The sequence below is a fragment of the Mauremys reevesii genome, linkage group 1, assembly GCF_016161935.1.
Source record: "Mauremys reevesii isolate NIE-2019 linkage group 1, ASM1616193v1, whole genome shotgun sequence".
Classification (NCBI taxonomy): domain Eukaryota; kingdom Metazoa; phylum Chordata; order Testudines; family Geoemydidae; genus Mauremys; species Mauremys reevesii.
The window spans coordinates 85,177,990-85,466,347 of record NC_052623.1 but is presented as its reverse complement, the minus strand read 5'-3'; the positions used below and the strand labels follow the sequence as shown (position 1 = coordinate 85,466,347).

At 43.3% G+C, this 288,358-nt stretch overlaps 2 protein-coding genes across 8 annotated transcripts; both read right to left on the bottom strand.

The window, feature by feature from the left end:
- Positions 1-48,956: 48,956 nt before the first annotated feature.
- SLAIN1 (SLAIN motif family member 1) lies at positions 48,957-132,961 on the bottom strand. Of its 4 annotated transcripts, none has more exons than XM_039519645.1 (8): positions 132,497-132,961; positions 128,492-128,631; positions 75,481-75,630; positions 73,497-73,646; positions 71,678-72,019; positions 60,124-60,279; positions 57,851-58,133; positions 48,957-50,676 (listed from the first exon to the last, which is right to left on the bottom strand). In XM_039519645.1, exons 1-8 carry the CDS (start codon positions 132,709-132,711, stop codon positions 50,637-50,639), a joined length of 1,476 nt encoding a protein of 491 aa, XP_039375579.1. In that variant the 5' UTR covers positions 132,712-132,961; the 3' UTR covers positions 48,957-50,636. The 4 variants fall into 4 exon arrangements, with proteins under 4 accessions (XP_039375579.1, XP_039375571.1, XP_039375585.1 ...); XM_039519637.1 differs by having other exon boundaries at positions 48,960-50,712; XM_039519651.1 differs by lacking the exons at positions 75,481-75,630; positions 132,497-132,961 and adding an exon at positions 131,708-131,835 and having other exon boundaries at positions 48,960-50,712.
- Positions 132,962-161,173: 28,212 nt separating this feature from the next.
- On the bottom strand, positions 161,174-286,637 carry SCEL (sciellin). Of its 4 annotated transcripts, XM_039519741.1 has the most exons (21): positions 286,539-286,637; positions 282,082-282,168; positions 210,468-210,540; positions 205,098-205,194; positions 204,327-204,389; positions 203,881-203,949; positions 200,501-200,569; positions 198,463-198,537; positions 197,008-197,073; positions 195,634-195,687; positions 193,369-193,404; positions 191,483-191,554; positions 180,266-180,334; positions 176,279-176,335; positions 174,048-174,101; positions 171,280-171,360; positions 169,338-169,409; positions 166,518-166,592; positions 164,653-164,761; positions 163,433-163,535; positions 161,174-161,772 (listed from the first exon to the last, which is right to left on the bottom strand). In XM_039519741.1, the coding sequence occupies exons 2-21, from the start codon at positions 282,106-282,108 to the stop codon at positions 161,756-161,758; spliced, it is 1,338 nt and encodes a 445-aa protein (XP_039375675.1). In that variant the 5' UTR covers positions 282,109-282,168; positions 286,539-286,637; the 3' UTR covers positions 161,174-161,755. The 4 variants fall into 4 exon arrangements, with proteins under 4 accessions (XP_039375675.1, XP_039375665.1, XP_039375657.1 ...); XM_039519731.1 differs by lacking the exon at positions 171,280-171,360 and having other exon boundaries at positions 286,539-286,553; XM_039519723.1 differs by lacking the exons at positions 282,082-282,168; positions 286,539-286,637 and adding an exon at positions 228,754-229,151.
- Positions 286,638-288,358: the final 1,721 nt, after the last annotated feature.

Here is a 288,358-nt window from a genome sequence, read left to right as displayed (position 1 = left end):
AGCACAGTCCTCAGCAGCTCGGGCTCCATTTGCCACAGAAATCGCGATTCACACAGAGAGTAAAACAGAAAGACACTCACAATGGCGCCAAACGCTGCCGGAAAGAAAGAGTGAATGCTGGGATGTGAAGCGATGCACCACGGGGCGCTGGCAAACAGGAAGCGGAATGACCCGCACACTTCCTTCCCCTTCCCACAATACTCAGCGCCAAAATGGGACGAGGTGCTCTGTGGGATAGCTGCCCACAATGCACCTCTCAATACAGCGCTGAAAAGTGCTGCAAGTGTGGCCACACTGCAGCGCTGGTAGCTGTCAGTGTGGCCACACTCCAGCGCTGGCCCTACACAGCTGCATGACCAGCGCTGTAACTCCCAGCGCTGCAAATTGTAAGTGTAGCCAAGCCCTTAATTTGGAGTCATATTGTATCATCTTTTTTTAAGTCATAGTTTCATCAGGTGCAATTATTATTTTTTGTTGCTTAACAAAAATATTACTTCTGCCTTAAAAAAAATAAAATCAATGGCATGGTATGCTCCCTTGTTGTTTTAAAAAAAGTCTCAATCTCTGCATTCCCAACATTCTCTCACCCCACCACTTTCACCACTAGAATAAAACAAATACAAAAAAACCCTGCTTTATGTACAAAGACATGTAAAGGCACACCATTCCAGTTCAATGTAGAGATTTAAATCATTCAAACATCAAGTTTCATGCCTGTTTAACTGGATACTATCATCTCCTGCGTCAAATGCAAACAGTGAGCTCAGGAGAAATATGTCTCTGTGGGAAGCATTTCTACTGTACAGGCACTTCTAAATGATTAGAATCCCTTTATTACCTTTCTGCAGTCTGTAGATCAGGTCTGGACTTTATAAAGTGCTAGCAGGAGTATTTAATGGTTGATAGGTATTCAGGGGTCATGCACCAAAGATAACATGGGGAGCCACTATTTCATATAGGAAAGTAAATTAATAATTTCCTAATACAGACTGTGGTTAACCATCGCTTGGCTCTAACTTTAAAATATGATGCATTTGTATTTCTTTAACTTTTTCCATTTTTTCCCCCCTTGGAGAAAACGCAGATGAAAAAATGTTATTCAGGGAAAGTGACAGGCTCAGTACTGTGTCATCCTTTATAAGATCAAAATTTCTGATAATTATCTCATATGTTCTCTGTGTATTCCTTTCAAATACACTACAGCAGTATACAAAAGTATGGCTGCAATAATTAGGGCAATATTCTTCCATTGAGAAAGTATATTTATAATTAATTCATATGTATAGTGCAGTAACATAGAGGTCCCAATCTGGGCCCCAGTGTGCTATGCACTGTAAAAACATGCAGGAGGATATAGTCTCTGCCCCAAAGATTTTATAATCTAAAAGCCTGACCCTGAAAATACTTATGCATGTGAGTAGTCCCATTGAGTTCAGTGGGACTACCTACATCTTGAAAGGTGCTAACATGTGTAAGTGTTTGCAGATTATGACCTAAAAAGATAAATGACAAGTGAGGGGAGAGGGATATATATAGTTTTATTTGCATATATAATTTGTTTTTATTGCTGTTATTACAAATACTTAAAGCAAGTGTCACTCAATAGGTGCACACAAAACCTTTCTTCTTCAAACTGACTTTGGTCCAGAGTTTTATCCATTCCATCACTTCTAATTTCTTTACAGTCTACTTCATCATTAACATACTATGCTACTCTACTATCTTTAACCTTTATTTTGGTCTTTCCTGAACAGCACATACTCTTCAATATCTTAGTTCACTCATGACTATTATTCCACCATGTTTCCGTCATCCCTATAATATCTAGTTTCACTTATTGCACCAGTAGTTCTAGTTCCTCCATTTTGTTACCAGCTCCTTGCATTGATATACAGCCATCTTAGTTGTTTCTGCTTGGCTTCACCCAGATTCCTTGCCTGATTAGTTACAGTCATTTTACTGCCTGTATTGCCTACCTGATTGTTACTATCAGTGGCATTAGCACTATTTTTCCTCTTGTTTTCCATTCTCCTACTTTCTGTTGAACCTTTCTCCATTGTTGTAACCTTTTTACTTGATTTTCCTCCTGCTCAGTATTAGAAAAAAGCATGAAGATTACATGAGCATCTCCCAACCGTCTCCTCTAAATTCCTAGTTTAAAGCTCTTTTAAATAATTGCATCAACTTGGGGGAGGGATAGCTCAGTGGTTTGAGCATTAGCCTATTAAACCCAGGCTTGTGAGTTCAATCCTTGAGGGGGCCATTTGGGGATTGGTTCTGCTTTGAGCAGGGGGTTGGACTAGATGAGGTCCCTTCTAACCCTAATAATGTATGATTCTACATTCCAGAAGTCTATTTCCCTTCCTACTCAGGTGGAGTCTACCCCATGAGAACATCCCAAAAAGCCTAAAGCACCATTGGAGATCACCTGAGCCTCCATTTATTGAAGCATCTTCCCTAGACTAGTGTAATATTCTTTGATGCATCCCAGCAAGAATCTACCAGTATCATTTGTTCCCACATGAAGAGCAAACAGTGAATTCTTTTATGATCCTCTTCAGTCTCAGGTCCACAACCCATATCTCATCTCCCAGCAGATAGCACAGCCTTCTGTTTTTCAGATTAGCTCTGGTTAAAGGCCTGTCTGTTCTTCTTAATAGGAAGTCCCCAGACATGTAGACCTGCCCTTTCCTGGTATTGGTGCGATTCTCTGGCCTTCCCCCTTCTGTTCTTTCTGATGGCAAGTCTTCATGTCTTCTGTTCTTACTTGCAATTTTCTGCAATTCATCCTCTATCCTTAGGGCTCCAAACTCTGGGTATTTCCATTGTCTTTTCCCCTCTTCTTGCAGGACTAGCTACTCTTCTCTTCTTCCTTCATCTCCCATTGTCCATTACAGCCTGCCTCTCCCCTTCAGTTTTGAACTCAGTGAAGCTGTTCCTCAGCTCTATTTCTTCTTCACTAGCTCATCTTTTCCTCTGCCTTGTTCACATAGTCACATATTTCCACTGGCCACTTTCCTCATCCAAGCGGTTTACCCTCACAGTTCTCTGGTCCAGCATGCATCTACAAGTCTAGAGGTTTCTCTTCAGCCTTCTCTCTCCTTCCCGCCATCATTCACTCAAATCCCCTTCAAACATCAACAGTAGTTTCTAGCTGCATCTCCAAATCTCCTCTTCCATCAGATCTTACAGGCAGCACCGCATACACATGAAACACCTTTCAGGTACCCTCTTTGGAATCATGTAAATCCCATAGCTTCTACCTCCAATCATCTTCATTCTCTCCCCCATTCTTTGGGTCACTGTCACTGTAGCTGTCATAACCATCCCTCCCAAGGTCTTGTCAGGAATGAAAAGAAAAAAACTAAACACACACACACCAAACTCTTCTTACAACCCTCCACTCAAATGCCCATGTTTTCAATTATATTTGCTGCCTCCTGTGCTGTTGGATGGCAGGTGGCTGCCTTATAGGCCTGCTGATTAGGGAAGTCCCACCCCCTAATCAAGGTTCAGCTGTGATCAAAGGCTCTGCCTCTCTCACAGCACACTGCCTCCTGTCAGACTTTGCAAACTGAGAACAAACTAGTAAGCAACACACACACACACACACACACACACGAACTCATTGTCTGGAAGGAACAGAGCCTTGCTTCCTTCTCCAGCTGATTGCCACTCAAACACCCCCCGTTTTTCAGCTCCATTTGCTGTTTCCTGTACCACTATATTCATTCAATGGGAGTGTTGCCTGAGTAAGGACTGCCGAATGTGACCTGTTAACAACAGCTAAACATATTTGCATTGCATTTATTATAGAGATGTCCATGTAACTAAACCACAAGTAAATTATAACCAGCAATGCTTTGAAAAACAGTTAAGTTTCTCTCTCAGTTCTCAATATACATGCTTCCTTTTTTACGTCATAGCCTGGTTAAAAATGTTAATGGCCCCTCCATTGTTTGTTTCCGCATAATGACTTTAACATTATTTCTCTTCCCTGTTACTGGAAACCACCTTTTATTGTACCCTCTCTTCAAACATCCTCATGTGCAGACCAGCAGGATACAGAAAGAGACACACCTATTTGCTTAATCTAAACATACCACAGTTATCATCCCATCTTGAAAGTGCTCCTCTTCCTTCCACTCTGCCTCTCCCACCCCTCCTGTCACAAAGAGACTTCTGTTCCATTCCCTTTGATGTCAGTGCATCTGGATTACTGGCTTTACTATCAGCCATGATCTAGTACAGGGGTCGGCAGCCTCTGGCATGTGGCTCACCAGGGTAAGCACCCTGGCAGGCCTGGCCAGTTTGTTTCCCTGCCACGTCAGCAGGTTCAGCCGATTGCAGCTCCCACTGGCCACGGTTCGCTGTCCCAGGCCAATGGGGGCGGCGGGAAGCGGCGTGGGCAAGGAATGTGCTGAGTGCGGCTTCCTGCCACCCCTATTGGCCTGGGATGGCAAACCGCGGCCAGTGGGAGCTGCGATCGGCCGAAACTGCCGACATGGAAGGTAAACAAACTGGCCTGGCCCACCAAGGTGCTTACCCTGGCGAGCCATGTGCCAGAGGCTGCCTACCCCTGATCTAGCATATTTAAAAGAAAAATCAAAAGAGGAGCTACTCAAACTGGGCCCTTTTTTTCTCTCCAAACATTTAAGCACATGCACAGCTTTAAACACATGAAACATGCTCTCTTTTAAATCATTGGGATTATTAATGTGAGAAAAGTTATGCAGGAGCAGGGACTAAAAACCTCAGTCCTGCAAACATTTAAGGATGGGCATAATTTTACCTACCTGATTCAGAACTGGTCATGTGAGTCAGGGTTGCCAGGGCAACAGTAGGGCAGTTTCATTATCAAGCTTGAACCAGTCACATCCTTCAGAACTCCAGAGAGCATGTTACATGCTTACTAAAAATCATCTCATAGGCCAAGGGTCGGCAACCTCTGGCACGCGGCTCACCAGGGTAAGCACCCTGGCGGGACGGGTCAGTTTGTTTACTTGCCACATCCGCAGGTTCGGCCGATCACGGCTCCCACTGGCCGTCACCATCCCAGGCCAATTGGGGCTGCGGGAAATGGCGGCCAGCACATCCCTTGCCCGCGCCACTTCGCACAGCCCCCATTGGCCTGGGATGGCGAACCGCAGCCAGTGAGAGCCGCAATCAGCCAAACCTGCTGACACAGCAGGTAAACAAACTGGCCCAGCCCACTAGGGTGCTTACCCTGTCGAGCCGCGTGCCAGAGGTTGCCGACCCCTGTCATAGGCCAGTCCTATTTCTACACTATACTATGGGAATCTTTTCCTGAACATTTTAAAATCAATTTTTAATATTTTACAAGCTTCTTTATATTTTAGAATATATGTGTGAGCTAAGAAAAATAATTCATAACAAGAGTAAATAGCACAAAAACCAAAGCTTTGTATTAATTAACAGGCATTAATTATCACTTAATATTTGCTATAATAATACTACAATCAGAAAAACTTTTAGGACAGTGGAAGCAATCAGCTGAAAGGGAAGAAATTCTATTTGCACAGCTGACTAATGGGGTTCCTATAGCTCATAGCCTGTAGGTCCTTTTAGCTCGCAGCGACTATCGGACTCATAGGTCACATAGGGAGGTTATTTTTCTGCATTTGGCAAAATGTTTTTTTCTTTTTGATAAAAACTTCGCCATTGTTAACTATACATGTGTCACCTCAAGGTTAGATTTATAGCACTGTGTTCATCCTGTCATTTGGTGAATGTTTAAACTCCTTGCTCTTTCATCAGCTAGTGGAAGTCATATCCCCATTAGCCTCATCATCTTTTATTTAATATTTATTGTCAGGAGACAATAATCAGGATGGGGATTCCATTGTGATCGGTGGTGTTCAAACACATATGAGTGTAAAGTTCTTGTCTCAAAGAGTTTACAATCTAAACTGACGTGAAACAGGATTATCTGATGCAAACATGATTGCCAGCAATAGAACTTCTAATTGGACTAAAGTAATACATTACATATCAGATTAAATCCATCAAACCATGGGTTTAAATAACACCATTAGTACTGATGTGAAATGGAATTGTTCATTCCAACTCCTGTTGATAGGCAGAAGCTCCAAAATAAGGAGCAAAATGACACAGAAATAGGCCATAGTGGTGAAGCCTTCCATGACTCCATACTAGTCCCCAAGGGGAAAACAGTCATCAGTTTCCATTTAAGTTGATATGACTTGCACCTTGGCCTGAGCCAGATTATACTACAGATTATACTTTATTCACAACTTCTTAGAACTCCTGTTTTTAGAGCTGGTCTGAAAACAAATTTTCTGTTTTACAAAAAATTTCAAGATTTTGAAAAAAAATTGGCTTGAATGGAGATGAAAAGCCAAAATTTTAATTTTTTTCACAAAACAAAATACCAAAACAACTTTATTTTGGGTCAATCAAAACATTCTTATGCCCTATTGTGCTTTGACTTGTAGGCTCTAAAGTTTTACATTGTTTTGGTTTTGAGTGCGATTATGTAAAAAAAATACTAATTCTATATTTGTTAGTTGCACTTTGAGGATAAAGAGATTGCATTACCGTATTGTCTGACGTGAATTGAAAAATACTATTTCTTTTATCTTTTTTACAGGGCGAATATTTCTAATAAATATAATACAACAAAGTGAGCACTTTACACTTTGTATTCTGTTTTATAATTGAAATCAATATATTTGAAAAGGTAGCAAAACATCTATAAATATTTATAATCAATTTAAACTGGTATTCTATTTTTGTTTAAACCGTGTGATTAAAACTGCGATTAATCACTTTTTTTACTCTCACAATTAATTGCAATTATATTTTTAATTGTTTGACAGGCCTAATCAAAACCATTTGTTTCAAAAATGTCAAAATGAGACACTGAATGTTTTTGAAACTTGTTTTCCAATTTTTTTCTACCCAAATTTCACCAAAATCTACGTGACTTTGTGAAAAAAGTTGGTTTTGTCAAAAAGTTTCCCCCTGGTTCTATCTGTTTTTTCTTTTTTTGCTAAAGGAAACATGCCATCCTGAACAACCATCAAATTGAGGGAAAGTAGATAATGCAAATATCATCATAACAAATACAGTTTTAAATATCAGCTTTAGCATAAATGAAAACCAGTGCTGCACACACATTATTTATGCATCACTGCACACCATCGTGATGTAAATAGTGGATGAAAAATATTTTGGTTTAATATTTTGGACTTTGTCAATCGGAAACTCTGTTGCAGGAGAGAACTGTTAAATGTGATATAACCGATTTTGGTAACTCTGGACCCAGTTCCTGTTCCCAGTGTTATCAGTGGCATAACTCCAGTGGGGGCTGGATCAGGCCCCATTTCATATAATATTAAGAAGTATTTTTTATACCTCTGGGGTAGTAATTGGGAAGAAGACACAGTATATGTGAACATGACCTCCAGTCCATCAAATCATCTTCCCTCACAAATCATTATGTGCCATTGGTCTTGACATTAGAGCCAAGATCTAGCATTTGATTGCTCTCACGATTTCCCTTTTCTTATTAACTTGAACACTCTAAGTCCTGAATAAAAATAAAAAAAGGCAATAATTTGGAATACTTCAGTGCAAAGAATACAAAAAGTAATGAAAAAAAATCAGTTTAGCTTTCAATGCCAAAATAGTACCCACTGAAAGATTCATTTAAAAGTAATATAGTAAGGGTATCATTAATCCGTTAAAAACATTTAGCTCTGAAATCAATTAATCTACTGCTATTGATATTCCTATCTATACATTTATTAGCGCAAACTTCATTAAGTAGCAAAGTGTAAGGCATGATAGAAATGAGTTCTAAATACACATTCTTAATGTTGTGTAGAGAGCAAAAGACTCGTGTTCATATCTGGCATCAATATACGGAGAAACAGAATTGCTAATGCATTTACTCTCTTTTTTAATAGATTATTATAAATGGGACTGAATTCACCAAAAGCTAGAATATGCTGTGAGAGGCTGCTTTGAAGTTCTGAATTGTCTGGTTTTAACTACAGCAAAACTAATCTATAGTGGAATAGATTAATTGCCTAGCTAGTCTGGAGTCCTGAATCCAATAGCAGCCAGTATCAGATGTTTTAGAGAAAGTGACCTGAATATAACCTGGAGGCAAATTTCATAGGCAACCTAGGCAAAAGCAGGTTATTGTGAGGTATGTTGTTACATGACAATATTACAATTCTGTTTTCCGTGTATTGCACTTTTAAAAGAAAGATGTTCCCTTGACTGACTGGCTGCCTGCTGGGACAAGTCTGTGACAGAACTCTAGAGGCCTGGTTCTCTACTCTGTTACACTAGTTTTATGCTGGATTTCAATGGAGTTACACTGGTATAACTGGTGTAATTGTCAATCAGGCAATGGGTCAATTTCCCAATTCATATGAAGCCAAAGCCTGTTGCTTGATACTGTTAGCATTTCTGAGATACCACATCAACCAGGATTAAAGTCTTTCCCTCTGTGTAGCTTTGGAAAACAAAGCTGTTCTTTCTGCTCACGCTGGCTTGACGATTTTCAATAGCTCCATCGTTATGAAGCTAGTGACAGAGTACTTGATTTCTACTGTTGTACAGGTTTGAAGCACAAACCTACTTTTGTCTAAGTATACAGATGTAGCTTTCACAGAGCCAGGATTCTCTCACTGGAAAAGAGCTCAAAACAATTTGGAGAGGTAGTACACTTCTTTGTATCATTATGAGGCAGCTGACATCTTTTTAAAAGACCCAAAGAATGTTGATGACGCTAAATTTTCAGTAATCTCAAATAAAGATGTAAACAAGAAGATCCTATGATAAGTATTAGGTTGTATATGTTATCTTGCCAGATACAGACTTTCACTGAAGCAGATGAAAGTACACCCTCATTTAACAGTCAGGATGATTAACAACTGGAGCAATTTACCAAAGAATGCGATAAATTCTCCATCACCTGAAGATATGCTCTGGTTGAACCAAAAGGTATATTGTGTGTCATGGGAAAGCAGACTAGATTAAAAAGAAGTGACCAGAATGATAATCTCTATGAATTATGAACAGCAGCTTTGTCTTTAAACTAAAATAACCTCTATTTTCAGAAATGCCAGTATGGTCTATATGTGGCAAAGCGGTAGAGTAAAGGCCTGCAAATTTTCACTTCTAAAAATTTTCACTTTCTTTTCTTGAAGGATACAAACTGTTATGATCTAACAGAAATTACAGAAATGTATCTTGTCCAGTGGTCTATAATGTAAATTAAATTGACTGTCCCTATTGAGTTCTTAGCACAGTGGTATCTACATCACAAAGCCACTATTATAATTTGCACTCCAGTCAATAGAGAAACCAAGAATTAAAGGCATGACTCAAATTCCACTAAAATCAGTGGAAAGACTCCCAAGCACCAAGCTGCCACCCCCTCAAGCACTGGGCCAGCCCAAGTCACCAGTCCCACCAGCACTGGGACCCATCTCCTTTCCCCCTCCACCCCCCCAAGCTGGCCCAAGCACTGTCCCTGGCCACCACAGGGCCTGACCTCCTGGTCACCAGCTGGAGCTTCAGGGTAGAGGGGCAGGGATGGTGGGGCCTCCCAAGGGAACATGGGCAGGGCCACAGCCAGGGGAGTCTTTTTTTTTTTTTTAAATAATTGGAGATATACCAATCTCCTAGAACTGGAAAGGACCTTGACAGGTCATTGAGTCCAGCCCCCTGCCTTCACTAGCAGGACCAAGTACTGATTTCTGCCCCAGATCCCTAAGTGGCCCCCTCAAGGACTGTACTCACAACCCTGGGTTTAGCAGGCCAATGCTCAAACCACTGAGCTACCCCTCCCCATTGTAAAAAACACACTGAGAAAGTATTACAGTGTTGTTCTTGAACCTGGTCCATATTTGAGGAGAACAAAATGTTAAAATAGCATAGATACAAGTCTGCCTTTTCATTAGATGGTGAAAATGAATGCTACCCAATGTTGTCTTTTGAAAAGTATAATGAAACGTGTCTTGGATTAAATTTCTCTTTAGGTGACCATGCATGGTTGCACCTCTCAGATACTGTAAAGGCCAAACATAATCCTTAGATTCACATCTATGTATGGCTAAGTATGATGATGATTAAAGTCATTATGTTTTTCAGGTGGTAAGTTGATGGTAGTATGTATTGATTCAGATGAGAAAAGATTTAGCAGGATAGAGAACGCTGAGGACTTTGAAAAGCTTAGACAATTTTACTGGAAAAAAAATACTTAGACCGATCCAAGACGTTGTCTTAGTAACACTCAAGTTATCCCAAAAAAGAAAAACTCACGTAGTAAGAGGGAAGTGACTCTGAATCATGAGTCAAATTTTTAATTTGTTTATGAAGTCATTGGAGTGCTTACGGCTCATCACAGTTATGCTCCTGGCAGATGTGACCACAGTGTTGTGTCTTGTCATTACAAAGCTTCTGTTTGTTTGATGGCTGCAAACGTTTGACAGTCATTAGAAAGTCACTAGATCCTTGTAGTAGACTAACAACACTGGGCTTTCTCAGTAATTCAGCCTCCATTAGCAAAAGAATGGTTCCTTACAAGATGCATCTGCCCTTAAGGATGCTTTAAAATGAGCACAGTAGCTCTTTGTTTTTACCCTTTCACACATTAACAAAGGTTTAATAGAGATAGGAGTGGCCGTTACATGCCTATTGCAATTTGTCTTTTGTCAGTTAATTCAGATCTTTATCATGTCCAACCAGAAGATGGATTAATCAAGATGCAAATATTGCTTCCCTATGAAACAGATAACACAATCAGAACCAATACATCTCCACTACAGTAAACTTAGGGCTTGGCTACACTTACAAATTTGCAGCGCTGCAGCAGGGTGTGAAATATGGATGTGGATATTCATTGAACAACATTTTGATAAACCAAAGTGCTATTAAATGACTAAGAACAAACCCCAGAGATACTCCTCATTATACATTTTTATCCTGATAGTTTGATTCTGTTATTATTTTAGCCAATTGATGAAGAGGTTTCATGTAATCACTGTTTTTCCCCCCACTGGAAGTCTGAGTAGTGATATTCTTCTTACTGTATTTCTTCTTCTCTATCCTTGGCCCCATCTACTCAGCCACTTACAATTAGGTTTAACAGTGCTTTGCAATTGTTGATTTTAATTTTAATTAATTCATTTTAGTGAATCTAGCCATTAGGCCAGACCCTCAGCTGGCATAAATTGTCATAGGTCTACTGATATCAGTGAGGCTGATTTACACTAGCTGAGGATCTGTCTCACCAACACTATTTCTGGTTTAACAGTGTGGTACCTGTGTCCTGTGTATGTATATATATATATATATATGAATTCTGGGTAGCTATTGAGCAAAACAAAACAAAAACAAACAAACAAAAACTGTCAGGGACAGTACTTGGTCCTGCTAGTGAAGGCAGGGGACTGGACTCGATGACCATTCAAGGTCCCTTCCAGTTCTATGAGATATGTATATCTCCATATTTATAATGTCTCTGTTGTTCGTATTTGGGGCAGGGGATTGTGGATGTTTTGTGTGTGTCACTTAGCATTAATTTTTCCAGAATGTTCATCTCAAAATCTGTCAAGTGAGAAGCATGGAAGGGAATTTCAACACGGAGGCCAATGTAGCAATTCATGCTAGTGTGCAAAACTTCCCAGAGACTTCTTGAACATATTGTTTAATAGATTGTTAACTTACAAAGCATAGGGATAACCATGACCAGCTAACATGTTTGCAAAAGTGATAAATCCTTTCTTATAGTAGGTGCTAACACATTTTTAAACACTACTTAATTAAAATATGGTAGCTAACTCATATTTTTCCTCATTTAGACAGGACCAAAAAGTGGAGAGTGCACAGCTTTTTAATACAAAGGATAGGCTGGATCAGCAGTGCCAATAGTAGCATCCAGTTCATTATAAAATGAAGAGATGGTTCATTAATTACCATGGTTTTGGTCATTGCCCTATGCCGAATAATAGCAACTCATGAGTGAATTTCTCTCCTTGAAGATAAAATGTTTCTACAAGGACTGTATCAGCCTGGATGATCTTTTCACCCCAGACAGCAATGAGAGGCCTCACACCAGCATGGAGTGAATCATAGGCATGTTCACAAAATGTATCATGAGTGAGAACAACTATTATTAACACAACAGTTCAGCCAGAAGTGGATGCTGGCAGTGAAGCACATAATGAGTATGTCTACACTGCATTCTAACCCCAGGTGGGACCCAGGCTTGTGGACTCAGTGTTTCCAAGCCCATGCTTGAGTGTCCACATTGCCTTGTAAACCTGGGCTTACAATTGCTGGACCTGGGTTTCTCAGCTACATTAATGCATCCATACTGCACTGCACAGATGTTCTGACTCGGGTCTGCAGCTTGAGCTGCATCTACGTTGTAAAGCACCAGGGCTTGGACCCAAGACACATCAGTACTCGAGCATTGACCACCCCCTTAGTGGGGTCCTACAACCCAGGTCCTGAGTGCTTGCTGACCCAAGTCAGACTGATGTGTGTGTGGAGAGAAGGGATGCTTGGGCTCAAACCTGAGTCAGAGCCAGGGCTTAGCATGCAGTATATGCATACCCATAGCAGATAGCTCTAGCTGCAACAAGGAATAGAAAATACAAATTGGCAAAGTCCTATTTGTTTATACAGGCAGAATTCCTTGTGGCATGGCTGACACAGGGGATGGAGTGCTGGGAGAGGGCTTGTTTATCAAGCACTCTTCATAAGAAGCATTTCACAGTGCTATGGGAAGACCTCTCCCAGAGAGAGAAGGCAATTAGAAAGACCGTCTAGCCATTTTACACAGAAATGGTGTTGCATTCCCATGTACATAGAAGTAACAGAATACAATAGTAGCACACAAACTATTGTACAGATCAGAGTTAAAATATTATTTTAATGCATGGACTGTAACCATAGCAGAACCATGATGTCACAGATGCAAATTATGTTTGCTCTAACTTGGCTATACCATGGCTAAAAGCTGCTGTGTGAGGCCTGTGATTCCCTTTCTCACATATGCCCAGTCCAATAACTTTTCCACAGCACAATGCCAGAATCTCAGCAGTACAACAAGTCTGGAAAACTCACAAATGTGTTTTCTTGAATAGCTGACCAAAATGCAAGTCTCATAAGAAACAGATTGTTTGTGTTCAGAAAGTTGTTCTGTATTAACAATACTTTCTATGCTGGAAAGTACACACAGGTCAAATTACATACTTATATTGAATAAAATAAAATGTAATTTTCAATAATCTTGGAAAATGTTGTAGAGTCGTCTAATATCAACAATACTGTATTGTTACTAATGGTTATAATTAACATGCAATCAACATTCATGTGGCTCCTAAGGCGGCTTGGGCTAGCTGCCTGTGGTCTGGCACAGAGTGTCGGGTGAGCTTGAGAGTCCAAGCTGCTGCCTCAACTGTAACGTCCACACTGTTATTGCTAGTCTGCTAGCTAAAGCCCCGTTAACATGAGTCTGGCTACCCGGGCTGGGAGACTCACTCTCAGCTGCACCGTAGACATTTTAATTGAACGCAGCACTCTCTTACCAACATAGCTACCACCACTCATTTGGGGTGATTTAATTATGCTGGCAGGAGAGTGGCTACACAGGAGACCTTACAGTGGCACAGGTGCAGCGGTACAACTTTGCCGCTGTGAGGTCCATAGTGTAGACATAGCCTGTGTGGCAGGATGTTCCCTGCTGTTTTTTCTCACCTGTTTGTGCTTTCTTTGTTTCCCTTCCTGCTTGAGGACTCTGTTTACTGCTTAAATGCAAATTAAGCAGCACACACATTCCTTTGTTTAGGACAGACCTGTTTGCCAGCTTCTGTTTGGAAGGTGTTAATATCACCATACAGCGGAATCTAATTTCACACACAATGTTGCCACACATATTTTATAATGACCAGCAAATCATACCACACAACACATACTTTGTATAAAAGATTATTACAATAGTGTGCGGGGTGCGAATACAGAAGTACACTCCGTCACACACAGTAATACCAGGATACAAAAATATATACGAATGACATAGTAGGTCATGCTGGGTGGGGTTTGGGGTGGGGAGTGGCACTATATCTGAAAGAAAGCACAGACTCATATATAGTAAAGATCTTAAATGAATCAAACCGTACCATTGAATCTCTATGGATAGAAATTCCATGCTTGAATAATAAGAGTATAGCAATAAGAACAAACTACCAACCACCTGAGCGGGATGGTGACAGTGATTATGAAATGCTCAGTGAGATTAGAGAAGCTGTAAAAACAGAAACCCTATAATAATGGGGGATTTCAACTATCCTAATATTGACTAGGTACGTGCCACCTCAGGACAGAATGCAGAGATAACATTTCTAGATACCAGTAATGACTGCTTCTTGGAGCAGCTAGTCCTGGAACTCACAGGGGGAGAGGCAATTCTTGATTTAGTCCTAAGTGGAGCACAGAATCTAGTCCTAGAAGTGAATATAGCTGAGCCACTTGACAATCGTGACCATAATGTAATTAAATTTAACATCTTTCTAGGGGGCAAAATACCAAAGAAATCCACCACAGTAGCATTTAAGTTCAAAAAGGAGAGTTTTTAAATGGGAGTTAAAAGGAACAGTCACAGGAGTAAAGTGCTTGAAACCTGCATAGCAAGTTGTTGATGTGAGCCATATCAGAGCTAGCCAAAAAAAATGACAGCACTCAGGAGTCTGAAATCCCAAAGCAGAATTTAAAGGTTTATTCTTTGATCTTCTAAACCGGATTTAGTGCTTATGAAAAGTGCTAAAAAAGTATTGAAAAAATGGAATCTTCTGTCCATAGAAGAGCTACAGCTACAGCATGCTCAGTGGCAGTGCAATGTCCCCAATGCCACTAATGGGTCCCATTTCTGATGTGGAAGGACTTTTGGGTGCTGGGTTGGTGGTTAGCTTATTCCTGGGTCCATTCAACGTATAGCCAATCTACACAGATTCTATTTTGGAAGGATGCATTTTAATGCCATTTTTCATGAAGCACCAACCACCATCTCATGTCACGTAGGTCACTGAAATTCTACCAGATGTCTACCAAAATGCTTTTTGATTTCTTACCAGGCTGGGCCAAGCTTAACCAGTGACCTAAAGGTGAAAGCCACCATGTGCCATTACTATTTCCCTAAATCCAATTCCTTCTGCAAATAATGATTTCATTTTATATTATGTATTTACTCAGTAAAATAAAAGTCAATTGTCTGTAGTGTTGCATTAGACAAATGTTGGAGTGAGAGCGAGAGAGAGTGTCAGGTCATCCACATGGTGGAATGCAGTACATCACTATGGTAAAATAGGGCCAGATCCTCGGTTAACGGAAATCAACATAGCTTCATTGAAGTTAATAGAGCTATGCCAGTTTACAACGGCTGAGAATCTGGCCCATACTGTTAAGAGTTAGCACATTTCAAGGATGGTTGTGGTTAAGGCATAGAGCTGGGAAGTGGAAAATGTTCTGTATGTTCTATTCCTGGCTCTACCACAGACTTCCTGTATAACAATAGACAAATTGTTTAACGTCTCTATGCCTCAGTTTCTCCATGTTTAAAGTGAGGATAGCAATCTCCTACATGGCAGAGATGTTGTGAGCTCAATTCATTAATATTGTGATGCACTTTGAGATCCTGTGAGGGTAGGTGCTACATATATGCAAAATATTACTATTAATGATAATAGACAACCCTTTGTGGTTTCTCAAAAAGGTGACTCATATAGTGTTGAACTGGCTCATGGGTCCAGAAGTTTCCAGATAGACCTATTCTAACTCTCATTATAGTGTTTTATTATTACTCTTTTATATTTCATCATTGTGTTTCCCAGCATCTACTTCCCAAGTGAGCTTTTTGCACCGCAATCCAGTCTTTGATGAATACCACCTCTATGAATTTTTTTCCCTGAGTTTATCACTGCTGGTTATTTGGCACATATCAGATAATATATATAGAGAGATATAATCTTGCTTGAACAAATTTAATGGATGCTCCTTACTTTAAGTTTCCATTACTATAAATTTCCATCCAGGAAATGTGGTGAAATGTTAACAGTTTGTGCTTTTAGAAAACAACCTAAAAGAGCAAGGATGGTAGAAAGTAAGTCATATATTGGCAAAGATGTATGTTATCAGAAAAGGATTATATCTAAACCTGGTTGCTAAGAAGATACATAGGTAACCCAGCTGTCTGTAATAGGACAGCTCCGTGACAGGTAAACAGATTTAAACAGATTGACATAAAAGCAGTTTACCTCCTCATCACCATCCAGGAGCAGCCCAAGAGTGCAGTTCACATGCGTTAGCAGGACACATATCAAATCTCTGCTTTTTTTCTAGATTGCAACAACTGTGTGAGAAGGGAGAATATGAACCATATGATGCTACAGAAACATATGGTTTATTTAGCAAAGTCATTTCAGGAGACTTCCAGATGTCTGTCATTTCTAATCTCATATTAAAGGCAAGGAAAACTGTGGGATAACTCAGACAGTAGCATTTCAGAAAGAAAGCAAGAACCACACACAAACCCTGCCCCATATTCAGGAAAAAAAAGTCTCTCTCCCTTAAGTGTGGTGTTTACTACAAGAGGGGCACATGTAAACACAAGATGCTATTGTTCACAATGTCCCTCACAGCCAGTTCTCTGTCTGGAAGAGTTCTTTCACAAGATGCTATTCTATCACAGCATGAAGAAAAGAATCAAGGAAAAACTAATCTATATTACTACATGGTAATCTAGATACTACAGCAATGGATACTTTAAAGGCTTAAAGATAGCAGGATTCCATCTTTTCATTGTAGTTTACATTTCTCACATAGGGAAGTGAGCTCATTTTATTTTCATGTCCGTTAATTTGACAAAGTTACTTTGGGGAACAATACAAAAATGACTGTCTTCTTTGCATCATTCCTGCATCCTGAAATGAAATGGCTAATTAAGCCTCAAGTTACATTGTTCACAATCTAGTGGGGGAAATGGTTGCAATATTTCATTTCTCTCAGCATTTGGATATATTAAACACTCCATATATTAACATAAAAGATGTATTTGTTGACCTTCAACTATTTATTTGCCTGACTACATACAAAGATACAGAGAAATGCAGTTCAAAATCTTGGCAAAATTAATGTGTAATTGGTTTATATGTTTAAATGATGAATGATCTGAGGGAATGTTGTTAATATTATTGGGAGTAATTCCAAAAGACAGCAGTTGAAAGACTTGAATGTAAAATGAAAAATTAATTGATTTAAGTAGATAAATTAACCCGTTGTTATTCAGTTAGGCTCTGACAGTAAACTCCCAGCCTCTGTTAGAGCTGATTGATGTGGGAACTCTAGCAACATGGACCAATGGTCATTCAAGGTTGAAATGAATCTCTTGAAATCAGGAATCAATGTTTTTCAGATAAGTAACATGCAGCTACTAAGACCATATTCCTGGCCTGTCACTCTGAGTTTGTCCCAAGCACCCGCTGATTAATCCATTCGGTTCTATTTTTCACAGTATCAAGCACAAGCTTCTCCCCACCTTCAAGGCCTTCCACAACTCTGCTTCATCTATTGCCCTTCTCTTGTCTCTTATCGTTAATGCTATTTATTTATTTATTTAGCTGCTCTCCACACTGGCTTCCCATAGAATTTCAAATTAAGTTCAAGGACTCAGTCTTTATCTTCAAAACACACCATGGCCTGGGCCCAGGAACCTAAAAGACCATCTAAAACTACAGGATGAAGACTGATCCACAACTCCCCTCCTCTGGCACAATGGAACTTCCAACAATAAGAGTTAAACTCTGTGCAGGGGACAGAACTTTCTTTGGGAGAGGCTGTCATTAACTGTAGAATGAACTCCCCTGCAAGAACTAAGGCCCATCACTAATCTCACCACTTTCTACTCCAAGAGCAAAGTGCATTTCTTTGACCTTTCTTCTCTAACAAACACATAGCAACAGGTATATTTAAACAAACAAAACCCTACCAAAACAAGACACTGCACTGCACACACTTCTCCCCCCGGGGAGAAGATGAGAGAACAAACAATCCATGAGAGGTATGTAGTCACGTTGCTTAATGAGTACCAGAAGGCACTCAGATACTCTGATGATGAGCAAAGTGTAAGGATCTATATAGAACAGAACAGTGTCCACTATTTGCTAGGCACATTCTAAACACTTCAGAAGGATGATGTGTGTCCAGAGACACTCACAGCATTATTGTGTTGCCCCCTTTGCCACCAATGATGTCAGCCTTGAATGCCCACTTGTCTACTTCTCTGCACTTGTCTACTTGTCAAATATCTCTGCACTTGCTTCCCTGCTGTCTAAAGGGTCACCAGAGAAGCACTTCCAACAAAAAATCAGAACCCCATGCTCCTTTCCTTTCTCTCTCTTCACTCATGCTTTGTCCAGGCATGGCTACCCAGCTGTGCCCAACCACCGTCTCAGGATGACACCTCATGTTGGGCATATTTGGTGCAGTTGTCTTGTCCTTTCATTTCCCAACAGGGACCACAGCATTTTATTGCACCCAAACTCACAACTTAACTGTAATTTAACCAAAATATCCCAAAATGTCACATAACTGAAATGCGAATGAAGCCTGGCCCATTCAGTCATTTCCCATTGCTCACCAGCCCCTTCCACTATAGAACCCCTGCCCAAGTGAATTCTCAAGCAACTCTGGGTCACACATCTCCCATTTCACCAACAGGTGTCAGTAGAGAGCAGAAATCACTATTCGCTAGGAGGACTTCGTCACAAGATTTACCAAAATCAATGGAAATTTTTCCGTTGATTTCAGTGAGCTTTAAATCATGCCACAGGCATAGAAATATAAAAAGCACTCTTGACTATCACTGCTTTGCAGTCCTCCAAAAGCAGCTGAGATCCAGTAAAACTCTCACACTACAAACCCAAGTAAAACAAAAGGGTATCAAATTTCCAAGGCAAAGGATATAACCTTTAATGTTTCATCAGGTTGTTTTCCCCAGCCAGCAAGCATAACCTCAGACTTATCTCGACTGATTTTCAGCCATTTTACCCTAATCCAAGCCCCAAACTCAGAGTTTGAAAAGGATTTGTCTGAAAAGATATTCCCCTCCTTTAAGAAAATGTGATTGATTTCAATAAGTGAATATGAAAACACGCAGCTCACATTGGGCCAAATTTAACCCTGCTGCATGCCCATTAAAGACAATAGAATGACACCAGCTTTGAATTTATGTCCTTTATGTCTAGAAAAGAACTTTTATTTGACATTATGAGTTTCACTAAAACAAAGGGGGGAGGGAATTTATAGTTTAAGCATACAGTTTGAAATATGCTGGCTTTTTGGAACTATAGGTTAAGATCCTGGTAGTGCTAACTTGGCCTCTCATCTTTCTGAGATAGATACATTGAGTTCTATGTAGTTTATAGTACGTTTGAGAGTGTGCGAGGTGTCTTGTACACAAGACATTAAAAACAAGGTCCTGTCTATTCCAAGTGGACATTAAAGATCCTGTGACACAAAAGTAGAGCTTTGTTCTTTTATCCCTGGCTTGGCCAAAACTCTCCCCTTACTGCTCTGAGGCATTGTATACATTAGCTTTGGGATCCTTCAGGATGAAAGTCACTATATAAATGTAAAAAGCATAATGAGGATGAAGAGATTTGGAAGTCCTGCATAACTTCTCTGGTGGTACAAAAAATGACAACCATAGCTAATGTGTAAGCCTGGGAAGCAACTCTGTTTAGAGCAAATCTAAGAAGCAATACCCAGCTGTTTATATTTTAAGACAACAACAAACCTTGGCAGCACAAATAGGCCCAACAGTAGAAAATGAAGCACTGCAATATCAATGGGTCATATTTTAGTGTGACAGCTCCTGTTTATCTTAACTTTCGGCAGCTTTAAAAATGAAATCTAAAAGGGAGGAAGCAGAAAGACAATTTAGTCTTCAAGAGTAACTGGTGTGAAAGGAAGGGAGGTTCCTCTTGCCCTGTGAAAAGATAACTTGCAGTCTTGTTCTCTCTGAAAATGCACTTTAAACCATTGGTGATAACTTACTAAATACCCTGACTCTGACATTTTTCAAAAATATATTTATATCAATAAAAAAGTTGTGTATGATTTAAGTATATAATAGTACTCCTGGGGGAAATCTGGGCAACCGTGCAATGCAGAATTTGTGCAGAATTAAATGTTCAGTGCCAAATTTCTTTCCCTTTCCCCTCCCCCCCAAATATGGGCTGCAGAGCCCATTGGACCAGGCAGAGCCCAGTCACATATACTGTAGAAGACACTGCTATGGGGAAGGGAGCTGGAGAATTCCTGGCAGCTGCAGTTCTGGTACATTCTGAAGGAAGGAGGTGGCAGTGCATAGGAAACTCTACACAAGCCTGGGACCCAGCATCAGGTTCTTTCTCCCTCTAGATCCCTGGGCTCTGTGAGCGAGGAGTGTGAGTGTCTCAGATGGGAGGGGACCCCACAGCTGGGCTCTGGGGAGGAGGGGTGCAGCTGTCTGGGCTGGAGTGCCCCCAGGGCCACCGAGAGCAGGTTTGGGCCCCGGTGAAAATTTTTTTTCGAGCCTCAGGAAGGGCAGATCAGCTAAACAGGGCCAATGAAGCCAGGCGCCATGCTGTGGACCCCAGGCCCCCTTCCAGACCACCGGGCCCCAGTAATTTGTACTGGCTTCCCCCCCTTCTCGTCAGCCCTGGGTGCCCCTGCGGCTAGTCTCTGGGGGGAGAGGGTGTGGGTGTCTGACCGTCCCCCCCGCCAGGCTAGGTTCTGGGGGGGGGGGGGAAGACAGAGAAACAGGAATTGGGTTGTTGTTGTTATTAACGCTCTATTCCTGGGGGAATTTGTGTGTGTGTCTGTATTGCAGGGGTCGACAACCTCTGGCACGCGGCTCGCCAGGATAAGCATGCTGGCTGGCGGGGCCAGTTTGTTTATCTGCTGCATCGGCAGGTTCAGCCGATCGCAGATCCCACTGGCCATGGTTCGCCGTCCCAGGCCAATGGGGGTGGCGGGAAGGCGCGGCCAGCACCTCCCTCACCCACACCGCTTTTCTCAGAGGAGAAGAAACTATTTAGCTACATCAACACCATATTTGTGCCGGAGACACGTTAACATTTCCTGAGAACCTGGCTTTGATTCATGAACAGGAAGATATTGTGATCAAATGCAGGCATAACATATGGTGTGAATACAGCTTTTGCAGGATGCAGTGCTCAGCACAGAGCTGGGAGTCATGAGACCAGCATTCTGTTCCTCCCTGTCACTGATTCACAGAATGATGCTGGACAAACCACCTCTGCACCTCTGTCTCCTATTGTAAAATGGTAATAATACCCATCTCTGACAAATGACTGTTGTACACTTTAATTCATTAATGCTTGTAAAGCATTGTGAGGTCCTCCAATGGCATTGGTAGGTGTGCGCTCTTTGTGATAGAAAAACCTCATCAATCAAGTATCATAGAAATGTAGAACTAGAAGGGACCTTGATAGGTCACCTAGTCCATTCCCCTGTACTGAAGCAGGACTAAGTATTATCTAGGCCAGGGGTAGTCAATTATTTTTTGTCAAGGTCCAAATTTCTTGGTCAAGGTAGTATTACGGTCCAGACTCCAGAGAAAATAATTTTAAAAAAAATAAATGATAATAATGGTCTAAAACAATTAGCATCAGCACAATGTTCAACTTTCACCCAACAAAACTAGAGTAATATCATCTGTGCCATAAGTAGGCCTAAAATCAGATTGAAAGGTGTCAAGAAAATTTGAGGACTCCACTTATTGCCAGAGTTGCTTTGCCACAACCGTCTCAATAATAATAGCGCTAGTTGTGCTGTTATTTTTTGTAATTTGGACAACTACCCACAGGGAATTAGACTGAGCCCATTACATCAGTTCACAGAGTCCACAGAACAGCCATCGGACTCAGTGGCTCTCAGGATTGTTACCAATGTGGGTAAATGCTCCGTAAATTCTCAGTTGAATTCACCAAAATCAAGAATGAAGAGCCATAAACAATACTGGGCTGGAGGGGTGCAGCTGTCTGGGCTGCAGGAGGGGTGCATTGGTGACCTTCCAGAAAACACCATCCTGGCCACCATGGATGTAGAGGCTCTCTACACAAACATCCCACACGCTGATGGAATACAAGCTGTCAGAAACAGTATCCCTGATGATGCCACAGCACAACTGGTTGCTGAGCTCTGTGCCTTTATCCTCACACACAACTATTTCAAATTTGATGACAATATATATCTCCAGATCAGTGGCACCGCTATGGGCACCCACATGGCCCTACAATATGCCAATATTTTTATGGCTGACCTGGAACAACGCTTCTTCAGCTCCCATCCACTCACGCCCCTTCTCTACCTACGCTACATTGATGACATCTTCATCATCTGGACCCATGGGAAGGAGACTCTGGAAAAATTCCACCATGATTTCAACAGCTTCCACCCCACCATCAACCTCAGCCTGGACCAATCTACACGGGAGGTCCACTTCCTAGACACTACGGTGCAAATAATTGATGGTCACATTAACACCACACTATACCGAAAACCTACCGACCGCTATGCCTACCTTCATGCCTCCAGCTTCCATCCCGGGCACACCACAAGATCCATTGTCTACAGCCAAGCACTGAGGTACAACCGCATCTGCTCTAACCCCACAGACAGAGACCAACACCTACAAAATCTCCACCAAGCATTCTCAAAACTACAGTACCCGCACGAGGAAATAAGGAAACAGATCAACAGAGCCAGACGTGTACCCAGAAGCCTCCTACTGCAAGACAAACCCAAGAAAAAAACCAACAGGACTCCACTGGCCATCACATACAGTCCCCAGCTAAAACCCCCTCCAGCGCATCATCAGGGATCTACAACCCATCCTGGACAATGATCCCACACTTTCACAGGCCTTGGGTGGCAGGCCAGTCCTCGCCCACAGACAACCTGCCAACCTGAAGCATATTCTCACCAGTAACTGCACACCACACCATAGTAACTCTAACTCAGGAACCAATCCATGCAACAAACCTCAATGCCAACTCTGCCCGCATATCTACACCAGTGACACCATCACAGGACCTAACCAGATCAGCCACACCATCACCGGTTCATTCACCTGCACGTCCACCAATGTTATATATGCCATCATATGCCAGCAATGCCCCTCTGCTATGTACATCGGCCAAACTGGACAGTCTCTAAGGAAAAGGATAAATGGACACAAATCAGATATTAGGAATGGCAATATACAAAAACCTGTAGGAGAACACTTCAACCTCCCTGGCCACACAATAGCAGATCTTAAGGCGGCCATCCTGCAGCAAAAAAACTTCAGGACCAGACTTCAAAGAGAAACTGCTGAGCTCCAGTTCATCTGCAAATTTGACACCATCAGCTCAGGATTAAACAAAGACTGTGAATGGCTTGCCAACTACAGAACCAGTTTCTCCTCTCTTGGTTTTCACTCAACTGCTAGAACAGGGCCTCATCCTCCCTGATTGAACTAACCTCGTTATCTCTAGCTTGCTTCTTGCTTGCATATATAAACCTGTCCCTGGAAATTTCCACTACTTGCATCCGAAGAAGTGGGTATTCACCCACGAAAGCTCATGCTGCAAAACGTCTGTTAGTCTATAAGGTGCCACAGGATTCTTTGCTGCTTCTACAGAACCAGACTAACACGGCTACCCCTCTGATAATAAACAATACTGTATTTTAAATCTCAAAAATTCATTCCCATGGAGCAGTAGAAACATATTTTGTTGATGCAGAGATATGTTCTTTAGCACTGTTTCCATTTGGATCATCCCATCTCTAGAGTCATGAGGGTTGTGCAGCAGTGATAATGGTACCATCCAGAATTGATGGATAACTTTGTGGAGTTCAGTTAAGGTTCAGGAAGTTGAAACATCAAAATCTAGGCAGAGCCAGAGATGTAACAAAGAAAATGAGACTTTGGGTTAGGCTAGGTGAGTTCTGAATGCTCAGAGATGACTCATATCTGCCAATATTGGTAGGACAGAGTGAATGCAGCAAGTTTCAGCAGTTTTATGGCTTCAGTCCATGTGAGCATGCTCAGTACAAGCCAAGCAGCAAATCGGTGGAGGGGGGAGGGAAAGACACATGACCCCGCATGCCTTCCCACGTGTTGCCTCTGGCTCAGAGACAGGACAATTACATTAGGAACTCATTATATTACAGTAGCCACCATTAATTCTTGCTGTGAGCTGAAAATCAGAATTTAGCATGTAAATTGACAGTTGCCTATTTGATTTAGCCAAATATTAACTGACAATTTACTCAACTAAATTGCAGTTCAGTACCGTAATAGCCACTGTGAGTTTTCAACTGAGAACATTTGTCCCCACCATAATTGGTGCTGAAGTCAGGCAGTAGTCAGGACTCCTTTGTGCTATTTTTTAAGGCCCATTGAGCAGTGGTAGTGATATGTAGATGGAGCACGCTGTTGAGAATAGAAGGCATTAGTGTCTTAGAAGGAAGAGAGAAGTAGAAGAAAAAGCCCTAAAAGGAGAAAATAAGAATAGCTGGTGGCAGAGACTTCAAAAAGAGGGGAGGAGGTTAGTAAAATATGACAATGTGACAAGTGAGATTGGATCATGAAAGCTAAAGAGAAACCTAAACAAAAGATGCTGACTATTTAGAATAGACAAAGTTCCATTGAGAAAGAAAAGGTGGGTGAGGTGATATCTTTTACTGGACCAACTTCTGTTGGGGGAAGAGACAAGCTTTTGAGCTCCACAGAACTGAGGAATTGCTCAAAAGCGCCTCTCTTTCAGAAATTGGTCCAGTAAAAGATATTACCTCACCCACCTTGTCCCTCTAATATCCTTGACCAACACCACTACAACAACACTGCAAATAACAATTAATGTTCCACTGTCATTCAATTACTAGAGATAGTGGATCTCCACAGCTGGGATTCCTCCGGCATGAGGGAGTCCCCAGCTGGCTTCATAGAACTGGCTACTAGATCATCCCCATGTTTTCAGGAGCTTGTAAAGGGGACTCCAAGAGAAGGGTTGCAGCTGGAGTACTGCTATGTTCTAGCAAACCTTGGCTGACTGACAGGACCTAGGGCACCTAGGCTACCAGGCCAGAGTTTAACCAGGTGTTTAATCGCCCCTTCACTCACCCCAGAATCAGGAAGCTGAAGATGGCTTCTTTGCAGCTCCTAACCTGAGCTGTGCTCTGTGAATACTGGATGCAGCTCATGATTGAGCACAAGTCTTTTTAAGGTACTTTTGTGAAAAGGCAAGGTTTGCAGATGATTATATTTGCATTTTTCTATAGCATTTCAATTGTTTATTATGCAGTAGAAAGCAATACAGCCATTTGACATTTAAATATAGCAAAATCAGACCATTAATGCTTTTGTTTAAGGGTACGTCTACACTACGGGACTATTCCGAATTTGCATAAACCGGTTTTGTAAAACAGATTTTATAAAATCGAGTGCACGCGGCCACACTAAACACATTCAATCGGTGGTGTGCGTCCATGGTCCGAGGCTAGCGTCGATTTCTGGAGCGTTGCACTGTGGGTAGCTATCCCGTAGCTATCCCATAGTTCCCGCAGCCTCCCCCGCCCCTTGGCATTTCCGGGTTGAGATCCCAGTGCCTGATGGGGCAAAAATCATTGTCGCGGGTGGTTCTGGGTACAGCCTCACCCCTCCCTCCCTGAGCAGCAGACAACCGTTTCGCGCCTTTTTTTGCTTGGTGAACTGTGCAGACGCCATAGCACAGCAAGCACAGCAAGCATGGACCCTGCTCAGCTCCATACCGCAATCGTGAATGTTTTAAACACCTCGCGCACTCTCGTGCAGTCTATGGTGAACCAGGACCTTGAATCCGAGGCGAGGAGGCGGCGGATACGGCAGCGCGGCGATGACAGTGATGAGGACGTAGACACAGAATTCTCTCAAACCGCAGGCCCCTGCGCTTTGGAGATCCTGATGGTAATGGGGCAGATTCTAGCCATTGAACGCCGATTTTGGGCCCGGGAAACAAGCACTGACTGGTGGGACTGTATTGTGTTGCAAGTGTGGGACGATTCCCAGTGGCTGCGAAACTTTCGCATGCGTAAGGGCACTTTCATGGAACTTTGTGACTTGCTTGCCCCTGCCCTGAAACGCCATAATACCAAGATGAGAGCAGCCCTCACAGTAGAGAAGCGAGTGGCGATAGCCCTGTGGAAGCTTGCAACGCCAGACAGCTACCGGTCAGTCGGGAATCAATTTGGAGTTGGAAAATCTACTGTGGGGGCTGCTGTGATGCAAGTAGCCAAAGCAATCACTAAGCTGCTGCTACGAAAGGTTGTGACTCTGGGAAACGTGCAGGCCATAGTGGATGGCTTTGCTGCACTGGGATTCCCTAACTGTGGGGGGGCGATAGATGGAACCCATATCCCTATCTTGGCACCGCAGCGCCAGGGCACCCAGTACGTAAACCGGAAGGGGTACTTTTCAATGGTGCTGCAAGCACTGGTAGATCACAAGGGACGTTTCACAAACATCCACGTGGGATGGCCAGGGAGGGTTCATGACGCTCGCGTCTTCAGAAGCACTACTCTGTTTAAACGGCTGCAGCAAGGGAATTACTTCCCAGACCAGAAAATAACAGTTGGGGATGTTGAAATGCCTGTCGTTATCCTGGGGGACCCAGCCTACCCCTTGATGCCATGGCTCATGAAGCCATACACAGGCAGCCTGGACAGTGGTCAGGATCTGTTCAATTACAGGCTGAGCAAGTGCAGAATGGTGGTGGAATGTGCATTTGGCCGTTTAAAGGCACGCTGGCGCACATTACTGACTCGCTCAGACCTCAGCCAAACCAATGTCCCCTATGTTATTACTGCTTGCTGTATTCTCCACAATCTCTGAGAGAGTAAGGGGGAGACCTTTATGGCGGTGTGGGTGGCTGAGGCAAATCACCTGGCTGCTGATTACGCGCAGCCAGACACCAGGGAGATTAGAAGAGCACACCAGGAAGCGGTGCGCATCAGAGAAGCTTTGAAAACGAGCTTCATCAATGGCCAGGGTACAGTGTGACTGCTGTGTTTGTTGATGAACACCCAACCCCCTTGATTGACTCAGTCCCTGTAAGCAACTCCCCCTCCCGCTTCGAGTACAGCTTACTTATGCAAATAAAGTCACTCTCATTTAAAAAGCATGAATTCTTTATTGATTCATTATAAAAAGAGGGAGAGAAGTAAGGGTGTGGTTTGGGAGGAGGATAGGAGGGATGGAGAAGGCCATTAAAAAAAATTCACAGTAACGACATCCTTCTGGTTGGGCTGTCCACGGGGGTGGAGTGGGCGGGTGCACGGAGCCTCCCCCCACGCGTTCTTACACGTCTGGGTGAGGAGGATGTGGAACATGGTGAGGGTTGAGGGTGGTTATACAGGGGCTGCAGCGGCACTCTGTGATCCTGCTGCCGTTCCTGAAGCTCCACAAGACGCATGTTAGTTTGATCACGCAGCAGCCCCAGAGTTGCATCCCGCCACCGCTGATCTTCCTGCCGCCACCGCTGATTTTCCTGCCGGTCTTCCTGCCGCCACCTCTCATCTCGGTTGTCCCTCCTGTCCTCACGTTCATCCCTCCTGTCCTCACGTTCACTGGCCTCTTTCCTGTAATTTGAAACCACGTCCTTCCACTCATTCAGATGAGCGCTTTCATTGCGTGTAACTTTCATAATATCCGAGAACATCTCATCTCGCGTCTTCTTTTTCCTCCGCCTTATCTGTGCTAGCCTTTGGGATGGAGGAGGGATGGTTGAAAAATTTGCAGCTGCATGAGGGAGATAAATATTTAGAAAGATACATTTTACAGAACAATGGTTATACTCTTTCACAGTGAACAGCACTATTCACCTAGCACATGTGATTTCCCTACAAGGTCGCATTTTTCATCTTAATAGTGAGTGCTTGCAGCTCTGGAGTTACAGATCTCACAGACACAGGTCCAGGCATCAGAATTCAGCTTGCATGCGGCCATGGTAAGCCACTGTCTTTCGGCTTCTGTAGTGATTTACCCCTCCCCCCCAACGCATGGCTAATACCACGCTAGCTCCCTGCTAATCAACAACCTTCCCCCCCCCCCCCCACCCACTGCGTGTCTGGTAGCTTGGGGAAGATCGCCGGTGACCAAACACAGAAAAGATCATCGGCATTTCACTCCTCCCCTCCCCCCGCTTCGCTACGTGCAGGAAAGTGTTTTTTTTAAGCTGCTGCATTCCACGAACCCAGTAGAAAAATGGCCACCCCCCTTACTTAAATTCCTGATTTTTAACCAGGTTATCCTGAACGATATCACTTTGCTGAGGATAACAGAACAAGATAAAGAGCGGATGCTTCTTGAATGCCAGCAGTCACCGGGACCATACGCTGCTATGCTTTGCCACGCAATGATACCTGATTACTTGCTACATGCATGGCATGGTAAAGTGTCCTACCATGGTGGGCGGAACAAGGCTGCCTTGCCCAGAAACCTTCTGCAAAGGCTTCTGGAGTACCTACAGGAGCGCTTCATCGAGATGTCCCTGGAGGATTTCCTCTCAATCCCCGGACATGTTAACAAACTTTTCTAAGTAACTATACTGTCTGCGAATGCATCCCAAGTCCTCAGGGCAAATCAATCATTAAAAAAGGCTTGCTTAAAAAACAATGTTTGCTATTTGCAAAGGTACACTCACCAGAGCTCCCTTCCATGGCGTCATTGTCTGGGATAGTGGCTTGTGAAGGCTGGGAGGACGGTAATTCCGTCAGGGTGATAAAAATCTCCTGGCTGCTGGGGCTCACGGAGTGCTGTGTGCTCTCTGCTATGTCTTCCTCCTCTTCTTCATCTTCATCTTCCCCGTCTGCATAATCCTCAGACATGGCAGAGATTACAACCCCCACCTCGGAATCCACCATCAGGGGTGGGGTACTTGTGGCGCAGCCCCCTAAAATTGCATGCAGCTCAGCATAGAAGCGGCATGTTTTTCAACCTGCCCTGGACCTTCCGTTTGCTTCTTTGGTTTTCTGGTAGGCTTGTCTGAGCTCAACTTTCACTCTGCACTGCACTGAGTCCCTGCTGTGGCCTTTATCCGTCATAGCCTTAGAAATTCTTTCAAATAAATACTTTTTCATTTCGTCTTTTGGAACGCAGTTCTGTTAGCACTGAATCCTCTCCCCAGATAGCGATCAGATCCAGTACCTCCCGTGCAGTCCATGCTGGGGCTCTTTTACGATTCTCAGGAGACTGCATTGTTACCTGTGCTGATGAGCTGTGCGTGGTCACCTGTGCTGATGAGCTCTCCACGCTGGGGAAGCAGGAAATGAATTTCAAAAGTTCGCGGGGCTTTTCCTGTCTACCTGGCCAGTGCATCCGAGTTCAGAATGCTGTCCAGAGCGGTCACTGGTGCACTGTGGTACCGATTCCCGGAGGCCAATACCGTCGATCCGGCCACACTAACCCTAATCCGATATGGTTATAAGAAGGAAGGTTACTCCTCTCGTTAGGGAGGAGTACAGAAACCGGTTTAAAGAGCTATTAAAATCGATATAAGGTGCCTCCTAGTGTGGACAGTTGTGGCCTTAAATCGGTTTTACGCTCCTAAAACTGATTTAAACGCCTAGTGTAGACCAGGCTTAAGACTGTTAATTTTCCCTTTTAAGCCCTATTCCTCCTCCCCTCAATCACATGTTGGAAGAATAATTACCACTCCTGTAAAAGGATAAGCCATGTTCAGGACAAGAGACTGGATGGAAGCCACAGAGTCTATCTCCTGGTGCTAGTTATTAACATCTCTGTAACCCTTCTGTCAGGTAGGTGGAGCTGGCAGCAACAAGGGCTGGGGTCAATGTCTAGGGGCTCCTCCTAACAATACAAAACCAAACCAGCTCACGCCCCCACCTAGAAATCTAGGAAAAAATTAAACATCTCCCCTGGGATCCTCTAGGAGGCAATACTTCCACTCTTGCAAGCACTGAGTCTGTGTATAACAAAAGGAAAAAACACTTATTAAAAGCATTAATTTGGGAAAACATCACAACCATGATTCAAAAGCATGTAGCCTAAACAAACACCCACCGCACAGTACATTGGGCAGTGTCCTTTGGCTTAGTTTCCCACCTTCCTGCATGATAGTCCACTGAAGGAATATCCCTTTAACATACCACTTCCCTTTCCCTCTGCTGCACCTCACTCACAGTTGGTTGTCCCTAATCAGTAAAGACCCAGGGTTCAGAGGTGCATTTACATGGGTCCACCTCCTCCCCCAGAAAGCTGGGGGGCATTGAGCAATGCCTCCGCTGCTGCCAGCCACCACCTCTGCAACTGGCTCAGTGCTGCTGCCATTGTTATTTCTGCTGCTGTTCACTTTTTACTGCCACTGTTACATTTGCTGCTCGCTGCCACCATTAGCTCTGCTACTGCTTGCCACTCACTGCCCCTTCTGCGATGCTGCATTCTGAGGTTCCTCCTCTTAGCCCAGCACTTAGTGATTTCAGCTTTTAGTAATTTCGCTGGGTAGAAGGGCACCTCCGGGCTGCTGCCCCTCTGCTGAGATTGGAGGGATGACACCCCGGCAGTCAGGAATTGCCTCCTGTTTTGCAACTTTGGCAAGCTGTGTGCAGCAGTGAGGAGCCAGAGCTGCTGCTATCACCATGAGAGGAGGTGGAATGGAGAGTACGCTCAGCCAGGCAGTAATGGCACTTCCAACCCACTGTGCTGGCTGCCTGCAGCACTGCTACTCTGCCACCAGGAATTGTGGGATTCGCTTGGAGGAGTCCCAGGACCAGAGTCAACCTGGGGCCACGTGTACACAGGAAGCCAACCGGACTTGGACCCTAGGTATCGACTTAACATGGGTTTGCATCCTCCAGGCCTGAAGGGTCCTGGGACTCTGGGTCCAAGCCCTAGATTAGCACAATTGCAGTGTGGATGAAAGGGGGTGATGCCCTGAGCCCAGGCTCAAACCTAGGCTTAAATTGCTGTGTAGACATACCCAAGGACTCTCAGCACTATTAAACAGATGTAGTGTTTCATTACAAAGCCTGTAGTATGGTGGCTGATGAAATGATGTCTTCTACCTTGATCCTGCCCTGTTTGAGTACCCAAAACTTCCAGTGAGGCCTGTGTTTTACAAAGTGCTGATGGTGATAGTTGCTACATACATTGTTTTTATTGATTATTGTACTTACAAGGTCATGGTGTTTCAGACCAAAATTTACCTCATGGGACTCAGCATGGAGTAGGAGCCCACAACTGAGGATGTGGAGGATCGGGACAGACAAAGTAGGCAGCAAAAATGAGCAGCCATGCTGTAAGCTTGTGGTCTCTCTCACAATCCCCGGCAAGAACCACTGCTACACCCGAGTCCACTGCTGCCCCTTGCCTCAGGCACAATTTATTCAAAACACACAAAAATCATGACATGACACAAAACAAAGCAATTCCCTTGACCAACGCAGGCTGCATTCCCCAGTGACTTTCCACCTTGCCTCTCAGCCCTGGAAAGAGGACAGTCTCCTGTCTTCAATCCCCTGCTGTGTCATGTTGCAGGCAGGCAGCTCCTAATCCTTTCCTGGCTGTTTCACCCTGTCACACATTCCCTAATCTCATTTACGCAGGTGTAAATCTGAAATAAATCAGCTGAAGTCAGTGGAATTATGCCAGATTTACACCTGCGTAACTAAAATCAGCATATGCATCAGTGTATTTTCAAGATCCCCAGAGAGTATTACAATTGCTAGAGTGTAAACAACTGCTAAATAATTACTACACAGTCTCTCTAGATGATCCCCAGTTATGATTTTGGCAGATTATCCTAGAGCTGCTTCATGTGTGGAGACTACATTGATTTCAATAAGAATTCTGTGCACAGGCTAGCTCCTAGGTGCATAGTTTTAGTGCATTTGCACAATGAAGAGAATCAAATTTAATGATGGCCCATCATGAGCCTTGAGAAGATAAAGGCCCAATTTTCAGAGGTGCTGAGCACTTGGCGCTTTCAGCTCAGCACCTCTAAAAATTGGAGCTTAACTACATTTTCTTTCCATGTTACCAGAAGTGTATAGTAAAATCTCAATATGTATTTCACAGCATAATGTTCTGTCAGGGCTTTGAGTGAAATCATTAGGAACAGCATTCACCATATGGATAAGGATATTCTTTCCTGAACCAGACTTTCCTCTGGAATTCAAAATATAGTGGAGTAAATAGTCCAGTGCAGCTATTCTTTCACATTTGGTTATATTTTCAGTGACATCTTTTCCATGAATGTAAAGATGAATTCTTGACTCTTTGACAAGCCATTTCAAGACAGCTAGTATGACAGGTTCCCCCAACACCCAACAGATCAGAACAGAATTGAGTGCCAGTGCAAATACTCATAAAAGTCCCTGTTAACTATATAAACACAATACAGCTAATATTACACCCCAGAGACATGAACACGGGTGATAAACAAGGACTCAGTCACACTATGTCTAAGCAATGTTCCTTAGAGTAAGCTTACAGACTCTTTATAGACTAAACCAACATTTTGCACAAGAATTTTGCTCAAGGCAGGATTCAAAATCTAAATAATAGTTTGTCAGGTTTATATAAGCACCAGTACAATTCCAAAAAACAGATTAAAATGTGGAAAACCAGAGTAGTTTCAACAGTGTATAAAAACAAATAAGATGTTATGCTAAAAAAGGTTACATTTCCTTCTGCTTCAGTATATAGCATCAGTTGATATCCTGTCTACTGTATATCCTCACTGCGAGCAATGCATAGCAAGTTAAAAGGCAATTTACATAAAAACAGACCAACTCCTTCAAGGAGACATGCATAGCACATCTCATCTATATCCCCTTTAATCCTTTCTGATGCAATAAACGGTGCAAATTTCAGCCTGAATTTTGAAACTTCTCATCATTTCCACAATGAAGAGACAAGGTGGATGAGGTAATACATTTTATTGGACCAATTTATTTTGGTGAGAGAGACAAGCTTTCGGGCTACACAGAGCTCTTCTCCAGGTCTGGGAAAAGTACTGCCATGTCACAGCAAAATGGAACAGATTAGCATAAGTTTAGCATAAGTAGTTAGTAAAGATTGTAAGGGGCCATTTAAGGTGAAGTGTCCCATTAACTCCTCTGTAGTCATGGGACAAAAAGAGGGGATTAGTGGATTAAAGATTGTTGTAATAAATGAGAAATCCAGCAACTCTGTTCAATCCATGGCTTTTCACGTCTAGCAGAGTTGTTCCAATAAAAGATATTACCTCACCCACCTAGTCTCTCTAATATCCCGGGACTAACATGGCTACAGCTACACTGCATTCCACAAAGAACGTCTGTTTGCTGAGAAGTAACAATTTTTCATTAACTGTGAGAGAAAAAGAGGCCCTAGAAACAGCGTCATGGTGCGTTCCAGCATCAAACAGAAAGTAATAAAAGTGAATGCCTTGTACACAACCCCACTAGCACAGTGAACACCCATCCTATATACACCCACTTGTACAATATTAATTAATGCTTATATTACAGCCAAGCTGAATCCTATAGTGCTAAATGCTATACAAGCACAACAGTCCCTGTCCCCAGAGAGTTTACAATATAGGAGAGTACATTACCTAATGTAAGTACAACAACTTTGGCCAAATGAGCGTACCTTGTCATGCCAATAGCTGTTCCAACTGACAATGAACTCCAAAGAGATCCTACCTCCTGGGTGAGTAGAGTCCACTAGAGTCAGCGCATTAGACTGGGACTCAGAAGCCCTGGGTTCTATTCTTCGCTCAACCACTGACCTGCTCACTTCACTTTTCTTTTTCATCTATTTTGTTCATTTAAATAGTCCTTGCTCTGAAGAGCTTACCATGTGTTTGTACAGCCCCTACCAGCATGGGGCTATGATCATGGTACTACTGTCATACAAATACTCTTTTTTTATGCTTGCAGATAGGTGTAATCATTGACGTGTCATTAAGTAATTAAATATAATTCTAAATAACTGTTATGTATGACAGAGGGGCAGGGATAGCTCAGTGGTTTGAGCATTGGCCTGCTAAACCCAGGGTTGTGAGCTCAATCCTTGAGGGGGCCATTTGGGGATTGGTCCTGCTTTGAGCAAGGGGTTGGACTAGATGATCTCTTGAGGTCTCTTCCCACCCTAATAATCTATGGGAGGGAGGATGGGCTCCTATAATGATAGTGTCCTCAAAACAAAACCTCTTAGGTTGCACGTTCTATGACTATGCAGAGGAGGAATCTTTTTTGCAAGGTGAGATAGCCACAAGGAAATACATAGAACTTCACAAGTTTTATTCTTTTTCTAGTAGACTAGTACACTGGGTAAACTAATATCTGTGTCATGAAATAAAATAAGCCAAACAGAAGAGGAAGGTGGGGGCAGCAGGAATGGAAGAGTATGAGAAACATTAATGAATGGTACTCATTAGAAACTGAACTGAAGTTTGCACAGCAGGTACTGATCTGTCATTTCTTCCAACAATTTTGGTTCTCCCTGCTGGTTTAAAATCCTCTCACAGGAAACTGTTTGAAGCCACACTCTCCCTGGACCACCACCCATGCCTTTATTTCTGTGGATTAAGAGCCTAAAAACTATGCCATGCGTGTCACTGAGGAGAACTGGGAGAGATGGTTTTCTGAAGGCCACAGCAACTTTGTTCCTAGCTGGAAAGTTTTGAACAGCTCCATATGTGACAAAGAGGAAAAGTCACCATTTGCCCTATCTAGGTCCCCTGAGCAGTCTAGAAGCCTATGGGGGAGGCATAAACCTGTTAATTACATACCCCAGAAGCAGGGGCTTGGGAAGAGGAAGCAATAATTTGTTTCATTTTACTTGTAATTTCAAAATTTAATAGAACAATAAAACCAAGACAATGCGACAGATCCTCAGCCCTGCTCCCACCCCTTTAGACTGCCAGGAAGCTAGCTTAAACACGGGTAGCCCTGAGTGATTTAAAGACTCTATACAACCCACTCCTGCCTTGTCCCCATCCTTCAATTTATTAGATATTAAAGGATGCACTAGGGCAACTAAGGGGGGGGGGTGGCCAAAGCATGCTGTGCTCTGGCAATCCTGGACTGGCAGAAAAGCCCCATGGGAACCGCTCCAGATGAAACAAGTTAGAGCTGCTCTAGGGCAGCTCTAATTCATGTCAGGCACCAAGCTGCCTTCTAGGACTGAGGGAGGGAAATGGAAAGGTGGAGGAAAGCCAGCTATACCCCACACCAAGGTCTCCCAAGCATTGCTCATTCAGGTGTACCCCAGCCTCCAAGCCATTATAGCCTTAAATGTATTCATAACACACATTTTTTTATTTTCTTCTTAATGTAAGCACAGTTGCCCTCCTTCTCTGCATCTACATTATTACAGCGCTGCTCCTGTCAGCTAGCGGCTATGCACATGGCACAATTTGATAGATAAGATGGGCGAAACCAAGGACAAATTCCTGACCCAAAGAGTTTTTAATCTAAAAGGCCCATGATGGTCGGAACAATGAACAGATTAGGTGGATTTTATATCTATGCTTGAAGAAAGTAAGTCTCAAGAGATCATCTAGTCCAGCCCCCCCTATGCTGAGGCAGGACCAACTACACCTAGACCATCACTAACACGTATTTGTCCAGCCTGTTCTGAAAGACTTCTAGTGACAGAGATTCCATACTCTCCTCTAGAAGCCTACTCTATTAACAACCTTATAGTTGCAGCAAAGAATCCTGTGGCACCTTATAGACTAACAGAAGTTTTGCAGCATGAGCTTTCGTGGGTGAATACTTGCATCCGAAGAAGTGGGTATTCACCCACGAAAGCTCATGCTGCAAAACGTCTGTTAGTCTATAAGGTGCCACAGGATTCTTTGCTGCTTCTACAGAACCAGACTAACACGGCTACCCCTCTGAACCTTATAGTTAATATCTAAACTAAACCTCCCTTGCTGCAGATAAAATTAATTACTTCTTATCCTACCTGAGTGAACATGGAGAATAATTGATCATCAGTCTCTTTATAACAGCTCTTAATGTAGTTGAGGACTTATCAGATTCCTCCTCAAACTTCTTTTCTCAAGACTAAACATACTACTTTAACCTTTCCTCATATGTTTTGTAAACTTTTTATTATTGCTGTTGCTCTCCTCTGGACTCTTTCCAATTTGTCCATATCTTTCTTAAAATGTGGCACCCAAAACTGGACACAATACTCCAGCTGAGGCCTCACCATTGCTGAACAGAGCTGGACAATTACCTCCTGTACCCTATATATGGCTAGGGTGACCATATTTCCCAAAAGGGAAAATGAGACACTAAGTGGGGCCAGCCTAAACCTTATCCCCTCCCCTACCCCCACCCACGCACAGGGCTGGCCCGAGCCGCTCATCCAAGACACCCTCCCCACATGGGACTGGCATCACTGCAACCTGTCAGCAGCATGGACACATGTCCTCTGGAATGGTGGTTGAAGCATGAAGGGACATATGAATCTTTAGTGCATCTGGCATGTATATATCTTGCGACAATGGCTACAACAGTGCCATTCAAATGCCTGTTCTCACTTTCAGGTGACGTTGTGAACAAGAAGCAGGCAGCATTATCTCCTGCAAATGTAAACAAACTTGTTTGTCAGCAAGCGGTTAAACAAGAAATAGGACTGAGTGGACTTGTAGGCTCTAAAGTTTTACATTATATTATTTTTGAATGCAGGGGTTTTTTTTGTATATAATTCTACATTTGTAAGTTCAACTTTCATGAAAAAGAGATGGCACTACAATACTTGAAAAATACTATTTCTTTTGTTTTTTACAGCACAAATATTTGTGATCAGAAATAAATATAAAGTGACCACTATACACTTTGTATTCTGTGTTGTAATTGAAATCAATTTGAAAATATAGCAAACATCTAAAAATATATAAATAAATGGTATTCTATTAACAGTGCAATTAATTGCGATTAATTTTTTAAATCGCTTGACAGACACACACATATATACACACACATACACACACACACATATATATCCTCCCAAATAATATGAATACATATAATGTATTATTTGTAATATTGATTTGGATAATGCAGTATAAATGACTGCAGAGAGTATTATGTATTTATTAAAAATACATACTGTCCTTTTTGCTTGGAAAAATGCCTGTCTCCCAATCCAAATTTTCATACTGATATAATACAACTGTCTTACAATTCTAATTATTTTACATTTCAAAGAAACTTGAGTTTCCCTTAACATAACATTAGCAGCCTTATATTAAGGGAAATTCTTTGTTTTAATATGTTTGGGATTGGAGTACCTCAATCTTAAAATCAAAGCCTTATATAGAGATTAGTATTCACAAATGATTTCCTAAAACAGAATTCCAATAATTTTTGTTAGCTCAGAAATATGAAAGTTTAAGTAGGAATAAGTACATCTCAGGAATAAATTGCCAAATGTATTTGAAAACAAAGTCATTGTAACATCCTCTAAGCAGGGCTAGACAAAACAGCGGTGAAAACACCACTGCACTGTCTATACTACAACCTAAACTATTGCAGAAAAACGCATCCAAACATGTGGTAGACACACCACAGCACGGATCCAGGTTCAGATCTGCCTTTGCCACTTGAATCTCTTCTCTACATCACGGGCTGAATAATGCTAATGCTTTGCTATTTTGGGAAGTTCACTGTGTGTCCAGATCTCACACCTGCAACTGACTGACATTTGGAGGTGGATCCAGAGTTCCACTCTGGGATTTTGATTCAGGTCCATCTCTAAAATAAATCCAACAGGGCAGGTTATGAAGTGAAACAATATCACTATTTACATATGCCAACAAGAAAATCTAATGATGAAGTGGGTGGGGAAAGTAAAAAACAGGAACATTATTAAATATTTTTTAAAATCAAGACCATATGAACAGGAGAAAAAAACCTTTTAAATATGTAAACATGGAGAGAGATCACTACGAAGTGGAACCAACATGTGATTGACATTACAGGATGTTATCCTTTGGCTATGACCATGGAAGAAAAACAATATGCTTGAGTTATCTGTATTTAGGAACTTGCTCTCTCTGGCCCAGTAATTAACCCTTTCCTAATTTTCACTTGAGTTTTTACATTATTGGGTCTGCTCCTGCAATTGGATCCACTAGAGCAGGGGTCGGCAACCTCTGGCACACAGCTCGCCAAGGTAAGCACCCTGGTGGGCCGGGCCAGTTTGTTTACCTTCCATGTCGGCAGGTTTGGCGGACCGCGGCTCCCACTGGCCGCAGTTCGCCGTCCCAGGCTAATGGGGGCAGCGGGAAGCGGCGCAGGTGAGGGATGTGCTGGCCGCGGATTCCCTGGCGAGCCACATGCCAGAGGTTGCCGACCCCTCCACTAGAGAGACACTGCACAAATGTGGAGCTTAACTGATTTCAGTGGAGCTCTCCACAGAACAGGGTCTGAGCTAGTGTATCCAAGTAACTGCTGGATCAGGACCATTATCATCACTTACATGGTGCTAAGACCCAAAACACACCAAGTACTCACCAAAGACAGAGGAAGACACAGTATTGACCCTGAAGAACTTACAATTTAAAAAGACAAAAACACAGAGTGTGTGGGAAAGGAATATAGCATAAAAGCAAAGGAAATGTAAGGGTACATCTACACATTAAAATAAACCAACCCTGCAACAGCAAGTCTCAGTGCCTGAGGCTACTTACCGGGGCTTGCACTGCGGGGCTAAAATTAGCAGTGTAGATATTTGGACTCAGGCTGGAGCCCGGGTACCCAGAGCTGGGTTTCAGAGCCTGGGCTCCAGCCCAAGCCTGAACATCTACACTGCTAGTTTTTGTCCCACCGCGTGAGCCCTGCAAGCCCAGTGCCATGACCTGGGTCTGATACGCACTGCTGCAGGGGTCATTTTTTCCTTTGTAGATATATCCAAAGTGAGAATGTGTACACATATTAGTTCCATGGATTTTTTTTTAAAATTAAGATGTTGGGAGTATTTGCTTCAAGTTGGCTTCGTACAGACACAAGCTCCTTTCAATCCTTAAACTGCTGGACGGGTTATCATCAGCAGGGATGGACCTCTCATATCCTCCGTATCTTAAGGACATTTTACATTAAGACACCATTTTCCTCCATTCACTGCCCAACCAGCTTGCAATGGTCTATGCAGCCCAGTCTACTCCTGACAAAAAGTGCCATTTTTACAGATCTGCATCTGCTCCTACTCCCACTTGGGGAGTATATTAAAATAGAACTACTCTCTAAGGGTGTGTCTACACTTGGAGCTCGAGGTGTGATTCCAGCTTGAGGACACATACTCCTGCTAGCTCTCAGTGTAGCCATGGCAGAGTGAGTGGCAGGACAGGCTAGCCACTCTGAGCTCATGCCCAGAGTCTCAGATCTCTGCAACTGCAGTATTTTGAGCACTCTAGGTCAATGAGAGCTAGTCCAAGTACATCGACTCGAGCTGGGAATCGTACCCTCCCCTCCCCCAGTTTGAAGTGAAGACATAGCCTAAGATGCCAACTCCTCCAAACTGGCCTTAACTCTCCTTTTATACTCTAATCTAGGTAGTGTGTAAACTAAGAAAGTTACTTATACGTAAAACCAAATAAACTGAAAACTAGTTGGTACTTTTATTTACCCGTCAAGCTCTGAGTTCACATTTTATGTTACTTGTATTTACAAATCTTAGAAAAATAAACCAATAGCAGATTTTGTTCCTTTCACCTATCTAATCGGACAGGATTCACACTCACTACCCTCCCTAGCCCAGCTCCTTCTTCCAAGCCTGGGAGAACAATGAGGCCTGGCAGCCTGCCACAAAGGCCAGCTGACTCAGGCTTTTTCAGACCAAAGGAAAGTGAACATATCCAGCTACTGGCTTCTTTCCTTCTTTGGGCTGCTCTGTCAAAGGCTGCTGTAGCACACAAGGAAAGACCAATCTCTCAGGTAGCCAAGAGCCACATTTAGGGTTTGATAGGTCAAACCCAATACCTTGAATTGTGCCCAGAAAGCAATTGCCAGTCTGGTTATATCACGGAACACAAGTGTGTTCCAGATGAGGTTATCATGAACAAACAGCTTAGTATGTAAAAATATTTTCAAGTTCACTTTTAACTTTAGTGCTGCACTAATTAATTCAGTACAGCTCTAACTGCTTAATTTTTGAGGAATCTGCAGTAAGTCCCATTGATTGTGGCACTGAGAGGCTTCTCCTTTCTTACCAAGAATTTCCCACTAATACGGATCTATTTCCTGCCCTGTGATTAAATATAACAAAGATATTAAAAAAAAAAAGTGTGCACTACCCTAAATTACCTAATAGTACATAGAGGCAAGTGGGGGAGGTGAGATCTGTTATTGGACCTGTCATGAATAGTTAGTAAAGGGTTAAAGTATAATACCTGGTGGGCACCTGACCTGAGGACCAATCAGGGAAGAGAATTTGAAACTCCTAGGAGGGAACTTTTCCCTCTGTTTGGGGGGGTCTTTGTCTTTAGCCGTCTGGAGTTACAAGAGTCCAGATGTTTTAATCAAGTCTACAAGTTTCCACCTTTCTGAACTAAGTTCTTCTAGTCAAGATAGTGAGTATTAGAAAGATACGTTGTGTCCTCACCTAATAATCCTATGCTTGCAATTCTGTGTGTTTGTTATTGATTATTCTTATTCTGCTGTGTTGTTGTACTGAGAAAGAGAGAGGATTCTCTCCAGAACTTAGCAAGGTTATACCCTATGAGTGTCCAGCTTGGGCTCATAGAGATTCTGTATTTTCTTGTTTTTCTTTTAATAAATTCTTTCTATAAAGACTTGATTAAATCCCTTCCACTGTGGATAGGGGGAGGGGCGAAGACACTCTCTCGGTGGTGAGACAGGCTTATCTCCGGGCAGAGAAGGGAGGGGGGAGAGGGTTCCTCCTGGGTTTGATTCAAACAGTTGAATCAGGTATCTCTTTCCAGTGGCTAGGAGAGAGAGGGGGAGGTTTCTCCGATGAGTGGATCTGTATTTCCCCAGGGAACGTCTCTGGAAAGGGGAGTGGGAGGGGGAATATAGGGGTGTCTCGGCCCACGTAATCGACCGAGTGGTGGCAGCCTGAAGGAGACCTACCCTAAGGATTTTGGGGTGGGGGAAGACATGCTGGTCCTCACTTTGAAACCCCCCAGCTTCAAGTGAGGGTAGACCCATGACATGGTGGCAGCGGAGTTCGAACCCATTGTTCGAAGGAGTTTTTTCAGCTGGGCTACGCTGAAGGGAGCTCTTTTCTTTCTTGTTGCTTGGACAGGCAGCTTGAGGAAAAGGTGGTTTTGAAGCAGGTTCAGGGTTAGAAGATTTTCAGTTTCTTCCAGGGCTTTCTGTTACAAAGCCCCTGTGGAGTGCTGTTTTCGTCCATTGTGAGAGGAGATATCACTCAGGATTCCTGAGGTGGGGGGAAGTGCTCAACAAAGTACATTCCCATCCAACAGGAAAAACAGGTTTGGGGGGGGGGAGAGATAAACCCTCCAGCCAGGTTTTTTTTTTCTCCCTGTGTTGAGAACACAGATCTCTGAGGAAATAGACCAGATTTTTCTCAGGGGTATTGTTAGCAGCAGCCTTTCAGCTGGGCTGCTGAGTACAGCTACTCAGAGCAGAGTGGGACAGAGAATTTTTTTTTTACTCTTTCCCTCTTTCTCAGTACAAACCAGTAACATTACACAAACCACAATTTGCTATACAAAGGATTGATTTCTCTTTCTTTACTCAAGTTATCATAGGCAGGGGTAGGGACTGTCAAGCAACACAAACAGTTCACTGACTGCAGAGGGGTGTGGCCAGCACCTGAAGGCACAGACATGACTGACTCAAAGACCGAACTGGAAATTGCTCAAGTAAATTTAAAAATCCTACAGGCACAAAAAGAGAAGGAGGAAGCTGCCCATCAGAGAGAGATGGAAAAACTAGAAGCTAACCAGAAAGCCAAAGAGGCAGAACACAGGCGGGCAATGGCAGCCAAAGAGGCTGACCGGGCAACCAAAGAGTTAGAGCTACGAATCCAGACACAGGCTTTGGAATTAGAAAAAGCTAAACAGCAAACTCCACCCAATCCAATCCCTCTTCAACCTACTGATCAACCTTCTCGGAGAAAATTTCCCGCCTACAGGGCAGGGGATGATGTTGAGGCCTTTTTAGAAAACTTTGAGAGGGCCTGTATTGGATACCATCTTCCTAAAGATCAATACATGCTGGAGCTGAGGTCACAGCTCAGCGGACAATTATCCCTGGTGGCAGCTGAAATGCCTCTGGGCCAAATGAACGACTTTCAACTATTCCTAACCAAGGCCAGACTCAGAATGGGCATCACCCTGATCACGCCCGTCAGCGTTTCAGAAACCAGAAATGGACACCGGAGGAGTCATTTCCAAAACACGCCTCCTACATTGAAAAGCATTTTTCTTCCTGGTTAGCAGGAGCCAATGTTCAAACCATGGACGAGCTAACCCTCCTGATGATGATGGAGCAGTTCTTGGATGGTGTTCGGAGAACATTAGACGCTACATACAAGATGGTAAACCAAAATCTCTCACTGAGGCAGGGGAGATTGGAGCCAGATGGATGGCATCGGTAGACAACACGAAAGCTACGGCCAAAGGGAGCGAATCACACAAGGTAGCCACCGAGACTAAACCTTACCATCGAGGGCCAATCAAGCCCACACCTACAACCCAAGCACAGTCACACCCTACTTCTTCTTCTACCTCACCAGTTTCCAGTAAACCAACACAACCCCGTGACCCATCAAGTGGGCGATGTTTTGGATGCAATGAACTGGGGCATATCAAAGCCAAATGCCGAAGAACCTGAACCGGGTCCAACTCCTTGCACCTGCACACCAAGGAAACCCGGAATTAGATATATCTCAAATACCCGTATGCTTTAGGGAAACTTTGAGAGTGGACGGAAAGGAAGTTATCGCATGGAGAGACACTGCAGCACATATGTCAGCTATCCACCGAACCTTCGTGGACCCCAAATTCATCAACCCGAAAAGCACAGTGACTGTTCGACCCTTCATGTCAAAACCTGTGACATTACCTTCCGCGCAGTTACCTGTCCAGTACAAGGGCTGGTCAGGGACGTGGACTTTTGCTGTCTATGACAATTATTCTGTCCCCATGATTCTGGGCAACCACTTAGCCCATCACGTTGAGCCGCCAGAAACAGAGGGAGTGGTTACACGCAGCCAAGCCAGACGAGCTGCTGCAGCCATCCCTGTCCCTGAGCCATCCACCAAGACCCCGTCTGTGTTAACAGGGACCCAGACAGAGGTGGTGGAACCGGATCCCATGACAACACCTACAGCAGCCATACTACATCCAGTCCCAGAACCGGAACTGGAAGAGCAACCAGCGGCAGTACCAGCGCCAGCACCGACGCCAGCGCTTACAACTCCACCGCCGGAGGGCGACAACGGGCCAAAACTGGCAGAAGCAGCAGACAACCCTACCCAAGAGGCTCAGCCGGAGCCTGAAATGACACTTTGTGCACCAGCGGGGCGCGGTTCACAGTCAACGGAAACAACCTCATCACCTACATCGCTTCCACAGGAACTGGTGTCTCCCGCCTCAAGGGAACAGTTCCAAGCAGAGCAGGAAGCCGATGACAGCCTCAAGAAAGCATGGGCGGCGGCACGCAGCAACCCACCGCCTCTCAGCTCCACTAACCGATCCCGGTTTGTGGTGGACCAAGGACTTTTATACAAGGAAAGTCTTTATGGTGGACACCAGGAGGGCTGGCATCCTCAAAAACGGTTGCTAGTTCCGACGAAGTACCGGGAAAAGCTCTTAAGCTTAGCCCATGATCATCCCAGTGGCCATGCTGGGGTGAACCGAAGCAAAGACAGGTTGGGAAGGTCCTTCGACTGGGAGGGGATGGGCAAGGACATTGCCAAGTATGTCCGGTCTTGTGAGGTATGCCAAAAGGTAGGGAAACCTCAAGACCAGGTCAAGGCCCCTCTCCAGCCACTTCCCATAATTGAGGTCCCATTTCAGCGAGTAGCTGTGGATATTATGGGTCCTTTCCCAAAAAAGACCCCCAGAGGAAAGCAGTACATACTGACTTTTGTGGACTTTGCTACCAGATGGCCGGAAGCAGTAGCTCTAGGCAACACCAGGGCTAACACTGTGTGCCAGGCCTTAACTGACATTTTTACCAGGGTGGGTTGGCCCTCTGAAATTCTTACAGATTCGGGAACAAATTTCCTATCAGGGACCATGAAAGACCTGTGGGAAACTCATGGGGTGCATCACTTGGTTGCCACCCCGTACCATCACCAAACTAATGGCCTAGTGGAAAGGTTCAATGGAACTTTGGGGGCCATGATCCGCAAATTCGTCAATGAACACTCCAATAATTGGGATCTAGTGTTACAACAGTTGCTGTTTGCCTACAGGGCTGTTCCACATCCCAGTTTAGGATTCTCACCATTCGAGCTGGTGTATGGCCATGAGGTTAAGGGGCCATTACAGCTGGTAAAGCAGCAATGGGAGGGGTTTACACCTTCCCCAGGGACTAACATTCTGGACTTTGTAAACAACCTTCAAAACACCCTCCGAGACTCTTGGGCCCTTGCTCGAGAGAGCTTAAAGGATGCTCAAGCGAGCAAAAGGTCTGGTATGATAGACACACCAGAGAGCGTTCCTTCAAGGTAGGAGACCAGGTCATGGTCTTGAAGGCGCAACAGGCCCATAAGATGGAAGCATCCTGGGAAGGACCATACGTGGTCCAGGAGCGCCTGGGAGCTGTTAACTACCTCATAACATTCCCTGATTCCTCTTTAAAGCCTAAAGTGTTTCATGTTAACTCTCTAAAGCCCTTTTATCCCAGAGAATTACAGGTCTGTCACTTTACAGTTCAGGAAGGAGATGACACCGAGTGGCCTGAAGGTGTCTACTACGAAGGTAAAAGAAATGGTGGTGTGGAAGAGGTGACCCTCTCCTCAACCCTGCAACGTCTGCAGCGGCAACAGATCAAGGAGCTGTGCACTCTCTTGCGCCTTGTTCTCAACCAACCCAGGACGGACTGAGCAAACCTGCCACTCCATTGACACAGGTAATGCTCACCCGATTAGGACTCCACCCTACCGGGTGTCACCTCATGCCAAAGTTGCTATTAAACAGGAGATTGACAACATGTTGGAGATGGGTATCATCCGCCCTTCTACCAGTGCATGGGCATCTCCAGTGGTTCTGGTTCCCAAACCAGATGGGGAAATACGCTTTTGCGTGGACTACCGTAAGCTAAATGCTGTAACTCGTCCAGACAACTATCCAATGCCACGCACTGATGAGCTATTGGAAAAGTTGGGACGTGCCCAGTTCATCTCTACCATTGATTTAACCAAGGGATACTGGCAGGTACCACTAGATGAACCCGCCAGGGAAAAATCTGCCTTCATCACCCATGCAGGGGTGTATGAGTTTACTGTGCTTCCATTCGGACTGCGGAATGCACCTGCCACCTTCCAAAGGCTGGTGGATGGTCTACTAGCAGGATTGGAAGACTGTGCAGTTGCATACCTCGATGATGTGGCCATTTTCTCTGATTCATGGCCTGAACACCTAGAACATTTGCAAATGGTTTTTGAGCGCATCAGGCAGGCAGGACTAACTGTTAAGGCCAAAAAGTGTCAAATAGGCCAAAACAGAGTGACTTACCTAGGACACCAGGTGGGTCAAGGAACCATCAACCCCCTACAGGCCAAGGTGGAGGCTATCCAACAGTGGCCTGTCCCAAGGTCAAAGAAGCAGGTCCAATCCTTCTTAGGTTTGGCCGGATATTACAGGCGATTTGTACCACACTACAGCCAAATCGCTGCCCCACTAACTGATCTGACCAGGAAAACCCAGCCAAATGCAGTTAAGTGGACTGATGAGTGTCAGAAAGCCTTTACCCAGCTTAAGGCGATACTCATGTCGGACCCTGTCTTAAGGGCCCCAGACTTTGACAAACCCTTCCTAGTTACCACCGATGCATCTGAACGTGGGGTAGGAGCGGTACTCATGCAGGAAGGACCGGATCACAACTTCCATCCTGTCGTATTTCTCAGCAAGAAACTGTCTGAGAGGGAAAGCCACTGGTCCATCAGTGAAAAAGAATGTTACGCCATTGTATATGCCCTGGAAAAGCTACGCCCATACGTTTGGGGCCGGCAGTTCCAGCTACAAACTGACCATGCTGCGCTAAAGTGGCTTCACACCAACAAGGGAAACAACAAGAAACTTCTCCGCTGGAGCTTAGCTCTCCAAGACTTTGACTTTGACATTCAACACATTTCAGGAGCTTCCAACAAAGTTGCTGATGCACTCTCTCGTGAAAGTTTCCCAGAATCAAGTGGCTAAAAACTTTTCTTAAAATGTTTTCATGCTTAGTAGTCGATGTAATAGTGCATGTGTTTTATTACTCTGGTTGTTTTACAGTTCTAGGAGGAAATCGCCGCCAGTGGATCCCACTGTGACGATTTGGGGGGCGTGTCATGAATAGTTAGTAAAGGGTTAAAGTATAATACCTGGTGGGCACCTGACCTGAGGACCAATCAGGGAAGAGAATTTGAAACTCCTAGGAGGGAACTTTTCCCTCTGTTTGGGGGGGTCTTTGTCTTTAGCCGTCTGGAGTTACAAGAGTCCAGATGTTTTAATCAAGTCTACAAGTTTCCACCTTTCTGAACTAAGTTCTTCTAGTCAAGATAGTGAGTATTAGAAAGATACGTTGTGTCCTCACCTAATAATCCTATGCTTGCAATTCTGTGTGTTTGTTATTGATTATTCTTATTCTGCTGTGTTGTTGTACTGAGAAAGAGAGAGGATTCTCTCCAGAACTTAGCAAGGTTATACCCTATGAGTGTCCAGCTTGGGCTCATAGAGATTCTGTATTTTCTTGTTTTTCTTTTAATAAATTCTTTCTATAAAGACTTGATTAAATCCCTTCCACTGTGGATAGGGGGAGGGGCGAAGACACTCTCTCGGTGGTGAGACAGGCTTATCTCCGGGCAGAGAAGGGAGGGGGGAGAGGGTTCCTCCTGGGTTTGATTCAAACAGTTGAATCAGGTATCTCTTTCCAGTGGCTAGGAGAGAGAGAGGGGGGGAGGTTTCCCTCCGATGAGTGGATCTGTATTTCCCCAGGGAACGTCTCTGGAAAGGGGAGTGGGAGGGGGAATATAGGGGTGTCTCGGCCCACGTAATCGACCGAGTGGTGGCAGCCTGAAGGAGACCTACCCTAAGGATTTTGGGGTGGGGGAAGACATGCTGGTCCTCACTTTGAAACCCCCCAGCTTCAAGTGAGGGTAGACCCATGACAGGACCAATGTCCATCAGTGAGAGACAAGCTTTAGAGCTTCACAAAGCTCTTCTTCAGGTCTGGGAAAGGTAACCAGACTGTGACAGCTATATAGAAGGTGGGACAGATTGTTAAGCAGCAGGGGTTAACACATGTTGCAAGAAACCACTTGAAATGAAATGGGCAACTAACACATATACCACATAATTGTACATACATTTTTAATATGAATAGATGTGTAACATTCATTAACATTTACCATACAAAGATGCCAAACTATTTTCCCTTACCTGGAATAGGCAATAACTGGTAAATGTTGACTTTTTAAGATAGCAAGCACTGTACAGTCAAGCTGTTAGCATTCAGCATTGCCTGGAGGAGATTCTGACTCGTGCAAAATTAAGAGTGACAGAGGTGGTTTTCTGCTGCAGATCTCATGCATTTAGCTTCCAGATGGTTGCTATGGTGAAGTATCTGTCACACTTGTGCACTCTTCAATACCTGGTTAGTCATAACTAGTTTCACAGGAGATGCCAGCTTCTGTGGACTGGAACAGGGTGCAGATTAGAACAGATCCAACTCTTTGTAACCTGGATTTCTTGGTGAGTATTATTTGGCAGTGACTAGGAGGCAATAGTTTTATAAGGTTAGAGAACCCTTACATGAGCAAGGGATGCATTGCTAAACTGCGCTTGTTAAATAAACCTTGAGCAGTTCAAGAAAGAATTGAAAAACAGAACAGGAGTACTTGTGGCACCTTAGAGACTAACAAATTTATTTGAGCATAAGCTTTCATAGGCTACAGCCCACTTCTTCAGATGGAACATATATTGAGGAGATATATATACACATACAGAGAGCATGAAAAGGTGGGAGTTGTCTTACCAACTCTGAGAGGCCAATTATGTAAGAGAAAAAAACTTTTGAAGTGATAATCAAGATAGCCCAGTACAGACAGTTTGATAAGAAGTGTGAGAGTACTTACAAGGGGAGATAGATTCAATGTTTGTAATGGCTCAGCCATTCCCAGTCCCTATTTAAGCCTAAGTTGATTTTTATCTAGTTTGCATATAAATTCCAGCTCAGCCGTTTCCCTCGTTGGAGTCTGTTTTTGAAGCTTTTCTGTTGCAAAATTGCCACCCGCAGGTCTGTCAATGAAAAAAGTGCCCTATTCCATTTTCTCTAAGAGTTAATAAGTTTCATAATAGTGGTGATGCTTGTTTCTCCAGTTCTCTACACATACGTTAATGTGATTTTTTAAAATCCAAATAATAATCAGCTGGGTAATTTGATAACATCATATATGAACAGCACTGGCAAAAAGGCATAAAGTTTAAACCAAGAGTCTGGGGAACACACAAGGTTTACCTAATAAAAGTAAAGTATTTTCAGAGTGCATACTGTCCTCTTGTGTACAACAGAAGTATTACCATTTTTAAGGCAATTTCTACTACACATTTTTTAAAAAACCAACAGATATTTTATTTGTCATCCAATACTTTGAAATAAACTCACCAATGTCTTACAAAATGATTTGCACATATTCAGTTTTCCAAAACATGTACAGTACTTCTGAAGCCCAAATTTTCCATTCTCAATCTTATCTTCTGTAGGACGACTTTAAAAAAAATTGAGTGAAACTCAATGAGTGAGTAAAAATTGAGTAAAAATTCTACGCTCATCCATTTGGGATTTGTAATAGTTAAAATTTATTTTGCACCTCTGAGCTACTGTATTTGGCTGTATGAAGACATGATGCCATCAGTTTTATACATTCACTTCACATTTGGTATATTTTACTCATAAGTATAAATTTCTACCTTTTAAAAGCAAATTAAGGAAGCCAGATATTCTGATGCACATTTATATGAGAAATTCCATAGTAGCAGAATCACAGTACATAGGGCTCTGACTCTTATTAGGACAACTAAAATAGTGTACTTGCAGACTTTGCTTTGGTTCAAGAGATTTTCCAAAAGCAATTTTAAGGCAATAAGAAATTTGTATGTCTTCTAAGCAACATTTGGCTAAAAGAGATTCAATTTTTATTGTCCTTGGAGATTTGCATATTCTTGCAAAAAATTCAATGAGTTCTAAAGGCTGAATAATAAAATCTTCAGTAGCTAAGTGTTGTAATAAAAAGTTATGCCATGGATGGGGGAAAACACAGATACAAACACAATGTTTATATTGCACACTAAAGCACAGCATGATATTGCTGAAATAGATTATTTATTTCTGAAACATTCCAAAACAGCAGTATACACAGTTGTAATCAAATATTCAATCATATGCCATTATAAGAAAGCATTGATTAGTGCAATTGGATTTTGTAAAAGGTCTATCAAAAAGATTTATTTGCATTAAAACTCATTCATTTCCCATAAGTAACCATTATTAAAACATTACAATTTTATTTTTTGTAATAAAGTATTGAAAAACTAATTGTAGTTTAGTGACCATTGCACCTTTTAAGTGAAATGTGGTTTATGCTGCCATTATAAATACAAAACACAGGATAATAAATTAACATGTGAACAAATGGATGAAAGAAAAAATTATGTTGACCCAGCTGTATGGAGTTTCCAGTGAACGTTACTCTTTTGTGCTTTGGAACATAAAAATTACTGCTTTCATATTGCCCATGGTTTGTTTTTGAAGGATATGTTCCTAGTGCTAAAAAATAGTACATTACCACAAAAATATTATGTATGGCACACACAAAAATTAAATCCTCTCTCTGTGGTTCAAGCAAATGTGAACGGAATTAAGTCAAAAAATAAAATTCTTGGAAACACACAAAAAAATTCCAAGCGTATAACATAGACCCCAAAGTTGCAACAAAATGCATAATATCTTTACAGAGTACACTGAATAAATTATCCCACTATATGGCAAAGCTGTTTGAAATAGTGGCATTTCTTAGCTCTCTCAAAGGAAGTAAGTCTGATATCTTGCACATATAGAAAAAATTCTTAAGTTCTAAATGACAGTACCGCAACTGTTAGTTTGATAACACTGCAGTTTTCCAGGCAAATGACTAAGTGCAATATTTAGTCTTTAATAATGTTCATTTTTTAAAAAATGACAGGGTATAACGGATATTCTTACATATTAAAACTCAATGAAAATAGTGTTGTGGGACCTTCCCTTCCTGTAACACAGTTACCCAGCCAGCTGGGTAGTAGAAACCACATTATTTCTTTTCCGTTGTTCAGGGGCATCCGACATCAATAGCAGCCGTCTCTCCAATTTCCATCTCGTAGAGTACTAAGAGAAGAAAGAGGCTTTGGAGGCTGAAGAAAACTGTTTTAAAAAATAAGCCACATTTCAGGTAAGAGAACAGTAAGACATGCATCAGTCACATATGTAATGAAGCTGGTCTTGTAGGTGTTCCCATATACACATGCATGCACGCTCTTCCATGTCATATTTCCAGCTCTATGCTAATATATTATAAATGGCATAACTAAGGACCTGGGGTGAAATCCTGATCATACTGAAGTCAATGGGAGTTTTGCTATTGACTTCAATTGGACTAGGATTTCAATCCTAAACTGTAGAATGTGGTTCTGATCTGATGCAGGAACAATGTGGCCTGGCACAAAATGTCAAACTGCCAATCCTTCTTTTCCTCCCTACCCCCACCAACTCCTCTCTTCACTCCAATGTTTTGCCCTGCTCATCCCATTCTTCCCCACACAAGAAAAAAAGCTCATTTCTTGCTTTTCCCCTCTCCCCACTGTTCTCCCCCCAGCCCACAAAAACTACTTCCTTCTCACGTAACACCAGTAATAAAAGTCCTGCAAAGTAGGCCCTCTGTGATACCTGTGAAATCTCACCTCTTTCAATAGGTTCACACAGGTGGGACAGGCAAGGGATTTAGTAACAATTCTGTTGATGCAAAAGATCAAACAGAACCTCCCTCCCTCTCCCTTAACTGTTTTGGCTCTGCAGGATTAATGGGATTAAAAAGCAGTGCAAATACATTTCTGTCACTAAAAACAGTAGCTATGTCCCAATATAAACAGGCTACAGAAAATAATTTCCGTTTAAGGGGGGGGGGCATTTCCCCACATGAACTGTTGCACCCAACATGCATTTGAAAAAAACAAATCAGTGCATTCTAAAAATAGCATTTTTTTTCCTGCCAATGGCAGCATAAGTATTGCCCGGGGAGAGAGAGCCTTCCTGAAATTGACCTATTCCAAGTTTTAAAAACATCATCAGAAAACAAAAGCTGGGAAACATTAGCACCATAATATAACAGCCAACTTAATTTTTATTATAAATTCCTTAGCAATTAACTATCCCCCAAAACTCTAAACACTACTGAGGATAGCTGTTTCAAATGATATTTAAAGAAAACCTGCCTGAGACAATTAGTTTGACACAGTATCCGACTCTGCTCCATCTGCTTCTTTAAGAATTTCAGGAGGGCTACACGCATTTTACAGAAATCATATTTTGATTACATCACTTTGCTGAAATTAATGGGGGGGGGAGGGGTGTTAGGCTGGAAATGCTAGTGGATATGGTGATATGATATCTGCCAAGAGAGCCACCAGCAGCTATCAACATGCACTGAGGGGAGCCATAGCCAGATCCAGTTCCCTGCTACTGCTTCTTGTAAAGCCAGTTTTCATCCTCTCAGGTCCAGGCTCTCTCCCTTCCCTGCTCCCCCTCTAGCCCAGGGGAGGCTCTGTGTTTTTTGCCGCCCCAAGAACGGCAGTCAAGAGGCCTTCGGCAGCGTTTCTGCGGGCGGTACACTGGTCATGCGGATTCGGCAGTGTTTCTGCGGGTGATCTGACGGTCCCGCGCCTTCGTACCCGCCGCCGAATTGCCGCCGAAGCTGCGGGAACGGTGAAGCTCCCGCAGGCATGCCTGACTGCCACCATAACTGCAACTGGTATGCCGCCCCTCACGGTTTGCCACCCCAGGCACGCGCTTGCTGCGCTGGTGCCTGGAGCCACAACTACTGCTGATTCTATTGGCTCCTCTCCCGTCAGGAATCCTGGGCTGGAGGAGGAGGGCAGCCTGCTGCAAGGAAGATGGAACCTGTAAGTAAACGGCAGCCACCAGTGCTGATTCTTGCATTTCTCTGCAGACAGTGGCTCTAGTGGTTCAAAGTAGATTGAAACAGCAGCAGGAGCTCTCCCTATACTGTTACTAGGAGGTGGAACTGGACTTCCATCAGTTTCCTTTTCTTTCATAACCCATTTGGCTCCCCTCACACACTCTTCTCCCTCTCAGTGTCCAACCCCCTAGGATTCCATGCTCCCTCCTCATTCCCATGCTAGAGCCTTAGGGCACCAGGCAGAAGATATGTCCCTTACACACAAGCAATGTCACCTCTGACTCTTCCTGGCAGCTTAAGCATTTCCAGCACCGTAATTCCCAGTCCATGTTGCAACAAGGCAGCAAAGAGGGGATGGAATTTAGAGTGAATTATATGAACTATTCTTTTTAATTAAGCACTGGGGTTAGGGAGAAGAGAGAGAAATAATTTATTTGGTGGGACTTAACCTTTAACTACCGACATATACAGTTTAGCAACACCACATTACTTAACCTATCAGCACTGTTAGAAAGGATGCAGAACTATTAAATGGCACTTTGTGTAATGAAACTAATCACTTAATCAGAATTCTCTCAAAGGAAAAATTACTGCCGTAACTAACAGCCTGCTAGCAGCTCTCAAAGCATTTGCATTTGTTGTAAGCAGAAAAAAGCTGCTTTCAATTTCTCAAAAATGATGATTGTTTACATAAAACATACTCGCTGTGAGGGGAAAAGCAAGCTAGCCAGCGTCTTCTCCCGGAGAGGCTGAAAGGGAGAGCAGTTCAGCCAATTGCTCACTCCCCGAAAAGAGACGCCAGCAAGAAGGAGATAGAAGACTACCGGGCCAGCCCTTTGGGGCCCAATAAAGGGAAGGCTCAAGGTAGATGGGGTGGGCTATCTGCTTAGCAGGGAGGGGTAGGGAAGCTTGCTGGGTTTGGCGAGTTTCATCTGGTTCACTTTTATGTTTCAGATGAACCAGGGGAATGCAGGCAATTGAACCCACCATCCACAAAGATCTGGTGAAATTTGGGCAAACCTAACCCAATTGGTTTCACACAATTCTACCCCAGTGGAGTATTTCTAAAGGTTACTATTAAAATCAATAAAATGTGGTGTGATGCTGGCAGACCAGGTGCCAGTTTATGCCAAGGCCCCTGGGCCTCACTGACAAATGCATAGCTGGAAACCAGTCTGGCTCATCAGTGTTAGCATTGTTAAAATAGATGTTCAGTTTATAAGAATGTGTTTAGACTTGATGAAATGCTTGTAGGATGCTGCATGTATTGATCTCGCTTATAACATCTGTACCCCAGGGCATAAAAGTGATATGGAGTGTTTGCACTGTAAATCCCTGTAACTGTGTAATTCACCAAATAGGAAAGAAGCATTAATTAATGTAAAGTGCAGGTCCTGCACACAACAAGGCCCACTGAAACCAAATGAGCCATTGTGAAACATCAAAGGACAAAAACTTTGTTGATTCCCCCCCACCGCCGCCCATTAAGACCACAGGGGCACAAATACTTCTCCATTCAGTTTAAATTCGGGGCGGAAGGGCATACAAATTTGTAACTGGAAGGAACTGTATCACTATGCTGTTTGGAATTTGGAGAGGGCAATATTTCTTAGCATAAGCAAGGATCATAAGAACATAAGAAAGGCCGTACCGGGTCAGACCAAAGGTCCATCTAGCCCAGTATCTGTCTACCGACAGTGGCCAATGCCAGGTGCCCCAGAGGGAGTGAACCTAACAGGCAACGATCAAGTGATCTCTCTCCTGCCATCCATCTCCATCCTCTGACGAACAGAGGCTAGGGACACCATTCTTACCCATCCTGGCTAATAGGCATTTATGGACTTAGCCACCATGAATTTATCCAGTTCCCTTTTAAACGTTGTTATAGTCCTAAAAAACTGCTTGGATTGGGTTAGCTCTAGAGGACATAGAAAGCTTGCATATTGCAGCAGTTTCTATTACTTTTGGAACCTAAGGTTAATTCATTTATGTGAGTATGTTTACATGCTTTAACCTTGTACATAACTCATTTCCTTTTCCTTCGTTAATAAATCTTTAGTTAGGTTATTATCGGATTGGCTACAAGTGTTGTCTTTGGTGTGACGTCTAAGGTGCAACTGGTCCCTTGGGACTGAGAGTAACCCGAATTTTGTTGTGATTTTTTGGTGTAAGGGACCATCTATCACAAAGGCAAGTTTGTCTGGGTGGCAAGATAGACCGGAGCACCCAAGGGGACTGTCTGTGACTCCATGGTTAGGCTGCTGTAGTGCTTGAAGTATTCACACTTGTTACTTGGTTGGTGAAATCTAAAATATAGAACTCACAAATAATTTGGGGTTTATGCCCTCCTTTGGACAGTCTGGCCTGAGATGGGCACTCACACTTGCGAGCTATTCCAGACAGTTTCACATATGGCTTGTCTTACTTTTCCCTATAATAAGTTGTTTGACTATTTCTCAAGAGACATGGAAGGAAAGTTCTAGAAAGGAGACAGAGACCTTATGACTGGTTGTACTTGCCCCACACTGGGGCAAAAAGGGTTAACACAGCACCTCTTGGTGGCAGAAGCCACACCCAGGGGTGGCAAGTTTGTAGAAATTTTGGTGGTGCCCAGAACCTGCCCCCCCCAACTCCGCCCCCCCAAAACTCTGCCCCCACCTGCCTAAGGCTCTGGGCGGGGTTTCGGGGGGGAGGTATGGGGTGCAGGTCCTGGGCTGGGGATTAGGGTGCAGGAGGGGTGCAGGCTTTGGGATGAAGTTTGGGTGCAGGCTCTGGGGTGGGGGTGTAGGAAGGGGTGAGGGGTGCAGGCTCTGGGAGGGAGTTTGGGTGCTGGGTGCAGGCTCCGGGCTGCGGCACGGATGGGTGTGCAGGAGGGGATGAGGGGTGCAGGCTTTGAGACAGAGTTTGGGTGCAGGCTCTGGGCTGGGAGTGAGGGTGTAGGAAGGGGGAGGTGGTACACACTCTGGGAGGGAGTTTGGGGATAGGAGGGAGTGCAGGGTGAGGGCTGTGGGGCTGAGGATGAGGGGTTCATGATGCGGGGGGCCTCAGGGCTGGGGCTGAGGATTAGGATGCAGGGGGATGAGGGCTCTGGCTGGGGATGAGGGTTTGGGGCATTGGGGAGGCTCAGGGTGAGGGCGGAAGCACAGGGTAAGGGCAGCCTGCCTTGTCATTAGTGAATGGCGGGCGCTAAGATCCTGGGGCAGCAGACAGCAGTTCTGCCGGGAGCCGATCTCTGGCAGCAGAAGCAGGCAGGGGACAGGCGCGCGCTGCTTTCTGTCAGGCAGGGACGCCGCGTGGGGGGACACGTGGGGGGTGGTGGTGTCAGGCGGGGGCTGGGACCACGTCCAGGCAGGGATGCGGCGGGGTGGGGGGAAGGCCCGCGGGGGCCGGGGGCCGATCCAGGCAGGGCCGGGGGAGAGGCCCAGCTCCAAATATTGCTGGAGCAGGGCACCCGGCCCTGAATATTCCTGGAGCCCAGGCACTGCAAACATATATAACTTGCCGCCCATGACCACACCCCCTCATCCCTGATGGGCATGCTCCAACTCCTGCTGCAGTATAAAAGGGAGCAGCCTAGCTCAGTCTGTGCTGACCACTGAGGAGGAAGGATGCACTTCACCGGCTCCAGCCATGGCCTGGACAAGCGCTCAGGTATCTACAACGCCCCCAGGAGATTGCAGTCACTATCTGACGAGCCTGGAGATTCCGAAGACACCCTGACTTCAACTGTAGAAGTCACAGTAAGAATTAGCCCAGGGAGGGACCAGCCAGTGTCCCTGCAGCAGTCGGTGTGTTATGTGCAGATTCCCCTTCGACTTAGTGGCAAACTCATTTGTCATTTCCAGGGCCCTGGGCTGGGACCCAGTGGACCTGGGTCCCCCTACCCCAGCTGCCCCCTTTGGGGGGCAGCCCACCAGACCACTTCCTATTGACTCTGGCCATGAGGCTCACTTCCCTGCAGCCAAGGGGAGTCCTGTTGACTCTGGCCATTAGACCGCACTGCCCTGCAGCCAAGGGAAATCCTATTGACTCCAGCCATTGAGCCACACAACCCTGAGGCTGAGGGCAACCATACTGACTTAACCGTGGGGTTACCACACCTTTGCCCCACCCCCAGGGTGATGGGGTATACTTGCCCTATGACAGACTTTTACTATAAACAGTTCCTATTCCAGAAGAGAGAGTGAGTTCCATCAGGGAACAACAGCAAAAAAAAAGTTACATTGGAAATGTAAGAGGAAACTGACAGTTGTTTTTCAAAGTCTCCTTTGTACCAACACACTGGGCCAAACTGTTTTAATTTACATAGGTGTAAAACCAGATTAACTCCACTGCAGCAAAAGTGTTTTTCTGGATCTAGCCAATATCTAGTTGAGATTCGGGCCTGGACCAGTTAGGTGGCCAAAGCTCAACCCAGACAAGACCAAGGTGATGTACAGTGGGTTGGAGGAAGCAGCTGGAAGAGATGGCAAAAGTATTTTTGAGGGAATCCATCCCCCTTCAGTCATAAGAGTTCATAACTGAAGGTTTATTTTAGACCCCCAGCTGCTGTTATAGATCATCCCATCACATCACAGACTTTATCACCTCAAGCTTGCTCTACCTGAGCTATAACTTCTAAACCATTTGGAAACGAAAGTTGGTGCAGAATGTAGCAGCTCACTTGCTAAACAGAACATTTCTCTAGGAACAGATGACATTATGGCTCTGGATCGACACTAGTTGCTTATTGGTCTCCAGATGGAATTTAAAAGGTATTGGTCGTCACCTACACAATCCCACATGGTGTGGGAGCTGCCTACCTGACACACTGCCTCTCTCATTGGGCCATTCTGCCACAGCTGCAGTCAGAGGTGCAACCCTCTTGTTTTAAAAAGGAGGGGACTCTCAGCAAGTCATTCTCTGTGGGGACTCTGGGACATTTGAATTTGCTCACATCATTTATTCAAAATAACTGGAACTGGATTACCTTTGGGGCACATTGCACAAACTATTATTTGACAGGGTTTGGAGGGAAGGTTGAGATCGTTCTTGGAGAGGGGAGGTAAAATGGGAGTTGTTTAAATTTACTGTTGGCTCACTGAATTACATTGTTACCTCTTCGTGATTATTTAACATTGGTGGGTGGTTATCACGAATTGTTAAGGTTCACAGGGGTTTATGAACGGGCAGTTTTTATTGCTTAGAGAGAAGAGGACAAAATTCAGCCCAGCATCAGTAGCCTGTAAAAAAACTGTTTCTGTTTAAAAGCCTTAATTCAGACTTTTTTCTTTCTCTTTCTTTTTTAAAAAAGTTCTCAAAGCCAAGGCTATCTATGTGTAAAGGAGGTGCATTTAACTCTTTTCATTAATAAGAACATTCTCTTACCTTCGTACTGGCTGTGCAATTTTACTCCTGGGTATACTACTCCCACTTAGGGCCAATGATGGTCTTGGAAGAGCACTACGTCCTACAGTCCCAGGATTTGCAGTCTTGTTTGGCATGGGGATTCCACTGTTAGAATATAATTGTAAGGTGCTGGATAAGGGAATACTACTGCTGCCTTGTACAGTTGGGCTTACATACGCTGTAGCTTTGAGAGGCTGTCTGACAGACACAGGAAAATGTCCCACACTATGAACTCTGTGCTGAAGTTGTCCTGGAGATGGAACTGTAAAAGGATGGTAACAAAAGTAGTATACAATGTCAGTACACACCACATAGTACCAGGTATTAGCAATTATTTCTAAATAAGTCTGTACAGTGCTGAATGCACTTGTCATTAGAGGTGACCTTTTGTTTCAGTCAAACCAGCTGTAAAACAGGCTAAATATTTAGATCCAATACAAATACATACTGCATCTGTTAGTCCAATTTAAGTAAAAATTTTAAAACATCACTACCAAACAAAAATAAGATCACCAGACAAAAATCCCACCCTTACTTCTCACTCCTCTTTTGCTCTGCAATGATTCAATACTTATTCTAGGTAACTAGAAGCCAAATCCCTCTAATGTAATTACAGCAGGGGTCGGCAACCTCTGGCATGCGGCTCGCAGCACCCTGGCGGGCCGGGCCAGTTTGTTTACCTGCCATGTCGGCAGGTTCGGACGACCACGGCTCCCACTGGCCGCAGTTCCCCGTCCCAGGCCAACGTGGGCTGCGTGAAGCAGTGTGGGCCAAGGGATGTGCTGGCCGTGGCTTCCCGCCATCCCCATTGGCCTGGGATGGCCAACCACGGCCAATGGGAGCCGCGATCGGCCAAACCTGCCAACGCGGCAGATAAACTGGCCCGGCCCACCAGGGTGCTTACCCTGGTGAGCCGCGTGCCAGAGGTTGCCGACCTCTGAATTATAGCTTTAACGTGACAGACTTGCCGAAATTATAATTTATTCTTTTTCCGAGATCACTAAAAAGTCAGTAGTTATAAACCACATGCTACTTTTTCCGTAATAAGAGAATTATTTTGGCATTACAAAAAGGGTTGTACAGGTATATGCTTTATGTATAAAAACAGCCAAAAGTTATAAAAAGCCTCCTCAATATAACAGCCCATTCCACATACCATGTTACACAAACTATCATTTCAAATCAGTGCTGGAACATCCAAAAGCTTTAGAGAGATTCTCTACACAACTCTGCCCTCTGGTGTGCAACAGCATACATTTTGTGCTCCACAAGATAGAAACTAAACACCCAAAGGGCCTCATGTATTTAAAACATCTAAGGCCGTGGTTTTCAACTGGGGGTATGCAGAGGTCTTCTAGGGAGTACATCAACTCATCTAGATATTTGCCTAGTTTTGCAACAGACCATTAAAAGCACTAGCGAAGTCAGTACAAACTATAATTACATACAATGACTTATTTATGCTGCTCTATATACTAAACACTGAAATGTAAGTACAATATTTATATTCCAGTTGATTTATTTTATAATTATATGGTAAAAAAAGAAATAGCTAGTTGTCAGTAACGGAGTACTGAGACACTTTTTTTGGTATTTTTATGTCTGATTTTGTAAGCAAGAAGTTTTTAAGTGGGGTGAAACATGGGATATGCAAGACAAATCAGATTCCTGAAAGGAGTACAGTAGTCTGGAAAGCCTGAGAGCCACTGATCTAAGGTATGTATACTTCATCTGGGTACAAGCCTCCCAGCCTGGGTCCACAAACACATGCTAACATGCTAGGGCACTAAAAATTATTTTCTAAACGACAACCTACCCTAAATTCTCAGTTACTGAGGGACAATCTTCACTCATTGGTATATCCGCTTTCCACAACCAACTCTCTGTATAATTTTTCATGAGCAATGTACTTGGATGCTTATATCTAAACTGTATTGTTAAATTTATTCACCTAAATTTGAGTTATGGCTGATTATGTATTATATGCATCTTATTACCTTTAAAACAAACTTTGTATTTTTGGATAATCTAAGCACTATAGCCAGATGTACATACACTCTCTTCTTAACCTGTGTACTATTTAATCTTTTTAGGATTAGCTTTAATAAAATTTTTATACCTGCAGCTCATTGTCTGAAGCCTGAGAATGTAACATCAAAGCACCACCTACACAGCTGTGGGTAAAATATTCCACAATTGCACAAAGCAGTGAGTTTCAGCACAACAACGAGCAGTAAAAGATGTATACTTACTACAAGATTGTATTCTTGAAATCCCATTACCGGCACCATGTAAACTGGAATCAAAGCTTTGACTGTTCCTCACACAGACTGGCGAGCTAGCATTGTTATTAATGGTAGGAGTACTTGGCATCCGAGCGAGGTTAGGCATGCTTCTTCTGAGTTTATCTGAAGCAAAAGCAAACCATTTCCACAATCATGTCAAGATTTCCATCACAAACATCTGACTGACTTCTGAAGACAATTAAAATTAGCAAAATTATTTCAACAATAAATGTGTTGTCTCCATGGGAGAAGATAAATTTAAATATTGTTTGTTTACTGCTTGAACCCTTCTGACTAATATATTAACATAGCAAACCGTTCGCATACCATTCCAAATCAGCTTAAAGAGATTCATGGATAAAGAATTTCAGGATTTACAGTCAAGCCCATAGCAGTCACAGTGAATTGAGTTAGTTTCTCATAGTTCAGTCCCCACTGATCACTTCACTTAAATACAGATCCAGTTTAGCTCAAGCATGAGCACTACTAATCATTGAAGCTGCTAACTGGAGACAAACAGTGACAATGGAGCTCTGTCTAACCACTTTATTAATAGTCACTAACAGTAACTGTAATATTATAACTACAGTGCACAGAACTATAACAGGTGCTATACTATTAACTATTAATTTACCAATTATAACAACTTCAAAAACAGGGTCTGGGTGGAATCACATCAAACACTGTGCTTTCAAAGGCCCAATTTTTTTACTGTGTCTCTTGGCCCCACTGCTATCTACTGGCTCCTGGCTGTCCTTTTCCACCTTGAAAAGATAAGATGAGGACACCACTGAAAAAACATTTCCCCACCAAAATAGGCTACTCAGGTTATCAAAGTTGTTCTGAGGTCTCCACACATCTTACTTCACATAGAAAAGCAATGTTTGTCTAGGCAATAGCTTAGCATTAACTATCACTATGAAGTCTGTAATCTTACTGAAGTATAACTTTATAATTTATAAATCAAAACTTAAATAAGAGGCTAGATAGGAAAGAATTTAATGCAATTGAAGGTGCTGTTTGGGAGCCCTGAAAACTGAAGATCACTATTTAGCCATATTAAAAGCACGGTAAAGTTTTTCCACAATCCCTTGCCAGTGGATCTCAATACTGACCTAGAAGAACTACCTCAAAGTGTGTGTTTTAATTGCATAGTTAAAATAGCTGATCACCTGTCTGGAAGCTGGCTACCCCAGTTTGCTATAGGTCAGTGGCTAACCAGACTGGCATTGGCAAGATAACTGTCAGTGCTATGGTGATGGATGTTTTCAAGGCAATTATTGCTCTGATTCATCCACGGGTGAAGATGGTTAACGGTCCCAAAATAATAGCAGGGCTTGAGCATATGGGCTTCCCAAACCATTCTAGGGCCATCGATGGCACACATGTGCCCATAGTCCATCCCCTACGCCCAAATGGTGCACATGAATATGTAAACTTGAAATGATACTACTTGCTCATTATGCGGGCCTTGGTCAACAACAGAGGGAGGTCCATGGACACCAACATGGAATGCATTGGCAGGATGCATGATGCCACAATACGCCAGAGATCTGGCATTTTCAAACAGGACCTTTATTCCCACCCATTAAAATGGATATCACCATGGATCATTCTGTGCCCAATAATATGGATATCAATATAGATCAGTCTATGCCCACTGTTATTCTGGGAGACCCAGCCTATCCTCTGCTGTACAGGCTTATTAAGTCCTACCCAGATGTGAGAGCACTTGGCAGAGGAAGGTTTAACTTACAGACAGAGGTTGCAGGATGGTGGTGGAATGTGCATTTAGCTGACTGAAAGCAAGATGGTGCTGCCTACAAAACCATTTGGATGCCAGTGGGTATTATGCTATTCATGTTACTGGGGCGTGCTATGCACTGCACAATATATGTGAGGGTACAATGCGGCATGGTTTGATACCCGACTGGTTCACAGGCACTGTACAGGCAGCCAGAAAGTGCACCTCTGGTAAGTGGGGCTGGGTCCACAACAATGGAAATAAGATATGCCTTGTGTGCCCAGAGCTTGGGTTTGGAGGGGGAAAATGAGGAAAGGGGAAACGTGAGGACAAAATCAGTGTGCTTTATCAATTTACTCGTGAAGCATCAATTTTATGTTCTACTGATCTGAGATATCTTTATTGTTTCCCAAGTACTCACATACTGAGGGACTGAACAGCAAAACAGTTTATTAAAAGTCAACAACACAGGCAGTTCAGCTGCCACAAACCAAAGAAAGTGAAAGAAGAAAGTGCAAACAAACACAAAGTGCAATAAATACAAAACAAATAAAAATAAAGCCAAGAAGTGCAACATTCCATGCAACTGAATTGCATATCGTCAGTGAACTTGTTTTGTCCTCTGTGGATACGCAAGGATGAAGTGCTCTGGGTACATCTGCCCATGTGTACTTCCATTCAAGGACTGCATTAACTGGCTCATTCCCCAGAATTGTCCAGTGGTTGTACCATATGATAGTGAGGAGGGAGGCCATTACAGCAGGCTGGACTGGGACCAGGGCAAGGTCTGAGCTGGTATGTTCTGCTGCCTGCAAGCCATCACATCCAGCACCCAGTCAAACAGTTTCCTCTGCTGCTGGTGGTCCTACTCACTTAACACGTAGTCATGTTCAATTAAATCCACTGCCATCTTTTGCTCCATCTCCAACATGGCCTGTGCTGCAGCCTGGTTCTGCTGGCCTCATTCCAGCATTTCCCTTTACACTTGCAAGAGCTGGTCCATCCTGCTGGAAAAATCCTGCTGCATCACCTTCAGCTGGTCATCCCTGGTCCATTTTCTTATCCCCCAGAGGTTCTGACCATCAGTGATCTCCTAGGCACATTCTTGGTGAGTTGCCAGACTGTGGGTTCTGACCTCCAGTCTTCCAGTACCCGCTCTTGAAGGATTTGCTTTTCTCCCTGCACTGAGGTCCTGTCTGATGAATTCTCTGCTTTTCCAGTTTCCTGGAGATGGCCTCATGGAAGTGTACGTTTCAGGTACAGCTCACCAAATTATGGCTTTTAATGACCTCATAGCACAAGTCCACCACAACCTTGTTGTCAGCCTCTGGCCAGATGGCAGTACAGCGAGGGGCTGATTTCCTGAATGCCATCCCTTGTTCAAGTGCTGTGAGAGTGCAGTAAAAAAAATCTGCCAGCACAGAGGTGGTATAAAATGTGAGTTTCAATGTCAAATGGGGTATACAAGCTAGTATCTGACTTCCAGTGCAGAAGAAGGGAGTAGATACATTGTACAATACCACCATCCTGGGATAACTGTTGGAAGGCACTGGAGAACTAGCAACACCCAAGTTGATTACCCTGAATCCACACTGCAAAGGCAGCAGTTGACCAGCCTGAGTGTAAGCAGCACTCAGACTATAGCCCCAAACAGGCCAGCTAGCCACTGACAGAGCGCTACCAAACTCAGATCAGAGGTATTTTGTGTGGATGGGAACCGTGTTAGGAACAACGCCCAAGTACGAGCCTGGGTTAACTCTGCAGGGAAGACATAACCTAAGTTTTTACACTCACTCAATCCATCAGTAATTATCTCAAATAGATTTACTAATATGGTGCAAAGATGAGTTGAAAATTAGTTCCTCTTATTTATCTGCCAAGCCCAGTGTTCAAATTTCCTCACTGCACTAGGTACAGTTATGACATTCTTAATATCTCAGTGTATGGTTTATGCGTCTGTGATGTCATCAACCAATACAAGAGAGAGACAGAAAGTACAAGGTTCTCAATTCAGATCCTAGTAGGTAGAAAGAATTCTTTCAATTCACCTTTAAGCAGCATTTGTTTGTCTTTTTTTATATCTACACTTGCATTCTGTTAATTTTTTTAAATACCTCATTTTATTTAGAAGTATCATTGAATTACAGGCTGAAAACTGTTAGTTAAAACAGAATAGTTGCACACACAAAAGAATCTTCCATTACCCCTTGTGATGGTTTTCAGGGTGCCTGTGACTGTGAGTCACACCGTTACACCCCTGCCTCCAGTGTGATAGAAATTTGCTTGTGCTTAACTGGGTATCAGCTTCCTGACATCTCCAGCCTGTCAGCCACCCAAACAATCTCCTCTGGGCTATGCCAGCCCTTACTTTGCCTTGCAGGTTAACAGCACGTGTACTCCAGGCCATGGGTGGCAAGTTTGTAGAAATTTTGGTGGTGCCCGGAACCCGCCCCCCAACTCCGCCCCCACCCAAACTCCGTCCCTACCTGCCTAAGGCTCTGGGAGGGGGCTTATGGGGGGAGGTCTGGGGTGCAGGTCTTGGGCTGGGGATTAGGGTGCAGGAGGGGTGCAGGCTTTGGGACGGACTTTGGGTGCAGGCTCTGGGCTGGGGGTGGGGGTGTAGGAAGGGGTGAGGGGTGCAGGCTCTGGGAGGGAGTTTGGGGCTGGGTGCAGGCTCCGGGCTGGGGCAGGGGGTGGGTGTGCAGGCGGGGGTGAGGGGTGCAGGCTCTGGGAGGAAGTTTGGGGGTGGGAAGGGGTGTGTGGGAAGGGGAAGGAGGTGCAGGTTCTGGGAGGGAGTTTGGGGATAGGAGGGAGTGCAGGGGTGAGGGCTGTGGGACTGAGGATGAGGGATTCATGCTGTGGGGGGGGGTCAGGGCTGGGGCAGAGGATTAGGGTGCAGGGGGATGAGGGCTCTGGCTGGGGATGAGGGGTTCATGATGCAGGGGGGCTCAGAGCTGGGGCAGAGGATTAGGGTGTGAGGGGGATGAGGTCTCTGGCTGGGGATGAGGGGTTTGGGGCGTTGGAGAGGCTCAGGGCAAGGGCAGCCTGCCCTGCCAGTAGGGGATGGAAGGCACTAGGACCCTGGGGCAGCAGACAGCAGTTCTGTGTTCTACTCCGGCAGCACGAGCAGGCAGGGGAGAGGCGCCGCGCTGCTCTCTGTCAGGCAGAGACACGGCGGCCGGGGAGGGGGGGCACACATGCAGGAGGAGGGGTGGCAGGTGGGGGCTGGGACCTGCTCCAGGCAGGGATGCGGCGGGGCAGGGGGGGAGGCCCGCGGGGGCCGGGACCCGATCCAGGCAGGGCCGGGGGAGAGACCCAGCTCCAAATATTGCTGGAGCAGGGCACCCGGCCCTGAATATTCCTGGTGCCCAAGCACCGCAAATGTATACAACCTGCCACCTATGCTACAGGCCCCAAGTTCCTTCAAAAGTATTCCCCTGTAGTGTCCAGACCCTTCTCCACTCACAGAAATAACAGCTTTGCTGTCCCCAAGGGAACAGTGCACACACCAGCTTGTATGATTCAGCTCAGGATCAGCTCCTTGTCAACCCCACAGCACCAAGTTTGATAATAAAGATCACGGTTTGAGAGATGAAAAGTAAGGATAACGGAAACAGCAAGTTACTAGAGCGTTCTAGAGACTAAACTTAACAGGTTAACCTGCAATCTGTATAAATACAGCTCACCCCAAATGCCCTTTGCAGTGTTTTCAAGAATGTAGCCACAGGGCCCGATTACTTCCTAGGTGCAGGATAACCGGGTGCTTTCCTTATTCCCTTATAGTCCAGTAAGCCTTTGAAGTGCACCTCCAGACAAGGCTCTTTTCCCCCAGTTGTTCTTCTCTTCCTGTTAAATCTCATAATCCTTCATCTGCATTTGGCTCAGACTGGAGATTGTGAAGGAGACAATACACAATTTGCATTTCAACAGACAGATGGATGAACACCTCTGGTCTGGCAAGAAACCTGCTGGTGACTAACACCTTGATTCAAACTATAAGAACAGTGTGTGTGTGTGTATGTGTGTGTACACATACACACACACACTTTTTACACAGTATCTGTACATGCGTTTCACAAAAATCCTTGCTTTCATTTAAGATCTTACATGGTACTCTGACGGATCAGAACGTACATAGTAGGATCAAAATATTCTTGTAACCGTCTCTACCAGTTGGCAGGTTCTTATGGACACATCCTTCCATGCCCTCTCCCCACGAACCACCATTCTTAAGAGCATTTTAGAGGCAACGGGGATACAGTTCCTTTTCTTCTCTTTCATGGAGTCTAGAACAATTTATAAAAAGTCTACTCTCTTTATACTGAACTGATGTCTGAAGGGAAACCACAAGTATGCAATATGCTGTTGAGTGTATGCAGCCAAAAGGAAAATATAGTTTTTAAAGGAACCTGGAATATGTGTGACATGCTTATGAAGGTGGCAACTAAGCAAGGGTTTAGAAGCATCTAAAAAAAAAAAAAAGCGAGGGGAAATACGTATTAAAAAATAACCAAAATACACTAGCTCAGGGATGGGCAAACTACGGCCTGCGGACCAGATCTGGCCCCTCAGGGCTTTGGATCCAGTCCGCGGGATTGCCCCCCGTGGAGCCGCGCCGCTCTCAGAAGCGGCCCTCGGGCAGGGGTGGGGCAGAGGGCTCCACATGCGTTGCCCTTGCCGTACCTGCAGGTACCTCCCCCGAAGCTCCCATTGGCCAGGGTTCCCCATTCCCAGCCAAGGGGAGCTGCAGGGTGGGCGGTGCCTGGAGGCGCAGCAAGGGCAGCGCATGCAGCACCCTCCGCCCCCTCTCCCCCAGGGTATGCGCTTCCGGGAGCGGGAGCGGGGAGCAGGGGGCGGCTTTAGGTAAGCGGCACCGGGCTAGAGCTTGAACCCCTCCTGCACCCCGGTCCCCAACTCGCTGACCTAAGCCCCCTGCCTGCGCCTCGCACCCCTCCTGCACCCCTACTTGTTGCCCTGAGCCTGCACCCCTCCTGCACCCCAACCCCCTGCCCTGAGCTCCCTGCTGCACTCTGCAACCCTGTGTACCCAACCCACTGCCCTGAGCCTCCTCCTGCACCCCGCACCCCTCCTACACTCCAACCTCCTTCCCTGAACCCAATCATACACCCCGCACCCTTCGTCTGCCCCAATCTCTTTCCCTTAGCCTCTTCCTGCACACCGCACCCCCTCCCGCACCCCACACTCCCTCCTGCACCCCAACCCCCTGCCCCAACCCTGCATACAATTTCCCCACCCAGCCATGGACCTCAGCCCAAAAAGTTTGCCCACCCCTGTGCTATCTGCTATTGGATGAAGGATGCACTTTATCACTATTTTCTCTTATCTTTCTAAAAAGCAACAATGAGTCCTGTGGCACCTTAAAGACTAACAGATGTATTGGAGCATAAGCTTTCGTGGGTGAATACCCACTTCGTCAGACACATGTAATGCAAATTTCCAGAGGCAGGTATAAATATGCAGGCAAGAACCAGTCTGGAGATCACGAGGTTAGTTCAATCAGAGAGGGTGAGGCAGTTGTGGTGTCAACACCAAGGGAGGAGAAACTGCTTTTGTAGTTGGCTAGCCATTCACAGTCTTTGTTTAATCCTGATCTGATGGTGTCAAATTTGCAAATGAACTGAAGCTCAGCAGTTTCTCTTTGAAGTCTGGTCCTGATATTTTTTTTTGCTGTAAGATGGCTACCTTTACATCTGCTATTGTGTGGCCAGGAAGGTTGAAGTGTTCTCCTACAGGTTTTGTATATTGCCATTCCTAATATCTGACTTGTGTCCATTTATCCTTTTACGTAGGGACTGTCCTGTCTGACGAAGTGGGTATTCACCAACGAAAGCTTATGCTCCAATACATCTGTTAGTCTTTAAGGTGCCACAGGACTCATTGCTGCTTCTTACAGATCCAGACAAACACGGCTCTGATACTCTTATCTTTTTATAACAAATTATTTCCTGGGTTGGAATATTTTTCAAAGGGAAAATTATTATATTCATAGAATCATAGGGTTGGAATGGACCTCAGGAGGTCATCTAGTCCAACCCCTGCTCAAACCAGGACCAATCCCCAGATTTTTACTCCAGTTCCCCAAAATGGCCTCCTCAAGGATTGAACTCACAACCCTAGGTTTAGCAGGCCAATGCTCAAACCACTGAGCTATCCCTCCCCCCAGAAGGGATAATAAAATAAAATAAAATAAAATAAAATAAAATAAAATAAAATCAAATCATCATCATCCAGGTATTATGGTGATGATCTTAAAAATTCTTCTAAAATAAATGAATGCATTTCAAATGTTTGATTGTAAGTTTATATAAACTTAGGTCTTGAAACTGGGCCAGAATCTCAGATCAATCTCCTGCACTTCCTGGGTTCTGCCTGCCTGGCGACACCATGGAAATAATTCTTTTTCGCAGTACTGAAATGCTGTCATTTCCAGAAGAAAACAAGATGTAATGAAGGGCATGAAAATTAAAACACTCCAAAAAGAATACACCAGCCCAACAACACACATGCACACACACCACAAACTAAAGAGAGAATGAGACCACCTTTGTGTCACAACAAAGTGATTTCTGCGTACTGGACAATGTGAAATGGACACCAGTTTATTCCTTTAAAAGCATGATGATTCAAGTGCTTATTACAGTACATAAGATCAACCAATTTAAATACATTCTTGTCATTAATGAGTAAGTTAGCAACTCTTGAAGTTGTTAATCATAAACTTATTCACAAACAGTTTTCATTGCTCGGTTTAAAAAGGCTTCATGAAATGCAGATTTAGAGCAGGTACACAGATTAAATGGCTGTTCACTTGCAAATCAAGAGGATTACACACAAATTCTGTTTACCACCTGCCTTACATGTGAAAAGCTTTGTTACATATAAGTCACACAGTAAGTATCTGCTTAGCAGCTGCTCCAACGGACTCGCTTTCTCCCCCTCCTAATACCCTGGAGGCCAACAACAGCGCTGGTGTGTGGCCACACTTGACGAGCAGCGCTGCATCATCAGCGCTGCACTCGTTATACCCCAAGCAGACCAGGTGTTCAGCCAGCGCTGCAGCCAGGGAGTTGCAGCGCTGGATGTGCCTTGCAGGTGTGGACAGTTACTAAGTTGCAGCGCTGTAAAGCCTCCACCAGCGCTGCAACTCTCCAGTGTAGCCAAGCCCTAAATGCCATCAGTCACCCCACAGTTCTCTTGCTGAATGCCAAATTTAATATAATGCTGTTGGTTGATTTACTGCCCTCCTTATGTAGCGGGCTAGGACTTCTAAGCCACAACAGCATGTACACGCCCAAACTGAAAGTGCCAAATTGCAGGTAATTCTCGAGAAATGCAGTCTTACAGCAGTTCCACGTTCTGCGGGCAGCACTGCAGTGTCTTTCTATTCAGCTCAGCTGCTAGTCATGTAAACCAGTAGCCAATCTACTGACTTCATGTGCAAGAGCACCAACTGATCTGCTTTGGGCAAGGGAAGGCAACTTCGCTGACCTGCCGCAACATGGCACACTGCTTATTTGGTTTTGGTAAATTATGTGCGGCACTGGATCTGCCACATTCCCAAGTGACACGTAGCTGGTTTACCAGCTCCAGCCTCACTTACATCACGCTCCCCCAATGTTCCTGGCATCCAGTAGCAGCACCAACATGCCACATACTGTGTTTGATACTGGTTTGACCCTGACAAAAACTTATTTGGCCCACTACTTGAATTTTTAAGACTTGGAGTTCTGGTAAGAGAATGAAATCATGGCCAGGATTTTGAGAAATGCTGACAGAAATCTGTGGCCATAATACTACTACTTAACTCTTATATATTGCTTTTCAGCTATGTATTTCAAATCAATTTACAAAGGGAGGCAAGTAACATTATCCCTTACCTCTTAACAGAAAACAACCAAAAAGGTAAGAGCCTCTCAGTCAGGGCCAGCTCCAGGGTTTTTGCCGCCTCAAGCGGCGGCAAAAAAAAAAAATCGTGATCAGCGGCAGCTCCACAGCGCCACTTTCTTCTTCGGCAGCAATTCAGCAGCAGGTCCTTCCCTCTGAAAGGGACCAAGGGACCCGCCGCCGAATTGCTGCCAAAGAGCCCGACTTGCCAACTCTTCCCCTTGGCCGCCCCAAGCACCTGCTTGCTGAGCTGCTGCCTGGAGCCCTGCTCTCAGTACAGATAGTTACTCAATTTATCTGGACTATAATTGCCTAAGAGTCATATTATGAAGGATATACCAGCTGAAACAGGAGTTAGAATTCCACACTACACAGGCTGCAACAGATCTGCAGCTCTATGAGACAGTAAAGCCTTCTACAGCTGATTGAAGCTGTATCTTATCTACAGAGTGACACCTGGTAGATCATGCAGCACATCAACACTCTTGGACAGGAAGGCCACCCAGGTGGTAGTGCTGGCATCTGCCAAGTGACTTGTCACTTATTAGCTGGAAGGCATAGAGGAGACTTTGCCATAGTGTCTCAAGAGTAAGTGGTTTATGAGACGTCCTTAACCTTGGCATGGAACATGAAACAGACATTGCCAAGGGATCTGGGGTGCATACATATTCAATATGCTTAGCACTACATCCCATGCACATTCATCATTGATTCCATACACTCTTCCTCTCCATTTCTGTCACCCTATTCTGTTAGCCTTTCAATGCTGACTCCAACTCCTGCAAGTCCTTAACTGTCAAAAATAATAAAATTGAAATTAACATGATGTGTTATTTTGCACAAACAAGCAAACACACCATTTAATAGTGTTGTAACCTCATCCTTCCCTTACACTCTACACACTTACCTGTTCTCCTTCCTGTGCCATGTCCAACTTAAGCATAAAGTGCTTTTGGCAGAGACCTGTCATGTACTATTTGTCAGTAAAGTAATGTGTGTACCTGTGGCACTCTAAATAACTAACTGTTTTGGACACAAGGTCTGTTTTCTTACACAAGGGAGGGAAATAATCTGGGATGTTACAAATAAGACCCTGACTGGAAACTGGACACTGATTATCTTGAAGCAGGGTGGAAGAGATGCAACAGCACCATGATAATGATGGAAAGAAAGGGGAGAAAGAACAACAAGGAGTTTCAAAACTTAATACTGCAGCAGCACCAGAAAAGTCTCTTTCAGAGATTCTGGAGGATATCAGCCTTAGGCATGGTACAAAAACAGTAATGGCTGCTGGCAGTCTGGGAGTAATGAGCACCACTTACCTACTTGTTTTATCAATGCTCCCCAGCATGCCTGAAACTCAGAGTGAAGGGCAGAGGGCTGAACAGAGGGGTCTTATGATAACACTATGCAATTCTGAATGACAGCAATAATAGTGTTCCTCATTTTAGACAGAGTCAGGCGGTAAGGAAAGTGAGTAATAGAACTAGAGGAAGAAATCAAATCAAGGGGGAACATAAAAATCTCTCCCAGCCTCTTCCCTTCTGCCTATACTTGCAGCATTTTAAAACTGTTTTAGACAACAACCATTTTTACAACCTGTTCAGGAACCAGACTCTACTTAAAGTTATTTAACAATAATCTACCTGAAATGATTCAAAGACACAATGCTTTTAAAAGATTTAAATTTCTGTCCACAAAGATCAAATATCATATCACAATAATTCACTGAGAGATTTCACTGCTGCAATTCGGACACATTTCACTGGTTTATTTAATCTGACCTTTAAAATAGTATTGACAATTTTGTAAAGTACAAAGGGACCAAAAAAAAAAACAACAACCCACTAATCAGAAAGGCATATAACCTACCTCCATTAATCCTATTTGGCTGCTGCTCTGGCGTTTGGGCTTGAGGAGAATAATACTGCTGCTGCTGATAATTATTTGGAGGGAAATACTGTGAAGTGGGGCTTCTCCTGCACTCCCGAATACTGGAAAAAGTTTGAGAGTGTGGAATTCCTCTTTGGAATGGTGAACAGCGAGTAAGTCGGGGCTGTGGAGGTGGCAGGTGATCAAACTCTTCTTCATCCTCAAGGCTATAGCGATCATATTCCTGATCGCTGCCCGTTCCTTTCTTTCCTGAATGTAGAGAGATACTTGAGCTGTGTCTTGATACAGATGCTGAAGTAGAAGCATAATCTTGTCTAAGACCTGTAAATTTTAAGAAAATGGTATTTGTTTTTTAACTAGACGATCAATACTTGTAACTGAACTATACTTAGGGCCAGAGCCCCAGCTAGTGTAAACTGGCACCACTTCATTCATGGCATGTGCACACCATCTCCTGTTTCCAAAGGATTAAACAAATAGCCATCAATATAAAAGTCATATTTGTCTGAAAATTTGTACCTACTGTTGTTACAACTAACACTTAAGATAATTATAATTGAATTAGAGGAAAAACATATTCTTCCTTGTTCCAGTATATTTACCTGTGGCCTGATTTTGGAGGTGTGATTGTGTTCTCCTATTTTCACCACTCTGATTGCTCCAGCCAGATTTAATTGAGTGTTATCGTCTGCGTTACATGTGTATTCTCAGTTAGCCATTCTTCACTATTACTCCCATCTGGCTTTCAACACCTCTTCCCTATATTATGGTCTCCTTTCTTCTCTCATCTCCCTTTCTCTCATCTACCCAGCTTGACTGATACAAAAAATGGGGTGGTGCAATGCTATGTTCATTATCTCTTAATGGATTTCCATGTAAAATTTATCATTATTCGTGACTAAAAAGATACATATTTTCCAAATTGCTAATAATTCAACCCGTAGCCTAAAACTACTATGCTGTTCTCTGCAGGGCCAGCTCAAGGCACCAGCGAAGGAAGCAGGTAGGTGCCTGGGGCTGCCAATAGGAAGAGGCGGCAGTCTGTCCGTTGTTGGGGCAGCACGTCCGGGTCTGCAGCAGCAATTCTGCAGCGGCAACCCAATCGCTCCGCTTCAGTCTTCGGCGGCAATTCGGCGGCAGGTCCTTCACTCCCTCTCTTCGTCTTCGGCAGCAGCTCAATCAGGTCTCTCTCTTTTTTTTTCCTTCACCGCTTGGGGCGGCAAAAGAGCTGGAGCCGGCCCTGGTTCTCTGGGGCTTGTGCATAAATCACCACAGTGCACGCAACCCAAAACTTCAGCTCTTGAATACCTCAAACATTAGGGTCAAGGGAGAATCTATTTCAGAAACTCACAAGGTAACCAAAAATCCATGAAGTGTATTTTCCCCCTTTCAACAGATTTTGTGCATGAGGGGGATGATTTAGTCCTCCCTCAATTCCCCCCCCCCATCATAATGCAGCGTAGTGCTGGGGTTTTTAACAGAAAGAGACTGTAAAACACCTACACTAAAGTTTCTTCCAATGAGACAGAGGTGACAGCCTCCACTCAACACATACAGATCAAGTTTGAAGTTCTAAAAGATTCATTTTCAGTTATCCAAGCACAACAACGAATTCAAACCATTTCCTCACAGGTGAAAAGCATTTCTCTTCCTGCCATTCATTCAGATAAGACATTTTTATTAAATTTACACTTGGCGGAGACCAAGCATGAAAAGTTTCAACTCAAATGGTAAGTTTGCTTGAGAAAGTTGTGTAACTGAAATTAAAAAAAAATAATTTAAGAAAAAAGCCACATACTTTCTTCCTGCAGTCGAGCCATGATCTGAACATCAGTGAGGTCCTGTAGTTTATATCCCATGGAGATGGAATCATCCTCCAGTTCGGAGGTGCTCAGTTCACTGTCTATTGATGACTGGGGGCTGAGAGGAGAACTTCTAGAAATGTAACCTATACAATAAAATAGATTATTTAGTCAGTAAATATGTACATTATCTATGTCACAAAGGGTCTGCATTCCAAATATTTTTGTACAGATTGAAACCTTATGGAAATTTACTATAAACAGCTTTCTACTAACATTTTGCTAGTTGATTTAGTGCTCTTGAAAGGTGAAGATACAATCCTGGAGTGCAAATCCCTGTTTGTTCCCAAATTAGGTATAGCAAAGACAACAAACAATTAATCCACCACAGTTTCATTGACTGGGCTAGCTTTCATCCCCAAACATTTCAAACATTTGAGCCCTTCTTATTTAAAGTGTAGTTCTACTCTGAAAAGTAACCGTGTAAATATATCACCAGCTTCAACAGATCAGCTTCTTGTAGGGATTCCAAGTCATATTCATGTACTTAAATTTTATTGTTTTTTAAAATTATTTATAATTACAGTAGCACCAAAAGACAACAACAACTGGGGACGCATAGTGCACTGTACAAATACATAGGACAACACTCCCTTCCACAAACACCACACAACGGGAAAGGAAGCTGGATTCTATTTCTTCTGGATTCTATGGTGTGGCTGGGGTATACTCAATGCTTCTACATGCAGTCTGGCTGGAATTTGTGAGGGGGGTCTCTTCATCTCTTTGTAGTCACAGCTTATAAGTCATAATGAATTTTGTGGGGGAAAGATAGTTTATTTGCCACTGTGTAACAACAATAGTCAACCATCACCACTATGTTCTCAGCCTCAAACTAGCTTCTCTTGTTCCAGATTCCCAAAATTAGAATTTTTAAACTTACACATTTCTTGACTAGTTTCCTCTGAGGAAACTATTACATGGACTATGAAGGTCAGAGGAGAAAAAAAAACCAACCCCTAAAGAGCTTATAGTAGCAGATCTAGACGGTAGTAGGGCCAGAGGGGAGCCTGCTGCAGCTGAAGCAGCAAAGGAGGTGCCTAAATCAATTCTCTCTGCTTGAACGGGTGCCTTAGCCACCCACGGGACATCTGTCTACAACTGCACAGCAACAGGATGGGCTACTGTCTGTCTTTGTGTAACCACAGGTTTCAGTTATCTTTCTCAGGCCCATTCATGGTTCTCCAGTGCCCAGTCATGAAGAGCAAGAGTAGGAGGTCAGTCTCTGAATGGAAACATGATGCATTCCAGTGTAAAGAACTACTGCTCCCCAGTCTCCTTGTGACGATGATCAACCCCCACGGCTTGGCGCTCTACACTAGCTGGACTCTGATTTGGGGGATCTTAGGGAAAAGGAGCCAGTGCAGATCAACATGCCCTTCTGGTGCTAATCCCCTTGGTCTACTGCTGTCACCGCCTACCAGTAGCATGTGAAACTTCTCATTCCAAAGGGATTATCTCCTCCACCCCCACTGCAATTTAGCAGAGGAAGAACTCCTGATCCCTGCACTGAAAAAAGAACAACACTATCCTTTTGCTACTTGCTCCTTTGGCCACTTGGAAATGCAATTATGTCCTTCCAAAGCTCCTCTTCCCCAGCCACCCACAATTATCCATGCCCCTTTCAAGGGGGCAACAAGCGGGGACAAATTTTTTGGTCAGGTAAATCTTGGCTAGTTATAGTGAAACTCTGCTTATGATGAGGAAAGCCACCTCATTGTGTAAAATAAAGGAACTTCACTACATGATCATTTTATAATTAAATTAAATGATAGGCCTAAAATTCTTTAAATCTCACCAGTAAGCTAATAGTTTATACATCCTAGGCAGGTACAAGGTATTGCAGTTAGAGTACAGTGAGATAAGATTGAGTAAAGCAATTTTGTAAGGTTCATAAATCACTAAAAAGTTAAGGATTACCTGGTCTTTCAGGTGTTAGTATTGCTTTATTGGAGGTTTTAGAGAAGCTGGGAGTATTAAAGCCATTGCTATATGGGGTGAGTCTTGCAACAGGACTATAGGGAAAGGCCAAGGAAACAGGTGTAGAGAAGAGGCTCCGCCATCGGCTAGCTGTTACAGATGTAGAAAAGAACAATTTTAGGTTATAAATAGAATATTGTTTTAGGGAGAGAAAATCGTCAAACCATAATCTGTTCACTCTATTTTGTTGGCTTAAGGCACAAGGAAAAAATTGTTTGAAGTTCAGTAGCAAAACAGAGAATTAGCAAAAAGCCTTCAACATCTAATAATGTAGGGTTTCTCAAACAGGAAAGCCTGTGTAGGGAAAGCCCTTGGTGGGCCAGGCTGTTTACCTGCCGCGTCCGCAGGTCTGGCTGATCGTGGCTCCCACTGGCCGCGGATCGCTGCTCCGGGCCAATGGGAGCTGCCAAGTACGTCCCTCGGCCCGTGGCGCTTTCTGCCACCCCCATTGGCCTGGGACGGCAAACCGCGGCCAGTGGGATCTGCAATTGGCCGAACCTGCCAACACAGCCGATAAACAAACTGGCCTGGCCTGCCAAGGTGCTTTCCCTGGCAGGCCAAGTGCCAGAGGTTGCCGACCCCTGAACTAAGCTATGGCTATGAGAGTTCAGATACAGAATAGTAAATCACAGTTACCTATCAAGTGTTAAAAACAACTGTAATCCCTTTCCAAGCTTTTAAGCTACTTGTCATACATTTTTCTTCTGTTTACTGTATTAAATTCCTGGTTACATAAGCATGACTTTTTTTTTTTTTAGGATCAAACAAATTACAAAACAGGCCACCTATTTTTCTATAGATTTCTTAACAAAGATTGCAAGGTACTGTATCTGGTCTGCTCAGCAACATCAGAGGGAGCCCACAATAGGCAAAGGCAACAAAGCTTATTCAGTACAGTTAAAAAAAAAAAGAAAGAAAAAGAAAAAAACGTATTCAGGAAAATTGAATTAAATTGGCTTGGGGCAGGGTTGTTTTTTGTTTGGTTGGGTTTTGTGAGTTTTTTGTGGTTGTTTTGTTTTAAAGGTATGTCCTTTAACAGTAAAATACAAACTATCTATATGACCTTAAGTAAGTAAATCCTGCAAGCACTTATGTTACATTACAGAAACAAAATATTTTTAAAAGGAAAGTTATGTAAATTGCAACGAAGAATCAAACATTCAGAAGTGAGAAAAGCAGAAGGGTGGCACAAGGTGAAAAAATGAAAAATACTGACTTTTTTGTACTCTTGACTTAAAAAAAAAATACTAGAGTTTGCTTTGTTTTGAGAAACATTATAGCGTTTGACAAAAACAAATCAGGGAGCTAGGTCCTGCTCCAGCAAAGTACTTAACCATGTGGCTAACTCTGAGGTCATCAAGACTGCTTCATGTTTAAAACTAAGTGCTTTGCTAGGTTGAGACTTCATGCACTAGTCTTCACCTTTGGAGACCAGCTTCCAACACTGCCTTAAGTTGCAAGTAAAAAGTGTATGTTCTAAAGCTTTGCAAGCATCATATAACATAACTATCATAGATGTTAGTTGACATCACAAATATGCTGTAGAGTAGTGGTTCCCAAACTTGTTCCACAGCTTGTGCAGGGAAAGCCCAGTTCGTTTACCTGCTGTATCCACAGGTTCGGCTGATCACAGCTGCCAGTGGCCGCGGTTCGCTGCTCCCAATGGCCGCGGGCCGCTGCTCTAGGCCAATGGGAGCTGCTGGAAGTGGCGGCCAGTACGTCCCTGGGCCCATGCCGCTTCCAGCAGCTCCCATTGGCCTGGAGCAGTGAACCGCGGCCACTGGGAGCCGTGATCGGCCAAACCTGTGGACGCGGCAGGTAAACAAACTGGCCCAGCCCGCCAGGGGCTTTCCCTGCACAAGCAGCAGAACAAGTTTGGGAACCACTGCTGTAGAGTTTGGGATGATCGCCGTAACCGAATTGGACCTGCAGGTCCAGGATTTTAAATTAACTAATTTATTAACTCACGTTTATTACACTAGTGCCTAAGGGCCAACTAAGAATGGGGCCCTACTGTGCTAGGCACTGTACAGACAAAGACTAGCAGAGATGGTCCCTGCCCTAAAGAGCTATCAATCTATTCTAAATAAACAGGAGAGGCACAGAATGAGGGAAGTGGTCTAACACGCAAACAGATTAAATAAAATGATGGCAGCAAACAGCATATTAGTGCTACAATTTTTTGTTTGTTTGTTTACTTAGGAGGGGAGAGGCTAGTTGGAAATTGAAGGGAGGGCTCAGTGGAACTGAGAAGAGTCTCAGAATGGCCAGAGGTCCCTGCCTTGGCCATTTCTGCTCCTGCCAGCTGGTGTCTCTGGCTGGCTCCTCTCTGCAGTTTTCTCCTATGGCTGCATGGCAGGGATAGGGGAGGCACTACCATGATCATATGCCTTAAGTTTTCACAGGCCTCTGCCTATTGTGACTCTACCAGACCCACTGAGAAAAGGGGCCTTTTGACACTCAGAAGGTCTGAGATATAGCTATGCTCTACACTGTGTAATGTCTTTTACACACTATTCAGCCCATCCACTCGTTATCCTTGATAGTTCCATGAAGCAGGAAACTGTTTTGCAGGGCAGACAAGCAGTATGATGAAACACCACATCCCCCTTCTCAGCATAACCATTGTGGGTGGCTCATGGGGTGGGAAGAAAGTGCACCAAGTTGAGGGAATTTCAGTCCCCCTGCTCAATTCTACAGGTGCAAGTGGCTTGGCAGCTGTCCAAAATTATTCCCCTCCCTCTTCCTCCCCACCCCCAGTTTCCCATCTCCCATCAAAGGGTATTCTTGGGCAGTATAGGGAATTTTGGGCCTTTTGCACCACCCACTGGGGCCATTACTGAACCGCTCCCTCCAGGGTTGCTATTGCACAGAACAGAGACAGCATTGCTAGAGAGAAAAAAGAAACAGCTCATTATTACCAGGAAGAGGAACAAAGCAGTCTGGCATGGAGGTGAAGGATTTGCAATGCCCAAGGGTCTCCTTCAGTGAACGAAAGCTAGACTGGAGAATGATCAGGGCATAATAGTACAAAGTAAAATCCTGCCGCCCCCGCCCCCTTCCCTTCCTTAGGAATTATTGCTACTCTCTCCATTTTGCAAGATTATACACTTCCGCCCCTCAAAAAGAAAAAAAAAATAAAGCTCTGAAATCATAGGTGCACTGGCAGTGTCACACACAGACCACTGAAAAATGCCTAGCAACATCATTCCTAGCTCTAGATGGGCCAGTGCTATCAGTCCTTAGCATTAGTTACTGAAACCCACCAATTTCACTCAAAAGGAGTTAAAATATGCAGTACATCTTTAAAAAAAGGCACAAGGCAGCTGTACCTGTAATTTTTTAACTCTAACATTTAGTACCTCTAGTTAAAAGTCATCATTCAATAGCAAAGGGCTATATTAACAGTTCTTGTGATTCTATTCTCTTGCCTAACAAAAGATACTGTTTGGTAAGAGTTTGATCATTTGCCAGGCCAATTTGCTGCCTGCATGTTCTCATTCACAGATGCGGTCAACAATACAGCACAAATAAATAGCATTCATTACTTTGTACAATAACTACTGTGAACAGGCCCACCAAGGACAAAGCTACAGTTATTGCAGCTCTGAGGGTAGAACTCACAATTAAGAACACAATTAGTATTTATGGCAAACAAGATGATTCCACATTATTCTTTCAGTATGTGATCTCAGGAAAAGCTGGGAGGGGGAACAAATATATTTTAGATGGAAAAGGGTCAAAAACTAATGTTGCTTGTTTTGGAAGGTTTAATCACCATATGCTAAAAATCATTTTATAGCCTTTAAACTTCACTAGGGTTATGATTATTTAGTAAGCACCACTGTTTAGAATCAAATTTTCAAAAAGTTTCCATTACAGTTGAATTGTAAAACAAAATAAATATTTCCACAGTACTCACAAAGACAACAGACCAAGGTTCAGAGAACTCACATACCAAGCTGAAGTCATAAACAGATGAGTTGGAGGAAGGGGGTATGTATGTGTGAGAAAATGTGAAATGAATGTAAAAATTTATAAACTCACCAAAAACCTGGAATAGGTAATGATTTTACCCTAGACTGATTCTGAGGCTGCACTGATTAACATAATAAAAAGCTACTACAGCATGCAAGGATTTGCACTTCATTAACTGTTTCCAATAAGCAGTCTTCCACCCCAGAATGAGATAAAATGTTATATAAGTAGTGAAGAATGCTTAGGCCTGATCCTGCATTGATGCAATGTTGCCAACTCATTATTTTATCATGAGTCTCACACTATATTTGGTATTTTTCTTAAAGCCCCAGCTCTCAGAGTAAATTATGTGAGAAGTGCAGCTTCCATTTTAAAAAATGAAAGCAAGTTTCCAGCCCTCATGGCTATGGAGAAAAACTTGAAAAAATGACCTGAGTATACTCTAAAGGTTGAGAAGATGTGCTGACAGATTAAGCTGTTCGCAAGGCACACAGAAATTAAAGGAGTTAAAGTACTGTAACTAGATAACAACCTCAGATGGCCTCAAACAACAAAGTTCAAATCAAATTGGAATTTACAAATTCTTTGGATTTGAGGTTTTGGTCTTGGGCTATATTTAGTAAATGGACAGCTCATAGTATTCTATGCCTATACCAGGCATCGACAACCTTTGGCACACGGCACATCAGGGAAATCCACTGGCGAGTCAGGGTGGTTTGTTTACCTGCAGCATCGGCCGATCGCAGCTCCCACTGGCTACGGTTCGCCATTCCAGGCCAATGGGGGCTGTAGGAAGGGGCGGATAGCACATCCCCTCGGCCCGCGCCACTTCCCACAGCCCCCATTGGCCTGGAACAGTGAACTGCTGCCCACGTCTTGTTTACAATGTCATTTGAGCCAACAATTGAAGGTACATTTACAGTATTGGCAGCCCCAAGAATTCAAACGTCATGAGTCAAGCCCCGCAAAATCATAAGTTTACCTTAAATCATGAGATTAAATATATATAAACAAATATTTGCCTTCTATGACAGCTATGTCTGTGTCTCCAATTTGATTCTGTGAAAACCATGTTGTATTTCAGGCTCCATTTTGGATATAGCCTTGATTCTGTCCTTCACTGTACACTGTGTAACCATCCTCTTGGATTGCATCATGTCTCTTCTGTTGGGGGGTGGAGGAGGCTGGTGCCTAGCTGTCACTGACCCTGAATGAGAGAGTTATCCAAGAGCTATCACCAATTCACTAGCCTTGCTCTGGTGGGACAATGGGGGCAGAGCCATTGACTATTAACAACCCTCTATGCCAGCAGCCCACAGTGGAGGGGGCTGGGAATGGAAAAAACCCAGCAGAAGGACCGAAAGAGAAAAGGTGTCTCAGACTAGTTTTAAAAAGAGACAGGCTCTCTAGCAAGAGAAGCAGAACAGACAGGAGTGTCATCAGAAAATTCCAATTAATCAAACCCAAAAAGTTTTGTGGAAATATACCAAGTTCTATGACCTTATGACAAACCACATGCAGGATTCCATCAGAACCGTCTGGTTTCGGTCAGAGTGTCTGGTGGGCTGCTAGGGACTCCAGGCTTCCAAGGTCTGTGGCTCTGAGCAGCCCAGCCATCTTAACTGCCCCAGGGCCAGAGTCCTCAGCGCTTCCAGACTCCCGGGCCAGGTACTTTCCTGGCCTGCTTGACTCCCACAGCCTGGTGAGCGAGCTGCCACGAGAGTCACGCAGCCCAGGAAATTCTGAATTTCAGTCAGCTCTAGGCAAGAGGGACTGGTCCCTGCTGAAAGACACTAACCAAATCCCCCAAGACTTCAAGGAGTGGTTAGAAGTCCAGAGGAAGGGTGCTGTATTCAGCTGATTGTTTTTTCATAGATCTATAAATATGTTGTGCTGTCTGACTAAAGTGTATAAATGTTTAAGAAGTTCCTCTGCAAAGCATGTGTGTTCCTTACGGTATCTCTGCCACTTTATCTCCAAAGAGCTAAACTACACACCAGCGGTCACTGAGGGTGGAACCCTGGGAAAACATGCATAAACTATTGGGGTGGGGGTGGGGAAAGGAGCTTGGGAGGGCTGAGCACTAGTTCCAAGCTCAAGGCAACTGGGCTTTGTTGTTTTGGAACCAAAAGGGGTATCAAGACATGGGGTCTGCACCTGGGAAGCACACCTGAGAGATGTAGGGCTAGGAACAGTAATCATTATTTGTATTGCCAGAGTGCCTAGGAGTAAGACCCAAGGAGTGTGAAATCACATGGAATCCAAAGGTTGGGTCCAATACAGCAATCCAGTCACTGTCCACAAGGGGGACAGCCAGGACTGTAACACCTAAGTTTTTTGTTTATTTATTTGTTGTTTTCTTCTTTTTTATTTTTTGCTGTACACTCAAGCCATGTTTTCAAGCTTTTCTCTGCAACCATGAGTGCTAGAAACTTTTTTTAAATGGAAGTTTAGATTCTCACTAATTAAATGCCTCCATGAGCTGGGGCTTTAAAGAAAAAAAAAACAAAAAAAACTCAATTTCATGATAAAAAATTACCAGAGTTGCTGGTTGCAGACACCAAATTGTATCTGCAAAATTGGAAGTTGGGCAGAGGCACTTACATATACTAAATATGTACTCAGGCTCAATATGTTTACATAGTCGGTATCTTGACATTCTAGATAGTGCAGTGGTGTTTCCAGATTAATAATCTCAACTATCATCAGATGTGGTAGCCTCTATGCTTTGTTTTAGAAGTTTATTCAGTACTTTCGTAACCATAGCAACAATTTCTTCAGCCATCTAGTTAGCGGTAGGAACTTTGCCATCAGCAGCAAGCCACATTTCAACTGCTTCATGCACATTTGCAGTCACTTTGAATCTATCATTGTCTCCAACTCTCTCTCCACCCCACACAACCCTCTTGCGGCTTCCTCGCTGTTCCTGTCTTTTCATGTTTTTATTCAGAAGATGCAAAGTGCCTTTTTTTTCCCCCTGAGTGCAAGGCTAACACACCTAAAATAACCCCAGCATAAATCTCAGCTGCTCTATCTGATAGTCTGATGTGGGTCTTCCTCCATCTCTCTTGGTGAAGATGTTCTGCTCTGTATTAAATAGCTGAATATTAATTGGGCCAGCAGAGACTGAGTGGTTAGGGCACTCACTTAAAGTGGGAACTGCCTGTTCAAATCCCTTCTCCTCATCAAGCAGCGGAGGAGTGAACTGGGGTCTTCCACATCCCAGGTGAGTGTCCTAACCAACTGGGCTAAAGGTTATAAAGGAGGTGGCCTCCTTCACCCATTTTGTGTGGAGTTAGATGGCCTCTGAGCACACCTACTGAATCAGGCTCTGCCAGTAAGCTAGGCAGAGAAATGTGTATCTTTATCCAATTTAAGGATCACACAAGGCCTTACATGTGAGACAGGCATCCGGGTGCCTGCCTGAGGCAGCAGTGCCTTCCCCGTGGCAGAAATTTAGGTGCCTCAGGAACTTTTAAAGCAAAAATTGAGGTGCCAAGTGAGTTTAGGCAACAGCCAAGCAGTGAGTTTTGTGGATCTCGGTGCCACCTAAATATGTGGCCATGTCTATATTACAAGCTTCAGTCAATGCAAGTTACATCAGCATAAAGCCACCACAGTCAGTATATCGCCCGTGCAGGTACATACTTGCCTCTTTGCACCAGCATTGCACCTGCTTGCAGGAGTACTGGTATCAATGCCAGTGCGGTGCACCATGGGTAGATATCCCAGTGTGCAACTCGCCATAATCCAGCACATGGTCTTGGGAAATACAGGCAATGCATAGTGGGGTTGAAACAAATGTGCAGGGGTGACTGGGAGGGAGAAGTCAAATTTGCATCATGCAACCATCTCATAATGCCATCCCTATCCCATAATTTTCACTCTTTGTAAAATCCCACAAATCCACACAGCACTTGTCGCTGTCCACCATACTGGACAGAAGCATGGATCCCACAAAGCTCTGCATCTTTTCATGAGTGTTGCAAACAAAGGACACAAGATCCTTCAGCATTTGCAGAGCCACAAGAACCACCACAGCAGAGAGGAATAGGAGAGATCACTGTGGGATATAGCAAAAAACACTTCTAGGTTGTTGGTGGTATTAATGGAGCAGCTGCAGACAGTGGCGTGTCACTTCTGGGCCTGAAAAATGAGCACTGACTGGTGGGATTACATAGTAAAGAAGGTTTGAGATGACAAGCAGCAGCTGCAGAACTTTTGGATGGGAAAGGCCACATTCCTGGATCTATGGGCCAAGTTTACCCCAGACCTCCAGCGCAGGGACACCAGAATGAGAGCCGTATTGACCACTGAGAAGCGAGTGACAATCACACTCTGGAAGCTTGCAACACCAAATTGCTACTAGTTAGAGGTGAGGGCCATTGTCATGCAAATGTCCAGAATGTCCTGCTATGCAGGACATTGGCTCTCAGCCAAGTGCAGGATATAGTCGATGGATTAGCAGCAATGGGGTTCCAGAAATGCAATGAGGCCATTAAGAACAGTCATACGGGGTAAGACCAAAGGTCCATCTAGCCCAGTATTCAGTCTTCTGACACTGACCAATGCCAGGTGCCCCGGAGGGAATGAACAGAACTGGTAATCATCAAGTGATCCATTCTCTGTCACCCACTCCCAGCTCCTAGCAAGCAGAGGCTAGTGACACCATCCCTGCCCATCCTGGCTAACAGCCATTGATGGACCTATCCTCCATGAATTTTTCTAGTTCTTTTTTGAACCTGCTATAGGCCTTCACAACATCCTCTGGCAAGGAGTTCCACAGGTTGACTATACATTGGGTCAAAAAATACTTCCTTTTGTTTGTTTTGAACCTGCTGCCTGTTAATTTCATTTGGTGACCTCTCGTTCTTGTATTATGAGAAGTAAATAACACTTCCTTACTTTCTCCACACCAGTCATGATTTTATAGACCTCTATCATATCCCCCCTTAGTCGTCTCTTTTCCAAGCTGAAAAGTCCCAGTCTTATTAATCTCTCCTCATATGGCAGCTGTTCCACACCCCTAATCATTTTTGTTGCCCTTTTCTGAACCTTTTCCAATTCCAATATATCTTTTTTAAGAAGGGGCAACCATATCTGCATGCAGTATTCAAGATGTGGCTGTACCATGGATTTATATAGAGGCAATAGGATATTTTCTGTCTTATCTATCCCTTTCTTAATGATTCACAACTCTCTTTTTGCTTTTTTGACTGCCGTTGCACATTGAGTGGATGTTTTCAGAGAACTATCCACAGTGACTCCAAGATCTCTTTCTTGAGTGGTAGCAGCTAACTTAGATCCCATCATTTTATATGTATAGTTGGGATTATATGTTTTCTAATATGCATTACTTTGCATTTATCAACATTGAATTTCATCTGCCATTTTGTTGCCCAGTCACCCAGTTTTGAGAGATCCTTTTGTAGCTCTTCACAGTCTGCCTGGGACTTAACAGCAGATTACCATCCTTAGGGCTTGGCTACACTTGCGAGTTACAGCACAATTAAGGAGCTCCAGGCACACTAGCTCACTCCCCGTCCACACTGGCAAGGCACATAGAGCACTCTGACTCCGCAGCTACAGTGCTGCTGGTACTCCACCTCAGTGAGAGGAATAACATTTGCTGTGCCTTGGCTACAACGCATGGGCATCAGTATGAACAAGGTGTTGGGTTACTGCGCTCTGATCGGCCTCCAGAAACATCCCATAATCTCCTTAAGTTAAGTGGCCACTCTTGTCATTGTTTTGAACTCCTGTAGGAATGCGGAAATGCCCTTTCAAAGCTCCATTTCTGACAGCTGGCATGCAAGCTCTTAGTGTGGAATACTGTGAGTGAGAGACGTGGGGGGGGGGGAGAAAGGAGGGGGTCTGCTGCTGTCTGAATTTACAAGATAGCATGCTCACATGCTCTCAGCTCCCCAAAACCCCACTCTCTCTCCCCCCACATAAAAACAAATAACTCCCCACCCCCATTCGAAAAGCACATTGCAGTCACTTGCATGCTGGGATAGTTGCCCAAAATGCACTGGTCCCAATGCTGCAGCAAGTGCAGCAAATGTGGCCACGCCAGTGCGCAGTGTGGACAGACTGCAGCGCTTTCTCTACTGCACTCTCCAAAGGTGGGTTTAACTCACAGCGCTCTACATCTGCAAGTGTAGCCATGCCCTTAGTCTGATACCAACCCACCTGACTACTTTTCTGTGGTTATGCAAACATCAATTGATTACCCGGGATGCTTCACTGACAAAAAGTTTTAGCTGCTCAGGAAAGGTGCATGATGCTCATATCCTTAAGAGCACAGGACTGTTCAGAAAGCTGCAACCAGGGACATTCTTTCCCAAGCAGTGGATTTCTTTCAGAGATGTTACAATGCCAATAATGATCCTAGTAGATCTAGCCTACTCCTTGCTACCCTGGCTCATGAAGCTGTACACTAGTCACATCAACAGCACCAAGGAAAGATTCAGCTACCAGCTCAGCAGGTGCAGAACAACAGCTGAACATGTATTTGGTAGATTGGACACTGGCGGTGTTTACTCACGAGATTGAATCTCTCAGAAAAATATCCCAAGTGGTTATAGCTGCTTGTTGTGTCCTACATAATAGCTGTGAGGCAAAGGGGTAAAAGTTGCCATTGGGGTAGAGGACAGAGGTGGAGCGGCTGTTGTCCGAGTTTGAAAAACCAGACACTAAAGGCTGTTAGAAGAGCTCAATGTGGACCTATGGGAAGTCTTGAAAGAGCACTTTAACAGTCAGCCACAGTAATACAGTGTGGTAGACTCTGCTCCACCTGTCCCTTAAGGAATTGTGTGGTACCTTTACAATTATAACACTGTTTGTTACTCTACCTATTAATTTTGCAGTATTTCCTGTACCTTTAGAATTATTAGTCTGTGTTTGTCACTAATCCCATGAGTTCTGTTGCCCTGTACAATAACAAGTAGTGGGTTATTTCAGTCACTCTAGGCATTCTGTATCATATGTTGTGAAATAAAGATAAATTATATTCCCAAAACTAGATTTTTTTATTGTGTACCAAAACCAGTGCATAGAAACTATATCTGATTAAAAAAACAAATACAATTAAAACTTCAGAAATAAATTAAAGGAACAGAACTAAACAAGGCAAAAGAATATTCATGTCCACTTCAATCCATTTTGGCTACACATACCTATCTTCACTCTCAGTGGCCAGGTTATGTGAAACTGATTGTCCTTTCTGTCCACTGCTGTGAGTAGTAGAGGTAGAGATGTGGTCCCTGATGCCACATCAAAAGATTGGGGATGGGGTGGCATGTAAGGAGGTGCTAAAATGGAGTTCTCCATTGAGTGCAAAGGGAATTGAGCCTGTGCTTGTTGAACCCAGAGATGCACAAGAGTCTACAGCATCTGTTTGCTGCTGAAGAAGCCACATTACATCCTGGAGCATCTCCAGGGCTGGTGTAACCACTAGGCAAACTAGGCGACCACCTAGGGCGCCAAGATTTGGGGGCGCCAAAAAGCAGTGCCCAAAGAGCAGCAACCAGCTGAGCGCAGGATTCTGCGGACGATATCATCTCTCCAACTGGGGAGGACGGGAAGTGCAGCCCTGTATTCCCTGCTAGAGGTCGCGGTGGTTCGGTCCACTCCAGGCAGGGGCCACATGACATGTCGGAGTCGGTCACATGGAGGCTCACATCCCCCAGCGCCCAGCAGCAACCGCCTTTGGGCCAGGGCCGCATGGGGGTCCCCACCTCGGGGTGCCAGCGTGCAGCTGGCCAGAGAGGGGCCGCTGCGGATCAGCCCAGGGCCTGGCCAGGCGCTGCCTTCCACATGGTGTCAAGTCGCGGGGACAGGGGCAGGTCCTGGTCCCGGTGCACTGGGGAGCCCGACAGGCTGAGAGTGGTGAGGGAAGGGGGAGGCTGATGTGTGGGGAAGAGGTTAGGACATCCGCAGCTTTGCCGAGTGACCAAGACACGGATCCAAAACTTCCATTGGCCTTTGGGTCAGGCCTGAAGGACATACCGCACCTGTCTCCAGATTAATTCGGTTATAAATGATTTGGGGCAGAGGAGGAGCCAGGGCCTGCTCATCAAATAACCTGGCAACAGCCCCATTGCTGCAGTGGAGAAACCAAGGGAAAAGTAGCAGATCATCTCCCTCTTCCCAACACTGTACCCAGGAGGGAAGCAGGCAGCAGGATTCAGTGGAAAGGGTACAGACCTGGGAATGAGTAGAACCTGGGTTCTGTGCCCAGCTCTGCCACTGACTTACTGTGTCATCTCGGGCAAGTCAGGGTGGCTCTGTGCCTCAGTTTCCCCACCTGTAACATGAGTATAATGAAACTTTCCTGCTTTTGTAAAGCATTTGAGATCTATGGATATAGCCTGCTACATACATGCTCCGGGGGGGGAAGGGGGGCGGGGGGGAGGAGCGGCCAAGGTGGAAGTTTCGCCTAGGGCGCAAAATATCCTTGAATCAGCCCTGGCATCTCCCTTTCTTTTTCCTGTGTCTGTAATATTCACCCTCCAGGCCTTCTGTTCAGCACTGCATTGCAGTGGATGTCATTGAACAAGTCATCCTGGGTCCGCTTCTTTCTCCTCCTAATCTAGCACAGGCATTCCACGAGGGGGGGGAGGGGGAAAACCACTCAAGGCCACACCACCACTAGCTATAGACAAAACAAACAGGTATTATTTTAAGTATAGTCACAACAGAAGGAGAAAAAAAGTCAAGACTGCAAAATTCTGTTCCCTTGATCCCCTAAGTTTTAAACAAGAATGCTAGACATTGTGGTGCCCTACGCCCTATGCTGGCCCCAGGCCTCTACACGGGGGGTGTCCCCAAAGGGGGGGGCAGGAGTAGGCTTGGGGGGAAGGGGGTAACCACATCAGCACACGGGAAGGAGTCGAGTGGGTGGGGGATGAGAGCAGCTTTCCTGGCTGGCTCAGCCAGCCAGGGGATCGGGCTGGCCACTGGAGCAGCAGTAGGGCACCAGGAAATTTGGTGCCCCAAATTTCCTGGTGCCCTACGCAGCTGTGTAGTTTGCGTATGGGTAAGGATGGCCCTGTGCTTATTGACAGTTCAGCTATGGAGCGCTTGCATACCACGTAACTCACAGTACCAGCCATAAGTATGGTCGGCCAGAAGGAAGGGGGTGGAGGAGAAAGGAGGAGGGAATTCTTCAGTTGCATGAAACAATACAAGTATAGGGCAATGGTTCTGAATACTGGCACTGTTTTCCACAGGCAGTGATGATTTTAGCAGATCTCTCACTCCAGAGGGAGACAAAGGCACAAAGTGCACAGCTGCTGCTGGTGTCCTGAAGCCACTTGGGACGATATGCCACTAGCCTATTTGCTGCAATGGTGCCTGCCGAAGTTATCATGTTGTTTTGTGGGAAAGTGTCCTATCATGGAGGAAGAAATAAGACTTCTATCCCTAGAAACCTTCAGGAAAGAATTGCAGAGTACCTCCATGAAAGTTGCATCAAGTTCCCTCAGGATGATTTCAATGGACATTCCTGTATACTGAGATAAACTCAGGACAGACAGGGGGAGGGGGTGTAGAAAACAGTCCCAGAAGGTTAAAAGTCCCTCCTCCCTATCAACTGAGGAGAGGTAACTACAGGTCAATCAGGTTCAGCTGAGAAGGGGTTATCAGAGAATCAATTAGGATCAACTGAGAGGGAGTTACCTGAGGTTGATTAGGATCAGCTGATTCCAACTAAGGGCTGCCTGAGACCTTTTTAAACTCTCCCCTGTTGGGAGAAGGGGGAGTGGAGGGAGGAAGGAGTCATCAAGCTGCCAGTAGGCTAGGTGCAGCAAGACCGCAAGCCTCTCCAGGAGGAGAGGCTGCATTCCTTCCCAAGAGGGAAGAAATACAAGCCCATGAGACTGGCTGAGAGAAAGAATGGACTGCCCCTGTGCATCCTAGAAGGACTGTTTTACCCAAGTCCCTCTCAGCAAGGCTAAAAACAGCTAAGGCTGGTGAGACTGAGAAGGTACCTTGTAACAATACATAGACAACCTTCTCTGTATCCCCCTCCCCGCCTAACTCTAGAGGGGAATGAAAAGCAGATAACAGCTCTACCTTTCTTTGTTGTACCACTACGACTTCTAGTACAAGTAAATTAATAAAAAAAATCAATAACTATGTCCTGCTATGTGCCTCATCAGTACATTTAAACATTGTAACAGGAGATGCATAGACAAACTTACCTGAGGTTCCTTCCCCTGCATCAGGCTTGCCTGTGTTAAACTGTCAGGACTGACTGGATTGAGGTCCCCAACAGGTCCTGGCTTGCAGCATAGCTAGACCCCCTCACGGGCATGTACTCCATCCTCCTCTACCTTTCTATTCACAGCAGTGGGTTTGTGGCTCGGGTTCCTCTGAAGTACCCACAGTGCTCTGAGGGGTGCTGGCGGAGTCTCCACAAAGTAAAGCATGCAGCTCATTGTAAAAGCAGTAGGTCTGCATCTTGTCACTGGATTCGGGTATGCCTGCCACGGTTCCTTCGCTTTCACACAGCACTGCTGCTGATTCCTGTTGTATGTCTTTGCCTGCAACTCCTGGGCAATCTGTTCATAGAGGTCCATGTTTCTACCACTGCTTCGTAACAGCGCCTGCACAGCATCTTCCCTCCACAAGCCCAGGAAATCCAATACCTCTTGTCTACTCCAGGCATGATCACATCCGGACTGTGTAGCTGGCATGGTCGATTGGGCAGCTGCACACAACAAGGGAGAGCTTCTAGGTGTGCTTGCCAAATTAGGCAATCAGGAAAAGGCATTTCAAAAATGCACGGGGTTGTTAAAGGAGGTGGAGGGCATCTTCCGGTCTCCGTGACCCAGGGGCTGTGGAGTTCATGATGGAGGACCAGCCAGGCCAAACCTGAGTGGTACCGCGACCCTTCACACCAGGTCACAACCCCCAGAATGTGGAGGCTGATCCAGCCCCCTACGAAAGAAGCCAAGCTGCCACTGCCAGGTCAGCGTGGGTTGAGCTCACTCTCCAACCCATCCATTCCCCTCCCTTCCCTTCAATAGTGGGGGGGAGGCTCCGTTTCATATTTTGTCCCAGGCCCCCAAAAAATGTCTATATGGCCCTGGCTAGTATTCTAACTACTAGAACAGCCTTCCTCTTCTATGCCTTTAAAAAAAATTTTTTTTTAAAGAGTGAACCACCTAACAATTGTATACCACCTATAACAATCCAGCATGACCATAAACATTGTCAAAGAAACAGCCTGTAAAAACACAGTGAGAAAATATTTGACACATCTGCATTTTTATTTTAAACAGTGTAAATTCCCATCAGATTTACTGCCTCAACTTTAGTCAGTGCAACTTACACTGAAGAGTACTTTCTATATTAAAAGGCCTGGTCTAAAACAGTTGCCCAGTCAAAAGTTGTTTTGTTTCCCACAACAGGTTAAGTACGCTTACATTTAAAGCCTGCTTTTGTTGTGTTTTTTTCCAGAACTGTACTGCAGTTGAAAACACAAATACATAGTGTGACAAAGTTCCTCCTCTACCTTGGTAGGTCCTGAGCTTATTGGCAGAGTTTTCTCACCTCAGTGATCTTCCCCACAGTCTGGGTCAACTTCTCCTGTGTCTGATCAGGAGTTGGGAGGTTTGGGGGGAACCCAGGCCTGCCCTCTACTCCGGGTTCCAGCCCAGGGCCCTGTGGATTGCAGCTGTCTATAGTGCCTCCTGTAACAGCTGCATGACAGCTACAACTCCCTGGGCTACTTCCCCATGGCCTCCTCCAAACATCTTTATCCTCACCACAGGACCTTCCTCTTGGTGTCTGATAACTGTGAAAGTAGAATAAATTATATTGTAAAAATAAGAATGGATTAAAGAAATGTTGTATGTACCTTTAAGCAGAAATAAGAAATGTTGAAATACAGGTGCCAGGAAAAGAAACATTAGGCATAAACAATGGTGCTAATGGCAAAACATTAACAGAAGATGGGTAGTAGTTAGTAAGGGAATAAAATATGCATGCCTAACCCAGGTAAACTTATCTGATTCTGCTCCCTTTGTTATCTTGTTAAGTTCTCATCCTTTTATCTGTATAAATAAGATAGTTTGTGTCTTGCATGGGGCTCACATTATCTGGGTGTTATTAGCAGAAGCGCTGTGCTAATAAAACAGAGTGGTCTGACAAACTGTGAGTCCTGAGTCTAACTTTGACAATTTGGAGGTTCCACCGAGATGGCAACCGTCTTCACTGGGGCTGTGTGATTCCTGACTGTTTTTGTAGGACGACCGTGGAAGCCGGCACCTGGGCATTTGGCCCGAGCGGTCCTCCACCAGAACGGAAAGGTGCACGACCACAGTGAAGTCTACGCCATTGAACCTGTTGGTTCCCACTCTGTTCTGGTAGGGATCCCGGGATCTGACATCAGGAATCTGGTCAGGTAATTATTTCTGTGTTTTGTCCGGACTGAGGACTGTCCTGTCTCTGTGTCTATCCGTCTTCCTGTGGAGTGTTTGAGTCTGGGTGCCATCTCCGTCCGGGGATCGGCCGACCAAGGGGTTCCTGTCCCCGCGGTCTGAGTGAGTGGAATCTGCACAATCGCAGCCGCACCGCACCTTGGGTAAAAGCCTTGGTGTGAAAGCAAGGGCGATTGAGGCAGTAGCCTGTGGGCTCCTAACCCGAATTTCCTTCTTGTGCGATTGGTGTGTGAAGTCCTCCTGTATGGGTAACCAGACGTCTAAGTCAGGACAGTTCCCTAAACGAACGCTGGCTCATTTTATATATTTAGGATGGGTCCAGACTCCTGTAAGAAGGGTCTGGACTCCTGTAAATTTCTGGAAAAATGGTCTAGGCTAACTCAGGGGGATCCCAAAACTCAGTGGCCACTGTTAAAATCTTGGAACAAAGACCGAGTGGACATCTTAAAGGACAAACTCGGCCAACCTAAAACTAAATTGGCTAAAGAAGAGGTTAATTGTTTCATTCAGTGGTGGGAAGAGGCAAATCGTAGCTGGACAAAATCAAAAACTCGCCTCTCTCAAATATTCAAATAATAAGTTAAAAGCTTTATTAAAAGCCTCCTCTCCCACCACCAGACCGAGTGCTCCCCTTTACCCCGTTCTCAAAAAACCCACCCCGGATCGATCCAACCCCCTTAATACTCCCATCTCATTGTAAAAAGGACAAAAAGCAGGATCGGGCCCAGAAAAGCAGGCAAGCAACAGATAAAAAAAAAACTGAAAAACAGGTTGGAAGCCCTAAGGGCATAGTGTAAGGAGTAAGAAAAGCAGTAAGTGCAGGCATGAACCCCTGGAACAATACTTAAAATGGTGAAATCTGAGGTGATAAAGGTGTTATTTTGGAAGATAAACAAGTGATTTAAGGAAAGAGAGTGAAAAGTTAACTCTACAAAGGCTGGAGAGAATTAAGCAGTTAAACTTTGTGAAAATGTTAAAAAGGACCATGTTAAAGAGAGAGAATTCTTGGTTTCTTTGCAGCCATTCTGAAGGGAAAATGGGCCCCTTTTCCCAAAGAATGCCTGTAAATAATCCAAATATATATAGAGCTATGTAAAAACAAAGCAGTGCAAAGGAATGTTAAGGAAAAGAAAATGTGTATGTATCTAGTTGTCTGTGAAAATATGTAAAGTTCTAAGAATCTAAACCAGCACATCTGGTTTGTAAAACTCCTGTTTTGTAGGTGTAAGATAAATTAGTTTTGTTTTTGTTTTTAATGCCACTAAAAATTCATTTGGCTCTTAATTCAAAGTTGCAAAACTGACAGACCTTTTTGCAAGACACAGGTAATTAGTGTTGTTTGGCTTTGGGATTTAGCATTTAACCCTTAAGGGGTAACTTGATTCTTTATAAAATTTAAATAAAACCAAGTCATGGCTGCAATAGGGCAGTCAAAATCAAGAGAATAGGGAGAGATTCTGGAGTCTTTTTGTTTGGTTGGTTGTTGTTTTTTTTTGGTAACAATAGCAGATAAGAGCTGTAGTGAAAGAATTAAAAAAAAATATTTTAACAGTGCCCCTCTGAAGCAACAGCAGAGGTGAGGTGCACAAAACAAAAAGAAGCAATGTTAAAAACACTGAGCCTTAAAATGGCTCTGTGTAATCAGACTGTCACTTTTGATAAGGGTACATGAAAACTCTGTAAGAAAAAAGAAACAGTTACATCGTATGTAAAAATTGATATGGCTAATGTTTAAAAAAAAAGTTGTAATATAGAAGGAATGTGCTTTTTCCCTAGGACATGTGCAGTGTATATTGTAAAAAGGGGTAAAAGAAATACAAATGAAATATGCTACTAAATTAAAATCCTATTAGGGCTCCAAAAAGAGCCGCAATAGACTGTTTTCTTTTTCAGATCTCTGTGTGTTTTGTAAGCAGGAGTTGAAAGTGGAAAGAAATTAAAACTCTGGTGGAAGTTAATTGTGTCCCTTTTAAGACAAAGTCTCTGAGCTCTGCTAATGGCTTTGAATCCACAAGCCAAGCCTGTGTTAATGCAAATTACCTAACTGATAAAGGAAGGTAAAAACTGCCAGCACAAAAGAAATTGCCTAAATAAAAGACATGGTATAACAAGATCCCTTTAAGAGATTTGATGCTAAATGTTATTGTTAATATTAAACATTGAAATAAATTTAATGTTAGTAAGTACCCCTGTAACAACGTATAGTGTGTATGATTTTTGAAAAAAACCTTGAAGGTAATATGGTAATAATGCTTCTCAGCTATTACCTGTGAATAAACTTAAAGCTTAAGACAGCAGGAAAAACATTACAAACTTGGTCTGCTATTGTCATAAGTAGTTAGTTAAGGGTTAAGGTCTACCTGTAAAGGGTTAACACAGACCTGGTGAAACACCTGACCAAAGGACCAATCAGGGAAGAGAATTTGAAAATCCCAGAGAGCGGGAACTTGGGTCTCTGTGTTCTTTGTTCTGAGTTCTTAGCCGTCTGGACCTACACCAGACCAGACGCTTAACCAAGTCTGCTCATCTTTCTGAACTAATTTCTCCTATTCAAGCTAGTGAGTATTAGAAGAACTGGGTAATTGCATATAAGAATCCTGTGTCTGCAATTCTGTGTGTTTGCATTGATTATTCGTAATTTTGTCTGTATTGTTTGTACTGAGGAAAAGGGAGAAATTTCTCCAGGGATTAATAAGATTAGACCCTATGAATGTCTATCTTGGATTCATAGAGATTGTGTATTTTTCTCTTCTTTCTTTTATTCTTTTAATAAACTCTTTTAAGTTCAGGACTTGGCTAAGTTCCTTACCTGTGGATTCAGGGGAAGGAAGCTAGGCGCCACTCTGTGGAGACAAGGATTGTCTCCAAGCAGAGAGAGCAGGAGAGGGAGGGGAAGTGGGCTGCTTCCCTGTGTGTAGAGATTCAAGGGATTTGAATCTGGGTTCCCCAGGGGAAGCTTGGGGGACAGGCCGTGCGTCAGACACGTTAACCTGACTGGTGGCAGCGAGAAGGAATCCTACCCTAAGGGTTAGGGTGGGGGGAGAATAGGTCCCCTCTTTGAACCCACAAGCTCAAAGTGGGGGTGAGATCCCATGACATGGTGGCAGCGGAGTTTCGAACCCATTGTTAGAAGAAATCTTCAGCCAGGTTGGCTGGAGGGAATTGAGTTTCCAGCAGGCTTTGTTGGAAGCAGTTTTTCTTTTGGGTTGCTTGGACAGGCAGCTTGAGGAAAAAGCAGTTTTCTTTCTGGTGGCATAGAAAAGCACCTTGGAGGAAAAGAAAGTGTGTGCATTCCTTAGGTGGGGAAGTGCCCTCACAGGTTTGCTGGGAGATAAGGAATCTCAAGACAGAGGTTTTAGCTCTGGTTGCAAGGAGGTGTCCCTCCTTTGTGTGATCAGGATTCCTTGGGTGGGAGTGCTCCTCCGAGCTCATCCCGTCCAACAGGAAAACAGGTTTGGCGAGGAGAAAGCTCCTGAAGCCAGTTTTTTTCCTGTGACTTTTGAAATGCAGAAGCCAGGAAGCCACTGAGATTTTCACTAGTCTTTTCTCGCAGAGAGACAGAGAGTTTTTTAGATTTTCCCTGTTGCTCAGTACAGAACAATAGAGAGTTGCAACACACAATTTGCTATACACAGGATTAATTACCCTTTCTTTACTCAAGTTATCATAAACAGGGAGGGGTGTCCAGCACCCCAAGGCACAGATATGACAGAAACAAGTGACCAACTAGAGCTTGCTCGATTGCAAATAAAAATCCTGGAAGCCAAAGAGAGAGAACACAAGATGGCCATGGCAGCCATGGAGGCAGACCAGAAAGCCAGAGAGGCAGACCACATCAGACAAATGGAATTAAGAGAGAAAGATCTGGAAATCCAGAGGCAGGCTCTGGAAGTAGAACAGGCTAAGCAGCATAATCCACCACCCCATCCACCTACTGATCAAACTTTTCGGAGAAAATTTCCCGCCTACAGGGCAGGTGAAGATGTTGAGGCCTTTTTAGAAAACTTTGAGAGGGCCTGTATTGGATACCGTCTTCCTAAAGACCAATACATGATGGAGCTGAGGTCACAGCTCAGCGGACAATTATCCCTTGTGGCAGCTGAAATGCCTAGAGACCAGATGGACGACTTTCCACTGTTCCTAACCAAGGCCAGACTCAGAATGGGCATCACCCCTGATCACGCCCGTCAGCGTTTCAGAGCCCAGACATGGAAACCAGAGATGTCATTTCCAGAGCACGCTGCTTACCTGGAAAAACACTATTTCTCATGGATATCAGGATCCAAGGTTAAGGAGCTAGACGACCTACACCTCCTGATGATGATGGAGCAGTTCCTAGATGGTGTTCCTGAGAACATTAGACGCTACATCCAAGATGGTAAACCAAAAACTCTCACTGAGGCAGGAGAGATTGGAGCCAGATGGATGGCATCGGTAGACAACAGCTACTGTCAAAGGGAGCGAATCACACAAGGTACCCACCGAGACTAAACCTTACCATCGAGGGCCAATCAAGCCCACACCTACAACCCAAGCACAGTCACACCCTACCTCTTCTTCTACCTCACCAGTTTCCAGTAAACCAACACAACCCCGTGACCCATCAAGTGGGCGATGTTTTGGATGCAATGAACTGGGGCATATCAGAGCCAAATGCCCAAAGAACCTGAACCGGGTCCAACTCCTTGCACCTGCACACCAAGGAAACCCGGAATTAGATATCTCTCAAATACCCGTATGCTTTAGGAAACTTTGAGAGTGGACGGAAAGGAAGTTATCGCATGGAGAGACACTGCAGCACATGTGTCAGCTATCCACGAACCTTCGTGGACCCCAAATTCATCAACCCGAAAACCAAAGTGACAGTTCGCCTTCATGTCAAAACCTGTAACATTACCTACAGTGCGTTTACCTGTCCAGTACAAGGGCTGGTCAGGGATGTGGACTTTTGCTGTCTATGACAATTATTCTGTCCCCATGATACTGGGCAACCACTTGGCCCATCACGTTGAGCCGCCAGAAACAGAGGGAGTGGTTACACGCAGCCAAGCCAGACAAGCTGCTGCACCCATCCCTGTTCCTGAGCCATCCACCAAGACCCCGTCTGTGTTACCAGAGACCCAGACAGACGTGGTGGAACCGGATCCCAGGCCAACACCGACAGCAGCCATAGTTCATCCAGTCCCAGAACCGGAACTGGAAGGGCACCCAGCGCCAGCACCGGCGCCAGCTATTACAACTCCACCGCCAGAGGGCGCCTGAACTGGAAAAACCAGCAGACAACCCTACCCTAGAGGCTCAGCCGGAGCTTGAAATAACACCTCGTGGACCAGCGGAGAGCGGTTCACAGTCAACAGAAACAATCTCATCACCTACATCACTTCCAGAGGAACTGGTGTCTCCCGCCTCAAGGGAACAGTTCCAGACAGAGCAGGAAGCCGATGACAGCCTCAAGAAAGCATCTCAGCTCCACTAACCGATCCCGGTTCGTTGTGGACCAAGGACTTTTATACAAGGAAAGTCTTTATGGTGGACACCAGAGGGCTGGCATCCTCAAAAACGGTTGCTAGTTCCAAAAGCTCTTAAGCTTAGCCCATGATCATCCCAGTGGACATGCTGGGGTGAACCAAAGCAAAGACAGGTTGGGAAGGTCCTTCGACTGGGAGGAAATGGGCAAGGACGTTGCCAAGTATGTCCGGTCTTGTGAGGTATGCCAAAAGGTAGGAAAACCTCAAGACCAGGTCAAGGCCCCTCTCCAGCTACTTCCCATAATTGAGGTCCCATTTCAGCGAGTAGCTGTGGATATTATGGGTCCTTTCCCAAAAAGACCCCAGAGGAAAGCAGTACATACTGACTTTTGTGGACTTTGCTACCAGATGGCCGGAAGCAGTAGCTCTAGGCAACACCAGGGCTCAAACTGTGTGCCAGGCCTTAACTGACATTTTTACCAGGGTGGGTTGGCCCTCTGAAATTCTTACAGATTCGGGAACAAATTTCCTATCAGGGACCATGAAAGACCTGTGGGAAACTCATGGGGTGCATCATTTGGTTGCCAACCACCACCAAACTAATGGCCTAGTGGAAAGGTTTAATGGAACATTGGGGCCATGATCCTCAATGAACACTCCAATAATTGGGATCTAGTGTTACAACAGTTGCTGTTTGCCTACAGGGCTGTTCCACATCCCAGTTTAGGATTCTCACCATTCGAGCTGGTATATGGCCATGAGGTTAAGGGGCCATTACAGCTGGTAAAGCAGCAATGGGAGGGGTTTACACCTCCTCCAGGGACTAACATTCTGGACTTTGTAAGCAACCTTCAAAACACCCTCCGAGACTCTTGGGCCCTTGCTCGAGAGAACTTAAGAGATGCTCAAGCGGCTCAAGCGGCAAAAGGTCTGGTATGATAGACACACCAGAGAGCGTTCCTTCAAGGTAGGAGACCAGGTCATGGTCTTGAAGGCGCAACAGGCCCATAAGATGGAAGCGTCCTGGGAAGGACCATACGTGGTCCAGGAGCGCCTGGGAGCTGTTAACTACCTCATAACATTCCCTGATTCCTCTTTAAAGCCTAAAGTGTTTCATGTTAACTCTCTAAAGCCCTTTTATCCCAGAGAATTACAGGTCTGTCACTTTACAGTTCAGGAAGGAGATGACACCGAGTGGCCTGAAGGTGTCTACTACGAAGGTAAAAGAAATGGTGGTGTGGAAGAGGTGACCCTCTCCACAACCCTGCAACGTCTGCAGCGGCAACAGATCAAGGAGCTGTGCACTCACGCCCTTGTTCTCAGCCAACCCAGGACGGACTGAGCAAACCTGCCACTCCATTGACACAGGTAATGCTCACCCGATTAGGACCCCACCCTACAGGGTGTCACCTCATGCCAAAGTTGCTATTAAACAGGAGATTGACAACATGTTGGAGATGGGTATCATCCGCCCTTCTACCAGTGCATGGGCATCTCCAGTGGTTCTGGTTCCCAAACCAGATGGGGAAATACGCTTTTGTGTGGACTACCGTAAGCTCAATGCTGTAACTCGTCCAGACAACTATCCAATGCCACGCACTGATGAGCTATTGGAAAAGTTGGGACGTGCCCAGTTCATCTCTACCATTGATTTAACCAAGGGATACTGGCAGGTACCACTAGATGAACCCGCCAGGGAAAAATCTGCCTTCATCACCCATGCAGGGGTGTATGAGTTTACTGTGCTTCCATTCGGACTGCGGAATGCACCTGCCACCTTCCAAAGGCTGGTGGATGGTCTACTAGCAGGATTGGAAGACTGTGCAGTTGCATACCTCGATGATGTGGCCATTTTCTCTGATTCATGGCCTGAACACCTAGAACATTTGAAAATGGTTTTGAGCGCATCAGGCAGGCAGGACTAACTGTTAAGGCCAAAAAGTGTCAAATAGGCCAAAACAGAGTGACTTACCTAGGACACCAGGTGGGTCAAGGAACCATCAACCCCCTACAGGCCAAGGTGGAGGCTATCCAACAGTGGCCTGTCCCAAGGTCAAAGAAACAGGTCCAATCCTTCTTAGGTTTGGCCGGATATTACAGGCGATTTGTACCACACTACAGCCAAATCGCTGCTCCACTAACTGATCTGACCAGGAAAACCCAGCCAAATGCAGTTAAGTGGACTGATGAGTGTCAGGAAGCCTTTATCCAGCTTAAGGCGATGCTCATGTCTGACCCTGTATTAAGGGCCCCGGACTTTGACAAACCCTTCCTAGTTACCACCGATGCATCTGAGGTAGGAGCGGTACTAATGCAGGAAGGACCGGATCACAACTTCCATCCTGTCGTGTTTCTCAGCAAGAAGCTGTCTGAGAGGAAAGCCACTGGTCCGTCAGTGAAAAGAGTGTTACGCCATTGTGTATGCCTTGGAAAAGCTACGCCCATACCTTTGGGGACGGCAGTTCCAACTACAAACTGACCATGCTGCGCTAAAGTGGCTGCACACCAACAAGAAACAACAAGAAACTTCTCGCTGGAGCTTAGCTCTCAAGACTTTGACTTTGACATTCAACACATTTCAGGAGCTTCCAACAAAGTTGCTGATGCACTCTCGTGAAAGTTTCCCAGAATCTAGTGGCTAAAGTGTTCTTTACATGTTATATGCTTAGTAGTATATGTAATAGTGCATGTGTTTATTACTCTGTTGGTTTTGCAGTTTAGGAGGAAATCACCGCCAGTGCTCCCACTGTTGGTGATTTGGGGGGCGTGTCATAAGTAGTTAGTTAAGGGTTAAGGTCTACCTGTAAAGGGTTAACACAGACCTGGTGAAACACCTGACCAAAGGACCAATCAGGGAAGAGAATTTGAAAATCCCAGAGAGCGGGAACTTGGGTCTCTGTGTTCTTTGTTCTGAGTTCTTAGCCGTCTGGACCTACCCCAGACCAGAACCAAGTCTGCTCATCTTTCTGAACTAATTTCTCCTATTCAAGCTAGTGAGTATTAGAAGAACTGGGTAATTGCATATAAGAATCCTGTGTCTGCAATTCTGTGTGTTTGCATTGATTATTCGTAATTTTGTCTGTATTGTTTGTACTGAGGAAAAGGGAGAAATTTCTCCAGGGATTAATAAGATTAGACCCTATGAATGTCTATCTTGGATTCATAGAGATTGTGTATTTTTCTCTTCTTTCTTTTATTCTTTTAATAAACTCTTTTAAGTTCAGGACTTGGCTAAGTTCCTTACCTGTGGATTCAGGGGAAGGAAGCTAGGCGCCACTCTGTGGAGACAAGGATTGTCTCCAAGCAGAGAGAGAGCAGGAGAGGGAGGGGGGAAGTGGGCTGCTTCCCTGTGTGTAGAGATTCAAGGGCTGTGAATCTGGGGAAGCTTGGGGGACAGGCCGTGCGTCAGACACGTTAACCTGACTGGTGGCAGCGAGAAGGAATCCTACCCTAAGGGTTAGGGTGGGGGGGGAGAATACCTGCGGGTCCCCTCTTTGAACCCACAAGCTCAAAGTGGGGGTGAGATCCCATGACAGCTATATAAGAAGAAAAACTTTAGTTATTAAATTCATGAGGTGGTATACCTCAACAGTGGAATAATTTCCCCATAACTCTTAAAAAGTAGAACCCATTAAAACCTGGCCTGCCTATAGAACAAAAAAACACAGGAAAATATGGGGGTAATTCCTCTGTTTTGCCGGCAATCAGCAAGGGTATTTGTAAAAGAACGGGATCTTTAAGCAATAATCAATGCCACCCCAAAAGGGGTAGAAAAATGTTATTTTTGTCTTTCAGAAAATCATAAAAAGCTAATACCAGCTACAGAACAAAGAAAAAAAAAACACATCCTGTGATAGCTATGGAATGTACTGAAATGCAGATATTTAGAACATAAGATGTTTTGGGTAATATCAGAAAATATTAAGATTTTGATGCATCTGTTAAATCAAAGGAAAAGATTATTGTTTAATACCTATCAATATAACTGGATGCAGTATGTCTCCAGTACGGTAAGACAAAATTTGTTAAGTGAAGAAATTGTTGTTAAAATTGCACACCAACAGGCTCTGGAAGCAAAGATATGGAAAGTTAGCCCACTCCACAGATTGCACCTGGGATCCTTCTGGCTACCTCAGACCTCAAGCCAGTGGGCTGGGAGGAAGGGAAACTATTGGACACTAGAGGTTGTACCAAGTGGACTCCTCAAAAGTGGGTATGCTTATCCATGCCTGTTGCTCCAAAGCCCTGTAGTAAAGACACCTCACTAGGATCCTGTATGTGGGATAAAATTAATAATTAGGCCAAAGTATTGTATAACGGGCAATGTGTGTGTTAATTCTTGGAAAGAAGTGTTTTAAAAGAATAAAAGTGTTAGCAACCCACCAGTAGACAAATGTACATGTAATGTTAAGTACTGTGTTTACCAATAATCACATTTACTATTTGCCACAACCAAAAAGTCTCAGCTTACTGTAAGCACTGATTTAGCTGAGTTCTCTATCAGTCTTGGCATTAAATGGCAAACAGTTACCCATTATCTGTTTAAAAAGGTAACATAGTTCCTAAAAACAAACAAACAAAACAATGTGGGAAACAGAACCATTCATATTATCTGGATGGTCTCCCACAACTACTGGCATACTAATGTTACTACCCCTAATTGTTTTTGGTTTTAAATTGTATGTGTTTAATTAAAATGTTTAAAATATGCTGGTAAATAAAACAAATGTATGCAAAGCTAAAGCCACAGGCCCAAATCACCTCCCAGTATTTTACTACATAAGAAGTGACACTGGCGATTGATAATCTTAGTGTCAAAAGGGGGATATGTAGGAGCTGGACTTTATAATGTATAATTTGATTTCATCCTACCAGCCACCCTTTTTGAATAGCAAAAATAAATGACCCTCTGGGACTATAAGATTCTGTTTTCCCATATGCATTACAAATTGGGCCCTCTCTAACTCTTTGTTTTAAGATTTAGGTAGTAAGAGACAGGATTCTCTATTGTGTCTATGTTAAGTAAATTAGAGAAACATTGAAGGCCTGGGTCTCAATGTAAATTGTCTTGGTTAATTGTAAAACTTAGCAAGGTTTAATTTGCAATGCCTTTTTGCTCAATATAAAATACTACTGTTTGTATTCTCAATCTGTTTGTGTGAATGAGGAATGAATGCATCAGGAAAAGATAAGGTGTGAAGGCCATTGTTATAGCCAGAGTCAAGAAAAGAAGCAAAAAGACTTAGAGTATCAAAGAATCATCAGGCACTGCTTACTACCCAAACTGCTGTTAAACTGTCTGGCATCCGCAGCATGAATACATGCTTTGCCGTGTAAGAATGCACCACCCCAGCGAACCAATCATCACCTCAGGACCACGCAGAGTCAATTTTGACTCCAGAAGATGACGTAGAGGAACAGCCTGCAATGCCTTACAATCTACGTTCTCGTAAGGGTTGCCAGAAGCAGACGACTACCTAAAGCAAGGCCCAAGAAAAAGCAGTAGTGAGCCTAGCGCCTGCTGCCTGGTGGACATAAAACTGTGACTACAGTTCCCTCAGTTGAGGTTGTCAGAACCAGAAGGGCCCTGCCTCCAACATGTGGTGCCTGTTCCTCGGCTGTTGGTGTCTGAAGGTCTGGGGAGGCCACAATGACAATTCTTTTATCCAGCAGCAAGTGTGGATAGCTCAGACCCTTAATATTTCTAAATGCTGGGTCTGCAGCCACATCCCAGCCCACTGTCAAACTGATGTTCCTGTCCTGGCTATCCCACTCAATTCCCCAGACCTCACTGGAGGACCTCGTCCGTTTAATACAATATGGAACAGTAATGACACCTGGGAAGAGACTATTGGCAGTTCCTTTAACCCACTTGGGGGAGTAATACACCGGGCAAAAAGGCTCCTGAGGTTAAAAGAAGTAGTTAAAATAATGGCAAATAAAACTGGAGAAAGTTTTAAGAGCCCTGGCCAAAGAAACAGGGGCGGTCCGACAGGTGGCCCTCCAAAAACGTCAGGCATTGTACATAGTGCTGGCGGCCAAAGGAGGGACCTGTGCTCTCATTAAAAAAAAAAAACAATGTTGTGTGTTTATACCTGACGATACCAATAAGGTAATAGATCACGCTAGCCACTTAGAACAAATCGCATATATTCCCCATAAAAAGCCAAGTTCTTTATGGAAGTGGCTAAGTATTCTGTGGTATAGGAAACTGGTTGTTTCAGGAAGCCCTGACTATCCTGTTTGAAATCCTAATAATTTTTGTATGTTTTCAGTTAGTCTCCTGTTGTACCCAAAATTGTGTAAGGCATGCTACTCAGCTAACTGCCCCAGAACAGAGTGCTAATACAATAATTTTAAATATTGCTAATGAACAAAGAGATAAAAAAACGGTTAATATGTAAAACCCAGTAAAATTTTGGTCATGGCGTAAGCTTGACCAAAAGGAGGGATTGTGAAAGTAGAATAAATTATATTGTAAAAATAAGAATGGATTAAAGAAATGTTGTATGTACCTTTAAGCAGAAATAAGAAATGTTGAAATACAGGTGCCAGGAAAAGAAACATTAGGCATAAACAATGGTGCTAATGGCAAAACATTAACAGAAGATGGGTAGTAGTTAGTAAGGGAATAAAATATGCATGCCTAACCCAGGTAAACTTATCTGATTCTGCTCCCTTTGTTATCTTGTTAAGTTCTCATCCTTTTATCTGTATAAATAAGATAGTTTGTGTCTTGCATGGGGCTCACATTATCTGGGTGTTATTAGCAGAAGCGCTGTGCTAATAAAACAGAGTGGTCTGACAAACTGTGAGTCCTGAGTCTAACTTTGACATAACGCTTGTACTCCTTAGTCCTCCAGCAGCACACCCTCTCACTCTCAGCTCCTTGCGCCTCTTGCTCCCAGCTCCTCACACGCACTTCCTCTCCTCTGTCTCCCCCTCACCTGACTGGAGTGAGCTCCTTTTTAAACCCAGGTGCCCTGATTAGCCTGCCTTGATTGGCTGCAGGTGTTCTAATCAGCCTGTCTGCCTTAACTGGTTCTAGCAGGTTCCTGATTACTCTAGTGCAGCCCCTGCTCTGGTCACTCAGGGAACAGAAAACTACTTATCCAGTGACCAGTATATTTGCCCTCTACCAGACTCCTGTACCCCACTGGTTTGGGTCTGTCACAATAGTCATCAATGGTCATAAATGACATGGCAAGCAAAGCGTTACTGAACATTTTTCCAAACATAAAATTAAATTCTTTGCAGTAATTATCAAAATAATTGTATCCCAAAGCACTTTTTGTATACTCAGATGAAAATTATATTATTGTAGCCTAAACCCCAAACTGAAAGCAGTTAAAAATGAAACTATTAAGAATAAACTCTCTCCAACTTTTATATTGCATGTATCCCTGTGGTATCCAAGTACTGTGACTTCCCAGGCTCTCAGACTGCCTGATTACTGAGGAACCATACAATAATCCCTGTATTTGTTTCTCTCATTTGCAACAGCATAATTTACCTCCAAAATTCTAAGTACCCAGGGTAGTTTCTATCCAAGTAAAGTTAGAGGTTGCTGGGGGTGGGGGTGTTAAATCCTGTTCCCACATTAGTTTAATATAATCAAGAACAGTCAAATACAACTTCAAATACAGTAGAACATGTTTGATAAAATGACTTTTCAACTTTAGTTAAGCTAAAGAATATTTGTTAGGAGATATCTGAGAAAAAGTTTTTAAAAGAATGATTCAGTTCTAACTCTACAAAAGTTTGAAAAAAAAACAAAACAAAAAACAAAACTGTCTGGCCTAGAGCAAATAAGAGATGGGAGTACCTGGGGAAGTTTGTTATTTCATATGTTATTACACATAAGTCAATTGTGTAAAACAAAAAATTGTTGTATAAGGCCTCAGAATTAACTCTGAGTCTCAGCTGGTGTACCTCCAGTTAAGTCCATAGACATACCAGCTGAGGATCTGACCCAATATGCATAATATAGCATTCCTGGAAAGGCATAATCAGAATGTCTGTCTAAATTGTTATATTTGTGCGCCTTTATTTGGCACTGCATAGCAATATGTTCAGTGGTGTTTCTGGAACCTTTCAGTTATTACAAAATCCAAACCTAATGAGATCCAGGAATGTGACTCTTCTCAGAAGTATTTCTATTAACTGTTTTTGCCCTCCCCACCCTTTTTGGTCCCACTAGTTGGCATGCAGGGCAGCAGCAGCAGCACGTTTTTAACTTCCTGATGCACTCTAAGCCAAAAGTAATCTAAAATCCAGGCCAGGGTTTTCTTGTGTCTGAGATGACCCACAGAGGGGACAGTGTGTGCCAGTCATGTGACTTTGCACCAGTGCATCAGGGGGACGAAATGATGCAACCGAACTTCCCCGGTCAGCAGGGCTTTCTCCAGCTGGTACAGTCACTTCCTCTGGAGCTCAAACTTGGGTTACTGAGCCACTTGTTGGGGGTCTATCACTTCCCAATTAGCTACCATCAGTTGGTTACATGCCCAGCTTAAGGTTTTGTCCTCCCTCTGATCCTTTACGACATCCGTCTCTCTGGTCAGAATGTCCCCCTCCTGTAGGAAGGTCCATAGGACCTCGTAATTAAGACGTCCTTCTGGCGGAGTTTCCTTGTGGCTGGATCCCCTTTCTTCAGGGTCCAGCTCTCACCTACACTGGCCAGTGTCATCAGCTGTGGGCTCCCATCTCCACAGATCTCCTCGGCTACTTCCTCTGGGGTCTCGGGAGATGGTCAATCCTTAAGAGGAATACTGCCAATCCCAACCAAAGATAATGGCGTAGGCTAGTGTTGAGGCCAGCCTCACTACAAGGGATTTCGTGTTCTTCCCAATAATCAACTGCACTCGTGCACTGGCATAGGATTTAACATCCTCATGAATAAATTGCAGGAAGATGGTTCCAAACCCTGAAGGCCCCGGGGAGACTAAGTCGTCACAGACTAGGGCATGCCCACATCTAGAATCCACAAGTCCCATAACCTCAGATCCATTTATCTGCACAGGGACTGTTACTTTCGCTGGGGTGTGCTTATGGGCATGGCTTTCTGCCATCCACACCTGTTCACAGTCACACTCCCTATAGACGCATTTGTGATATCGGTGACCCAGGCACCCATGAGAAAAGCATACCCCTGCACTTGATCAAGGAGCCACTGGCCAGGGGCCCGATATCTGGGGGCACCCTTCTCTGGCTGCCTTGTCTAGCTCTCCCTCCTGGCCTTCAGGCAGAGGAGTCCACAGTGGTCACAGGGTCCTTTGTCCAGGCTTGGGTCAGAGTGGCTGGGGTTTCCTATGGGCGGCAGGCTTGGTGGATAGCTGGCCTCCTTAGAGGCTGGTCCTTCAGGCACCACCCTGTCTGCTCACCAGTTCCCCAGGTTGGACTCTCCCTTGAATCAAGGGAATCCCATGGCCTCCGGCAGCTGCTCGGGCAAGGCAGTTAGGGCTGTCTCTGCTGCTAAGTAATTATCCATTAGTCTACCATGTCAGCTAGGGACTCTGGCTGATGTTTAAGCACCCAGCTCCTATCTGCAGACAGGTGAACTGCTTCACCAGAATGAGCTTGGCCATCTTGAGTCCAGTCTGCATCTCTGGCTTCAACCACCACCAGCACAGGTCCCTCAGTTTCTAGGCAACCATGCAGGGCCGGGCTCCCCTGGGGTATTTCTCCCTCAGAACTCCTGTCAGGTGGTCTCCTCCAGGATGTTGAAGTAGTTCAATATAGCTGCTTTCACCCAGGTACAGTCTTGGACAGATGCTGCAAGTGGGCTGGTCCCATTAGGTATGGTGCCAACAAGTGGCCCACTGGCTAGGTGTCCATTGGGCTGCCATTGCCACCCATTCAAATGTTACTAAGAAGGCCTCTGGGTCTTCCTCAGGGCCCTCCTCAGGGCCCATCTTTGTGAGTTTCATGGATATGGGAGGGGTCCCCTGTTTCGGGCTTATAGCCCCTGGAGGGGAAGCCCTGGCAGGACCTTAGGGCTGCATTAAGGCCACGACCTGTTGTGCCTTACTGCTGCTACTCCTGCTGTTGTGCCCCTAAATCTTGGATCAGCTATTGCTTCTGGGAAGCTATTTACTGCAGGAGTTGCTGCTGGGCTACCTGTTCCTGCTGCTGGTTCTCAGTTATCCACTTAAGTAGACACTCTAGGTCATTTCGACTGACCTCCCAAACCCAGGTCTTCTGATCTGGGATTGTCTGACCATCTGGATCCATCAGTTCACCCTCTCTCCAGGGGTGGGAAAGTTGCCCGCATTCTCCACCAAGTCGCAATAGTCTTTGCTCATGGGCCCTTTGACCTGCAGAGGTGGTTGTGGTAGGGGAGCCAGGATCCTTCCACTCCACTGGGCTCCAGCCCAGCGTCCAGTAAGGGCAGCAAAAGGGTCTGACACCCTTTTTGAATTTTAGCTATTTGAGGCCCAGTCTGTAAAGTGCAGGATACCCTCCAACTTCTGTTCAACTGGAGGGCACTAAGCTGCTCACATGACCTCTGGGTCAACCAAGCAAGCATGAAGGGATTGTTCTCTGCATTCCTATTTATGTGCTTTTGTCTTCAAGCCAGGAGAGGTCTTCATCTTGTCATCAGTTTGCTTTCTATATCTAAGAATCAAGTGTCCCACATTTCATTAGCCATAGTTTGTGAAGTATGTGGCCTCTTTTCCTTATCAATACTAGGGGTTTTGTTCATTTGCTTTTTCCGTACAGAAGCCTCTTTAACCTCTTGTGTATGTTTATTGGAAGGGTTTAATTTAGTCAGCCAAAGAAACAGTTTTTAGACCTACAATGATGGCACTTTGTCTGTAATGGCCTTTTCCATAGTTTTGGCAACATTTATAACCCCCTGAGAAACAGCTGCTTTATGATCCCCAAAGTCTTCATATTTTTTTCCAGAATGCTAGTTATCAGTGCCACCGGTACTTATTTTCCCATTCATTTTCTATATAATACACATTACTGCTTTTGCATTACAATGCAATCACAAGTAGTCACAACACCATTGATTTGGGGAAGTCCTTTTTGTAGCAGCTTTAATCATGGGTGTTGAATGGAGAAGTCAGGAGTGGCATAACTAGCAGTCTCAACATGTCTGTTACTGGGAGTACTAGTAGGGTTACCAACCTTCTAGTTTTTCAAAACCAGACACTACATGTCCCCGCCCCCCCGTCACTCACTTCCACCCACCTCCGTTGCTCACTCCCCTCAAAGTCGTTCGCTCTCCTAGGTCTCATGTGCTGCCTACAAAGCTGGGCTGGGAGGAGCTGACGGGGAGCCTGCCTGTCTGTCCAATCAGGGCACAACAGGACAGAGCAGGGGTCAGTCTCTGGAGTGAGGGGCCGAAGAGAGCCGGGGTCCTAGTAAGCTGAGAAGGAGGGACAAGCTGTCATGGACAATGAACCTGGCCATCAGCCCTGTTCCTCAAATGCCATGTGCTCTCAGGATCCCTCCTCCTTCAGCAGCAGCAGCTCTTCCCACCCTCCCAATGGCAGAGGCCAACTGTATTAATTGTACTTTTGCTGTCCGATCAGTAGTGCTGACTGGACACTGCACAGGTCCCCTTTTGACAGGACTTTCTGGTCAAAAACCGGACACCTGGCAACCTTAAGTACTGGAAATCCCCCAGGTACTTAAGTTCTAACCACCATTTAAGCCATGGGAAAAAATCAGTCCCATACAGGCTATAGGTTATCTTTTCTCCCCAAAACCTTTGTCAGAAAGAAAATTTGTAAGGAGACTTGTTCAGATTCAAAGTTATGACTGTCTGTTGTATAACAAGAGTACATAGACTGGAGCACAGTGTTGGGTATACTACAGAAAGCATTAGTGTACTGTAGCCTCTTTTCCAGGCAAACAATTTTCACATATTCCATAGGACAGAAACAGCCCCCACTTTACATTGTAAATGAAATGTGTATCATAGCCCTTTTCTAATACCTTTACCGAGGAATTTTGGCAACTGTTTTCTCCCCGAGAAAATTATGCTTCTCTTTTTTAATCTCTTTGATTTTGTAATTGGCAAAAGCCTGGGGATTTAATTTTCAGTACACACCGTCCCTTCCTGCCCCCCACCCCCCCACCTAGATTTTGTTTTGTTTAAAACCACATGAATTAATTCTATGTCTCTCTCTCCTCCCCTCCCCCCTTCTTTTTTGGCAAGTTAGGTTATCGTATTGATTTTAGGATTATTAACGTGTGTCCAGCCAATGCTCTGGGGACACGCACATCAAAAATCACAAATCTCACTGTGATGAATGTGGGAGTGCTTGATAATTAACACTGATCTGTACCTCAGTATGGTTCATTATCTAACTTCTGAGATAGTGTGTTGGTCTTTGAGAGGGGAACAGATAATTTCAACACACTCACCAACAGGTACATACTGTTACAAGACCACTGATCACAAGCCATTAAGGCTGAATGAGTCTAACTGTCTCACAGGGGCAAGCTCCCAGATGGCCTGCCTGGCTGATTAGGAAAAAACAGTCTGATACAAAAGGAAGACATCACACCTGGGCCTTGTAACAAAATCCATTGAGTGATTGTAGTGAGGCGGTCTGGCTCCCGGCCGCACCTGAGAGAGAGGAGCCAGAACAGCCGCCACAGTGGGCGGAGCCATTGCCGCCTGTCCCCGCCCCCCAGAAGTCAAGGGGCGGGACAGGAAGTATAAAAGCCCCGGCCCAGCGCTCAGTTGCAGCCCGGCGGCCGGAGAGGACAGACGCTCCTGACCGAGCTCCTGCTGGACCGAGCCTGCCCCAAGCCAGGTACCCTGAAGAAGGCTGGCCGAGCCTTCCCCGAGCCTGGTATCCTGAAGTGGACTGGCCGAGCCTTCCCTGGGTCCGGTACCCCGAGGAGCTACCTGAGCGTAACCCGGACCCGCGTCCTGAGGAGCAGCCCGAGCTAGCCGACACTCAGCACGACGAGGAGCCCATGGTGTGGGACCCAGCGCCGGACACCGGTACTGAGCAGGTACCCATGGAGGGGGAAATGGAAAGTAGCCCGGGGGTAGCTGACCCCAGTCTGGCTACAGCAGACGTTGAGCCGATGTCGGTGTGTTGCGGTCAGGACCCCACCGACCCAGCAGCAGACTAACTGCTGCTGTTAGGGCCCCGGGCTGGGACACAGTGGAGTGGGTGGGCCTGTGTCCCCCCTGCCACCCCACTCACGGGTGGCAGTCTCCCCCTCACCCCAGCGCTCAGACAGAGAAGTCTGGACCTACCAGCTGGTTGCTCAGCTCCTGCCAAGGACCGGAGCCCTGAACTATTGCTGTGTGCTCAGCTCCTGCCAAGGACCTGAGCCCTGAACTATTGCTGTGTGCTCAGCCCCTGCCTGAGGGTCTGAGCTAGAACTGCTGTTTGCTGCCCCGCCCTGACTGAGGGCCTGGGGCTTAAATTACTGACTCTGTTTGTTTTTGCTCAGCTCCTGCCTGAGGGTCTGAGCCCGTGGACCTTCGGAGACTGACTTGCGGATTTAGGCCGTGGAGTGACGCGGCCTGGCTCCCGGCCGCACCTGAGACGGCCGAGCCCCCACACCGGACCCTTGCAGTGATACATGGTAATTGAGCCCAGACATTCCTTTGAGTCCCCACCCCAGTGTAACAGATTGGGAATAGAATATCTGGGAGTTAAACTGAGACCAGGCTGGCTCTGAAGAGCTCCTTGGCTTCCTAAAAGGATGTAAGATACAAGGTAGGGGAGGTAATATTTTTTATTGGACAATCTTGGCTCTGCAAAGCTTGAAGGCTTGTATCTTCCACCAGTAGAAGTTGATCCAATAAAAGATATTAAATTACCCACCTTTTGTCTCTCATATCCTGGGACCAACACAGTTACAACACTGCAAATAAAAGTTGGTTGTTCTGCACTTCTTGTAACTTACGAGGGCAGCCCATCTAGCTTAGTTTGTAGTGAAGCATAAGTTTAGATGAAACTAAATATGTCTGTTTGTTGTTTTAAAATCCTTAGTTCTTTAATGCTTTGTTCAACTGCTAAATAAAAAACTATTTGTTTTAAGAAGGCTGTTCACTATATCACTAGTCACAGGCTACTGAAGGGAAGAAACACAGGTGCCTGAAACCCAGTTGGACCTGCAAGGGGATAAGAAGGCTGGTGTCCACCAGGTCCTATACCCAAGTCCCAATCTAAGACCAAAAGAATTGCATGATTCCACCTTGAGACAGGAGAGAGAAGAGGCCCAAGACCTGAACTGGGAGAAGTCTTTCAGGTAGGCAGGTCCTATACATTTTAGGGATTAGGCTATTACCAACTCAGATCAAAGTTAAAAGAGGTATCATTGTCCTCTTGGTAAAACACCACTAATTAAGCCTCCTGCTGTGGTGGTGCTGTTGTAATATCCTTTTGTTTTATACTTTCAGGGCTTGTCTTCACTACTGGGGTAAGGTGACCTAAGTGACACTACTCCAGCTACGTTATTCACGTAGCAGGAGTCGACGTAGCTTAGGTCGACTTACCCCAATGTCTTTACTGTGTTGCGTTGACGGGAGATGCTCTCCGGTCGACTTACCTTACTCTGGTCACGGAGCTGGAATACAGGAGTTGACCGGAGAGCGCTCTGCCCTTGATTTAGTGCAGGGGTTCTCAAGCTGGGGTTGGGACCCCTCAGAGGTTGTGAGGTTATTACATGGGGGGTGTCACAAGCTGTCAGCCTCCACCCCAAATCCTGCTTTGCATCCAGCATTTATAATGGGGTTAAATATATAAAAGAGTGTTTAAATTCATAAGAGCAGTCGCACTCAGAGGCTTGCTATGTGAAAGAGGTCACCACTACAAAAGTTTGAGAACTACTGATTTAGCAGGTCTTCACTAGACCTGCTAAATCAACATCAGCTGCATCGATTGCAGCAGCATCGATCTCCCCATAGTGAAGACAAGCCCTCAGCCTCACCCCTTCCCCTGCAGTTGAAGCCTCCTTGCACATCCAGAGAGAACTGTGCCAGAGGAAGGGTGACAGTGAAGGTATGTACGTGATCGTGTGCATATCTCAGCCAAGAGGTGGCTCTCCTCATCTCTACTAGCATTACAATCACATTAACACTACTAGCTTTAGCAGTGCTAATAGCATTACTTCCTCTGCTAATTTAATGAGCATTGTTACCGTTACTATTGCTATGGGCAGCCAAACCTGCTTGCCCCAAAAACAGAGAGATGGGAGACAGTGCAGGATCTGGAGCCCAAGGTAAAATTCCTGCATATAGAATGACCCCCAATATAATACTCTAAGCATGTGGAATTCCCATCCTTCTCTTAATATATTCACATACGGCACCTAATCCAAACTCACCCCTTTGCTGGGGGTCAGCTTTCTTAGTAATTCCAATAATAAAGTATCAAATCTCAACATAAGCTTTCTCCCTAAGCATAGCTGTTCCTAGAACTTCTGTGCAGGTCAGCCCCAAGATCCCTCCAAGGGACACACTCCAACCACAAGATCCAGCTGCCCTTATGGCTTAACAGTAATTACTCAGAATCTTTATGCAGGGTTCGAGTCCCTGACAGCAAGAGAGCCTTGAATACTCTGTGCAGGGTTTTGGAGTCTGCCACCCTGTTTCTCACATAATTTGTTCTTCTACACAACACTCTGCTGAACCAAAGTGCAAGATTTAAAAGTTAACTCAAATCCAGGTTAATATACAGCAGGGCCCTATGGTACCCTCAGTGCTCCTGGGCTAAAAATAACTGGTGTCACAGTGAAGCACTTAAAAAAAATCTCAATACTTTCTCATAAGGATCAAACTGGGCAATGTGCATAAAATGCACATCCACTCTAGAAATGTCAGAAATAAGAGTCTGTAAAATCAGATTTTCATACTTCTAAACATCAAACAGTGAAAAATCATGAAAGTCTAGGCTAAAAAAAAACCTTGATGGCTAAAATGACTACTACATTTAGTGAGAATGTATTTGAAACACCAGAGGGGACAATCAGGTCTCTGTCTCTTTCACACACACATCTCTCACTGACACCATTTTCAAGTCTTAAGTATGGATCTGTTAGCATTTATGGAAAGAAAGAAAGACAACAGTAGATCAGAGGGATGAAATATGGCATTATCATGATTTGTATTGTAACAATGCCCAGAAGCTCTCATCCCATTGTACTAGGCACTGCATAAAACATATAACAAAGACAGTCCCCGCCCCAAAATGCATGGAGTCTATCATAGGACAAATGAGAGGTGGACAGAACAAATAGCTGGGGAGCACAGCATCATCACCAGACTGTTAGAGCATCACAATAAGCAGTGGTCACAGCACACTAGCTGCTGAACATTGTCAACTCTTTTGTAGGCATCATGCAATTGATAGTTACGTTTGCATATTAATGTTTCTGCTGTCCAACTCCTGAAGTATATCAATATAGTTAATGCACTGCTGCTAAATCCTTTTACTCTAGTGACATTTGCTGAGGAAAAAAAGCCACTCTGCAGTTTATTTTAAAGGATAGAAACCTTTTAAAAGTTACCATCACCACAGTTTTTCTAGTCATGTCCAATATTACTAGAGATGGGCCTGAGCTAAAAACTTTATAGATTCATAGATTCCAAGGCCAGAAGGAACCATTGTGATCATCTAGTCTGACTTCTTGCATAACACAGGCCATAGACATTCTCCAAAATAATTCCTAGAGCAGATCTTTTAGAAAAACATTCAATCTTGATTTAAAAGTTGCCAATGATGGAGAATCCACTATGACCCTTGGTAAGTTGGTCCAATAATTCAGTAGTTTCAACCTTTTTTCACTTGCGGATCCCTCAAAAATTTTTAATAGAGGTGTGGACCCTTATAGAAATCTATGGCATAGTCTGCGGACCACCAGGGGTCGACCGACAACAGATTGAAAACCACTTCAATAGTTAATTACTCTCACTGTTAAAAATTTACACCTTATTTCCTTCCTCTACTATCACTGCATTTCCTTGAACCATTTCCCCACAGCCACAGCACCCTTCTCAGACTCAGCAGCCCATCCGGAGTTCCTTCTCTTCTCCCCAGGGTTTCTCCTGCACTGCTCTGTCCAAGGTGCTACACAGTTGCAGCCTACTCCAAACACAGTTCTTCTTTCTCGCGCTCCAGGCCGCTACTGACTCTGCTCTGTCCTACGGCTCTTCTTATATGGACGGCTGGGCCCCAATGGGCTGTTCCTCACAGCCCCTCACCTACTGGCTTCTTTCTGTGCAGCAAGGCTCTTGCCAGTGTGGGGCGGACACTCCATCACATTCCCCCATCTTGTAAGTATGGCCTACAATTATTTGTTCCTAGATTTATACATTTGCATTTAGCAGTATTAAGACACGCATTGTTTGCTTGCATCCAGGTTATTAAGCAAGCCTGATTGATCTGTCTACTTCATTATTAACCACTCCCCCAATTTTTGTGTAATCTTTATCAGTGATGATTTTATATTTTCTTCCAGGTCATTGAAAAAAAAAATGTTAAATAGCATAGGGCCAAGAAAAGATCCCTGTGGGACACCACTAGAAAAAACACCCTCTTGAGGTTGATGATTCCCCACTTACATTTTGGGACCTACCCAATAAGCCATCTTTTAATCCATTTAGTGTGTGCCATGTTCATTTTATATCATTATGGGATGTTTGTTCAAATTCATCTCTACAAAAATCTTAGCAGTATCAAGTGATATTTAGATTTATCACACAACCATCTAACTTCCTCACATACACAGGTCTTAAATAAAAAAATAAAATAAAAAAAACCCTCTTCTTAACTAAATCCAACACAGTGAAGACATGTTTATCCAATTATAAACAGAAAACCAGGTCTTCAAAATATATATTTAAATTAAAGACTGACTTGCAAGTACAATAAAGTATATCATGCCCATTGCTGAAAAAGAAATAAAAACAACTATGAAACCAGATTTAATGTTGGATGTGCTAAACTCTAGAACAGCCTAGGGCTGAAGTGACAAATAAGACAACACAAGCCATCCAGGAACAGGTCAAAGCAAACTCTCAAAAAGATTCTCTTCCTTACTTTTTTCATGTCCTTTTATCTTAGGTGTTTAATTATAACTAATTCTTCTATTACCCAATCCTCTTTTCTAGTGAAGCAGGAGAGGTTTTTCCCCCCCTGGAGTTTACACTTAGAGCCTGCTGCTACCTCCTTTATGACATCCAGCACCCACATACCTTAACCTTCATCCCCAGGCAACCAATATATAGCTGGCTGGCTATCACAAAACACACATATCTACAATTGCTGCATAAAAATTAATACCCAATTTAGATCATTAACACCACAGATCGATTCACATAACTTCCTGAATAGTACAGAAAACCATCTTACCACTGCCATTTTCAACATTACACCTCACTTACACACCTCAGTATAAATCAATGTTCAGAATCATGTGCACTGTAATTTCTGAAAGCCACGCTAACCCTGTATTAATCACCAAAATACATGAACATATAACTAAAATAAGGTGGAAATCAGGGATGTGTGTTAGCTATTGAGAAGGAGGTTGGAGATATGGGCTGAGGGTGGTGGAAAGGAGCTAGTTGAGGCTGAGAAGGGGAACCAATGAGTGGAGATGAGAGGATCCTCAGTAACACAACTCTATTTCCTTGCTTTTGAACCTGTTGGTGGGAAACAGAGTCCAGCAAGCTTAATTCAAAGTAATTGCAGCTCTTTTGGGAGACTATACAAAGGAGTACTGCCAATCCCAAGCATTCAAAAGTCACACATTTGCCTTCTCTTGGGAACTGAGGTGCTTAGCACCTTTTGGGAGGATTCAGGATCTGACTTAGTGCTTTATAGGAATACATTTTTGCTTCACAGAAAATAGCTGTGCTTTTAATTTTCACTATGATAAAAAAAGTGTAAGTCCATTTCCAACTAGGGAAAGCTTTATCATTTTGCTGGGAAGTGGATGTAATGGGGTTAAGAATAGGTGTGTGCAGCGAGGATTTACTAGTATTTCCACAAAAGGCTGAGTTGGCTGATGGAAATAGTAGGATTTATCTTCGGTCAAAATTCACAAATATGCACATACATTACACAAATTCCAAATACTTCTAAAAATTAGAAAATAGCTCATGTTGCAATAATGCTCCAAAGATTTATTTAGGACAGGGGAGGCTCTAGACATTTCGCCGCCCCAAGCACGGCGGCATGCCGCGGGGGCCGCTCTGCCGGTCGCGCAGCTCCGGTGGACCTCCCGCGGCTCCACCAAAGCCGCAGGACCAGCGGACCCTCCGCACGCACGCCTGCGGGAGGTCCACTGGAGCCCTGCCTGCCGCCCTCCCGGCGACTGGCAGAGCGCCCCTCGCGGCATGCCGCCCCAAGCACACGCTTGGCGTGCTGGGGCCTGGAGCCGCCCCTGATTTAGGAGTTTTACATTATTTCAGACACCTTTTACATTTATAGTGTGGTAGCACCCACAGGGCAACAAAACTGAGGTCCTACTATGACAAATAATAATATAATATTAAAGTTTTAAGTAAGCAAGCCAGATATTTCCTTTATGTAGACTGAAAAACAAAACAAACAAACAAACAAAAAGAACCAACCAAACAAACTAACATACATTGCCTTATGTCAAATGCTGGTACACAAAATCTTGACAACCACATGTCAATGTACTAATAATTTAAAAGCTTTTAACTAAATCCAGGACTGAATAATTAGAACAAATTAAAACGTCCCCTTCAAAAAATTCTTAAAATGCTTTCCCTTAAACTCTCACAAGTAGAAGAGGCATTAAACAGCTACATGCAGGGTAAGTGCAATTAAATTCCAGAGACACATTCATTCAACATTTGACTGTAAATTCAAATGCTTATTAAAAAATTAAAATACAATACACATATTTGCATTTCACAGGAACAAGAAAATTATTTTCCAGTCAGAGAAATTACAGCAGGTTTCTCCATCAATATTCTAATTCTCTCAAGTGAAGGCACCCTAGAGCGTGCAATAGCAGATATTCAAATTCACAGGAGTCAGTATGTGTCTTACACACGCATGACATCTAAGGACTACGAGCTTCCAGCCAGACATGGAGTAAATTGTTCAACAGCACTATTTGGTTCTGATAAATGGACATTTAGATCTGGGTGCCATCCACACACTGAAGGTGCCGCAGCTCACCCAGTCTCACTATTTTTATTGCCAACAGCCATAACACACACTGATCAAGAGAGGTTACAGCATAGAACCAAAAAAAAAAAAAATCCTCTCTAGGTCTTCTCTTCTCCAAACTAAGCAAACCCAATTTTTTCCATCTTCCAACATAGGTCATGTTTTCTAGACCTTTAATCATTTTTGTTGCTTTTCTCTGGACTTGCTCCAATTTGTCCACATCTTTACTGAAATGTGACATCCAGAACTGGACACAATATTGCAGCTGAGGCCTAATCAGAGTGGAGTAGAGCTACGGTGACCAGACAGCAAGTATGAAAAATCGGGACAGAGCTAATAGGCGCCTATATAAGAGGAAGCCACAAATAGTGGGACTGTCTCTATAAAATCGGGACATCTGGTCACCCTAAGTAGAGCGGAAGAATTACTTCTCAAGTCTTGCATACAACACTGCTGCTAATACATCCCGGAATGTTATTCCTGTTTGTGATGGGGCGTCTGCCCCACACTGGCCCATAAGGAGTTAATAGAGCCCTAGGAAGATTGCGCAGGAGGCAGCCATTTAGGGAGGGGTTGCAAGGAGCAGCCAATCAGGGCCATACTTGCCCATATAAGAAGGGCTGGGAAGCAGAACACCTTCAGTCACCCCCTGGAACTTGAGGAGGAGGACTGGCTGCCTTGCAGGTGGAGGGTAGCAAGTACCCTGGAAATAGCAGTGCTGCAGGCAAAGACCCAAGGAGCTAAAGGCTGCTCTTGGCAGGCTGCAGGAATCTGCAGGCTGAGGCCCTGAGGCAAGGGCAAAGAGGGTGCTGGGGGCCACAGGGAAGTGGCCCAGGGAGGTCTACAGAGGAGTTGGAAGTACAGAGGAGTACTTTAGATCATTTCTCCAGTTTGTCCAGATCATATTGAATTTTAATCCTATCCTTCAAAGGACTTGCAACCCCTCCCAGCTTGGTATCATTCGCAAACTTTATAAGTGTACTCTCTGTGCCATTATCAAAATCACTGAGGAAGATATTGAACAGAACTGAACCCAGAACCAATTCCTGTGGGATCCCATGTTATATGTCCTTCCAGCTTGACTGTGAACCACTGATAACTAGTCTCTGGAAACTGTTTTCCAACTAGTTATACATCCACCTTATAGTAGCTCCATCTAGGTTATGTAAACAAACTAGGGAAATAAGGTCATGCATGATGCGACACAGCATCAAAAGTCAAGATATGCCACATCTACCACTTCCCCCCACATCTACTAGGCTTGTAACCCTGTCAAAGAATGCTATTGGGTTGGTTTGACATGATTTGTTCTTGAGAAACCCATGCTAACTGTTACTTATCACCTTATCTTCTAGGTGTCTGCAAACTGATTGCTTAATTATTTGCTCTATTATCTTTTTGGGTATTCAAGTTAAGATGACTGATCTGTAATACCCTGGGTTTTCCTTATTTCTCTTTTTATAGGTGGGCACTTTATATGCCCTTTTCCAATCCTCTGGAATATCTCCCATCTTCCATGACTTTTCGAAGATAAGCGCTAATGGCTAAGATATCTACTCAATCAGCTCCTTGAGTATTCTAGGATGTATTTCATCAGGCCGTGGTGACTTGAAGATATCTAACTTGTCTAAGGAATTTTTAATTTGTTCTTTCCTTATTTTAGCCTCTGATCCTACCTCAGTCTCACTGGCATTCACTATGTTAGACGTCCAGTTGCTACTACTACTAAACTTTTTGGTGAAAACTGAAACAAAAAAAGTCATTTAGCATCATTTACATCATCCATGTGACACAGGCTATCTTGTGCCAAGGTGAAGAAGTCACATCGATAGTACAAAAATGTCAGGAGAATTTTCTAGTGGTCAAACCCAAAATGACATTAAAATGCTTAGTGTCATAGAGCATGCTGTCCTTTGGCACTCTCTCCTGACCTAGTGTGGTGCTGCAGGGACTCCATGCTTTCGTTTCCCTTCTTCTGCGTCTCTAAGAACTCAACATAGTCCAAAAGGACATAAGGCAAAATTCCCCTGCATGGAGGTTCTATTTTTATAAAATCCAAAATAAACTTGAAATGAAGTCTCTCCCCTTCAGCTTAGAGGTTGCACAGTCTGACATGAGAATCATGGATTCTGATTTTTTTTTAAAATCTCTCTCTTGATATTTTAGAATTTTTTTCACATCATTGGATGGATGATCACTGCCAAAACACATCACATCAGAACTTTTGAGTATTGACAAGTTAAATCCTAGGCTGCATGCAAGACTAATAGAAAGCAGGAAATCAACACTGCCATTACACAAAGGACTGGTCAAATGAACCCTAGGAAAATTTTAATTCTTCTAAAGATGGTTTCATCCTGAGTTAGACTGCATTTACAAAAGCTAACTGCAGAATGGGAACTACTATGTTCAAGTTTCTTCACTTATCACAGCACATGTCCTTTTTGCCAACTATATGCCCATGACTTTTTTTTTAAATGAAAAAGATGATAGAACAGCCATCAACCTCTAAATCTGCATAGAAATATTTTTGTGCTTTTTATAGCAAGACCTTTAAATCATATATTTTTATTTCATCTCAAGTTATTTCAATTAATACTGTTTCCAAACTTCAATAGCATCTCTGTTCTGCATAGAGTTATGCTATGGTACCATAGTATTACTGTTAACACCCTAAAAGTTCTATAGTACTCTAATAATTCAATCATAGTCCCAAGGTAGCAGTATTTAGCACCCCATTACAAAATACCTACGTTCTATCAAGGATTGGAGAAACATGTGGAGTACTAATGGTAGTCCAAGAATACCATGAAGGCCTAGCAGAAAGGCAGAGAGAAGTGGATTAGGAAGAACTCAGTAGCAGAGAAATATAGCGAGAAAGAGGACAAATAGTTAAATCATCAAACCAATACCCTACTTCCATGGTTGTACAGAGAACATAACTTCAGGCAAAAGCAGAACTAGTTATGCAAGGTAAGGGAGGAGGAATCTTCTGCAGCTATAAAAGGTGATTAAAACCCCTGCTGGAACAAGAATTAATGGATCAGATTCACCAGTGTACCCTGCCTGCTTTGAACTACACTGGTGTTGCAAGGCAGATATAACATCTTAACCAGCCAGATAAGCTAGGTTTACAGATGCTTTACTTTCCTGGAGAGGTCAAGGTGGCCAGAGTGTACCAGTGAATCTAACCCATTGTCTTTGTCTAGTATGGCTTTGCACAACCTTTCATCATGGAAACACAAAATAAAATAAGATCTAAATTATCAGCTTTGTATCAGTGTAAGACAGTCATATTAGATTTCTGCAGCTTCCCACAGCAAAATGCCCAAATAGAGATCCAAGAATGTTTTTAAACTTGGACTTTTGATTTCTTATTAGGGTTGCCAAGTGTCCGGTCAAAAACCAGAACACCTGGTCTAAAAGGGACTCTAGCAGCTCCGGTAAGCACCGCAGACTGGGCCGTTAAAAGTCTGGTTGGTCGCCTACAGCAGGGCAGGCAGGGTACCTGCCCAGCTCTGCATGGCTCCTGGGAAGCTGCCGGCATCTCTCTCTGGCTCCTAGGCGGAGGGGCAGCCACGAGTGCTCCGCGTGCGCTGCCCCTACCCGAGTGCTGGCTCTGCAGCTCCCACTGGCCAAGAGCTGTTGCCAACGGGAGCTGCGGGGGCGACACCTGCAGGCAGGGTCTCTAAGTAGAAATCAAATGATAGAGTTTTTCATATAAATAAAATAAGCAAAACAGCTTCAATAGTTGCTTTTAAAAATCCAGTAATATAGCTTTTGTGAAAACTCCAATAACTGACTGGAATTATGCATGTGCAGTAAATGGGTCTCCCAAATTAATGAAGTCTAAGCAGAGATGACTCAGATGTTTGAAAATATACTGTGTGCCTGGAGAACAAGACCTTGCATTTACGCAAGACACTACTACAGGCCCAGTTCTGCAAGATCTGGAGTGCCTCTGCAAGATGCTGAGCATCAATTCTGATACTGATAGGAGTTGAGGGCACTCAGTATCTCTCAGTATCAGATCCATAGAAATAAACTAACTGCATCAGTCTTGCAGCTTCTTCAATTGCTTCTAGAGCTTTACAGTTATATTCTCTGTATTCTTTATGATGGAAACAACCACCTTGACAACTGCATGCTTCAGCACACTACTCTCCATAATCTGAAAACATTTTACGCAAGATTCCAATCTCCATCTCATATGAAAAATATGCATGATAAAATGGCATTAAATCTCAATCAATTCCTGAGTTCCATAAAATTGTACACCCCGATGTCTCAAAGAACATCAATTAAATCTATATGAAAATCAAAATGGTTTGCAATTTAAAACAACATTGCTTCAGTTCATGCATGTAAAATACAATTCTTGCTCCCTTCCAATGTTTTCTGCTCTATTTTGCTGTCAAAGAGCTACCATATCATTAAACTGTTTAACAGCTCACAAATATTGCTTTGTATTTTAAAGAGTCAAAATTATATGAAGTGCAGTGTGATTACCTGAGTGTGGTTTCCCAGAACTGTAAAGAAGGAATAATGATGAGAGGAGGGGCAGAATCTGTTTCTGTGGTGGCAGGAAGTTTGATGAATGGCATGCTGAAAGGTTGGCATCCAAACTAAATTATGGTTGTGGTACATTGTGGTTGTGCTAGTGATGGTACATTGTCTGGTCATGCTAGTGGTAAGGTGTCTGTCTCTCTGGATGGAGGAATAGACAATACATATCCTTAGATGGCTTAGCTTTTCCTATCTTTGTTTTTGAAGTCTTGTGCTAGGTATGTTATGTTCAGGCCAACCTCAACTGATACACAACATAGTGTTACTACATTTATGCAGGTAAAGTCTGTAATTTAATTGAGAGGTTCTGGCAAGATCATAAGCCATTGGAAACAAGCTCCTGAATAGTTGATTCAGTGTCATAGTACTCCTTCCCTTCAAAAGATCACATACAGGCAGTATTTTTTAGTTTGGAGGCACATTATAATACACAAAGTACTGTTCCTATCATTTACAAAAACAAAAAACAGAGACTACAAAAGATGACCGTGGGCAATCGCAAACCTTCCACAACTGACTTCAACAGAACCAAGATTGGACCCTATTGTTTTTAAACAGCTGAAGCAACATTTCTTAAAAAGAGAACAAATCTAGGATGAACTATGTACTTTAAACAGTATTTTATATTGTGACAAAGTGGGAGTTTTCTGTAATTTTATTATTCCTCTGCGTGCCTCCAGTTTCCCTCTGTACTTTGTACTGTTCCCCTTTGGGTGCAGTGGGTTAAAAAGCTGCTCTTAGAGCAGAGAAGGAGACAGGAGGTGTCATGCCATAACTCTCTGGGGTGGAATGAATGGGTCATTAAAGGACTGGCTGAAACTGACCCATATTAATGGAGGCAGGGCTTTGGAGCTGTGCTCCGGCTCCGCTCCAGCTCCAGACAAAAACCTGCAGCTCCATTGCTCCGGGCTGCGCTCCAAAGCCCTGAAAGGAGGATCCAAACGGCAAAGACAATGGGAGTCCCAAGGATTGAACAATTAACACCTAACTACAAGGAAACTTCAGCAGGCGGAACATGTGAACTCTGTATGGGCCTACAGGAGTTGGACAACGGACTGAAAGGTGTCAAGTGGCTGGAATACAGCTAGCTTTTGGAAAGACATGAGCTCTCACGTGGGACTGACAAAGAGGGCCAAAACTGGCTTCCACAGCAGCTTGGCTGGATGGAATGCTGGCTTGGCCACAACGGACTATGTTTTAACCTTTAAGAACATAAGAACGGCCATATTGGGTCAGACCAAAGGTCCATCTAACCCAGTATCCTGTCTTCCGACAGTGGCCAATGTCAGGTGCCCCAAACCTTAATTTCTCTATGCTAACCTAAGGACTTCCTGATGCTGTGTTCCAGTTCACTAATAAAACCTACTCTATTTTGAAAAGCCTCCTGGTGTCACTCCAAATAACTGCAGAGGTGCATTGGTCCCTGAAGTATATAAGACTCCTGGTGAGAGACTTTATGTCAGTTGGACTCACTGGGCAGAGCTCACGTTGTGAAACAGGAGTGCTGGAGTCCAGAGGCTGAGTCTCCGAGGCACTGAGGCTGTCTGGCCTACCCTTAAGGAAGAGTGAGACCCCCTTGGAGGGGTTCCTCCAAGTGTAAAGATCTTGGGGTTAATCAACAAACCAGTGAAGGAGAAAGGAACAACACTTTTAATAAAAATCTGGCCCCGAACTCTAACAGTCTTCAGTTGGAAGTCTTCCATTGCTAAGCATATCTCAGACAAATAGAGCATAAACGTTTGATGACGAGTGAGGCTCAGTCTTATCTGAATAGCTTGAAAACAGGGCTGCCCAGGAGGGGGTGGGGGGCAAGTGGGGCAATTTGCCCCAGGCCCCGGGCCCTGCAGGGGCCCCGCGAGCCCTGGCCCAGGTCTTCGGCGGCATTTCGGCGGCAGGGGGCTCTTCAGTGCTGCCGAAGATGTGGAGCAACTGAAGGGCCCCCCACCGCTGAAATGCCGCCGAAGACCCGGATCGCCGCCGGGTGAGTACAAGCGCCGCAGCTCCCCCGCTTTGCCCCAGGCCCCCTGAATCCTCTGGGCGGCCCTGCTTGAAAATGATCTTTGATCTACTGCCAATTCTTAAGTTTAGGCCTCCAAAAGATTGATTTTTTTAGCCATCAAACTGCATAATCAGGGAAGATATGAAACATCAGCAAATACTCTAGAATACGTCCTATGGCATGACGGCACTACTGGTCTTAGTGTCTTCAGAACCATACATCTCCCTCAGTCTTATACACTACAGAATTCGGGCATTTGTTTTTTAGTTGTATTTTGTCTTCAACACTGCAGTGCCAAATCTCACCTGGAAAGGTACTGTTCGACCCACTCCACCCACGTGGTGCAATTTTCTGACTGACAAATCAACATGTGGAACAAGTTAACTTAAGACATGGCGAAATTTATGAAGTGTAAAAAGGTAGCAAGGCCTGAAAGCACAAAAGGAGTTCGGTGCTTAAGTCTCTGTTTTAGGCACCTAAGTGTCCGTTTTGGGACCACTGTGATGCACAAAGCTCCCACTGATCCCTGGAGCTGTCTAAACTCACTCAGAGCCTAAATCTCTGCAGTAAAAGTTCCCTAGCTGCCTAACTTTCGCCTCTGGGCATGCAAACTGCTGTCTCACTGTAGGCACCCAACCACCTACCCTCTCGGAAGCCCCAGAGCGATTCACAAACCAGACATATAGACATTCTTCCATCTAAATCACATTTAGGGCCCAATCCGCTAGTCATGCTCAGAGGGTATCAAACAGATTAGGCCCTGAAGGTGAATTCACACAAAATAGCTGGAGTGGGGAAGAGGACTTTCCTCTTAAGTTATTCACGTGGAATATGGGTTCAAGTCCCCCTCAGGGGAAGAATGGATTTGAACAGGGATCTGCCACGTCTCCAGAGAGTGCTCTAAGTACTGGGCTATAGGCTATTCTGATATACTGCTCCCTCAATCTCCCTTGTTGAAGCTGATGCATTCTGGATAAATAATTAGAGAGTCATTGATAAAGGGAAAATGGATCTGGTCTTCCACCTCCCAGGTGAGCACTCTAACCACCAGATTATAGAGTCAGTCAGTCAGTCTCTCTCTCTCTCACCCAAATGACTTCTTAAGAGTCTTCTTCCTCTCCCCCAGCTCTTGCTAACAGCATAGATGCTTACCTAGGCAAACCTGGGCACCCTTTGCGGACAGGAGGGTTTAGCATGCATCCTTCTCATTGGCATCTCCCATTGGCTAGTGTGGGCAGCTCCCTTCCTAGCACGTTGGCTTTTGTGAATCACGATCTCCTCATTCATTGTATGGGAGCTTAGACACCTAACTCAGGCTTTGTGAATCACAGTGATTTTCTAGGTGCCTAAAAGTTAGGCATTAGGACACTCAGCATCACCAGTCCTAACTCCTTTTGTGCATTCAGGCCCAAATGCCTCTAAAACGTCATGAGCACAATTTCCCCACCCCCCATATAAAGTTATAAGGAGGAGCTGCAACCATTACACGCAGAATAGAAGAGAGACTGCTACCAAGTCTGAGTGATGTGCAAACTCAGGAAGAGAAGCCAGGAGCTGCAGTTGGATCTTGTGCACTGTATTCACCAAGGTGCACCAGTCTGAGTAGTTTTTGATTCAGAGGAACTACTCATGCACTTAAAATTGGGCATGTCCTTAAGTAACTTGCTGTACTGGGGCCTGCATGAAGAGCAGAGGAACAACTGAGCCAAGGCAAAAATAAGTTTTTGCTGCTTTTCATTCCTGTTACCACTATAATGCTAAGATAGCTATGAGTGGCTACACTGGATTCCTTTCTAGCTCATAGATCAACAACAAAATTATTAAGTAAACTCCAACAGCAAACTTTATCTCAGAGTACAGATTTGTACATTGTTACTGCACACTGAATACACAATATTCATCAGCTGAATCAGGGTTACTGGTGGTGACATGCAAGCTAGAAAGAGCACAACTAGTTTTTCTGATACCACGGTGAATTTGAAGGGCTGGTAGCTGAGGGGGAAAGACTTTATCTTTAAACTGAGTAAACTGTATATGTTATCACTTGAAATACAACTATTATGGAAATCTATAATGCCATTTTCACAGTCACTTTTTAAGGAAGAATCAAATTGTAATATATAAATAAAAAGGATCATCAATAGCCAGGGATACAAAACGAGGAATAAAATGAGAAAAGACATTACAGAATGTTAGTTTTACGTTAGAAAACAGATTTACTAAATTGTTCCAATTGTCTCATCCTGCTCCAAAACAGGGAGAAAGACTCCTATAAAACCTAATTCTATCTTGTTACAATTAGAAATGAATGTTAATATTTAATACCTGACATTTGTTGATTAAACTATTACTTATAGGGGAATGGCCCAATTTAAAAAATTAATATCTGAGCAAAGGTAGTTAATTAGTAACAACACCACAATTCTATTATAAAACCATTGCAATAAAAATATTTATGAGACAATTCTCTCCTTGAACACATAGCTCCCAAAATGAGATTTACACATGGCCTTTGAAGAGAATATAAATCCTCAAATTATTTTTAAAATAATAGAACTTCATGGAGCAATAACCATAATTAGAATATGTAGTAAAAATTACTCTGTCACAGGTAGCCTTGAATAAAATATTACATTAAAATTTGCTATGATCTCTCAGATGTTGAAAAATGTGCAAATTAAAATCAGAGAGATAGAAATTCACTTATATTTTAAATATACAGGAAAATGTGAAAGCAAATTGCTTTCCTAGTAAATGTAAACAATGCCTTGGAGGGAAAAAAAGAAAAAAAAGAAGATTACCCATCTCTGACAGGTTTTAAACACACAATTTAGTGAATGACTTTTTTATGAATTTGCAGTCTTACCTTTGAGTGCCACCTCTGTTGCACATTATTATTTAAAATTGAGACTGGCAGCAGAAGACAGTTTGTATTGCATCTGTATTTTTTTTTAAATGTAAAACTACTACTAACTAAAATCTGCTCTGTGATGCTTTTTTCCAAAACTGGAGTCTAAATTGGATTCCTTTCCAGCTCATGCATCATCAATAGATTTGTTAAGTAAACTGTTGGACAGGGTACAAACTTCCTGAACTAATACATTAGAACACTACCCTCTCCTATTTCAAATACTTCCCCAAGACTTATTACTGTTTTGGTACACAGGTGTGTGCACACACACATTCAGTCAGCAACTTAAGTATGGCTAGGTTGAAGGATAGCCAGGAATATCCAATATTTAATTTTAAAACATATATATTTTCAAACAAATTGGAAAACACCAAGTTGTAAATATGGGTCCCTATCCTGTTCCCACTGAAGTGAATAACAAAACTCCATGGACTTCAGTGGTAGAGGATCAGACTCACAGGCTCCCGTTCAGCAAAGCACACAAGTATATGCTTAATCTTAAGCATGTGCTTAAGTGCTTTACAGGTGCATAGCCATAGCTAGTTTATATAACTATTTGGCTCTATTAACATTAACCTTGTCTTACTTCTCCTCTCCTCCCTGCTTCCCTCCCCCCGCCCCCAATTCTTTTCTGAACTCCCATGTCAAGTCTTGTTTGAAACTGGATTATCAACTCTTTGGAGCAGGAACTACACAACTGTACAACATCTAACACACTGAAATCCTAACTGGGGTCTGATACAACAAATGAATAAAATAATTAAATAATAATGCAGCTGATTTCTATTTAGAACTGCAGTATACCCAGGGAGCTAGACTCACCACTGGTAGACATAACTCCATACAAAGTTAATTGGAATTGAGCAACCTTATGCCAGCAATGAACATGGCCCCCCAATATTCGAGAAATAGAAAGTCCTACACAGTATTATCCGTGATCTAGATTTCTTGTTGCATTTCCTATAAATAATAAAGCCCTGAACCTACAATGAGATGTGTGCAGTCCCACTGCAATGTATGAGGCTCTGTGCTGTACAGAGGTGCTTTGTGCACATCTCATTGCAGGATTGATACTTTAAGTTAGGGCCCAAGATTTCTCCCATTAAAGTCTATGGGCCCTTATTTAGAGGAAATGGGGACATCTGAAAATTAATAAAATAGTTAAAAATTAGGGTTTGGAGAGGGGAGGAAAAAGAAGAGAAGGAAAAGGAGATTGCTTAAAAATGCACACAAAGCAAAAACTAAAAATATAGCCGCCACTCATGTAACAGAGGGAGCTGTATATTCTTAGATTACAAAACTATGCATCTACCATTTGCTAAACACAGAAAGCTGCTGAAACCGATCAGCATATAAAACTTCAAACTTGCATGCCAAGCACAAATGCTAACTGATTAGTTATGAAATTCAAAGAAATATAACAAGTAAAAAGATCATAGGATTACCTTGTTCCAGTCTAAAGCATAGGGAACGTTTTGCAGCTTCTATCTCGGGAGTTGGATGATCCAGAATATGTCTACACCATTGCAGAGGACTCAATGATTTCTCTTGCGGTGTGAGGGTCTTAGTAGGCGAGACATACAACCTCAATTAAAATATGCAGAAATATTAGCATGTACACAGTACATAAGCTTTATATTTTTGTATACTTGATTGACTGCGTATTAAGAATTTATGTTTCTAACACTAAAGTGATGTAATAGTACAGTTTTCATAAATGGTACACATACCCCAGAGATAGATTTTATAATATTTTCTGTAAATATTTAATACTCACTGTAGATTAAATCATTGCAGTGCTTAACTTTGTATTTAAGAACTTCATCATAACATCTTTTACATTCTTTCCTTCAGTGATCTACCCAATCATATCAGAATTGACATATTACAGTTTTCATAGGCAGTATCTCTCCCATATGATACAAAGACTTTATATATTATACTGTACATTACATACAGATTTGGGAAATTAAAAAAGTTTGCTGGATGATGATGATGATTTTTACACTCCTGGTTCCAGCCAGATGAACCAATGTGCAGAAAAAGAAGTGTAGAGAAGCTGTTCTATTTTTCTCTGGGCTTGGAATACAATAGGCAGCTAACCACAGAGACAAGAATATTTGAGCATTTGTTTATCTCCTGTGTCCCTAGGGTAGAGTTTATGTTTCTTCTGGTGTTTAAACCACCTCACGGTAGGGGGCTTGATGGTTTTCATAGCTAAATTCTCTAAGCTGGTATCCAATGTTATTGGAGTCCTCGCGGATTTTGACATGCATGTAGACATAGGTTCACCTGGGAAAGCACACATCTTCCTGGATGAACTATCATTAGCTGCTGATGACAGCTCTCAGCTTCCTCACTGGACATCATACCCTGTTTGTTTCTAAAGCAGTGTGGTTATACAAACTCTTAAATAGGATATCAAAAGTAGGGCAAAAAGGCACACCGGCCAGGAAGTGGAATGTGAATAGCAAATATAAAAAGGCTAAAGTCAAGACAAAGGGACCAAGTCTCAGATGATTACTAATTAGAGACAGAGCCCTTCACATTTAGGTTATTGGTGCAAAACCTGCTCAGCTCAATAGTGAGCTACTGCTATGTAATGCCTGCTTAGTAGCCTACTGTTTGGGAGATAAATTGCGATCCAGCTCCTAATGGACAAGTGTCCTCATCACAACTGATACCCTTGTTTGCAATTCCAGCAGAGTGCCAGGCCTGAATTTGTCTGACAATAGGGCTGACCTCCTCTCACTTAATACAGTGGTTGGCTACACAATTAATCCTCAGAATTAAAAATGATGATGAGCCGCATATGTACTGAAAATAACACCTCAGCTCCATTGTTAACTTTCAGCAGTATTTTGAAAGTAAAATATGTGACTGACGAGTTCTAAATAATTTCATGTTTATGCAAAAAGGATGACAACCAAGGAAAAAGGGTTTTACTTTTTTGTAACATAGGGTATTTTTTCTTTTTGAACTGCAATTTTTTAGAACAATACTACAAAAGCAGTTAGGGCCCAATATTAAAAAGTCAACAATTAGGATTGCATTGGCCTTTGGCTTTCTAGATTTGACACATTATTTAAAAAAAGATTTAACAAATCATCAAAAGACTAACAATAACCCCACAGCAGCTAACTGACAAATTACCACTGACCAGCAATGCAGGTCATTAGAGATTCATCCCTGAAGGAAATATGTGATGCGCCTTAGTTTTATTAATTTTAAACAGGTAACTGTCCTTCAGATGAACACCAAGGGCCAAATTCTGCACCTCAATACATACATTCAGTCCCCAGTGATACCATACATAGGTGGAATTTGCCCCCAAATAGCAAAATTCTTTCTAAAGAGCAAACCAAACCTGATAAATAATCACAATTGACATTTGCACTGCAAGACTTGCAATAATACCGATCCAATATAGCCTTAAAATGTAAGCATGTACAAAACATTACTAAATGCAACTGACCAAGCAAAGTGGTCACCCCAAATCAACTAAATGAGACCAGAGAAGCAACACCCTACCACATTATCGGTCATGAGCAATGAAGGAAGTTTGAAATTATAAAACTGATTCATCCCAGTCACGTTCCCCAAACAGTCCAGCACAATCTAATCATCTGCAGAATCAACTGGTATTGATAAGTCAAGTATGATAATCACTAATAAACTAACTATCGACAATTGTTGGTGATTCCCAAGAGATGAGCTTTAAAAATTAGGCCTGTTATCTAAAAATCTTTATAGAGATAATCACATTTTGATGAATCTTAAGACCCAACCTATACTATCACAATAAACATGTTTAAACATGGTTCTGGCTCAACTGCATTATATCATGATATACCCTTATCTGCATAGATTTAAAAACTATATTAGAACGTGTTAAGGAAACATTATCACCTGGACACCCAGGCTAATATATGGCTCTTTAGCATAATTATAACATTCTTTTTCTCACTGACATATTTTAATACAGTTGAGCTACAACTATGTTTAAAATGTCATTTTCTGTAATATTTATTAGCGCTCTTGAGGATTACTACACAAGCTGTTGAGATATACAAGTTACAAGACACTAGACACTTCTGAGTATGTTTGGTCTGACAAAGTTGGTGAGGTAATATCTTTTTCCAGACCAACTTATGTTGGGGTGAGAGAGAGAGAGAAAGCATCTTTGGAGCTTACACTGAGCTCTTCTTTGATATTATCTCACCCACACACTCTCTCTAATATACTGGGACCAACAGAGCTACCACAACACTGCATCTCTCTTTCTATCATTTTCCCTTCCTGGGCATAAACAAACAGCCACAAATATCCCCCTAGTGCGATTTCATTTTCTGCTTCTTCCAGTTTATTGAAACATATTTCATACATTATTCTGGAACCATGTATGTATTTGAACAATATAACTGCACAACAATGCCCAAAAGTCCAAAGCCCTCCTATATCGCTGGGGACTGAAATTCAACTTAAGAGAGGGTAGCATTTTAAGGAGAGCATAGCCAGTACAAGGAGGACTGAAAGCATTCCTTATTTTTTAAAGAAGGTTGTAATCTCTTTCTTAGTCCTTCCTAAAATTATTGTAGTAAATCCATTTTAAAGGAAGCAACAAAAGCCTTAGTATCAAGACTAAAAACCAATATACTTACCAGTCAGAGTCTTCAGTAACATCTTTTCATTATTTTTTACCCAGTTGGGTTTTAACCTAAGCCAGATTTTTCACCTTAAATCTTCCTTCCTGACATCTACCACTTCATAATTGCCACATTTATGACAGTGTTAATTTAACATCCTGAATGAATGGCTAGTGAGGTCACCAAATCTTAGAAGCTCAGTCAAGTGTGAGAGGTGAGCAAGGAGGATAAATGTGCTTAGTAGGAACAATAAAATTCAGTGCAAAATATTGGTCCCTGGTTTTTGGATCATTACTGAATAGGTTACAGTAGCAGAGACGGCCTGTAGTCCTGCTCTTCCCAAGGGATATAGATAGGCTTGAAATTAGGCATGCAGAGGAGATGGAGCATAAAGGGGCGATTAGGAGATAAACTCTAAGACTTGAGAAGCAGGAGCCAACAGAGGTCTCAGAAACGGCCCCTTTTCACTGAGAGAGTTAATCACCCCAACCAGATGACACGTTTAAAAAAAACAGATTTAAGATTCAGCAAAACAAGATCAAGTGGATTTTAGGGTTAATGCTAATCAGTGACTTGAAAGCACCAGCTGTGTAAGAATTAGGGAAGACTGGGGGGGGGCACTTAGCCAGGCTGCATTATTACTGCCGGGCTCTCCATGCTTAATGGGGACGGGATCCCGTTGCTGTCCAGTCCCTCCCAAGGCCCCTGGTGCTCCCGGGGAGGGGGATTTGCCCTGGGGCACGGGGACGGCCAGCCCCGGGACTGGGGCGCTCAGACAATATCGGGGGCGGGGGGGGCATGTACCATGTGTCCTCGTCCTGGCTGCAGTCACCGTCCTCCAGGTCCAGCACCTCCACCTCGTCCAGCACCGTGGCTGCCCGCGCCGCGGGGATGCTCCCGGCCTCCTGCCCGCCTCCTGCTGCCGCGGCCAGGCCAGCCAGGGCGGGCTTGAAATAGACGAAGGGCTCCGGCGGGCCCAGGCTAGCGGTGCACAGGAGAGTGGGCGCCGGGCTCGGCATGCGCAGGGCCCCAGGGCTGCCGCTCGGGGCCAGCCCGGCCGCAGCGGGGGAGCCTATGGCGGGGGCTGGCGGCGGGAGCAGCAGCAGGTGCGGGCTGGCCGGGGCCGAGGCTGGAGGGCGGCGGCCGCCGCTCGGCTCCGCAGCTGCTCGTTCTGCTTCTCCAGCTTCCGCACCAGCTCCTGCAGCTTCTTCACCTCCAGCTCGGCGCTCACCACCGAGCCCGCCCGGGCCCGGCCGCCTGCACCTCCGCCATCGCCGGCGGCTGCAGCCAGGCAGCCTCCATCCGCCGCGCCGCGCCCCGCCCCGCCGGCACCTGCTCGCTGCCGGGCTCCCTCGGCCGCTCGCCTCCTTCCCTGGTCCTGCGACTGGCGGCGGCTGCGGCTGCGGCTTCGCCCGGTGCAGCTCGCGTTCAGCCTGGTCCGCGGCAGCCGCCTCAGCTGCTCTTGCGCCTCCTGTCAGCAGCGACACCACAGCCCGGGGGCTCCCCTCCCCCGCTGGCACGGGAGAGGCACCCGCACAATGGGAACAAAGAGCGGCCCGGCTCCCGAGCCATTAGCCGCGGGGGGATAAAAAGCGAGCGCCTGAGGAGGAGCGGGGCTAGCGAGAGGCAGGGGAGCGGGAGCCACGCCCGGCAGCATCCTCGCCCCCCCCCCCCCACGCACGCACCCACCCACCCACCTACCTAGGCTTTGATGTGGTTGCAGTCAGTGCCCGAAGGGGGGCTCCTATTCCTACCCCCCCCCCCTTCCCTACACACACACCTCAGACACTGACATCAGCTGTTGAATCATGGGCACAAAACAATATCGTGGGGAGAAGGGGAGAGCGGTCTCTGACCCAGCTTCTGCCCCGCCACGCCCCCGCGCCCTTGCATCTAGCCCCTGGACCTTCCACCCTCAATGGACCTGCTAGGGAGGACACCGCTTTTTTATTATTATTATTTTAACACGCTGAGCCCGCAGCCTTCACTCTCGGGCCAAACTACGTGGTAGTTTAAAATAGAATTAAACGCTTAATCCTCGCGGCCCTAGGGAAGTATTAAAACTCAAGTCTTTAAAAAAATAGCCTGTCTCCCCAGCTGTGATAGGTACTGCCCGAGTCTGATTCTGAACGGGGTGGCTCCTATGCTGGTATTTCCTTTTTTATAAAACTATATAATTAGTGTCTGATAGCGCGGGGGTTATAATTATGCAGATTTAGCTTGGTAGGAATGAAAAAATCACTTATAGAATCCTTTATTTTGAAATAAATGCTTTAACCAGATGTTCATTTGTCACACTATAGCCAGTGAGTGGGAGAATATATGTATTTGTGTGCCTGTAGTGAGTTAAGTCTTTGAGTTGGTAATAAGGAATGTGCAAGTATGTGGTTGAGAAAAAATAGTAGCCATAGATGAAACTGGAAAGAAATTTAATCGAGTCTGAGTGAAATACTAAATAATCAAACTATTTATACGTTTCAGAATCACTGATTTTAACTTTCCTCCCCTCCCCACGAGATAGATTTCCTTTCTTTGCTCAAAACATTTCGATTATCTTGTACTACATTTTGAGTCTTGGTTTAATAATAGGATGATTAATGATAATTTTCATAGAGCAGAATTTGTTCAGTGTTTAAACTATTGTTTAAACTATTGTTGTTTTACTCACTTCCGACTGGCAGTTTGACTGAAAGCTTACATCTGTTCCACATGGGAGTATACTTGAATGCTGGCGCTCAGAAAATGTAGTGTGTATGTTTGCATGTTACCCTTCCAAGATGGAAGGAAGCGATCATATAGAGAGTCTAATAACAGAAATTTAAAGAGCACACAGATACAAACTAATTCCAATTTATTCACTCTTAACAGTGAAGATAATTGGCTATGCACCAGTACTGTTAAGCAACAGTTAAATGAATAATACTTTGCACTTAAATGGCACTTGACCTATTCAAATCACTGAACAAACAAACTAATAAATCAGCATAACATCCCTCTTAGGTAAATTAGGACGACTATCTCCATTTTATAGAACGAGAAAGCAACAGTAGTGATGTTACATGCCCAAGGCCACTTAAGGAGGTAATTATACAGCCAAATATGTCCAAACCATGCTGTATGTATACCAGTTTACACCAGAAATATTACTATATGAACAGCTAGACGTTTCCTTAGGTATGAACATGGAGTACAAACCCAAGATTTGCTGAAGACAGCATACATCCAAGTGCTAACACGTTATTACAAATAATTAAGTGGCAGCTACCCATTCATCCAGCACCTCTTTTTTGGACAGATTAGCACTGATGGGCAATCACAATGATATTTTTATTTTAATCTGCATGTTAACAGTGCCAACTCCCTACCTGGGATTTGATCTGAAGAGAGGATTGACCTTAATTTCCCTGTCCAGAACCCAATTAGACATTGGACTCATTCAGTCCAGCACCATTTTGTCTTGTCTATTTAGATTATTTGGAGCCAGACTCTTAATTTATGCCTGTACAGCGCCTAGCACAATTGGCCCCAGATCTTGCTTTGGGCTCCGAGGCACTATTGTGATGCAAATAACAATAACAACAACAGTAACTGTAATTGGGTGGAAGGGAAGATATGACAGGTTCTGAACGTTTTTGACTTCCAGATACTGTAAGTTTTATCATTGTAGGATTAATATAATGCCCAGTGTAGGGGACAGTACCAAGATACGCTTTAGAACAAGCAACTGAAAAGGTTTGTTTTTTCCTGTACTCTCTACCCCTTACGTAAAGGACATTTCAAAATATTAATAAAATAAAAAAATACTGAGGCCCCAATTCTGCCATCTTTACTCACAGTGAATAATACATCAGGGAGATTAAACCAATTCTTCAAAGACTGAATTGCTTTAATAAAATCTCAGCAGCATTTTAGGGTCCAAATCATAAAATCAACATCACTGAAAACACAATCCTATCTGGAAAATCATGTGTTAATATTACTAAGGTCAAATGACTTGAAGAATGTCAAAATAATTTACTGAATTACTAAGAAATCATCAACACATTTTCATAAATTTGCTAAAAGTGTTAACTAGCCATTTTTAGTATGAGAACCAAAGTGAGCACCTCTTTGTTTATAATACTTGCTATTATTCTTTGTTCTACACTAACTCAAAAAGTAACATTAAAATTGTTCAGTTACGCATGCACTTCTATGAGAAGCAGAAATGGAAATATATTCAAGGACAAAGGAATGCATCAATTGCCATTAGGTATTTAACCACTAACAAAAGCAGTAAGCACTAACATTCAAAAGTATGCATGTATTAACCCAGTAGGATTTTAACATTATCACAAGACAACCAGAAGTGTATGTGAGTCAATGGCAAACACTAAACATCAGTGTTAACATGAGCAGTGCACACACAGGAAGGAGTAAAAACAATGAGGAGTCCTTGTGGCACCTTAGAGACTAACACATTTATTTGGGCATAAGCTTTCATGGGCTAAAACCCACTTCATCAGATGCCTGGAGTGGAACATACAGTAGGGAGGTATAAATACCAGTCGGTAAGGCAACTCCCATCTTTTCATATGCTGTATAATTATACCTCCCTACTGTATGTTCCACTCCAGGCATCTGATGAAGTGGGTTTTAGCCCACGAAAGCTTATGCCCAAATAAATGTGTTAGTCTCTAAAGTGCCACAAGGACTCCTCGTTGTTTTTGCTGATACAGACTAACACGGCTACAACTCTGAAACAGGAAGGAGTGTGTGTGTGGATAGACATGCTGAAATAGAAAATAAACTTTTCTCCTTGAACCAGACAACCAAAGCAATTTAGTCAACTAGTGAGAATAGATTATTGAATACCTGACTACCTTAGCTCTTTTCTGGACTAGACATTTTCTAAACTTTCCAACCGTTGTTACCACTAGTTCAGCACCATCAGGGTAGCAACAAGGAGAGGTACTAGTATGGACATGACACGAATGGTCCCCCTTAGACTGGACTAATGCTGTCACCATTGCAGACACAGCCTTGGAGATGCCTTCTTGTGTGACACCACAGCGAGAGGCAATGAAGCTAAAAGCCCCCAAGTTTAAACAGAAGGAGTGTTGTGGTAGGTTCTTTTCCAGGAAGGATCCCCAAGTTTGGAATTCATTGTCCTACCTTTTCCCCTTTCTTGGAGAAAGCTTGAATTTGTTGACCATTAAGGAATATTACAGAGCCAGCCTATTTATTTTCCCAGGCATTCCTTAAAGGGATGCAGTGAGTAAGGAAGAGGTTCTGCTATTTTGTGACCATTCTTTTTAATGTGTGTGTATTTTTAATAATATTGTGCATGCACTCAGAGCTGTGGATGGGCACATTTTTATAAACAGAAATAAATACATGTGCTAGAGCAGCGGTTATGGGGGCTTCAGTGCTTGTCTATGCATGTCCTTGTCTAAACTCATGACAAAATCATATTTGCCATCATGTTCTTTAAACAGTGCAGTTAACACATTTTCTACCCTGGCACATTTTTCCAGCATTCACGTGACTAATGTCTCAACAGGGATCAACAGCTTTGGTCAGGGACCCAATATTTGCCAACAAGGTTGGACAACAGAAAAAACTTTACCAGCTAGTTCCGTACAACAATGAAGTCCTTGTCATTTAATATTTCCTCTCTTTTTATTTATTGATCAATCTGTCTGATTCAAACTTATAATATTGTAACGTATGCCTACCACCTGCTACTCCCGGTCCTGAAAGAGTAAGATAGCCCAAAGGATGTCAAAACATTGGTAGAGTTAAACTACTTAGGTCTTCATGTAGTATAGTACAATTCTTTAAATCAAAACACATGCCAATAGTCACCCACTGCAGAGAACAAAGCAGCAGGGAGACTAGCCCATCTGCCCATTCCTGATAATAGGCATGTTGCTCTCTTTTGTAATAGCTGCAGGCTGAAGCTGCTTCTTAGGCAACCCAAGATAGAATGCCCTGCAGTAATCCAGTCTTAATTACACAAAGGGATGTGTTGCATTAAAGTCAGAATATAGAAGGTAAGACCAAGGTCTGCTGATATTCTTAAAGTACAGTTCCACTGTGAAAAGTGATTGCAATAATGGATATGGGGGGAGGGATTCTAGTTTGTCTCATCAATTCCATATCAAATTTTAAAATAATTTATTTAACCTCCCACCCGCCCCTAAATGCTACAACTGAAATCCCAACCTCAGTTCTAACATTCACAGAGGGTTGTTTCCTTCTCATGTATCATCATCACCAATAATATTAATAATACAGTAAAACCAAATTATGCTCTAAGAGACACTTGTGCAGCTACATTTTCCTTAATGTACACCTGTAACTGAGGGCATAATTTGACCCACATAGCCTGTATCACAGATGCATGAAAAGTAAAGAACACATACTCCTCCAGGTGTGCCTTTTGGGGACAGACGTGGTTACAACTTATAATTAATGAGTTGATACTGTTAAGAGCAGGGGTCGGCAACCTCTGGCATGTGGCTCGCCAGGGTAAGCACCCTGGCAGGCCGAGCCAGTTTGTTTACCTGCCGTGTTGGCCGCGGTTCACCGTCCCAGGCCAATGTGGGAGGTGGGAAGTGGCACAGGCAAGGGATGTGCTGGCCACGGCTTTCTGCCACCCCCATGGCCTCGGACAACGAACAGCGGCCAGTGGGAGCCACGGTCCGCCGAACCTGCTGACGTGTGCCAGAGGTTGCTGACCCAGGTGTTAGAGTATTCATGTTTAAGATCATGCATGATCTATCATGACAATGAACCAACCCATAAAGCCTACCTCTGGAGAGAGAGACTTAAGAGAGATATTTAAAGCCCATGCATTTTGCCTTTAAACCAGATTTCAGTCTGACTTAACCCTACACCACAGCCTTTGCTTAACCAAAAGACGTCTTCCCTGCTTCATTATGATGTAAAATATCACTACATACAACTCATGGTGATAGTTTCTCTTCCCTGTTTTCTCCTTTTCTGTCTTCCTTTTTATTTCTTTGTCTGTGTTTGGTCGGGGAAGCTGATTTAATAAAAGCAACATATTTGTTATTAAGCTTAGAACAATTTTGATAGCAACTATGTCAGCACCTCCTCCTTTCAGATAAATATACCTGGTTTTATAATTTGCAGTTTTCCTATGAATTCATGCTAAAAGAATTGAATGCTAACTAACCTTAATGTATTAGAAATTAAAATTAGACTGTGAAAAAGAACCTTGTATTTAGCACTGGCCACATGGTGCATCAAGGTGTGACAGGTTCTCCCCAGGGTGCCACCTGGAACTGGGGTACCACTGAGTCCCCTCAACCTGGGCTCCCTTTACACTGTATTGCTGTGACAAACTCTCTCTAGGCTCCAGCCTGCACTTTCACCAGCACCCATACAGGCAGGGACACACCCAGCTGCAGTTACATGCAGACGCTGTGATCAGCCGTGCATGGGAAGGCTTCAGGTAGGGAACTTCCCAGCTACTCAGGCACGCATTCTCTATGGAGTGTAAACCCAAAATTATACAGTCTGGTGCTGCACCAGGAACTGCACAGCATAAGCTCATGAAATGTGCCCCCTCCCTCAATGTGAAGAGGAACATACAACAGCTTTTTACCCCAAGTTATAACTCCTACACACTGGTTTTAGACAAAACAAAAACAAATTTCTTAACTACAAAAGATAGATTTTAAGTGATTATAAGGGATAGCAAACAGATCAAAGCAGGTTACCTAGCAAATAAACAAAACACAGAGACTAAGCTTAATATACTACATAGATCAGATCTGACTAGCAAAGTCTCACCCTAAATGATGATACAAGCAGGCTGCAGATTCTTAAGGGGCACGCTGCACTTGCTTACAGCTTGGAATCCCCAGGTGTTCCATTTACAGGCTCAGAATCCCTTTAGCCTGGGTCTAGCATTTCCCCCAGTTCAGTCTTTGTTCCTCAGGTGTTTCCAGGAGTCTCTTTGGATGGGGAGTCAGTGAAGAACCAAGATGATGTCACTCTCCTGCCTTAATTAGCTTTGGCATATGGCAGGAGCCCTTTGTTTTGAAGCTTGGTTCCCATGCCAGTCAGTGGAAAAATACTAATATCCCAAGATGGAGTCCAGCACCAGATGACCTGGTCACATGTCCCTATAGTTTCACAGCAGCCATTACTCAGAGGCTGTTTGTAGCCTCCACAGGAAGGCCCCCAGATGGGAGATAAACTTCTTCTAAAGCAGGGGTTGGCAATCTCTGGCACGCGGCTTGCCAGAGTAAGCACCCTGGTGGGCCAGGCCAGTTTGTTTACTTGCTGCATCAGCAGGTTCAGCAGACCGCGGGTCCCACTGGCCACGGTTCACTGTCCCAGGCCAATGTGACAGGTAAACAAACTGGCCCAGCCCGCCAGGGTTCTTACCCTGGCGAGCCGCGTGCTAGAGGTTGCCGACCCCTGTTCTAAAGCCTATTGTTTTCTCTAATGGCCCTTCCCCACCCATATTTTCAGAATGAAAGCATCTTGTCTGGTGGGTGTTCCCCATGTATAAACACATTTGTAATACAGAAACATAGTCAATATTCCTAACTTCAGATACAAAAATGATACATGCATACAAATAGGTTAATCATATTCAGTAAATCATAACCTTTTCAATGATATCTCACATGACCTATCTTGCATAAAATACATCATAACTATGTCATAATCATATCATGAAATCCCTGTGAAGAATAAGGGGTGCAGTGTCACACAAGGAACATCTAAATAACTCATACACCACATCAGGTCCTATAGTAGATTTGTTTCCTGAGAAGGAAAAGATTGAGGGACAAAGTGAAAAAAACAGGATACTATGATTGAACAAAACCCCTAAACAACATAGTATGTTAGGTTGGATGGCCTTTTCTTGCTGTAAAACTGTATAAGCATATTATTGGGAATTGTTTAAGACTACTTTACTAGGCACCCAAAAAGCCACAATTCTACAATCAAGGAAGAAGGCCATACTGGTTTAAAAATGGCCTGATTTAAAAGGGAATGAAGGTAGCTATAAAAATATATACATAACAGTGGAAGGAAGTAGAAGTTAATAGTAATTAATATAATTCAGAAGCTAGCAATGGTAGAAAATAGATAAGGGAAGCAAAGGGGCACAAGGAGATATCCATGGCCAGCATGGTTAAGAGCAATAAGAAGACATTTTCAAGTATATTAGGAACAAAAAGAATCCTAACAATGGTATTGGTCCATTACTAGATGGAAATGGTAGAATTATCCATAATAAGGCAGAAAAGGCAGAAGTGTTCAATAAATCTGTTCTGTGTTTGTGAAAGAACAGATGATGTAGTCATTCATATGGTGGTGACAATACTCTTTCTATTCCACTAGTATCTCTGGAAGATGTTAATCAGAAGCTACTAAAGTTAGACATTTTAAAATCAGCAGGTCCAGATAACTTGCATCCAAGAGTTTTAAAAGAGATGGCTGAGGATTTCACTGGACCATTGATGTTGAATGTCAATAAGCCTTGGAACACTGGGGAAGTTCCAGGAGACTGGAAGAAAGTTAATTTGTGCCAATAGTGTAAAAGGAATGAACCAGGTAATTATAGTCAGTGTTATATTGAGCCTGGACAAGATAATGGAATGGCTGACATGGGACTTGATTAATAAAGAACTAAAGGAGAGTAATATAGACTGTCAATCAACATGGGTTTATAGCAAATAGAACTTGTCAAACTAATTTAATTTTTTAATGAGATTACAGATTTGGTTGATAAAAGCAATAGCATAGATAAAATACAGTTAGACTTCTGTAAGGCATTTGAATTGACACCACAGATATATAATTAACATGGCACACTTTAAATGGCTTAAAAACTGGCTACCTGATAGGTCCCATAATGCAATTATAAACAAGGAATCAACAATGTGAGACCTTTGTCTGCAGCCATATTAGGAGAGCAGCAGCCATTAGCCATGAAGCAGAAAGTCACATCCTCACATTCCATTTAAATTACATTAAAACAATGTAATATCAGGCTGTTAAGAAGGCTCTCCTGTCCTAATAGCACCCATCATCACCAGATAAAAAACAGATCTTAAGATAGTTAAAGAAAACTTAGTTTGATAGCATTCTGTCTGGCAAGAAATCACTTATCAATATAGTAGTTGTGGTTGTGAAATCCATTTCTTTATTGTTTTGTCTTTATGGACCCCACTTCTTTATTGTTTATCTGTATGGTCTCTGGTTCTTCGATTGTTTCTGTCTGTTACATAATTAATTTTGCTGGTATAAATCAATTAAGGTGGTGGGGTAGAATTGGTTAAAGGATTGTTTTACAGTATGTTAGGATTGGTTAGAAAATTGTTTAGTAATATTTTAGTAAAATGATAGGTTAAGGTACAGCTAAGCAAGACTCAAAATTTCACTATATAGATTGGGGTCCAAAAGGAAGTGCTTGGGAACCAACTCCAGGACACAGCCCCAAGATCAGAGCTGCCAGACCTCAACGCCCTGCCAACCACATTGTGAAGAAGCTGAAGTCCCCCAGATGACCTGATCCTGATTGGCCATCAAGAAAAGTTCATCTGCCTTATTGTATGAGCATTGTATGTTTAGTGTGTGCATTCTGTTTTGGTAATTCAACTACATTCAACACCTCTTCCTTTAAACCACCCTTTCACTAACTAGGAGACAATGCAGGCAGAAGCCCAGCAGCAGAGTGGGGGCTATCCAGTTTATTGCACTGACTGTCGCATGTATGATTACCTGCCCTGTGGGCGGGTGGCGTATGTGTGCAGTCGGTGCAAGGAGCTCCTGACCCTCAGAGACCATGTACGGACTTTGGAGGCCAGGGTGGCGGAACTGGAGGAGCTGAGAGAGGCAGAGAGGTATGTTGATGAGGCCTTCCGGGACACTGTAGAATTGTCCCACCTCCGCTTAGACAGCTCCTGTGCTGTTGAGGAGGAAGAAGGGCCCAGGGAAGTAGAGCAGTCAATGGGAGCAGAGGGAAACCTTCCCATAGTTGGGACCCTCCTTCCAGATGGTTCTGGGGTTGCCTCTCGCACTGAGGTTGCCTCTCCGGGGGAGGGAACTCCAGTTTCTAGGAAAAGGCAGGTGTTAGTAATGGGAGATTCGATTATTAGAAATGTAGATAGCTGGGTCTGTGATGACCGGGAGAACCGTATGGTGACTTGCCTGCCTGGTGCGAAGGTTGCGGATCTCTCGAGGCATCTAGATAGACTTATGTGTAGTGCCGGGAGGAGCCGGTGGTCGTGGTACATGTAGGTACCAATGACATAGGGAAGGGTAGGAGAGATGTCCTGGAAGCCAAATTTAGGCTGCTAGGAAGAGACTGAAATCCAGGACCTCTATGGTGGCATTTTCAGAAATGCTCCCAGTTCCACGTGCAGGGCCAGGTAGGCAGGCAGAGCTGCAGAGTCTCAATGCGTGGATGAGACGATGGTGTAGAGAGGAGGGTTCACGTTCATTAGGAACTGGGAAACTTCTGGGATGGGAGGAGCCTATACAGGAGAGATGGGCTCCACCTAAACCAAAGTGGAACCAGACTGCTGGCACTAAACATTAAAAAGGTTGTAGAGCAGTTTTTAAACTAGGAGATGGGGAAAGCCGACTGCTGCAGAGGAGCGTGTGGATCGGACACAGACTTCTCTTAGGGAGAGTCTGATGATAGAGAATCTCAGGTTATAGTCAGGAGCAGAGGAATGAGAAGTATAATGTAAGGGCCGGATCAGATGATAAACAATCACATAAAAAGAATCTGGCACATCAGAAAAGGCAGGCTAATAAACAGGGACAAGTTTTTAAAGTGCTTGTACACAAATGCCAGAAGTCTAAATAATAAGATGGGTGAACTAGAGTGCCTTGTGATAAAGGAGGATATAGATATAATAGGCATCACAGAAACCTGGTGGACTGAGAGCAATCAATGGGACACAATCATTCCGGGTACAAAATATATCGAAAGGACAGAACAGGCCGTGCAGGGGGAGGAGTGGCACTATATGTTAAAGAAAGTGTAGATTCAAATGAAGTAAAAATCTTAGGCGAATCCACAGGTTCCATAGAGTCTCTATGGATAGAAATTTCATGCTCTAGTAAAAATATAACAGTAGGGATCTATTATCGACCACCTGACCAGGACAGTAATAGTGATGATGAAATGCTAAGGGAAATTAGAGAGGCTATCAAAATTAAGAACCCAATAATAGTGGGGATTTCAATTATCCCCATATTGACTGGGAACATTTCACTTCAGGACGAAATGCAGAGATAAAATTTCTCGATACTTTAAATGACTGCTTCATGGAGCAGCTGGTACGAGGAACCCACAAGGAGAGGCGACTCTAGATTTAATCCTGAGTGGAGCGCAGGAGCTGGTCCAAGAGGTAACTATAGCAGGACCGCTTGGAAATAGTGACCATAATACAATAGCATTCAACATCCCTGTGGTGGGAAGAACATCTCAACTGCCCAACACTGTGGCCTTTAATTTCAAAATGGGGAACTATACAAAAATGAGGGGTTAGTTAGACAAAAGTTAAAAGGTACAGTGACTAAAGTGAAATCCTGCAAGTTGCATGGGCCCTTTTAAAGACACCATAATAGAGGCCCAACTTCAATGTATACCCCAAATTAAGAAAAACAGTAAAAGAACTAAAAAGAGCCACCGTGGCTTAACAACCATGTAAAAGAAGCAGTGAGAGATAAAAAGACTTCCTTTAAAAAGTGGAAGTCAAATCCCAGTGAGGCAAATAGAAAGGAGCACAAACACTGCCAACTTAAGTGCAAGAGTGTAATAAGAAAAGCCAAAGAGGAATTTGAAGAACGGCTAGCCAAAAACTCCAAAGGTAATAACAAAATGTTTTTTAAGTACATCAGAAGCAGGAAGCCTGCTAAACAACCAGTGGGGCCCCTTGACGATGAAAATACAAAAGGAGCGCTTAAAGATGATAAAGTCATTGCGGAGAAACTAAATGGATTCTTTGCTTCAGTCTTCACGGCTGAGGATGTTAGGGAGATTCCCAAACCTGAGCTGGCTTTTGTAGGTGACAAATCTGAGGAACTGTCACAGATTGAAGTGTCACTAGAGGAGGTTTTGGAATTAATTGATAAACTCAACATTAACAAGTCACCAGGACCAGATGGCATTCACCCAAGAGTTCTGAAAGAACTCAAATGTGAAGTTGGAACTATTAACCAAGGTTTGTAACCTGTCCTTTAAATCGGCTTCGGTACCCAATGACTGGAAGTTAGCTAATGTAATGCCAATATTTAAAAAGGGCTCTAGGGGTGATCCTGGCAATTACAGACCGGTAAGTCTAACGTCGGTACCGGGCAAATTAGTTGAAACAATAGTAAAGAATAAAATTGTCAGACACATAGAAAAACATAAACTCTTGAGCAATAGTCAACATGGTTTCTGTAAAGGGAAATCGTGTCTTACTAATCTATTAGAGTTCTTTGAAGAGGTCAACAAACATGTGGACAAGGGGGATCCGGTAGACATAGTGTACTTAGATTTCCAGAAAGCCTTTGACAAGATCCCTCACCAAAGGCTCTTACGTAAATTAAGCTGTCATGGGATAAAGGGAAGGTCCTTTCATGGATTGAGAACTGGTTAAAGGACAGGGAACAAAGGGTAGGAATTAATGGTAAATTCTCAGAATGGAGAGGGGTAACTAGTGGTGTTCCCCAAGGGTCAGTCCTAGGACCAATCCTATTCAATTTATTCATAAATGATCTGGAGAAAGGGTAAACAGTGAGGTGGCAAAGTTTGCAGATGACACTAAACTACTCAAGATAGTTAAGACCAAAGCAGATTGTGAAGAACTTCAAAAGATCTCACAAAACTAAGTGATTGGGCAACAAAATGGCAAATGAAATTTAATGTGAATAAATGTAAAGTAATGCACATTGGAAAAAATAACCCCAACTATACATACAACATGATGGGGGCTAATTTAGCTACAACGAGTCAGGAAAAGATCTTGGAGTTATCGTGGATAGTTCTCTGAAGATGTCCACGCAGTGTGCAGAGGCGGTCAAAAAGCAAACAGGATGTTAGGAATAATTAAAAGGGGATAGAGAATAAGACTGAGAATATATTATTGCCCTTATATAAATCCATGGTACGCCCACATCTCGAATACTGTGTACAGATGTGGTCTCCTCACCTCAAAAAGATATTCTAGCACTAGAAAAGGTTCAGAAAAGAGCAACTAAAATGATTAGGGGTTTAGAGAGGGTCCCATATGAGGAAAGATTAAAGAGGCTAGGACTCTTCAGTTGGGAAAAGAGGAGACTAAGGGGGTCATGATAGAGGGATATAAAATCATGAGTGATGTTGAGAAAGTGGATAAGGAAAAGTTATTTACTTATTCCCATAATACAAGAACTAGGGGTCACCTAATGAAATTAATAGGCAGCAGGTTTAAAACAAATAAAAGGAAGTTCTTCTTCACGCAGCACACAGTCAACTTGTGGAACTCCTTACCTGAGGAGGTTGTGAAGGCTAGGACTATAACAATGTTTAAAAGGGGACTGGATAAATTCATGGTGGCTAAGTCCATAAATGGCTATTAGCCAGGATGGGTAAGAATGGTGTCCCTAGCCTCTGTTCGTCAGAGGATGGAGATGGATGGCAGGAGAGAGATCACTTGATCATTGCCTGTTAGGTTCACTCCCTCAGGGGCACCTGGCATTGGCCACTGTCGGTAGACAGATACTGGGCTAGATGGACCTTTGGTCTGACCCGGTACGGCCTTTCTTATGTTCTTATGTTCTTATAATTGTTAATAAATAGAGATTAAGTAGGATATTACTGTGTAAGGCTCTTTCACTGGTACAAGACCCTGCAAACCTGCAGAGCGTAAGGTTACGCCTGAGCCCTAGGAACAGGGTAAGGTTGGGTGCCCTAGAGCGTAAGGTTACACCTTAGCCCTAGGAACGGGGTAAGGGTGGGTACCTACAGTAAGAGGGTTATGCCTTGAGCCTGAGTAATTGGGTAAAGATAAGTGCCCCTACAGTGTGTGAGTAACAGAGAATTTTGCACAGGTAACAGCAGGTGTGTTTCCAGTGGCGACAGGAAACGACTGGTTCTTTAGTCTTATGCTATTTAACATTTTTATCAATAACTTGGAAGAAAATATCACTGATAAAGTTTGCAGAGAACACAAATATTGCAGGAATAATAAATAATGAAAAGGACAAGTCAATGATACAGAGTGATGTAAATCACTTGGTAAGATGGACCCAAGTAAATGATATGGGTTTCAACATGGCTATATATAAATGAATACATCTAGGAACAAAGAATGTAGGCCATACTCACAGGATGGGGACTTTATCCTGCGAAGCAGTGACTCTGAAAAACATATGGGGGTGGTAATGGATAATTACTGAACAAGAGCTCCCAGTCCAATGCTGAGGCCAAAAAGGGCTAATACAATCCTGGGATGCATAAACGGGAATCTCAAGTAGGTTATTTTACTTCTGTATTTGGCACTGCTATGACTGCTGCTGTGATAGTTCTGGTGTCCAAAAATTAGAAAGGATGTTGATAAATTGAAGAGGATTCAAAGAAGAGCCACAAGAATTGGATTGGAAAATATGCCTTATAGTAATAGACTCAAGGAGCTCAATATATTTACCATAACAAAGATGAGGTTACAAGTTGACTCTATTACAGTCTGTAAGTACCTATATGAGGAACAAATATTTGATAACGTGCTTTTCAGTCTATCAGAGAAAAGTATAACATAACCCAATGGGTGGAATAAATGGGAATAAACATAAACCAATATATAAATTCAGACTGGACATAAGATATACACTTTTAACAATGAGAGTAATTAACCATTGGAACAATTGACCAAGGGTTGTGGTGGATTCTCCATCAAATAACTATTCCTGCACCATTTCCGAACCATCTCAACAGAGATTTAGATAAGCATCCAACTATTTGAATTCTTATGTGAACCAAGCATCTCACCTTTACAGTTTTTCACTCATCACTAGATGTATTATAATCAAAGACTGAATTACCAAGAAAAAAAAAGTGACCATCAGTCTATGGAAACTCAAAAAGTTAGGGTATCACAACCATAGTTCCAGTGCTGCTCTCTCAATGGACACCAGTCTGTTGTGATGGGCTCCAACTTCTGAATTCCACATTCTGCTAAGCCCCCTAGGTCTGGGTTGTGACTGATCACTTAGTCTCTCAGGTGCACAACTCGGGTGCAGACCCTCTGTCTGACACTCCTCTTGAACAGTAGGATCAGACAGTCTGGCCACCTAGACCCCAGAACCAGTGCCTCAGCCCACCCGAGCCCCCAAGTTGTTCAGACACCTTCCTCCCAGAGATCACCTGGCTATGGGAGTGCTGGTTTCTAGTTAACCCCTTCAGGCACAACATAACAGTAAAGCAAGAAACACAGTCTTATCAAAGGAACTTCTTAAACACACACACTTTGCTCCTAAAAAGCACAGGATTGTTACAGATCTATGGAAAACAACAAATTCCTGAATGTAACCCCCCTTAGTCTGACCTCACATCCTTTTGTGAGTCCTGGGTTTGATCCAAGTCCTTTAGGGGAGGCAAAGTCTCTCCTGCTTCCACTCTCTCTGGTTGTGTCGGCTGTTCTTGGCTATGAAAGGAATTCCCTGGCTTAGAAAGCAGCTACCTTTTGGAACAGTCCCTTGCCACCTTTGGATAGGTGGTCAAGCGGAGAAACTGTGAGTGTCCCAGCCATGTAAACTTGGGAAGAAGCAGGGGCAAATGCAACTGACTCCAACCCCCTTCTACCCTAACAGGCTACAGTGAAGAGTCCATTGACCAGGATCTGCCAACAGAAACTCCATGGTTCAAGCAAAGGAGAGTGGTTCAATGTTGATCACCTGTGATTGCTCTATAACAGCGTTCCAGATATTGTCTCCCCACTCTATATTAAATCACTGTTATAAAATGGATGAGGGAATCCATAATGATGGTTGCAATTACAAATAACATTAATAAAACCAAATGAAATCCATAACTGGACACAGACATATTCCCCAAACTATCACAGTGGGGGTAAGAGGCTTGACTAATTGAGAAGTATAAACTAGGGCTGTCAAGCGATTACAAAAATTAATCACGATTAATTGTACTGTTAAACAATAATAGAATACCATTTATTTAAATATTTTTGTGTTTTCTACATTTTCAAATGTATTGATTTCAATTGCATCACAGAATACAAAGTGTACAGTGCTCACTTTATATTATTTTTTATTACAAGTATTTGCACTGTAAAAAAGAAACAAAATAGTATTTTTCAATTCACCTAATACAAGTACTGTAGTGTAACATCTTTATCACGAAAGTTGAATTTACAAATGTAGAATTATGTACAAAAATAACTGCATTCAAAAATAAAACAAACAATGTAAAACTTTAGAGCAGGGATCAGCAACCTTTGGCACGCGACCTGTCAGAGAAATCCGCTGGCGGGCTGAGACAGTTTGTTTACCTGCAGCATCTGCAAGTTCAGCCGATAGCAGCTCCCACTAGCTGCAGTTTGCCGTTCCAGACCAATGGGGGCTGCAGGAAGCGGCATGGGCCAAAGGATGTGCTGGCCGCCACTTCCCACAGTTCCCATTGGCCTGAAACAGTGAACCGCAGCCAGTAGGAGCTGCGATTAGCTGAACCTGCAGACGCTGCAGGTAAATAAACCGTCCCAGCCCACCAGTGGATTTCCCAGACGGGCCATATGTCAAAGGTTGCCAATCCCTGCTTTAGAGCCTTCATGTCCACTCAGTCCTACTTCTTGCTCAGCCAATAGCTCAGACTAACAAGTTTGTTTACATTTGCAGGAGATAATGCTGCCCACTTCTTGTTTACAGTATCACCTGAAGGTGAGATCAGGCGTTTGCATGGCACGGTTGCAGCCAGAGTCGCAAGATATTTATGTGCCAGATGCACTAAAGATTCATATGTCCCTTCATACTTCAACCTCCATTCCAGGGGACATGCGTCCATGCTGATAACGGGTTCTGCTTGATAACCATCCCAAGCAGTGCAGACCGAAGCAAGTTCATTTTCATCATCTGAGTCAGATACCACCAGCAGAAGGTTGATTTTCTTTTTTGGTGGTTCAGGTTCTGTTGTTTCCACATTGGATTGTTGCTCTTTTAAGACTTCTGAAAGCATGCTCTACACCTAGTCCCTCTCAGATTTTGGAAGGCACTTCAGATTCTTAAACACTGGGTTGAGTGATGTAGCTATCTTTAGAAAGCTCACATTGGTACCTTCTTTGTGTTTTGTGAAATCTGCAGTCAAAGTGTTCTAAAAACTAATAACACGTGCTGGGTCATCATCTGAGACTGCTATAACATGAAATATATGTCAGAATGTGGGTAAAACAGAGTAGGAGACATACAATTCTCCCCCAAGGAGTTCAGTCACAAATTTTATGAATGCTTTATTTTTTTAACGAGCATCATCAGCATGGAAGCATATCCTCTGAAATGGTAGCCAAAGCATAAAAGAGCATACAAATGTTTAGCATATCTGGCATGTAAATACCTTACAATGCTGGCTACAAAAGTGCCATGCAAACACCTGTTCTCACTTTCAGGTGACATTGTAAATAAGCAAGCAGCATTATCTCCGTAAATGTAAACAAAAATTGTTTGTCTTAGCAATTGGCTGAACAAGAAGTAGGACTGAGTGGACTTGTAGGCACTAAAGTTTTACATTGTTTTGTTTTTGAGTGAAGTTATGTAAAAAAAATCTACATTTGTAAGTTGCACTTACATGATAAAGAGATTGCACTACAGTACTTATATGAGATGAATTGAGCCAATACTATTTTTGTGTGCCATTTTTACAGTGCAAATATTTATAATAAAAAATAATATAAAGTGAGCACTGTACACTTTGTATACTGTGTTGTAATTGAACTCAATATATTTTAAAATGTAGAAAAAAATCCATAAGATTTAATAAATTTCAATTGGTATTCTATTGTTTAACAGTGTGATTAAAACTGCGACTAATTTTTTTAATCGTGATAACATTTTTTGAGTTAATTGTGTGAGTTAACTGCAATTAATCAACAGCTCTAGTGTAAACCACTATAACTACACCAATGTACTCACACTGGCACAAAACCCTAATCTAGACACCCTGTGCCAATACAGAATAGGGCTTGAACCAGTAAGTACCATGTAATATGGGAATATACACATTGCTAACATAGGAGTATGCAGTACACGTGACCTTCACATGTAAATAGCTTTATCTCCAAACTCCCTGCAATAGAGTAAAATGCAAGCACCAACTACACTACTTTGTACACCTTCAGAACACTTTATAACTCAAAATATTTGGTGGTTTTACATCATAATAACAGAAATTCAGTATAGCTGGTTGTTTCCTGTCCTCAGTTCTTAATTCCAAAACTCGGGCCATGTACACAAAGGCAATAGACTGAAATTCAATAGATGCCAACTCCCTACAGAGACAATGGTATAGAACAGGGGTCGGCAACCTTTCAGAAGTGGTGTGCCAAGTCTTCATTTCTTCATTCTAATTTAAGCTTTCACATGCCAGTAATACATTTTAACATTCTTAGAAGGTCTCTTTCTATAAGTCTATAATATATAACTAAACTATTGTTGTATGTAAAGTAAATAAGGTTTTTAAAATGTTTAAGAAAATTAATTTAAAATTAAATTAAAATGCAGAGCCCTCCGGACTGGTGGCCAGGACCCGGGCAGTGTGAGTGCCACTGAAAATCAGCTCGTGTGCCGGCTTTGGCACGTGTGTCATAGGTTGCCTACCCGTGGTATAGAAGGATAAAACAAATGTTTAGAAGGACCCCAGTTTTAAATACAAAGGGTTGGGGCCTGCTTCTGTTGAAATCAGCGGAAGTTTTACCATTAACTTCATTGGCAACAGAATATATGCCAACAATCCAAAAATGGACATTTCCTGAGACTTTGTGCTTATTATTGCTTTCCAAATTCTCATCCTCCACTTTTAAAAGCTCTGCTTCTACTTGTCCTTAACATTTTTCTTTAAAGTTCTGCCTCTAATCTCTCTCCTCCTACCAGGGCCAGCTCTACAGTTTTCGCCGCCCCAAGCAGCGTGCCGAATTGCCACCGCGGACAGCGGGGGCAGTCCGTGTGCCGTTAGGGCGGCAGGCGCATTTCCACGGTGGCGGCAATTCGGCGGCAGCTTCTATGTTTAGCTGAAGCCGCCGCGGACAGATAAACATAGAAGCTGCCGCCAAATTGCCGCCACCGCAGAAACGTGCCTGCTGCCCTAACGGTGCATGGACTGTCCCCACTGTCCGCGGCGGCAATTCAGTGCGCTGCTTGGGGGCAAAACAACAGCGACTGCCGCCCCTTGCAGATTGCCACCCCAAGCACCAGCTTGGAATGCTGGTGCCTGGAGCCGGCCCTGCCTCCTACTTTCTCTTTTCTGCTGCTTTTGAATACTTTGGTATAAAAGTACTCTCATGAACATCAGCACCTTGTTCCACATTAGGAGATAGAACCATAGATTATTAGGGACCTCAGGAGGTTATCTAGTCCAAACCCCTGCTCAAAGCAGACCTAATCCCCAGACAGATTTTTACCCCAGTTCCCTAAACAGCCCCATCAAGGATTGAACTCATAACCCTGGGTTTAGCAAGCCAATGCTCAAATCACACAGCTATTCCTTCCCCCTAAAATGTAGGAAGGGAGTCAGTAAAAGGGACAGTGACCTGTTTCCACCCAGTTTCAAACCAAGAACCTTTCTTGTGTTAGGCAAACATGATAACCATCATACTACAGAAACTTGAACTTTTTCTCAGAAACAATTCTGGGTGTTGTGTTGCTGTCTTGGTAGATGATTTTAAGTTCTGGATGCCTTTGTTTTAAACTCACTAACTGGCTGATTACTTTGAAAATAGGTGTCTGTTGAATGCATAATAGCGACTGATCCATGGGTTGTCTGCATGATTTAAACTCTGATATTGACTTTTGCAGGACAAAACCAAGTAATTGCAATTCTTGGCATAGAGAATGAGAATGTAGCTGTTAATGTATAACTGATATAAGTCACTGAAGATCCTAGCCAGTTACTAAAACTACAAAGTAGTTAGTGTGAGGAAGATTTTCTGCTTTTGTCATGATCCATACACATAGTCATGAATTATTTGGTATGGTAATAGTGGGGTCCCATTGTGCTAGGCACTGCACAAAGATATACAAGATAAAGTCCCTGCCCTAAATAGCTCACAGTCTAGGAAGACAAGTGCATATTAAGATTGAGAAAACAGAAATTCAGTCATATTAGTACAATTGTTACATATATTTGCACTTCAATAGTTGTAGGTATTTATTATATTGTTAATCATGATGAATTATGTATAAAAAAGTGCTAACTAAACCACCTGTGCCCTGAAAAACCATCACTGACTGAGTTCTTAAAAGCACCACAACAGAAGGGGGTCTTAAGGAGAGATCTGAAGAACAATTTAGTGGCCTTACAAATCAAGTAAGAGTTAGCATTAAAAAAGGCATGCAGGTCAGTGTCAGAAACAGATGATTAGGTTAGCATGGCTGGCACTGCTGGCAGGAGGGAGGGAGGCAGCAGGGATAATGAGGCAAGAAACAAGAGCAGACAAGTAAGGAGAGGCGTTGTAAAGAGTCTCGAAGGTTAGGATGAGAATCGGGATCTCAATGTGGTGAAACAGGGAAACAATGGAGGGATTCAAATGGCAGATGTTATGGTCAAAGCAACATTTAAGAAACTTGATCTTAGCAGCTGTGTTCTGTATAGACCTGACGTGAGCAAAGTGTTCTCATTAGGATCTGTACTGGGCTCAGTCCTATTTAACATATTCATAAACGATCTGGAAAAAGGGGTAAACAGTGAGGTGGCAAAATTTGCAGATGATACAAAACTACTCAAGATAATTAAGTCCCAGGCAGACTGCAAAAAGCTACAAAAGGAGCTCACAAAACTGGGTGAGTAGGCAACAAAATGGCAAATGAAATTTAATGTTGATAAATGCAAAATAAATAAAATAAATTGGAAAACATAATCCTAACTATACATGTACAATGATGGGATCTAAATTAGCTGTTACCGCTCAAGAAAGAGATCTTGGAGTCATTGTGAATAGTTCTCTGAAATCATTCACTCAATGTGCAGCGGCAGTCAAAAAAGCGAACAGAATGTTGGGAATCATCAAGAAAGGGATAGATAATAAGACATAAAATATCATATTGCCTCTATATAAATCTATGGTACGCACACACCTTGAATACTGCATGCAGATGTGGTCGCCCCATCTCAAAAAAGATATATTGGAATTGGAAAAGGTTCAGAAAAGGGCAACAAAATAATTAGGGGTATAGAACAGCTTCCATATGAGGAGAGAATAATAAGACTAGGACTTTTCAGCTTGGAAAAGAGGCAACTAAGAGGGGATATGATACAGGTCTATAAAATCATGAGTGGTATAGAGGAAGTAAATAAGGAAGTGTTATTTACTCCTTCTCATAATACAAGAACAAGGGGCCACCAAATGAAATTAATAGATAGCAGGTTTAAAACAAACACAAGAAAGTATTTTTCCACGCAACGCACTGTCAACCTCTGGAACTCCTTGCCAGAGGGTGTTGTGAAGGCCAATACTATAACGGGGTTCTAAAGGGAGCTAGATAGATTCATGGAAGATAGCCACTGATGGACCTATTAGCCAGGATGGGCAGAAATGGTGTCCCTAGCCTCTGTTTGCCAGAAGCTGGAATTGGGTGACAGGGCATGGATGATAACCTGTCTGTTCATTCCCTTTGGGGCACCTGCCATTGGCCACTGTCAGAGGACAGGATATTGGGCCTGATGGACCTTTGGTCTGACTCAGTATGGCCATTCTTATGTTCTTATTACAATACATTAAAATAATAAAAAAAGGAGAAGGGCAACAAAAGTTAATGCAGCCATTGCTATTAATCTTTCATTTTGTTACAGAAAAGTTAACAAAAAACCTCCTCTTTAGCCCCAAGCCACTTGTCAATGTCCTTTTAGCAGTAAAAATAAAATGAGAGAGGGGAAATTTACACAGAAAAGAACTGCAAAGCCAAGAACTGACTGTGGGGGAGGCCCACAAAAGAGAGGTCTCAGATACCACATCGATGTCCAGGAGAATGAGGAGGGAGGAGACTGTGCTTGGTGCAGATGAGGAGCGGGCAAGACGGTCACGTTGTGCTACCTTTCCATTCTCCTGACCTTGTGCCAAAACAACCCCTGATATAACTTAGAGCAGCTTTCAGATTTCTCTAAATTATGCTGCCTGCAGACAGTGGCTGAGGCAGCAGTATCAGAGTATCTTTCTATCCCAACCCCCTCTGTCTCTGGCACATACCATAAGGCACATGCTAGGGATGAGTGGTGAGACAGGTAACTTGGATGCTTTGCATATATTGATATAGGAATAATTATTCATGGCTCTGCACCTTGTGTAGTCATTGACATCAATGCAAAATAGGGGTAAAATGCTACCATTCCAATTTGGTATGTTTCATACCCACTTTGCATTCAGCTTTGAATCACTGTAAATGATTTCACAAAATGCAGGGAAATGGGAAATCCGCTTTCTTCTCCACTCACTCACACCTGTATAAATCAGGAGTCACTCCACTGATGTCAATAGATTTACACTGATTTTACATGACGGTAAGTAAGAGCAAAATCAGAACTTTGGTGGGGGGTATATACAGCTTTAATAAGGGAATAGAAAAATGATATATATTAGAGAGCTAGAGAAGTTACCAAAGGCAAAAGATTGACAATAGGCACGATGGGCAGCTGGTGATTTGGATGTTGGAGTGGCTAGCCTCTGGCCCCTCCCCTTGTGCCCAAGGCCCGCCCTTTCCCATCTGCCTCCCCCACACCTGCAGTAGCCCAGATCACCCCCACAGTGGCCCCTGGCCTCAGCCAGGCAGCATGGCCAGCCCCCTTGTTCTGGGCGGCGCAGCCCCAGCACCACTCGCCCTGACTTTCTGCGGGAATCAGGCCAGACAGCCCAGCAAGCCTGGGCCAGCCAGGCAGTGCACTTTGGGAACCGCAGTAGGGGGCCTGGCCTGGGGGTGCAGCATAGGCGGGGCCATGCTAGGCTCTTTGGGAAGATACAGCCTACCCTTGCCTACGATACCTGCCACCCATGCACACAATGTAGGGAGCCAAGAACAAATCATTGGGGAGGGAAGAGGCCCAAGAAGCAGGTAAGTGACCAGATTATGTTAGAAGTGTCAGGAGAGCAAGGATAAGGGAGCAGAGACTAAAGAACCCGTCAAGGCTGAATCCCCACTCTGTCACTCCGAGCGCAGAAGTGGGGGCCTGCAAGAACTCTAAAAATTAATACTTGCCACTCCAGGCTTGTATTACAGTCCCAAGGTTACAGCTTTTCTCTGATCTTGGCTTGGTAAATGCTGCCACCACCCAAATGCAAAAAAAACCCCTTTGAACCAAGGAAGGAGCACTTGGGAATTCCTCCCTGTCAGGTGCCCTCAAGCCCTTTCACCCCCACTCTGGGGAAAAGCTGAGAAAGAAAACAAAGAAAATTAGCTGTGGCTACCAGCTAATCAAACAACATGCACAAACCTCTTAGGATACAAAAATCCAATCCTGTTCTTTAAAAAAGGTAAATTTTTATTAAAAACAAAAAGAAAAAAAAATCTGGAATTTAGGATTTTTGCTAGATCTTAAAAGAAACAATTACAAAAATTAAGCACCCAAAACAGCTTTCTTGGGAGATCAGCTTAAAGCAAACAAAAGCATCAGGGTTAGCAAAGAGGAGATCCACAAGCCAAAATAAGAAATAAACCTGATAGTGTCTAACTAAACAGTCCCTATCCAAATTATTTCTTCTAGGTATGGAAGATACTTTTTCATACCTGGTTCAAACCTTACACAACATTCCTGCTTATAGCATTGCTGCTCCATGTCCCTGCAGCCCAGAGAACAACAGACAAAGGGAAAGTTTCTTTCCCCATTTTAAAAAGTTTTAGCTTTCCCATTGGCTCTTTTGGTCAGGTGCCCACTTTTTTTCCCCTTTACCTGGGGGACCTTTACAGGTAAAGAAAGTAAAGAACAGCTACCAAGAGGGATTTTACAGCTAACTGGCTGGCTGGGTGTCCATCAAAGGGAGCTATCCCCCCACTTTATTTATCACAGAACCAGATCCAGACATCTGTTTACAGTCCAAGTAAATGGGCTGTGCACAGATGTAGTAAAGTGGCCATGATATCTTGTATATGGCTCGGAGGTCTGACACCTGTAGCCAGCCTACAAGCATAAGGTTTCACCTTGGCTTCCTTCAGCCAAGTTACTCCTGGCAGAGTGTCCTCAACAACACCTTCTGGTCCCAGGTCTCCCCAAATCTGTCTCCCAGAGTTCTTAACTACCAGACACTTGGGCTTTTCCCATCTGGTTCATCACCCCCAATGGCATGAAACCTGCCCCCAAAATCAGTTCACTTTGGCATACACACAGTGTGCACACCAGAGACCTGCTTGGGGTAAAAATGAACAAAAAGTTTATTTAATAGAAAAAAATCACAGATTCAAAGATGGAAATAGTAAGGAAAAGCAAAAACATACAAATGACTCAGAAAATAAACAAAGATGCAACATCAGGCATTGTACTTCTATATTAGCTAAATTCCCTTTTCTAATACAAATTACCCATTGCCTCTGAACAGTTTCCCAGCATGCCCTCTGTCTGAGAGGGGAGCCAGTGTTTCACAGACAGCACCCCACTTAGATGTTGCCCCTCAGTTTTTGGATAGACTTCACTTCAAAATCCTCCCTTCCTTTGTAACAGGGTTTGCAGGGCATTTTCCTCTTTATTTCAACTATAGTAATGCAGAGCAGGGGAAACGTCTTCCTCCTTAGTTTTCTAAGGCCAGGTCTATACTACAAATTCAGCCTTAGGTCGACCTAACCCTGTAAGTGTCGACACTACAGCACAATGCCGCCAGTGTAAGTCCCGCACTACGCTGACCTAATAACCTTACTGCCACGAGAAGAGTAGTGCTTAGGTCAATGTAGTTAGGGCAATGCAGTGTCTGTGTAGACACTGCATTATTTACATCACCTGTCAGTTCCATGAGGGCTATCAGCACTGGGCAGCATGGCTCTGCGCAGAGCTGACAGCCCAAGCTGTCAGCGTCAGGCAGTGGGACTCCCAGCTTAGGGCTCCGCGTGGAGTCCACAGCCTGGGCTGTCAGCGCCCCCCACTGCCCCACTTAAGTCAGTGCAAGCGTTCGTGGTGAGGACACATACCACTGGCAGGGGGACTGTAGTGTGGACATGAAAAATCAAAGTAATTAGTGCGGTGGCTGTACATTGACCTAACAGAGGTCGACTTAATTGTGTAGTGTAGACAAGGTGTAAGACTGGTGTTTCCTTTTCAGTGTCAATGTCTTTCCACTAACTTTAATAGTCCATCATTGTTTTCCCTGGGTTGTAAAATGCTAGGTCAGGGGTGGCCAACCTGTGGCTCTGGAGCCACATGTGGCTCTTCAGAAGATAATACGCTGCTTCTTATATAGGCACCGACTCCGGGGCTGGAGCTACAGGTGCCAACTTTCCAATGTGCTGGGGGGTGCTCACTGCTAAACACCTGGCTCTGCCACAGGGCTTGCCCCCACTCCATCCCTTCCCACCTCCTCCCAAGCCTGCCATGCCCTTGCTTCTCTCCCCTCCCCCGCCCCGAGCCTCCTGCACGCCACGAAACAGATGATCCCGGGAAGTGTGGGGAGGGAGGGGGAGGCGCTGATAGCGGGGCTGCCAGTGTGTGGGAGGTGCTTGAAGCAGGATGGGGAAGCTGATGTGGAGGGGCTGCTGATGTATTACTGTGGATCTTTGGCAATGTACATTGGTAAATTCCTGCTCCTTCTCAGGCTCAGGTTGGCCACCCCTGTACTAGGTGCTGGGAGTTAATTTTGTGTAAACAACTAGCCTGTAAGGTCCCGCAATTACAATTACCATTTTCTACACACATATACATGCATACATTCATAACCATAACCTGTATACGTATCTCCTCGTGACTCTCAGGTTCAGAACATTACAAGCTTTCATCAGAGACTCTACTTGACATATTTATACACAATAACATTATATACAAGCTGTTGATTCAGTTGCTTGTTCTTTGGGGTTTCAGACCCCCTTTTCCCCATTTGGGGTGTCTGGACCCTGATTGTCACACCTGTGTTATTGAATAAGTGAGTAATCCTCAAGTAAACTACATCTTCGAAACATATGAATATCTATTTTCCCATTCTATTTACATTATTTCTCTCTCTATGCTTGTGTCATTTTTTTCTTATTGCTTGATTCCTCCCCTCCTTTGGAGCTGTGCCCCTGCTTTGTAAAATAAAGAAATATCCATTACATGTCGAGAAAATGGGCTTGATGACTCACAAAAACCCATATAATTTACTATAGCATCCCTCAATGCAGCTTTTCAGTCTAATTTAAGGCATTATTGAAGATAAAAGATTCATTAAAACAGCTGCCTGCAAAACTGTTCCTTTGGATGTTTCCATGAAGCACTAGTCAAAGAAAAATTAAACATTATACACTAATGATATGCAAAAAGGATGCAAAAGAGATTTAGTTTTGCTACATGAGCATTGAGATGTTAATATGATATTTTTAAATAGATACTGCTGTCCAGTCCTTTTATGTGCTAAATTTCAAGCGCCAAAAAACTATTATTACTTTTCAGCACATATATAACATATAATAAAAACAACAATAAAACATATGGCACAATTACCATGGCTGCTTATCAAGTATGAATTAATGAGCACAGAATTATTTATTATTTTTTTAATATTGCTGCTTCCCTGCCACTGAACATTTTTATTATGGAGGGGCCTGAATCAAATTCCCAGATCTAAATACCCCACATTTGTTTAGATTTACTGCCGGCCCCTAACTTTTGCAATGGACTGAAACAAAATATCAGATGTGGACAACCCTGGGCTCAAGATGCCAGTGCTGTGTCTCTAATTCATAGCTTCTTCTGTAACCACACACAGCCAATTTCAGTTGGCCCAGGTGTAGGCTCCTCCCCCGCTCCCCTGGCAGAGCCACAGCATGCCAAGCCGCCAGCGCTCTGGGCAGCTCTGCAACTCCTCCCACTGAGCGGCAAGGTAAGGGCGGGGGGCTGCGAGCTTCAGTGGGCCGTGTGGCATCCTTACACACTGCCCTGAGCAGCATGGTAAGGGGGCCGGGCCAGGGCTCAGAGGAGGGGTTGGATAAGGGGCAGGGAGTGGTTGGAGGGGGCGGAGGTTCTGGGCAGGTGGTCAGGAGACAGGGAACAAGGGGGTTGGGTAGGCGTGGGAGTTCCGGGGGTCTGTTGGGGTGGTGGTGGATGGGGTCGGGGCAGGGGACAAGGAGCAGGGCGAGTTGGGTAGGGGGTGGGGTCCTGGGGAGCAGTTAGGGTGGGGGGTCTCAGGAGGGGGTGGTCAAGGGACAAGGAGCGGGGGGGTTGATGGGTTGCGGGTTCTGAGGGGGGCAGTTAGGGGCAGGACGTGTGTGGGGGTCAGATGGGGGTGACAGGCTGTTTTGGGAGGCACAGCCTTCCCTACCTGGCCCCTGATACAATTTTGCAACCCCAATGTGCAGGGCTGGCTTTAAGAAGTGTGGGGCCCGATTTCGACTAAAAAAAAAACAACACGTGGGGCTTGTACTCACCAGGTGGTGCTCCAAGTCTTCAGTGGCACTTCGGTGGCAGGTCCTTCACTCGCTCCGGGTCTTCGGCGGCACTGAAGGACCCACCTCTGAAGTGCCGACGAAAACCCTGAGCGAGTGAAGGACCCGCCGGCGAAGTGCCACCAAAGACTTGGTAGGGAACCGGTTGTTAAGGTTTTGGCAGCTCATCACTGCACACGTTACATGACTTGCACTCCATGCTGCTTGACCACATTGCAAGATCTAGCCCACTAAGTTTAACATATCTTCATATAAATTGTTTTGATCTGCATTACCCAGTTGTCTTCTAAGTAACAGCAGAGAAGGACTAAGAAATATTCAGGTAGCTCTTTCAACTAAATACTCCTTTCACCAGTAGGTTTTTATCTGGGAATCAATTGATTTCCATATGTATTTTAATTTTTTTCACCCCTTTGAAAAAAAAAAGGATTCTTTCATAGTCACATTTCATCAATGATTTTTTGCTGAGATACAAAGGAGAAAAAAATAATGTTAATTATGTCAAATAATGTTAATGATGTAAAAGATCAAGCAAAGATCCCAAGAGAGAATGCAAGAGCCAAAACCTATCACTGTAGCTCAATAAATCACTGAACTACTTTATGACTCTCAGTGAATAATGCAGAATATTGCTGACTCTGTGAACACATGTATTGTAACAAACAATGAACAGTTCTTTTCATTTCTTTAATATATTTTCTATGCCAAAAAAGTGCTTTTTATGTTCTTTATAATTAGCAGTCACAAGGTGTTTGGATAACGACATTGCACAAGTGTATACTGTATACAAGAAAGTAATGTCATGTAGAGTATACATTTTATAACTGTACTGGATAACCATAAGACTACTGGTTTTCAAAAACACATTGATTACAAATGTATCAATGTTAAAAACATAGCATATAAAGATAACAACTCAACTCTTTATTTGTTATCAGGTGTATTTTGGATAAACAGAAAACAGGTCCTTCAAAACTCACAGGCAGAGATATGTCCTTCCATATGATACATTTCAAGGTTGCTCTACTTTTGCTAAATCACATGTAGAAATAACTTTCACGCACCTGATGGACACACTGAACCATACATTTTGTTGCTTTCTGGAAGCATTTATAAAGTCATTTTAAGTCTCATAGACTATGTTCCTATAGTGATTATTTAGTAATCTTACATTTAGAATATGTCAGTCCTAACAAAAAAATTAAACATTTTACATAGTTTAAGTATTAGAAAAATGTATTTAACTAAATACTAGTGTATCTTTATCCTGGTTTCTGGAAGCCCAAACTAGTAGATCCATTTTTCTGCAAGACAAAGAAAAGACTGATTAGAAGCATCACAGCAAATATACAATCAATGCTTTCTAAATACACAAAAATGAAGGGCAACTGAATTGTTGTAAAGAGATATTAGGGCCAGATACTTAGTGGTCAGATACTATGGGTAGGCATTCCCATACTAGGGTTGGGCTTCCTATGGGTAGGCATCCCCACCCCAGCATTAGGGTTCTTATGGGTAGGCATCCCCTCCCTAGTGCTAGGGTTCCTATGTGTAGGGGACTTCAGGCTAGGCTTACGATTTCTATGGGTAGCAGTCCTGGTGCAAGTTTTAGGGTTCCTATGTGTAGGCATCCCTGCCCTAGGGGTTAGGGTTCCTAAGGGTAGAGGACTTGGGGCTAGAGTTAGGGTTCCTATGGATAGGCATCCCTTGTTAAGGTTGTGGTTCTTATGGATAGGGGACTTTGGGCTAGGCTTACGATTCCCAAGGGTAGCCATCCCAGCCCAAGCTGTAGGTTTCCTATGGGTAGGCATCCCTACACTAGGGTTAGGGTTCCTATTTGTAGACATCCCCGCCCTAGGGTTAGGGTTCCTGTGGGAAGGCATCCCTGTGCTAGGGTTACGGTTCCTATAGGTAGAGGACTTGGGGGTAGGGCTAGGGCTCCTATGGGTATGCATCACCACCATAGGGTTAGGGTTTCTATGGGTAGATGACTTGGAGCAAGGGCAGTGGTTCTCAAACATTGTGTCAGGACCCCAAAGTGGGTCACAACCCTTTTTTAGTGGGCTCACCAGGGCTTGTGTTAGACTGGTTGAGGCCCTGGGCCCAAACCCAAGCCCCACCACCCGGGGCTCAGGCTTTGGCTTCAGCCCTGGGCAGCGGGGCTCAGTTTGCAGGCCTCCCACCCAGCGATGAAGGCTTTGGGCTTCAGCTTTGACCCCTTACCCAGGGTGGTGGGTCTCAGGCTTTCATTTTTCCCCCACTGCCTGAAGCGGCAGGACTTCATAGTCCTCAGGCTTCGGTCCCCCTTCTTGGGGTCATGTAGTAACTTTTGTTGTCAGAAGGGGGTTGCGGTACAGTGAAGTTTGAGAACCTTTGCCCTAGTCTGTAATTCATTTGTGTATATATGGTTGCCTGCTTTAACCTTGTAAAAAATCTCTCATTTCATTTAATAATTAATAAATCCTTAGATAGTTTACTATTCAACTGGCTAAAAGCATTGTCTTTGGTGTGAGATCTAGGTACAAAATCACCAGGGGTAAGTGACTGGTCTCTTGGGACTGAGAGCGACCTGAGTATTTTGTGATCTTTTATGCACAGCAACTAACTATCACTAAGTCCAGCTTGCCTGGATGGCAAGATAGTCCTGTTGGGCATTCCAGTCTGTTTGTGACTCCATGGTAAGATTGTTATAATGTGTTAGGAATTCACACTTGTTACTGGGTTGGTGCCATCTAATTATAGAACATACAACTAGTTTGGGGTCTCTGCCCTGCTTCTTGACAGTCTGCCCTGAGGTTGGCACTCCACGGCTGTGAGCCACTCTAGACAGTGTGACAGATGTCACCAGAAACAGTCACTGAAACAAAAATTGTATTGCATTTTTTGAAAGATACTTTGGATTAAATGCTCTGTTTTCTTTCTCAAATTTCCAGTCTGCTACAGTGTAATCTTCCTGCAACTTACCTTTAATTTTGAAATAGCAGGGTTCACAATGCACAGTATTTCTGTAAATCCAAATGCTGTCTCCTGCTTTCAGATCTTCCAGAGGTCTTTTGCATACTTCACACTTTAACACATAATTATATGCACAGTCTTATGTAAAAAACAAATCCAAAAATCTGTCTAATATTTATTTAAGCTCCAGCATGTAAGCATCCAAGGACAGAGTTGTGGCCAGTAGTATTTCAGTGTCACTGAACACAAGCTCTCCAAGGAACAGCAATCCTAGTCAGCACAGTCAAATTATTATTTTCATGTGGTTCCCAAGGTTCAGTACCTTCTGCTTTGCAAACTGTAGATTTTCCTTCCCAATATTCTTAATTCCCTTTTCCACTAGTGTGGTTCAGATAAGTGTGCTGTTTAACAATCTTGACCTTTATGAAATAGATAGCTGAAACATAGGAGTCACTGCCCAAAACACAGGCCATGCAAGACTGGTTCAGAAACTGAGCTCTGAGTGCAAGAGTGAAAGTGAAGGTGCATGGAGAAACACCACAAAAGGAGATAAAAAAGGCAGCAAGGAAGCACCAGACACAGAAGCACTGATAGTTTGCCACTGAGAAAAAACTAAAAGCGTTGACTAAAAAAGAGCTTGGAACTGTGAGCAATTAAATTGTCTCCTGCTTGATTCTTACTGTGTTCAGGGAAACAGGACTTTAAATACATTTGTAAATAAACATAATTGCATGAAAGAAATACCTGACTCCATCATCAATTTCTCTCCTAATAAAGACAACCCACAAGATTCTACATTTTGGCTAACTGTTCATATCAAAAGGGGTAACTTTACCTGTGCTGTGCTGCCCAGCCTCACTAACTCCTACTAGTCCCTGGAAAATATAGCTCCTTCATAAGATTTCCAGAGCATAGGTAAAGTTCTGTGATATGTAGGGGATAAGATTGCAAGTTAATACAACGGAAGGCTTCTCTTGCAGGATTAGTGGGTGGGATAATCTGAAGCAACCCTGCAGGTTCCCTCACCACCCATGGGACCGGAAGAGGGGGAAAAGAGGTGCATGGTGCCTAGGCAAAAACTTCCTTCTCCCGGTGCAGGCTCTGTTCTGCTCCTGGAGGCAGAAGTTCTAAGGCTTACACATTGTTTTATGATATATGTAATATAATTCATGTTGTTCAGGATATATTTTTATTTATATTTCATGGCAGGAAGTGTAACCCCTTCTTACCTTGAAGCAAGTTGAGTGACAGCAAATCTGTAAGGCATCTAAGATCATTTTGGAATCTATACCCAGTGGCTTCCGGCAGTATGTACACATATCTTTTTCAATTATAGTCCTGTGTGTACATAATATAACATCAGCTGTCAGAAAAGCAGCTACCATTGAAATCAAGCGGGAGAATGGATTAGTATACAGCACATCAGTCAAGAATGTAATAATGATGCATCGATATTCCGTGTTCTAATTAATGGTAGTGATGTATGCACTGCAGGGATGGGCAACCTGATTAACACACTTACCAAGTAGAAAGAATACTGGCCTTATTTGGTGAGCTGAATGATTCTAAATAGAAGTCAGAACATATTATGTTGCTGGCTCCCTGGGAGTGTGCACACTAAGGAACACTAGTGTACCCAGCAGCTGGGAGGGTGTTGCTCAGCACAGGTAGACAGTATCTCTGCTCCAACTAGCGCACTAAAATAGCAGTGTGGCTGCAACAGCATGGGTGGTGGATCAGGCTAGCTACCTGAATATGTACCTGGGGGGTCATACAGATGAGATTGTACTCGGGCAGCTGGCCTGAACCACCATCCATGCCACTATAGCCACACTGCTATTTTTAGCACACTGGCTCAAGAAATTGCTGTACAGACATACCTTAAGTTGAGGGAGCAGGGATGGAAGCTAGTGATTAGGAGATTTTAATGTCTCAGAGAAGCAATCCCAGCAACTTGATGGTTGGATTTAGACTCTCAATCAAGTGCCCACTCTTGAACTGAGTTTTGGTGCAGAAGCAGCTGGAAGCAGTTTCCTGCTCTCATTGCTGTGAAATTAACATGTGTACTGTTTGGATCATCTCAGTTCTCTCTCTCTTTTCTTGTCATATTGTTCCCAATCCTTTCTCTAGACATCCTCATCTGCTGCTGCTGCTGCGCAGGCTGCATAAATTGAACTAATTTTGTTCACACACACTGTTATGCTCCTGTATCCATTCCCATTTACTGCTGCTGTTTGCTCTATCAGGCTACACCCCTAAAAATTCACATATTAGCCCTATTTTCATTATGAGTTTTTCTGAATGTGATTATTCCCAAATAATGGGAATGTGAATATTATCTGAATTTAAAATAGTGGGCACAGTTAAAAACTTCATTTTATTGATGGGTGAGGTATTACTGATTTGAGCAGGTATTCCCTCTGTACTTGGAAATATCTTACCTACTGTTAAAAATAAAACTTAACTGCACACCACCTCCCACCCCCGAATCAGCCTATTTATCCATCTCTGTAGTATGAACATTTGTTCATTACAGACTCTGTCTCCACTATAGCAAAGAGAATTGTGCAAAACCAACATCTGCCAAAAGGAGATATATACAGAAGCTCAGCACCAACTCTATCACCTAAAGCACTGGCCATTGTTTTATTAAAGATGGTAAATGTCAGCAGTGGCAAGACTAGGAGGATGGCTACATCGCAGGCCGGGGTATAAATCTACCTTGCGTTAGTCTGCCGTGCACTAACTGTCTGTGTGGATCTGTAGATCAAAGGGCACTAGGGAATGTTTAGTGCATGGCAGGAGAATCCACACAAACCGTTAGTGTGCAGCAGGCTAGTGTGGGGTAGATTTGCACCCCAGTTGGTCGCCAACTGACTGTTTGTATAGATAAGCCCTAATGTAATGTAACTTACAATGCAGAGCGCAAGGCCATGGAAATGGCAAGGTTCCATTGAAAGGCAGGCCTGTCTGAGTAGACAGTCTGATCACACTAGTGGTAGCTTCTGCTGTGCTTGTTTGTCTGTAGATATGGGTGCTATTGTAAAATGTCTGTGTTCCTCAATAGCACACTGCACTATTCATAGATACTTACCGATCAGAAGTAGAGTAAACAGTTTTGATAGACTTTCCAGTGACATTTTCTTCATATGCATCATTGGGTGATTTGCTGTAATGCAGTGAATGATTCGTAGTTAGCAAGCAATACTTTTGACTTTTCAAAGCTTTACTGCAATAAGGAAAATGTGCAGTTCATAAATGCTAACCCATACCCGAAGCAGTGGTCACATGGTAAAAATAAATCGAGAGATGTGTTTTGTCTTTTTTTAACACTCAGTTGAGAAAATAAATCTCAGTTTAATGTAAATTAAAACAAAATGCCAAGTTTTATGCTGTGCTGTTTTATAATTCCTTAGCATTTCAAACTGAAATCACAAACCCATCAAGCAAAATCTGAAATCGGATATTTTGACTGCCTGTGATCTAAATGTTATAGATTGATCAGTCAGAAGGTCAGAAGAGACCACCAGGATCATCTAGTCTGACCTCCTGTATTACCCAGGCCAGAGGACTCCCTTGAATTAATTCCTGTTTGAACTAAAGCATATGTTAGAAAAAGCATCAGGAGCCAGAGAAATGCCATGTTTTTCCAACAGTGCTAGAAGAGCTGCCCTTTTAGTACTAGCCAATCACTTTTTGCTAAAATTGTGATGTATCCCTAGAAGTACAGTGAGCACCATTAAAATATAAAGTTGTTTATTACAGAATGGTATGTCTAGTTACCACAGTAATTGTAAAGTGCCTTATACTGACAACAGGAAATACTGTAGCAAATGTAACTATTTTGGGAGCTAAATGTTCAGGTTTTTTTTAACAGAGCTTGTTCTGGCTACTTTACTGTCAAGAATAATTTCATTGAGCACAGCAATAACTATCAGTTGGGAGGCAGGTAAGAAAGTCAACCTGCCAAGCAAATTCACAGTTTTGGAACTTTTCTGAACTTACTTAATGACCCTATTTCCTTAGGACTACATTGGTACTACCATAAGATAATAATTACAGTTTGTATCACTGTTTTTTAATACAGTTAAAAATAACTTTACAGTAGTGGTTACTTGTATTAGATGCCTTCTTTCAGAGAGTGTAAGGGTGGTTTTGTGATTAAGGCACTGATTGGGACTCAGGAAATCCTGGTTCCATGCCTAGCTGTGCCACAGACTTCCAGACTCTCATGGGAGTTCCACCATGGCAGGACATCTCTAATTTGCACTAGAAAACTCCACAGGAGCCCAGGTGGCAGAGGCTGCCCCAAAGGGATACAGTGAACTGCATCCCACAGTCTGCACTGACCGTAACACTTTGCTCACCTAGTGCTACCTACTTTTCAGGCTGTGTTGGCTTTTTGAGGAGAGGCTGTGGTTGCCTTGCATCATTGCAACCTCTCTCCAGTGAGCTTCCCTTTACTGAGAAACCTGTGCCTTGCTTTACACCAGGGATCGGCAACCTTTGGCATGCAGCACGCCAGGGTAAGCACCCTGGTGGCTGGGCCAGTTTGTTTACCTGCCGCATCCACAGGTTCGGCTGATCGCTGCTCCCGCTGGCCGCAGTTCACCACTCCAGGCCAATGGGGGCGGCTGGAAGTGGCATGGACTGAGGGATGTGCTGGCCACTGCTCCCCACCACCCCCATTGGCCTGCAGCGGTGAACTGCGGCCAGCGGGAGCTGCAATTAGCCGAACCTGCTGTCGTAGCAGGTAAACAAACTGGCCCGGCCTGCCAGGGTGCTAACCCTGGCGGACCACGTGCCAAAGGTTGCCGATCCCTGCTTTACATCAAGCTACCGCAAACCAGGTCTGAATTTAGCTTGCAATGGTCTTTACTTTAATCACAAGTGGCCAAGTCAGAGAGGTTGCTATGCATGTGTAAACATCCATATAAGTCAGAGTCTCCTGTTCATCTCTGCATTTTTGTATCTGTATTTTTCAGTTGTACCTGGCCTCTCTGAACTCTTTGCTGTTCCAGTTGTTTCTCTCCAATCTGCCCTCCAACAACCTTACATTAATCTACCCAATCTGATATTGGGATGTTATGAAAGTTCAAACCTTAAAACTAAATCAGGGATGGAGATGTCACTATATGTACTATGCATCTGTGATGGGGTCTGCTTACCCTGCAATAGCCCAGACAGGGCTAGGCCCATATTATTGACAGTGGAAGTCCCGCCTCCCCAGCGAGACTGGGCATGCTCCAAATGCTCTAGCAGTATAAAAGGAGGAAGCCCAGCTCATTCTGGGCTGGAGGTTGCAGGGGAAGAACCTGTCTGGGAAGCTCCTGCAGAGGGCTAGCCACAGCTCCTGACTACGCTGGGAATCAGAGCCTCCCTGGACCCACCTGCACCCTGGTGACTGGAGGGGTGACTGGTCCTGCCGACCACAGCAAACCTGACATCTCATGGGACACCCCAATGCAGACTCTGGTAGGGAGTGACCCAGGGAGGAGGATGGAGTGGTACCTCCCATTCGGGAAACCTCAGCGTGTTTCGGTAGGACCCCGCCCCCGCTGATTCAATGAGAAGTTGCTACACCACTGGTAGGGCCCTCGGTTGGGGCCTGGTGGAGTTGGGTGGGCCTGGGCCTCCCCTACTGAGGCCACCACACCCCTTAGTGGGTGCCCCAATGTTATAGCCTCTGGCCGCTAGGCCACGCTGCCCTGCCCCAAAGGGCTGCTTTATAGCCTCTGGCCGCTAGGCCACGCTGCCCTAACCCTAGGGGTGTGGACTGTCACAGCATCCAGTACTCAACATAATTTTCATATTGGGTGCACTATGCCTGAAAATAACATTGTTTATGCTTAAACTGGTATTTTCAGAATTATTACATAAATAAAAACCATTGAGAAAAAAATCTTTCCAGTACCTAGTCTCCTCATATGTCCTGGTGTACACAACATTGTCCTTTGGACTTGAGTATCTGGTTGAAGTATTATTGCTGAAATACATAAACACATGTATAACTACATTAAAAAAAAAGATTATATAAATCTTTTGTATATAAATACAAAACAATCATGAGAGGCTGTAAATAACAAGGATAATTCCCAAGCCTGAATTTCACTGGTTATTTTAGGCTCCAATCTTGCCCTCACAAAGTTCCAGGGAGCCCAGGGCCTCAGTCAGCAAATGAGTGTATGTTGTTTCATATGATAGCAGGAAACTGTTCACTACATATAATGGAAATGCACAAAAATAATGAACATTGGGATGAAATCCAATCCCTCTTCCCCCTCGAAATTCCATATTAGGAAGAATTTTTTTTTAATTTCAATCCTGCCATTCTCTCCTTAATTTGCCATGTTGCTACCTGGTCTTGCAGTACCTATAGCAAAATACTTTATTCATTCTTCAGACGAGAATTATGTAAAAATAGATAGAACAACATATGAGGACATTTCACTTCATTTAAATACTTTTAATGAATTAAATCTGCCTTTCTATTCACAGTGCCAGTAAAGGGTACACATTCTGTCAAGTTTAAAGGGAACAACACTACATGCTGTAGCTCACTCTTTGCCTGCTATTATTGTTTTATTTCCATTACACTACTCAAAGCTAGTCACAATGTTACAAAAGCCATGACAACTGTGAAATTGTACGCCAGCTGCAAAATATTGATGAATGTGTGTGTTGAATATTTATTCTGAGTCCTGAAGTTGTTTCCTTTCACTCTTGGCCAAATTGTCGCCCAGGCCTATGTGGCAATGCACAAGTGTAAGAGTAAGCAAGAACCCTTAGCTCCTGTTGCAGATGTAGGAAGAAGAGCCAGGACTGTACACCTGGTTCTTCCTTCTGGGTGGAGAGGGCAGGGATGGGTGGAGCCTTGGCTCCAGCTGACACAATGCACCTCCCATTCCTCACTACTGAGTGGCATCTTGCACTGCTATGGATAAAGGTCAGTAGCAGAATTCTTCCACTCTCCTCCCTGACAAGGAGCAAGTGAGGAGGAGTCAAAGAATTATGGTTCAAAGTCACAGTTCCTTTCCTTTATTCCTCCTAGGGATGTGAAGTTATGGACTGCCACTTACACAGGACCATGCTTAAAGGCACAGTCTAGCCCTGTGTTAGTAATATGGTTGTGCTGTTTGCTCCTGAAGAGTGACTATACTCATTTTCCTGTTTAAACAGAAATATCACATCACTGGGGCTTTCATTTCCTCATCCAGAGTGTTCTTTCATTCAGGCAGAATGATACATTGTTTATTTGTCAAAAAATTTTTAATCATTTGATAATCCTGTTATGACGTCACGCAGAAAAACATGTTATTTCTTATTTTCACCTGCTTTCCTGCTACCCTTCAATAAGTGGCAAGTTGTTACTTTCTCCAAGTATCCAGGGCATAAAATTTGACCAGTTTTCACTGAGATTTACAATACAAGTGTCTGTAGTTACAGATCCTAGCTAAAGGAAGAGACTCCAGCACTGAAAGGGAAGCATCTTTTAAAAAAAATCTATTTGCTTCAGCCTGTGCATGGCCTGTAAGGCAGAAAACTCAGTTCAGTTCTGCTGAGAAAGGTGAGAGATGACACAAGGTGTCTCTGCCCACCATGTACCTTGGAGCAGTGTGACCTGGAGGTTCTATCCATAGCAGCATGGAAGGCGGTTTCTGGGTGGGGCAGAGAATGTAAGGGCCCAGCCAGTAAATATATCTTTTGTTTCCCTTGCCACTCCACAGGCTGGTGGGAGGATTCCAGTCTCCATGGAACTTCCATGCATAAAGCCTGTTTGCCTGGATTTTGTGTAAGGAAGAGTGCTTGAGGCATTATTTATTTATTTAAACTTTGTAACTCATTAACTACAGCACCTGGATCCTCTGTCATAAGAGTAGTTTGTGTTAGATCGGTTATTTGGAGCACTAGCAGAATCAGAAGGTTTCTCAGTTGTCCTAAAAAAAACAATGACAAGACAAAGATTTGACACAAAGTATATTTTTAAATCATGCACAGTCAGACCACTTTCAGTGACACTTGAAGGCACAATGTGGCCCTGTGTTACTAACATTAGAAAGTGAACAAGCGACATTTTTTCTTTCCTTTTTTTTTTTTAAAAAGGGTGTGAATTTAGCGGTCATGAAATGTGGCAGATTGGCAGCCCAGCAGATTAAACCCTTCTTCATTCCCCCAGACATGTCAAGCTGTGGTGGCAGCAACCATGCAAGTTTTCTCATACAGCTTCTATGGTGACCTGGAGGGACCATCTGTAGGCTGTGAGCCAGTTGTTTAGTGTCCATCCCCAATCAGTCCCTGGCAACTCTAATGAGAGTGGTGACAAGGTTGCCAATTAGTGCCTTGTGATGGTGGTTTTGTGATGTGGACATTTATCAGTTGGCAACTGGACCAAGACCTCCAAATAAAGGATGGGCCAAAACAAGAACCATTTTATTCACCACCACCCCCCCCACTCCTAAACTTTGGAAAGGGTTATTCAGCTGAAGACGACCCAGATCCAAACTGATCTTAGTAGTTTGGGTCTATTTTCTGTCTGGAGCTAGTACTGGCTCTAGTTTGGTCATCACACACCTCCATACTTTTGTCCAAGCCCATTTCCTGGCACATCCACTCTCACCACCTATCTAACGCCCAGTGGTGTCACTTACCTGGGGAAGGAGCTTGTTGGCTTTTTACCAACTACTCCTCCTTGATAATTTCAGGAAGTCCTTATCAGACATTTCAGGGGGCTCACTGAATGCTCCCTAATCCTTGAAGAAGCTAATAAGGAGTTACCACCTAGCCCTCTTGCCCTGAAGACACCAGGAGGGTGAAAGCTATACAGACCGCTACCCACACTAAAACAAGACATCTGCAGGTATGCGGTCAGCAAGGAGAGGGGCAAGAAGAATCCATTGTGGGTCTGTGAATGAGGGCAACAGGGGAAGAGGGAGAGGGCTGGGGAGGGTGGGGGGATAAAGAGGCTGTGCTTCCACCAGACAGGGTGCACAAATACATACACAGAATCTGAAAATGAGACCACTAAAGACACCAAAAGGCCACAGAACCTCATGCCAAGATGACAACAGCAGCTAGTTTGGTATGGAGATGTTGGAAAAGAAAGTTTATCACAAGACCTGTTGTGGCAAGGGGATTGTGTGGGGATACAAGGCTGTGGGTCTTGTTGGGGCCCTCTGTAGACTTGGATACACATCCAAACTTTTACATGTTTTTCTTATTAATTGAATGCCAAACTCTGTCAGGTTCCCATTAATAGTTTTCATTTCTACTATCAAATTGTTGTGTTGATGGTGGGGTTTTTATGTTATCTATATTTTGCAATGTTGGCAATTGATTTTTTGATACATATTACATTTTAAATGGGGACTTTAAAATACCAGCACAGAACAGATATACAGATTTTGACAACAAAAAATAAGGAATCAATATTGAGGTTATTATTATTTTTTTTAAATTCGAGTTTTGTTTCAGTTCAGGAACAAGCCACATGGATGTGTTTCAGTGTAATACGGTGATGGATGCATTAGAAATGACTAGCTAGAGTTAGATAGACACACCAAGCAGCACCAAGATTCCTGTATAAGTATCCCAGTTTCCTAGAGTTTTCATGGATGTAAACAGGACATTCTACAGCAGCATAAAACTTAACCTCATCAACCTAATAAAGAGATTTAAATAGGAAATGCTAACAATATTTATGATTTTCTTTTTTACAGTGAAGCTCAAACAAAAGGCCACTATAACCGTATGTCAAAAGCTATAACTCTGCCAAAAGTTACATTCAGGGAGAAAGTGATAATCATGAGCCTGAACACTGGTTATTTTGCCTGCTGTTTGATTTGTTGCAGTGAGATTGCCAAGGTCTGGATTCTCCACTAAATGAATCTTCCTCCATTTCAGTGTTTTACATGCACAGCATGTAGTACGAAGCAATGCCCTCCATTGTGCCTCACCCTTGATGTGGCAGAGCTCCTTTAAGAGCGGAGAGAGAAGTTCATTCTCTATATACTTTCAGTCTTTGCCTCTCTGAAACGGCTAGCCAGGGTAGTATCTTGATGGGGACTTTTGTGATGTGAACACCTTTATATTAAGAAAAGGATTGAAATTATTAATTTACTGAAATTACTAATCCTTCTTAAATACTTAGCGTGGGGAGGGGTTCCATTTAGATATAAAGTTTAATGAAGGATTCTCTCTAAATGAAGACAAAATACCGTGAATGTTTTCCCTGAAAGACTGACTGCTAAATTCAGTTTCATGAAATGAATCAAGACTTCAACAGCTCAAGTGACCAGGAATCCTAAAAGCATTGATGTATGCTTTAAACTATCAAATACCTTAATACACCTACAAGTACTTCTTTGTGACACCAAGATATTTGCATGCACTAAGGGGAGTAATGTATTCTGATTTTAAAAATAAATAAATAAATACAGTTATATATTAATTATATTAGGCAAATTTATAAATAAATTTATATGTGTTTCTAAAGATCTGAAATGTTTACATACTCACATTGGTAAGGAACATTCCCATGCACAGTACTGCACAGGAAAATGCTCCATCACTACAGACTATTTTAATTTTCAATGAATGTAAGACAGAGCTATGAATTAAGTCTCACCGATTTTTATTTTGCTCCACAGGAGCCTTTACTTCAATGAGCTCATCTTGGCCTCTGTGAAAATGAAATATACCTCAGTGTCAGTCAAAATTTTCAATTCAGCTATAAATTAGCTATTAGGATGTAATCATGGAATCATAGAATATCAGGGTTGGAAGGGACCTCAGGAGGTCATCTAGTCCAACCCCCTGCTCAAAGCAGGACCAATCCCCATCTAAATCATCTCAGCCAGGACTTTGTCAAGCCTGACCTTAAAAACCTCAAAGGAAGGAGATTCCACCACCTCCCTAGGTAACCCATTCCAGTGCTTCACCACCCTCCTAGTGAAAATGGACTTACATTTTAAAAAGGAAGAAAGCATAGAATTTTTCCACAAGTAAGAGATTGCTGACTACACTGCACTATTATCCTGGTTGCCTGACAAACACTAGTTTCCAGGAGAGAATCCCCCATCTTTACTATTTATTAAAGCAGATGTTTGCTGAGCATTTTGAGTTTCATTAATAGAAAATAAAATCCTCTCAGTGGTTAGAGCACTCTCCTGAGAGGTGGAAGATCCTTGTTCAAATCCTGTGTCTCCCTCTGCTGGGGAGGGGATGGGAGGGGGAATTAAACTGGGGCCCCGGGCCTCCCACATCCCAGATGAGTGCTCTAACCATTAAGCTAAGCATTATAAGGTGGGCACCATGACCTCTATTTCCTTCTAGATTTTGAATGGGACTTGATCCAGTAGGCAGCCTGTGAGCACACCTACCAGATTGGGCCCTGCACACAAGTTAGGCGGAGGATGCTTATCTTTCCCCAGTTCGTGGATCGCTCTGAGGCATAGGTGGGAGACGGTATCTGGGTACCTAGAGGGAAGTGGCAGTGTGCATGCCCAGAGGCAGAAAACTTCTACCCTGAAAATGTAGGCATCTACAGGGTTCAGCAGAAGTTTTGTGGATCACAGTGGAGCTTAAAATTGGAATTTAAACACTTAAGTACCTTTGTAGATACAGGCCTCAGTGTCTCGGGCTCTGACCCAATATGAAAGCTACATTTCCCTTTAAATTACAAATTTGGTCTGGATATAGTTGCACTGATGCTCAGGGAGTTATAACTATGCCCAAACTGCGGGGGAGCGGGAGCAAAATAATGAGGTTACATCATAGCTATAAACTTAGGGCATAACTGTAACATAGCATCATCCTTGTAAGTGTAGGCAAAATTTGGGTCCTGAGTGTGGAGATCATTGCATAGCTCCTACTAGCAAAGTAGTGTGGCAGCTTCCTGTTAGCTCATTCCATAAAACGGTTTATGGACAACAAGGACCTTGGTCTAAATCTCACTCTATTGACATTGAGGTCCAACACACAAGTAAATCCCTTTAGAATGTGGGACAATTTATTAACAGCTTAACTCTGCTCTGTCTCTAGCAAACACAGCTATTCTGAGGCCTGGTCTACACTGGGGTGGGTGTTGAACTAAGGTACGCAAGTTCAGCAACGCGAATAGCGTAGCTGAACTTGAACTACCTTAGTTCGAACAACTCACCCGTCCAGATGCCGCGGGATCGAAGTCCGCAGCTCCCCCGTCGACTCCGCTACCGCCGTTTGAGGTGGTGGAGTTCCGGAGTTGACGGGAGCGCGTTCGGAGTTCGAACTATCGCGTCTAGATTAGACGCGATAGTTCAAACTCCGAGAAGTCGAACTCTACGCGTCGACCCGGCAGGTAAGTGTAGACCTACCCTGAGTTGTTCAAAATTTTGTTTAATCCCCTACAAAATATATCTAAAGTTCTATAGGCAGTTCTATTGGACACTGATGAACTCTGAGGCAGCTATAAACATGCATGGGGGGTGCAAAGGATTCACATACACACACCAAAAAAAAGCCTCCTGAGATGGGGTGCTGGAACAATTTGTATAGTGGGGGTGCTGAGAGACATTGAACCAAACTTTAAACCCTGTATATAATGGAAAGCATTTCAAGCCAGGGGGTACAGTAGCACCCCCAGCATCCCTACTTCCAGCACCTGGGTGTTGACTGATTAGTTAATAGTACGTAAGTGTTATTTCATCATTGCTATTATTTTCATTCTAATGCTATCCTGTACTTCTGAACAGCTGGTGCTACTTTTTAGTCCTTTAAGGACTTTATGGATTTTAATATTAGTCTTTTATTCAAACTCCAATAGTTATACACTACCAACTGCATCAGTAAAATAGAAACTGAGATGCTTCCAAGACTTACCCTTTGTTATTTGTGTGAGTTGTGGGATTTTTTTTGAGATCATCAAGATCTTGGCTCCTATAAAAGATAAAGGAAAACCAGAGCAGGTCACAGTCGGTACATACAACTGTCCATTAGCTAAAATTAAGGACTTGCTTAAAGTAAAGAGGTTATTGACACATTTTTCAAGAAAGATGGAGTTAAATTGATGGCAAAGTTGAAAGCCTACATTACTAATTCAGTAATATACAACCAGTAAATATATACCCTTTCAGGTTTTTCCATTTGACCCAAGCAACACCTGATTATGTTTTAGAAACAACCAACTACACCTAACATATGAGTCAAAAGGGTAAATGCCTTCTTAGCACTCATAATCACAATTAAAAACCCCCTACTTCAATAACTTCAAAAAAATTGCATGGTTCTTAGCCAGCAATGAACTTTAAACCATGAGGTTACTGAATCATAAAATCAGCAGAATACTACTATGATGTATGCAAGAATGAGCCCCCACTGAGAAAAAAAACATAGCATAAACTAGAAGAAGCTAATCAGCATTGGCTTGTACTGAAGACCAGTCACCTCTCTGGACCACCAGGATTCTGATTTAATTCTTACTGTGTTGGTGGGACAGCATGTCCAGCTATGACTGGGGGACATGTTAATTGGATAAACCCACTCATTCTATACCCTCTAGTCTCTAGCTGACAGACAACACTTCCATTGTCTGACATTTCAAAATTTCATTTTACTCTCCATAAAATTACAGCTGGTTGGAAAACACAATTTCTGTTCCATGGAAAATTCTCATATGTCAAAATATATTTTCATTCCAAATAGGAAAGAAAAGCTGAAATTTTAATATTTCTTGCAGAATGAAAATTCCAAACAAATTCTGATTAGAGAGCTATTCAAATATTTAGTTTCAGTAACACTGAATCACTTCATTTAAAAAATGTTGAAGCAATATAAAATAATGTAATATATTATAATAATTTCCTATTTCAACATGTGTCTGCAAAAATGTTTCCATTTCAGTAAACTGCATTTCCTAATGTAAAATTTTTCAGACAGCTCTATCTAAAATCAATCCTAACATTGCCTGGACACTTTAATTAGGTTAATATCTTGTATCATTGATTTGTGAAGGAAATGAGAGATGGATTGTAAGTATAAAGCTGTTTCTCACTACAATACCCCTCTGACTTCCTATAGAGCCCAATCTCATTCTCTTAGTGCACAGTATTGCATGTGTGTTATTACTTGAAATTCCAATAGCTGTATATTAAACAGTTCTATCTTCAAACATCATTTAGCAAAAGATAAAGACAAAGGGCTTTGCAAGATTTCCCCTTGTCATTTGTCAGCTGTGGGATTCACTTTGAGATCACCAAGATCTTGTCTTCTTTAAGGATCAAACAAAATTAGCACGAGGGAGTCAGAGGACATTCAACATCAATTGTCTAACATTACATACGAGCTATTAATAGGGAATCTACATATTCTTCTAGAATTACTGATAAGTTTAAATTTGTTATGTTAGTAATTCTGATATATTTATGGCAACTAACACAGTGTTGCCAACTCTCACTATTTTATCATAAGTCTCATGATATTTAATGTTTTTCTTAAAGCTTCAGGTCCTGGATTCATTTGATTATGTGAGAATCTCAGCTTTCATTAAAAGAAAAGTAAGTTTCTAGCTCCTGGTTGTAAAGAAATGCTTGAAAGCATAAACCTGAAGGCTCAAAAAAGAGAAGGCGGATTAAAAGAATAAAAAATATATTATTTTTAAGGCAATCTCATGATGATGCTCTCCCACCCACATAGCTACTGCTGCTCATTTGGGATGGTTTAATTATGCTGATAGCTGTGCTGCTGTAAGTCTCTAGTGTACACATAGCTCTAGTTGTTTCTAACTCACCTGGGGCCTTATCCAAAGCCTATTGAAGTTAATGGGAGTCAGGCACCTGTTACATCTTGTCTTAATTAAACCCTGACCCTGGAACTGAAGACATGTCAAGTGTCACAGATTTCATGTGACACTAGTGTATGTAGGCAGACCTTCACGCATTCCTGCATCCCAGAATGAATGTTCTCTAGAAAGCAGGAGGACTTGGACTGCTGCCACCCCAGGGGCTGCTGTGGTGCCTGATGAAGCATGCAGATGGCCTCTCTGCCTTCCCCGTTGGCTGCTTTCAAATTGCCCTGCAGTTTCTCAGACATGAAGAGCAACAGAAAGGGGAAGAGGTAGCATTGGTGACATGACATGAGTGCCCCACAGGCAGGAAAGGTGAGGGGCTTCTGAGGATGTGTGAAGTGACAGGAACCATGGCAGCAGTTGGGAAACAAGGCAGGACCTATGGGAGGGTGGGGAGACAGGGGACAGGGTACTGGGGAGGACAAGGGAGACAAGGACTATAGGGGGACAGGAAGTACGGGAGGAGCAGGAGCTGCTGAAGGGAGGAAGAGCGAATGGGGGAACAGAATGGGTGGACAGAATAGGGACGGGCAGGGCCGGCTCCAGACCCCAGCGCGCCAAGCACACGCTTGGGGCGGCATTTTGCCGGGAGGGCGGCAGGCGGCTCCGGCGGACCTTCCGCAGTCATGCCTGCGGGAGGTCCATCAGAGCCGCGGAGGGTGCGCTGGTCCCGCGGCTCTAGTGGACCTCCCACAGGCATGACTGCGGATGGTCCACTTGAGCCGCGAGACCAGTGCACCCTCCACAGGCACGTCTGCAAGAGGTCCCCTGGAGCTGCGGGACCGGCAACCGGCAGCGTGCCCCCTGCGGTGTGCCGCAGTGCTTGGGGCGGCCAAATTCCTAGAGCCGCCCCTGGTGACGGGGGCCTGTAGGAGGAAATCAGCTAATAGTGCTAGTGCCACCAGGTTACCAACTCATGATTCTATCTGCATCTCCTGATATTTAGTGTTTTTCCTAAAGGTGCAGCTCCTGGAGTCATGAGATTACACAAGACACTCAGTTTATCCCCACCATTGCTTTGTGATGTAATCCCTAAAGACAGAGAATGGGATGGTTTTTCTTTTTTTTTTTAAGTATTCAAGAATATAGTGGAGGGGGGGAATGGGAGAGAATAGGATATATATGACTATTATTTTCCATATAGCAGTGATTCTTAAACTGTTCTCCAGGGAGAGCTTGCTGGTCACATGATTCCAACTCTCCTGCTTGTTTCAAAAGGCTAAGTAACATAAAAAGCCAGCTAAAGCAAGATTAAATAGCTTCTGACTATTACTTTTCCATGTAATTACTTTAATTGCCACACCAATGTTATTTGATCATCAGTAAGAGACAAGTTGGTCTGAGCAATCAGGAATGTTCCAAGAGACAGTTTCACTATTAAGATGAAAGATAAAGTTTTCAATAATGCCTAAGGGTACGTCCATACTACCCGCCAGGTTGGTGGGTAGCAATCGACTTCTCGGAGTTCGATATATCGTGTCTCATCTAGACGCGATATATCGAACTCTGAACGCGCTCCCGTTGACTCCGGAACTCCACCACCGTGAACGGCAGTGGCGGAGTTGACGGGGGAGCCGCGGATTTCGATCCCGCGCCGTGAGGACGGGTAAGTAGTTCAAACTAAGGTAGTTCGACTTCAGCTACGCTATTTGCGTAGCTGAAGTTGCGTACCTCAGTTCGACCCCCCGCCCCCCAGTGTAGACCAGGCCTAAGTAACTTAGGATCCTAAGTCCCATTGACTTTTAAAGAGACTTAGAGCTGGTCTGCACAGTGCTGCAGTGTGCTCTACAGGGGGTATGAACTGCAGGGTGCTCTAACATGTTGCACTCTAACTGCCCCATGTAGACCTTGCTGGCACAAACTAAAAAGGTGCCTAGTTCACATTGATGTGATCCCATTAGGAGCCTACCTCACTTAGATGTTTTTGAAAATTGTACCCAAAGTCTGCAATATAAAAAATGTCGGGGACTCCTGCCTTATAATAATTGTACCGCAATTTACAAACAACTGTATGTTGGCCCTACCTTGTAGTTCTTTCTGTTGTGATTCTTCTTTCAGCAACAGATATGTCAGGTTTTGTTGGAGATACCTGCCTATAAAAAATTAAATGCTATTAATATAGTTATATGTTTTATATAAACATATACAAGCACCTGCTCCAAAGGAGTTCAATATAACACCCAAACGACTACAGCTCTTCCGGTGTTAATATTAGAATCAAATGTTAAAAAGAATCCAGTGTTTTCCTATCAAATAATGCATAATAGGTAGGGAAGTTAAAAACATAAACAAAATGGATTGAAATATTAAATTAATACCTAAGATAGAGATTTCTTGAATATGTACTTATAGAGCTCAAAACACTATATTGTCTGGGTATCATAATGCAGTATTTAAGAATAGCACAAAAGTATTATCAAAGTGGGCTTTGTTCTTGCTATTCTAAGGGTTGACCACGTATAAACTGAGGTGTTTTTTTCTTGAAGTCACAGCTTTTCTATGTTTGAGTGTTTTTCCTAGTGGCTGGCATTTCTCTGTTAATGGGGACGAAAGAAACTGCATTAAAAACACTTCAGATTTTCAACCCTGGTTTAGGTAAATTTCAATATGCATTTTAAAATTATTTCCAGGTAAACATAGTTTGTTTTAACTAACTTGTACTCCCAGACAGTGTCCAGAAATTTCAGCTAAAGATAAATTCCTTCAGATAATTTATCCTTTATTCTTCACCAATGCTCCCTAAGAAATCTTCACCTTAGTACACTCAGAGCAGACCACTCCCATAGAGGGTAGGTAAGATCAGGTTGCAGGGTGAGAAGGAGGATGTTTGCGGGGGAATGGCAGTCTGGGCTAAGAAAAGAAACAGATCACAGAAATTCCATTTCTCTGGCAGTGTGAGTTAATTTTTTTCATCAGGAAATCATGACAATAAGATAAAATAAACATACCACAACTCTCAGACAACTTCCAATGTTTTAAATTAATCTTAAATTTACTCTGCTGTTTATATTTTAAATAACTACCTCCTCAGCGAACTGCATTTTTTCCCCTTATAAGCTATTCTCAATACACTGGGAATAGAGTGTCTATTGGCTTGGGGGAAGGGGTGTAATTTCCTTTCCTGTCTAAACGGACATGCACAAAAAAAGAGATACTTCTTCTGTAATAAAATATGAGTTCTACACTATATGTACCCATCCTGTCAATTACTCTGATTTATAAAACAAAGTTGAAGAATCCTAATAAATTATATATGTTGTGATCTACATTCTGGTGTGACTGATCTGTTTGGCTATGCTTTATGGTTCTCCTGGAACAAACACTTCTTCCATAAAATGTAAGCTAGGCGATATATTAAATTTTACACAGGTAACACTTCCTTAATTCTCTCTCTCTCTTTCATGCCACATCTGCTTGGCAGGATTAAAGTAAGTAATCAAGACTGACATCTTGCAAATTCCTTCAATTAGGGCAACTGGTTGTCTGAAGGAAGTGGGAATAGGATATAGATCCTTTAGGTCACTGGTTCAGATACCCCTCAGGTTAAGAACAACTACAGTTAAGATTTGATGGTTATTTATAAAGACACATAACATAATGACTTCAATGGCATTACCTGCAGGACTAGTTGGATGAATCAGCATTTGCAAGACCCACTGTCTGCAATGAGCTTTTTCTTAAAAACTCATACAGTTGCTCGATGAAGCTACACCTACAGTAGCAACAATGCACTGTAAAGCATCTGCCAGTGTTCATGCCACCATCTAATCTAATCTTTCTCAGAACAAGTCTAGCAGCTGTTTACTGTAGCGCTTTCACCATTTCTACCACCAGTGAAGCTCCACCCGTGGCATGTAACAGTGAGAGACGGAGAAAAACCTCCGTGGAAACACTGCTTAAATTAAGATGTAACTTGCCGAGTGATGATTGCAAGTGCTGAGGCATTCCCTCCCTGAAGTTCCCAGCCAGTTCGGCTCTTCTTCTGAGCTGTCTCTACTCTAGGACTCTAGACATTCTCATTCTCACTCAGGACTTAGAACTTTCTTTCCTTTGGGCTCTCTCCCATTAACAACTCCCAACGGCAGTTCACCATACTAGGGCACCCCTGGACTGGAACAGGAGAGCTGAGCTCAATTTCATTTAGTAAGTCAGCTACCCTGTTACATTCCCAAAGAGAACAGGAGTGTTTGTGGCCAGAGCTCCCAAACCCCTCTGTATCAGTTCATGAGGGACAACTACTTCACCAGTAGAAGTCTGGCAGAACCCATCCAGCTGGTGTGTGCAGCTGCACAGTTCCCAAAGGAATTCTCACTGAGTTACCCAAAGTGCCACCATGAATTCTCATTGCTGCTCAGCCCTTTTACACAACACCTGCAAATAGGCTGCGACTTTAAATATTACATTACATTTTTTTTACCACTTCCACAGTGGGAAAGCTCTGCTTGTGTTAGCACATCCTTTAATACAAAGGTGAAAACTAATCTGGTCCAGCAAGCCAACAGCCATAATAATTTTAGAAGACTTGCTCTCATTAAGAGATAAGCCCCTCAGGGCTTAAGTCAGTCACTATGCAACCAAGAAAAGGTTGACAAAACCCTGGAATACACTGACACTTCAATAATGAAGTTGAGCTAAAACCTCAAAAGACATCTCTGTCCTAATAACATCAATATTGAAAAGGGCAGTTTCAGGCTACAAAAACAACTACAAATTGCCAACTGGAACATCCAAATTCTGGATCAAAACCGCACCCTGAAACATAGTAAGTAATTCAGGATTTGCATTGTACAAAAATTAACATAACAGGCCTTTCTGAACATTGATTGACTGTCCAAGGCCCCTTCAACACTCCTGTAACAGACTTTGTGGTGTGTAAATGAGAAAGAAAAAGTAAGTCGAGAAAGGAATGGCGTTTATTCTGAATTGGGGTGCGTTTTCATTCCTGTTGCAATCCAGACTAATCAATGCCAGCTTTCTTTCAAAGGAGCCCTCATTTTAGCCTTGCACCAACAGAAGCCAAGGATGACGAAATTGAAAAGGTCTGCAGCCGACTGTGAAAACCCATTTATACAGTGCCAAAACACAATGTGCTGCATTGCACAGAGAATTTCAGAGCAAAATGCAGAGGCAGAGTTGTTTAGAATGTTTTGAGGGGATGTGGACTGGGAAAGATCACTGAAGAAAGGACAGCAATTCATTCAGTTCTGCTTTGAGGGTAAGTATGACCTTGTAAACACTACAAGAAATAATGCATTTGCATCTCTTCACATCAGCTCTGCAATGGCCAATCATTTATATCATTGAACAGAAGAGATGTAAACCAGCACTGCTAACTTTAAAACTCTGTCGGGTGCCATATATACTAGAAATGAGGTGCAGAATCTCTCACTCAGTATAAAAGTCAGTTAACATGGGTTTTTTTTGTTTTTTGCTTTGGTGCAAAAATTTCTCACCAGAAATTTGTGTGTTAATTTGCAGAAGAAAAAGCAGTCTTGAAAGTCAAAAGCTACTTTTTATAACCACAATCAGCCTTTTCAGCCAAACCCAGATGTGACAGCAGTTATTAGCATCATACACTCTACACCTGCTCCAGGATCAATCCTACTTCTTTAGTAACTAGGTACCCAACACACTTGTGGGTGAGTGAGTGGTGTCCCATGTCATATTCTAGTAGTCTGCCCAAATATATTATCTAGAAAGGGAAGATAAATTAGGAAGACATCAAAGTGAGGCAGCCAGAAAGGAAGACTTTGTGATGTGCAAGTGGGGTACTTAAGCAGGGTGAGAGGCTAGATTAGACACAACTGAAAGATTCTTATTTATATATAGTAATAGAGTTTACTAAAGGCTTCAGGCCTTGAGTGCAGAAGGTGGGGGCCCACAAGGACTCTAAAAATTAACACTTGCCACTCCAGACTTGTATTAAACTCCCAAGATTACAACTTCTCCCTGCCCTTGGATTGGTAAATGCTACCACCACCCAAGTGTAAAACCCCTTTGAGAGATCAGGAAGGCTCACTTGGGAATTCCTTCCTGTGGGGTACCCTCAAGCCTTTTCACGCCCCCCAACCCCAGGGAAGAGCTGAGAAAGAAAAAAAAATCAGCTGTTGCCACCAGCTAATAAAAAATACATGTGCACAAGCCTCTTAAGACACAGAACTCTAATCCTGTTCTTAAAAAAGGTAAATTTTATTAAAAACGAAAGAAAGAAAATACATCTGAAAACTCAGGTTATTGCTAGATTTTAAAAGAGCAAATATAAGGATTAAGCACAAGAATAGCTTTCAGCAGGGCCGGCTCCAGGGGTTTTGCCGCCCCAAGCAGCCAAAAAAAAAAAAAAGCTGCGATCGCGACCTGGGGCAATTCAGCAGGAGGTCCTTCGCTCCGAGCGGGAGCGAGGGACCCTCCGCCGAATTGCCGTCGAATATCTGGACATACCGCCCTTCTCTGGAGTGGCTGCCCCAAGCACCTGCTTGCTAAGCTAGTGCCTGGAGCCAGCCCTGGCTTTCAGATGTCCAGATTAAAGGTTACAAGCAAAACAAAAGCACCTGGGGTTAGCACACAGGAATCCACATGCCATAAAGAAATAAAAGAGAGAAACCTAATCGCATCTTCCTAGACATTTCCTGATCTACTTACATATCTGGGGTTTCAAATAAGTAGTTTCTAGGTATGATACTGATGGTTTTTCATACTTGGCCCAAGCTTTTTACAACATAACTGCTGCCCTGTCCCCCTCTCACCAGGAGAACCACAGACAGTCAAGGGGGAAGTTTTTTCCTCAATTTTAAAAAGTTCTAGCCTTCCCATTGGCTCTTTTGGTCAGGTGTCCACTCACTTCCTTTTACCTATGCATAGTAGTGAGACTTTTAACCCAGGTAAAGCAAGTAGAGAACAGTTACTGAGAGTGATTTTATAGCTAACTGGCTCACTAGGTGTCCATAAAAGGGAGCTATTTCTCCCCCACCCCTTCATTTATCACACATCTCATATTAAATGGGATGACTATGGAAATGAGGTTACCATTAGCTAGACAGAATCAAACCCCATGATTTCTGAAATCGTGGCATTACATTTTCTTTTGAAAAGCAGTAGTTAGAGCAGCTTGAATAATGAAAGATGATGAAAACACCTGCAAAAAATAGGCAATGGAAACCTGGAGCTTGGTCTCTTTCCTCCCACCCCCATCTCCCTCCAAGACAAAAGTTACTTAGGAAGACTACTCTGTGAAGACTTGCTCTCAAAGTACCCACCTTCATCCACATACACATCCCACTGAAACATCTTACTCAACCCACGTTTACTATACAGCCTGCAAAAAAGACAGACTTAATAACCTCTGAAGTGTTTACTGTACTCCTACAGTCTGACAGTCATTAAAGTTCAAGACAGCAGCCAGCATGACTAGAGGCAATTTGGCAGCTGAGTAAGATCTCTATCCAAGTTTTATAAGGCCCTCATGACCATAATGTCTGAGCACCTTCTCAAATACTCCAAAACAGCTTGTGAATTTTAGAATTGATTAATAATTGAAGCTATTCTGTTACTGATTCATTATATTCTATTTAAACTCTTTGTGGCAATCCCTTCATTAATTATTTTTAACACACTGGCACAAATTCATCCCTGGTGTAATTCAGATTAAATCAGTGGAATTGCATTAGGGTTGTATCTGGCCCAGTGTATCCAATACTGATAGATACTTTTAGATAGGTTTCGCTATGTGCAGACTTTATGTATGGTCTTTACCTAACCTAAGACACATAAGTTGCTTGCCTACTGAAGGAGATCATTAATAGATGGTTGAATAAAATTGTACTGGGAACCTTGAGGACGATTTAAAATATTCAAACTATATTGCCTGTTGAACATACTGCTTAATGCAGATTTTGAAGTATTTGCAACTAAGAGAAGAGTAACTATTGTCATAGGTGCTACAATTATAATAAAGTTATTGCTCAAGGCAAAGGGCAAAATAATCCACTTGGCGCATCATTGAAAAGGGAATATCACACAACAAACAGGCACAGGATAGTGAAAACACAGCATGAATTAGATCCATCACACAGATCTGAAGGAAAAAGTGTGTCTATACATATTTCCTTTATTAGTTATATACCATCGTATGGGTATAAGATGGTAAGGCCCCTGCCCTGAGGAGCCTACTATCTAAATTATACAAAATACATACAAATAAGTTTTAGACACAATGAAGGAAAATAATGGCATGGGAAGAGATGCAGCATAAAAGATTATATGACTAAAAGGGTTAGTTTTCAGTTTTAATTTTTTCAGTGTTAAAATATATATAATTTTAAAATATCTCTAAACTGAAATTACTTACTTTAGTCATGTAAAGCACATGCTGAATGAATGTGAGAATTAAGGAAATGTACTAATGTAATAAACAAATATATCTTCCACATTATAGTTTGTGGTAGAAGTGCTGCAGTAGGAGAACTATGAGTATACCGGAATGGATTAGACATTTAGAAAGCAGATCAGAACATTCTTATATCCTCAACTGTAATTATCAACAGCCTATGTTAATTAACCTACTTGGATGTTTTTAAGTTAGAGTAGTAACTGACAGGGAATGTCAATCATATAGACTTTATATAGTATAGAGAGTGCCCTATATAATTGACATTCCGTGTCAGTTACTACTCTAACTTAAAAATTGGTTAAAAGTATAGCTTTGTTTTCCATTAGGGATATAAGCAGGAGGAGACAGAATATGATTAGCCGTCAAAGGCTAGGCAATGAAAAATAGTAAGATTCTTGAGGGGGAGGGGTGGGGGGAACTTGAAGAAGGAGAGTGTGGATGCCTGGCTGCTATATACAGGAATATAAGAATTGCCATTCTGGTCAGAGGTCCAGCCTATCCACTATCCTGTCTCGGACAGTGACCTGTACCAGATGCTTCAGAGGAATGGACCCTGTAATTTATGTAGTGGCCTACTTATAGAGGAAATTTCCTTCTAACTTCAGGTAGTTTGCTTATACACTGAAGCCTAAATGCTTATATTCCTTTAAACATGTTCTCATTAATGTTATGGTGATCTAATCATTTTGTGAATCCTACTAAGCTTCTGCCCTCAATACTATCTTGTTGCAGACAGCTACACAGGTTAATTGTGGATTGTAGTACTCAGGACAGGTGTATATATTATATTTTAAGATAGAGAATAAATGAGCATAGGGTAAAGTTTTACATGAGTCAGATGTCAGAAGATGTCCCCACACCCACACCAGATCAATCAGCACCCAAAGTACACCCACTCACTAAAGGACACTTCATCCTCCCATCTCTGGCTCCCACTCTCTCTCCCCTGGTAGTTCCAGGGAGGTTAATGCAGCTCCAGGATTCTGTGTGTCCTTTGCAAGAAATAGAGGGGCCAGGATACACAGAAGCCCAGTGAGGGCCTCATTCCCAGCTATACTAAAAAGTGATGTTTGGCACTTTGGCCCAGATCCACAAAGGGACTTAAGTCCCAGTTTTAGGCACCACTGTGATCCACAAAAGCCCCACTCAGTTGCTGCCTAACCCTGTAGATTCCTACATTTTTGTTACAAAAGTTTCCAAAGCTTTGGCCTCTGGGCCTGGGCACTGCTGCCCAACTCCAGAGATCTGGATGCCAAAGCCCCAGTGCAATCCTCAAACTGGAGGGAGATAGGTGGATGAGCGCCTATCTTGTATGCGGGGCCCAATTCAGTACCCTCAGTGCATGCCTACTAGATCAGGACCCATTCAAAAGTGTCCTCCTGCTCCAAGTGACTGTATAATTTTTAGTGTAGTGGTTAGTGCACTCATCTGGGATGTGGGAGACCCAGGTTCAATTCTTCTCTCTGTCTGACAGGGAGAAATTATTTGAACAGAGGTCTCCCACCTCTCAGGAGAGTGCCCTAGCCACTGAGCTATGCTGAAGGAGGAGGATGGGTGTCTCTCTCAGTCTGTACTGTTGACACTGTTTCACTTTGAACAACTGCTTCAAACAGTCACTGAACCAGAGAGAGAGAGTGACTCTATAGCCTCAGAGCTCCAGATTCCAGTCCCCCTGCTCCAAAGATGCTTGCATGGCAAATTGCACTGTGGAGTTAACATTCTTTGCCCCAAAGAGAGATAGCACCTTACAGCCATCTCAGCTAATCTCCCTCCAAATGATGCTCCTGCTAGCACTGACAGCTTCCACAGGGAGTCAGTTACAGTTCTCAAAATGGGTGATTTACCACAATTTGGATCTTATGAGGATGGCAAAGAAAATCAGGGATTGATTTGCCATAAAGTATAATCTGTAGTATCCAATAGCATACATGTCTGTTCCAGTTATATGTTTTTTGCTAGTTAACACAGCCCTCTCAAAATGAAGATGCTTTGATAGCTATCGTGCACTCATAAATATTAATAAGAATCCATATTTATCCCAATCACATAAGAATGAATAGAATGCTGTACTCTTGTACCCTACAGAAGACAAGGCAGATGCATTAAGTATCATATTCCGGTCATTTTAAATGGGGAGTAATTCATTAATACTTTAACATCTCTCCAGAGAAAAAACAAAATCCAAGTAAATATGTATCTTTAAAAATGCATTTAAATATTACAGTTCTGAGTAAAATTACATGACAATAAAGTATTTCACACTTAAACTAAAATATTACCTTAATTTTATTTTAATGAATTTCAACATTACTAGAAATTAGATTTACTGTTAATTTTCCTGGGTAAATATTTTTTGCCAAAATTATAGCATTAATGTAGCATTTTTAACAGAAAATGGTGTTTCTGTTGAGCACTATTGGATACATACATTTAGCAGAATTTGTAGGTGCATAAGACTGTAGGATTGGTTACATCAAGAATAAAGGGATATATTTAGCCCTCTGTTTTCCAGGCTACTTATAGTTTACATAGTGACACAAAAAACTGCAGAGCAAGGTTACCATAGTAACATAGTGGATCAGTCACATACTATTCCTACAGCTCTCCACCAATGGAGGAACTGGAATATAAAGCTTGATATGTTAATGAGAACCACTAGGGGAGGATGGATATGAATTGAATGAGAATGGGGATTAAGGAAGACTTTAAGAAGCCTTTATAGTGGGGAATGGCTGTGACATCCCTAGTTAATGAACTGGTATATTTTATTCTGTAAAATCTCAGAGATTTGTGGATGGGAATGTTTCACTTAAGCACTACTTTCTTCCTAGAGAATTACACTGCCAGACATCTTCAGGGTGTTTTCCTTGATTTTGGACTGTTCTAATGTACTATGGAATTTATTGGAGAATACAAGGTAACATATGCTAAGACTCCAGATCTCCAAAAATTATACTTTGTTAATCAAATCAATTAAACTGGGCTAATTTAAACTGACTTAAAATCTGTAGCCTTTCCTATTCAAAATTAAAAATTGCAAATTGTGAGCTACTATAATTCTCAGTGCATCTCTAAAAGTATCTTTCTTGTAATGAATTCACAATTTTAACCATAGAGCTGAATTGCATAGTCAGGGCACTGTATTACAGGCAAGGGCATAGAGTCAGTGTTTGTGCACGGTTATTACTGAATACATTGGAAAATGTACCATTTCCATTCTGACAAGCCTCCCAGTTTGCCTGGATTTTAAATAATCAGCATTTTCACATTCTTCATTGACAACTTTTATAGTCGATTAATATTATCTATATGTATTTCAAAATACAGTACCACATACACTAACTCTTAAAAACACATTTTAATATTTGTCACATTAATTTGTGTTTACATTTTTCTGTCTAACACTAACAATACTCCACATTAATATGGCTCTTTTACCCACATAGCACTATGCAGACATTAACTAAACCTAAATGTGGCCTGTAGTGCTCAGCCTCTTTTAACAGCTCCACCCTGCGGCTGGGTCATTTTGAGTCCGCCCCTTTCAGGGAAGTAAGGGGTCTCACCTCAAGATCCTAAAGGTCCTGTGATGGGCATCCAACCACCAGGCCTGACACCCCATATCCCTATCTCTCTTCTTCGTCAGGGAGGAACAAAAGTTAAAACAGGAACAAACATAAAGTCCAGTAGTCTTAAGTTAGGGCTGCCAGCCTGAATCTGGAGATTCAGCAGTCCCGTCCTCCTTCCCTCCAGGAGGCTGTAGGAGGACCCAAGCTCACCTCTCCTCTGGGTCCCAGCATTAGGCAGGGAAGGACTGTTTGTTTAGGTCCCCTGCTGCTGCCCTGGACTGCTTACTACATACAGCCTTTGCAGCCATTTTCCTTATCGTCCCTTTCCTGGATCCTTCTGCCTGGAAGTTGCTCTCTCTAGTTAGCTTTCCCCCATCTCATGCTGCAGAACTGGAACCTTTGGCACTCAGCCCGTCAGGGAAATCCGCTGGCAAGCCTGGATGATTTGTTTACCTGCATCCAGGCTTGCCAGCGGATTTCCCTGACGGGCTGAGTGCCAAAGGTTCCAGTTCTGCAGCATGAGATGGGGGAAAGCTAACTAGAGAGAGCAACTTCCAGGCAGAAGGATCCAGGAAAGGGACGATAAGGAAAATGTTCGGCCAATCACAGCTCCCACTGGCCGCAGTTTGCTGTTCCAGGCCAATGGGGGCTGTGGGAAGCGGCGGCCAGCACATCCCTCGGCCCACACCGCTTCACGCAGCCCCCATTGGCCTGGAAGGGTGAACTGTGGCCAGTGGGAGCTGCAATCGACCAAACCTGCGGACGCTGCAGGTAAACAAACCGGCCCGGCCCGCCAGCAGATTTCCCTGACGGGCCGCGTGCCAAATGTTGTCGATCCCTGTTGTAGAACTTCTCTCTGGTGGCTCCCAACTTCTCCAGCAGCCACCCTGCTCTGTTTGGGTTGCAAATTTTTATCCCAGCTGTTGCAAACTAGCCATTCAGCAGCAGCTAGGGGAGTGATTGCTCTCTTCATTAACCCTTTTATTGTCTGCTGCTGCCTGTGTGGGGTCTTTACTTCCCACCACACTACTCCCATTTGATAGCTGTGGAAACTGAAGCACAAAAGGTGTAATGACTTCTCCAAGATAATGCAGCAAATCACTGACAGAACCTGGATTACCATTCATGGAGTTCCTGGCTTCTAGTCCTAAATTTGGTCCATACTGCTTCCCCTCATCCACAGAACCCACGTAACCCATCAAATATTGAGGTCTAATAAATCTATTATGTTATATTTCTCTTTCCCATTCTGTACCAATCATTCTGATTATGTCTATTTGTAATACCTTGTTCTGGTTTTATTGTCTACAGTAGTTTTTGATCTCTCAGGTGTAGTTTGTTCTGATGAATAGATAGTCCTGCAATATAATGTTAAATATATATTTAATTCATGAGTAACATGCCTGAGTCATATAAATCTCATTCCACATACATAAGTTATAATAGTACCCATCATCGTACAGTATCTCTTAGGTTTATAATACAGTAATGAGTTAGGGCAGTGGTTCTCAAACTTTTGTACTGGTGTTCCCTTTCACATACCAGACCTCAGAGTGCAACCCCCCTTATTAATGAAAAACACTTTTAAATATATTTAACACCATTATAAACGCTGGAGGCAAAGCGGGGTGGAGGCTGACAGCTCGTGATCCCCCATGTAATAACCTCGCGACCCCCTCAGGGGTCCCATCCCCAAGTTTGAGAACCCCTGAGTTAGGGGTTTTTTTGAGAAAGGACAACTACTTTCCACAGATTTTTTAAAATTACATATATCCACACATACAACACTTCTTTGCACATCCGTGCTGTGACCCATTCAGCTTTGTGAAAAACTGGTGTTTCTGGATTGGTTGTTTTAACATTATGGATTCAGTAATAAATTGTGGTTTGTTTAAGGTTTGAAAGTGCTTGTAGGAAAAAAATCCCCGCAGATCTGATATGAACTTTTGCATATGAAGAATAATGTGAGCAGAGTACTGGTCATTTTTTCTTAATTTTTAAGATCATATTTCTCTCTCATCAAAATAATAATTGCAACACCTTTAGCAGACTAAGGCCTTGATACTGCAAACACTTATGCACTTGAATAACTTCCCCATGAGTCAACAGGGCTACTTGTGGAAGTAAAGATAAGCATGCGCAAAAGTGTTAGTAGGATCAAGAACTAGCTAGACATTTTATTGTGCAGAAATGAATAGATGTAATATGAATGTCATAAAGCTCTGAGGCCAGTGACTCTCAAAGTGCTCTGTGGAACATTTGCAATCAGTCCAAAAAGAGTAGGCTTTATATGGTCCTGGTTCTCCCTCCTTATATCTAGGTACTAAAATCACATTAAAAGACAGCTAAAATACCTTAAATACGTTCATAATATTAGTTATTAATAATAATAATTATTATTATTATTAATATGTGGGGTTGTCTCTATAGGGATGTTATAAGATAATGAATGGGAGAGAAGGTGGGCTACTGGATTGGGAATCCGAGTGTATGTGATCCAACAGACAGACAATCTCTATTAAAATGAGATCTACACTATGACAAAGTTTGAGAACTGCTGTAGTAGATAGACCCAATCCATGAAATTACAAGTCAGTTAAGCATTCTCTGTGTGTGAATATTTTACTTATTTAACTAATAGGTTTAGAAACTGATTTAGTTAAACTGGCACAACTCCTCTGTGTGGATTTAAGAGGGCCTTATATCGATTTAGCTTCAGTCAAGTCTTTACCTTAAATAAGACTTTAGTTTACTATTTCCCCTCCCATTATTTTACTCTTTCCCTCATTTACTCTTCTTCCATTTATTGATTGCCTCCAAAGAGTCAGTTCAACATTGAGTGACCTTAGTAGTGGCAATAACAACAACTGTGGAATTAAAATCAGGGAACAGGTTTATTTTGGGCGGGGGGGGGGGTGGCTTGGGGGAGAGGGGTTGTTTGTATTTTAAATGCTGAGCTATGTACATTGAAATGCTCTAAACTATTTGAAGGATAAGGAGATTTATACTTTGTGGGATGTCCTCTTTGCTTGCTCCTGTGTGATCAGGAAAATCTCAGTTAAATCATATATTCATTCTGTTAGAAGCAAGTACACAACAATATACACAGAACTGTGCTGTATTTCCAAGCTTAAGAGCTTTACAAGTAATATTTAAAATATCACAAACTTACATCTTTGGCCCTTCTGGATTTTCTGAAGAAGCAATTCTGTAGAAAGAGAACCATATGCACTTCAGATGTGACGTAGCAAACACTAGTATTGGAGCACCTCTCAAGTATTTAAAAATCTAACAACAGTCTATCTTACTTTTCCTTCCTTATAAGACAACAATGTTTTCTTAGTGTATGAATAATGCATACATCTATATAGATAACATACTGAAAATAAAATAAGACATTTCTATTATATTTTTACATATTGTTTTTAGTTTAGACAATCATGAGTCAATTAACTATTCTCCAAAGTACATACTCAGATCAATGCATCTTTGATTTCAGTACTCAATTGGCAGCCAAAAGCTCAGTTATAGTGGAACTGATAAGATACTTAACATGGATTGCACGTTCCTTTTAAGTGTCCTGTAATTAGTGCTTAGTTAACATGGAATTGAAATGGGATACTATAGAAATTCATGTTATGCTTGGAAAGAGTGAATTCAGAAAAATTCAGAGCAGTTCTTTGGCTCATAAGACTACTTGAAAACTAGTGACAGCTTTCTTTGAAGCCAGACCATATTTGGGTAACCCCATTCCTGAAGATAACAGGACAATCCTGTGTCTCACTGCTTTCAGATCCAAAGGAATGATTCATCTCTACACTCTAGCTTTCTCTTAATAGCAAAAATAAAAAAATTAATTTAAAAAATCTGATGTCTAGCAAATTACCCTTTACTACCACCAGCAATGGACCACTTGCTTATTATTTGAATGCCTTCCAAGAAATCATAGTTATAAGCATAGGATAGACAGACGGGGTCTTTTTCCTAGAATTGAGAAGTGCATGGCTAGTGGTGCTCTGATTCTCCACTCTTGCCATGTTATGGTAGTCCTGCTTACATAGTTTCCACATCTCTCTATTTGCTTCTGATTTTAATCTTGTTGCAACTCTGCTAAACACGCCATTTCATGGTCTTCCTGAAACATGCTTCAAGCAAAGTAGGAAGCTCTCCTTTAATTGGTGGCTATTATTAGCTATAATAATACCAAGCACTGAAAAACAGCATGTACATCTTCAAAGCACTTTACAAATATGAACAATGAATCACTTCACTCCCATCTTTGATGGCCAAGTGTAGAGTGGCAACACCAATCAGAGGTAGAGTGACCATATATCCCAAAGGGAAATCAGAACACTGTGCAGGGCTGGCCTGACCCACCCATCCGAGCCCTGTCTCCCCTCCCCTCCGCCACACGTGGAGTTGGCCTTTTCCCTCCCCCCGCCACACATGGGGCTCAGGGGCAGCTCTAGGGAGGGATAGCTCAGTGGTTTGAGCATTGGCCTGCTAAACCCAGGGTTGTGAGTTCAATCCTTGAGGAGGCCACTTAGGGATCTGGGGAAAAAATTGGTCCTGCTAGTGAAGGTGGGGGGGCTGGACTCAATGACCTTTCAAGATCCCTTCCAGTTCTAGGAGATTGGTATATCTCTGATTATTATTTATTCTCCTCTCATCCCTCTGTAAATAAATATTTCCCTTTCTTATATCCATTGTACTTTCCCTGTGGGGGTGTGCATTCACTCTGGGGGGTTTGGAACAGGTGCCCCTGGGGTGGAAAGGATTTTTTCCTGTTGCATTACTCCGCACACCTTCTCTTGGCCAGAGCTGCCTGCAGAGCAGACTCCATCTTGGCTACAAGGGCACTAGAGTTACATATAGAAGGGCATGACATTGGCTGTAATGTAATTTCCAGAATAGCCCTAAAAGTCTTGTGCATATAGACAGTTACTGAAGCTACGTTAATTGCATCCATGCTGAATTCTAACTTCCTGCAACGGCTGACTCTATGGATAGGTCTGGTAATATCTTTTATTGAATCAACTTCTGTTGGTGAAAGAAGTTTTTGAGCTCCACAGAACTCCTTGTCTCTTTCATATCTTGAGATCAGCACAGCTACAACAACTCTATGGATACACACATAGTAAACAAAATGCAAGGGGTGGGGGAGAAGAAAAATGCACAAGCGTTCAGGAAAATGCCAGGCTACAAATTGCTTTTGAAATCAAAAGCACAAGGAAGCAGATGTATTGCATCTACATATCCATTTGGAAGTTTATCCATTGGCAAAAGACCTTCAGAGAATATTCAGGATTATCACAGAGTTGCTATTCTGTAGTGAGCTAAGTGGCTTGAAAGGAACTGTACTGCAGCACAGGAAAAAAAACACGTCTACAGCATGATTCAGAATTAATCATAATATAAACACTGTGCTCATTCTTACCGTTTAGTATCAACTGTAGTTGTGGTGGTTGTGTCTGGTGGGGTTCTGGACTGCCTGTATTAAAACATTCAATGAAAAGTATCTGAACATTTTTCTTTAAGAAGAAAATTCATTCTCTAATTTGCCATTTAGAAATAGGTTTGAGAGGTGCAATAGAATACGGAGAATGGTGAAATTAGCATGCTCCTTCACAAAAAGCTATACATTCATTTGTTATTACAGAAATATGCATAGCCCCTCCATAGTAAGATTGGAGAGTGCATTTCAATGAAAGGTCAGTTTTCAGACTGCCACACCCACAACTCCCAACAACTTGGTAAAAACAAAACAAAAACAGTTGAAATTTGTCCATAAGAGAGTTAGTGGGTTGGTTTGTTTGTTTGCTTGTTTGTTTTAATACATTTTTGGGTAAATCAGATATCCCATTTCAAGTTATGTAGGTATACATGTTTTGACTGGTTGAAGATTTATTCAGTCTTGTACATACAAAACTCCACAGTTTATATTCATACTTTTCATACATAATTTGTATGTGCAAAGTTTTTCTTTTTACTGAAAAAAGTTCACTATTTATCTATATGCAAGAATATATTTAAACAATTATAAGCAGTTCAACATCAGGCCCGTGTGTTCATATAAGCTTTTGTGTTTGCATACAACATGGCCAAGTTTGGGTGGATTTTCATAGGAAAAGGCTTATCTCTGACACAGGGCAACCCCCTACCAAATTTGAAGGCATTGCTCCAAAGCAGGGATCGGCAACCTTTGGCATGCGGCCCACCAGGGTAACCACCCTGCTGGGCTGGGCTGGTTTGTTTACCTGCCTCGTCCACAGGTTCAGCCGATCATGGCTCCCACCAGCCGCAGTTTGCCGTCCCAGGCCAATGGGGGATGCAGGAAGTGGCGCGGGCTGAGGGATGTGCTGGCCACCGCTTCCCTCAGCCCCCATTGACCCCAATCCTGCAAATATGTATGCACCTGCTTAAATTTATACACTGAGTTCAATTCACAAAATTTTGCTTCCGTAAATAAAATTTCACTTAGAAACACTGAGATCACAATGCAATTTTTCAGAATAAAGATAACACCCACATCTTGTGTGTGTAAATATACACATTTTCAATAATTCATCCATATTTAACATTGAGATGTGAGCAGTTTCATTATTCATCAGACAGAAAGCAGATGCAGCTGTAGCATTAAAAACTAAACATTCACTTCTTACATAACTGCAGCTAATTTTAGCCCAAGTTTTTCTGAATTTCCTAAACCCCGGCTACTGAGAGCTGATTCAGTGGAAGTTAAGCGTCCTCAGCACCTTGCAGGATCAGGTATAATAATAATAAACACCTAAATGCTATTCTTAGTTCTTACCCTTTGTTTTCCACAGTAACTGTGGTGTTCTTATAACCGGAGACTGGTGGTGGCATCCAAGACTGCCTGTTAAGTATTAATTAATAATTCAATTATAGAGTATGAGTATGTAGTGTTTAGTGGATGAACAGCAATTTAATTTTATTTGAAAAGAGAATGTTAGAATCTCAGAAGTGATACAGAAAATGCTTATAACATTTCCTAAATTCTTCTTCTTTTTTTAAACTTATTTTCCAATGCCTTCATAGCAACCACCATCTTGACACACCATTCTGTTCACTCTGTTAGAGCATTTAATGCAAGTGGACATAAAGTGAAACCTTTAATTACAGTGGTGCAACCAATGTACAAAATACAATCTTTGGTCCAAGTTCTTCTTTGGTGCAGCTCAGGTGAAGAAAAAATGTAGCCCCTTGTGCCAATAAAACAGGTCTTATGAGGGACAACTAGATGGGTCAAACCCCCAAAGCCCAGCTGACAGATCTGGAAAGCTTGATGTATTTACGTGGCCTCCATAACACATTCAGATTCTGCAGAATCTAAGTTTTCATTCTAACAAAAGTAAGTTTGTAGCCATCATTGCTGTGAAGAAAAACCTTCCAAATGTGAACCGAGTGTAATTAATGCAGTGGTGTCTTCCCACGTCTGCAAACAGCCTAAGGAAAATGACTGAGGGGAATAAACTGTCTGCCCCTCCATTAATCTCATTAGGGATGTTAATTCTAACACAACAACAATACTTTAATTTCAATGTCAACAATTTAATTGCTGATCATTTTAGTATATGGAATGGAGATGGAATTGGAACAAAGCCAGAAGGGACAGAATTTGGGAGCTGCTGCCAGGAAGGTAATGCACAAGAAAATGGGTATCCACCAGCAGCCCATTTTTAGTTAATAATTCAGTTCTCTGCTAGGGATGCCACCTGGGCAGGTTTTCCCAGAATCCCCCTTTTTTTGAGGTAACTGCCCTGGGAAATCTGTAAGGGTACTCAGTACACACTTCCAGTTGTCCAGTTTAATAGACTCAGGATCCTACTGGGTGTCCCAGTCTTCTGAACCTTACAGGTGGCAACTCTATTCTCTACTCCATAGCCAATTGTCTCCATCTCCCAGCTAATGCCATTGAAATCAAACAAGTTTCTAACCCTAATTTTTATCTATTATAGAAGACAGTACTATTATTGTTCATTTTTAGTGAAATAGTGTGTAGTGGCTCTAATCAAGAACCAGTGCTAGACCCTACCCAAATAGGCAGTAAAAAGAGAGTCCCTGCCCCCACAGTGATCCAGTGGGGAATAGCCAGATAATGATAATTTTCAGGAGCAGAACTCTTTTTAAAAGAATTCCAAACTTGTTAGAGGAAGTTATTTTTCCAATATATCTTAGCACATTACTGATGCACAACAGTACTGTATGTATCCTCGGAGAGCAAAACAAAGGTGATATTGAATACCTTTTGTGCTTCACAGGAGATGTGGTGGTGGTGGTGGTGGTGGTGGTTGATGTATTTGAAGGAGTCCAGGACTGTCTGTTAACAAAAGAGACTTAGTTTGCTCATTGTTTTTCAGTGAGTTATGATTTTAATTGATAAACTAAGGAATGGGATCTTTGCTATCACAGCACTCTTTAAAGGATGGAATTATAAACACTAATTGGTACAATTATAGCTACATATGTTGGCTAAGATTTTCAAAAGTGATTAGTGATTTCATTAGTGATGGCACAAGGGGCTTAGTTTTGGATGCCCAATTTAAGATATGTTGAAGGGTCCTTATATTCAGAGGGTATTCTGAAAAATCCGACTACTTTAAAGTGTCTCAAATTGGGCACCCAAAATCATTAGCCCCTTGTAAAAATCTTGACCATTATATCCATCCATGTCACTACACTACATTTTATAGCCACCAAAACATTAAAAAAATCTCTATTTTTCACATTTTTAATTGTATGTTTCTTAATCAGATACTATTATTGTGGCAATGCTGTACGTTCTCAATTCCTTTCATCTTCATCAGGTGTGCCATAGTATGCATAGATCAGGAATGAGGTTATCCGTAACCAAAGCTATCAGTGAGGCTATCCGTAACTAAAGCTAGCAACCACCTCCATCAGCACTGGTTTGGTTTCAGATGCTTTCTTATTATTAGGATGGAAGTTCAACAAAGTATGAAGCACATTTACTGAGGAATGCCGCTATAGGGCCAGCGATCATGTGGTCACCAAAAGCTTTGGAGTTGTAATAAGATCACCAATGATGGCCATAGACTGAATATCAAGCCAGACCATCTTAAGAACCTAGGTAGAGATCAATCTGGGTGCCGCATGATTTACAAGAAGGCTACATCCTTTGGGAGTTGCCATGATGATGATGATGGATGATGAATGGTGTACATTTAAGTACTTGCCTACAAGACTATTTGACATTCTACCCTACAGCGATTTCCTCATAAGAGATTTTCATTTCATAACTTATTGTCCTATTGTCTCAACTTTTGAACTAGTGAGGATAAATATAGTATGAAATCAATCACAATTCTTGTTATGAACATTCTTCAGGGGAACAATTGTAGAGGGCCAGTGCAAAGCCTATGTACCGTTTAAGTTCCACCATGAGTCCTCTTTTGAATTTCTCTCTAGGCATATTCAGAATTATCTCCAGTCACAACATAAAACCCAGTTTATATGATATTTCACATATCATTACCATACTGATTAACAACAAAGTTGTGAGAAATATTAATACGAAAGCATAGTCTCACTTGCACTGTACGTGTCATAGTCACTCAGTTTCACTTTAGAGTTATCTCACCACTTCCCAGGGTTACACTTACATGTACCGTTTGATTATCATAACCAACTATACTGGACATAATTTATCACTGATATAACTGACATTGAATGAAGTTGGACCAGCAGGGAATTTGACCAATTGCATTTATAAATATAATAGCTGAGCTTTTTTGACCTTTATTTTCTTAAATGGAGACTTAAATTACTCATGTGCCAACAGTAATTTAGAAGGTATGTTTTCAGTGTTGTTCACCAAACGCTAGTATATATTTAATGTGGTCATCCCTGACTCAACAAAAAATTTAGAACAGGTCAAAACTTTTTGCCAATGGAAAACTGGGTTTGAATAAATGAAAATTTTCACAGAAAGTGTCTGGTTTCCTCCAAACTTTTAGATATTTTTCTTTGAAAACCAAAAACCTCCAACCCAATTTTTGTTTTAGTTTTCAGCTGCCAAAAATTCTTTCAGTTTTTCAATTTTCATTTGTTCAACAAAGTCAAAGTTTTCTGCTGAAAAGTTTGATGAAAAAGTTTTTCACCTAAATTAAAAAAAATATTCTCACCAGCTCTGAAATCTTTGTCACATCACACACCATTGTTTATGCTCTCTATTCATCCTTGATATATGCATCACTAATAAAATAACAGTAATAAGAATGTATAAGGATATTTTTAAGGGTTAGCAGGTCTCAGACTCTTACCTGTTAGTTGTCCTATTATCTAAGGGTGGGGAATTATTTGCTTTATCAGCATCTCTTGTGTCTGAAATTCTGTATAGAAATACAGAACAAAATTCATTTTCATAAAACATTTAGATTAGAATCATGTCTTTAAAAATACACTAAATAAAATGGCAACATCAACTATTACTTGGTGAGGCTGCATAGCTTATGACAGCCAGTACATGATGTTGATGAGTAAGAATAGTATAGTAACTGAACCAATACACATAATTTCAATGCATACATGTGACTGAAAAAAAGATTATAAACTATGACTAAATTCTGAGTGGTTAAATATCCTGTAACTACCACAGTCGTCATTAAAATGAAATGATTAGAATTTTTCCTTTAAACTGTCTGTGACTACTATTAAGATCAAACTGTTAGAAAGCCTTTTGATGAGGCAGTACTGTATATTTATAATCAACCCCCTCTTCCACTGTCCCATGAGAGGTACAATGTTCTTTCATGATGGCTTTTAGAGATCAATGTGATTTGAAGAAACTCTAGTACAGAATCAGTGATGGAACAGACGTGTGACCTTCAGGGGTAACATTAGCCAAAGAGGTTAGATTATTTGTACTTAATATTGATTTTATTCAGCCATTAGATTTGCATTAAGGATCAAGCACATGACTTTTCATGCCTTTTATGGATTCTATAGTCATTGCCTAAAACTTTTCCAAACTGTTAGTGAATTCACTCTTAGGATAAGATAGCATTTTTATCTTTCACTAAAGTCTGAGTATCACAAATATTCTAGCAGAACTGATAACATTTACCAAGTTCTATCCTCATTCCATGTGTGGAACTCCCTTTGGTATCAACAGGAGGTCTGCACAAAGATCAAGTGTACAATATATACTTTAAGGTTGATTATAAACACTATGTTGGAGTTGTTTATCTTAAATGTTTGGCTTAAATAACTGAAAGCAGTTGAAGAGCTCTGAAGAAAAAAAAAATCCTGAAGAAGAGCTATGTGGCACATAAAAATTTCTTTCTTTCATGAGCAGTAGTTGCTCCAATAAAACAAAGGTTCTCAACCTTTTTCTTTCTGAAGCCCGCCCCAACATATTATTAAAAACGCCACGGCCCACCTGTGTCACAGTAACTGGTTTTCTGCATATAAAAGCCAGTGCTGGTATTACGAGGTAGCAAGCAGGGCAATTACCTGGAGCCTCAGGTCACAAGGGCCCCCACAGAGCTACATTGCTCGGCTTCAAGCTCAGGTGGCGGAGCTTAGGGCTTGGGCTTCAGCCCCATATGGCAGAGCTTTGGTTTTCTGCCCTTGGCCCCAGAAAATCTAATGCTAGCCCTGGTTGGTGGCCCCCCAGATTCTTGCTCGTGGCCCCCCAAGGGGCCTCGGACCCCTGATGAGAATCACTGCAATAAAAGATATTATCTCACTCACTTGTCTCTGAAAAATGGTTGTCAGTCAAGACCCATTTATTTAAATACAAAAATGAAAATAATTGCAGGGGTTTTTTTATAAAAAAAAGAGTGCCCATCCAGTGCAATAGACACAGAACAATAATTAGCCATGTTCAGTCAGAGAACTACTAATCAGATGTCACTGACTGAAACAAAGAATTACATATTCTGCCTTCAGATACACATGTGGAGCACCGATTGCTTTCAATGGAAATTCTTGCATAGCCATTCCAGGGTCCAATTTGTGCAATGTGTTTTCTAGATTTTTTTTTAATTCTTAAAACTAGATATGTAAGTAATTCAAGTTGCTCATGCCCCAGGCAATTTGTGACTGTAGCCTGCAGTTGTTCAGAAGACCACTAGAGGTCTCACTAAGCTTGCTAACATTACAGGGGCCATAGGGATGAAAAATTCTTAAAGTAATTCTCAACCAGCTGTTATTCACTGAGACTTACACCCTTGTCCTTCATTCTGCTTTTTATTGAGGACATGGCAGAAAAATCCAAATCTACTTCTTTAATTTCCCTAGTGTTACTGTCCTGACATCTCACCTCTCATGCCAACAATGGAGTGGAAGACTGAGGTTGGCATAAGTGTTCTTTTTATTTATTTCAGTAGCCTTTTTCAAGACTCAGATATCATAGAAGGCAATTGTTAGTGTTTATTCTTCACCACATCAGTTTTGGAGTCAGCAATAGTTTGTACAAAGAAGTAAAAGCGTAAAGATCATCATGATGACTAGTTGATTTTAAGGCATGTCTTCCACCTCTTCCTCACATATCTAATTAGTTCTCAATTAGAAGGGAGAAACAATCTGGGTAAAATAAGACACGTCCCTTTCCCCCACACTTCTCATAAATAAAGTAAGGGTTTATGATACATTGTGGGAGGGAAGTGTAGGGACTCGGAAGGAATGAGAAATTTGGGTGAGGCTTCTTCAATGTGAATGTTTGAGGCTGGCCCATTGCTAATTCACATACATGACAGAGACTGTATTTGCTGTCAGAAATGTTGTATATATTTATATGTCACACAGAGGAGCCAATTCTCCACTCACTTGCATGGGAGTAAATCAGCAGGAATTCCATTTACAATACTAGGAAATCCCTTTTAATAGTAGAATCTATTCAGTGCTACAGACACAGAATAATAAAAATAGGAACTCCCTTTTGAAGGTGAAAACAAGTCTAAACATCAACATAAACTTATGTGCAGACTGGTACACCATTCTGCTATCTGAATGCTTTCTGGACACAGAACTATGCAGCCAATATATCACTCCTCACATAGGTGCTGATTCCGTGGGTGCTCTGGGGCTGGAGCAGCCATGGAAAAAAATTAGAGGGTGTTCAGCAGCCACCGGCAGTCCCACGGATCAGCGCCTCCCTCCCACTCCTCCTGTGTGTCGCAAATCAGCTGTTCAGCAGCATGCAGGAGGTGCTGGGGGGTGGGAGGGGGAAGAGTGGGACAGGAAGAGGTTGGGGAGGGAATGGGAAGAAGCAGGGCAGGGGCAGAGTGGGAGCAGGAAGAGGTGGGGCAGGGGTAAGGGCCTGGGGGAGGGGAGGAGTGGGGGCAGGGCCCAGGGCAGAGCGAGGGCGGGGCCTGGGGCAGAGCAGGGGTTGGGCAGGGTGTGGCTTGAGGGAAGGGGTGGAGTGGAGTGGGGTCTTGGGCAGAGCCAGGGTCGAGCATCCCCCAGGAACAGAGGAAGTCAGTGCCTATGCCTTCTCAAGACAAAAGATCTTGGAGGGAAAAATACACATACAGTAGTTTTAGAAAATAAATAAATCAGACTACCGTGGTATAAATGCAAAATTTAATATGCCACTCATGCCATTTTACTTGTTAATACTTTTCCTTTTGTAGACAAAACATATACAAAACACCACTTGCATGAAAATGACAAAATATTGTATACAAGAATATGCTACCTGTCTAAAGTAGTATCAGATCTGTATCGGCCAAGTAAAACTTTCTGATCTTCCTTTTCATTCAAGTTACTGTTATAAAGAAAAAATAGTTAGACGTAATTAAAAACAAACTCTTTTTAAAGTTTGCATTTGTTTGCAAAAATGACATTCTAAATAAGCATATATACAAATGTATTTTAACATTTTTATTCATTTGATCAAAATGAAAACAATATGCAAGTGTTGATGTAAGACATTATGCAGTTCTCCAATATATTCAGAGTTAAGGGCCAGATCCTGTTCCCATTGAAGTCGATGGGAGGTAAGTAATTAATGATAATGGGAGGAAGAGCAGGCCCAAATTGAACAAAACAAGTTCTTTGCATAAACAGGACTTTAGTGTGTGTATTTGCCTTTATCTCTAGCAATACCATTTGACAGATGTATAGACATACTACTTACTGTACCTCTGTAAACTATCTTGAGATTTGTATTGGTTAAGCACAACTCTGCCATAGTTTTCATTAGTACTGCAATTAAAAAAAAGTCAGATCTTTGGTGAAAATCAAATTATTTAAACAAAGACCAATTTCTTGACAACGATTTATGTCTTGACTCAGATCTAACATCAGTTTTAAACCATTTTAACTCCACTGACAGCAGCTCTTGTCTATACGCTCTTTGGAATGGGGACTGTCTCTTACTATGTATTTGTATGGTGCCTAGCTCAATGGATGCCTGAACTTGATTGCAGCTTCTAGGGATTATTGTAATACCAATCATAATAATAGGGCACCACAGTAGGTTTAAGTATTGGTCCTGATGCAATTAAGTTCCTTAAATAAACGTGTCAACATTAAATAATTGGCATTTTTCCAGACATGGAAAATCAGGTATTCCAGTAATCAAAACATAAGGGAATGTCATCTTGAGCCTATCCTGTGAGGTGCTGAGCACATCTAGCAAGATGCTGTGCACTCCAAGCTCCCACTGATGTAACAGTGGAAGTTTAGGATGTTAGCTTGCAGGAGGCGTTCAGCAGCACCTCAGAGTTGGGCCAATAGAGATTTTATAGTGAAATAAATGCAAACCCACTTGCTAAAGCATTACTCTTGCAAAAAAATTAGATGATAGAATAATTTTTTTTTAAAAACCAGAAGAGTATGTTAACCTGCAGTCAGGGAAAATATGCTGCATATGATCTTTACTGCCTGAACTGAAATTAATTCTTTCCTTACCTCTCCTCCTCAGGTCTTTTCTTTATCCAGCTGCTATCCTGCAACAGGGTCCTTCGCTTGCTGTTGTCATCATGAACAACCTGTTGTCTGCTTTTCCCTGTAAGAGTGGGACTCTTTGTATTTATCAATGCAGAAGCACAATTATTGAAAAAACTATGCAATAAAGGTCTAAAACTTAGAATAGCATTAGAAATACTTGTTTTTCTGAGAAAGTTTGCAATATAGCTATATATATTTATGGCACAAACTGAATCTTTAGATATTACACATGAAGATCAAGGCTTCTTTAATATCAGTCTGCTAAGCCACACATGCAGTCGTTCAGCGGGTCATTTGGGTATTAGAAGTTACCTTCCTAAGTGTTCCATGTTTTACCAATAAATAACCTGCTGTGCTGCAACCAGTGTAGAAGTCCCTGAATCCCACTTTACCAATCTGAATTCACAATTTCAGCTTAAAAATCAACAGCTTGATTTACTTCTGAACGAACACAAATAGAGTTGATTTGATGAGTGAATTAGAAAATATCCATTCATGTGTTACAAACATGCAAAATAACCTTAACGAACAGTCTTAATGCCTGGTACACTGAAGAATATTATTTCATATGATCCATGAGAACATATTCTCAGTGTATTAGACAGCTGTGAATAATTGTGCTTTTAGTGGTAGTTTGGCCCCATGGGAAAATCCTCCCTGTTCGTTCTTAAGCCTATTACAGCTACACCTCTACCTCGACATAACGCTGTCCTCGGGAGCCAAAAAATCTTACTGCGTTATAGGTGAAACTGTGTTATATTGAACTTGCTTTGATCCACCGGAGAGCGCAGCCCTGCCCCCCCCGGAGCACTGCTTTACTGCGTTATATCCGAATTCATGTTATATCGGGTCGTGTTATATTGGGGTAGCGGTGTATATCCTTTTCTCCCCATCTGAGCTCCTTACCATCACTTTGTTTTCTACCATTACTGCACCTTCCCTTTAATTGTGTGTTCAGCTGCAGTGGAAGCTCAATCCTGCAGTCATGACACATGCAAACTCCTTTTGAAGCCAAGTTGGAGGTGACAAATTAGACTTATGACGTACATATGAGACCCTCATTAAGGACACGAACTTAATAAATTGGGCCTGGTCTACACTGGGCGGGGGGGGTTCGAACTTAGGTACGCAAGTTCAGCTACGCGAATAGCGTAGCTGAACTCGAACTACTTTAGTTCGAACTACTTACCTGTCCTGACGGCGCGGGATCGAAGTCCGCGGCTCCCCCATCGACTGCGCCACCGCCGTTCGCGGTGGTGGAGTTCCGGAGTCGATGGGAGCGCGTTCGGAGTTCGATATATCGCGATATATCGAACTCCGAGAAGTCGATCGCTACCCGCCGACCCGGGCGGGTAGTATGGACGTACCCTTGGAGTGCTAAGAAACAATGGGTTCTGCACTCTCTTTTGGGAAGCCTATTGGATTACTATATCGTGCCTAGCCTCTGAGCACCACAGCAAAAACACTTCAAAACTCCTTGCTTCACTCAGAATGGATTTGAGCAGATATAACTAAACATCATTCAGATTGAAAACATATGGTTATGCTCTTTGTGTTTGGAAAGACATATCACTTCACAAACAGAGTACACACAGTCGGTATTGTGTTCATTTGTCGCACCAGTATATTGCTCTGACTTGTGAAAAAAGGAAGCCAAGTTCCTTTTATCCATGAAATTCAAGTGTAGTGACAAGTATGAAGAACCACAAATACATAGGCCAGATAGAGGAAGTGAAACACAGCAAAGGAGATGATTGTTTCTTTTAAGGGAGAGTGCCTGGAGTACATTCTTCAGAAATATTTTCTTTAGTGAAAAATCAATGTCAGAGTACAAAGATGGAATTCTGTATTACATTTAAAATCAAGAAAAGACTGCAAGCCCTAACATGTCCTCTACCATTTTCTGTGGTTCCCTGTCAGGGCCACCCAGAAGATTCAGGGGGCCTGGGGCAAAGCAATTTTGGGGGCCCCTTCCATAAAAAAAAGTTGCAAAACTATAGAATACTATATTCTCGTGGGGGCCCCTGTGGGGCCCAGGGCCTAGGGCACATTGCTCAATTTGCCCCCCCCCCCCCCCCGCCACTCTGTTTTCTGTAGGACAACTGGGATGTTCACATGCAGAATCAAAGACAGATTTTTGTCACTGGACCAGTAATGTTACCAATATTTTAATATGAGCTTCCAAAAATGTCTCCCTAATTTCTCCTTCTCTTGCGCTGTGGTTGTGAATGGCTAGCCAACTACAAAAGAAGTTTCTCCTCCCTTGGTTTTCACACTTCAACTGCTAGAAGAGGGCCTCACCCTCCCTGATTGAACTAACCTCATTATCTCTAGCCTGCTTCTTGCTTGCATATATATACCTGCCCCTGGATATTTCCACTACATGCATCCGACGAAGTGGGTATTCACCCACGAAAGCTCATGCTGCAATACGTCTGTTAGTCTATAAGGTGCCACAGGACTCTTTGCTGCTTTTACAGATCCAGACTAACATGGCTACCCTTCTGATATTTTTTTCCTCGTAGCTACAGTCAAAGATGGAGGCAGCACCAATTAGCAATCAAACCTATATTAAATGCACTTGCCTATAAAATGTATACTTTGCTCAGTGTATTGATAGTATAGCACAGTATTGTGTAGTATCATGATGGACATGGAATAACAATCACAATAGGCAGGCAGACAAATAGAACTTCCGACATTTGACAACTGAGGATGGAGGTTTGAAGACTTTGTAAAGGGAACTGTACGCTCTCCCCCTCCAAGTAATTTTTTTTAATACCTTACATCTGGTGCAAAACATTTGCTCTTCAAAATTATTTTTATGAGCTCCAAGCCTAAAAGCCATCTTCTGCAAGAATGGGTTAGCAGTATCCAAAAGGAAGAACTCCATCAGAAATAAGGAAATCTTCCCAGCACTCCCTTCATATTGGTAGCATAATTTTAGCAAAGGACTCCTGCAAACCCTTTCCAACACATTTAAGGTTCTGCTCTAAAGTCAGTTACATTCTCACACATCTCTAAAAATCTGCTATTATGCATAAGCACAAGCATAGATGTGGTGTTTTCAAGATGCACATCAATATATACCCAAGAGTACATCAAGCCTAGTGTGTGGAACATTCATTTCTCCCCAGTGGCACATCATGAGAGTAAAATTACTCCAAAAGTCCATTTTGGATTTTTTAATACTTCTTAATTTAATAATCCAATTAACTTGAAATGAAGCCCCATCTAGAGGCAGCAGATAAACAATAAGCATTTAATGTTTGCTTGTAATACTGCAGTGCAAATAGTTTACTGTTAATGTGTGTTTCTACTGTATGTGTGGCCCTATCTGCATCAAATTGTATCTGTACTGATCAAGTCAAGGATGAAATATATTAATGTGCTTATACAGATTTAATGCATATATTTTGCTGCAGCTTGTCCTTAGCCCTTGAGCAAGTACAAAAGGGAGGGGAGGATACAAGGAGCAACCTTTAATGCATCTGCAAAACCGAGCACATGCTGCAGCCATTTCAAGCATGTAATGGTGGCTTTGCTCCACAAGAATTCCTGTTTGAGGCGTTCTCCTTTGTGTAGTGAGGTTCCTTGCTATCCCCTATGGATGCTCTGCGGAAATGCAGCAACTAACAGAGATTTATATATCAGTTATTTTAAATGGCAGTATAAACATATTTGCTTAAAACCAAGGAAAACATTTTAATTAGGGCTGTCAATTGATCACAGTTAACTTAAGCAATTAACTCAAAGCAAATTAACTTGATTAAAAAAATTAATCGCGATTAATCACAGTTTTAATCGCACAGTTAAACAATAATAGAATGCCAACTGAAATTTATTATAAATCATTTTGGATGTTTTTCTACATTTTCAACTATATTGATTTCAATTACAACACAGAATACAAAGTGTACAGTGTTTTGTTTTTGAGTGCAGTTATGTAACAAAAAAATCTACATTTGTAAATTGCACTTTCACAATAAAGAGATTGCACTACAGTACTTGTAAGAGGTGATGTGAAAAACACTATTTCTTTTGTTTATCTTTTTTACAGTGCAAATATTTGTAATAAAAATAGTAATATAAAGTGAGCACTCTACACTTTGTATTCTGTGCTGCAATTGAAATAAATATATTTGAAAATGTAGAAAAACATGCAAAATATTTAAATAAATTGTATGCTGTTACTGTTTAACAATGTGATTAAAACTGCGATTAATCACGATTTTTAAAAAAATCTCATGATTAATCGCAATTAACTTTTGTAATCGTTTGACGGTCCTAATTTTAATAGATATGGGGAAGTAAGAAGCCTGTTTAGCCTTTGCTTGTTTTGGAGCTGGTGTGGAACGAAGCCTTTTCTGAGGTTCTGAAATGTTCAGCTATGAGTCTTTCCATGGCTGGGTCCTGATCCTGCTTACAATGTAGTCAGTGGTAAAATTGTAACTGACGTCCTTTTTCATAGGAGAGGACCCTGGGTGTCCAGCCAAAACCAGAACCTGAAGTGCTTGAAATCTTTTAAGATTTTTAACGCAATTGTGTCAAATGCAGAAGAATAGGTGTCATTAGGCTTCTAATAAGCATCTGGACATTTATCCCAGCAGAACCCAAACGCCCAACCTTTTGCCATCAGTCTTTTCCTAATCACCATCCATATTTCTCCTTTCTAGGCATTATTACAGACAGGGTTGACAGTAACAAAAATCTTGCCTGATAACCACCAATCAATTATATTTTCTTTCCCTCTGTCCTGTCTTCCCAAGTCCTCTTTCCCCAGTCTCTCCCTCTCCAACAATCTGAAATTACCAGGTGTATTGGGGAGAGGGACAATGTTGCAGGGAGTAAGCCTGCCCCTCCCTTTCTCTCTCTGCAAATCCTTAGCCTGCTCTGCTCACACTGCCTGTTCTCTCTGATTCCCTCAACAGCAGCTGAGCATGTCCCCAACTATGCTGCTCCTTGGTCTCCAGGGTAACCACAGGCAGTAATGAGAGCGGAAGCCATGCTCTATCCCTGCTGTTTCCCTCCCCCACTCCTCCCTTGTGTAGTGCTGGCATTCCCAGCACTTCAGACAGAATGAAAATGCTGATAAGGATCAAGCAGCACTGCTGCCTCCACCTCCCAAACCGGTCCTCACATGCATTGCCTAATCAAATAAATAGTCCGCCATTGTTCTAGGGTGGGCAGCATGCAGTCTGATTTGAAACCGTGTTGAAACAAGAATATGGAGGGCACAATGGCACTTGAATTAGGTTCACATACCGCATACATGCAACGAAAAGGGCTTGTTATGCTTTAAATACCCTGAAAGTAACAGCATCAACATACCACTTTGATTAGGGGATGATTTTCCTATGGTGAAGGTCGACATTTTATTCAGGGATGGATCCTCCTTTGGGATCTAAAAGAAAAAACATTAAAGAACAACACTGTGGTGAGATTAAGAATTAGCCACAAAGACAGTTAGAAATGTTTTGGATGGTGAAACATGCTGTATCTTGGAGGGTTTTAGCTGGTTGTAGTATTAATAGCTAGATTTCAAAAATTAAAAGCATCTTAATAAATACTCACTACAAACCAGAACCTGATCAAGAAATACTTGAGGTCTTCAAGGAGTCATGAAAGCCTCTCAGAGCCAGTGATATCAGTAGAATATGAATTGTCCAAACCTTAATACTAACCGTCTGATACATGAATTCATATAAACAAAAAAATCACATCTCAAATGTTGGGCTGCTGCAAATACTTCAAACTGTTTAATAATTTGAGACGTAATTTATTTAAAACTAAGCTAGCTTTCTACATCAACCAGCTGTAAAGTGTGGAAAATAAGATGCTTGTCCTAAAGGAGAAAGATTCACAGGATACTAGGATTCACAGGTTATTTTATTAGTATGATATTAGTGGGGCCGGGTCAGGATAGTTTGTGTAGGAGGATTTGGATGTTGGAGAAGAGAGAAAAACTGCCATTTCCTTCTGTTACATGTTCTATGTTTTAAGATTTTGGGTTGTTTTTCTTCCCCTTCTCCTCTCTTTTTCCCCTTGCTTCAGTCTTCACTTTCTTTCCTCTTCCCTCTCCAGCTCTCACCTTTATAACCTTTCCTCTTCTCTCTATCACAATCATTCACTCTCTCAGTCCTTTGTCTTCACCTTGATCCCTTCCATTCTGGGACCTGATCTATCACTCGCTTATGCCAGTTTTACACTGAGGTAAGCAAGTAGTGAATCAGGGCCTATATGTGGAGGGGACGTTTGCTGGAGAACTTTATTAGAGGTTTGGTGGCAACATTTTTTTTTCTTCAACATATTCATTAATAATCTGGATGATGGGATGGACTGTACCCTCAGCAAGTTCGCAGATGACATTAAGTTGGGGAGAGAGGTAGATATGCTGGAGGATAGGGATGGGGTCCAGAGTGACCTAGAGAAATTGGAGGATTGGGCCAAAAGAAATCTGATGAGGTTCAACAAGGACAAGTGCAGAGTCCTGCACTTAGGAAGGAAGAATCCCATGCAGTGCTACAGGCTAGGGACCGACTGGCTAAGCAGCAGTTCTGCAGAAAAGGACCTGGGGATTACAGTGGATGAGAAGCTGGATCTGAGTCAACAGTGTGCCCTTGTTGCCAAGAAGGCTAATGTCATATTGGGCTGCATTAGTAGGAGCATTGCCAGCAGACTGAGGGAAGTGATTATTCTCCTCTATTCAGCACTGGTGAGGCCACATCTGGAGTGTTGCGGGGCGGCCAGTTTTGAGTCCCCCACTACAGAAATGATGTGGACAAATTGGAGAGATTCCAGTGGAGAGCAATGAAAATGATTAGGGAGCTGGGGCACATGACTTATGAGGAGAGGCTGAGGGAACTGAGCTTATTTAGTCTGCAGAAGAGAAGAGTGAGGGGGGATTTGATAACAGCCTTCAACTACCTGAAGGGCGATTCCAAAGAGGATGGAGCTCAGCTGTTCTCAGTGATGGCAGATGACAGAACAAGGAGCAATGGTCTCAAGTTGCAGTGGGGGAGGTCCAGGTTTGATATTAGGAAACACTATTTCACTAGGAGGGTGGTGAAGCACTGGAATGGGTTTCCTAGAGAGGTGGTGGAATCTCCATCCTTAGAGGTTTTTAAGGCCTGGCTTGACAAAGCCCTGGCTAGGATGATTTAGTTGGGGTTGGTCCTGCTTTGAGCAGGGGGTTGACCTAGATGACCTCCTGAGGTCTCTTCAACCCTAATCTTCTATATTTCTATGAACATTATATTAGGACAGAGCTAGGGGTGGTCCCTAAGGGTATGTATACTCTGTTGTTGGGACCTTGTCTCGCAGCTCAGGTCGACAGACTCACACTAGTGGGGCTCGGGTTAGCGTGCTAAAAATAACTGTGTAGACCTTGTTTTGACATTTGGACTCGGGCTGGAGCTCAGGCTCTGAAGCTCACCCCATTCCTTAGGCTTCAGAGTCCTAGCTCCAGCCCAAGCCGGAATGCCCACATTGCTATTTTCAGCACGGTAGCATGAGTCTGTCAACCCAGGCGGCGAGACTCACTCCCAATAGTTGTGTAGACGTACCCTCTGGAGCTCGTCAGCTGGCCTGCAGTTACTTCAGGTGTCCAGTCTGCTAGAGCTTACAAAAACCAGGACAAAACAGTTGCCCGTAAGAATGATAAAGAAGTTCCCTGAAAACAAGTGACATATGGTTACCCTACTTATTTATACAATTTGAGATTGATGTGATGGAACAATATAATGCAGAGTGGGATGTGAGAATGACAGGCAAGAGTCAGGGCAAGGGGAAGGAAGAGACTTCAGGGGGAGGTGGTGGGTGACAAAAAGTTCCTCAAGCTTGGAAAAAAATACTAAGGGCAACCCTGACAGTGTATTATTTAAAATTCATGAAAAGTAGCACTGACAAGAAATTGCATTTTTACTGCATTTTTACTTTTTCAACTGAGCTTTGCAAAGTCATTCAGTGAAAACGCTCAAGATTCCTGGCTTCATAATAATAATCAAAACAGCCAAGACTTTGATTAAAGCAAATGGGAATATTTAACAAGGTATTTGTAAAGACAAAAATCAAGTCTGAGTCAGAATATCTTTAAAACTTTCCTACACCCTTAATATCTCACAAATTAGTAAGGAATCTAAATTCCAACATGCTGATATTAAATCATAACAACACCCTTTCCCTCTTGACTTGTCTGTTGGTACAAAGCATGCACTGGCACTCTGTAATGTACAAAATATGTGATTGCATTATTTAGTCCCCACCCAATAAAAATATGTTCAAGGCTCTGGTAAACCTATCTGATTCTGTAATAACTCATGAAATATCCTTTAAAAATTCTGCCAACACATTAAGGCGAGATATCTGAATTATTCCAAAGACATTCAGTGTAAGTTATCATACAAGCATCACTAGTTAGCAATGAGGTTTTTTTGCATAATTTAGGGTACCTACATTGCTATAATCACATGAAAAGCAAGAACACAAGACAGACTCTGATTTAAAAACACACACACTGTGGCAACAGCTGACCATCTATTGCTCTTCATTTCATCCAATACTTGAATAATAGTAGGAAGTTTGACATTTTGACAAGTTTAACAAGCAATCAACTCTGGCAATGGCTTCTTCTGGGATAGCCCAGTTGTTTCTACTGAAAGGGATTGGGTTTATTTTCCAATAAAGATTTTTTTTTTAAAGGCAGTTAACCTTTGAAAGCTGAGCATCTCTTTAGGAAAATGAAATCAACTATGGCCCCAACGATCTCAACATGATCTCGGAAAGGCCTATCCTTCTTAATTTTATAGATCTTCCATGATGTCAGGGTAATGCTGATGTAGGTCTTCATAATATGATACCCTTTCTTTTCCTACATGCTTTGATAAGCAGTGAAATAGTTAACAGTGTTGACTCTTAGAGTAGCATTATTGTTATCTGTATAGACTGAATGGGGCAGTTCATTTCAGAACTGTTGTTTCAGGCTCCCAGTGGCTGCAGTTCGCCATTCCCAGCCAATGGGAGCTGCGGGAAGCGACGGCCTGCAGACAGTCAACATCAGCAAAATGTCTCATGACCCGCCATCAGATTACCCCAATGGGCAGCATGCAGCCCGCGGGTCATAGGTTGCCCACCACTGTATTAAAGGTTACAATGCAATATAAGATTTTTCTGCTCTCTCTCCAGCTTAGTCAATCAGCAACACAGGAGTCAGTTATTGCGTACAGCTACATTTCAAGTAGGTGTAGTTTCCAGCTCCATACCCATGCTAGCTTTGATCGAGCTAGTACACCAAAAACACAAGTGTAGTTGCGGCAGCATAGGTGGTGGGATGGGCTAGTTGCCCAGGAAAGTACCTATGGTCCCGGGCGGAATTATACTCAGGCAGCTAGCCCAAGCCGCAGCCCATGCTGCCACAGCTACACTCCTATTTTTAGCACCCTCGTTCCATCAAAGCTAATGTACATACACCTACTCTGTTTCATTCCCAACAAGTGAAGAGGAATGCAAATTAATTTGAACAAGTGAACCTTTATGGACTACTCTGTCCATGTAGCTGAGTTCCTCCCAGCCTAACTCCCTGGTGTTCCCTATTCCATCCGTGTCTGTCAATAACCATCTCTCCAGGGAACATTGACCCTCTGACTTCATGACACACCTTCCCTCTGTCACAAACATTTTAACATAAACACTAAAAACAAATAATTGATGCCCAAGCCCCACCCCATGTCCCTTCAATGAGATCTTGCTAGCACATTGCCAAGTTGGTGTCTTGTCTTTACGACAGACTCAGCTGGTTACAGAGTCTTTGAGATAGCTTGGTCTCCTCAACAGACAACCACACTGGGAGAGAGCTATCTCTGTCTTTGTCACTTGTCTCCTAGTCTGGCAAACTCTCTCTCTGAGGAGTCTCCTCCCTCCTTGTAGGATTGGCTTTGGGATGGTTCTCTATCTCTCCATTCAGTGACGATCTCTGTGTCTCTGCAGGCACTCTCTGGGTGTTGTATCTGCTGACTTATAAGAGTCTTCTGTTCCTTCAGATCACTTGTCCCTCTTGCATAGATGCCTCATATGACCTGGATGCCTCTGCAGTCCTCACACCTTCTTTAGTCCACCCCTTTTGGTGTCTCTCTAAATGGTTAGATTTTCACAGGAGTGCCTGTCTCCAGGGCCAGTAGGTCCTTGGCTGACCTGTCATACTCTACTGCCTACTTTCTTTGATTATTGGCCATCTATTCTCTGAGGTATCTCCATCCTTCTGTCTGCAATAGGTAGCAGGGTTTTGGTCCTTCATCCCATCAGTGCTTGCGCAGGACTTTTTTGGCCATCTCACCATTACTCTGTGGGTATGCTAGGGAGGAGTTGTGGTGGCCAAACTCCCATACAAGCACAAACTCCTTGAATTCTTCCAAGGCAAATTGGGGTCTGTTGTCAATGACTACAGTGTTCAGAATGCCAGATCTTGCAAAGTGGGCCTTCAGTTTGCCAATAACCAGGGGCGGCTCTAGACCCCAGCGCGCCAAGCAGGCGCTTGGGGCGGCCATTTCCCGGGTGGGCGGCATTTGGCTCCGGTGGAGCTCCCGCCGTCATGCCTGCGGCAGGTCCACCGGAGCCCGGGCCGATCGGACCGGCCGCAGGCGAGACTGCGGCGGGTCCCCTCTTCCGCGGCTCCGGGTGAGCTTCCGCAGGCATGACTGCGGCAGGTCCGCTCGTCCCGGGCTCCGGTGGACCTGCCGCAGGCACGTCGGCAGGAGCTCAACCGGAGCCGCGGGAAGAGGGGACCCGCCGCGGGACCGGGGAAGGGCGGCGCAGCGCTCCGCGCTGCTTGGGGCAGCGTGATCTCTAGAGCCGCACCTGCCAATCACCGACTTGCTTCTTTTCTCAGGCAGGGCATTGACCTCCCAGAAGTTTTGAGTAGAATTCACTGTAACCAAGTACTGGTTTTCCTTGAAGGTAAATAAGTCCACTCCCACCTTTTCCTATGGTCAGATAGGCAGCTCACGTGGGTTCTTTCTACTGGTGGTTATCACACAGCTAACAGGTATCATACCCTATTAACAAGGAGTCCAGTTGTGTATTCATTAATGGCCAGTAAACATGCTTTCAAGCCCAACTAAAACAGCTGTTAATGCCCAGGTGTGGTACGTATTTTTTCCATGAAAAACGAGGCAAGAAAAACAACTCTGCCCTCGAAATATGATTCCATTCCATCCACTCAGCACATATTTATTTTGAAAATATGGTTCTGCCCCTGCCAGTGCTTGGTTTTTGTCTTCTGGTCACTCTCATAATATTGCTTTCTTGACTGCCTGCAGTCATAGATGTCCTTTTCCATAGCCTCTTTGATTTCCATCAGCTTTGCTGTTGAAACTGGGTGGTAGTGGGAGCTAGCATGTTAATGGATTCAATGCCTTCATCCCTTTCCCCCAACTTACTCATGCAGGGTATATATGCACTGCTCAAGGTGTCAGCTAACGTCAATAATTGCCCTGGACAATATTGGATCTCTACCTGGCAGCACTAGAGGTGCATCAACATACACTACAATCTCTTTGGAGCACTGAGAAGGGGCTTTGCCATGATTGTCTCTAGGAGTTTGTAGTTTGATTGCACTATTACTAGCTGACCACAGAAGTAGTCTGGCTGGCCAGTCTTTAGCCAGGGTCCAACATGCAGAACCCAAAGCAGTTGGTTTCTTTGTCTCCTCACATGAAGGATACCAAAATCTCTCTCTCTCTCTCCTTATATCTACCAAAGTTCAATGACCTTGTTTCAGGAGGCAGGAAGGTTTCCTGGAGCTGCAGCTTCCATCTCCCACTCCCCCTCCCCCCTACAGAGAGTGTTAAGTGGCCCTCCCCCACCCTCGTTTGTCAGATGGCTTTGTCTACCTGGCATATAAATGTAATTTCATTGTCTCTTCCTGCTTAATTTACATTGAAGACACATTCAAGCAGGCAGAACCACATTCCTTTGTCTAGGATGGGTAACTTAAGACCACCCTTACTTACACCTCTTAAGAACATGTGAAGAAATATAAATATGTGCTGGAAACATCACCCATACATACACCACACAATAATATTAATAATCAGCCAGTTTGCCTATGATATCTTAACATGACTGATGATAGCAGTGAGTTGGGGTACACTGAGCTGGCCTGGCCAGCTGTGGCTCACTACTACATTCCAGAGACCCCCTTCCCCTCTGGCACTGGGACGCTATTAGGGTCACAATCACACTGGAGTATCAGTGGCTCTCCCGGCTGGTAGTACTTCTGGGCAGGGACATCCATTATCATTTGTTTCAGTGTGTCAAATGCTTCCTGTTGGGGACCTACCCAGTCCCTCTCAACATCCTGTCTTGAGAACTGACATATGGGTTCTGTTACCACAGCCACTTGTGGACAGATCTTGGACAGAAAATTTATCATTCTCATGAAGTGCTGTAACCCTTTCACATCCACTGGAGCTGACATGTCTCTGACTGCCTTGATCTCGTTGGGATCTGCTTTCAGTTCCTCCGCTGTGAGCACATGTCCAATGTATGTCACCTCATGCTGTTTGAGTTGCATTATTTCTGGACTGAATGTTATGCTCTTGTCCCTGTATCAGTGTAGAAAACCTTGTAATTTTCTGTCTTTTCAATCCTGGGTCAGTGACTCTGGGTCTATGCAGATGCATAATTTGCCTGACTGTCCTCTCTGGGTGCAATGATACCCCTGCTCTGCAAACTTTTGAGCTATTTGTGTATTGGTTTTCATAGTGCCACCAGAATGTCCTTAGTGGTAAGCACACAGGTTTGACTGTCAGGTTACTTCCCAGCACAGCTTTCCTTTGGGGCACCTGTCACCTTTGAAAACATCCCCATATGCTTTTAAAATTGTCTCCATTGTCCATGGAACTCCCTTTTTGCTTCTTGTACTGCAGCTTTAAAATTCTGATACTGCATCCTGATCAGATCCATGGCACGTATGGCCAAGAGGGATCTGTGGTGCTTACTATCCACCACCACAAACTTCAGTCAGTACTGTCTGTTATTTTTCAGATTAGTTACTATGAGGTCAAATTTTCTTACGGGCTGCATTATGCTCTCATTGTACATTATTAGATTGTGCCTGAGCAATCACATTGCAAGAGGCCCTGCTATCCAGCTGAAATCACATGGGGGATTTCCCTATTAATATTGTTGCAGCGTTGTCTCTTGTTGCTTCCCTGTCCCATTAGTCTGAATTTGATATGCTCTCAGACTCAAGATGTCATTACCACTATCTAATGTGCCATCCCTATCTTGTACAAGTCTGACTGAATCATGCTGGGACCTTCCTCTGCTCTTAAACATGCTATTAAAATGGTTCAACTTTCCACATTCCTACCAATGCCATCCTTCCTTCATGGCACTTCCTATGGCTCCTCTCCTTTGCTGTCATCTCACTGCATCCATTTCTGGGGGGGCTTTCATCCTCTCTCTTGAGGCTTCCGCTGTATGCCCCATGTCTAGGCTTTGGTCTAATGTGAGATCACCTTCCTGGAGTAGCTGCTCCTTCAGGTGGTGATCCCAAGTGCCACAGACTACCTTGTCCTGGATGAGGGAGTCTGTCAAGTCCCCAAAATGGTATGTAGCAGACAGTGTCCATAAGGCAGTAGCACAGAGGTGTATCCCTTCCTCTTCAGATTGGTCTCTCGTGAAAAACCAGTGTCACTCCATAGTTTCCTTCTGCTTTGGGGAACAATATGTCCTCATGGCTCCTAGCACTACTGTGAGGCTTGAGGCTATGGTGAGCTTCAAAGTGCTGCAGATCTCTTTGCCCTTTTTTCCCAATAAGGTAAAGTAACAGTTTTATTTTCCTGCTGTTGCCATCCTCTTGTATGGCCAGGTGTAGATACCACCTTGTTCCACCAGTCCATTGCTGGGTGAGGTCTCTGTCTCAAAAATCCAACATTCCAAGGTTCTTCACACCCAGTTCCATGACTTATGCTGCCAGCTGCTGCACTTCAGAAAACTCCCAGCTCAGATACTACCACCATGTTTCATTTGCAATGAGTGAAGCTAAATGCAGGTAAGTTGAACAAGTGAAACTTTAGTAAACCCTGTGGACCATCCTACTCATGTCATAAGTTGCTCCCTGCCTAACTCTCTGCATTCCATGTTCCACTGATGTCTCATCAATAATAATTTCTCCAGGGAACATTGACCTTCTGACTTCAATTCTGCTTATCATGATACATACCCAACCTGGAAATTACACCTCCAGCTCCAGGATAGATGTACCTTTAGAATCCAGACTCTTAATAGTGTGGAGGAGATCGAGCCTAAAGAGACAACATTTGCCACAGAGAGACTATTCAACTTGGCCTTCACCAGTGTGAACCATAGATGATAGAAGTGAGGGAAGCTGAAGTCCTCCTTTAGTCTCCCCTTTCCAGTGACGAAGAATTGGAGACATCACGTTACTCTGAAGTAATTCTATGGGTCTTTTGAGCATAGTTTAGAGGACATCAGAAAGAATTTTTGAAAAACTAAGTCAAAGTGAGAAAAAGAATTTCTGCCCAACTTCAGTGTAGCAGTAAATTAAGTATCAGATGTTCACAATAAGATTTCAACCAGCAGAGCAGAACTACTCAAACAGGAAAAACACCAGCACTACACAACTGGAATGCAGTTCCAATGAAATTCAAGCTTAAAAACAACTCCAGGATTTTTTAAATGAAAATGAAAACAGCCCCAGCAGGCCAATAAGCAGCCTCCAATGAGTTAAAAAAAAAAAAAGTACTGCTGGACTCAGAAACCCTCAAAATGCTTAGAAATATCTCTCTCTTCTCCCTCATAGAGGAAATATCTCTCCCTTCTCCGCCAATAAAATCACAAAGAAATGCAGGCAAAACTTCAAAATGACCCCATCTGAGTACAAAAACAGCCATAGCAAAGCCCAAAAGCCACTCCAAGCAGCTAGGTAATCACTCTCAGACCAGCGACAACAAACTGCCCTCTGCTGCAACCCTTCAGGCAGCATAGAGGCCCTGACACTTCCACATCTGCTCCCCACAGAGGGTGGAATCTGCCTTAGTGCAGACAGCCAATAGAAGACTTGTGCACCACTTCACTCCTCAAAATAGGGCTGAAGTGATTCCTAGGCCTCGTCTACAGCTGGCGTGAACAAAGCCAACTTCCAACCCAGAATATGGATGGTCAAGTCTTCTTGCACATAAACAAATGTAATCACACATCACGTGTATGCAACACTTTTCCAAATCCCTCATTTGAAAATGTTCATAATACAAGTAATCTAAATCAGGTTCACATTTCTCCATGTCAAATTGTACTTACAAGAAAGTTTTTCTGTTCTTTAGCATCTAGATATGATAATGATTAGGTGCTTATTTATAAATACTTTTATTAGAGTTTTTTTTTTTTTTTGCTTTTAATGGGCAAGTTTTCAGTTTCCATCTTTAAGGTACTGCACAGCAATACACCATGTAATGAGCATGTCACCATACACAAAGCAGGGAGGAGGAAATGTGGCTTCTTACTAAAAGCTTAATGTGGGGTACACACTTCGCACATAAAAAGTGGATGTCAGTTGTGTTTGTGGTGCAGTTTCCAGTTTGCAGAGGATAGCCATTGCCTTGTTAAATCCATGGTACGCCCACATCTCGAATACTGTGTACAGATGTGGTCTCCTCACCTCAAAAAAGATATTCTAGCACTAGAAAAGGTTCAGAAAAGAGCAACTAAAATGATTAGGGGTTTAGAGAGGGTCCCATATGAGGAAAGATTAAAGAGGCTAGGACTCTTCAGTTTGGAAAAGAGGAGACTAAGGGGGGACATGATAGAGGTATATAAAATCATGAGTGATGTTGAGAAAGTGGATAAGGAAAAGTTATTTACTTATTCCCATAATACAAGAACTAGGGGTCACCAAATGAAATTAATAGGCAGCAGGTTTAAAACAAATAAAAGGAAGTTCTTCTTCACGCAGCGCACAGTCAACTTGTGGAACTCCTTACCTGAGGAGGTTGTGAAGGCTAGGACTATAACAATGTTTAAAAGGGGACTGGATAAATTCATGGTGGCTAAGTCCATAAATGGCTATTAACCAGGATGGGTAAGAATGGTGTCCCTAGCCTCTGTTCGTCAGAGGATGGAGATGGATGGCAGGAGAGAGATCACTTGATCATTGCCTGTTAGGTTCACTCCCTCAGGGGCACCTGGCATTGGCCACTGTCGGTAGACAGATACTGGGCTAGATGGACCTTGGTCTGACCCGGTACGGCCTTTCTTATGTTCTTATGTTCTTGTTTAAAAAAAAGATTCACGGCCTCTCCTGTCACCTTTCTTCTCATGTGACTATGGGCTTTGTAGCAGGATGGTTACTCTGCTCCTGCCCTTCGGGGCTTAAAACAGCCCTGGGGGAAGGTTGTGGCTGGGAGCTGCTAAGATGGGCTGATTGGGAAGTGGCTGCAGCTGGGCCACACCCCAATCAAGCCACAGCTGGCCTGTATAAAGAGGCTGAGAGCCAGAAACTCAAGAGTCTTCCTCTGCCTGTAAAGGGAAAAGGGCCTGACTGCAGGGAGCTAGAGACAGGGTACCTGAGTGGAGCAGGGCTGGGGAAAGGCTGGGGAGCTCCAGCCTGGAAAGCCCCAGGCTGTGGCCTAGCATTGGGCCAAATAGGTACTGGGGGTTGCAGAGGGCAGCCTGGGGTAGGCTAAGGCAGCAAGTCCAAACCCAACCTTGCCAGTGATGAGTAGGCTGATACTGCAGTCTGCCCCAGGGTGTGGGGCTAAATGATGACTGGCAGTAGCCTTATACTGAGGTTAGGTGGGACTAGTGGGTGGGGGTTCCCCAGGGAGGGGAGACCCTAAGACTGAGAGGATTACTGCTAGGGAGCAGCACTCCAGGTAAAAGGGCACCAGGTCCAGGGAGGGACACAGGGGGCCAGAGGATAGGTGGATCACTGGCCTGCAGAGGGCGCTCTGGAGCTGGAATGGGCTAATTCCCACAAGTCATCAGCAGGAGGCGCCACAGGGGTGAGTCTGCTCGTCTACAGGCTTGTCTAAACATGAAAGTTCATTCAGAATAAGCAAAAAGAACAGGAGTACTTGTGGCACCTTAGAGACTAACAAATGTATTTGAGCATAAGCTTTCATGGGCTAAAACCCACTTCATCGGATGCATAGAATGGAACACACAGAAAGAAGATACTTATACATACAGAGAACATGAAAAGGTGGGAGTAGCCATACCAACTGTAAGAGGCCAATCAACTGAGATGAGCTATCATCAGCAGGAGAGAGGAAAAAAACCTTTGAAGTGATATCTCCTGCTGATGATAGCTCATCTCAGTTGATTGGCCTCTTACAGTTGGTATGGCTACTCCCACCTTTTCATGTTCTCTGTATGTATAAGTATCTTCTTTCTGTGTGTTCCATTCTCTGCATCCGATGAAGTGGGTTTTAGCCCATGAAAGCTTATGCTCAAATACATTTGTTAGTCTCTAAGGTGCCACAAGTACTCCTGTTCTTTTTGCGGATACAGACTAACATGACTGCTACTCTGAAACCATTCAGAATAAGAGTAGGTGAATTTAAAATTGATTAAATATTCTTGATTAACTTCCTCTATGGACACTCTTTATTCCAAAATACATTGGGAATAGAAAGACCTCCAGGAATTTTTCCTGGAGGTACTCGGTAATCCTCTGCCAAAAGTTCAGTGGCAAAGCAGCTTTGTTTCTTCCCCCATTGTAGGAAACTTTCCTGTGCCATTCAGCAATCACTTGTGCAGGGACCAAAGCAGCACATAGGCAAGTAACATAGGGACCAGGGCAGGAGCCACAAGTATGTAGTAGATGTACCCTCATTTCCCTGCTTACCCTTAGCAGTGACATATCTGCTAGAATGACTGCTGCCTGTGGAAGTGTGGGAAAATTTAAGAATTTTTTCCCTAGTTGGCTGCATCACAACCCTTGCAGAGTGAGTGCTCTTTTCCCCATGTGGAGCACCCCCGTTTCCCCCCGCCAACACTCACCATGCTTTCAGTGTTCGTAAAGATGTGTGGTTGCCAAGGGTCAGTGAGAAAGTGATTGTTATGTTGCAAAAGGTGTATTTTACTGAACAGTTTCAATGCTGTGCCTGAATTTAACAATCATGCCTCTGTGCATTGTTCTTTGTGCTTCGGCAGATGTGGCCTTCAGGAACACCCCATACACACCGGCCGAGCGTCTCTGCCAGATAAGAAAGTGCGCAAGATGGAGCAAAGAAGAGGTGCTGCACTACTGTAATGCAAAGAAAAGAAGTTCTGGGAAGCCGAAAGGCAGGACAGAAAAGAAAAGAGTTTGTTAAGGACATTACTGAGTGGATGATTGGAGTAATGGAGGAGCAAATGCAGATGCTGAAGTCCTTAATAATGCTGCAGACTGAGCAGATGCATGCCCGCCCTCCCCTGCAGCACATTCAGAACTCTTTTCCATGCCCCACCCCCAACTCCATCCTTTCCACTTTCCAGGATTTCTTGGTTTTCTCTTCACTCCACCCCCTTGGACAACTTTCACCATGATAGCTGGACCTACACAGAGCCTTGAAAGTCTGCTCTTTCCTGGTACCTCCTTTCCCACCAATCATCTTTATGTGTGTTGTTTCTTGTGCAATAAAAGCAAAGTTTTTTTTACTGGTAACTCATCTTTATTTGTTTCCTACAAATTGAGATTAGCAGGCACTACCAATACATGCACAGGCAGTTTATTCATGTGCTTGCTGGAAGTAAGGCCCCAAATGTCACCGTTCCTTCCTAGGAAAACTACATGTAATGTAACATTGCAGCACCAATCAGAGAGATACATTACTGGTTCTCATTTTCAAAGTGTTGCTTCAAAGCCTCCCTGGTTCGAATTGCCCCACTCTGGGCTCCTCTGATAGCCCTGGTATCTGGATCCTCAAAATCAGCAGCCAGGCAGCCTGCCTCAACACTCTACCCCTGACCAAACCTTTCACCCTTAGCTTCACAAAGACTATGCAACACATAACACGTGACTATGACCATGGGAATATTATCCACATTAAGGTCTAACCTGCAGGTTTTCTGCCGCCCCAATCGGCGGCACTTTGGCGGCAGCTCACTCACACCACTCCATTCTTCAGCAGCAGTTCACTCCCTCTCTTCCTCTTCAGCGGCACTTCGGCAGCAGCTCAAAGAGGAAGAGAGGGACTGAGGGACCCGCCGCCGAATTACTGTCGAAGACCCAGACAGGCCACCCCAATAGCGGACAGAGTGCCGCCCCTTTGTACTGGCTGCCCCAAGCACTTGCTTCCTTAGCTGGTGCCTGGAGCCAGCCCTGGTAACATGGCATGAAAGCATTGCCAGCGTGCCTTTAATCTGCCAAGGCACATTCAACTGTCATCCAGCACCTACTCAGCCTGTTGTTGAACTGCTTCTTACTGCTGTCCAGGTGTCCTGTGTAAGGTTGCATGAGCCATGGCTGTAAGGGGCAAGCCGGGCCTTCCAGGATCACTATGGGCATTTCAATATTCCCCACTGTAATCTTCTGGTTTGCAAAGAAAGTCCCTGCTTGTAGCTTTCTATACAGGCCAGTGTTCCTGAAGTTGCATGCATCATTCACCTTCCCAGACCATGCCACGTTAATGTCAGTGAAACGCCCACAGTGATCCACACATGCCTGCAACACCTGGAGAAGTACCCCTTCCTATTAATGTACTCTGTCGCAAGGTGGTCTGGTGCCAAAATTGGAGCATGTGTGCCATCTATCACCCCGCCACAGTTAGGGAAACCCATTTCTGCAAAGCCATCCACTATTTCACACACATTTCCTAGAGTCACTGTCCTTCTTAGCAGGATGTGATTAATTGCCCTGCACACTTGCATTAATGAAGCCCCAACGGTCAACTTCCCCACTCCAAATTGATTCACGACCGACCGGTAGCAGTCTGGAGTCACCAGCTTCTACACAGTGTTTGCTACATGCTTCTCTACCGATAGGGCAGCTCTCATTCTGGTGCCCTTGCACCGCAGTGCTAGGGCGCATGGGTGGCAAGTTTGTAGAAATTTTGGTGGTGCCCAGAACCCGCCCCCCAACTCCGCCCCCCCAAACTCTGCCCCCACCTGCCTAAGGCTCTGGGCGGGGTTTCGGGGGGAGGTATGGGGTGCAGGTCCTGGTCTGGGGATTAGGGTGCAGGAGGGCTGCAGGCTTTGGGATGGAGTTTGGGTGCAGGCTCTGGGCTGTGGGTGGGGGTGTAGGAAGGGGTGAAGGGTGAAGGCTCTGGGAGCGAGTTTGGGTGCTGGGTGCAGGCTCTGGGCTGGGGCAGTGGGTGGGTGTGCAGGAGGGGCTGAGGGGTGCAGGCTTTGGGACGGAGTTTGGGTGCAGGCTCTGGGCTGGGGGTGGGGGCATAGGAAGGGGTGAGGGGTGCAGGCTCTGGGAAGGAGTTTGGGGGTGGGAAGGGGTGTATGGGAAGGGGGAGGGGATGCAGGCTCTGGGAGGGAGTTTGGGGATAGGAGGGAGTGCAGGGGTGAGGGCTGTGGGGCTGAGGATGAGGGGTTCATGATGTGGGGGGGCTCAGGGCTAGGGCAGAGGGTTGGGGTGTGGGGGGATGAGGGCTCTGGCTGGGGATGAGGATTAGGGTGCAAGGGGATGAGGGGTCTGGCTGGGGCTGAGGATTAGGGTGCGGGGGGATGAGGGCTCTGGCTGGGAACGAGGATAAGGGTGCAAGGGGATGAGGGCTCTGGCTGGGGATGAGGGGTTTGGGGCATTGGGGAGGCTCAGGGCTAGGGCGGAAGCACAGGGTAAGGGCAGCCTGCCCTGCCATTAGTGAATGGTGGGCGCTAGGACCCTGGGGCAGCAGACAGCAGTTCTGCCGGGAGCCGATCTCTGGCGGCAGAAGCAGGCAGGGGACGGGCGTGCGCTGCTTTCTGTCAGGCAGGGACGCCGCGTGGCGGGGTGGGGGATACGCAGGGGGTAGTGGTGTCAGGCGGGGGCTGGGACCTGCTCCAGTCAGGGACGCGGCGGGGCAGGGGGGGAGGCCTGCGGGGGCCGGGGCCTGATCCAGGCAGGGCCGGAGCAGAGACCCAGCTCCAAATATTGCTGGAGCAGGGCACCCGGCCCTGAATATTCCTGGAGCCTGGGCACCGCAAACATATATAACCTGCCGCCTATGCTAGGGCGAGCTCTGCACTCAGTTCCAGGAAGCTGGTTTTCTACATCCAAAAGTTCTGTAGACACTGCTTGTCATCCCATACCTGCATGACGATACGATCCCAACATTCAGTGCTTGTTTCCTGAGCCCAAAAGCAACATCTATCCTTTGCAGCTGTTCTGTGAATGCCAAAAGCAATCTAAAGTTGCTCCCATCTATATCACACAGCGTATCAGGCAACTGGGAGTCTTCTCCAATTAGGAACTTCACAATTAACTGCATTGCCATCCGTGATGTCTTCAGGACAGTTATCCGCAAAAAGAACAGAAGTACTTGTGGCACCTTAGAGACTAACAAATTTATTTCAGCATAAGCTTTCGTGGGCTACAGCTCACTTCTTCGGATGCATAGAATGGAACATGCATCCGAAGAAGTGAGCTGTAGCCCACGAAAGCTTATGCTGAAATAAATTTTAGTCTCTAAGGTGCCACAAGTACTCCTGTTCTTTTTGCAGATACAGACTAACACAGCTGCTACTCTGAAATATGACGGTTATCAGATCACAGGAGAGCAGTGTGGGATACTTCTCTTCTCACAAAGATGCAGGGTGCACAAAGAAGATCCAGTGAAAAATGCCATGAAAGATAGCCAGAAGCCCATGGAGTGCTAGGACAGAAAGCAATGCATCATGGGACATTGAGCCCAGTCCCAAGATGCACTGCGATCCACTCCGCCTTCCCACAACACCTAGCAATAGAAGGTGTCGAGCTGGACTGTGGGATAGGTACCCACAGTGCATTGCTCTCACTGTCAATGATAGTGCCCCAACTGTAGTCACGCTCTGCCGACAGAGGGAGCGAGTATGAACATGACATTCCAATTTTTATTATGCTGATTTTTGAGTGTTGACCTTTTGTCGACCGAACTTGGTAGTGTAGATAAGGCCTGAGTCAGAGTTCCAGCTTTTCAGCTGGGATCCTGCACAAGGGGGGTGCTGATCAGGTGCTATTTTCCTCAATCAATTATCAGAGCAGCACTTTGCCTACAATTCTGAAATAGAGACAAGGAGACTAAAAGTAGGGAAATTCAGTTGCTAAGTAAACACAATACCTAGCACATTGTTGTGCCTAACAAATAAACACGCACAGTTAAATTCCACCCTCATTTACACCCTTGAGAAATTGACTCACAATTTTTTTAATCCCCAATTGGAGTTTACCTAGCAAGGGCTAACTATTTTAAGTGTCCTTATTGTTGAGAGCCACACTTCAAAGTAGCCACACACATTTTACACAAATTTAAATGGAAAACGACTCCCAGGCTGAAAATTTCTTCTCAAGACTCAGGCTATAGCAACATTGTTACAGCACAGTTGAAAAAATAGGTCAGTGTACTTTACAGGATATTTTAACATTTAGATTGGGCTGAGGGGCTGCTCGTAACTTTAAGAAAGGTCATTAATATCCCATATATCTGAATTACAGGAAAAATTACAAGTTAAAAAGGAAAAAGTTTACCCAAAGAGCATATGAGTGTAAGACAGAAATAAGTTGTCAATCCACAGCACAGAGAGCTACCAAAACTGGTTTTTCAGGACATGGGTGGAGAAGATTCTGTTTTGAAAGAAATTATGGTAAGCTTTGAAATTGTCACTAGTGCAAAAATCACCCTACAAGGTCAGAACTGACTTTTATGCACCTTGTTTTCCCTAAGAAATGTATGAAAGATGAATTTTAAAATAATTCTTTTGCATACAGTGCAGCAGGGTTTTTTTCAATTGTATAACTTTTATTGCAACCTCTCCTCCTTTCATCTCTGACATATTTTAAGTGACGAAACTAAATGCCTTGTTGCCCGTAAGCATATGTTTCATTTCATGATGCACTAAAATGACCGTCTTCTATCAAAACAGTTGTTTTACTACTTTATACAAACTATGCAAGCGTGTTAGTATCTTCTAGATACTTTACTGATAATTTATCCCTAAAAGGCTAACTACTGATGAGGTTTTCAGCATTCACCATAAGTTCAAATAAATGAGATCTGTTTATTTTATCACCTCTATTTCCTGTGATATTTTCATTTTAAAGAAGAAATGCCATAGAAATTATAAAGAAGCATCAAAACAAAGGAAAAATACCAGTAAAACACCTCTCATGAAAGCTGGGTGAGCAGCCAGTTTGTCAACTGAGAAATAAAAAATATAATTAAATAAAATCAGTCACACAAGCAAGATAACAAATTGATAATGTATAATGTAATGCACACACTGTGGGCAAGATTTCTAACAATGTGCCATGATTTGGGGGTTCCCAGCTTTGAGACACCATGACGTTGCTTGACTTTCACAGGGCGTGTACTCAGCCCTTTCTGAAAAATCAGGCCCCTTTAAGGGGCACAAATTGGGCACCTTAAATCCCTGCACACTTTTTAAAATCTTGCACTTTAAACATATGGTATATTTAAAAAGTAAAGCTTACCTCTATATGATAAACAAGTACTCTGTAGCTGGCCCACTCCAGTGATTGTCTTGGTGGTCACCTGGAACTGACGCCTAGTTAAAGTTTACAGAGAGCAGTATCACACACTCCATCTGACTGTCTGAAAGGCTCAGAGGTTTCTCCTTCAGAGGCTGAGTCATTTATGGAGGAGGTGGGAGGTGCGGAAAAGGGTGTCTCCTAGTACAAATACTAATTCAATAAAAAATACCTGTGAGATTGCTGTACTCCTGTACTTTCTGTATTCTTTATATAAAGGAGGGCTGGGTTTCACAAATTTAAAAAAGCTTTCATGGATCCAGAAATAGCCCACTGGCTGTTGATACCTATACTATATATGATTTAGTATGGATTCTCCTCACAAATAAAAGCTCACTGGGCAATGGACCTGCCTCTCAAATAGAGGTTTTAATGACTGGCATACACATATTTACATGTAAGAAGTATGCGAGGAAGCACCATCTTTCATAAAGGAAAGGTCTCCAGAAGTGTTATGCAAGGAATGTGCACTGGAATCTGACACCCATCAAATATTTGTCTCATTTTGTTATGTTAGGAGAGAAAAACCATTAGCCAAGAAAAAAAATCTCATGCCAGAACTTGTTGCAAATCCCTGCCATCAGTGTGTATTTGTGTTTCATTTTATTACTGCTAATGTTAATAGGGCAAAGGCAAAAGATTGCCTCCATTTTCCCCTACAGTTGCAATTCACTACTCTGTATGTTAAGAAGAGGCTCTCTATCCATGAACAAGGGACAAAGGAACACAGGATTCTGTAGCACTGAAATGGCCACGCCCAAGATCTAGGGGCTACAAAGAGTGCATATTAAACAGGCCCACACTGGTTATATAATTTGGGGACTTTTTTATAGTAACAAATGTAAGACCTGATCCTGAAAGCTAACTTCAGTGGGAGTTGACATTGCTCAGCTCCTCACAAGATCAGGCGTGTAGATGTATTAACATAGCAAATGTGCCTTTAGAGCAAATTTTTGTAACCTCCATTCTTGTTAAAGGGTACTTCATGCCAGGAAGGTAGGCTCCGTACTTTGTTGAATGAAGATTGTAGTGGGGCGGTTGACCCACTCCCTGAGAATTTGGGCTGAAGCAGGCCAGTGGGCCTGTGCAGATGAACAGCCAATTTAAAAAAAAAAGGGCTTATTGGGAGCCAATCAGGGCCCTGAATGGAGACAGCCAATCAGGGCCAGGCTCAGCCATATATAAAGGCTGCTCAGGAAGGGAGCAGTCTGTCTGTCCCAGGCCTTTGAGAGGGGAAGGTCAGTCTCCAAAGGTGGGAGACTAGTACCGCAGACAGTGCAGTGCTGGCCAGGCTCGGGGATCAAAAGGGAGCTCAAGCCCGTAGCCTGCCAGGCTGCAGGCCCTGAAGGGAAAGGCCTAGCGGGTGCAAGGGGCCATAGGGGAAGTGGCCCAGGGAAGCAGACAGACAAGGGGAGGGAAGGAGGACAGCGAGGCTGCTGCCAGGGGGTCCCTGGGCTGGGACCTAGAGTAGAGGGCGGGCCTAGGTCCCCCTCTTCCCCCCCTTGCAGTACACCTAGCCATCAGCCGTAGGGAGCGTCCCATTATAGACTACGCCAGATCCCTGACAGGAGGGATTAGACTTTGGGATGTGTGGTTGTATGTGGTGGCTGGGGTGTAAAGAGACTGCTGATCAACCCCGGAAGGGGGTGTGGATGGACTAAGAGGCACTGCTGGAGGGCAGTGGTCCAGAAGAGGACGCTGCGAGTTGGGAGCAACATGGGTCCACACGCCAACCGAGGGTGAGGCGATGGATCGGATACCACCAGGAGGGGGCACTCCACTGGACAGAGCTAATTCCCAGAGTTACCAGCAGGAGGCGCTGCGGTGGTGAGTCCCAACTCTGTCACAAAGATATATTCTGAACAATGTCTTATATTTGACAAAACACTGTTGATTAAAACAATTCTGCCAGAAGGGCAGCTCTTGAAAAATAAAAGTAGTACATAAGTTGCCAATCACTACAAACTTCAGAATTAATTAATGGAAGCTAATGTGCCTTTCTATACCTCTGAATTACCTCTTTTCTAGAGGTGAAATGTTTACAGGAGGTAGGGCATGTTCAGGGAAACTATTCAGTATGTTATCTTTTCAAGATCAAACAAACTGTTTAGTGAATCCATCCTTCTAAATAACTGTTAGATATGAGGAAAACCTTTCTAACTGTAAGGATAGTTAAGCTCTGGAATAGGCATCCAAGGGAGGTTGTGGAATCCCCATCAATGGAGGTGTTTAAAAACAGGTCGGACAAAACCTGACTGGGATGGTCTAGGTTTACTTGGTCCTACCACAGCACAGAGAGCTGGACTTGACCATTTCTCAAGGTCTCTTTCAGTCCTTCATTGCTATGATTCTAACACCAAGTTCAGGTGCTGGGTAAGATCCATTGGCCAACACTCTACATTTGCTAGTCAAAAGCTACTCTCAAAGCATATAGAGGTAACCTCCAACTGTCTTCGAGTGCTGCCCCATTTAGCCAAAAATTTCAGAAGACGGCTAACAGCTTCTGATAGAGTTTGGGAAAAATTAACATCCAGCTACGAAAAGGTCACTCTCTGTATCACAGCTTTGAAACTCAGAGAAGAAACTATGCACCGGAGACAGCCAGCCAGACAGTAAACAGAACCCTGCAAATCTGTGGATATCCACGGATGCGAATGAGGTTATTTGTTTCCCATCTTTGCGGATCACAGATCGGATGCGGATTTTTTTTTTAATCTGCGCAGGGCTCTAGAGCAGTGGATCTCAATGTGGGCTTCAATCCAAAGCCCTGAGCCCTGGTGCCCACCGCGAGGCTGAAACCCCGAGACCCAGCATCCCCAACAGGGCCAAAGCTTGGAGCCCTGTGGGAAGGGAGCGCCGAGGCTCGGAGTTCCAGGCTTTAGCCCTGTGGGGGAGGGGCGCTGGGGCTCTGGGCTTTAGCCCCATGGGGGAGGAGGAGACACTGGGGCTCAGGACTTCAGCCCTGCCAGGTGGGGGGATGCTGGGGCTCAGACTCTAGAGCAGCAGTTCTCAAGGGTCTGCCTGTGGGGCTGAAGCCTAGAGCACTAAGCCCCAGTGCCCTCTTTGGAGCTAAAGCCCCAAGCCCTGGCAGCCCACATGGTGGGTAGTGCTGGGGCTCCAGGCTCTAGCCACGTGGTGGGGGGCACATTGGGGCTCCTGGCTTTAGCCCCGCAGGGGCGGGGGAACACCGGGGCTTGGAGCTTCTGCCTCATGGGACCACGGACCCCCTGAAACCAGCTTGCAGCCCTGCAGGGAGCCAACAGATACCCCAGTTGAGAACCACTGCTCTAGAGGATGCTGCTGCGGGTACAGATCTATATAAAAGATGGAGCGCAAATCCCAGGTCGGATACAATTTAATTACTGCAGATGTGTATCAGGTACAGATTCACATTTTTTTTATCCATGCAGGGCTCTATTCGTTACCCATAAGCAGAGCTTCCCTGAACAGGTGCTGATACAACAAGTGAAAGCTGGACGTGAAAATGTTGATAAATATAAGATAAATATGGACTGATACTAGGCTTCACTTAGGTATAGAGTAGACCTATCACAAAACAAATTACTCTTGTGCTATCTGCATATTCAATAAATGGAGACTGTTTGATAAAGAGGAACATTACAGAAGTTGACTGGGTGGCTTACCCCTATTTCAAAGCTGAAACTGGAAGAAGGAAAAGAGAGAAAACGTTTACACACTTCTACAGAGTACAGCAACCCACCACGCAGATTACCAGCCATTCTCCTCTATCTCTATTGCTGTCATGTGCAAATAAACTATCTGGTCAACAAGAAATACTCACACAGTGTGTCAAAAATAAATATTTAAAAATATATACACAATGAAAATAGCCTGAATCCAACCCTCAGGAACAAACATTCCCAAACTTTGAGGCAATTCAGATTAGGACACATACTTTATGTCTGGATCTCAAAATGAGAGGTCAAACCAAGGCCACAAATCAAAATCCCCAGACATTTTGGACTGTTCACTCAGAGTTCTGAACTCTGCTTATTTCTAGCATACAGTGCTCCATAAATTTAATTATTATTTGTATTATCATATTACTTGTTCTACTTCTATGTGAAACAGCAGTACACAAACCACACTAAGGAACTTTTAGTGCGTCGCAGGCTAGTGCACAGTAGATTTAGATCCCAGCTTGCCATGCACTAGGTCTCCTTGTAGACATATCCAGCCTAAGAAGCTGTAGAAGGGAGAAGAAAACCCATCCACACAACAATCACAGTGCATCCTCACCGCACAGGCAGCATCACTATCTCCTTCACCAAAAAAAGACAAGAACAATTCAAAATTGCTGCAGTTCTCCCAGAGTAAGGAAACCTTGTGGACAAAGACATGTTCTTTCCAGGGATGTATGAACAGCTTTACAGAGCAGTGCAACAAATGCAGAGGAACACATACCTAAATGTGACCCACCAATAGCGTTTTTCCCCAAAGGACGTAATTGCTGATTCATCTCTTACCTAAAAGCAGCAAAGAATCCTGTGGCACCTTATAGACTAACAGACGTTTTGCAGCATGAGCTTTCGTGGTTGAATACCCACTTCGTCAGATGCAAGTAGTGGAAATTTCCAGGGGCAGGTAACCATGAAAGCTCATGCTGCAAAACGTCTGTTAGTCTATAAGGTGCCACAGAATTCTTTGCTGCTTTTACAGATCCAGACTAACACGGCTACCCCTCTGATACTATCTCTTACCTAATACACTAGCTTAAGGCATGGGATCATGTTTTGCTATAAGAGCCTGCTATTGAACTCAGAGCTAAGGATTTCTCCTTTCATTCAAGCAGTAAAGTCCTGTGGTTTGTTCAAAACAGCCCCGGTTTGATCCCTATCTATGACTGTGGTACCTTATGTAAACAGTCATGGTTCATTGTTCTTAGGAGATAATCAGATACCGTTGGCTGGCGCATACTAAGGCATGCACTCAGCACTGGATTGCTTGGGCATTACAAAAATCTTAGAAAACAAAAGAGAAGCAGCCCCCAAAATAAGCATATAAATAAAGGGCGACGTACTCAGCTGGTGTAAACTGGTGCAGCTCTACTGAAGTTAATAGGACTGTGCTGATTTACATCAGCTGAGAATCTGGCCCAAAAATTCCTGGTATACCAAAAGTATAAGGCTTTAGGGAGGAATCAAGAAAAAGTCTTGAGAAGATTTGAGTTAGGGGTCTCTGATTCAACCCATTTATCTGCAGACATTTTCCATAATTTCCTAATGATTACCAGCGTCGAGAATTTTATGAACAAGTAATCAAAGGTCAGCTTCCCTAACAGACCAGATGGTTAGCAAATCATGTAAATCAGCTTCAATTTAAATATCATTGATCAAAAGTGAACAGTGGATACTTATGCTTCAAAGGTCTGTTAAAATGGCTTCTGGGAAATTGCTACTAATGGCTGTTGACTGTTAAAAGTGAATGGCACTAAGATAAAACTGTTCATAACCATAAGAACGGCCATCCTGGGTCAGACTAAAGGGTCCATCTAGCCCAGTATCCTGTCTTCCGACAGTGGCCAATGTCAGGTGCCCCAGAGGGAATGAACAGAACAGGTAATCATCAAGTGATCCGTTCCCTGTCACCCATTCCCAGCTTCTGGCAAACAGAGGCTAGGGACAGCATACCTGCTCATCCTGGCCAATAGCCATTGATGAACCTATTGTCCATGATTTTTTCTAGTTCTTTTTTGAACCCTGTTATAGTCTTGACCTTCACAATATCCTCTGGCAAAGCGTTCCACAGCTTGACTGTGTGTTGCATGAAGAAATACATCCTTTGGTTTGTTTTAAACCTGCTGCCTATTAATTTCATTTGGTGACCCCTAGTTCTTGTGTTATGAGAAGGAGTAAATAACACTTCCTTATTTACTTTTTCCACACCAGTTATGATTTTATAGACCTCTGACATCCCTCGCCCGCGTCGCTTCCTGCTGCCCCCATTGGCCTGGGATGGCAAACCGCGGCCAGTGGGAGCCACGATTGGCCGAACCTGCCAACGTGGCAGGTAAACAAACTGGCCCAGCCCGCCAAGGTGCTTACCCTGGCAAGCCACGTGCCAGAGGCTGCCGCCCCCTGTCTTACAGGAAAGCAGCACAGACCCCAATGCTGCACCTGCTCCAGCTGCCTTGCGGGGCCTTGCAGCTTTGCCTGGTAATCTCAGAATCTTCACTTCCTAGCTGTAAGTGGGTGCCAGGTGCATGAGAGTGGACATAGGGATAGGGATAGGCAGCCCAGATGTGTCTACCTGTAAGATACAATACAGGCACAGTACAGTATTTACTCTTTTTTTTTTTTTTTTTGGTCTCCACTGCTGCCTGATTGGTTACTTCCAGTTCCACATGGTGTCCAGTTGACCAGTCAGTCCATAACGCTGGTGTTCGTATCTTTGAGGTTCTACTGTATATAGAGGCAATATGATATTTTCTGCAATTTTACATTTGAGTTCCTTCAAAACTCTTGGGTGAATACCATCCGGCCCTGGTCACTTATTACTGTTTAATTTATCAATTTGTTCCCAAACCTCCCCTAATGACACAAATACAGGAACATTAGGGGTTGCATAGAGATTGAACCCCACTGTAGAACTATTAGTGTAGCAAAAGATTTCACACCATACAGTGTTAATATGCAATTTTGCTCCCTGATTTCTATTGCATCCTGAGTTAACAAGATGGTATTGTGTTGTTTAGTTGTTTTTAACCTATCCTTTGCTGTGAGGTCACTGTGTCTTGATATTCAGCAAGATGTATTTTCTGTACTTGACTTACCTGTTGTGTTTTTAAATATAAAAACCTATTACAAATTCATGTTCCGACCCCATATTTTTGCTAAGGGTTTAGCTAGACAGCCATATGAAAACATCAGAATGTTGTCTAGTGCAGTACAGCTGTTACACAAATGTATGAAAGAGAGAGAGAGGGTTGACAATTAATTCACCAGGTATATCCTGCAGCCAGGAATAGTTAGGAGGAGTATCATTTGTGACAATCCCAAAATAGGGAGTATGCAGCCACAGCTCACTCACCTTATTGTCTGATGTAATGTTTCCTTTCTGCAGTCTTCCAAGAAAGATTTCCATACTATTCAGAATCCCTCAGGTTGGAGTTGTACATTATTTCCTCCAGGACCTATAATTATTATGGCCAAAATTTTCAGAAGTATCACTAATTTGTGGTGCCGCAGTTTAAGACATTGTGGGTCTGATTTTTCTGAAGTGCTGCCATAACTGTTGCTGAAGTGAGTGCGCTAAGCAAACCTCAGAGCTCTAACAATACATATAGGATCTCTGTTGTGTGTGCTAGCCAATGGCCAGACACTAGAACAGAGTTAACTAACTAGTGCAATCCCCATTTGGTGGCAGGACTCTGTTCATGCATGTGGCACATTTTTCTAATTCAAACCTGATCTTGGACCTACAAGGGCTGTAGGCAGCAGCTTTATCAAGTGAGTCAAAGGGGGGCACTCAGTGAAATTGAAAAACAACAAATACCAAACCACTAAAAAAAAAACCCTCTCTCCCAGAGGATCAGGATAAGACCTATGCACCATTTAAGTCCCACTTAAGTCCTCAATACAGGGCTGACTTTCATCCACAATGCCTAATTAACTTTGGCAATTCAATACCATCAAACATCAAAGGGCTAATTATGACTCAAAAAAGGATTGGACATTTATATGGATAATAGGAACATCCACAGTTACATTCTAGAGGAAAGGAAATAAACAATGGTTAAGGATACAATTTGGTCATGGAGGTCAAGGATTCTCTCACTTTAATAAGCAACAAAGAGTCCTGTGGCACCTTAATGACTAACAGATGTATTGGCGCATAAGCTTTTGTCTGCGTTTCGAAATGCATCTGACGAAGTGGGTATTCACCCACGAAAGCTTATGCTCCAATACGTCTGTTAGTCTTTAAGGTGCCACAGGACTCTTTGTTGCTTTTTACAGATCCAGACTAACACAGCTACCCCTCTGATATCTGACTTTAATAGACCCCCATGTGGGACTTCCGCTTTAGACCCCCATAGGGGCCAGCAGGACTTGGGCAATCAGCCGTCCACCCCTGGGCAAGGTTCAGCTTCAGTGCTCCAGTTTCCATGATTTATGGTTTATTGCCTGCGTTCTGCCCATGAATTTTAATAAAAATCTCTGCGCCAAAATTTTAACCTTAACAGTGGCTATAAATCTCCATGCTTCAAGGCATACATTGACAACTGATAGGATTAGGAAGAAATTTCTCTGTGGACAGGTGTTCCATAATTGTCCACTAAGGATAGGGTCCTACCAAATTCATGGCCATGAAAAATGCATCACAAACCATGAAATCTGGTCTCCCACTGTGAAATCAGGTCACCCTTACTTCTGTGCTGCCTTCAGAGCTGGGTGGCTGGAGAGCGGCAGCTGCTGGCCAGGCACCCAGCTCTGAAGGCAGCACCCTGCCAGCAGCAGCACAGAATTAAGGGTGGCAATATCATACCATGCCACCATTACTTCTGCGCTGCTGCCTTCAGAGCTGGGCAGCCAGAGAGTGGTGGCTGCTGACTGAGGGACCAGCTCTGCAGGCAGCAGTGCAGAAGAGTGGCAATACCGTACCATGCCATCCTTACATCTGTGCTGCTGGTGGAAGCTCTGCCTTCAGAGCTGGGCTCCCAGCCAGCAGCCACCACTTTTCAGCTGCCCAGCTCTGAAGGCAGCACTGGCATCAGCAACAGTGCAGAAGTAAGGGTAGCCGTACCACCCCCCCATAATAACTTTGCCCCCCACACACACACACCTCCTTTTGGGGTCAGGATCCCTATAATTAAAACACCATGAAATTTCAGATTTAAATAACTGAAATCATGAAATTTGATTTTTATAAACCCGTGACCATGAAATTGACCAAAATGGTCAATTGACCAATGACCATGAATTTGGTAGGGCCCTAACTATGGGATTTTTTAAACTTTCCTCCGAAGTATCAGGCACTGGCACTGCTAGTGACAGGACACTGGACTAGATGGATTACTGGTCTGATCCAGTGTGGAAATTCTTATTGTCCAGTGTTGACCTTGGTTCTGACTGCGGCCCAGATTTTTAAAGAAATTTAGGCATCTCTTCATGCAGCATTGTCTAAATAACTTTAAAAATCTGGGCCTAAAGCAGTAGGAGCTGTGCTAAACTAGCCTCAGCTGGAAGCCAGTCTTTTCTCAGATGTTATGACTATGTATATGTGTCTATGTAGAATGAAAAGTATGTTGTCTTCCTTTCTCCAGCTATCCCCTTCCAACTATGCAACCATTTTGTCCTGAGAGCATTCCTTTCTTTAACTCTTCCCAAAAATCCTCTCTCTTCTCCTTCCTTTTCCAAGAAGGGAATCTCCAACTATATAGAGACTCCACACTCCTCTGTGTCTTCCTCTGCAGTGGTGGTATGTCCATTGGGGTGTTAACAAAAGTTGAGAGAGGAGCAATATCATGTGACGGGAGCTGTTATGCAGAGGCAAACAAGTTAAGGCTCCTTTCGATGTTTGCAGTTATCAAAATTAATATATTTTAGGGGGCCATAAATTGATAAGAAATGCACTCTGAAAAATGCACCAGTGGCAGTGCCTTGCCTCATGGATTAATTCTTGCAACATAAGTTGCATCAGTCCTAGTAACCACTGTTATTGTACATAGCCTCTCTCAGGGAAGACATTCCAGTTCTGAAGTTAAGGTATGTAGCATGATATCTTTGCCACACCTTCCTAAGCACAAGAAAGAGCACCGCCAGAGCTGTCAAAGCTTTGCAAATGCATTTTTTAGATGCCAAGCATTCCTTCGGTGACAATGAAAAAGTATCGGGCAGGGTATTATTCTCCTACAAGGTGTGGTACTGAGAGAAGATGGGGAGAAGTCCATACACCAGAGATAGCAAGGAGGAGCTGCTCTAAGTGATATGCATAAAAATGCCTTAACCCCTTCATTGCTCATAGTTTCCTCAGAAAACTGCTGTACAGGCTCTTATTTCCCTTTTTAAATTGAATGTAAGGGTGCACAGGCTACATCTGACAAGAACAAGCACATTTCATGAAGGTATGTGATCTTCAGTGCAAATGGATTAAATTAGGACAAGTTTCTGCCATGCTTATATTGGATACTACCTTAGTCCATGAATCAGTGGAACTGCTCAGATGAGTAAGGTACTAATCAGCAAGGCAAGCTAGCTCATGCAATGCTCCATTTGTATGTTTACATCTGGCATCATTATCATTGCTACTCTGGCTAAAAGAATACAAAGAGAGTTACTGATAAAACCATAGTCGTCCAAGGAAAAATGTGCTGAAAACTGGCAGAGACAAGAGATATCAGTTACACACCAGCTGAATGGGTAGAGCCCATTTGTATCTTATGTTATTGATAAACAGCTTATTTGTTTGTTTTATTGCCATCTGGTTTAATGAACATCAAGCGTGTGGGAAGAGTGTGGCTAGAGAAAGGAAGGTTAGACAGGTTAAATTCTCAGGACCTTCCTGGGTTCCAAACCAGGTAATAGTGGGGGGTGACAGAGTTATGACTGGATAAGGTATGTGTATGGAGGGCAAGCAGAACTTAGAATTTGCAGGTACTGTGTGTAATTGTTGTTGGTAGCCCTTGGGAAGAGCTAAAGCAAACAAGATGGTGAAAATAATCAAATTTAAAATGTTAGACAAACAATCATAGAATCTCGGAAATGGAGACCTGAAAAGGACCTCGAGAAGTCAAGTCCAGCCCCTTTGTGCTGGGGCAGGACCAAGTAAACCTAGACCATCCCTGACGGATATTATTCCATACCTCCCTTGGAAACCTATTCCAGAGTTTCACTACCCTTATTGTTAAACTCTGGACTGTCTCCAATTTGTCCACATTTTTCCTAAAGTGTGGTGCCCAGAACTGGAACCAGTACTCCAGCCTCACCAGTGCCGAGTAGAACAGGACAATTACCTCCTGTTTCTTACATAAAACAACACTCATATTACTACACAGAAGGATATTAGCCTTTTTCGCCACTGCATCACATTGTTGGCTCATGTTCAATTTGTGACCCACTATAAGCCCCAGACCTTTTTCAGCAGCACTACCAGCTAGCCAATTATTCCCCATTCTGTACTTATACATTTGATTTTTCCTTCCTAAATGTAGTCCTTTCCACTTTGTTTTTCTTCAATTTAATCTTATTGATTTCAGATCTATTCTTCAATTTGTCAATGTCCTTTTGAATTCTAATCCTGTCCTCCAAAGCTCTTGCAACCCCTCCCAGCTTGGTATCATATGCAAATTTTATAAGCATTCTCTTACTCCCGTTTCCAAGTCATTATGAAAATATTGAACTATACAAGGGGCATGAAAGTTGCTTTATGTATCTTTGTGCTTGAAAATATATACCCAGAGACATGGAGTTTAAGGTCACAATGGATCACCAGATCATCTAGTCTGACTTCCTGTATATTGCAAGCCACCAATGCCACCCAGCACCCAAACATTAGACCCAACAATTGTAAATAGATCAACTACTACATCTGCAATAATACATCATGGCTAGGGACTCCAATCATGCGCTGCAGCAACACAAGCCAGAGAAGAGGCTGTGCTGCATCAATGTAAATTGACCAGGGTGCCCAGCCCATAGAGGAGAATAGGGTATGGGAGAAAGATGAGGCATTATATTGCAACTTCGCCAAGGCAGCAACATTTATGATCAGTTTTCAGCCAAAAGTTTTTGGTTTTCAATTTTTTGCCAAAAAGTTGAAATTTGCTGCAGTGAACACTCCCCCCTTCCATTTTCCAGCCAGCTCTAATCTCTTTAGATACCAATTAATTTGGGTACTAAAGTTAAATTTTATATTGTTTACTATATACTCACAAACATATGGATAAATAATCAGTTGTATTGAAGTACATTACTACATACAATGAGTAATCTCAATTAGCTAATATTTGTACAGCACAAATATCAAACAGTAGAGCAGATCAGTGCCAATTATAAATGGTGTTGTTTTGATTGGCCAGTGTCCAGAAAAACTAGCAAAATTTTTAGAGATTCCAAGGCCAAAAGGGACCATTGTGATCATCTAGTCTGGCCTCCTGTAAAACACCAGCCAAACACTTTCCTAAAGTAATTCTTAAAGCGTATCTTTTAGAAAAACATCCAATCTTGATTTAAAAGTTGTCAGTGATGGAGAATCTCCCATGACACTTGGTAAATTGTTCCAGTGCTTAATTACTCTCACTGTTATAAATGTATGAATTTGTCTAGTTTCAACTTCCACCGAATGGATTATGTTCCACTTTTCTCTGCTAGACTGAAGAGCCCATTATTAAACATTTGTTCCCCACGTAGATATTTATAGACTGTAATGAACTCACTCCTTAACCTTCCCTTTGTTAAGATAAACAGATTGAGCCCCTTGGGTCTAAACTATAAGACAGGTTTTCTAAACTTTTAATTATTCTTGTGAGACTTTTCTGAATCCTGTCCAATTTATCAACATCCTTCTTGAATTGTGGACACCAGAACTGGACACAGTATTCCAGCAGTGGTCTCACCAGTGCCAAATACAGAGGTAAAATACCCTTTCAATTCCTATGTGAGATTCTCCTGTTTATGCATCCAAAGATTGCATTAGCCCTTTTGGCCATAGCGTCACCTTGGGAATTTATGTTCAGCTGATTATCCCCCATGACCCACAAATCTTTTTTCAGAGTCACTGTTTCCCAGGATAGCATACCCCATCCTGTAAATATGGCCTACATTCTTTGTTTCTAGATGCATACATTTACTTTGAGCCATATTAAAACACATATTGTTTGATTAAGCCCAGCTTACCAAACGATTCAGATCACAATGTGTTATTGACTTGTTCTCTTCATTATTTACCACTCCCCTAATCTGTGTCATTTGCAAACTTTATCAGTGATGATTTTATGTTTTTTTCCAGGTTATTGTTAAAATAGCACAGGGCCAAAAACAGATCCCCACAGGACTCCACAAAAACACATTCATTTGATGATGATTCCCCATTTACAATTACATTTTGAGACCTATCAATCAGTTAGCCAGCGTTTAGTTCATTTAATATGTCATGTTAATTTTATATCATTCTAGTTTTTTAAATCAAAATAAGGGGGTACCAAGTCAAAAAATTTACACAAGCCTAAGTACCTTACCTCACCACTATTACCTTTATCTACCATATTTGTAATCTCATAAAAAAATATTAGCTTAGTTTTACAGGATCTATTTACCATAAACACCTTTTGATTGGCATTAATTATATTACCCGGCTTTAATTCTTTAAGAATGGAGGCCCATACCAGCTGCTCCATTTTGTTGCCTGGGATTGATATCAGACTGACAGACCTATAATTACCTGGTTCATCCCAGTCACCATTTTTAAATATTGGCACAACATTAGCTTTCTTCCACTCTCCTGGAACTTCCCCAGTTTTCCAAGACATATTGAAAACCAGTATTAGTGGTCCAGTGAGCTTCTCAGCCAGATTTTTTCAATCTCTTTGATGCAAGTTATCTGGCCCTGCTGATTTTAAAATATCTATCTTTAGTAGCTGATGTTAAACATCCTCCTGAGATACTAGTGAAATGGAAAGAGTGTTATCATTATACGATAAGACTACATCATCTATTTTTTCCCAGATATAGAACAGAAATATTTATTGACAGGTCTGCCTTATTATTTATAGTTCTACTATTTCTTTCTAATAATGGACCAATACTATTGTCAGGATTCTTTCTGTTCCTAATATACTTAAAAGTCTCCTTATTATTGTCCTTAATTCTGCTGGCCATAGATATTTTTGTGTGTGTGTGTGTCCCCCTTGATTTCCTTATCAGCTTTCTAGACTTTCTAGCTTCTGTTTTATATTCATTACTATCAATTTCCTCTTTGTTTCATTTGTTATAAAAATAATGTATGTAGCAGCCTTCACTTCCCGTCTAAACTTTTCAAACTTGTGAACTTAACATGAAGCATTCAAATGCAGATTTAGGCACCTAAATAAGTGGTCTGAATTCTCAGAGGTGTCAAGCACCCACAAGCAAAAGGAAGTCAGTGGGAGTTGAGCATGCATAGATCAGGGAAGAATTTGGGGTTTTATATTGTTGTTTGTTTATATTTTTTTCCAATATGCCCCTTCGCTCACATATCTCAGAGGAAAGTGAAAGTCCTGGAGGGCAGCTGGCATGGAAACATGAAGGGGAAGTGTGGTTGTATGATAAGCTCTCCCACTCCTGATTAGTTGCCAGCAGCCCTTCTGAGCAAATTACTTGGCATCCATAACTTGAAAAAGGAGAACAGCCTGGAAAAAGCAGAGAGGGGTTGGGAAACAGCTACTCTGCGTGGAATATGACCCTTAAGACATGGCAGATCTGGTATCCCGAGAAACCTCTTCACACTGTGACCTTCACCGGAGAAGTCACAAGAATCTTGAACAGGGCAAATACACTGGCAGCAGGACTCTTATTACATTTCTATTGAAAGTGCTGAGAAAGGGAACAGAATGGTCATGAAGACAAGTTCCTTGTGTACAAAATATATGAAATGGATTCTCCTCTGCTAATCCTGTGTTTCCCTTGTGCTCTACAGCCCATGATCTCATGAAGGTCTGCACCATTACATCCCCCACTGCTCAGAAGGGGATGACACAGTGGAAATAAACAAACCTGGGAGGACTTTTTTTGGATAATTCCTCCCACTCCACACATGGGCATAGAAATATACAGTCCTTCTGTCTCTGGATAAGGTTCTTCTATAAATCAGGTCATTATCGAGAGATTTGAATTCTGTCCATATAACTGGAAGATTTAGGTTTTCCAGCAGTGATTGCTGTATAATGTGTAAGCCTTGGCTGCAGTTAAACAAAGACAATTAGTTCATATCTATCAGCTGTGGACAAACCAATGTAAATGGACCTTATCTTAGCCATGGAACTGTGAATGGCACCTCCATGACATTGTGCACAATCTAATTCTTGAAGTTGTTCTTCAATTCATTCTAATTTAAAATTAATTGGAACCTGAACTCAGTGCTTAATTTGTGCCAGGACTTGCCAGGACAGTGGCCTGGCATGTCTAGGATTGGCAGTTCAGAGCCCTGGAGAGAAACCTCTGAGCTTGCCATGTCAGTTATGAAAGTAAAAAGGTTGCTTGAGGCCTGGCACCTCTTTCAATACAAATTAAGCACTACCTGAAATACCTGAGCCCCTTGAATTTTCAGTTTTAGTATTTTAAGCTGAATAAGAAAACTGAGTTGGCACACTGCATTGCACCTTAATTACACGATTGACTTGGGTGTGTATTAAAATGCCCACAGTAAACTGGATGATAAATCGCTGAGTTTGGTTTTTCTTGATTTACAAGATACTGTTAGTGGTGCATGTTCCCAGGGAGTGGTGAAAACTAGGGATGGGTAAAACAGGTTCAAGTACATTTTAAAGAGATGCTGTCAAGTTTGAAACACACCAGATTTGATTAATTTCCTCTTCAGTTAAAAACAACATTTTCTGTCCCCATGAAAGTAAATAAACTGAAATGCACAGTAGCTCCTTAGTTAAGTGATGTAGCAAAATTCAGATTAACAAATTCACATCTGTTTGTCACACTGATTTCTCTGCTCTTCTTGTCAACCAGTCAGTAAGTGAAATTGACAAAATTGATGTTCCCGGCAGTGCTCAGAGACCAGAATACAGGGAGCATGCAACTAGTTCAGCAAAACCTTGTGGTCATGTGTGTCAGTAGCTGCAGGGAGGCTAAAGAGCATGTATACACCTACTGCGCCATCCACTGCCATAAGGAGGTTGTCTTTTAGTGTTATCAGGGCTGTCTGCCGGCTGCACCCCAGTCTGAAGCCTGACAACCAAGAATCCAGACTCTTGGCTGATGTCATGCTTTTGGAGCTGGGATGTCCAGTTTCACTGTGGTTTTGCCTGAGAATAAGCTATTGGAAACAAGGTGATAGAAAGGTTTTCTGTACAGTGTTGCTTTCAGAACAGAACTGGGTGATCTATTGGCATTTTTCAAGAAGACTGCTAGGTTCCTTTCTCTAATGGAGATATTGATTTCCATTAGCAGCAGGCACAGTTGTTCTATGCTGGCTTTCACCACACACGATGGGTGCGCATCTGGTTCCGCATGTAGTGGCTTGAATATCAATTTCAAATACCTATAGGCTCACAAGAATGGAACAAGAAGCAGCACAGTACTACTATGCCACTGTGAAGTGTGGGACCTTATCTGGAGCACTGTGTCCAACTTAGGCACCACACTTTAGGAAAGATGTGGACAAACTGGAGAGAGTCCAGAAGACAGCAACATAAATAAGTGGTTTTGAAAACCTGATTGTCACGCTGTCTGGTTCACAACTGTGCGGGCCAACCTCAGAGAAGACTGCCAAAAAGCAGGGCAAGATGGGTGAGGTAATATCTTCTATTGGCCCAACTTCTGGTGATCAGAGAGACAGCTTCTGAGCCACACAGCGCTTCAGGTCTCTGAAGAGGAGCTCTTTGTAGCTCGAAAGTGTGTCTCTCTCACCAGCAGAAGTTGGTCCAGTAAAAGATACTACCTCACTCACCTTGTCTCTCTAATATCCTGGGACTGACACAGCTACAACTACACTACACACAAAAACCAGGGCAGCGACCCCAAACTGGTGGTATGTTCTATAATTAGATTTCACCAACCCAGTAACAAAAGTGAACCTCTGGATCACTGGAACAGTCTTACCAGTCAGCGACAGTCCCCTTAAGCACTCCAGTCTCTTTTGCCACCCAGAGAAGCTGGACGTAGTGATAAATGGTCACTCACACCAAAGATTACAAAATATTCAGGTTGCTCCCAGTCCCACAAGACCAGTCAGTCACTTGCCCAGGTGAATTTGTACCTCAGATCTTACACAAATTCTATAATAAACTAAGTATTTATTAACTAGGAAAAAGAAGTGTGAGTTATTTACAGGTTAAAGCAGGCAAATATTTGCACAGATGAGTTAGTCTATGGTTCCAAAAGGAGACCGGTGTAGTAATCTGTCCTCTAAGTGTCTTTTAGGGCTAACCCAGGTTGACCCTGGGGAGTTCTGCTTTTCTTTCTTAGTTCCAGCCCTTGTGAGAGTCCAAACAGCAAAGAGAGAACTATTTTTGTGAGCATCTTTATATGCCTTTCCCCCAGAGTTCAAACCAAGGGAATGAGCGCTCTTGCGGGTAACTTCTTCATGGGTGGATGGGGCAATCAAAGTTTTTGTCCTGCAATGACCCATTTAGTTTTGATAGTCCTTCTTGATGGGTGGGGGAGCCACTCCTCCTGTCTGAGTTCAAAAGTTCAGAGCAGGCATTTTTACAATTATAAAGCAAAACTTTCATATTACCTTATACATAGGATACAGATGTTATGAGTAAGATTAATGCATGCAGGAACTTACAAGCATTTTATAGAGTCTAAACATATCCTTACTAGTCTAACACCTATCTCAACAATACTAACATATGGGTGAGCTGATCTGGTTTCCAGTTATGAACTTGCAGTACTCAGCTGGCACCTACAGATTTGGCAAGATCTGGCACGTGGTCTGCCAGCATTACACTGATCTATCAGGAAAGGTTAAAAAAAACTGGGCATGTTTAGTCCTGAGAAAAGAAGACTGAGCAGGGACTTCATAACAGTTTTCAAATATGTTATGAACTGTTATAAAGAGGATTGTGATCAATTGTTCTCCATGTCCACTGAAGGTAAAAAAAGTAGTAATGAGCTTAAATTGCAGCAAAGCAGATTTAGGTTAGGTACTAGGAAGCACTTTCTAACTATAAGGGTAGTTAAGCTCTGGAGTAGGTTTCCAAGGGAGGTTGTGGAATCCCCATCACTGGAGATTTTTATGAACAGGTTGGACAAACACCTGCCAAGGATGGTCTGGGATTATTTGTTCCTGCCTCAGCACAGGGGACTGGACTTGATGACTTTTCAAGATTCCTTCTAGCCCTACACTTCTGTGTTACGATATTCATGAGCTCAACCCAAATGCACATTGAAGTTGGGTAACCCAGACTGGGAGCTACTATATTGCTAACATTGGAACAGTCCCATTTTGCAAGGGCTCAATTTTTTGTACTTTCAAAGGGACAGTTTAAAATAAAGTATAATTTTTCAGTGGACAGAGAAGCTAGAACTTGGTCCTCTCCCACCATGTCATTTTAAACCAACTGAATCATAGAATGTCAGAGTTGGAAGGGACCTCAGGAGGTCATCTAGTCCAACCCCCTGCTCAAAGCAGGATTAATCCCCACACAGATTTTTGCCCCAGACAGGAGCTTTGTAGGTTTAAAATGTACCTACTCAAAAATGAATAATCTCTATGACTGTAGCTCTTTTAAATTTTAGCAAGTGCACATACTTCAGAGGTAACAAGCATTTAGAAGAAGCAAGACATTGCAGGAAGAGGAGGCATGAAGTTGGGACAAATAGCAGATGATCAAAGAGAAGCTGAAGTATGGAGGAGTGCTAAAGAGATTAGAGAGCTGTAGGAGACAGAAGATAGGAAAGAATCATTGTAGTGAAGGGGCCCGGCCTCCCTCCCAGACAGATGGAGGGACAGACATAACTGTCCACTGGTGGGCACAGCCAGGACACCCGCCCCGCTGGAAGCAGATGGGAGGGACAGGAACCAGAAATATAAAAGGTGGGCCACCCTCCAGCTCACTTGGAGAGGAGCTACTGGAGGAGGAGGAGATCTCCCACCCACTGCTGAAGGTGGAACCAACCATGGGCGGCAGATCTAATAGACACATTGCTGGACACGTGTGCTGTGGTGGCCCTGCTCCTTCTCCGAGGCCCCCACTGCCTGCAGCTGCTGCCTTCCGGTAAGTCCTCCACTCCACTACCCCCACTCTGCTGCTTGCCATGTCCCTCCTCTTTGGTGAGGGAGTTAGTCGGCTCGGCCGAGCACTGGAGCCGGCCCGCTCTTGGGGGCGGGGAGGGGCTGGTGGATCAGGGAGGGGGCCAGCAGCTCGGCTCGGCTCAGCTCAGCTGAGCAGGAAGAGGGGCCGTGGCTTGGTCTGGCGTGGGAGCCATTCTGGCTCAGCCGCGGGGGGGGGGGGGCTTCTGGAGCTGGGGGGCCAGTAGCTTGACCTGGCCCGGCACTCAGCTCTGTGCTCGGCTCAGCCTGGATCAGCAGCCTGGTGCTTGGGGGGGACCAGCAGCCCGGCTGGGGTGGGCTTCAGGGGTGGGGGGCTGGCAGCTCAGCCCACACTCGGGGGGGAGGGGGGAGGGAGACTCGTCCCAGCACTGGGGCCGGGCTGGCTGGGGCAGGAAGGCCAGGGCTCCTCCAGTTGTGAGTGGGCTCTCAGGGCTCCTCCTGTTAAGGGGGGCTCGGGGCTCCGGTGGGTGGGGGCCAGGGCCTCAGGCAGAAGGAGCAGAGCCAATGGGCTAGCCTTCCCAAAGCAGGGATTCACCCACCATCCATGGAACTGACATATCTTGACTTTAGCAAAGCTTTTGATACGGTCTCCCACAGTTATAAAAGTAGGGATTGGATGAATGGACTACAAGGTGGATAGAAAGCTGGCTAGATCGTCAGACTCAGTGGATAGTGAGCAACGGCTCGATGTCTAGTTGACAGCCGGTATCAAGTGGAGTGCCCCAGAGGTCGGTCCTGGGGCCAGTTTTGTTCAATATCTTAATGATCTGGATGATGGGATTACTTGCACCCTCAGCAAGTTCGCAGATGACACTAAGCTGGGGGGAGAGATAGATACGCTGGAGGGTAGGGATAAGGTCCAGAGTGACCTAGACAAATTGGAGGATTGGGCCAAAAGAAATCTGATGAGGTTCAACAAGGACAAGTGCAGAGGAAGGAAGGAAGAATCCCATTCACTGCTATATGCTGGGGACCGACTGGCTAAGCAGCAGTTCTGCAGAAAAGGACTGGGAATTACAGTGGATGAGAAGCTGGATATGAGTCAGCAGTGTGTCCTTGTTGCCAAGAAGGCTAACAGCATATTGGGCTGCATTAGTAGGAGCATTGACAGCAGATCGAGGGAAGTGATTATTCCCCTCTATTCGGCACTGGTGAGGCCATATCTGGAATATGACAAAAATCTTTGTTAATCTCAACAGTATTGTTATTGTCATGTTGGGCATGCAAGGCCTGCTACAGATACCATGTAACCGAGTACAACTTGTTGTGGGTTGGGTACTCAGAGACAATCTTGTTCTATATAGTAGGCATTTTTCATATTCTGTTGCTGTATAGAATATTGATTTATCAATTACCATAAATATATATTTGGAGAACCACAGAAGAACTCCATTCAAGATATTTTTCAGTGATCAACTGAGGAAAAATAGAAGAGATCTACATTCAATATATAACTTTAAATCAGATAATCAGAATGGACAGCAGTCTATGTTTTTTAGTGTCTAGCAAAGTTATGAATTTAAGCTTTGGTCTTAATAAAGACACTAGATTTATGGGTCATTACAACAGTCTGTAACCCACTAGCCCCTCTTTTTGTCTTATGACTAGAAGGATGTTAACAGGCCACCTCACCTTGAATGGTCCCTTAGCTTAGCATAAGTACACCTCTACATCGATATAACGCTGTCCTAGGGAAACAAAAAATCTTACCGCGTTATAGGTGAAACCATGTTATATCGAACTTGCTTTGATCCACCGGAGTGCACAGCCCCACCCCCCTCACTCCCCAGATCACTGTGTTATATCGGGTTGCGTTATATTGAGGTAGAGGTGTAGTTAGCATATATTGTATCTAATCAATCTTGTACTTAGCTGTGACACTCTTAGTACCTTTGCCAGACCTGAAGAAGAGCTCTTTGTAGCTCAAAAGCTTGTTTCTTTCACCAACAGAAGTTGGTCTAATAAAATAAGTTACCTCACGCACCTTTGTCTCTCTAATATCCTGAGACCGACACAATTACAATACCATTGCATTTTCTAGCCTGTCATTTTGACCATATCACCCCTCTCTTTTCATCTTTCCACTGGCTCCCCCTTCTCTATCGCATGAAACATAAGCTACTTGTCTACACTTTCAAGGCCTTTCATAGGCTATCCCTACGCTACCTGTCATCTCTCATTTGCTATTGAACTATTGCTACTGACCTTCAATCAGCCCATAATGCCAAGCCTTTCAAACAAGCACCTCTGTGCTTACTCCCATGCTGCCCCTCACCCTTGAGAGAAGCTCTCTGTAGACACTGGCAAAGATACCCCATTATCCACTTTCACAGCCCTTCTCAAAACTGTCATTTGCCACGAGGCCTACAAAAAACTTGACAATGATTAGGCTGCTGGTGTGCTGAGACCACTGTCAATCATGCTGACCAATACTGCCTCACTGTTTACTTGTACTCCTCCATCTGTCTGTATTTTGTGTTATATTTAGATTGTAAGCTCTTTGGGGCAGAAACCATCTTTTTATTCCACGTTTGTGCAATACCTAGAAGAATGAGGTCTTAGACCATTGCTGGGGCTCCTAGGCACTATGATAACACAAATAATAAAAATAATAATAATAATAATAATGAGACCTACAGTTAGAGGACGATTATTCCATATCCGTTTACTGAAGGTTCTTACACCTTCCTCTGAAGCATTTTGTGCTGACCTATGTCAGACAGGATACTGAACTAAATGAGCCATAGGTCTGATTCAGTCTGGCAATTCCTGTATAATATACAGTATTAAAATATTATTGCTGATAAAACAGATAGAAATGTGCATCTTTAATTAAGCCACTAGACCAGGGATCAGCAACCTTTGGCACGCGGCCTGCCAGGGCCAGTTTGTTTACCTGCTGCGTCCACAGGTTTGGCCGATCGCGGCTCCCACTGGTTTTGCTGCTCCAGGCCAATGGGGGCTGCGGGAAGCAGCGCGGGCCAAGGGATGTGCTGGCCGCCACAGCAATTCAAAATATGTAGTATTTACATAAAAATGCCATCCAGACACAACAACAGAGATCAGCTTCCTCCTCATTTTTAAGTCTAGTAGCTTAAGTTCATCTTCCACAACTTCTCTCCAAAAATAACTATTTGCTTCCAAATACTAGTTAGGTTGCTATAATCACAGTACAAAATAATTTAAGCATATCTAGTTAAAGAGGATATAAGAAACTAAACTTCATTTAGTCATGATCAATTTATATAATAACAATGCAGAAAGAAATCTGTATTTATTTTGCTCACTGCAGTTATTTACAGGCGGATGTGGCAAGTGCTTCTTGCCATATACAAATTCTGAATCGGAGTTGAATATGTAATTTTTAATTACTAAGATGATTAGAGGAACAGAGGGTCTATTACATGAGAGGAGATTGGAAGAGTGGCTTGTTTAGCAAACAGAAGATAGAGAGGAGATATAATTACTCTCTATAAATACATGGGGGGGGGGGAAATAGTAGGGAGGGTGAAGAGCTATAGAAGTGGAAGAACAGTGCTGATACAAGAACAAATGGGTATAAACCGATCATGAACAAATTCAGACTGGAAATTAGAAGATGGTTTCTAATCATCAGAGTAGTGAAGTTCTGGAACAGCCTCCCAATAGGAGTCATGGGGGCAAACAACATATTTAATTTTTAAGAGAGAGCTGGACAAATTTATGAGTGCAATTGTCTGATGGGTTTGCTTGTGATGGAGGGCGGACAGGGCTCAGCAGCCCTGGGGCTTACTTCTGGCTTATATCTTGTGTTCCTAAAGTTCATGTTTCAGGGTTTCAGCTGGCCACTGGCAGGAGTCAGGAAGGGATCTTTTCCCGCAGTGTATTCTGTGAGGTTATTTTTATTTCCTTCCTCTGAAGCATCAGGGATGTCCATGACTGGAAATGGGACACTGGACGGGATGGGCCAGGGCATTCTCTCTCTCCGGTGCGTGGCTGCTTGGTTCTTGCTCATATGATCAGCATCTAACTAACCACCATACGTGGTGTCAGGAAGGAATTTTCCCCCAGATCAGATTGGCAGTGATTTTAAGGTATTTTTTGCCTTCCACTAGAGCATGCAGGTGCAGGTCACTTGCCAGGATTAAATGTGTATATCTCATTTAATCATTTCCCTGCCATTCCAGGGGCCTTGAGCTCTGGTTCACCTTAACCCCTCCTATTCTCTGCTTCTGGCACATAATAGTCTATTCTCCTGTGGGTGTTATTTACTTTGGTCTCATTTCCATTGTTGGGTTTAGTGTGCCAGGGCTGGATGGTGTTGGTAGCCTGTGATATACAAGAGATCAGTGCAGATGATCTAGTGCTCCCTTCTGGGCTTAAACAAGATGACACAATTGCTCATGTTGAACTGTACTGCTTAAGATTTAGTACCTAGGGTACCTTCAACATCTCCCTTTCCTGAGAGCCCTAGTAAAATACCTTTTCATTTAGCCATGTGTGTGAGTCGTTATTGGGACACACCAGCCTAGCACCTGCTGTGTTTGCCTCTAAGTCATCGGTATGGCTGGCACACTACTGTTATCATAGGGGATTGGTGTACTCCAGTACTGACCAGCCCAATATTTACACACTCTCAAGCTTCTTCATGGTTATCTTAACATCCCATCCCCTGGATTCAAATGTTTATGTGAGAATCTGAGCTTTCATTAAAAGGAAGTGTTAAAAAGGAGATTTTTAAAAAGTGGTTGTGGAGGAAAGCTTGAAAATGTGACCGAGTGCATCCTAAAGACTCAAAAAACAGAAGGCAAATGATGAAGAACCCCCTTTTAAAAAGAATCATGATTTTTAAAAGCAGCAAAGAGTCCTGTGGCACCTTATAGACTAATAGACGTATTGGAGCATGAGCTTTCGTGGGTGAATACCCACTTCGTCGGATGCATGCTCATGCTCCAATACGTCTGTTAGTCTATAAGGTGCCACAGGACTCTTTGCTGCTTTTATAGATCCAGACTAACACGGCTACCCCTATGATACATGATTTTTAAGCCAGTCTCATGACTTTGGGGGCTTGACTCGTGACTTTTGTAAGTTTGCGGTTGTTAGTGCTAGAAACAACATAGAGGTATGAAAGATAGATAAATAAGAGTCACAAAAGAGGGCTCTCTTCCCACTTCTGCTTTCATGGACAGCTCTCACACACACATACACACCACTTCTAAATTGCACCCAGTATTAAGGGGGAAAGCCCATAGGTGCTGGAACTAGGGTGCTGGACCCCCTGGATTGCAGTGGTTTCCAACGGTTTATAGTTTAGTTCAATGGCGGTCAGGACTCCACTGTACAAATAGTTCTAGCACTTCTGGGAAAGCCTAACCAAGCTATGAAAATAGTACATATTTTACTGCTTTGGGTGGTTTACTGCAGAGGTTTGGGGAAGAGATAAGGTGCACAAACACTCACATGTAGAGTGCATTATTCAGATATTTCATGGGATAGAATTGAGGGTTGCAAAAATATTATGCGCAGGCTGCCTGAATATGACAGTCCAGCTTTGCTATAAAAAGGGTCTGGTAGATCAGGGTTCAGCTAAAGAGATGCTTAAATGCAGAGCACTTTATGGCCCGGGTATTGCCATTAAATCAATAGAAATGAAGGGCTGGAAGGAAGCTCAAGAAGTCACCCAGTCCAGCCCCCTGTGCTGAGGCAGAACCTAGACTATCCCTGACAGGTGTTTGTTCAACCTGTTCTTAAAATCCTCCGTTCATGGGGATTCCACAACCTTCCTTGAAAGCCTATTCCAGTGCTTAACTATGCTTATAGTTAGAAAGCTTTTCTTAATATCTAACGTAAATCTCCCTTGCTGCAGATTAAACCCATTACTTCTCACCCTAGTATCAGTGGAAAACAACTGATCACCATCCTCCTTATAAAGATGGTTAACATATTTGAAAGCTATCAGCCCCCCACCCCACCCCACCCCACCACCATCTTCTTTTCTCAAAAATAAATGTGCCTAGTTTTTGTTGTTGTTTTACATAACCTCTCCTCATAGGTGATGTTTTCTAAACCTCCTGTAATTTTTGTTGCCCTCTTCTGGACTCTCTCCAATTTGCCAACCTCTTTCTTAAAGGATTGACACCCAAAACAGTATACAGTATCCCATGTGAGGCTTCACTAATGCCAACTAGAGTAGGACAATTACCTCCCGTGTCTTACATAAGACAGTCCTGTTAACGTACCCCAGAATACTTGCCTTTTTGGTAACTACATTATATTGTGACATAGTGGATCACAAATTGAACATAACTCCCAGATCCTTTTTAGCAGTACCACTGCCTGAGCAGTTATTTCCTATTTTGTATTTGCATTTGATTTTTTCCTTCCTTGTCTTTATTGAATTTCATCTTGTTGATTTCAGACCAATTCTCCAATTTGTCAAGGTCCTTTTGAATTCTAATCCTGTCCTCCAAAGTGGTTGCAACCCCCTCCCAGCTTGGTGGCATCTACAAATCTTATCAGAATAGTCTCCACACCATTATCCAAGTCATTAATGAAAATATTAAACAGTTATGCATCCACCATATTCTAATTTAACCTAGAACACATTTCCCTAGTTTGCTTGTGAGACTGTTTCAAAAGCCTTACTAAAATCAAGATATCACATCTACAGCTTCCCTGTCTATCCACTAGGCCAGTAACCCTGTCAGAGAAAGAAATTAGGTTAGTTTGGTATGACTTTTTTCTTACGGAATCCCCAACGTGGATTTGTCATCACCCTATTATCCTCTAGGTACTCATAAACTGATTGTTTAGTAATTTGTTCCAGAATCTTTCTGCATATCAAAATTAGGCTGACTTGTCTATAAATCCCTGGGTCCGCTTTGTTCCCATATTTGTAATCATATTAAGAACTACTTTTGATTAACAAAATCCAAAATCTGGTAAATTCTTTATGAATTATTAATGGAAACATTTCCACTAATGCCAACTATTAACCTTTAAAAAAACCCAACAATGTAAGCACTTTTTTTTTTTTAAAGAAAGTTAAATGTGAGGCCTAAACAACCTGGTGATGACCTATTACTTTTTATAACTAAAATAATAAAACAAAGTTATTTAAAAATATAATTATTAGCACTTACATGTTCCATATAAAAATGTTGTATCCACATATAGAACCCTAGAAATGTAGGACTGCTGATTCATTGGCACCCCTGGGCACGTGCCTACTGTGTCTAATTGGAAATCCAGCCCTCCCAGCAGAGAGACAAAGTATGGAATAAGTGTAGAGAATCCATTTATCTTCAGTGAATGGCAGAAATCATACAAAAATCAGACCTGCGGGGTATTCCTGACATCTAGGGTCACATTCAGACCAGATTTGAAAAACTGATTCCTTCCAGTTCTGCATCACTCCAGACTGGGGACGTTCAGGTCTAGGCATTCATGCCAATCTGTTTTGGGAATAAACCATGTTATAGCACTGTTCTCACTTCCTGATTTGTAGGACAGAGTCTCTTAAAATTTCAAAATATTCAGACACAAGTACTCATAATAGAGTGTAATTTGCAGTTTGAGCACTAGGTGGAAATAGAGTAATAAAAATGAAAAGACCCTGCTTTAAATAAAATCCTCCTTCGCCACAAGAAAAATCCAGAATGCCCTCAGCATAGGAAATGGAAGCAGGAAAATGCTCTAGCACATGCTTTGGAAATAAAAGCAGCCAGAAATGGCAGCTTAGACCCCAGATGGAATAGAATAGCTGTTTTACAAGATCTCTTCTTGCGCACTTGCACTTACACGCAATCCACACTATCTCTCAAACTTTCATCGTATTTTTTTCCTTCTTTCCTTACCTATTTTTCTCTAAATCTTGAGATAAATTCTGTGCAAAGTATTCATCTTACCTATATACTTTAGCTGATTATTGTTCAAACATTAAAATGAGAAACTAAGATCTGTATTAGAAATATTCACTGTCATTGTTACTAATTTTGCAATCGTGTTTCACTATGGTTAAAGTGAACTGCTTTTTGGCTTTCCACTTGATAATTATAGGTTATGAAGAAATACAAATTTTTAAAATGAAAATAGTTATAAGATCTTGTTAAATTAAAGAAAGTATTCTTGTGATCATACATTACGGTTATATAACAAAAAGGCAGAGCCCAAAAGTAGATGCATTAATACCACTCTGTAGGATAACAACTATTGTTGAAACATCTTGATTCTGATCCTAATTTTAATTAGCTAGAAAAGTGGAAATGAGATTATTTTTAGATCTGGATGATAGCTGTCTTTAGATAGTATAGAATCCTGTGGCACCTTATAGACTAACAGACGTTTTGCAGCATGAGCTTTTGTGGGTGAATACCCACTTCTTCGGATGCAAGCACTTCGGATCAAGAAGTGGGTATTCACCCATGAAAGCTCATGCTGCAAAACGTCTGTTAGTCTATAAGGTGCCACAGGATTCTTTGCTGCTTCTACAGAACCAGACTAACACGGCTACCCCTCTGATACTTTAGATAGTATATTGCTTATGAAAATTTGGCTCCAGAAAAAACATATGCAGAACATAGCAGCGATAACAACCAATGGAAATAGCTAGAAGTGGTGCAACAGTATGCTGGCAGCTAGGCAGCAGAACTGACCCCATAACAGCAGTGCTACCACAAGTGCAGCTGGAGAAGAGGTCTGGGCCTTCCCCACTTCCCCCCTACCCCTAGCACACATCCATTTTATAACAGTTGTCAAATCTCAGAGAAAGTGTGTTTTGTTGTAGGGATGCAACCTGGATTTACAGACCCTCAAATGAAATTTACCAGCCCAATATTTCCCCTGCATTACTTGTGGAGCCCAGCAATGGGTCCATTATTAAGTCCGTGAATTCAGCTAGGGACATCTCTATGCAAATCTTAATTACGGCACATGACACTGATTCAGTGGTGATTGGGTGCCATCAAGATACTCAAAATGAATAGATAATGACCCAAAAGGTTTACAACAATATTTTGCCACTAATACAAACTGTTCTCTTTATTTTATTTCTTATTAATAAATTGTTAATCATCAGCATGGTGCTTTGTCTCATTCCTGTGTGTTTCCCCGGGTTCTAGCTCTTCATTTGTCTCTCAGCAGAGCAGCTCATCAGGAAAGTAGAGATTAGTTTGGCAGGACAGGTTTCCACACTCTGAAGCCAGTTTCTGCTCCTTTAAGTGACTTAGGCCAAGATCCGCAAAGGGATTTGGGCACCTAAAACCCCCAAATTAGGGACCATTGCAATCCACAAGACCCCCACAAGGCTGTTGCCTAACTATGCGGGCACAAACTCACTCAGAACCTAAATGTCTCCTGTAAAAGTTCCCATGGCACCTAAGTTTCAAGTCCCAATGTGGTCCACAAACTAGGGCAGAGGTCAGCAACCTCTGGCACACGGCTTGTCAGGGTAAGCACCCTGGCGGGCCGGGCCAGTTTGTTTACCTGCCGCATCGGCAGGTTCAGCCAACCGTGGCTCCCACTGGCCGCGGTTCGCCATCCCAGGCCAATGGGGGCAGCGGGAAGTGCCGCGGGCCGAGGGATGTGCTGGCCACGGCTTCCCACCACCCTGGGTGCTTACCCTGGTGAGCTGAGTGCCCGAGGTTGCCGACCCCTGAACTAGGGGAATATAGGTGGGCAAATGCATATCTTGCCTATGGGGCTTGATACAGCAGGCACGTTCTGAGCACGCCTTCTGGAGTGGGCCCCATTAAAAAATAAGTAGGAGGTGGTTGTGATGTCCACCTTGTAACCTTTAGCCCAGTGATTAGTGCACTCACCTGGGATGTGGGAGATGCCAGTTCAGTTCCCCTCTTTACCTGATGGGGATACAGGATTTGAACAGGGGTGCCCTAACTGGGCTATTCTGAGGGGGAGAGTGGGATTTTCCTCTATCTCCTGTTGAAGCTGTTCTACTTTGTGTAAATACTTAAATAGTCACTGGGCCAGAGAGTGTGTGTACCAGAGAATATACCCTGGTGGTTAGGGCACCCACCTGGGAAGTAGGAGATCCAGGGTACAGTCCCCCTGTTCCAATAACTATCTAAAGTGAAACAGCTTCAATAGGAGATATTGAGGTACACCACTGTCAGAATATCCCATAGCTCATTAGTTAATGCAGTCTCCTGAGAAATAGGAGGCCCCTGTTAAATTCTCTCTCCCCATAAGGCAGAGGGGGAAAAAACTGGGGTAGCCTACATGAGTGCTCTAACCATTGGGCTAAAAATTATAAAGTGAGTACTTCCTGCAGCCATTTTGTGTGAAGTGAAACAGGGCGCTAACTCATTCTTACAAGACGCAGCTTAGGTGTCTATCTCCATGGGGGCGGGACCTTAGGACTTATTCCTCTCTTTGGCATCTTCCATTGTTCAGTTAAGAAAGCTCCCTGCCTTTTGTGGATCCCATTCTTGGGTGCCTATCTGCCCTCATGTAGGAAGCTTAGGTGCCTAACTCAGGCTTTGTGGATCCCAGTGTTGTTCCAGTGATTTTTCTAGGCACCTAAAAGTTAGCAGTTGCAATGCTCAGCATTGCAATACCCAAGTCCCTTTGGGTGGTAGTAAATTGGCTCAGATAACAGAGCAAATAATCACAACTATGTAATGGGAATAAAAATCACAACTGAATATAAAACCATTAGTAGCACGGTGAGCAACAGAACATGTTTCCTATCCAGGTTAAATATTTCACCATCTGAACTGGCTCTTTCAAATAAATGGGATGAACTTCATGGTCTTGAGTTTTGACTATAGTTTCCAGATGGTGTGGGAATTAGTGTTTGGCTAAGCCCAAAGGGTATGTGACAGGTTGGGTACATTATTGTTAGAACGTTCTTGATACAAGGTGGTTTAGAGAAGGCTTCAGCTTTCCAAATTAAAAGTCAAATATGCAGCTTATAAAGTGAAACCTCCACCTTGACAGCAAGTTGAGGAACTCAAGGCAGATGTAACTGCATCAGTTACACTTGGAGCACGTAATAACACCTATAGACACGTTTTAGTAAAAACAAAACAAAAACTGGAGACTCTGGAAAACAATTGTGAAATCTGTCTCTCTAGGCTCCCTCTAGCTAGTTCTTTGCTGTCACTTATATTGGGCATATGCCATACTTTGGAAGACATTGCCTTGAATTATCTGCAGCTCAATCCTTGTCCTCAAGGTCAACCAAGGGAAAGGGAGAAATTGTCACAAACCTTTAATTCTAATTAACAACATTGTATATAGTGGGAGCTATTTTACCCATCAAGAAAATGTAACCAACACCTGAACACAGCAGCTGTTAAATGTGGCACAGTCACATTACAGAGCCATTGAGGACACCAAAGTCCTGTGTATTTTCAGTATCATATCTACTTGCCTACAGCCAAAAGATAGTGCTTTTGGCCCCTGGTAGGTGGGTTGGCTACACAGAGCTAAGTATGTGACCGCTGGATTTGTGCATCAACAGAATTTTTTTGATCTATTCCAGTTACATGGCCAATCATTACCACTCATGCAACTTCACTGAAGGCATTTAACCTGTAGACTCAATGGTTATTGTGTAGTGCTGATGTGAGACAAGTAAAGAACCAAACCTGATTGCCAGAGTCCAGATTGAGTTTATAAATCTGGCAGTTAAAAAAAAGATTTTGTCCATATAAGTAAGGCACTTAATATGAACACAGAACTCCATTATGTCATTTGAGTCATTTTTTAGATTAACACACACACCCCGCTCCCCCCCACACACACTTTAAATTCCCACAGGTGAGTTCATTGGCATGACATGGATTAATCCATATTCTGCTGCAGAAGAGTCCAGCTAGGGACAGATTTCCAGATGTCAGAACCTTCATGATCACTATTACCAAATAAAGGCCCTTAATATCTAAAATATGCCAACCTTGAATTATTATATTCAATTAGCTCAGATCTAACCTCCAAAAAGATTGACATCTCAGATTAAAATAAAAAAATGGAAGGTGTGTCTCCTTGATTATCTGGCTAGTCCCAATAACTAAAAAAGCGTTGCTAGGTGTGGTTTTGGGTATGAACATGACAGTGGTGACTCACCTGGTGTAATTAAATACGATCATGCCCAGCCGCTCTCCAGTTCTGAAAACAAACTGAGCTGATGCATAAATCAGACTATGATGTTGGTTATATTCAATTAAAAAAAAATCTGTATTCCTGACTCTCAGAATAAGAGGCTGTCTTCCTGCTACTGATTCCAGCAATTGTGTGCAGAAATCTGCCTGCAGTTTTGTCTGTTTCATTATGACAAGATATTTTCTGAGCCAGCCAGCCCACCCATCCATCCCAGTCACCACCTCACCTGTAAGGTACACAACTGGGTGATAAACACCAAGGATGAAATGCTGGCCCCATGGAAGCCAGTGGCAAAACTCCCACTGACTTCAGTGGACTTCAGTCAGGATTTCACTCCAGAAGCACTACTGTATGCTTTAGAGCTGTGCTTACTTAGAACACAGCTTCTCCTCCCCCCTCCCCCACCCTTCTCTGCTTATATTGCAACTTGGGTATGCGCCTCACTCTGTTGCCCTGAGGCCATCTTATATTTAGCCTCCTATACCTGGAGATCACTCCTCACAAACCAGTCTGTCATGCATCCACCTTGTCCTCCAAACAGACTTCTTACATGAAGCCTACAAACTCTAGATACTTTTTATTCTAGAAGGTATCACCCACAGACATAAAGAAAGAAACCCCCAAACCTTGGAACTTTTCAAGTGGACTTAACTTGCTAAAGATATTGCATCATCTTATTGGTGTTACCATCACCAGCCTCCTTCCCTATCAGATTTTGTATTCATATAGTCATAGAGTTTAAGGCCAGAAGGGACTACCAGATCATCTAGTCTGACCTCCTGTATATCACAGGCCACCACAAACACCCAGCAGCCACAACAACGCCAAACCCCAACAACCACAATTAGACCAAAGTATCACAACTCAGAGATGTCTGAGGTGCACCAATGCCTGAGGCCTCTGAAATTGCAGAGAATTAAGTGAAGTATACAGAGATAATCCCAGCAAGTGACCCACAGTCCATGCTGCAGAGGAAGGCAAAAAAACCCTAGGTCACTGCCAATCTGAACTGGTGGAAAATTCATTCTAGACTCCACAAATGGTGATAGTTTAACCATAAGTATATGAGCAAGAACCAGTCAGCCAAGCACCTAAGAGAGAAAACACTTGGTGCCACCTCAGAGCCCTGACCTACCCTGCCCAGTGTCCCATTTCTAGTCATGGACTTCCCTGATGTTTCAGAAATCAGAAAACCAGAAAACACCTGGGGGAGGGGAAGAAATCCCTTCTTGACCCATCCAGATGACTGCTTCCTTGATGTATTAATAAAACACAATCATATCCCCTCTCAGACTTCTTTTTGCGAGGCTAAACAAGCCAAGCTCTTCCAGTCTCCTCTCATAAAATAGATCCTCCATTCCCCTGATCATCCTAGTAGCTCTTCTCTGCAGCTGTTCCAGTTTAAATTAACCTTTCTTGAACATGGATGACCAGAATTGTATGCAGTATTCCAAATCAGGTCTTACCAGGGCCTTGTACAGTGGCATAAACACTTCTCTATCTCTAGTGGACATGCCTCACCTGATTCATCCTAGGATTGCATTTATCTTTTTTGCAGCCATACTGCATCGCATTGGTGATTGTGGCGTTCCCCTGGTGTTATCTGGACCAGTGATCTGCTAGGTCACGCCAATCCTTGACTCTGGGAGCCAGCCTTACCCTGCTCTGCTGGGAGAACCCCACTCCTGGGCTGTTCATGCACAGCCTCTGGCATGTAAGCTGCTCCTTGGATTGTGCAACCGAATGACACTAGCCAATATCTCCAGTCCTAGACACAACCCTAGGAAACTCTGTCTTGCAGTGTCCAGTTATGCCCACTGGATGCTGCAAGCTTATATGAGTTAGTCAACTTAACTTAACAATGAAATTGATATGTGCCAGGCTTGTTATCCCAAAGGGAGTCTCTGACATGTTTCAAACCAAATGCACTGCTTCAGGTAGCATAAACAAATAAATTTATTAACTACAAAAGATAGATTTTAAGCAATTATAAGGCAAAGCACAACAAGATGGATTTCATCAAATGAAATAAAAGCAAAACGCATTCTAAGATGATCTTAACACTTTCAGTGCCCTTACAAACTTAGGTGCTTCTTACCACAGGCTGTCCAAGAGAAGTGGGGTGACTCACTTGAGAGTCCAACAGAGCCTTTGTTGCTGCCTAGGCCAGTGTCCTTTGTTCCTGTGACGCTGGGCTGGGTTTGTCTCATACATGCCCTGATGGGTTTGTCCCATACTGCCCCTCTGTTCCTGGAGAGTTTTGCCTGGGCTTGTTTTAAGCCATGAGAACGAAATACAAAGTGCTTCACTTAGGAAGGAAAAATCAAATACACAATTACACAATGCAGAATAACTGGCTAGGTGGTAGAACTGCTAAAAAGTATCAGGGGCTTATAGTGGGTCACAAACTGAACATGAGTCAACAATGCGATGCAGTGGCAAAAAAGGCTAATATTCTGGGGTGTGTTAATATTAGTGTGTTGTATGTAAGACACAAGAAGTACTTGTCCTCAGGGCCGTCCTTACCTATACACAAAGTATGCAGCTGCATATGGTGCCCTGCACAGCTCCAGCCCCTGTTCCACTTCTTCCCCAGGGCCCCCACCCCTGCTCCACCCCAACCCTGCCCCCACTTCCCTGAGGACTGAAGCAGGGCTGGGCCTGCACTCACCAGCGGCTTGAAGTGCAGTGACCCGGCCCGAGACGCGCCACCGGTGAGTGCTGGGGGGGTAGTTCCCCCATCTCCCCCAAGCCAGCCCCCCCCCACAGAGGCCTGGCCCCCCCCCCCCCACACACCCCAGGGGGGGGCTGCGTAAGGCGCCAGAATAGTTAGGGATGGCCCTGCTTGTCCTGCTCTACTTGGCACTAGTGAAGGAGGAGTACTCGGTACCATTCTGGACACCACACTTTAGGGAAGATGTGGATAAATTGGAGAGAGGCTAGAGGTAGGGTGACCAGACAGCAAGTGTGAAAAATCGGGACGGGGGTGGGTAGTAATAGGAGCCTCTATAAGACAAAGCCCCAAATATCGGGGCTGTCCCTATAAAATCAGGACATCTGGTCACCCTAGTCAGCGGAGAGCAACAGAAATGATAAAAGGCTTAGAAAACCTGACATTTGATAAAAGGTTAAAAAAACTGGGCATGTTTAGTCTTGAGAAAAGAAGATGAGGAGGACCAGATAACAGTCTTTAAATAGGTTAAGGGCTGTTATAAAGAGGACAGTGATCAATTGTTCTCCATGTCTGCTGAAGGTAGGACAAGAAGTAATGGGCTTAATTTGCAGCAAAGGAGATTTAAGTTAGTTATTAGGAAAAACTTTTTAATAATAAGAGTAGTTAAGATCTGGAACAGGTTCCATGGAAGGTTGTAGAATCCCCATCACTAGAGGTTTTTAAGAACATGCTGTCCTGGATGGTCTAGGTTTACTTGGTCCAGCATCCGCACAGGGAGACAGACTAGGTGAACTCTCAAAATCCCTTCCAGCCCTACAAGTCTATGATTCTATGAGGTAATCCAGATATTTCTGCATAATAGTCTGATCAGGGCCAGCTCCAGGCACCAGCTAAGGAAGCAGGTGCTTGGGGCGGCCAACACAGAGGGGCGGCACTCTGTCCAGTATTGGGGCAGCACATCCGGGTCTTTGGCGGAATTCGGTGGCAGGTCCCTCATTTCCTCTTTTCCTCTTTGAGCTGCCACCAAAGTGCCGCTAAAGAGCAGGGGAGGGAGTGAAGGACCCACTGCCGAATTGCCGCTGAAGAAGCGGCGCGATTGAGCTGCCGCTGAAGTTCCGCCGCTCGTCTTTTTTTTTTTTTTTTTTTTTTGCCACTTGGGGCAGCAGAAAAGCTGGAGCTGGCCCTGAGTCTGATCCTACTCTGTAATGACGATGGCTCTTGACTTGCATCATCAGCAAATTTAATTAACTCACTCCTACTTTTTGTGCTAACAGCATTAATAAAATATTGAATAAAAGATTTGTTCCAAGACAATCCTTGAGGAACTCTACTACTAACCTCCCTCCAGTCCGACAGTTCACCCTTCACCACAACTCATTGCCTTCTACCCGTTAGCCCTTACAACTTCATGTACTGTTACACATCTTAGCACATTTAACTAATAATTTCCCGTGGGGTACCATGTCAAATGGTTTACCAAGGTCCAAGTACATTATATCTAGTACTGTATTGCTCTTATCTAAAAAATCAGTTATTTTCTAAGGGAAGGAAATCAGGTTAATCTGGCACGATCTATCTTTGGTAAACCCATGTTGCATTACATCCCCTTTTCCATTTATCTCCACGAATTTAATTATTTATTCCTTCACAATTTGTTCCAAAGTCTTGCATACTCTTCAGGTTAAAACAACAGGTCTGTAATTGCCCAATCACTTTATTCTCCCTTTCTTAAATATAGGTATGATGTTATCTATTCTCCAGTCAAATGGTTCTAATCCCAAATAGATAGATTTATTACAAATTCTTTCCACCAGACTAGCAATCTTATGTGCCAATTCTTTTGGTATTCCAGGATGGAAACAATCCAGTCCCCCCAGTTTGAACCCTTACTAACTGGAAGTAATAATATCCTGAATTAGGTAGTTGCACTGCAGATTGGCAACAATCACCCAGATGAGTTCTGCAGAGCATGATGCTAAGATAGGTACAATGACAGATATAGCAATTTACCTTGCCAAGTTTACCACACATTGCAAAAGTCTTTCCACTACTAAGAGATTGCCTATAGAGAGCCTCAGAATTTCAAGCACATACATAGCAAGATTCTGTCTTCACAAAAATGAAACCACCAATTGTCAGCAAAGGCACATATGTAAAATTTCAGTTGAATCCAATAAAAGATTTGGGTCTGTGCTATTGCAAGAAAGGAATCAATGGTTTATGTATACAAGTCTCTCCTATCTAGAGCCCTGCATGGATACAAAATTCATATCCATGGATTTAAATCAGTATCCACAGAGATGCAGGGCTCTACCAGGAACCACCGTGCTGAAAGCAGCAGCCTGGCAGGCTGCTGCTCCCAGGAGCCAGCACCCTGCACTGGCAGCTCCTCTAGCATGGCTGTACCTCCCCCAGCCCTGCCAACCGCACTAACGCAACCGGGGACAGCTGCCCGTGAGTCTGGTGCCCACCTCAGTGGCTGGGGCTGGGGGTGGTACAGCCATGGCAGAGGTGCTGCTGGCACAGGTGGCTGCTTTCACTGCTGCAGTTCCCAGTAGAACCCTGCATCTCTGTGGATACCAATTTATATCCGCGGATATACATTTTGTATCTGCGCAGGGCTCTACTCATATCCACAGAATTAAGCCAAGCCCAGATTGAAAAAGATGCATACAATTGTAGCTTTGGCCATACAATATTTAGCCCTGCTAGCTGCAATAAAATGGACATATAGAAATAAATAGTTTATGAAATGTTTGCTAGTAAAATTCAAGCAGAGGTAAGGAGACCCCTTCCATGCTAAAGGAATACACCAACTTTCATTGACTTAATTTGGTTCCTGGATTACATGAATCATCTGGTTTGTAATATTATTGGGATTTACCAGATAACACTGTTACATATAATCTTACAGATTCTGTATAACTGCAGATATAGGGTGTTGGATCTTTACAGAAATGTTGTGTTAGTTGAGGTGCACTTCTTTGCAGAAGCTGAAGGCAATGCAAAGTAAAGTTTGTTCAATGCTGAAATCATGAGCTGCCACCTACAGGATAATCTGTTTGAGTAGATATATATGATGCTCCACAGAGTTTACAACCAAATATTTTTGGCAAGACCCTCATCTTCATATTTCTCTGTGAAGTACTTACAGAAGCACAGTGTAAGCCCTATACAAATATGATAATACTAAGAATTCACTATGCTTTTTCACTCTCTAAATGTAAATACATCTAACTCTTGTAAAAGGATTCTAAGTAGTGTAGTCACACAGCTTGTATACTAAGAAGTGCTGTCATCATTGATTAAGTATTGTGAAACATTGAGCAAATTGTTGCTACAGTGCAAATAATTACTACAACTACCAGTGGAGGGCACTGTAAAACCTATGTATACATTGCTATATTACATTTATCATTTTTCTTTTTCTTTTTTTTCCCCCGATGGAATATTTTAGACCTAAAATAGAGGACAGTTCTTAGGATAGTTTACATCTTAAAGCACAATAACAGTCTTCCTTTAATAACAGCAATATAAAATGTAAGAATTTTGACAGCTGCTTGGTAAGACAGCACTCTTGACATTTTTTCCATTGTCAGTTGATGAGATTCTGGCTCCACAATGTGACCCTGCCTATTAGAAAGCAGGGCTGGGATAGAGATTCAGAACACGCTATTTTTATTATGCCAGTCTCCCCAATTCAACCCTTTGATTCAATGCCTATTGCAAAATGGCAGCAGTTCAAGAACATATCAAGGAGTGGAAGCTGAAAGCACACTGGCAAGTATTATCATGCACTCAAAATAATTGCTATTAAAAAAAAAACTTAAGCAATGATAGAGTAGTATTTCTGATCTGCTTTCAGAATAACTACATTATATTTTTTTTAAAAAAAAATCTGCTGCAGTATTGACTCACCCTTTGAAGCTGGAATGAAGAAGGCTATTTTACAAGTCATGCTGACTGACACCTTATAAAGATGTAGAAGACTTTGAAGAAGACACTAACAAAGGGCACTTAATTAACACCTGAATTTTCTCATTTTGTAGAAAAACACTTGCTTTGTCCAGCTTGGATTTTGATTTGTGTGTGTGTATATTTTCTTTTTATATAAAAAATAAGAACTTGCCCTACTATCCAACAAATTAAAGCAGGACAGTTGCATCTTATGATAGCTTTTAATTTAAACGAGTTTTTTTATAATTCAGTTTGTTTTATGCTTATATAAAAGACTAAACAAAATAAACATTTTGGAAATCATATTATGCGTGGAATGATGTGGACTGCCTATGGTAATGAATAAAGAATCTGGGTTCACATAAATTCCATCAAAACGAAAATTGGACACCTAGTAATTTAATGCACTAATGCAGGAACTAAACTGCACTTCTAATTTCAGCAGGTGGTACTCTCCTCCCCTCCCCTCCCCTCACAAGGTGTCCTGTGCTTGCACAGCTTTGTAGTGTACATGAAATGCCTGTATCAGCTTTTTAGAATGAATATGACAAACCCAAACCCGTTTACAGCTAGAGAGGGCAACTCCCAGGCTTAAGGACAAAGTGAGATTCGCTTACCATCTGCTGTGAACAATGCCAGCTCCAGCACATAAAATCAAAGAATATAAGGCTGGAAGGAACCTCAAAAAGTCATCAAATCCAGCTGCCTGCACTGTGGCAGGACCACGTAAACCTAGACTATCCCTGATGGGTGTTTGTACAACCGGTTTTTAAAAACTTCCAGTGATAGGGGTCCCACAACCTCCCTTGGAAGCCTATTGCAGAACTTAACTACCCTTATAGTTAGAAAGATTTTCCTATTAGCTAACCCAAACATCCCTTGCTGCAGATTAAGCCTATTATTCTTGTGCTACCTTCAGTGTACATGGAGAACAATTGACCATTGTCCTCTTTATAACGCCCCATAGTATATCTGAAGACTGCTATCATGTTCACCCTCAGTCTCCTTTTCTCAAGATTTAAATGGCTGGTTTTTTAACCTTTCCTCATAGGTCAGGTTTTCTAAACCTTTTATTATTTTTGCTGCTCTCCTCTGGACTCTCTCCAACTTCTCCAGGGGCGGCTCCAGGCCCCAGCACGCCAAGCACATGCTTGGGGCGGCATGCCGCGGGGGGCGCTTTGCCGGTCGCCGGGAGGGCGGCAGGCAGGCAGTCTTCGGCGGCATGCCTGCGGAGAGTCCGCTGGTCCTGCTGCTCCGGTGGACCTCCGGCAGGCACGCCTGCAGGAGGTCCACCAGAGCCGTGGGACCGGCAACCGGCAGAGCACCCCCCGCGGCATGCCGCAGTGCTTGGGGCGGCGAAATGTCTAGAGCTGCCCCTGAACTTCTCCACATCTTTTCTGAAGTCCGGCACTCAAAATTGGACACAGTACTGCAGCTGAGGCCTTACCAGTCCTGAGTACTGCGGACAATTACATCCCATGTCTTTACTGGAATGTCATATGTAATACACCCCAGAATTATAATAGCTTTTTTTTCACAGCTGCATCACTCTGTTGACTCATATTCAATTTGTGATCCATTATAAACCCCAGATCCTTTTCAGCAGTACTACTACCTAGCCAGTTATTCCCATCTGGTAGTTGTGCATTTGAGTTGTCCTTCCTAATAATAAAAGGTTTAGAAAACCTGACCTATGAGGAAAGGTTAAAAAACCAGCCATTTTAATCTTGAGAAAAGGAGACTGAGGGTAAACATGATAGCAGTCTTCAGATATACTATGGGGCTTTATAGTAGGAGTTGCACTTGTCTTTATTGAATTTCATCTTGTTGATTTCAGACCAATTCTCCAATTTATCAAGGTTGTTTTGAATTGTCCTGTCCCGCAAAATGCTTGTAACAGCTCCCAGCTTGGTGTCATCTGCAAATTTTATAAGCACACTCTCCACTCCATTATCCAAATCATTAATGAAAATAGTTCCAGACCTAGGACTGACCACTGTGGGTCCCCACTTCATATGCCCTCCCAGTTTGACAGTGAACCATTGATAACTACTCTTTGATTATAAAAGCAGCAAAGAATCCTGTGGCACCTTATAGACTAACAGACGTTTTGGAGCATGAGCTTTCATGGGTGAATACCCACTTCGTTGAATGCATGTAGTGGAAATTTCCAGGGGCAGGTATATATATGCAAGCAAGAAGCAAGCTAGAGATAACGAGGTTAGTTCAATCAGGGAGGATGAGGCCCTGTTCTAGCAGTTGAGGTGTGAAAACCAAGGGAGGAGAAACTGGTTTTATAGTTGGCAAGCAATTCACAGTCTTTGTTCAGTCCTGAGCTGATTATAGTCTTTCAACTACTTTTGCACTCACCATATAGTAACTTCATCTAGGTTACATTTCCTTAGTTTGCATATAAGAATATCATGTGGGACTGAGAAAGACAAGATGGGTGAGGTAATATCTTTTACTGGACCAACTTCTGTTGGTGAGAGACGAGCTTTCGAGCTACACAGAGCTCTTCTTCAGGTCTGGGACAGGTTTGCAGAGTGTCACAGCTAAATAAAGGCAGAAGGGATTGTTCAGCTTAAGTAATTAACACATACCTTATCCTGGGCAATAATGCCCCAATAACAACTGTGAGCAGGAGTGCAAGTAGGGTGGTATGCTCCAGTATGCAGTACTGGCAAGAGATTTTTAGCAGGAATGGGGTACTGGAAAGATTTGGGGAGGCTAGGCCCCACCCCGTCTCTGGAAGGGATATGGAGCTGCACTCTGCTCCTTAAAGGAGCAGAACATGGCTGGGGGCGGGGGGGCGGGCAATCGTTCTTTATATGGGTTTAACAGCACAACACATATGCTAACAAACTTAAACAAAGGCATATGTATTATGCTGGTAAATTGGTCAGGAGTCCTCAAGAGGGGAAGGGTGCAGGGACGGAAGGTGTTTAAACAGTGTTTTTGATTCCTGCTCCAGCCTCAGGACTATGAACATATACTGATGGGAGCATTCTAACCAAGGGACTGAGAACGTTAAGGTAATCTGGAGCTTTCACATTTCCTTGATCCTTTGCAGATGGATGTATGAGTTGTATATGGTACAAAGACTGTTCTAGCCTCATCCATTGCTGATTTCTCCCTTGCAATGGACAAAGATCAGATGTCTGCTGACTTTCTCATGAGTCAGCAGCCTTTGATACCTGTGGTATAAGCAACCCTTACTTGAGGGGTTTTGTTCTTTCCTCTCCAAATGTCAAAGCCTGTTCCCATTGAACTCAACAGAAAATCTTAGTTTGATTTCAATGGGAACAGGATTTGGCCCCAAGAGATCAAAGAATGTGATTTTGATCAATTGCTTATCTTGATCAGAGAAAGTTCTCATGCCTGTTCTGCCAGGCTGGTTTTGATTGCTCCTCCTGTTTGTCATGCTGAGGAAAACAATAAAACAATTTGGGCTGTAGTTCTATCAAGATGCACATGGCACACACAGTTCTAAGCCTCTTTTCCATCAAACCCAGATGGCGCAGCAGCTTTGCTTTCCTAGTGCCTGGTGGAGAGCAATACTTAGGCCTTGTCTACGCTGCCACTTTACAGCTTTAAAACTTTCTTGCTCAGGTGTGTGAAAAAACACCCCTCTGAGCACTGCAAGTTTCAGCGCTGTAAAGTGGCAATGTAGTCAGTGCACCAGCGCTGGTAGATGGGTTTTTTACAGCACTGGGAGAGCTGGTGCCGCAACTACACAGCCACATTAAAGTGCTGCCGCAGGATCCTCAATGACACCTGGAAGTACAGATGGCACCAGGGGCCCAAAGCATCATTTTACAGGTAAAATTGTAGACAGGTAAGGGGGGTACCAGAGGGAACAGGAAGAGTGTGAGGTGGGGAGGAGCCACATGGAGGGTCACGTGGGGAGGTCACGTGCCCCCAGCGCCGGCTTTAGGCCGATTCCCCCGAATCAGGCCCTGTGCATAAGAGGGCCCCGCACCTAAGAGGGCCCTGCACCCTAAAGAAAAGCACCTAACTTAGGCACCTTTTTAATTTTTACTCACTCAGCAGCGCTCCGGGTCTTCAGCAGCACTTCGACGGCGGGTCCTTCACTCACTCCAGGTCTTCAGCAGCGGGTCCTTCAGTGCCACGGAAGACCCGGACGGAGCACCGCTGGGTGAGTCATCCCTGCCAGGGCCCTGTTGAAACTATTCAGATCAGGCCCCGCACTTCCTAAAGCCGGCCCTGCCCCCCCCCCCCCCATGTCCCTCCCATGAGTGCAGTACCAGCAAGAAATGATTTCTTTTTGCACCACTGACTATAAGGGTGAAACCAGACAATCACTATGCTCCTAAATGAACTCACACAGAAAAATGATGAAAGATAAAAACACTTTATCACCTCTGGATGATCACTTTTCATAAAACGATCACTCCATATCTGGTATCAGAGGGGTAGCCGTGTTAGTCTGGATCTGTAAAAGCAGCAAGGAGTCCTGTGGCACCTTATAGACTAACAGACGTTTTGGAGCATGAGCGTTCGTGGGTGAATACCCACTTCGTCGGATGCATCATTACTCCATATCTGGCCTCTCAATCCTTGTCCTCAAAGGAAACTTGCATAACACCTTCATAAGACAAGCCTGGGAGCTTAAATTCTTAACTTTGCTAGACACTAAAAATCATGGTTTTAACAAAGACTGAATTTATGGTTTATTATAACAATATGTAACCTGCTAGCCCTTTTTTTTGTCTTATGACTGCAGGGGTGTTAATTGGCCATTTCATCTTGAATGGTCCCTTAAAATATGTGTTAACTACTTATGCTAAACTATCTATTCCACCTTGTAGTTAGCTGTGACACTTTTCCAGACCTGAAGAGCAGCTCTGTAAACACGAAAGCTCATCTTTCACCAACAGAAGTTGGTCCAATAAAAGATATTACCTCACCCACCCTTGGCTCTCTAATATCCTGGGACCAAACACAGCTACAACAATATTGAAAACAACAATGGAAGATGTGGGATGGCGTATGCACAGTGGAAGGCGATATAATATGACCACTTCTTGTTCTCAAAGGCCTGGCTCAAATTGTTAATCATAACTGTAAAATTTAAATGAATCTGCCTTTCTCCAAAGGCATGATGCAGAGGGGGGGAAAAGCCTCTGAAGCACAGAAAGCGTTTCCAACTGGATTACGTCACTGTCTTGCTGCATTTCGTACTGCAGTCTAGACTACATGTGAGCAGTTTATTAACACTGAAAACATGTTTCATGGTTTGTTCTGTAGCAGACAACGTGCACACTAGCAGACAAAGAAGTCAGGTGGCTTTGCAAGATTGGGGAGCTCACTTCTCCCTCCCAGTATTGCAAAGCAGAGGACAGGTTAGATAATAAAAGTAAAACCAATCAGTTAAAACATATATCCTGCCATACAAGGGATGTTTATGCGTAGCTCTTGGCCTTTCAAATTAATTTTACATAGTGCTGTTTAGAATTATTGGAAGAGAGCCAATTGCTGATGACAGTGCTTGTCTTCCCCTTCCCCCATAAGGGCGGGGGGAAGCTGGACAGTTACATCAAGGCTTTTTAGCAGGTCATTAATAAATCATGTGTCAAATACCGATAAGGATTAATAAATGAGACAAATGGTTTACATCCCTTCGAAAGGAATAGGTGCCTGAGAAAACATTTCATTAAAATTACTTGTTCTGGATTAAAACTGTTTGCCTTCTCTGTATTGCTTTAATGCAATGACACCCAATTAATTCAAACACGAATGTACTGTACATATGTCCTGATTCACTATTCTATTTATGTTAAAAGATATGCTATATATCGACTGTTCCAACAGCATTTGGAGGCTTTTGACAAATATATCCATTTGTGACTGTTAAGCCTCTTGGTTTATTCAGTGTTCAGACTGAGTTTGGAGCTGGTCAAATAGCAGGGGGGAAATTTTCAAATAAATTTGTCAATGGTTGGAAAATAACCTCAAGTCGCAAATAACTTATCTGATGAGTGTTTGCTGGCCATCTATAGAACTGGTAGGCTACTGGGAAAAGTCGATGTGAATACAATTTGTATAATCATTTGAAGGAGGGAAATCATTTGTGGAATAAGCTATTTGTGATTACTTCACCAGCTCTAATTAAATAGGTTATTTAGCTGATGGAGGGACTGCAGAAAAACCCTTAAGAAAGTTTAGGATCTATTAATTCTGCCCTGCTTTGTTCCAGTATATTCGATTCCTCTGCAAACCTTGCTGTTTTTCAGCTGCTTTGTCTGGCTTGCTGTTTCCATAAAATTGCTTTAAACCAACCAAAGCTGTTGTTTTGATCATCTTTCATGTGTGCCAGATCACAAGATGGATGCTTCAATGGTGCAGTCATGCAGCCCCAGAAGAAAGGTTCTTGTTATTGGAGAAAAAAAAAAAGATTCTGCACTTTCGATTAAACAAATGATTTATTCTTTATTTATTCTCCTGCTCTAGGCAAAATGTCAGAAGCAAATGCAGATATCAATTGGAACAGAAATTTACTCATAATGAGGGTAGAGAGGAGTGGCTTGTGATTAAAGTATAGAACTAGGATGCAGAAGGTACGGATTTCTCATCTGCATGCTGCCGGGGACTTCCACTGTGAGTCTGGGAAAGTCACCTACTCTCTGTGCATCAGTTCTCCATATTCAAACTAAGGATAATACCTACCCGATCAAGGTGCTGGTAAGCCTTCATTCCTTAACATCTGTAAAATAAATAGAGGTCCTATGGTAGAAGGAACTATCAAAATGTACATTGTTAGTGTTTTTGTTATGTGCATACTTTACAAGGGACATCATCAAACAGTTTAGGCTCATCGTTAAGAAACCTACACAAGTTTTGTCCAGGAATTAAAGAGATTTATCTTATGAAAAAATGCCAGCTTCCTAGGGCTAGTCTACACTTACCTGCCAGGTCAACGCGGTGAGTTCGACTTCTTGGAGTTCGAACTATCGCGTCTAATCTAGACGTGATAGTTCGAACTCCCCGCGCGCTCCGGTCGACTCCGGTACTCCACCACTGCAAACAGCGGTGGCGGCGTCTGGATGGGTAAGTAGTTCGAACTAGGGTACTTCGAGTTCAGCTACGCTATTCACGTAGCTGAACTTGCGTACCCTAGTTCGACCCCCGCCCTTAGTGTAGACCTGCCCCTAGAGAGCTTCTGGTTTGCTTACTGAGGGTATGACTACGCTGCAATTAAAAACGTGGAGTTGGCCTGTGACAGCTGACTTGGGCTATTTAATTGTGGTGTAGACTTCTGGGCTTGGGCTACTGGCTGGGCTCTAGGACCCTGGAAGGTGGGAGCATCCCAGAGCTCAGGCTGCAGCCCAAGCCCAGACATGTACACCACAATTAAATAGTCCCTTAGCCCAAGTCCATAATCAGCTGGCATGGGCCTGCTGTTGGTTTTTATTTGCAGTGTAGATATACTCTTAGTGCTAGATTAAAATGTCTATATTTTAAACAGAACGACAAAAAAAATTATGTTAGCAACAAAACTTTGTATAGCACATTATAGGAAAAAATATACCCCTCCTCCTGTAGAATTGTGGTAGAGTATAATATGGACTTTTCTTGTACTGCAAAAGCTTTAACATCACGTATGCACACAAGGGAAATGCAGATCTTAGGATGGGTCTCCTTTTTTAGCATACTCAGAGGAGCAGGGTTCCCCAGCCAGCAAGCCAGAATCTATAGCCAGGTTCTTTGAATATTAAACTGATCCTGTATCTGTAATGTACAATGTAGTATGTTAATGTTTTACTGTATCTTTGCCCTAAAGACAGACAGGCAGAAACCTACACAACAAGACAGAGGAAAAATCCATCAGGATGGAAAGGAGAAACAGTAAGGGACATTTAAGCCCCTACCCAGTGGGTAGGTAGTGCTAGTATGCAGGTAGTGAGGGGTGAGCCTCTTCCCCATGGACTAGGAGTGAGGAGTTCCTTTAGGGCAGTGGTGGGCAACCTGTGGCCAGTGGACTGCATGTGGCATCAGAGTAATCTCCTGGTGGACCGCCAGACAGTTTGTTTACCTTTGCATGGCCGCCCGCAGCTCCCCGTGGCCGCAGTTTGCCATTCCCAGTCAATGGGAGCTGCGGAAAGTGGTGTGGGCCGCAGGGATGTACTGGCCGCCGTTTCCCGCAGTTCCCATTGGCCAGGAATGGCGAACCATGGCCACTGGGAGCTGCGGGCCACCATGCGAAGGTAAACAAACTGTCTGGCAACTCGCCAGCAGATTACTCTGATGAGCCGTGTGCGGCCAGTGGGCTGCAGGTTGTCCACCACTGCTTTAGGGTCTGGTCACAGTGTGAAATTTGCCTTTGTCCTGAAACGATTTCAAAGAGCCAGTCTTAAACCAGTCTGGGCAACACAGGCCTACTGGCCTGTTTTTTGGAATGGTTATTGAAACCAGCTCCAGAACATGTACTGAACTAGTCTCAAGTGTTGATTTTAACAAACCATCCCCCTGACCATTGTAACCAGCACCGTGTTGGGAAATGCATAGCCTGAAATCACCTTCAAGATCAGTTCTGAAAGCCATTTTAAGACAGGACAAATTTTACAGTGTAGCTGAGGTTTTATGATTGCATTAGCAGAGACGGGAGTAATTTCATATAAGAGGTATGTATCAGTGGGAGAGGTTAGATGCTGAAAACTCCCTTGTCTAGTCAATTGGCATGCAGGTAGGAATCCAGAACATGTAGATTCTAATACCAGTTCTACCATTGCCTTGCTGTGTGGCCTTCAGCAACTGTTTTAATATCTCTGCCTCTCCATTTTACCAGCTGTAAAATGGAATTAACGATACTTAGTAACTGCACCTACCAAGGGGGTTTGTTGTGAGAATTTCTTCTATACTGATATGTAAGTGCTAAATACTAGACTTTAATAATAGAGATATGTACATTTGTCATCAAGCTATGAAGTTTTGCTTGGGGTGGGGATGCCACCACTTAGAGTGACAAATCACTCAGCATGAATCTTGATTTGCAAATATCAGAAACTCTCCAAAAAACGTTCATACGAAATAGATAGTGTGAAATAAGTTCACCCAAAACCAAAAGTGAATAAATGAGCTTGACAATCAAGTGTGTGGAAACACTGATCAGTTCACTGACAATTCACAACCAAAGACAGGGCTAAATTAGATGAATTGGTTGATATAAATGGTTCACACAGCTCTACTGTACCAATAAAAAAACTAAACTCAGTTGAATGTATTCTACTGTGTTCTGTTTCTAAATTTAATTTGTCCCTTTCTATGAGAAAGGGAAAGGGTGGGGGTTCAGGTTTTGTAAATTCTTTTCTTTCTTGTGAGTAAAGAAAAAGGCTTTATCAGAGCTAGCCAGCAATTCCACATGACAGGGTCTAAGTTTGGCATATAACATCCTTTTTTTTTTTTTTTTTTTTTTGGTAAGCAAAGTCTTCTGTTAAAATTACATTAATTTCCCCATTCCACAGAGGAGGCTAAAACCAATACAGGAAAACAATGGTGAAGCAAAACAGCTCATATCAACATGTTGAGGGATGTCCAGCAAAACAGCCCAGTTAAAATGCGGTGGTCCAAAAAGAATTATGGTTACATGCAAAAATAACTACAAAGTCTCCCTTCATGCACAGTGTACAGTATTCATATTTTTCTGAATATGTATTTGATGGATGTTAGTTATGTTAAAAATCCATATTCCAAGAAATGAGCTCCCTTATTCCTCAGGCCTTCTGGTCCCCCCAAGTGCCTTTGACATAGCCGTTAGGGCTGGGCTGACAATTCAGCATGAGTCAGCCATGTTGTTCTGCCAAACCATACACAAGCATTGATGATTCAGTTAATAAGATACCTTAGATATCTATGTCTTGAACCAAAAACAGGGCTGATCACTTTCTCATGATCAGCCCAGAAGAGCCCTCAATTGGAGGGATCATATTTATGAGAGTTATTTTAAGGCCAATCAGTATCAACTGATCACAGAATCATAGAATATTAAGGTTGGAAGGTCATCTAGTCCAATCCCCTGCTCAAAGCAGGACCACACCAACTAAATCATCCCAGCAAGGGCTTTGTCAAGCCGGGCCTTAAAAACCTCTAAGGATGGAGATTCCACCACCTCCCTAGGTAACCAATTCCAATGCTTCAACACCTTCCTAGTAAAATAGTGTTTCCTAATATCCAACCTAGACCTCCCCCACTGCAACTTGAGAACATTGCTTCTTGTTCTGTCATCTGCCACCACTGAGAACAATCTAGCTCCATCCTCTTTGGAACCCCCCTTCAGGTAGTTGAAGGCTGCTATCAAATCCCCCTCTCACTCTTCTCTTCTGCAGACTAAATAAGCTCAGTTCCCTCAGCCTCTCCTCATAAGTCATGTGCCCCAGCCCCCTAATCAGTTTTGTTGCCCTCCGCTGGACTCTCTCCAATTTGTCCACATCCCTTCTGTAGTGGGGGGCCCAAAACTGGACACAATACTCCAGGTGTCTCCTCACCAGTGCTAAATAGAGGGGAATAATCACTTCCCTCGATCTGCTGGCAATACTCCTACTAATACAGCCCAATATGCTGTTGGCCTTCTTGGCAACAAGGGCACACTGCTGACTCATATCCAGCTTCTCATCCACTATAATCCCCAGATCCTTTTCTGCAGAGCTGCTGCTTAGCCAGTCAGTCCCCAGCCTGTAATGGTGCATGGGATTCTTCCTTCCTAAGTGCAGAACTCTGCACTTGTCCTTGTTTAACCTCATCAGGTTTCTTTTGGCCCAGATTTCTGATGACAGACTGCCTAAGTGAGATCATGGATCATTATAATGAAAACACAGATGTGCTGCAGCATGAACATTTTTCTAAGGCTGTACCTACACTAGAGAGTTTACAGCAACACAGCCATAAGAGCTCTAGTGTAGCTGCTCTATGCCGACAGGAGAGAGCTCTCCCACTGACATAATTAATCCACCCCAATGAGTTTCTCCCACCAACATAACGCTGTCCACACTAGCACTTATGTCACACGGGTGTGTGGAATATTCACACCCCAAGCAAGTGTTGCCGACATAAATGGTAGTGTAGACATAGCCTAAGTCAGGGGTTGGCAACCTCTGGCATGCGGCTCGCCAGGGTAAGTACCCTGATGGGCCGGGCCAGTTTTTTTACCTGCCATGTTGGCAGGTTCGGCAGGTTCGGCCGATCGTGGCTCCCACTGGCTGCAGTTCGCCATCCCAGGCCAATGGGGGTGGCGGGAAGCCGCGGCCAGCACATCCCTCACCCATGCCACTTTCCACCGCCCCCATTGGCCTGGGACCACGGCCAGTGGGAGTCACGATTGGCCAAACCTGCCAACGCGGCAGGTAAACAAACTGGCCCAGCCTGCCAGGGTACTTACTCTGGCAAGCCGTGTGCCAGAGGTTGCCGACCCCTGGCCTAAGTAAATTACTTTTGTGTAAACCATGAAGTTCACCCTTATCCAGAGTGCCCACATCACATGTATGCAACCCAGAATGTCATGTGGAAGAGAAAACAAAATTAAATGTAATTCCATTCACCTCTAATAAGGCCTTCTTGCCTCTTTTTACTAAAACTATGTCTACACTAGCACTTTTGTTAGTAAAATGTTTGTCAGTCAAGGGTGTGGAAAAAAACCCACACTCCGACCAACATTAGTTTCATCGATAGAAGTGCCGGTATGAACAGCGCAATGTCGGTGGGAGATGCTCTTCCTTTAGCATAGAGCGTCTACACGTGAGACCATACAGTGGCGCAACTGCAGCAGTACCACTGTGCCACTGTAAGGTTTCTAGTGTAGACATAGTGTAAATCTCAGATATTTATGCTAACAGGAGAGCCAGTTACAGAACATCTTCTTGGTCCTTCATTTAAGTCACTGAAATGGCATTAGTCATTGCACAGAATCAAAGAAATTAGAGATGCAAGCAAACTTTTATGTTGGCTAGTCCTTCTCTCGGCTCCTACAATCTATGGCAACAGACTGGCAAACACAACCGTGACTTCACAGCAGCATGAGGCGAAAAGAGATGCTGAGATGGAAGAGAATAAGCTCTTATTTAAACATTCAGGTCATAAAATACAGTTCAAGCCTGGGTAACTCAAGCCTGGCACCAAAGTCAGAGCAGCCTGATTTTCAGATACTTTGAGCTGTTGCAGCTTCTATGGCAGTCAATGGCAACCACAGGCACTCACATGTGAAAGTCAGACCACATTGGTAGGTGCCCAAGTACGGAGTAAGGTGCCAAGCTTTAAGCATAAGCGTTTGAAAATGTTGGCCATCTTTTCTCAGCATAACAGAGAGAACAGGGCCTTATCCAGTACCCACTGAAACGGACAGCCTCTCACAGTGACCCACCTCCCTGCGACAGGCTCTGCTAAGGAAATGCTCTAACCCAGATCAACCTGTGAGTAGTCCATCACCTAGTGGCTAGGTGGTAGTTAAATAGTTACGCAACACCTGAGCCTAATAAAGGGCTTATGATGGTCAATCGCAAAGGCCCAGACTACAGAGAGGAAATTCTTGAGGAAAGGGACTTTGCAGTGGTGCGGGTTAGAGACCTCACCAGAAAAGGGGGATGCAGGAAAGGTGCTCCTGGATGAAGCAGGCACTGAAAGAGCTATGAGTGGCAGAGCCCTAGGAAGGCTGGGTCCCAACAAAAGGACCTTTCCAGGCAGCACCAAGAGTTGGGTTGGGTTGTTGGCAGCACCAAGAGGTCCATGCTGCTCCAGAGAAGAGCTGCAGTGCCTTGATCTCTTCAGGGGCCCTGACTCCTTTCCACAGAAGGAACCCCAGGTGATGGCAGGAGGACTGAGCCCAGAAGAGTGTCCTGCAATGAGAAGGCCCTACTGGCGGAGAATCTGAATGATTGGTCTCACTTGAGGAAGACAGCCTAATACTAACTTGCCTCCACTCTTAATTAGGACACTGGGGTAAAGAGGTGCTTGCATATCTGTTCAGCCTTTGATATTTAAATAAATAGACCCCTAAAGGGGCACAGGTCATGATATACAAGACTGATTGAACTTACAGATATCCAAAAGCGGAAACTGAAGCAGGAGCACACCCAAGGCGGGCAGAGCAATGTCACTGTTGACGTAAGGGAGTGCTCTGAGGTGCAAGTTCCCTTCACAGTTGCCAACTTTCACATGGTAAATAAGCAATCCCACTTCAAAACAAGCCAATCCCTAAGAACCTCCACACTTTTTCTATGTGACTAGATCCCCCCGGCATGCAGTACTGGACTGTGGGGGCCCTCTGTGCGCCCCTGACACTCTCCCCCGCCCTTGCCCCCGCTTGCCAGGAGCCGATAAAAAAAAGGAAGCAACAAGCCAAACACGCAACAAGCTAAAAACTAGCCAACAAGCAACTCACAAGCAAATTAAGCCAAAAACAACCCCAATTTCTGCATGGGTTTTTTTTGTTTGTTTGTTTTTTGGTGGGTTTGGCATGTCTGGTTTCCTTGTCATAGCACGGCCATGCTGCAGACATCAGTGGGCACTGGATCAGGCCCAAAATGCATTTCTATTTTGAAGTCCTCTTTCATATGAAGTTTCCTATGGCAGGTATCTAGATCACTGGTTCTCAAACTAGGGCCATCTCTTGTTCAGGGAAAGCCACTGGCGGGCTGGGCAGGTTTGTTTACCTGCCGCGTCACAGGTTTGGCCGATCGCGGCTCCCACTGGCTGCGGTTCGCCGCTCCAGGCCAATGGGGGCTGCAGGAAGCGGCGCGGGCTGAGGGACATGCTGGCCATCCCTGAACAAGCGGCGGTCCTAGTTTGAGAACCACTGATCTAGATAATGCAAAATCACAACAAATTACACTGTATGTGGTTAAATGAAATTAGCCAGAATGACATTAAGTGTAGTATACATTATATATGAGTTCAAGCCAAGCCTCCCAATGAACTCTGCTCTGAAGCTGAATTTCTCTAATGATTTTAAATCAAAACACCAAAATGAAACACACCTTACTATACAGGGGTTCAGATTCAGATGCCTCTCATCTCTTGTATAATCACAGAGCTGATTAGGTTCAAGCACACACAGTAAAATAGCACTACATAGCTACAGTATTATTGAAAAAGCAGATATAATCTGCTTATGGTTATGGGTCTGTTTAAACACAAGTTTAAAAATAAACATTAAAACATTAAAAATAAAATGGGGAGTGATTTTTGCACCAAGTATAAATTTTCTATTGACGTTTTAGTAAGTGAAGGCAACTGTTTGCAAGCGCATAAAAACAATAGGATTGAATCCTTAGTTTTTTATATTTGGCTTTATTCAAATTTCCACTCCAATCATCTAGACAGATTCCCATCGAAGAAAATGAGTAAAGAACTCAGGATTTGACCCTGACCTTTGCAAAATGCTGCACTGGAAAACTAGGCATCTCTGGTGTTATATTTCAAAGATGATGCAAAACTGTGCAACCTTTAAATTACAGCTGGTGCAAGTAGTACTGTTACTTAACACTAACAGATTTGAAGTTGTGTCCTAGCACTCACCAAGGTAATAGGTATTACATTGCACTCTTGTCATTGGGAAAGCTGGAACTCTAATTAATCAAAGAATGAATTAATCCCACTCTGTCATTCTCTAAGTGCTTCTGGATTCCACCTACAGAAACTCTAGCAGACTTCATACGTAATACTTTTCAGCTGTGACTCTTAAAGGACTTTCTAAAGGTGAGTAACTATTAACCCCATTACAGAAAAGGGCAAGAGACAGAGGTTGTTACTTGTTCCAAGTCACACAGCAGCTCAATGGCAGTGCTGCAAATGGAATTCAGGTGTTTTGAGTTCCAGTTCTGTGTCCTACCCACTAGACGAGATTCCTGTCCCCGGTGGAAGAATGCAATCTAGTTTAAAAAAATTGAGCTTTGTGCATGTTACAGTAACAGGAGAAATATTCCATGACAAGTTTCATTCATATTTTCCTATAAATACTGCAGACAGGATTTTTAAAAAAATGGATGACTTTATAGTGTATTGATGCAAGCTAGGAATGATCATATTATCTCATTTCAAGACAAACTGATCATCTAGATTGAAAGGATTTCCTGCGCTCTGGTTGTACAATGCTGTACTTATAGGTGCTGTCATGGGCATTTTCCTTTTGTGTCTCTGAATCACAAGGTATAAAGTGCACCCTAATGATCTGATATGTCAAATGTTATGTTTCACTAAACAATTACCAAGTCTCAGGTTAGCATACAAACAACAAAATTAGAAGAAAATGCAACTGAAAAATGTTTCAAGGAAAGAAGTAAAGAATCTCACACAGTCTGTTAAAACCAAATGGATTTGTAGAACAGCATCTATGAAATCTTGACTTGTGGCTAGATGCTGCTTAGTCCTCATTATGGGAGAGAGGAAGAAACCCCTCCCCATCCCTTTGCACTGTACATGTATGGGCCAGGCAAAATTGCTATCCTTGTTCTGAAGTCAAGACAAAGGTTGCTCCCTCCCAAAAAGACAGTACCCCAAAAAGGGATAGGAAAGGCCTCCACACATATATACTGCTGGCCAGGGGAATTGCCAGCCATTCAATGGGGGAGTATGCTGCATACCTTAAAGGGTTGTAGTAGCTTTTGCATTTGCTCACACACCAGGTGCTGTAAGAGGCTTATTTCAGATGGCAGCCCCCAGAATTCCTCCTGAACAAATAAAAAAACAGGAGTACTTGTGGCACCTTAAAGACTAACAAATTTATTTTAGCATGAGCTTTCGTGAGCTGCAGCTCACTTCTTCGGATGCACAAATGTGGCTCCATACTGTCTCCAGTGTCAGGCTTTGGCATAAACGGTACAGTCCATGCCTTTATGTATCCAGAGTTGTTTATTCCATAGACTCAAATTATAAACAGGTATATAATGTATTTCATTTTAAGAAAGAACAGAAAAATACATTCCGAGGGAGCCAAAAAACACATTGCTTTCTTCCCCCCACCCTCCCCCTTGGGACTGAACCTATTCATATATGTCATCACAAGATTCAAGGGTATGACCCTGGCTGCCTTTCTGAGCATCAAGACCTAAAAATGAGGTTTATAATAAAAAAGTAACATTGGAAGCTTGAACTGATGCAAGTTAATTTCTTAAACCTTTTATAAAGTTTTTTTTATAACCTCGGCTTCGTGATTTTCGCACTTCTGTCAATTGCACAGAAATAGATAGTGAAATATCAGGTTTGTGTGGAACGCGGGTGAATAGCAATCTAAACTCAGACAGCTACTGCTTTAAGCTGGGTTTGAAAGACTGGCCTTTTAGCATTTTTCTTTTGAAGTACACTTTTTTATCACTTTACAAGGAAGAAATGTTTGATTTTAATCTGCAAACAATACAGTTTTCTCTATAGACTGGGAGTCTTCAGACTCTCCTATGTGTCTAGAGGGAAAAATTCTCAGTCTACAGACAAATCCCACCGGACTGGTTGCTTCCCCTCCCCTTCCTCAATTCCTCCACTTCCTCAGAGCTGCTGCATGTGCCTAATTCATCAACACAGAGCAGCAAGCGCTGCCTCCTGCTGCACACTCAGGGGTTTACTTATACTATTCTTATGTCATTTTAACTCTGTGTGCTCAGAGCAGCAAGTCCCTGCAGGATCAGAAGCTCTGGCTGCTAGTGGGGGCCCCACCCCATGCCTCTGCTTGAGCTAACCCTGTACCTGATCTGGGAGGTGTGATGAACAGGCCCCTGTTGGAGATGCCCTCACTCCTCCCAGGTCTGAAGAATTGCTGGCACTGGTCCAAGAGGAGAGCATGACCAGAAGCAGCAGAATCAGGGGTATTTGGGAATAGGACCATATTAATTTGTGTGCTGAGGCAGCAGGGGCCATATTAATTTACTAGGGGTGTATGTGGAGTGAGGTAGGAAAGGCCTGGAATCTGTGTATAAGGGGGCAGAATGAGTTTATATTCTGAGGGTCACTAAGGGACAACAACGTTAATTTAAGTGGGAGAGGAGGGGTAGTATTAATTGGTGTTCAGGCCCAGATTAAAGAATGATGGGGCCCCATGCACTGTAGAAACTGGGAGTCCCAACTTCTGTAAACTAGACAGCAAAGCACCCCTACCCCACACACTGACACTAACCCCCCCCCCCGACTGCCCCTTTCTCCATGACACATAACCCCCAACAACCCTCCACCAGGCCTCGACACACATCCCAGCAGTCCTAACATACGTCCCACTCAGTGCAGCCAACCACTTCAGCCCTGCTGGCCACTGCCCCAAACATCCTCCCCACACCCTATAGGCCATCAGCTCATACCCAGCCCCTCACCCATTGCCATTGGGACTTTCCGGGCCACTCACCACCACCACACACATACACACACACACCCCTTCGCAAGTGTGCTTCCATCTCAGGCCAATGCAGCTCCCCCTGATCCTGACCACCAAGCTCTGCTTGCTCCAACCACACAGCTCTCAGGTTTAGACATGGCCATCCCATCCATCCAACCCCAAGGGAGCAGAGCTGGCAGCCCTTCTCCATCAGGCAGCACTTCATTTAAACTCTAAGGAGTTTTTGTCACAGGATGTTGGCTAAGCAGATATGTTAAATTAATGAAATTATGTTTTCTTTTGGTGAGCTATTTCTTGCAGCTGTATGAAGTGTTCACAGTGAAACTTGAAGCCATATTACACTTGCCAAGTTGTGGGCTTTTGCTACAAATTCAGAACTCGGACCGGGTTCATCAAAATTTGCCAGTTTCGGAAACAAAGCTTTGTGTTGTAACTGGCATAAAAAGCTAGTTGAATAAGTAAGTGCAATATATACGTAAACACTAGAGGGAGCTAAGGTGAGGAAAAAAAGGTGGCAAGCTGGTTACGTTTGAGAGTTAGGCTAAATAAAACACTTCCAGTTTAATCTTGTTGACTATTTTTTTTAGTCAAAGTACAATACTGAGCCCAGTTTGAAAAAAAAAGAGGTCCACACTGTTTTAAAGTGAAGCTAGGTGAGTGGTTTTTTGTTTTTTTGTTTTTTGGCTAAAACAGGTGATGGGGTTTTTTGATCATTTGAATTTGTTGGAAGAACCAATAAGAACTGAAACTGCAGTAAAAGTTCACACAAAACCCTGTGTAGTAGAACTGCCACGTTTTACAAACTGCTGTTTCTAAAAAGTTTTATAGTATTGTTATTCCCTACAAAACTATCTCATGTTAAAAGCTAAGATTTTCCTCCTGTCAAAAATTCATTCAGCTAATAGGAATTACTCAAACTATAAGAGACATCAGTGCTTTAAGAGACACTTCCTTAGATTCATTGGTTTTACACTTGCTCTCCTCCTTGTGAACCATGGAGTAGACAAATGGAGCTTGGAAGGGCTTTAGCTCCCTTTCCCCTTCCAAAAGTGTTATTGTTACAATAACAAATAAAGAAAACACTGAGTTTGGAACAGAAGTTCATTTATCTCATGTTAGTAGAAGTGGACAAATTTTGTTGTGGTGCAAAACTACTTATTCGAGCGCTATCACAACTATGTTATTTTTAACATAGCTCAGAGACTCCTGGAGGGACAGAGTCACCAGCACTGAGGTGCTTAAGCATACCCAGCATGCCAACATTTCTCAGACAGAAGCACCTCTGCTGGCTTGGGCATGTGTGCTGGTTGAATGATTGGTGCATACCAAAGGACATCCTCTACAGCGAATTGGCATGTGGAAAAAGATCCAAAAGACACCCAAAATTGTGTTTCAAGGATGTGTGCAAGCAAGACCTCAGAGAAATGGATGTGGACAAATGGGAAAATCACACCCAAGACCGCAGCCTTTGGAAACAAGAGATTAACAAAGGTCTCCAGAGTTACAAGAGGAAGCCGTCCAACTTAGCAGAGGAGAAAAGAGCTTGCAGAAGGCAGAGCCTAAAGCGTCGAAACATCACCTTTAAATGTAACAGATGTGGTAGAGATGGTCTCTCTCAAGTGGAGCTCTTCAGCCACGTCTGCAGCTGCCAGAAAAACAACTGAGTACATTCTTTACCTCTCAGGGGCGCATACCCAGGGTCTCTCAAGACTGAAGGATCCCTACTTCTACAATTTTTAACATTAATAAAAATAAAGTTGTCTATAACTCTTCACCAGGCATGACCTGGGTATTTTTTTAAAATGCGTTGAGTGAAATTAAATGCTGATTTCCTCCTACTTATGTTTTCCCTGTGGTTTCAATTGGATATCATGCTTCACTTTTGTCCAAACCTGTTCTGCAGTGGTGCTGACACTAATAGATCATATCTTGGATTTCACCCTGGAGATTGACTGCATTTCAATGAAGGATAAGGGATCTAAAACACTTCATGTGGCAAGATCCACGAATCTCTTAATGCACCACTGAAATGCAACATATTTGATTAAGAATGCAACAGCTGAATAACAATTCACAACAACTTTGGGACAAGAATAGTGTATCCAGTTGGAAGCACAAGAAAACACGGGTTCTATAACCAGCATGTATTTATCCAAACTGACATTTGGCCAAGACATCAGGGCTTGATGATTAGATTGTCAGTTCCATCTTACCTGCACGGTGGCACTTTCTGCACCACCACATCTCCTAACCCACTGCTTGGGCATTGGTTTAGTACTGACTCAGCTGGAAGAGAGCTGCAGACTGAATCACTGGTGCCACTTGTTGCAGCATCCTTTGTTTTACTAATGAGTCATGACAGCTCCTGTGGATTTTGTGTGTTTGCTTGGAGGTTTTCCACTGAAGCATTGAGCAGGCCCAACCCTGCTTACTTTGAGAGAGCTGATGATTTCATGAGATAACAACCCAAGTTGTCGTATGGCTGAAGATTTAGTCACACATCCAGATATGCATGTATGTATATGAAGAGATACATCAACATTAAACATTAGCCAGTTTTACCTCTAGCTAAATAGGTACAGTTATCACTGTATCTGTATTCTCTTGTATGTCCATTCCTAGTACTTACTCTAGGAAATACCTTGAATACTGCAAGTATTGAGGTACAGTTAATCAGTCATTCTGGGCAACTATAAGTTTTATTTAGATGGTTATACATACATACAGATAAATTGGGGTCCAGTTCTTCTGGACCCATGTTGCAATATGAATACAAGGACCTGCATTTTCTTCACTTTTCTGTACATTAAACTCCAGGCAGCCTCAGAAGGGTTCCATCAGTCAGTACTTAAGATATTGTCAGGTAGACTAAGGATGAAAGAATAAAAATTATTTACTAGTTTTTTTTATAAATTAGAAATGAGAATGTCTGCAAAAGTCATCTGACAAACTTCCAAGTTAGTTAGTTGTTTCTTAAATTAACCTGGGTGAGTAGAGAACTTCAACTATAATTTCTAAGATTTTTTTCCCCTTCTCTGAATTATTTTGCTGGTATCCAAATATTATTGATGCTTAACTGTGAAAATAAAACTGGTTTTTTTTCATAACATCTCTGAACTGGAGAGAAATCCAAAAACGTTTCCTTTTTATCAAGGAGCTACATTTCAGCTAAAATTCTGGGAATTAAAGAAGTGATCTTAAATTTTCATCTTGTAAAAATTAATTGTAATACATTTTTCCTCAAAGATGTGAACTCTGGCCAACCAACTGCTTCAAGCTTGGAAGTTAACTGACATTCATGAACCATTAATTTTTAAGGCTCAAAATGACAAGTGAACCTAAATAAGTTGCTAAAAATCACACAATTGAGCCTATGAGAATTCTCATCAAGAGAACTAATGAGGCTACCAGAATTTATATTATCAGGATTATATCACATTGTCATTATATGGTGTCACTCCAAACTGTTTTCTTTAAACTTCACTGAAACTACTGTTACTGTTAATTCTGCAGAGAAAACAAAAAAAGACCCTGCAAAAGAAAAGAAGCACAAAATGAAGGAATGTTAGCTTTGCCATACCAAACAGATAGTTGATCTGTCTAATTGGACCTTCTTTCTCCATCAGTAGCCAGTACCTGACATTACAGAAAGAGAAGAACTCCATAATGTACCTACCCAATTTCTTAATGCCACATATACTTGACCCTACAGTGATGCAATGTCCAGTTTTGTTTTAAATGCCCCAACCAATGCAGCTCCATCACTTCCCTTGATAGGCTACTATCCAGCATAAATCAAATTCAGTAGTCTAATTTGAAAATGTGCACTGATGCAGGGTTATAAGAGTGAGTAAGAACTCCAGGTCCAGGGGCACAAGGGTAAGATGATACTTGGGCCCACTACTTTTGCTCCCCTCCTGTTTCTCTTCCACTGCCTCAACACAGGTGGTGAGGAGTAGCAGGGAATGGGCAGAACTTCAGTTCCATTCCTGCACCGCCAATAAGTCTGCAAACTGCTCATAGGGCTTATGGCAAAGTCACAATCTAGTCCACTGTTAGAGATCTTTCCTGCTATCAGCTTACATTTTCCTTTTTATATTTAAATGACTGATTTCAATGGCGTTGGGATTTGACACAAAGGGAATATTTCCACTGAATTCAATAAGAACAGAATTTCTCCCATTATTACTTGCTATTTATTTTTATTGTGCCAGTTAGTCATGTCAACTAGGTCTCACTGTTCTCTCTCTGCAACTATGGTGTCTACATGTGTACACACACACTGTAGATATTTATGTACCCTCATAAATATTTTGAAAGTACGCAGCTCTGATAAAAAAAAATGCCGGGGAATGAGAAAGTATGACATGTCCAAACTGCCTTCATCCCATACAACCTGTCTCAGAAAAATCCTCTGTATCTTTTGGCCCAGAACAATCTCAAACCCAGATCTATTGGCACAGGGCAGCCCAGAGGATCTGAGCACCATCATTTCCAGGAGGTGTTGGAGACAGAGCAGTGATGAGCTTCAGATGGAAACT

Coding starts and splice junctions, on each gene's coding strand:
- SCEL (XM_039519741.1), bottom strand. CDS start 282,108: ATGCAAAAGCTACTACAACCCTTTAAG. Junction 205,195..210,467: donor ATCATCCCCTAATCAAAGTG/GTATGTTGATGC, acceptor CCACTCTTACAG/GGAAAAGCAGACAACAGGTT. Junction 193,405..195,633: donor ACTACAGTTGATACTAAACG/GTAAGAATGAGC, acceptor CTCTTTCTACAG/AATTGCTTCTTCAGAAAATC.
- SLAIN1 (XM_039519637.1), bottom strand. CDS start 132,711: ATGCCGAGCCCGGCGCCCACTCTCCTGTGCACCGCTAGCCTGGGCCCG. Junction 73,647..75,480: donor ACTAACACCTGAAAGACCAG/GTAATCCTTAAC, acceptor TTTATTGTATAG/GTTACATTTCTAGAAGTTCT. Junction 58,134..60,123: donor TTCAAGAATACAATCTTGTA/GTAAGTATACAT, acceptor ATCCTTTTACAG/TTCCATCTCCAGGACAACTT.